The sequence below is a fragment of the Scyliorhinus canicula genome, chromosome 12 (genome assembly GCF_902713615.1).
Source record: "Scyliorhinus canicula chromosome 12, sScyCan1.1, whole genome shotgun sequence".
In the NCBI taxonomy this organism is placed as follows: domain Eukaryota; kingdom Metazoa; phylum Chordata; class Chondrichthyes; order Carcharhiniformes; family Scyliorhinidae; genus Scyliorhinus; species Scyliorhinus canicula.
Genome location: NC_052157.1, coordinates 101,147,331 through 101,376,153, shown reverse-complemented (window position 1 = coordinate 101,376,153; position 228,823 = coordinate 101,147,331). Strand labels below are relative to the sequence as shown.

The 228,823-nt window shown below is 45.6% G+C and overlaps 2 protein-coding genes across 2 annotated transcripts in view; one reads left to right on the top strand and one right to left on the bottom strand.

The window, feature by feature from the left end:
• Positions 1 to 12,794, top strand: part of LOC119974574 (aurora kinase C-like) — a 29,813-nt gene extending 17,019 nt beyond the window's left edge. Inside the window, exons 4-8 of the mRNA XM_038813593.1 lie at positions 1,749 to 1,937; positions 2,841 to 2,979; positions 5,223 to 5,371; positions 10,135 to 10,309; positions 10,547 to 12,794. Of these exons, the coding sequence (XP_038669521.1) occupies positions 1,749 to 1,937; positions 2,841 to 2,979; positions 5,223 to 5,371; positions 10,135 to 10,309; positions 10,547 to 10,738 (844 nt within the window). The 3' untranslated portion in view covers positions 10,739 to 12,794. The remainder of the gene's footprint in view (positions 1 to 1,748; positions 1,938 to 2,840; positions 2,980 to 5,222; positions 5,372 to 10,134; positions 10,310 to 10,546) is intronic.
• Positions 12,795 to 45,744: 32,950 nt separating this feature from the next.
• Positions 45,745 to 178,694, bottom strand: rabep1 (rabaptin, RAB GTPase binding effector protein 1; the record flags this gene model as incomplete). The annotated part of the gene is made up of 17 exons (XM_038813590.1): positions 45,745 to 48,408; positions 50,595 to 50,711; positions 75,681 to 75,779; positions 77,637 to 77,692; positions 103,323 to 103,512; positions 105,460 to 105,600; positions 111,042 to 111,140; positions 117,425 to 117,541; positions 129,000 to 129,104; positions 130,850 to 131,308; positions 138,337 to 138,474; positions 150,322 to 150,500; positions 153,054 to 153,189; positions 162,985 to 163,104; positions 163,391 to 163,551; positions 165,662 to 165,865; positions 178,538 to 178,694. Coding segments are annotated over 17 exons (2,580 nt in total), but the record flags the coding sequence as incomplete, so codon positions are not given.
• Positions 178,695 to 228,823: the final 50,129 nt, after the last annotated feature.

Genomic DNA, 228,823 nt, shown 5'->3' with positions numbered 1-228,823 from the left:
CCCCTCTGTCTCTCTCTCTCTCTCTGTGCCCCCTCTCTCTCTCTCTGTGCCCCCTCTCTCTCTCTCTCTCTGTGCCTCTCTCTCTGTGCCCCTCTGTCTCTCTCTCTCTCTCTCTCTGCCCCTCTGTCTCTCTCTCTCTCTCTGTGCCCCTCTGTCTCTCTCTCTTTCTCTGTGCCCCTCTCTATCTCTCTCTGTCTGTCTCTCTGTGCCCCCTCTCTCTCTCTCTCTCTCTCTCTGTGCCCCTCTATCTCTCTCTCTCTCTGTGCCCCTTTATCTCTCTCTCTCTCTCTGCACCTCTATCTCTCTCTCTCTCTCTGTGCACCTCTATCTCTCTCTCTCTGTGCACCCTCTATCTCTCTCTCTCTCTCTGCACCCCTCTATCTCTCTCTCTCTCTCTCTCTTCTCTCTCTGTCAACCTCTCTCCTCTACTTCTCTCTCTTCTCTCTGTTGCATCACTCTCTCTCTCTCTGTGCTCCTCTCTCTCTGTGCCTCCCCCTCTCTCCTCGTGCTCCTCTCTCTCTCTGTGCCCCTCTATCTCTCTCTCTCTCTGTGCACCTCTCTCTCTCTCTGTGCACCCTCTATCTCTCTCTCTCTGTGCACCTCTATCTCTCTCTCTCTCTGTCTGCACCCTCTCTCTCTCTCTCTCTCTCTGTGCACCCTCTCTCTCTCTCTGTGCTCCTCTCTCTCTCTCTCTCTCTGTGCCCCCCCCTCTCTCTCTCTCTGTGCCCTCTCTCTCTCTCTGTGCCCCTCTCTCTCTCTGTGCCCCTCTCTCTCTCTCTGTGCCCCCCTCTCTCTCTCTCTTTCTCTGTGCCCCTCTCTTTCTCTCTGTGCCCCTCTCTCTCTCTGTGCCCCCTCTCTCTCTCTCTCTCTCTCTCTCTCTCTCTCTGCCCCTCTGTCCCTCTGTCTCTCTCTCTCTCTTTCTCTGTGCCCCTCTCTATCTCTCTCTTTCTGTCTCTCTGTGCCCCCTCTCTCTCTGTGCCCCCTCTCTCTCTCTCTCTCTCTCTGTGCCCCCCCCCTCTCTCTCTCTCTCTCTCTGTGCCCCTCTCTCTCTCTGTGCCCCCCCTCTCTCTCTCTCTCTCTGTGCCCCCCCTCTCTCTCTCTCTCTCTCTGTGCCCCTCTCTCTCTCTCTCTCTCTCTCTGTGCCCCTCTGTCTCTCTCTCTTTCTCTGTGCCCCTCTCTATCTCTCTCTGTCTGTCTCTCTGTGCCCCCTCTCTCTCTCGCTGTGCCCTCTCTTTCTTTCTCTCTCTCTGTCAAATCTGCAGAGATTAGTTAACACAAAATGGTTGCTTAAGTTGGTCTCTACACCGTTTTTAACAAGAGGGGACTGTTACATTCATGTTTCTGAGCAGCCACTAAGATTGGGCATTGTGTAATGGGTAGTTCTAAATGGATGGAGCAGTGGTCAAGTTGATCTTCCCCATGAGCCAGTTACTAGCTTTATGAGCACCCTGAAGCTTTGTGGAATAAAAATTGCCATTATTATATGTAGTAGTGCATGTTATGTACCAATAAATCTTGGTAAATAGCGAGCCAAATCTCTTCTAAATATCCCACCTGAGTTCTGTCCCACGTGGGGAAAAACTCCTCAGATTCAAAATTGGGTACAAAAGTATGTTGTATCCCGAATTTGAGTCTTTGCTTTTGATTTTCTGACCCTTCCATGTTTTGCTCCTATTGCATTCTGGGTCTCGGTATGTTTTGAATTTTATATTTGTACCCACTAATGGAATTTTGTTTTTTGAAATCAGAAACTGGTCCATTGACAACTTTGACATTGGGCGCCCTCTTGGAAAAGGCAAATTTGGAAATGTGTACATGGCTCGAGAACGGGAATCAAAGTTTATCCTGGCACTGAAAGTGCTTTTCAAGTCCCACCTTGAGAAAGAGAATGTAGAGCATCAACTCCGAAGAGAAGTTGAAATTCAGTCTCATCTCAAGTAAGTCAGTGTCTTGATTCTGTTAATTTATCCTTGCACACCTCCTATGCCAGAAATAATTTTAACATCTTGCACATTTTGCCAACGTAGGAACAGGAGGATTGCCATTCAGTCTCGAGCTTATCCTGCCATTGAAATAGATCGCCCTTGATCTGTATGTTAACACCATTTATATATTTCAATTGATCCGGCTTCCTCTGGGGCAGAGGGGGAAGGCTTTGGTACTTGGGACAGGCAGTGCCTACTGTGAGGGTTAAAATCGATTTCTGGGCTTTAGCCTTTGAGGGATTTATCCTAGACTTCAAACATGAACCAAGCTTGTGTCTTTTATCTCTGTACATTGGCTTCTGCTCCTGGTCACAAAAATGTATAACTTGCTGAAATGCTATATTCACATTTAACCACAGCAGCATGAGTGCACCAATCATAAGGCTGGGATAGTGATTTGTTTCTATTCTGTAACGTGAGTGAATGTTTCATTTGTATCTGAGCATATAAACCACCTCTCCCTAAAAGCTTGCAAAAATCGGTTTACCCGAATCCACTCGTGAACTGAATAAGTTTGTTTCACAATCTTGGTGGAATTTGATCCACCGTGAGCTGACAAGTGATTCCCATTCGAAGATGGATCGTTCTGGAACCTGTGGTTTCTGGTTGTTCATGATTTTTTCCCAACTAAGGGGCAATTTAGTCTGGCCAATCCATCAACCCTGCACATGGAGTTGTGGAGGTGAAACACACGCAGGCATGGGGGAAAATGTGCAAGCTCCACACAGACAGGGGCTGGGATCAAACCCGGGTTCTCAGTGCTGTGATGCAGCAGTACTAACCACTGCGCCACCGTGCTGCCCCTTCTAGTTGTTCATTGCTAACAGCACTAATGCACTATTCTTTCAATTTCAGGCATCCAAATATCTTGAGGCTTTACAATTATTTCTTTGATCGGACAAGAATTTACCTAATGTTAGAGTATGCCCCTCGAGGAGAGCTGTACAAAGAGTTGCAGAAGCATGGCTGCTTCAGTGAGCAGCAGAGTGCCACCGTGAGTAAAGATCAATAAATGACATGCATTCATTGCACATTGTAAAATAATACATAATTCTATTATGATGGTGTTATTTCTATCCTGTTACCCAGTGTTTTTCACTGTAACCTTCAGTGATGGCATTTATTCAGTTGCTGGGAGGGAAAGCAATAACAGAGATTAGAGGTGAATGTTTTTGTACATTTCCCAGTGAAGCAGCATGTTTAAGGTTGTGAACTTGTGAGGAACCGCTAATGGACATTGCTCGTCTGGGGCCCAACTTGTACTGCAGCTATCAGCTCAAGATCAATATCTTTCATATAAATGCAGGCTGCAGTGCATGGGCTGTTCCAAAGATGTGTGAGAACGGCCGTTTTGAGTGCTGAATTTGGGAGTTGATTATGGAATTAGCCCTGTTGAAATGCTGAATTGACTAAGATTTCCGTAATTCCACCTTGTTTAACTGAGGCATTTAAATTTTAAAATAATTTATTTATTGGTGGTATCATTAGTTTATAGAACAGGCACTTTGGCCATCGATGCTGTGCCAAGCTTTGTCATAAAACCAAGATCAAGCTATCCCACTCCGTCATTCTGGTGTGCTCCATTTACGTTTCCAATGACCGCTTGAAAGTTCATAAAAGTGTCTGATTCCACTATCACAGCAGGCAGTCCATTGCACACCCTAACCACTCTGAGTAAAGAACCTACCTCAGACATCCCTCCTATATCTCCCACCCCGAACCTTGTGTTATGCCCCCTTGTTACAGCTACATCCACCCGAGGAAGTAGCCTCTGAACGTCCCCTCTATCTATCCCCCGCATCATCTTATAAACCTCTATTAAGTCGCCTCTCATCCTCCTCCGCTCCAAAGAGAAAAGCCCTAGCTCCCTCAACCTTTCCTCATAAGACCTACCCTCCAAACCAGGCAGCATCCTGGTAAATCTCCTTTGCACCCTTTCCAATGCTTCCACATCCTTCCTATAGTGAGGTGACCAGAACTGCACACAATATTCCAAGGGTGGTCTCACCAGGGTCACGTACAGTTGCAGCATAACCCCATGGCTCTTAAACTCAAGCCCCCCTGTTAATAAACGCTCACACACTATAGGCCTTCTTCACGGCTCTATCCACTTGAGTGGCAACCTTCAGAGATCTGTGGTCATGAACCCCAAGATCTCTGTTCCTCCACATTCCTCAGAACCCTGCTGTTGACCCTGTAATCCACATTCAAATTTTTCCTACCAAAATGAATCACCTCGCGCTTATCAGGGTTAAACTCCATCTGCCATTTTTCGGCCCAGCTCTGCATCCTATCAATGTCTCTTTGCAGCTTACAACAACCCTCCACCTCATCCACTACTCCACCAATCTTGGTGTCATCAGCAAATGTACTGACCCCCACCCTTCAGCTCCCTCCTCCAAGTCATTCATTAAAAAATCAAAATAGCAGAGGACACAGCACTGATCCCTGTGGTACACCGCTGGTAACTGGTCTCCAGTCTGAGAATTTTCCATCCACCACCACCACCCTCTGTCTTCTATATGATAGCCAGTTACTATTCAATTGGCCAAATTTCCCTCTATCCCACATCTCCTTACTTTCTCCATGAGCCCACCATGGGGAGCCTTATCAAATGCCTTACTAAAATCCATGTATACGACATCAACTGCTCTACCTTCATCTACACACTTAATTACCTCCTCAAAGAATTCAATCAAATTTGTGAGGCAAGACTTGCCCTTCACAAATCCGTGTTGACTGTCCCGGATTAAGCTGCATCTTGCCAAATGGTCATAAATCCTATCCTTTTGAACCTTTTCCGTTAACTTACCGACAAGTTCAACTGTTGACCCCAGATATTTCTCTCCTAAGCTCCAGTATTTACTGTGATAGTTTAAATAGCGTGAGCAAAGGTTAATTTTAATGCCTTATAAATTTGCATTGGAATGAGTAGAGTGCCAAAAATATATTAAAGTTTATCTGGCTTGTTGGGGTCAGATTGTGTTTATCTGTAAGAAGATGACTCTTCTGATCATCAATCCTATTCCTCTTGACTGTCCAAGAGCTTCAACTCCAACTTTATTCACCAGATTACTGACACTCTTAACTCGAAAGATGACTAAATTTGACACTGGTTCTGATGATGCTGAGTGATTCTAACATGCTGGCTATTTTGAATGATTTGTTTAATTTGGATTTTTAAAGAGCAGAAAGTGGGTGATGCTGAACATGTTTATTTTTATTTGAACATTGCAGTACATGTTGGAGCTGGCGGACGCATTGCATTATTGCCATTTAAAGAAGGTGATTCACAGAGATATCAAGCCAGAGAATCTGTTGCTCGGCCTGCGTGGGGAGCTGAAAATAGCTGACTTTGGGTGGTCTGTGCACGCTCCGTCATCGAGGTTTGTGAGAATCATCAATTGCAGTGACCTGTAGAAGTACCAAAAAACTCAATGTCATTTTGATGCCTGTTCTCGATTAGGTTTTAGGTCAGATGGACAGCAGATTGACACAGGCTTGGAGGGCCAAAGGGAAACAGGAATGGTCCTATGCTGTACTTTTCTTTGTTCTTTACTGAGTCCTCTTAAGGTGGTCAGGAATATACTGTGTAGGGAGCAAACATTGTGTTCCTTATGTGGTGTTCACAATTTGGCAATCATAGAATTCCTCAGTGCATGAAGGAGGCCATTCGGCCCATCGCGTCTGCACCGGCCCTTGGAAAGAGCACCTGACTTAAACCCATGCCTCCAACCTATCCCCATAACGAAGTAGCCCTACTTAACCTTTTGGACGTTAAGGGGCAATTTAGCATGGCCAATCCACCTAACCTGCACATCTTTGGACTGTGGAGGAAACCGGAACACCCAGAGGAAACCCACACGGACACGGGGAGAAAGTGCAAACTCCACACAGACAGTGACTCGAGGCCGGAATTAAACCTGGGTCCCTGGCGCTGAGGCACCACGCTGCCCATAAATCTTAAAGTAACTGCACAGGCCGGGCACAGCAGATTGAAATTAGAGAGCACACTGGACAAGATTCAAGCATATGGGTTTGAATACAACTGAGAATTAGTTGGTCTTTCATATGTTGGTCCATAGAAATTTAAAAGTAGTTTACAATGGGCAATAGATCAGGAAACATGAGCCAAAGTCAACCCGAAACTATCTTCAGTGGCGGACAGGAGAATAAACAAGTTGTTCTTTCTCTGTTAGAACGTACCTCCAGTTCACAGTAAAATATCCATAGTGATGTGGATACAGATCTTTGATGCCCTATTTGGCACTAGCTGAGTTCCTATTCCACACCTGGTTTTTTTTCACCCAGATCACTGACATCCACTTCAAATACCTCCTATCTCCACCTTGCCCAGATCCTAATTCAAATCTTCATTCAGCGATTTGAGTTGATGGCTTCATCACTGCCTGCTCTTTCCACAAATTACAACTTGCAAATCACAGCAGGTTTTCCAATACACCATACTGTATCACCATTATTCCAGTACTGTAGCACAAATAAAACATTTGGCAACTGGTCTGGCAACATCTGCAGAGAGAAACAGTTAATGTTTCAGGTCTGTGGCCTTTGATCAGAACTGGGAAACTCTCTGTAGAGGCTGCCAGACCTTCTAAGTGCTTCCGGTATCAACTATTTTGCTTTCTTGTCATTTTTGTGCCTGTCTGGCTCTGCTGGGCCCCTGAACATAGGAGTAGGCAATTCACCCTTTGAGCCTGCTCGGCCATTCAATATGACCCATGTGGTCAAGAAGGCATACAACATGCTTGCCGCCTTCGGCCGGGGCATTGAGTACATTGGCAGATATATGAAACCTTTGGTTAGGCCACATGTTGAATATTCTGTGCAGTTCTGGTCGCCACACTACCAGAAGGATGTAGATGCTTTGGAGGGAGTGCAAAGAAGGTTTACCAGGATGTTGCGTGGTCTGGAGGGTATTAGCTGTGAGGATAGGTTGAATAAGATTGTTTTCACTTGAAAGACGGAGGCTGAGGAGAGACCTGATTCAGGTCTGCAAAATTACGAGAGGTATGGAGAGGGTGAATAGTCAGAAGCTTTTTCCCAGGGTGGAAGACTCAATTACAAGGGGACACAGGGTCATGGTGCGAGGGGCACAAGTTCAAGGGGAAGTTTAGGGGAGAAGTGTGGGGGATGTTTTTCATGCAGAGGGTGGTGGGAAGGTTACAGGTTGTTTGGGCAATAAGTAGTAGGTTTAAATAAGGAATCTGGATTGGCGCAGGCCTGTGGTCGATGGTTCTGTTCCTGTGTTGTAATGTTCTTTGATCTCATCTTGGCTTTATCGCCAACTTCCTGCCTGCTCCCCATAACTCTTCATCCTGCAACCTAATTAAAAACCTATCTCAAATTTGTTTAGTGTTTAGGCACCCACTGCATTCTGGGGTAGAGAATTCCAGAGATTCACAACCCTTTGAGTGAAGTAATTCCATATGATTTTTTTGCAACGCCTTCGCCAAGAACTATGACCTCTTCCAGCAAGAGGAAACATCCACTCTACGTCTATCCTGCCAGTCCCCTTTAGCACCTTCTATACCTCCATTAGATCTCTCATCTAAACTCCAGCGAGTATAGGCCTAAACTGCTCAATCTCTCTTCATAAGACAAATCCTTCATCCCTGGAATCAATCTAGGGAACCTTCTCTGAACTGCCTCTAATGCATTTATATCCTTCCTCAAATAAAGGGGTCAAAGTTCTGTGCATTACTGCAGATGCAATCTCACCTATGCCCTCTACCAGTGTTTTTCAAAGTTTCCCGGGACCCACTTTTGCCGACCTTCGCTTATCATAGAATCTACAGTGCAGAAGGGGGCCATTCAGCCCATCGAGTCAGCAACGGCCCTTGGACACAACACCCTAGTTAATCCCACGCTTCCACCCTGTCCCCATAACCCATTTACCCCACCTAAACTTTTGGACACCAAGCAACAGTTTAGCATGGCCAATCTATCTAACCTGCACATCTTTGGATTGCTCCTTTGTCTAGTGAAGTGACTTCTGATGAAGGAGCAGTGCTCCGAAAGCTTGTGATTTCAAATAAACCTGTTGGACTTTAACCTGGTGTTGTGAGACTTCTTACTGTGCTCACCCCAGTACAGCGCCGGCATCTCCACATTCTTCTCTGTCAGAACAGAAAATCCAACCCCTCTCATAAAGGTTGTCGTGAAGGGCAATAGCAACAAAAATACTTGTTTTTCTCTTCACTGGATGCTCCTGGGAGACACTACACCAGAATGTGGACATCCTCATGGACTTTTGGCATGTATTTAATGTGCTGTCACAGGTCGGGTATAGCAGCTTAATCTTTTCATTTGGAGTCAGCTGTAAACTAATAACTGACTCTGGGGTCACAATCTCAAAAGGAATTTTTAACCCATTATGTCTCTTTCAAAACCTGAAACTTTTTCCTCATTTACCAATACTTCCCTACATAAAACACACATAGGCTTTGCATCCATATTTGTATTGGCACAGTTGACAAAACTATACCTCAATAAATCATCTTTGTACTGCTTTGTTCCAGAATGTTTGTTTTTGTAGGCTGTTCACCAGAGCCCTGGAACTCTGTCCTGCTGTGTGTGGATTCACCTGAGCAGCTCTCTCCAGCAGATTTATATGTGTGATCCTTGCCAGTACGTACAGTGCCTATTTGTGTCTCTGTCTCTTGTAACAAACCGGTCCATCTTCACAGTGCTCTTGCCTTGCTTGCCAGCAGCTATAAAATAGAAGAAGCTCTCCTCCTGTGATTTGGTGGCAAAAGCACGTTTCTATAGGGTGCTTGATGTCAAGTGTATGTGTAGGGTCCATGACCTGCTCACTGCTGCCGCTTATGGCCAGTGGCTGCTGCCATTCTCGATTTAAATGCTGTGGTGCCTATTGGGTTCCCATGATTGGGAACGCCAAGACCGATCACCTTGCAACCCACCCATGGGTGGCGACCCGCACTTTGAAAAACCCTGCCCTATACAATGCATCAGCACCTCCCTACTTTTATACTCTATTCCATTAGCAATTAATGCCAAAATTCCATTTGCCTTTCTTATTACTTGCTGCACCTGTATACTAGCTTATGATTCATGCAAAGGGAGACGCTGAAACATTTTGAAGTTTCTCTCCGTTTAGATAAGTTGCCTTTTTATTCCTCCGACCAAAATGGATAATCCCACACCTATCCACGTTAAATTCCGTCTGCCAGACTTTGGCCCCACTCGCCTAACTTATCCGTATCCATTTGAAAATGCCTTATTTCCTCATAGCAACTTGTTTTTCCACCTATTTTAGTTATGTCTGCAAATCTGTCTCCAGAACATTTCTACCCCAGCATATAGATAATCTATAATCAAATGTTTATTTAAATGATGTGTCCTGGATCTGAAATGTCCTCTGACTGTACACATGTCTACCTGTTCTCTGTACTATTACTGGCTTTGGACTGTTACACACACCATTTGGAACTCCCTCAAGCGTTGTACCATACCATCCCCATTCCCTGCTTTTGCTTTCTCTCTTGCTGGAAGTGTGTGGTGGAAAGTTCATAATGTACTTATTTTGATCTGATATTGAAAGAATCTAGAATGTAGAAGGAGGCCATTCGGCCCATTGGACCTGTGCCGACCCTCTGAAAGAGCATCCAACCTATGCCCGATCCCCACTGCCCTATCCTTGGTCCAACCAACCTCCACGTCCTGGACACTAAGGGGCGATTTAGCATGGCCTATCCGTTATGCACATTTTTGGATTGTGGGAAGGGGGGGAGAGAGAAAGAGAGAAATAAGAGCACCCAGAGTAAACCCATGCAGACATGGGAGAACGTACAAACTCCACCCAAGGCCAGAATCTAACCTGTGTCCCTGGCACTGTGAGGCAGCAGTTCAACCACTGCCACCCTATCATCTGAAGCTTTCTTTGTTCAGCGTGCAGTATAATCTAAATGAGTGATATAGCAGATGTAGGAAAAACTGTCTTTGCTTGTAGCTCACACACTAGGTTCAGGACGATGTGTGCTGCCGTACTTTACTGAATCACACTTCAGGTTTTACTGGTAGCAACATCGTGGTGGATTTGGGTAGGTGATTGGTGAGCTGTCTCCAAGCTTTCAAGTTTTATCTGATCCTATATATCAAATCCCTGCAGAAGAAAGACTTTGTGTGGCACTTTGGATTACCTGCCTCCAGAAATGGTTGAAGGGCGATTGCATGATGAAAAAGTGGACTTATGGTGCCTGGGAATCCTGTGCTACGAGTTCCTGGTAGGACACCCTCCATTCGAATCATCTTCCCACCAGGAGACATATAGGAAGATCTGCAAGGTGAGTAGCTATAGCTGGAGTTGTTAATTTAACCCTGACCTGTGTCCAGTAGTACACTAGGAGCTCACTGTTCTGAACACGTGCTGATCTAAATTGTGATGGTGACCATCTTCTCAGCTTGTCATCCAGCAAGGCTAGTTTGGTATTGTCTTTGGATCTGCTTTTTACAAACTCAGTATTATTGATCTTTACTGTTCCTCAAAACTGAATCAAATATCCAGTGTATGAATTTTTCAGGTTGACATCCATTTTCCAGCTAGCATGTCACAGGGTGCCAAGACTCTAATCAGCCAATTGCTTCGACATAATCCAGGACTGAGACTTCCCCTCAAGGGTGTGATGGAACATCCATGGGTGAAATCCAATGCCCGGAGGCTCCTTCCACCAGAATGTGCAGGCAGCAGTGAGAATGAAGGACCACCTCGCTAAGTCCTGGCAATCGCTGAATTGTATGCAAGCTGTGTAATTTGCAGTCACTATGTAAATACTTTGTATTTATACTCCATTTTCTTATTCCTCCATCTTTGATCCTCCCCTATTGTGCCCTCGGCTGTTGTCTCTTAAATTGTTGGAAGTCTCCTTCCAGAGTTTAGGACTGATGATCAGATTTGTTTGGTAATCTAGAATATTGCTGAAACTTTTCATCTTGTATTCATCAGGACAAATGCAAGAATTGTTTGAAATTTGACGTTCTTGTTTATCCTGATGATTGCAAGATGAAAAGCTTCAGCAATATTTCTTCCATTTTGCTGAAAAGAAAGACCTGATTCGATGATTTCAAGTGCAGCGGGTTTTAATGTTTCTTGGCTGTTGGATATGTGGAGTATTTAATGTAGATCGTGTTCCCTCTATCAGTCTTTCAATTTTGATCTTATTGTAAATGCTGCAAGGAGAATTATTCAGTCTGGTGCTGAAGCCTCTATTGCATATGAAAAATGTATTTGAACCCTCAGGACTTCCAGTATTGCTTGAAAGGAACTGACATACAAGCTGACCGAGCTCAACTATTTTAGAAATGTTTCTTTTTTGCCACATGACAAACAGATATATAGACTTCACACATTGTTTGCTGCCTCTGAAGTACTTCAAGAAAGCATTGTGAAGTTTTGAGTAGAAGTGTCTGTGGCACCATATTTTAATGGTCATGTACTTTCTCCTGTTTTATCCTGTCACTCACTTACTGTTATAAAATGATCTTCCACAGTATTGCTGAAAGCACTTGTACATGATATAAACAATAAACTTAGTGAAGCATTATAGTGACATTGCCCATCTATCTTGTATCAGCTTCCTGAATCTGCATTTGTATTTTGCATTGGTCTACTATAGAGAGCACAAGTAACAAAATCAGGAAATGGCAGTGAGGGAGAAACTCAGGAAAATTACACTCACCAGGGAAGTGGTATTGAGCAAATCGTTGGGGCTGCAGACTGACAATCCTAGGGTCTGGATAGACTTCACCTTAACGTCTTGAAAGAAGTGACTAATGAGATAATTGATGTATTGGTTTTAATTTTCCAAAATTCCTTTCAGGAAAGGTTCCATTACATTGGAAAATTACAAATGTAACTCCTTTATTCAAAAAGGGAAGGAGACAAAGTAGGAAACGGTAGGCCAGTTAGTTTAACATCTGTCATAGGGAAAAGCCAGAGGCCATTATTAAAGATGTTACAGAGGATTGGAAACATTCGGGGCAATTAGGCTGAGTCAGCATAGTTTTGTGGAAGCTAAATCACGTTTAACCAATTTATTGGAGTTTGAAGTAGTCACATGCTGTGGATAAAATACTTAGATTTCCGGAAGGCATTTAATAAGGTGCCACATTAAAGATTATGATGTAAAATAAAAGCTCATAGTGCAGGGGGTAACATTGGCATGGATTGAAGATTGGCTAGCTAAAAGGAAAGAGTTGGCATAAATCAGTAGTTTTCTGGTTGGCAACACATGACAAGTGATGTGCCACAGGGATCAGTGATGGGCCAAAACCTTTTACAATTTCTGTAAATGGTTTGGATGAAAGGACTGAAGGTATGGTTGCTAAATTTGTTGACAACACAAAGATAGGAAAGTAAATTGTGAAGAGTATGTAAGGAGGTGACAGGGACATGGGTTAAGTGAGTGGGTAGAAATCTGGCAATACATTTATAATGTGGGTAAATCTTTCCCTCTATGTCAGCAAAACTAAGGAGCTGGTCATTGACTTCAGAAAGTGAAGTGTCATACACACCCCTGCCTGCATCAATATCAATGGTGCTGTGGTGGAGATGGTTGACTGCTTCAAATTCTATTGTGTTCATATCACCAACAATCTGTCCTGGCCCACCCACTAGACGCCATATGTTTCACCCGATGGCTATGTATTGCATTGTGTATTTTTTGTATATTGTATGTCCAATGTTTTTCATGTATGGAATAATCTGCCTCGACTATGCAGAACAATACTTTACACTGTATTGCGGTACACATAATAAATGTGAAATTTCCCATTTTGGCAGGAAGAAACATAAATGAGAGATTGCAGAGCTCTGAGATGCAGAGGGATCTAGGTTTCCTAGTGCAGGGATTTTCTTCTGAGGTGCAGAGGGATCTAGGTTTCCTAGTGCAGGGATTTCTTAGGTGGGTCGTGGAGCGATTGGGCATGCTCTTCCTGCAGTGGTCCTCATCATGGGAGAAGCACCCAACGGCTGCTACCGGCTTTTAAATTGAGAATGGCCCCAGTGGCTATCTTTTGAATGGAAAAAAATGAGGCTATGTGCAATCTTCTGGCAAGCAGCAGTAGAGAGCAGGTCATGTACCCTGCATGCCCACATGACGTCAAGCACCCTACATGTATGTACTTTTGGTGCCAAATCCCGGAGTAGAGCTGCTTCCATTTTCTAGCTGCTGACAAGCCAGGCAAGTGGAATGTGAAGATGGATCATTTTCTTAAAAGTGTCATGCGAGTGTTCCTTTAAGAAATAACATGACTTGTAGCACACTGGGCCATAGCTGTCATGTGAGAGGGGTCTTTATTAGATTTCAGTTTGACTGCTTGGGACTGTAGAACAAGAAAAGTGTTTTCATTTGAAAAGCTGTTCCAGTAAAAAAAAAACCACTGTGGCTGACTGCCTTGGTAACTGTAAAGATATAGTTGCTTTCCGGAAGGAGTTTGAATCTGCTGGTTAGAACTGGATCAGAATTTCGGGAAAATGACCAGTCCCATTCAAGTGAGAATACAGTGTGTTGGGGTACGCTCTTGAAAAGGGGTTTTGGCTTAATTGGATTTTGTAATTGAATTGGAAAAGTTATGGGGGAGTTCATTCAATGTTATATACATAGATTACTGTAACTGTGTGGTGTCTTTATGTTGGTAATTGATAAAAATTCTTGCTGTGTTTAGTTCCCGGGCCTCTGGTCTGGGAACTAAACACAGCCTACAAAGAAAAAATTTAACTCTGGAACAAAGTATAAAGATGATTTCTTGAAGTATGGTTTTGTCAATCCTGCCAATGAAAATAAGGATGCAAAGCCATGTGTGTTACATGCAGGGATGCACTGGCAAATTAGCAAAATTGTTTCAGGTTTTGAAAGTAGTGGAGGGTGAAAGGTTCCTTGTGAAGTTGAGACCCTAGAGTCAGTTATTAACTTACAGCTGACTACAAATTAAGACTACGCTGCTGTACCTGAACTGTGATGCCATACTACAAACTCACCAAAAGCCTACGTGGCTGTCAGCATTCTGCAGTAGCATCTCCCAGGTGTATCCAGGGCTGAGTAAAACAAGCATTTTGTTGCTATTGCCCTTCACGGTGACCTACTTGTGCGAGGTTGGATTTTCCTTTTTCATAAAGATGAAGACTGCATAAAGGAACTAGTCGGCACCTGATATGCACACTGCCCTCTCCTTTGAACCTGATTGACATGAGATTGTGAGGACCAAGTAGGCGTCCCTTTTCCATTAAAGATGAGCAAACCAGGCGTGTGTCAAGGCTGGCCACCATGGGTTCCGAAGATCAGCTGGCCTGTGCCCTGAAGGTTGGCCAATTGGTAAAAACACTTTCCCAGCACATGAATCACAAAAGGCTGTGTAAGGGCCCTACTGTTTAAACTTGGTTTCCCTTGTATACTCCATTTATTTTCTGTTAATCTTTTGTGCCTGGACAGTTGCTGGGACTTGTGCCTTTCAGATGGACTGCACTTTAGTTTTAAAAACAAGGAAACACCTCTGGAAGGTGTGCTATTTGGTCTGGCCTCAGAAACCCCAGTTGAGATGTGCTGCTTTGGTTGGATCAGTTTACACATCTTGATGAACTTCCGTCCCCGACCTCCCTTTTGTCCCCCAGTAACAGTCCCTCCCCCATCAGCAGAGCAATTCCCCCTGCCCCCCATAACAGCACAGTAAAACCAGCCCCCTTCAACAAGCATAACATCCGCTCACCCCCCACTGCGCTTCTGTGAGCTATCCTGCCCAGCGAGCTTGGTAGCCCTGCGCATGGCGCCAAAACATTTTCCCATCTATTGTTTCCCCTGCCACCCCTCCCCCGCTCTGACACACATATGCAAGACAAAACATTCCCAGCTCAGTTAACCGAAGGAAAAGAAAAACCCCACATTGAAAACTCCATTCCCCACCCGTACAAATGCAAAGTTTAACTTACCAAAATACATGGCAGCTCCAGGATCGATACAGAAGGCATTACAAATATAGTGCAAAAACAAAAGCATTTTTAACGTGAACACTGCAGCAAAGTTCTCACACCTCAGTCCCCTGCCGGCCCTTTTCTTCTGGCAAAGTCCATTGCTTCCTCGGGCGATTCAAAATAGAAGTGTTGCTCCTCGGGTGACCCAAAGATGGGCCGGATACAGCATTCCAAACTTCACCTTCTTTAAACTGGTCAACTTTACTTGGTTGAATCCTGCTCTTCTCCTGGCTACGTCCGCCCTCCCGGGGGGGGGGGGGGTGGTCACCTACGCGTGGCTTCTTCGCTAGTGTTCTGTGTGCCCTGTCCACCTCCAAGGATCCGGTGAACGTCCCATCCCCCATTCGCTTCTCGAGCATACCCACTATATATGCGCTTCTATCTGCTCCTTCTGACCCCTCCGGGAGACCAACGATCCTCAAGTTCTGCCGGTGGGACTTATTCTCAAGGGCCTCCACCTTCTCCAGGAGCCTTCTCTGCTGTTCTCTCAGCATCCCCATCTCCACCTCCATTGCCGTTTTGTGTTCCGCGTGCTCGGTCAGTGCATTCTCCACTTTCTGAATCGCCTAATTTTGAGCATCCAATCTCTGATCCAGCCGAGCAATCGATTCCCTAATTGGGTCCAAGCATTTCTGTTTCTGCTTGACGAAGCCCTCTTGAATAAACTTCTTCAACTGCTCCGTCAACCGCTGGGTCGTGCAACCTACTCCTTCCGCCACCGGAAATCCAAGAGCAATACATTTCTAGCCTACAGAGTACTTGAATGAATGCATCTACAAAGATCATCATTACAGGCTGCAAACCTAAGACTTTAATCTGCAAGCTTGCTGTAAAGAAAAGTCTGGAACAAAAACTATTTCTTATGACTTTTTAAAAATATTTTTAGACCAAACGAAAGTAGACAAATCACATCTTTCAAAACATAACGCAATCCAAAGTTTGTAATTTTCCCCCTTTTTTCTCCCCTGAACACCCCTCACTTCCTACCCATGGTGACAAACAAATCCTTGATGTGGAGATGCTGGCATTGGACTAGGGTGGCCTTACAACACCAGGTTAAAGTCCAACAGGTTTGTTTCAAATCACTAGCTTTCGGAGCACTGCTCCTTCATCAGGTGAGTAAGGTACTCCAAAAGCTCGTGATTCGAAACGAACCTGTTGGACGTTAACCTGGTGTTGGAAAACAAATAGGGAAAAGAAGATCCTCCATCTTACACAGAACCGCATCTCTGACTCTAAGAGAAAACTTATTTTTTCCAACTTGAAAAAAACTTATTTAGCGTACCCAATTCATTTTTCCCAATTAAGGGGCCAATTAGCGTGGCCAATTCACCTTCCCTGCACATAGCATATCATAGAATTTACAGTGCAGAAGGAGGCCATTCGGCCCATCGAGTCTGCACCGGCTCTTGGAAAGAGCACCCTACCCAAGGTCAACACCTCCACCCTATCCCAATAACCCAGTAACCCCACCCGGAGGAAACCCACGCACACACGGGGAGGATGTGCAGACTCCGCACAGACAGTGACCCAAGCCGGAATCGAACCTGGGACCCTGGAGCTGTGAAGCCATTGTGCTATCCACAATGCTACCGTACTGCGAAACCCATGCAAATATTTTTTTCAATTTAGGGAACTTTGCCATATCCCACAACCTCGGTGGCCCCACCATCTTCGACCCTAATTGAATTATCCGCTGGGCACTCAAGGTTTAAAAAAAATAAATTTAGAGCGCCCAATCATTTTTTCCAATTAAGGGGCACTTTAGCGTGGTCAATTCACCTACCCTGCACATCTTTGGATTGTGGGGGTGAGATCCACGCAAACACGGGGAGAATGTGCAAACTCCACAAGTCCTCTGAAGAGGCGCTACCGCTCTCTCAATTGCCTTCGGCCAGTGCCCTTGCATCTCTAGCTGATGCTGTCGGAGCTCCACAGGCAGTGGGATGGACGACATCAATGCTCCCGCCTCCACTATGCTTTCATGGAGATCTTCACTTCTGGCATGTTGCTCATTATGCTTTCCCTTAATTTGCTCTGTTTTAATTACCTTTTCTCAACAGTCGCCAGATATCTTTCTGATACCACCACAAGGTTCAAAACCGAATACTGATCAATGACTCGATACACCAGTTAGTAAGTTTTAAATCAATACACATTTATTTACACACACAGTCAATTATTACTCGTGCACAAACTCTATTCACTAAACTACAACTGCTACTAAAAGCCTATATTTAGCTTCGAGTGGCCCACTCAGTCAGAGGGACAATGGCCGTTGTCCGGTTCTGATACTGTTGGCTTCGAACTGGTACAGAATAATAGCTAGGAGCGCCTATCTCGTAGCGTGCGTTGACCTTAGACTTACTTGGCTGGTGCTTGGCGGCCTCTCGTCGCTGAGAGCCAAATGCCAAGGTGAAGGTGACGAAGAAGAGTAAGAGCGAACTGACCTTGGGGGCTCTGCTTTATACCCCAAGGGGTTTTGCACCCTTCTGGGCGGACCCTGGACTTGGTCCCAATTAATAGGACCATGTCCCAATCGTTTGTATCAATTCTCTCCAATAACGGGGTCTTTCCCCGATCGCTGGGCGGGCCCAAGGTAACAGTTGGCCTGCCTTTGTTTTAGCCTCCACTGGAGCCGGGAAGTCTGTCCTGGTACCGATTGTTTCAATGTTTCTTTTTGTCCCCGGAGATAGCTCATTACTATGCTAATGGCTTGTAGTTTCAGTTCTGTCTGGGAGCTGCAAGTTCCAATCACAGGAAACCTTGCACCTGCTTGTTTTTCTAGTGCTGTCCATTTTTCCCTGTACTCTTTGTGAGTATCCATTTTGGAATCGGGACGTGGCCACCCCAGGTGGCTACAGGCATCATTGCCTTGTTCGATTTCTGCCCGGTGTGGCAAACTGCCGACATTTCACTCTGTAGGAAAATCCAACTCTTGCCAGTTATCTTGCATAATCACCAACAAAAGCGGCAAATAAGCAGGCAAAAAGGGCATAAACCAAAGCCTCCACGCAGGACCCACCTTGTGTGTGATCGATCAACTCATGGCTGCCACCGGATGTTCCACTTATGATTTTACCCTTTCCACCCCTGTGCTTGTAAATATATGTATATATATAGAAAATCGTGTTTACATTTACAAACGTGTTGATGGTGATTATTGGACTGCCAAGGGCCAAAGACTTCACATATAGAATTCTTCAGCCAATAATTCTTATAAATATAAGAAATTTTTGGAAATATTGAGTCCACTCCTGATGAGGACCTTCAATGAGGCTAGAGAGAAAGGAACCCTCCCCCCACCAATGTCACAGGCCTTGATCTCACTCATTCTTAAACAATGATGTGGAGATGCTGGCGTTGGACTGGGGTGAGCACAGTAAGAAGTCTTACAACACCAGGTTAAAGTCCAACATGCTTGTTTCAAATACTAGCTTTCGGAGCACTGCTTTGTTGCTTTATTGGGCTTTATTGGCTGGGTGAAATTGCTGTACCAGGCGCCTGCAGGTGAGGAAGGAGCAGTGCTCTGAAAGCTCGTGTTTGAAACAAACATGTTAGACTTTAACCTGGTGTTGTAACACTTCTTACTATTCTTAAACGAGGGAAGGACCCGGAACATTGCGGCTCATACAGGCCGATTTCGCTTTTAAACGTGGATGCCAAATTGCTAGCTAAGATTCTGGCCACAAGAATTGAGGCTTGCATCCCAAGGGTGATGGAGGAAGACCAGACTGGGTTTGTTAAAGGCAGACAACTCAATACCAATGTCTGGAGACTTTTGAATATTATTATGATGCCCTCAGAGGGAGGGGAGGCGGAGGTGGTAACAGCGATGGACGCAGAGAAAGCCTTTGACCGGGTGGAGTGGGAGTACCTGTGGGAAATGCTGGGGAGGTTTGGCTTTAGTGGGGCTTTATTGGCTGGGTGAAATTGCTGTACCAGGCGCCTGCAGCAAGTGTATGTACAAACCGGCTGAGGTCGGGGTACTTCGAGCTTCACCGGGGAACGAGGCAGGGGTGTCCCCTCTCCCCGTTACTATTTGCCCTAGCTATAGAGCTGTGGCGCTGAGAGCCTTGAGGAACTGGCGGGGACTGGTTCGGGGATGGGGTGGGGGGGGGGGGGGGGGGGGGGGGGGGTGTGGAACATCGGGTCTCACTATACGTGGATGATTTGCTCCTGTACTTTTCGGACCCTGTGGAGGGGATGGGGGAGGTTCTGTGGATCCTGAGGGATTTTGGTAATTTTACAGGGTACAAACTGAACATGGGAAAGAGCGAGTTGTTTGTGATCCAGGCCAAGGGACAGGAGGAGAGACTGAAAGAGCTGCCGCTCAGGATGGTAGAGAATAGTTTTCGTTACCTGGGTATACAGGTAGCCAAGAAATGGGATGCCCTACACAGGCTCAACCTGACCCAGTTGGTGGAGCAAATGGAAGGCGACTTTAAAAGGTGGGACATGCTCCCACTGTCACTGGCAGGGAGGGTGCAGACCGTGAAAATAACTGTGCTGCCGAATTTTCGCAACTACTGCTGGGCGGCCAATATAGTTATGATTAGGAAGTGGCGATGGGGGGGGGGGGGGGGGGGGGGCGGGAGGGGTGCGGCGTGGGAGCATCTAGAGGCGGCGTCATGTAAAGGTACTACTCTGGGAGCTCCTTGGCCGTTCTCGCTGACCCGTTACTCCACAAGTCCGTTGGTGGTGGCGACACTGCGGATCTGGGGACAGTGGAGGAGGTACAAGAAGGTGGAAGGAGCGTCGGTCTGGACCCCGAAATGCAACAATCACAGGTTTGTCCTGGGTAGGATGGATGGTGGGTTCCAGAGCTGGCAGAGGGCAGGCATCAAAAGGATGGGAGATCTGTTCATAGACGGAAGCTTTCCCAGTTTGAAGGCGCTAGAGGACAAATTTAATCTGCCACCAGGAAAAGCCTTTATATATCTGCAAGTACGAGCCTGCCTGAAAAAACAGGTAGTGGCCTTTCCGACGCTGCCGCCACTGAGGATACAGGACAGGGTGGTCTCCAGCACCTGGTTAGGGGAGGGGAAGGTGTCGTATATCTACCAGGAGCTACAGGAGGCGGAGGAAACCCCGGTGGAGGAGCTCAAGGGCAAGTGGGAGGAGGAGCTAGGTGAGGAGTTGGAAGCGGGTCTGTGGGCAGAGGTCCTGGGCAGGGTTAATTCCTGCTCATCATGTGCCAGGCTCAGTCTAATTCAATGTAAGGTTGTCCACCGGGCACAAATAACGGCAGTGAGAATGAGCAAGTTTTTTGGGGTAGAAGACCCCAATGTGCAAGGGCAGCCCTGCAAACCATGTCCACATGTTTTGGACATGCCTGGAGCTTAGAGAGTTCTGGCAAGGGTCCGCGAGGGCAATGTCCAAGGTGCTTCACACAAGGGTGGTGCCGAGTCCAGAGATAGCGATCTTTGGAGTGTCAGAAGACCCGGGAGTTCAGGGGGCGAAAGAGGCCGACGTCTTGGCCTTTGCCTCCCTAATAGCCCGGAGGACGGATTTATTAATGTGGAGGGACTCAAAGCCATTGAGTGTAGAGACTTGGGTTAACGACATGGCTGGGTTTCTCAGCCTCGAGAAAATAAAGTTTGCCTTTAGAGAGTCTATGCTAGCGTTCTCTCGGAGGTGGCAGCCGTTTGTCGACTTTCTCGGGGAAAATTAAAATGTCAGCAGCAGCAGGAATCTGTGGGGGGGGGGGGGGGAGCGGTGCGGTGTGAGTGCATCATTGGGATGGTGTGGGAAGACTGGGTCACGTGGGGTAATGCCTATTTAATTGTTATTGTATATTCCCTTTTTGCACTATGTTAATGTTCACTCTAGTTTGTTTTATTATTGTTACTACTGTTTTATTATGAAAAATTCTGCAAAACCTTAATGAAAAGACTTCAAAAAAAAAAGTATTGGCTAATTTACTTGTGACTCTGGGGCACGTGGGGTTAGAATTGACCGCACACTAGCCCAGGGTGTTGTAACACATTCCAGATGGGCAGAGTGTAGCTCTTGCAATAATAGCTGTCTAGTCGGGGTGGGAATGACCACCCCTGCTAGCCATTATAATACGCCGTCTTCACCACTTAACTTGTCTTTTCTTATCTGAAAGGGCCGGAACTGCTCATTCCTGTATTGAAGCCAGTTGTGGAGGAGAATGTGTTTGACTCTAATAACTTTTGAGTCCAAAATCTTTTTTTAAAAACAGTGCTATTGAGTTTTCATATCTTATATTTCACAATTCATAAGTTACATATTGCATACTCGTGCAAAAAAGGAAATCAACACATATTTCCAGGCAATAGTCTTCCTTCCCGCTGTGGCCGTGTCCCCCCCTTTACTCAGCATGGCTGGTTTAGCTCACAGGGCTAATCGCTGGCTTTTAAAGCAGACCAAGCAGGCCAGCAGCACGGTTCGATTCCAGTACCAGCCTCCCCGGACAGGTGCCGGAATGTGGCGACTAGCGGCTTTCACAGTAACTCATTGAAGCCTATTTGTGACAATAAGCGATTTCATTTTTCATTTCATGTCTGTTGTAATCCCCAATGTGACCAGAGCACGTACGTACCGGTGTCTATTCAGTTTAAGTATGGGTTTAAGCTTGCACAAGGACTGGTCTGCGGTTTCATCCCTTGTGCTACTTGCTTTCTTTATATGTCATTGTTCCTCCCCCACCCCCGTTCCCCTCTCTCCTTTGTCCCATGCTTGTTTGTGTCTCCCCCTCCTTATTATACTGGTTGCTGGCTATGAACAGATTGGGTTCAAAACTTGACCTATAAGTGCCTACACTGATAAAGTTGCTACTTATAAATGCACGCATTGATAAAGTTTAGAACATAGAACAGTACAGCACAGAACAGGCCCTTTGGCCCTCGATGTTGTGCCGAGCTTTTTCCGAAACCAAGATCAAGATATCCCACTCCCTGTCATTCTGGTGTGCTCCATGTGCCTATCCAATAACCGCTTGAAAGTTCCTAAAGGGTCCGACTCCACTATCACAGCAGGCAGTCCAGTCCACACCCTAACCACTTGTAGCCACCTAAGATGGACACTGGGCTAACAAAATGGAGAACTGCTAAGACTGCAGGGAGAAAGCAGTTTAGCCAAGACAAGCAGTCTGCAAAGACTGATTAGCATTTTGCACGCAGCAAAACTAGTTTCTGGCCAGGTGGAAGATCTCAACCAAAGGTGTTAATAGCAAAACGCTTTGCATATTAATGAGGCAATCCAGATCTGGGCACACACAATAGCAACATTTGGTTTTGAATAGATACTTTAAGTGAAGGCCCAGACAAAACGGCACCAAAAGTATCCATCTCAAAAGACCCTAGAGACCGCCCCACCCATCGAGAAGGGACCCTCAGATTGGGGAATTAGTGAGACATCGATTGAGAATTGACCCAATCAATGCATGGAAGGTAAAGCCCGCCCCGAAAAGGCACGGACATTGGGGCCCACTATAAAGATAGACCCCCACACATGGTCCTGTCTGTTCATGCTCCGGCTTGATCTGTTTTGCTCCGGCTCCGCTGTTTTGTTACTCCGGCTTGCTGTTTCGACTTCGACTCCAGTCTCCAGATCCTGTCTTCCATCACCAGCCGTTGAGCACCAGTTCAGTAAGTCCCAAAACGACGCTCGCTACGTGAACTTATACAGTACTCTTCTAAGAACGAACAGAAGGTGCAGCTAAGAAAGGACCAAAGGCCTTGTCCCCTGACCTTGCTGGTTTCCACTTAGATAAGTATTAGTCGTTTAATAGTAGAAATAGGTATTAGTCTTTAGCGTGTGCATGCGTATTTATATATTTGTATAATAAATATTGATCGTTGGAAACTACTAATCGGTGTATAGTTTTATTACTTTGAACCTGACCTTGGAATATTTGTGAGGTGTTTATACGACACCTGGCGACTCCCGAGCTGAAAATACATACAGAGCCTAGCAGTGTTAAGCACACGGCCTTAAACGGAGGCGTGTTAATACACTCCAATAAACGCGAATTACACTCAGTAAAACGTGCACATTTAGTGGCGACTCCGCGGGACGCGGTTACAAGTGGTACCCCCACTCCATCGAGGACCCTGAAATTCTGAATTAGAAATCTGGTAAAGAAAAGGAAAGAAATCACAAGTATTCAAGGTGTTCAAACGAATAAACATAATTCGGAAGTGTGTTTAGTGCATGCGTACTAACAGGGTTGTAAGGAAAACCTGAAAGCATTTTTTGTTGCGACAAACTTTTCGGTAGTTTTGTGAAGGGGAACATAGCGGAAGCCTTACCCGTTTCGTGAGACATAACCTCAACACCCCCTGTTCCAAATTAAGTGAGTCAGAGAGAATGGCCATGCAGGCAATGGAACGCCTCATGAACCCAGAACGGTTTGTGGTCGCAGCGACCAGCAGTAGCCGAGTAGGTCAGTGTCCCGTGTGGGAGCTGGAACTCCGCAAGTATCTGCAAGGAAAGGGATGGCCCCTTTGGAAAGAATTCTGTTTGAATGAGGAGACAGGTCCCGGAAGTATAGGACATACTTGGTGGGAGAACCTCTCTCAAATTCATAAGAAGACCCTTAGTAAAGCACGCAAGCCGATGGCAATCATGTCCTGTTTGGCACAATTGCGAGGCACAGAGGAGGTCGTTCAGACGCTCCGGGCAGAATTAGAGGAGAGAAATCGCATGAGTAAAGTGGATGTCAGGGACATCGAGAAGGAAAATATGGATCTTAGAGGGAAGTTGGCAGAGAAAGGTAGAGAGGTGGATGATGCCAAGAGGGCACATCAGTCTTGTCTAGCCCATCTCAGCAGTTCCCAGACCCAGTACGAAAAGGCCTATCAGGACATGCAATGTGCCGTCCTGATAAGAGAAGAATCAGAGAAGCAGGTAGAGGCTTTGCAGAGGCAATGCTCTGACCTTAAAGCAGCTTTGAGAGCACTCCATGCTGCCACCACAGAACAAAGACAGAGTACTGTAGACCATGCGAAATGCAGGAAGCAGATTGCGGAGCTGCAATCGCTGCTTTCGGTACAAAATGGGTTTCAAAGCACCTTTGGAACGCAGTTAGATGAGGAGAATGCCCCAGATTGGAAAGAGTTAAGTGAGACAGCGCAGCGTTATGTTCAGGGAACATGTGCGCCAGCAGCGCAGCAGAAAAGACAAGCACCCCAACCCCCCACAGATCAGATAGTTACCGCCCCAATGAATCCAGTCACCACCCAGAGGAAAGCGACCACAGAGGCGCACCCGATATTACTTACACCACCCCTCTTACTGTAACCCAACTAAGGGACGCGTGTGAAAAGATCACTCCGTTTCTCCCCACCGCAGACCCCCACTAGTTTTTCGCAAAGGTAAAGCAACAGGCAACCATGTACGGCCTGGACGAAAGAGAGCAGGTTAAACTCACAGTTCTGAGTTAGACCCATCGGTTGTAGCAGCCCTCCCCGACCCACAGAACGTTGGCGGAGGCACCCTAGAGGAAATACACACCTCCATTTTAGATGCCATCGGGTATAATCGCGGTGACCCAGTAGAAGGACTTAATAAGTGCCGACAGAAGAAAACCGAACACCCACAGCATTCGCAGGAAGACTGTGGATCCATTTTAACGCAGTATTTGGCGATTTTAAATAGAGCCCATTTGAACCGAGAAAATATGGTTAAATGGACGCGCAACCATAATTTCCCATGCAACAGATGCAGGACAGAGCGCTTGCAACAGCTATGACCCTCAGAAGAGGCCCATAATGAGAAGTGGGTCCTGAAAAGATTGTCCCGCGCTTGGGAGCAATCAGTTCAGGGCAGAGGCAAAGTGAAATCCCCAGAAGAAGCTCAGGCTGCAGCGGACATACAGGCAGTGAGAGCGCACCAAAACCCCGCGTGGGTGAATGAAGGAAAGAGCAGCCCTCCACAGAAGTCGCAGGAATGCTACAACTGTGGCCAGTTAGGACATTGGGCTAAGGAATGTAATGCACCCCCAGAGATCACAGAGAGGCCAGCAGACAGGCACTCTGAACAGGAATAAAGCCAAACCGATCCATAGTATAGGGATCCAGTCAGGACAGACCAATGTGGACGGAACGGACTGACGGTGTTCGGGCTCCCCCACTTGGGTCTGTGACACTCTTTGGGATCAATCCGGAAGACCGGTAGTCACAGCGAAGGTTAGAGGGAAGCCCATAGAGTTACTTTGGGACACAGGAGGGTCCCGCACCACGATTAATTCCACAACCACGGCACAGGCAGACACGTGGCCGACCACCTCCACCATCACACTTAGCGGTTTCACAGGACACTCGCAGCAGGGACACATTACAGCACCCGTAGCAATCCAGCTAGGGAACATTTCCACCAGACACCCAGTAGTATTAGTAAATCTTCCCCGGACAGCAGAACACATCCTAGGGATAGATTTCATGAATACACATAGCCTGTCGTTCGACCCAGTGAACCAGTGTGTCTGGCGAATGGCAAGATCAGACAGAGCACCCGCTACCCTCACAGTAGGAGACTACGCTAATAGGATTAGCGCAGTAGGAGACTATTCATTTGACTTGACTACACTAAACACGGACAGACAAGTTAAGGCAGTATTAAACAAACATAGGACAGTATTTGCCAGTCACCGGCACGACTGTGGCAGAATGACTGGACAAATTCACGTTACCGGACCTGACCCCAGACCACAGAAACAGTACAGATTTCCCCTAGAAGCAGAGGGAGAAATAGAGAAGGTAATAGGTAGCTTATTGGAGCAAGGTGTGCTTAGAACAGTAGCCTCGACCAATAATGCCCCTATTTGGCCAGTGAGAAAGCCCGACGGATCATGGCGTCTGACCATTGATTATCGGGAACTCAATAAAGTAACCCCAGCAGTAGCCCCACGGTAGCACAAGTCCCGAGACCATGCTCAAACAGGGACTCAACTCCAAGTTTTTCACGGTATTGGACATTAGCAATGGCTTCTGGTCAATCCCATTGGCAAAGGCGTGCCAGTACAAATTTGCCTTCACCTTCAAAGCTCAACAGTATACGTGGACATGCCTTCCACAAGGATTCCACAATTCCCCCTCCATTTTCCACCGACAGCTGGCGAATGGTTTAGAAAATTTTCCTGCCCCGAATGTCTGGTACAGTATGTAGACGACCTACTAACTACTACTGCAGACAGACACAAAGGCAGAGCACATTACGCTTCTGGCCGAGCTCCTGGAACTTTTAACCTCAATTGGCTGTAAAGTATAACCCAAGAAAGGCCAGATTTTGGAACACAAAGTGATGTATTTGGGAACAGTCATCACACACGGCAAACGCGAGATCGAATTCAAAAGAATTGATTCGATTGTCAAATTGCCCCTTCCCCAGAATGTTTCAGCCCTCCGGTCGTTCTTAGGACTGGTTGGTTATTGTCGGAACCACATCGACGGATTCGCGACAAAAGCCGCACCACTCTCAGACCTCCTTAAGAAAGGAGCCCCCTGGGAATGGCTTCCGCAGCATACAGAGGCTGTGGAGGAGTTAAAGAAGCCCTTAGCGCAGCACCCGCGCTACAAGTCCCAGACCAACTTTCCCCCTATGCAATAGAGGTAGCGAGCACAGATCTGACCCTCTCGGCCGTGTTACTTCAGGAACGGCACGAGCAGCTAAGACCAGTGGCTTATGCCTCCCGACTGTTAGACCCAGTGGAACAAGGATTTTCAGCCTGCGAGAGGCACCTCCTTGCAGTCTTCTGGGCAGTACAGTACTTCTCCTACATCACCAGACTCAACCCCATCACCATTTTGACCGAGCACACCCCCACACAGTTACTCCTAGACGGTCGACTGAAGGACGGTTCAGTTAGCCAGATTAGGGCAGCTAGGTGGACACTACTCTTACAAGGACGGGACATTACAGTAAAACGGACCCGCACACACACATTTTTAGCCGACAACCTCCAATACCCAGGACAGCCCCATGATTGTGAAATTGTAGCACCCCTACACAACACAGGACCCTTCATAGCGAAGACACCCCCCCAGGAAGATAGGGAACCCCAGACAAAGCCCCCAACACACAGGACACGTGTGGACCACTACGGATATACGTAGACGGTTCATCCACGGTTTTAGAAGGTGAGCGTATCACGGGATGCGGCATCTATGTCGAGGACGCGCAGGGTCGCGCTCTCGAGGAAATAGCGTTTAAAATTGCCAGGTCACTTAGGCGCGCAGGCAGCGAGCTCGCGGCCATAGCATATATAGTGGACCACCCCGATTCTTTCCCCAGCCCGGCGGACATATATTCGGACAGTCTATATGTCTGTAATAGTTTGACAGATTTTCTACCCCTGTGGAGGACACGAGGTTTTGTCTCCGCAGACGGGAAACCCCTTCCATCAGCCCCTTTACTCCGACACATTTTAGAAAAAGCGAAGGACAGAACCTTCGGCATCATAAAAGTGAGAAGCCACCATAGGTCATCCCCCCCTGGGAATGTAAAAGCCGACGCACTGGCTAAGGCAGGTTCCAGGCGAGGACACTTGTGGACACCCCCAGCTAGCGCACCAGCTAGCGCCCCTGTGAGCGCAGTTCAAGTCTCACAAACAGATATCAGGGATTTAGCTGAAGCACAGAAGCAGGATGAGGATCTCAGGGAGATTTTCAAAGGCAACTTTGTGCCTCAGTACAACAAGTTCAGACACGCACTGACCACACATGAGGGTGTGATCATAAAGGATCAGCTTTATGTGGTCCCGCAGCAGGACAGGAATCAAATGATTGCTTTGTTCCATGGCATGGACACCAAGGAATCGACACGACCACGAGGCACCTCAGGCAGCTCTGTTGGTGGCCTAACCTAAGGACAGATGTAAGTGACTACATTGAGAATTGCCTTATTTGCGCCCAGAATAACCCGGAGAGGTATTCTAAAAAGGCACAACTTCGGCATACTCGACCAGTTAATGGCCCCTGGACAAACCTCCAGATCAACTTTATAGGACCATTGCCCCCTTGTAGGAATGGCTATAAATACGTCTGGTGGTAATCGATACCTTTTACCAAATGGGTAGAGGCATTCCCCTCTAGAACGAATACAGCTAAGACAGCTGCAAAGATCCTGACCCACCACATCTTCACGAGATGGGGTTTACCCCGAAGCATTGATTCGGGCCAGGGATCTCACTTCACAGGACGGGTGATGAAGAACGTCCTGACAATATTTGGCATAAAACAAAACTTTCATATTGCGTATCACCCACAGTCCAGCGGGATTGTAGAGCGCATGAATCGGACCCTAAAATCCACACTAGAAAAATGGTACAAGAAAACAACTCCACATGGGATTCAGTGCTCCCATTTGCACTCATGTTCATCAGAAATACAGTTTCAACTTCCACAGGATACACACCACACACACTCATGACCGGAACGCCCTATGAAAGGTACAGAATTCCTTTTAGGACTCGGACATGACTAGCCCCGAAGTGACGGCCCTCACACACGAAAAGACGTTAAAGACTTGGTTGAGACTGTGAGGTCTGCACAGATCGCAGCCGCAGTTCAGCTAGGGAAACGCCGTAGACAAAGCACAGCATGCTTTAACAAGAACCGTACACCCCACAGAATTCCAGGGTTGGGCAACAGGTAATGCTATCTGATATACAACCCCAGCACAGTTTTTTGGCACCAAAATATTCCGGCCCATATTCAATTCGGATAAAATTAGCCCCTCAGTTTATAGGATAAAATATCCTAATGGTAAGACCGCGTGGTTCCATATCAACCAGTTAAAGGCATATGGAACACAGGCCAACCATGCACACCATGTCCTGCTAGAGCTAGACGCAGCAGAACACCTCACCCCACCCACTAGACACACGTTTCCACCATCCCCCTCACAGACCAGTTCTTCATCGGACTCGCCCACGACTCCGCCCACTGACCACGACAGACCACGCCCCGAAACGCCCACAAGCTGCCGCAGCAGAGACAGCGATACAGACACTGACTCTGAGGACAGCCACAGCACTTAGGCAGCAGGGTAGCATGGTGGTTAGCATAAATGCTTCACAGCTCCAGGGTCCTAGGTTCGATTCCCGGCTGGGTCACTGTCTGTGTGGAGTCTGCACGTCCTCCCCCTGTGTGTGTGGGTTTCCTCCGGGTGTTCCGGTTTCCTCCCACAGTCCAAAGATGTGCGGGTTAGGTGGATTGGCCATGCTAAATTGCCCGTAGTGTCCTAATAAAAGTAGGGTTATGGGGGGGGGTTGTTGGGTTACGGGTATAGGGTGGATACGTGGGTTTGAGTAGGGTGATCATGGCTCGGCACAACATTGAGGGCCGAAGGGCCTGTTCTGTGCTGTACTGTTCTATGTTCTACGTTCTACGTTCTACACCACACTACAGCCCACACTGCAGCGACTATGACCCCGACTCCAGTGACCCCATGGAAGTCACTTACATTAAAAACCCAGACCCACCACCCGACCCCGACTACCCCGACAATACCCATTCACTTTTAGACCCAACACTCTGGCACAGGGGACAATTCGTACCGACTTGTCCGCAACGACGAAAGTGACCCCCGGTCACATAATTCAAAGATTTCATGCCTGATCCACACAAGGGTGTGGGATCCGGGAGAGCAGGACGACACGGTGTCTGAATCCCGATACGGCAACCCCTTTGTGACCCTGTTCACAGAGACAGAGGAAAAGTGAGGTGTCCAGATGATGTAAAATAGGAACCGCTTGAGGGAAGCGATGTCCTTTCTGATGGAACCTGCACGTATGTTTTTGTTTGTCAGTTTATGTTTGTTTCCTTGTTAATATGTTAAGGGTTTGATTGCAGATCTTTTCAGCTGAAAAGATTGTGACCACCTCGCACGCACTTTAGCTTGTCCGCAGATACCTCTGAGAACTTTCTATGGTGAGCAGCTCACCTTATCGTCTAAAATGTCTGAAGCCCAGCTCATTTTCAAAAGGAGCATCTTGGCTCCTCCCTTGGTTTTAGGTGCCCCTCTATTCGGAGAATAGAGGCTGCAAATCCACGGTAAACACATTCTTGCCCGTTTACTCCAGGTTACTCAGGCAGTGGACAAACGGCACTGAGGACCCGCCCTGTCTGAGAACCCACTTTGGTCAGCCAAGCTCGGGTATGGCACAGCACGCCCTACCCGGGGATCCCATTCAAATCGTACCCGTAGCGGCCCATACGCAACCCATTCGACCTTTTCTTTCAAATTTGTTTTCATTTTTCGTTAGGCAGCCCTTAGGCCGCCATCCCACATGCTATTTACATCCAGGAACATTCGGATGGTAAATGAGCAAAGCCTGCGAGACGGCTCGCAGGAGAAAGTTGTTAGGTGTATTGTGTCCATTAAATTCGCTTTTGAAAAAAAAAAATGAGGGGAGTCACAGGGTGTGACTTGGCCAGTCATTTTAATGGGTCAATTGGAATTAGAGGACAGATACACTAACAAGTACGGATATTAAACTGTATTGACAGATACTGTGCTTGATCCCATAGCTTTCAAAGGACGAAAGAGGGTTCACAGCAAGGATCGACCATACAAGAGGAAGAGAAAGAGAACAAAAAGAAGACCATGATGGAAGCCTGCTTATTACTGTTAAATGTTATATTTGTATGTGTGGAAGCAAGACACGTTTCCCCCACAATCCCCGCCGTAAATGTTTCACTCACAACAACTTCCCCGTGCTCAGCTCTGATCAGTGAGGTTCAGACCTGGTGCACAAAATTTATGACATGGTACTCCATGTCATATGTGATTGAATCACTGCTAGTGATTGCAATCCTCTGCATAATCGTACAGACCCTCAGGTTGAGGAAATGGAAAAGGAGAGCCTCCCGTTCCTGCCCCTCAACCATCTATGGAGTTCAATCTCCTATCTTTGGTTTCCACCAATCCCCCCAGCCCCTCAATGAATAAAGCACTGTGTGAATAAAATAAAATATACCCATGTATTATATTGTCCTGGACTCGACTGCCGAGTCAGGAAATGTTATGTGATGTGGTATGAATGGATGAGGTTTAGTCTGTAATGAAATGTTTAAAGTAAGATAAGGATAGTTGTGATAGGTAGAGGTTCCCGGTTTTTGGTAATGCATGTCCCCTTTGACATAGCGCCAAGTAGAGATGTCAGGTAATAATGTTTCTTCCCATAGTCAAGGACAGAGTAGACTCTCAGGAACTTGCCGAGGTCAGGGAACACAAAGAAGGCACCCAGAAGCACTCGAAGCAACGTGCATAGGTGATCCTTCACAATATTTTTGATTGTGAGGATCACAAGGAGGGAATGTAGCCACCTAAGATGGACACTGGGCTAACAAAATGGAGAACTGCTAAGACTGCAGGGAGAAAGCAGTTTAGCCAAGACAAGCAGTCTGCAATGACTGATTAGCATTTTGCACACAGCAAAACTAGTTTCTGGCCAGGTGGAAGATCTCAACCAAAGGTGTTAATAGCAAAACGCTTTGCATATTAATGAGGCAATCCAGATCTGGGCACACACAATAGCAACATTTGGTTTTGAATAGATACTTTAAGTGAAGGCCCAGACAAAAACGGCACCAAAAGTATCCATCTCAAAAGACCCTAGAGACCCGCCCCACCCATCGAGAAGGGACCCTCAGATTGGGGAATTAGTGAGACATCGATTGAGAATTGACCCAATCAATGCATGGAAGGTAAAGCCCGCCCCGAAAAGGCACGGACATTGGGGACCACTATAAAGATAGACCCCACACATGGTCCTGTCTGTTCGTGCTCTGGCTTGATCTGTTTTGCTTCCGGCTCCGCTGTTTTGTTTACTCCGGCTTGCTGTTTCGACTTCGACTCCAGTCTCCAGATCCTGTCTTCCATCACCAGCCGTTGAGCACCAGCCATCGTTCAGTAAGTCCCAAAACGACGCTCGCTACGTGAACTTATACAGTACTCTTCTAAGAACGAACAGAAGGTGCAGCTAAGAAAGGACCAAAGGCCTTGTCCCCTGACCTTGCTGGTTTCCACTTAGATAAGTATTTAGTCGTTTAATAGTAGAAATAGGTATTAGTCTTTAGCGTGTGCATGCGTATTTATTATATTTGTATAATAAATATTGATCGTTGGAACTTACTAATCGGTGTATAGTTTTATCATTTGAACCTGACCTTGGAATATTTGTGAGGTGTTTATACGACACCTGGCGACTCCCGAGCTGAAAATACACATACAGAGCCTAGCAGTGTTAAGCACACGGCCTTTAAACGGAGGCGTGTTAATACACTCCAATAAACGCGAATTACACTCAAGTAAAACGTGCAACACACTCTCTGAGTAAAGAACCTACCTCAGACATCCCTCCTATACCTATATTTGGCTAATGGTAAAATTCTTGGTAGTGTGGATGAGCAGAGGGATCTCGGTGTCCATGTACATAGATCCCTGAAAGTTGCCACCCAGGTTGATAGGGGTGTGAAGAAGGCCTATGGTGTGTTGGCCTTTATTGTAGAGGGATTGAGTTCCGGAGCCATGACGTCATGTTGCAGTTGTACAACACTCTAGTACGGCCGCATTTGGAGTATTGCGTACAGTTCTGGTCACCTCATTATAGGAAGGACGTGGAAGCTTTGGAACGGGTGCAGAGGAGATTTACCAGGATGTTGCCTGGTATGGAGGGAAATCTTATGAGGAAAGGCTGATGGACTTGAGGTTGTTTTCGTTAGAGAGAAGAAGGTTAAGAGGTGACTTAATAGAGGCATACAAAATGATCAGAGGGTTAGATAGGGTGGACAGCGAGAGCCGTCTCCCGCGGATGGAGGTGGCTAGCACGAGGGGACATAGCCTTAAATTGAGGGGTAATAGATATAGGACAAGAGGTCAGAGGTGCGTTTTTTACGCAAAGAATGGTGAGGCCGTGGAATAAGAACAGAAGAACATAAGAACATAAGAACTAGGAGCAGGAGTAGGCCATCTGGCCCCTCGAGCCTGCTCCGCCATTCAATTAGATCATGGCTGATCTTTTGTGGACTCAGCTCCACTTTCTGGCCCGAACACCATAACCCTTAATCCCTTTATTCTTCAAAAAACTATCTATCTTTACCTTAAAAACATGTAATGAAGGAGCCTCAACTGCTTCACTGGGCAAGGAATTCCATAGATTCACAACCCTTTGGGTGAAGAAGTTCCTCCTAAACTCAGTTCTAAATCTACTTCCCCTTATTTTGAGGCTATGCCCCCTAGTTCTGCTGTCACCCGCCAGTGGAAACAACCTGCCCGCATCTATCCTATCTATTCCTTCAATAATTTAAATGTTTCTATAAGATCCCCCCTCATCCTTCTAATTCCAACGAGTACAGTCCCAGTCTACTCAACCCTCTCCTCATAATCCAACCCCTTCAGCTCTGGGATTAACCTAGTGAATCTCCTCTGCACACCCTCCAGCGCCAGTACGTCCTTTCTCAAGTAGGAGACCAAAACTGAACACAATACTCCAGGTGTGGCCGCACTAACACCTTATACAATTGCAACATAACCTCCCTAGTCTTAACTCCATCCCTCTAGCAATGAAGGACAAAATTCCATTTGCCTTCTTAATCACCTGTTGCACTTGTAAACCAACCTTCTGTGACTCATGCACTAGCACACCCAAGTCTCTCTGAACAGCGGCATGCTTTAATATTTTATCGTTTAAATAATAATCCCGTTTGCTGTTATTCCTACCAAATGGATAACCTCACATTTGTCACATTGTATTCCATCTGCCAGACCCGAGCCCATTCACTTAACCTATCCAAATCCCTCTGCAGACTTCCAGTATCCTCTGCACTTTCTCGCTTTACCACTCATCTTAGTGTCATCAGCAAACTTGGACACATTGCCCTTGGTCCCCAACTCCAAATCATCAATGTAAATTGTGAACAATTGTGGGCCCAACACGGATCCCTGAGGGACACCACTAGCTACTGATTGCCAACCAGAGAAACACCCATTTATCCCAACTCTTTGCTTTCTATTAATTAACCAATCCTCTATCCATGCTACTACTACTTTACCCTTAATGCCATGCATCTTTATCTTATGCAGCAACCTTTTGTGTGGCACCTTGTCAAAGGCTTTCTGGAAATCCAGATATACCACATCCATCGGCTCCCCGTTATCTACTGCCCTGGTAATGTCCTCAAAAAATTCCACTAAATTAGTTAGGCACGACCTGCCTTTTACGAACCCATGCTGCGTCTGCCCAATGGGACAATTTCTATCCAGATGCCTCGCAATTTCTTCCTTGATGATAGATTCCAGCATCTTCCCTATTACCGAAGTTAAACTCACTGGCCTATAATTTCCTGCTTTCTGCCAACCTCCTTTTTTAAACAGTGGCGTCACGTTTGCTAATTTCCAATCCACCGGGACCACCCCAGAGTCTAGTGAATTTCGGTAAATTATCACTAGTGCATCTGCAATTTCCCTAGCCATCTCTTTTAGCACTCTGGGATGCATTCCATCAGGGCCAGGAGACTTGTCTACCTTTAGCCCCATTAGCTTGCCCATCACTCCCTCCTTAGTGATAACAATCCTCTCAAGGTCCTCACCTGTCATAGTCTCATTTCTATCAGTCGCTGGCATGTTATTTGTGCCCTACCTGCAACAGTAGTGAACTCGCCAACATTGAGGGCATTTAAAAATTTATTGGATAAGCATATGGATGATAAGGGCATAGTGTAGGTTAGATGGCCTTAGATTTTTTCCATGGTCCGTGCAACCATCGAGGGCCGAAGGGCCTGTACTGCGCTGTATCGTTCTATGTCTATGTCTATGTAATACCTCCCACCCTGAACCTCATGGTTATGCCCCCTTGTAACAGCTACATCCACCCGAGGAAATAGTGTGATTGGTTAATTCTTCATTCACACAAGCACACAGGAGTTCATCCTGTTAAGCAAGAACTATTTCCTGTGGTACAAGTGGAGGGGCTATACTTTCGGGTAGGGAAAGGTGGTTTAAACTGTCGTGCCTGGCCTATGTTGAAACCACCTTGGGTAAATCCTGTCGTAAGCTTTCCATAGAGTGCTGGAAGATACTGCAATGAGACTCCAAAGGGTAGCCTGGTATACAAGTGTAGGCGTTTGTGGTATTTATAGTAACAAATTCTCTAATTCTAATTGCTGTATGCATGATTCACCAAGTTTAGTGTAAGTCCTGTTAATTTAGCATATATATTTTCAATTCTTGGTAATGGGTATTGATTCAATTTTACTGCCTGATTCACAGTTAATTTGTAATTCCCAAATATCCTGATGTTCCACCTGGCTTAACCACTGGCGCAATGCAGAGGCTTGATGATACCCAATCCTTCTAGCCCTTTGGGTTAAAACTTAATCTTTGCATGGAAGGCATAGAGGACGGGTCAGGTTCTGAAAAACTTGGGGCATGGCCTCAGGATCCACGCAAATCTTTGCTTTCAGACCCTGTATCTTGCCTAACCTATCTTGGAAAACCTCCTGGGTTTTTAAAAAAAGACATCATGGAAGTCTCCTACATTAATTTTGAAGAATTTGAACCAATATAATCTAATTTGGCAAAGCCAATCTCGACCCATTAGACTTGACCGTTGGCTCCCCCCATTACTATTAGAAGCAGTTGAACTGAACATAGGTGTTGTTGTTCCCATGAGCCTTAGTTCCCCCAGTACGTGGCTAGCCTGGCCATCTTGCTTCTTAACTTCAGGGGCTGTCTGCCCCCCCCCCCCCCCCCCCCCCCCCCTTTCCCCTTGTGAATGACAATACATCTACTCACCTACAACTGTAGCGGAGACCGCTATGTCCACCTCCATTCTGAGTGACTGACCATTTATCATTAACACAAGTGATTGGGGCCACCTTAATGTTGTTTAAACTGTATACTTCAGATCATTTTCAGGGTTATTCTCAACAGTGTGTACTGGAGCCAGTTTTTCCTGTTGGCTGTAGGCTCTGCCAAGCCTTGCACTTTCTCCTATTCATTCATAGAATTTACAGTGCAGAAGGAGGCCATTCGGCCCATCGAGTCTGCACTGGCTCTTGGAAAGAGCACCCTATCCCCATAACCCAGTAACCCCACCCAACACTAAGGGCAATTTTGGACACTAAGGGCAATTTAGCATGGCCAATCCACCCAACCTGCACATATTTGGACTGTGGGAGGAAACCGGAGCACCCGGAGGAAACCCACGCACACACGGGGAGGATGTGCAGACTCCGCACAGACAGTGACCCAAGCCGGAATCAAACCTGGGACCCTGGCGCTGTGAAGCGATTGTGCTATCCACAATTCTACCGTGCTGCCCCTATTGCAGGCAAATAACATGTAGTTTCTCCGAATTTCCATTTCTCCTGGGTATAATCTTCCCCCACATCAGTACCATTCTTCGTAGCTCCTGGTCTGTGGACCAAATTCCTCATATCTGCGCTCTTTTTGCTCATTACTTTGTGCCTTCATCCCTGGTGCCATGACTGCCAGCAGCTTCCCACCGAACTTGACGATCTTGTCTGCTTGCACGCTCTGCCGCTCCTTCAGTGTTCCATCGCCTGGGCGACATATAAACTTTGGAGTTGGGGGCACCTGGAGAGGTCAGACTCCTAATCAGGTTATAGACCCTGTTGGCTGTTAATAGGATTACTCGCTACTTCTCATTGGCCTTAAACAAATAGCTAAGGTGGTCGACATACAACACCCACTGCTCCGTGTTCGGAGTGAATGGTGAACGTTTCCCTGAAAAAGGTATTTTGACACTGACAGACTGCTGAATAAGTTTGCTTCAATGGAAAGGGTTCCACACAAGGTCTGCTCTCCTGATTCATGTCACAGTAGGAAGGCACTCCAATTGATCCTATGTGCCAAATGCAGTACCTTGAAAGACTGGTGACCAAGTAGATTACTGATTAAAGGGTTAATTGAAGTAATAACTGATGTGTTGGGCAAGCTGGGTCTGCGTTTACTACAGTAGTGAGAGAGACAGGCTTCCAACACTTGAAGAAATGCAACTCTATTTTATTGAACTCTTAACTATCATACATACTTTAACTGTGGGTTGACACTATGCTGACTTGACTGGAGACCTGAGGCTAACCTGACCAGACTATCTTCCTACCACATGGTGTATGTTCTAGTTGCTGCTCACGGGCTCTGACTGTCTCAGAGGCTGGATCCCAAGAGCGGGAAAACTGGTGCCCTCTGGCTTTGTAGTGGTCGTGTCCTGTCTGGTGGTTGGCTGCTGTGTTCTGTGTGTTCACTGGTCACCCTGTGTGTCAATCACTGCCTGTCTGTGCACCATCATATACCTGTGTGTATATTATGACATCTCCCCCCCCCCTTTTTTTTTAAACTTTAAAAAAATGTGTGTAGGTCAATGAAGTGAGTGTGTGTGTGTGTATACAAGAACCTGACTATATACAAAGTATGTTAACTTATTTACATGGGAAGGTGTCTAGTGCAGATAGAGGGCAGATAATAAATTAGGAAGAAACAAAATGTACAGATGTGTAAACAGATCACAAGGTAATGCAATATTCAGTCCGTCTTTGTGGCGGGCGACGAATTCTGGTTGACCGCCTCAAGGGTGGGTCAGGGTTTAACTTTAACGGGCAGAACTGCCTCCAATGTAGAGGTCGGTAAAAGAACTGGCAGATCGGTGGCCTCGTGGAAGGGCGCATCCTGAGGAACCAGCATGCTAGGCGGGACAGCACGTTCAGGTGGCGGGCGTGGAAGTAGCCGCAGTGCCCACCTCTTACGCCGAAGAAAGGAGCCATCATGCATGCGAACGAGGAACGATCTCAGGGCCACTTGCATAACCACCCCAGCTGTGGCAGACCACTAGCTGAACACTAACTCAGTCAGCAGGGACAAGAGCAGGGAGATCTGTGGCGTGGGCGGCGTACGTCGACTTGCATTGAGCCCCAAGACTGTTGCATCCGCTGCAGGACCGGAAAATTGTCAAGGTCCGGGATGCGGATAGCCAGCACCGTCGACCGTAGTTTGCGGTTCATTCGGAGCTGTGCTGGGGACAGGCCAGCGGACAAAGGAGTCGCCCTGTAGGCTAACAGCGCCAGGTTGAAATAGCTTTGCACAACAGTCTTTTAACGATGTGGACCCCCTTTTCAGCCTTTCCATTCGACTAGGGGTAGTGGGGGCTGGAGGTGATGTGCCTCAAATTGCACAGCCGGGCAATATCCGTCCACCCCTGGCTGAAGAAGCAAGGGCTATTATCAGTCATAACTGTAAGTGGAATGCCATGACAGGCAAAAGTCTCCTTGCATGCCTTGATAATTGTTGCTGTTGTGTGGTCAGTCAGTCAGTTTGACCACCTCGGGGTAATTGGAAAAGTAGTCCACGAGGAGGACATAGTCTCGGCCCTTGGATGAAAGAGGTCAATACCAACTTTGGACCATGGGGAGGACACCAGTTCATGCAGCTGTAGAGTCTCTTTAGGCTGAGCCGGCTGGAACCTTTGACACGTTGGGCAATTGAGGACCGTGCTGGCGATATCCTGACTGATGCCTGGCCAATATACTGACTCTCGGGCTCGATGGCGACACTTTTCAACCCCCAGGTGACCCTCGTGGATTTGGCCGAAGACCAGCTCTCGCATGCTCTGTGGGATTACTACCCTGTCCAGCTTCATTAGTATGCCATCCACTACCGCTTGATCGTCCTTTACATTATAAAACTGGGGGCACTGCCCCTTTTGCCAACCATCCGTGAGATGTCACATGACCCGTTGGAAAAAAGGATCCCTGGCCGTCTCCTGACGAATTTGCACGACCCTTTCATCAGTGGCTGGAAAGTTGGAGGCACAAAACTTCATCTGAGCGTCTATCTGACAGACAATGTCCGACTGCTCACACGGCTTGGTGATGGATCTAGAGTGTGCGGCGGCCACAATAAGCTCTTTGCCCGGGGTGTAGACCAGGTTGAAATTGTAGCGGCGGAGTTTGAGGTGGATACGTTGTAGCCGTGGCGTCATATCATTGAGGTCTTTTTGGATGATGTGAACCAATGGCCTGTGGTCCGTCTCGACCGTGAATTTGGGGAGGCCATACACATAATCATGGAATTTGTCAATCCCTGTGAGGAGGCCCAGGCATTCTTTTTCAATCTGAGCGTATCGGTGCTCAGTAGGTGTCATGGCTCTAGAGGCATATGCGACTGGAGCCCAGGAGGAGGAATCGTCCCGCTGGAGGAGTACTGCCCCAATGCCAGCCTAGCTCGCGTCAGTGGAGATCTTAGTCTCCTTGGCGGGGTCGAAAAACACTAGTACCGGGGCCTTGGTGAGTTTCCCCCTGAGCTCATGCCACTCTTGCTCATGAGCGGGTAGCCACTGGAAGTCCGTGGTTTTTTTAACGAGATTGCGGAAAGCTGTGGTGTGTGATGCAAGGTTGGGGATAAACTTCCCAAGGAAGTTGACCATCCCTAGGAAGCGGAGGACCGCCTTCTTGTCCTCTGGGGTCTTCATGGTATTGATCGCTGACACCTTGTCTGCATCTGGCTGCACACCGAACTGCGAAATATGGTCGCCAAGGAACTTAATTTCTGCTTGACCGAACGAGCATTTGGCTCTAATGAGTCGGAGGCCATGCTCATGGATCCTGTGGAACACTCGCTTAAGGTGATCGATGTGCTCCTGAGGAGTTGTGGACCAGATAACGATATCATCGACGTACACTCGCACCCCGTCGATGCCCTCCACCATTTGCTCCATTATGCGGTGGAACACCTTCGAGGTGGAAATGATGCCAAAGGGCATCCAGTTGTAACAGTAGCAACCGAACGGGGTGCTGAATGTGCCCAGCTTTCGACTGGGCGCGTCCAGCTGTATTTGCCAAAACCCATTGGAGGCATCCAGCTTCGTGAAAAACTTTTTCATGAGCCATTTCGCTGGTTAGCTCTTCTCATTTAGGGAAAGGGTAGTGTACCCTCATGATGTTACGGTTCAAATCTTTGGGGTTGATACAAATGCGAAGTTCCCCTGACGGATTTTTGACACAAACCGTGGAGTTAACCCAGTCCGTGGGTTCCGTGACCTTAGAAATTACGCCCTGGTCCTGGAGGTCTTGCAACTGCTGCTTGAGGCGGTCTTTAAGGGGTGCCTGCACCCGATGCGGTGCATGAACCACAGGTGTGGCATTTGGCTTCAGCAGCATCTTGTATTGGTAAGGGAGTGTGCCCATACCTTCGAAGACGCTGTGATGTTCTGCTATGATGTCATCTAGTTGGGTTTGGAAGTTGACATCTAGGGAGGCCGTTGCCTCTGCGGACGACATGGTGTAAACCCGCTGCACAAGATTCAGGAGTTTGCAGGCCCGAGCACCGAGCAGGGAAGCTCTGTTGGTTCCTACAATTTCAAAACGGCGGGTTGCTTTTGAAGAATAATGGGATACTGCAAGCTGGCATGAGCCACTGGCAGCAATGGCATTGAAATGAAATGAAATGAAAATTGCTTATTGTCACGAGTAGGCTTCAATGAAGTTACTGTGAAAAGCCCCTGGTCGCCACATTCCAGCGCCTGTCCAGGGAGGCAGCTAAACCATTGCCATTGTAGCCGAGGAACTGGCAGGCTGGTGGAAGAATGCTTGGCTGGACGCGGGTGGTGTCAAGGTCCGACTTTGAAATGAGATTCGCTGAAGCGCCGGTGTCCAGCCTGAAGCGTATGCGAGCCTTGTTGACCGCAAGGGTGGCACACCATTCGTCGACCGGATCAATGCTCATCACTGGGAGTTGTTTCACCTTCTTTGCTGAAAGCAGCGTATGCTTGGTGATGATGCCCACTGGGAATGGGGATGTGAGGCCCTCGGTGTTGGGATCTGGAAGCATGTCGGAGTCAGAGTCTGCAACGGGTTGCTGTACTGACCGGACGTACCTGCGCTGCGGCTGGGATCGCTGTGAGTTGGGCAGTTGAGCAGATCTGCACAGGGCTGCGTAGTGGCCAAGCTTGCCACACTGGAGACAGCGCCAAGATTTTGCGGGACATTGCCGCTTTAAATGGGCGGAGCCACAGTTGTTGCACGTCGTGGCGCCAACGTCAGGACGCTCCGTGCCCCACTGCGCATGCGCAGTTCGGTCATGGGCCTCGCCGTCCCCTTGGTCGCGGCGCGCATGCACAGGATCCCGGGAAAAGCGTGCAAAATGGCCACCCTCATCCAGACTCAGGCCCTGGAGCTGTTTTACGGCCTGCACCCGTTCCGCATCGTGGGGGCCTTGCCGCGCCGTCTCTGCTGCCATGATATGGTAGTACCGGTTGTTAGCATGCTCGTGGAGGACGCAGGTTTCGATGGCAATGTTAAGCGTGAGCTGCTTAACTTTAAGGAGCTGCTGGCGAAGGAGATTGGAGTGGACCCCAAAAGCGATGTGGTTGCGGATCATGGAATCGGAAATGGAGCCGTAGTTGCAAGACTGCGTGAGGATGCGGAGATGGTTTAAAAAGGACTGAAACGGTTCATCTTTACCCTGAAGCCTCTGCTGGAACATAGCGTTCAAAACTCTCATTGACTTCGATGTCACAGTGGCTGTCTAACTTCAGCAGTACTGTTTTAAACTTTGTCTTGTCCTCGCCTTCAGCAAAGGTGAGGGAGTTAAAGATGTGGATAGCATGGTCCCCGGCTGTAGAGAGGAAGAGAGCGATCTTCCTGGCATCTGATGCGGCCTCGAGGTTGGTGGCTTCAAAATACAGCTGGAACTTCTGCTTGAAAATCATCCAGTTAGCACCAAGGTTGCCGGCGGTACGGAGGAGGGCGGACGCTGTCCATGTTACCGGATGGCTGATCGCTGGTCAGAGGCAGACTATCTTAAGGTAGGTCTGTCAAACTCAAGCATGACTCACTGGTATCATGATGTGTTGGACAAGCTGGGTCTGCGAGGACTGCGTTTACTGCAGTAGTTAGAGAGTCAGGCTTCCAACACTTAATGAAATGCAACTCTTATTTTATTGAACTCTTAACTATCGTACATAGAACATAGAACATAGAACGATACAGCGCAGTACAGGCCCTTCGGCCCTCAATGTTGCACCGACATGGAAAAAAACTAAAGGCCATCTAACCTACACTATGCCCTTATCATCCATATGCTTATCCAATAAATTTTTTAATGCCCTCAATGTTGGCGAGTTCACTACTGTTGCAGGTAGGGCATTCCACGGCCTCACCACTCTTTGCGTAAAAAACCCACCTCTGACCTCTGTCCTATATCTATTACCCCTCAATTTAAGGCTATGTCCCCTCGTGCTAGCCACCTCCATCCGCGGGAGAAGGCTCTCACTGTCCACCCTATCTAACCCTCTGATCATTTTGTATGCCTCTATTAAGTCACCTCTTAACCTTCTCTCTAACGAAAACAACCTCAAGTCCATCAGCCTTTCCTCATAAGATTTTCCCTCCATACCAGGCAACATCCTGGTAAATCTCCTCTGCACCCGTTCCAAGGCTTCCACGTCCTTCCTATAATGAGGCGACCAGAACTGTACGCAATACTCCAAATGCGGCCGTACTAGAGTTTTGTACAACTGCAACATGACCTCATGACTCCGGAACTCAATCCCTCTACCAATAAAGGCCAACACACCATAGGCCTTCTTCACAACCCTATCAACCTGGGTGGCAACTTTCAGGGATCTATGTACATGGACACCGAGATCCCTCTGCTCATCCACACTACCAAGAATTTACCATTAGCCAAATATTCCGCATTCCTGTTATTCTTTCCAAAGTGAATCACCTCACACTTCTCCACATTAAACTCCATTTGCCACCTCTCAGCCCAGCTCTGCAGCTTATCTATGTCCCTCTGTAACCTGCAACATCCTTCCGCACTGTCTACAACTCCACCGACTTTAGTGTCGTCTGCAAATTTACTCACCCATCCTTCTGCGCCCTCCTCTAGGTCATTTATAAAAATGACAAACAGCAACGGCCCCAGAACAGATCCTTGTGGTACGCCACTCGTAACTGAACTCCATTCTGAACATTTCCCATCAACCACCACTCTCTGTCTTCTTTCAACTAGCCAATTTCTGATCCACATCTCTAAATCACCCTCAATCCCCAGCCTCCGTATTTTCTGCAATAGACGACCGTGGGGAACCTTATCAAACGCTTTACTGAAATCCATATACACCACATCAACTGCTCTACCCTCGTCTACCTGTTCAGTCACCTTCTCAAAGAACTCGATAAGGTTTGTGAGGCATGACCTACCCTTCACAAAACCATGCTGACTAACCCTAATCATATTATTCCTATCTAGATGATTATAAATCGTATCTTTTATAATCCTCTCCAAGACCTTACCCACCACAGACGTTAAGCTCACCGGCCTATAGTTACCGGGGTTATCTCTACTCCCCTTCTTGAACAAAGGGACCACATTTGCTATCCTCCAGTCCTCTGGCACTATTCCTGTAGCCAATGATGACCTAAAAATCAAAGCCAAAGGCTTCTCAATCTCTTCCCTGGCTTCCCAGAGAATCCTAGGATAAATCCCATCCGGCCCCGGGGACTTATCTATTTTCACCTTGTCCAGAATTGCCAACACTTCTTCCCTACGCACCTCAATGCCATCTATTCTAATAGCCTGGGTCTCAGCATTCTCCTCCACAATATTATCTTTTTCTTGAGTGAATACTGACGAAAAGTATTCATTTAGTATCTCGCTTATCTCCTCAGCCTCCACACACAACTTCCCACCACTGTCCTTGACTGGCTCTACTCTTACCCTAGTCATTCTTTTATTCCTGACATACCTATAGAAAGCTTTTGGGTTTTCCTTGATCCTACCTGCCAAAGACTTCTCATGTCCGCTCCTTGCTCGTCTCAGCTCTCTCTTTAGATCCTTCCTCGCTTCCTTGTAACTATCAAACGCCCCAACTGAAACTTCATGCCTCATCTTCACATAGGCCTCCTTCTTCCTCTTAACAAGAGTTTCCACTTCTTTGGTAAACCACGGTTCCCTCGCTCGACCCCTTCCTCCCTGCCTGACTGGTACATACTTATCAAGAACATGCAATAGCTGTTCCTTGAACAAGCTCCACATATCCAGTGTGCCCAACCCTTGCAGCCTACTTCTCCAACCAACACATCCTAAGTCATGTCTAATGGCATCATAATTGCCCTTCCCCCAGCTATAACTCTTGCCCTGCGGGGTATACTTATCCCTTTCCATCACTAACGTAAAGGTCACCGAATTGTGGTCACTGTTTCCAAAGTGCTCACCTACCTCCAGATCTAACACCTGGCCTGGTTCATTACCCAAAACCAAATCCAATGTGGCCTCGCCTCTTGTTGGCCTGTCAACATATTGTGTCAGGAAACCCTCCTGCACACATTGTACAAAGAATGACCGATCTAATGTACTCGAACTATATCTTTTCCAGTCAATATTTGAAAAACATACTTTAACTGTGGGTTGACACGATGCTGACTTGACTGGAGACCTGAGGCTAACCTGACCAGACTTACTGACTACCACATGGTGTATGTTCTAGTTGCTGCTCATGAGCTCTGACTGTCTCAGAGGCTGGATCCCAAGAGAGCGGGAAAACTAGTGCCCTCTGGCTTTATAGTGGTCGTGTCCTGTCTGGTGATTGGCTGCTGTGTTCTGTGTGTTCACTGGTCATCCTGCATGTCAATCACTGCCTATCTGTGCACCATATACCTGTGTGTATAGTATAACAATAATTATTTACAGAGAGTGAGATAGTTACTGTACTTCACAACTCCAAACCACTAAATGACAGTAAAACCCACAATCTGCCCTAGGATTTGCCTGCTCTGGCCCGAATGAGTCACATTACCATCCGAGAACTCATACCCTTAAAGGGTCACACGCTACCAGATTGTGTTTGTGTTATTCATTGAGAACTCACTACATGTGAACAAACTGGCTGCTGTGTTTCCTATATTATAGTGTCCACATCATTGGCTGTGAAGCTCTGTGAGGCACCCTGTGGTCATGAAAAGTGCTGCATGAATGCAAGGTTTGCTTTATTCACTCTGAAGCCCAGTCACACCACTAAAATCATCTCATCAAGAAAAAGAACTTGAGGCAAGGTTACACCAAAAGACAATTCATGGAGACAATCGATCTCTTCTGTGAAACGTTGAACAAGACCATGATCCCCATTGATTCTAACATCAGGTCCACACAACAACAGTGCAGAACCAGAAAAAAAGCATAAATTCCATTTGCTAATCAGGATTAGTTACAGTTTTAAAAAATTTAAAGTATTCAATTCTTTATTTTTCCAATTAAGGGGCAATTTGGTGCGGCTCCCGTAACAGCCTCCCCGAACAGGCGCCGGAATGTGGCGACTAGGGGCTTTTCACAGTAACTTCATTTGAAGCCTACTCGTGACAATAAGCGATTTTCATTTCATTTCATTTTGAGTTGTGGGGGTGAGACCCACGCACACGGGGAGAATGTGCAAACTCCACCAGTGACCAGGGGCTGGGATTGAACCCGGGTCCTCGGCACCGTGAAGCAGCAGTGCTAACCACTGCACCACCCGAGTGTTACATATTCTAACATAACTGAATAAACAGAATGTGAAGACAGTAATACACCCAGGGCCATCCCTAGCAAGCTCCCACTGTCAGCAATATAACAAGAGTACAATATAGCACTATACGAATTCAGGAGGAGTTGCAGACCAGGTGACTGATGCACCCAAATCAACTGCCTTTGTCAAGATCTCAGGCCGAGACTTTAAATCTGGATGAAATGACTTATTCTATACATTTCTCAACAAACACACAACTGTTTACTCCAGCAGCTTTTATTTTAAACACTTTCTTCATAAGGACACCTTCAGTATAGTTACATTGGTTACATTTTAAATCTGTAAAGAGCAGAATTGTACATCCACACTTGCACGGGACACTGATCGCTTGTGTCAGACATGACTCTTCTCTGAAAGTGCCCTCGGAACTTCTTATTGGGAGATGTAGGCAGTTAAAATGTGGCTACACCACTTGACTAAATAAATAGACATGCTATGATGAAGGGAAACTGCACATGTAAAGTCCCAACAATGGACAAGGGAACACGTGGTACATATTACCCCTTACCTCTGCTTTCTTGTGCTACACACAGTTGCCAGGATTTAGATATTGCTAAATCAGCTATAGCTGATGAAAGCTGTAAAGTCAATTCATGTAAGAGGAACTAATAATATATATATAATATATATACATATATTAAAAAAACTGCAGAGAGCATCTTCTGGTGTCACTGCCAGTCATGTCACACATACACATGTTTAAATCATAGAGCTGTAATGGAAAGGACTGAAGCTTTTAATACTGTACCATGTTTCTATTTAAAGCAAGTGCTGAGGAATTTATGGTAAGTTTAATTTTAAAAGGCTTAAAGGAAAAATTCACATATCCAAGTGTTAAAACATTGCATAATTATTTCCTTGAATAAACAGCCATTTTCTACAAATATTTTAGGGGGCGATAAAATGCCTTCTTTGTTCAAAATGCATTTGAAGTTGCAAAATGTCTTTCACTTTGTCAATCGTTCCCTTCATCTCTCTACAGAACCTCCCACCATGATTCAATTAGATTACGTGCAACCTCATTTCTCGGAGTTTACTGCTGCCCACACACTCTGCTGGGAAAATACAATGGAGTATTTCATGCCATTTCTAAATGTTATCAATACATATTTTTTAAATGCCGTTCTGTGCTGTGGATTTAAAATTTTTTTTTAGAGTACCCAATTTTTTTTTTTCTAATTAAGGGGCAATTTAGCGTGGCCAATCCACCCAACCTGCACATCTTTGGGTTCTGGGGGGTGACACCCACGCAGATACGTGGAGAATGTGCAAACTCCTCAAGGACAGTGACCCAGGTCCTCAGCGCCGTAGGCAACAATGCTAACCACTGAGCCACTGTGCTGCCCCGCTATGGATCTTTTAACGGCTTACAATTGCAGAATGCCTCAGCTCAGATGCAGCGCAATGCTTAAACACCTGTCCCCTCCAAGTGCTGTGAAGTATTCATCTCTTGCATTACTGCAGTAGGTCTCCTCATCGTGCTGCTGGTCAAATTGTATGTTTAGGGCATGGAAATCAATTATTTACCAAGGAAATCACATGTACAGACTCTTAGGCCAGATGTCGGTTGTGGTTCAAACTTTAGTTGTCTGAACTTCTCCTTTTAAATGCGACCAGATAAGAAGTGCTAGAAACTTTAATGAACTTTCTCATGCATATAAATCAGGTATAAAATCTGCAGGGCAGTCCAAATGTTCTGATTTGATTATTTCAAGCCTCCAGTTTCACTCCTAAAAGACAGGAAGGAAGGGTTAAATCAAGTGAGATTACAACACCCCACCCGAAAACAGCTCGATACCTTTAGACATCAACTATATTCTCAATTTAACCAGCTGAACGGCAACAATTTCATTCCGATTAAGGGTTCAACTGGTAATATCCAATATCAATCTGAGTGCACTTGTTTGAAAATGTATTGAATCCTGAGAATTATAATTAACAAATTTAAAACTGGCCAACCAAAAGCTAATGTTCTTAAATCATTAAAAAAAAGTTTTTAATTGCTTCAGCCTCACATTTATAGCAGGTCGGCAACTTTTAAATCAATGAAAGTTAACTAATTAGGTTTCTAAAAATGTCCTTTTCATTGAACTTGCTGTGCAGTGAGATATAGGATATGCAGTTCACTGTAGGTGAGAGTAATACAAAACTGGCAAGCTCAGCAAGTACAATAAATACAAATTCTAATGAAGCTTCGTCTGCTGTTGGGAGGAGTCGACAGGACTGTGGGAAGACGAGCAGATTCTGGAGTCAGTACCATTTGCCGGGAGGGGTGGAAAACAGACCCAGTTAAAGCAAATGTTCACACTTTTCTGAGCACTAAACATTTAAACTTCACAAGCAAGGTGTGAGCTAATGGTTTTGACTGTCTGATGCTGCTTTTACATGAAACAGATGAGAAAGGACTAAATCAATTCAGAGTATCGGACTAGATATGTCTCCTCCGGCAAGAGTGGGAATTCTTGTATCAATGATTTTTCAAAGTTTACATACAGCATACACCCGGTGATCTCATCTCATCATATGTTATGTTTAAAATTTTGGTAGTGTTCCCCTGTTGCAATTTCATGAATTGGGAAGCTCTAACTGCAGGTCAGGCATCCTGTACAAAGTCAATCTAGAAACATTTACACCTCAATTACTGCGTTCTATTAATCCACAAGCTCTGATCCTTCAGAGTTAAATAAGAATTAACATGTTTCTACAAAGACAAGTGTCTGGTTGGGTAAAAACTGTGTAGCCTCAATCTCCAGGGTTTAATGTCATGTTTCTGGGAGTTGGTTAATATCTGTCAATTTCGTGTCATTCAGGATTACACGGACATTTTCCAACGATTCGGCTTGACGGATCCGCTCCAACTGCACCTATTGGAGGAAGTGAAAAGAAAACGATGACTTGTAATGTCCAGGGTGCCCTTTGCCAGACTTCTCCATAACAAGGAACACAAACATGACTGGGCACAGTCACTTAACTTCCATCAACTACATCGCAGAGCAATTGTTCAATTATTTGACAGCAGCCATGTTTGAATTTGTGGTTTCAAGACTCCAGGTTTGTAATATTAAAAGGCCATCTGTATAGATTGCGCTGACATAAAGAGAAAAGCTGAAACAGGAAGCAGGTCCCTGCAACTAGTGATCAAAAAGTACGGTTCTAATTTATATCATTTCCATTTCTGAAGGCATGGGCTTTTACTAGACAGACCCAGCATAGACTATGGGATTGCCCTGGTTTGTGTATTCTCAAAGTATTAGTGTCTTTAAGACAGAGATAGAGAGGTTCTTGATTAATACGGGATCAGAGGTTTTGGTGATAAGGCAGGAGAATGGGGATGAGAAATATATCAGCCATGATTGAATGGTGGAGCAGACCTGATAGGCCGAATGGCCTAATTCTGCTTCGATGTCTTATGTTTATGTATTCTCAGAAAGTGAAATATTTAAGTTATATAGTCAGGGAGATAACCGTGATGCTGCTGTGATACCAAGCTTGGGTTTTAAACGCTTGTAGAAGAGATTCCTTTGAATCTAAGGAAACAGGGAGTAGAAAAGCACTCAGTACTTAGGTTTCAACAGTGAAGATGCAGAAAGAATAAAGCATTAAGACAGCATACCTATAGTTCAAAATATAAAAAAATATAAAATTGCTTATTGTCACGAGTAGGCTTCAATGAAGTTACTGTGAAAAGCCCCTAGTCGCCACATTCCGGCGCCTGTCCGGGGACGCTGGTACGTGAATCGAACCGTGCTGCTGGCCTGCTTGTCTGCTTTAAAAGACAGCGATTTAGCCCAGTGAGCTAAACCAGCCAAAAGGAACAAGAAAAGAAAGTTTAGGAGCAAAGACTCTCATTCTGTTGTGAAAAAGGACAAAAGGTGAAAAGAGCTGTAGCGTAGAAAAGATAGATCACCCAGCGCTGGGGGAGTTTTGTAAGGGGGTAGCAAGGACGGTGTCGAGGGTGGTGGGATCCAGGGTCAAGCCAGGCTGGGGACTCGCAATTTTTGGGGTTGCAGTGGGGCCGGGAGTGCAGGAGGCGAAAGAGGCCGGTGTCCTGGCCTTTGCGTCCCTAGTAGCCCGGTGGAGGATCTTGCTTCAATGGAAGTGTGGAGGCCTGGATCAATGATATGGCGGGGTTCATCAAATTGGAGTTGGTGAAATTTGCCCTGAGGGGATCAGTACAGGGGTTCTTTAGGCGGTGGCAGCCTTTCCTGGACTTCCTGGCGGAACGGTAGGGAAACAGGCCAGCAGCAGCAGCGACCCGGGGCGGGGGGGATTGGGTTTGGTGGGAGGGAGAAGTGTGTACATGGGTTTGTTGGATGTGGCGGGTGTTATCTCTTTCCTTTTTGTTGTTTGCTTTTTTTTGTTTTCGATTTAGTTGCTTTTGTAGGGGGGTGGGTGTTGTTCTTGGGTTTTTACCATGGTTATTCTGTTAATATTGTTTTGTTGTTTATATTTTGTGAAAACCTTAATAAAAATTATTTTAAAAAAAAGAAAAGATAGATCACCAATTATAAAGACATTCAGACATTGCCTTGGGTACAAGAAGTTGCTTAGCTGGGGACAAGTCAATAAGCACGCAAATTTTAGGAGTACAATACTTCCAGTTGAAAATTCCTAAAGCATTAAATTTCCTGAGCAATGGAAGTCTCAGTTTGTGGACAGCACAGTAGCTTCAAAGCGCCAGGTCGCAGGTTCAATTCCCGCTTGGGTCACTGGCTGTGTGGAGTCCACACGTTTTCCCTGTGTCTGAGTGGGTTTCCTCCGGGTACTCCGGTTTCCTCCCACAAGTCCTGAAAGACGTGCTTGTTAGGTGAATTGGACATTCTGAATTTTCCCTCAGTGCACCTGAACAGGCGGAGTGTGGCAACTAGGGGATTTTCACAGTAACTTCATTGCAATGTTAATGTAAGCCTACTTACGACAATAATAAAGATTATTATACAATGCTTGAAAATGGATCAATATCAGCCCCCCATCTCACTCCATTCAGCCTCAGCTCAATGTGGCACATTTCCACCCCACTCTTTAATTGTTCTAAAGAAGAATTCCTTACCTGTAATGTCTGGGAGAGTTTGACAAAATCTCTCTGCACTTGCTCACTGACATCGAGTTCAGTCTGTAACCTCTGACCTTTATTCTTCTCCTCATACAGCATTTGTTCCAGGACGGTCTGAAAAGTGCAAAAACTTTGTTTTATTGCAAGTGTGATATACTGTATTATTGTCCTGTGCACCTCAGAATTACTCCAACGGTCAGCCCTGCCTGTCTGTATCCCAGACATTTCTTAAATCCTGCTGTCTGGGTAAAATCATAATTTGCTCACAGAATCCTCTTAAAAATCACACTTCTCATTGTTTTAAAAAAAAAAATGTTTTTATTGTTTTTTTTGGTGTGTACATAACAAATATAAATAGGAACAGAACAGTGAGAGTTACACATGAGAGTACATAGAGAGTACCACTAGAGTTATTTACCTCGAGATTGGTTTTAACTATTTACATGGATATATCAGTTTCCCCTTTCTGATCTTTTCGTTGAATTTACAGTGCATTTGGCCCATCGAGTCTGCACCGGCTCTTGGAAAGAGAACCCCACCAAGGTCAACACCTCCACCCTATCCCCACAACCTAGTAATCCCACCCAACACTAAGGGCAATTTATCATGGCCAATCCACCTAACCTGCACATCTTTGGATTGTGGGAGGAAACTGGAGCACCCGGAGGAAACCCACACACACACGGGGAGGATGTGCAGACTCCGCACAGACAGTGACCCAAGCCGGAATCAAACCTGGGATCCTGGAGCTGTGAAGCAATTGTGCTATCCACAATGCTACCGTGCTGCTCCACAGTGGATTGACTCTGCAGTGCTTCACTCCAGAGTTTCCACCCTATTTCGAACTCCAAGTCTTCCCTTGTCTCGTCCAGTTGGGTGTCGAACCCCCTTTGCAGTCGTCCGTACATGGCACTACAGTGCCCTTTTCCTAAAATGTCTGTGTCCAGCAATTCCTCTAGTGGTGACTGTCGTGGCGGTCATGGGTACATTCTGGTTACTTTTTGCAGAAAGGTTTGGAGTTGTAGGTACCTGAATTTGTTGCCCCGTTAGTTGGAATCTTTCCGTCAGCTCTTCGAGGGTCGTTACAACTGTTGTTGGTTTTCAGATCTCTAATTGTCAGCGTTCCCCCCCGTCCTGTCTCCACCTTTTGAAGGAGGCGTCTGTGAGCACCGGCACGAACCTGTGGTTGTTGCAGATGGGAGCTTTGTTGGACATTTTGGTTAGGCCGAAATGTTGTTGCAGTCGATTCCACGACTGGTTGCCACCACCACTGGGCTGCTTCTTGGGTGGGGATGGGAGTGCCACCGTGGCTAGGGCCCGGAGGAGGTCCCTATGCAGGAATCCTTCCCCGCGAGCACTCGTTCGGCTTCCGGCAACTTTAGGCACACCGTTACTCTCTCTACGGTCACTGCGCAGTGATAGTATTGCAGGTTTGGGAGGGCTGGACCCTGCCCCATACAAATGCCATAATCAGTTTGTCCAATAAGTTGAAAAAGGCCTTGGGCATGTAGATCGGTATGGATCTAAACAGGAAGAGGTACCTGGGCAGTACGTTCATTTTGATCATTTATACTCTCCCCACCAGGGGGAGTGGGATGTTCCATTTCTGCAGGTCCTTTTTCACATCCTCTGCCAGGCTGGTCAGATTCCACTTGTGGACCCCTATTCAGTCGTGGCCGATTTGGATCCCCAGGTAGCGGAATTTGTGCTGGTCCTGTTTAAACGGCAGGCCCACCAGCTCTGCCCTTCCCCCTTGTGGTTTCACCGGGAAGATCTCGTTTTTGCTCAGGTTAAGTTTGTAGCCCGAGAAGGCTATAAGAGCGCCATGATTCCTTCCATGCTGCTTCGTAGATCCGAGATGTAGAGGAGCAGGTCATCAGCATAAAACAAGATTCTGTGCTCTCGGCCTCCTTTTTGGATCTCTTTCCAATTCTTTGCTGCTCTGAGCGCGATCACTAGTGGCTCCATCGCCAAGGTGAACAACAACGGGGATAACGGGCATCCCTGCCCTGGGCCCCGATGCAGCTGGAGGTACTTGGAGCTGGTGGTGTTTGTCTGTACACTCGCCATGGGGGCATTATATGAGAGTTTCACCCATGCAGTGCACCCTGCTCCAAGCCCGAACTGCTCAAGTACCTCTATGAGTTACTTTCACTCGACTCTGTTGAAGGCCTTTTCTGCGTCCAGGGAGACGGTCACCTCAGGTGTTCTCTCCCCTGATGAGTCTATGATCACGCTCAGCAGGTGCCTGATGTTCGAAGTTAGCGGTCTACCTTCGACAAAGCCCGTCTGGTTCTCTGCGACCAGCTCCAGCACGCAGTCCTCTACCTTTTAATAATAATCGCTTATTGTCACAAGTAGGCTTCAATGAAGTTACTGTGAAAAGCCCCTTTGGCTAGGATTATGGCCAGCATTTTTGCATCAACGTTTAGCATTGAGATGGGTCTGTAGGAACTGCACTCTGATGGGTCATTGTCTTTTTTACGTATTAGCGAGGTTGAGGCCTGTGCTAGTGTAGGTGGCAGTGTGCCCCTCGCCAACAAGTCTGTGAACATCTCCCTCAGGTGCAGGGCTAGTGCTGTCGCAAATGTTTTGTAAAAATCTGCCGGGAAACCGTCCGGTCCCAGCGCCTCCCCGCCTACATGGAGCTAATACTCTCCATGACCTCTCCCAATTCTAGTGGTCCTTCCAGGTCCCGTTTCCTGTCCTCCCCCACAACCGGCATGTCCAGTCCAGTTCATCGAGGAACAGTTTCATCCCCGAGTCCCCTGCTAGGGGCTCCAAGGTGTACAGCCCTTGGCAGAAGGTCTCGAAGGCCTTGTTGACCTGGATCCGCTACTACTTTCCCTAATTTGTGCAATCTCCCTTGTGGCTGCCTGCTTTCTTCGATGGTGCATCAGCAGGCGGCTGGCCTGGTCTCAGTGTTCATATAGGGTTCCCTGGGCCTGACGGAGTTGGTGCACCACTCTCCTCGTGGAGAGCAGGTCAAAGTCCATCTGTCGCTTTATCCTCTCCGCCAGTGGCTCTACGGTGTACTTGCAGTATGGAGTGAACTATCTATTGCCTAGCCACCCTTTCTTCCCCGTCTCTTCGTGTTTTAAAAGCAAAAATTTATCTCTTGTTCACAGCCTTTAGCGCCTCCCAGAACATGGAGGGTGAGACCTCCCCATTCTGGTTGTTAGTATATTCGTCTATGGCCTGTGATATTTTCTCGCAAAAAGCCTCGTTGGCCAGGAGGGCCGTGTCCAACCTCCATGAGGGGCGCTGGGCACGGCCCGACTCCAACCTCACATCCATGTAATGTGGAGCATGGTCGAAGATTACGATCGTGGAATATTCCGCCCAGACCAGCCCTGGAAGCACCGATTTCCCTATTACAAAGAAGTTGATCCGGGAAAAGACGTTGTGAACATGGGAGAAGGAGGAGAACTCCTCCCTTGGGTGGGTGAAACACCATGGGTCCACCGCCCCCATCTGCTCCATAAAAAGGTAAAGGTATTTTGCCATGTTGGAGGTCTTCTGTGTTTTTGGGTTCGATCTGTCTGTCCGCGGGTCCTGTACACAGTTAAAGTGTTCCCCCTCCCCCACCAATGATCAGTCAGTGCGCATCATGCTCTCCCGTGTAAAGCGGTCTCTGTGGGGGTGATTTGGTGTTGGCTGTACAGGCTATAGGTGGGGCAGGGACGGGAGCTCCCCAGTTAGAACACTGCAGTGTTACAGTATCGTTCCGTGGGCCCCTCATTGTTTCCTCTGTTGCCACTTTTCCAGCCTGTGGTAAACAGGCTCTGTGGTAAACTTGTCCGCCTCCAGAGGTACTGTGAAAAAATGCTCTTTGCCTTAGAATGTGACCTAGAGCTTGGCTGGGCACAGCATTCCAAATCGTCCGCCGCTCTCGTATAGCGTGGCCTTTGCTTCGTTGAATTCAGCCTGGCGCTTGGCCAGGTCAGCCCCAATGTCCTGGTAGATCCGGATCTCATGTCCTTTCCAGCTGCAGTTCTTGGACTGTCAGATCCAGCAGAAGATTCTCTCCCGGTCCTGGTACCGGTGCATTTTCACAATCATCCCCTTGGCTGGTGCCGGCTTTGGTCGAACCGACCGGTGTGCCCTCTCTATTTCTGGTGGGTTGGGGAAGGTCTCCCTTCCCTCCAGGTTGCCCAGCATTTGGGCCACATAGTCTATGGGGTCCCTACCTTCGATTTCCTCCGGTAGGCCCACAATTCAAAAATTCTGCCAGTCCTTGACCTTTCCTTTTAGGATGTCCTGTCATGACCAGCCTCGCCATCTATTTTTCTCAGGCGATGATCCGGTCGCTCTGGTCTGTTGCGGCCCTTTCCAGGTCTGCGATCATTGCCAACTGGGCCTCCAGTCGCTTTTTGGCTTTGTCCAGGGCCAGTCGTATGTGTACCAGAGCTTCAGCTAGCCAGTCATTCACCACAGCCTGGATGTCCAACTTTGACTCGTCTCTGTGCTCCCTCAATGCTCGAGAGGAACATCCTCCAGCCATCTCCTGATGAGGGAGGACTTCATTCGCGGCTGGTCAGGCCCTCTCGCTCTGGAGAGGTTCATGTGCCGTCACTTTGTGCGCCAGTCGGCTCATCCGTTTGTTGCTGGTCCAGGCTCTTCTCACTCCAGGTTTCTGCTCCGCCCCTGGATTGGCTTTTGTTCAGCATCGTTTATTACATTGTTGTTCAGCTAATGTCATGGGGGTGATTTATTCGGTTTGCAGGTGTTTTTCAGGGAAAAGTGACTATTTTTCAGGATCGCAGGAGGAGAGACACCCGATGTGCGACTTCTCAACACATTCGTGTCACCGGAATCCCACAATTCTCACCGTTGACCACCAAATAAAAGATCACATTTACTGCGAACAGTACCTAGCATCTTCCAGAGCCGTGGCCACGCTGCACCATCTTCCAGAGCCAATGCTACGCTGCACCATCTTTCACAGCCACTGCTACCCTGCACTGCACCGTTTTTCACAACCGCTGCGACACTGCACTGCACCACACCATCTTTCACAATAACAGCGATACTGGACTGCGCCATCTTTCACAGTCACTGATACTCTGGACTGCACCATCTTTCACAGCCATTGCTACACTGCACCATCTTTCACAGCCACTATTATACTGTGCCATCATTCAGTCACTGCTACCCTGGACTGCACCATCTTTCACAGCCACTGCACTGCACCATCTTTCACAGCCATTGCTGCACTGCACCATCTTTCACAGCCACTATTATACTGTGCCATCATTCAGTCACTGCTACCCTGGACTGCACCATCTTTCACAGCCACTGCACTGCACCATCTTTCACAGCCATTGCTGCACTGCACCATCTTTCGCAGCCATTGCTACACTGCACTGCACCATCTTTCACAGCCACTGCTGCACTGCCCCATCTTTCACAGACACTGCTGCACTGCACCATCTTTCACAGCCACTGCTACACTGCACTGCACCATCTTTCATAGCCACTGCTACACTGCACTGCACTATTTTTCACAGGCTCTTTTTCGTCCGCTTTGCGCAGGTGAAGGAGACTCATCCTGAGCGAGTGAGACACAGCCAGAGTGGGAATTGGAACTTGATAATTTGGGCAGTGTGGTAATAGAAATAATAAATTTTTGAATTTAGTTTACTAATTAGTTAACGCAATGTCAATTAGAGGGGTGCAGTGCTCTGACTGTGAGATGGCTACAACTGCAGAAAGTACACCCAACTGGAGCTCCTCACAGAACGCTTGGTTCGGTTGGAGCAGCAGCTGGATGCACTTAGGAGCATGCAGGTGGCGGAAAGCATCATAGAAAGGAGTTAGAGAAATGTGGTCACACCCAAGGTGCAGGCAGACAGATGGGTGACCACCAGAAGGGGCAGGCATTCAGTGCAGGAATCCCCTGTGGTTGTCCTCCTCTCAAACAGGTCTACCCCTTTGGATACTGTCGGGGGGAAATAGCCTATCAGCGGAAAACAGCAGCAGCCAGAGCAGTGGCAACACGGCTGCCTCTGATATTCAGCAGGGAGGGTCAAAGCGCAGAAGAGCAATAGTCATAGGGAACTATAGTCAGGGGCACAGAAAGGAGCTTCTGTGGCTGCGAAGGAGACTCCAGGATGGTATGTTGCCTCCCTGGTGCCAGGGTCCAGGATGTCTCCGAATGGGTAGCGGGCATCCTGAAGGGGGAGGGCAAACAGGCAGAGGTCATTGTACATATTGGTACTAAAGGCATAGGCAGGAAGGTGGATGAGGTCCTGCAGCAGAGGTTCAGGGAGCTAGGCAGAAAGTTAAAAGGTAGGACCTCAATGGTTGTAATCTCAGGATTACTCCCTGTGCCACGTACCAGTGATGCTAGAAATAGGAAGATAGAGCAGCTAAACACGTGGCTAAACAGCTGGTGTAGGAGGGAGGGTTTCAATTATCTGGACCACCGGGAGCTCTTCCGGGGTAGGTATGACCTATAAAGAAGGATGTGTTGCATCTAAACTGGAGCGGCATAAATATCCTGGCCGCGAGGTTTGTTAGTGTCACACGGGAGGGTTTAAACTAGTATGGCAGGGGGGTGGGTACTGGAGCAAGAGGTCAGAAGGTGAAAAAATTGAGGGAGAACTAGGGAATGGGGCTAGTGTGGCTCTGAGGAAGAGCAGACAGGGCGATGTTGATGAAAACAGCGGGACTGGTGGCCTGAAGTGCAAGTTTTAATGCAAGAAGTATAACAGGTAAGGCAGATGAACTTAGAGCTTGGATTAGTATTTGGAACTATGATGTTGTTGCCATTACAGAGAACTGGTTGAGGGAAGGACAGGATTGGCAGCTAAACATTCCAGCATTTAGATGTTTCAGACGGGATAGAGGAGGATGTAAAAGTAAAAGGGGTGGAGGAGTTGCGCTACTGGTTAGGGAGAATATCACAGCTGTACTGCAGGAGGCCACCTCAGAGGGCAGTGAGGCTATATGGGTAGAGATCAGGAATAAGAAGGGTGCAGTCACAATGTTGGGAATTTACTACAGGCCTCCCAACAGCCAGCGGGAGATAGAGGAGCAGATATGTAGACAGATTTTGGAAAGGAGTAAAAGCAACAGGGTTGTTGTGATGGGAGACTTTAACTTCCCCAATATTGACTGGGGCTCACTTAGGGCTAAGGGCTTGGACGGGGCAGAGTTTGTAAGGAGCAGCCAGGAGGGCTTTTTAAAATAATATGTAGACAGTCCAACTGGGGAAGGGTCTGTACTGGACCTGGTATTGGAGAATGAGGCCGGCCAGGTGGCAGGAGTTTCAGTCGGGGAGCATTTCGGGAACAGTGACCATAATTTAGTAAGTTTTAAAGTACTGGTGGACAAGGATAAGAGTGGCCCTCTGGTGAATGTGCTAAATTGGGGGAAGGCTAATTATAAAAATATTAGGCAGAACTGAAGAACCTAGATTGGGGGTGGATGTTTGAGGGTAAATCAACACCTGACATGTGGGACGCTTTCAAATGTCAGTTGAAAGGAATTCAGGACCGGAATGTTCCTGTGAGGAAGAAGGTCAAATACAGCAAATTTCGGAAACCTTGTATAACGAGAGATATTGGAGGCCTCGTCAAAAAGAAAAAGGAGGCATTTGTCAGGGCTAAACGGCTGGGAACAGACAAAGCCTGTGTAGAATATAAGGAAAGTAGGAAGAAACCTAAGCAAGGAGTCAGGAGGGCTAAAATGGGTCATGGAAAGTCATTGGCAAATACGGTTAAGGAAAATCTCAAGGTTTTTAACACGTACATAAAAAACAAGAGGGTAGCCAGGGAAAGGGTTGGCCCACTGAAGGGCAGGGGAGGGAATCTATGTGTGTAGCCGGAGGAAATGGGCGAGGTACTAAATGAATACTTCGCATCAATATTCACCAAAGAGAAGGAATTGGTGGATGTTGAGTCTGGAGAAGGGTGTGTAGATAGCCTGGGTCACATCGAGATCCAGAAAGACGAGGTGTTGGGGCATCTTGAAATATATTAAGGTGGATAATTACCCGGGGCCTGAAGGAGGCAAGAGAGGAAATTGCTGAGGCCATGACAGAAATCTTTGGATCCTTACTGTCTTCAGGTGATGTCCCGGAGGACTGGAGAATAGCCAATGTTGTTCCTTTGTATAAGAAGGGTAGCAAGGATAATCCAGGGAACTACAGGCCAGTGAGCCTTACGTCGGTGGTAGGGAAATTACTGGAGGGAATTTTTCGAGACAGGATCTAGTCCCATTTTGAAGCAGGTGGTCGTATGAGTGAGAGACAGCACGGTTTTGTGAAGGGGAGGTCGCGTCTCACTAACTTGATAGAGTTTATCGAGGACGTCACAAAGATGATTGATGCAGGTAGGGCAGTGGATATCAGTGTTCTTCAAAGTCGGGTGCGCGACCTGCGGGTGGGTCGCGGGAGGGCTGCGGAGCCGTTGTCCGTGGTGCTCCCGATCGCGCAACTCCCCACACAGCAGTCGGCGTTTCATAACGCCGCTGCAAGCGGCCGGGAACATGTCCAAAACAAATTCGGCAGCATTGCGCATGCGCGCATGATGATCGGTGCGCATGTGCAAATCGGGCACGCATGCACAGTGCGGCCGCTCTTTTTTTAAACGGTTGCAGCTTTTTTACAAGTTCTGTAGTGGTTTTTATTCATTTATTTTATTCATTTAATTGTTATTTTTTTCATTTTTTTACAAGTTCGGGGGGGGGGGGGGGGGGTTTATTCATTTTTTTCATTTATTTTACTCATTTTATTTTTTATTTCTTTTGACAAGTTCGGGGGGGGTGGGGGGTTTATTTGATAAAATTTTACAGGAAAACAATTCAGAACTTTGGACAGATGGAGACTCCATACTTTCCGACACCGGAAAGCTTCACCTTCATCCAACAGGCTCCATTGGAGGAGCGTGTACGAGGGCCAAAGGGACCCAAAACCATTTCCTCCATTTTTGTCAGCAGCAAACAAGGTAAGAGAAAATGGTGGGTTGTGCAGGCCGGCCGGCGTGGGTCGCGCAGGTCGGTAAAAATGGGTCCCCGGAAAAAACGTTTGAAGAACACTGGTCTATATGGACTTCACTAAGGCTTTTGACAAGGTCCCTCATGGCAGACTGGTACAAAAGGTGAAGTTACATGGGATCAGAGGTGAGTTGGCAAGATGGATACTGAACTGGCAAGGCCATAGAAGGCAGAGAGTAGCAATGGAAGAACATTGGAAGAACTAGGAGCAGGAGTAGGCCATCTGGCCCCTCGAGCCTGCTCCGCCATTCAATGAGATCATGGCTGATCTTTTGCGGACTCAGCTCCACTTTCCGGCCCGGACACCATAACCCTTAATCCCTTTATTCTTCAAAAAACTATCTATCTTTACCTTAAAAACATTTAATGAAGGAGCCTCAACTGCTTCACTGGGCAAGGAATTCCATAGATTCACAACCCTTTGGGTGAAGAAGTTCCTCCTAAACTAAGTCCTAAATCTACTTCCCCTTATTTTGAGGCTATGTCCCCTAGTTCTGTTTTCACCCGCCAGTGGAAACAACCTGCCCGCATCTATCCTATCGATTCCCTTCATCATTTTAAATGTTTCTGTAAGATCCCCCCTCATCCTTCTAAATTCCAACGAGTACAGTCCCAGTCTACTCAACCTCTCCTCGTAATACAACCCCTTCAGCTCTGGGATTAACCTAGTGAATCTCCTCTGCACTCCCTCCAGTGCCAATACGTCCTTTCTCAAGTAAGGAGACCAAAACTGAGTACAATACTCCAGGTGTGGCCTCACTAACACCGTATACAATTGCAACATAACCTCCCGAGTCTTAAACTCCATCCCTCTAGCAATGAAGGACAAAATTCTATTTGCCTTCTTAATCACCTGTTGCACCTGTAAACCAACTCTCTATGACTCATGCACTAGCACACCCAGGTCTCTCTGCACAGCGGCGTGCTTTAATATTTTATCGTTTCAATAATAATCCCATTTGCTGTTATTCATACCAAAATGGATAACCTCACATTTGTCAACATTGTATTCCATCTGCCAGACCCTAGCCCATTCACTTAACCTTTCCAAATCCCTCTGCAGACTTCCAGTATCCTCTGCACTTTTCGCTTTACCACTCAGCTTAGTGTCACCTGCAAACTTGGACACATTGCCCTTGGTCCCCAACTCCAAATCATCCATGTAAATTGTGAACAATTGTGGGCCCAACACGGATCCCTGAGGGACACCACTGGCTACTGATTGCCAACCAGAGAAACACCCATTAATCCCCACTCTTTGCTTTCTATTAATTAACCAATCCTCTGCTTTAACCAATGCTACTACTTTACCCTTAATGCCATGCATCTTTATCTTATGCAGCAACCTTTTGTGTGGCACCTTGTCAAAGGCTTTCTGGAAATCCAGATATACCACATCCATTGGCTCCCCGTTATCTACTGCACTGGTAATGTCCTCAAAAAATTCCACTAAATTAGTTAGGCACGACTTGCCCTTTATGAACCCATGCTGCGTCTGCCCAATGGGACAATATCTATCCAGATGCCTCGCTATTTCTTCCTTGATGATAGATTCTAGCATCTTCCCTATTACCGAAGTTAAACTCACTGGCCTATAATTTCCTGCTTTCTGCCTACCTCCTTTTTTAAACAGTGGCGTCACGTTTGCTAATTTCCAATCCACCGTGACCACCCCAGAGTCTAGTGAATTTTGGTTAATCATCATTAGTGCATCTGCAATTTCCGTAGCCATCTCTTTTAGCACTCTGGGATGCATTCCATCAGGGCCAGGAGACTTGTCTACCTTTAGCCCCATTAGTTTGCCCATCACTACATCCTTCGTGATAACAATCCTCTCAAGGTCCTCACCTGTCATAGCCTCATTTCTATCAGTCGCTGGCATGTTATTTGTGTCTTCCACTGTGAAGACCGACCCAAAAAACCTGTTCAGTTCCTCAGCCATTTCCTCATCTCCCATTATTAAAACTCCCTTCTCATCCTCTAAAGGACCAGTGAAGGGTGCTTTTCTAATTGGAGGGCTGATACTAGTGGTGTTCCACAGGGACCAGTGCTCGGATCTTTGCTGTCCGTAGTATATATAAATGATTTGGAGGAAATTGTAACTGTTCTGATGAGCAAGTATGCAGATGACACAAAGGTTGGTAGAATTGCGGACAGCGATGAGGGCTGTTAGAGGATACAGCAGAATTTATATAGTTTGGAGACTTGGGCGGCGAGATGGCAGATGGAGTTTAATCCGGAGAAATGTGAGGTAATGCATTTTGGAAGGTCTAATTCAGGTTGGGAATATATAGTGAATGGTAGAACCTTCAAGAGTTTTGACAGTCAGAGAGATCTTGGTGTACAGGTCCACAGGTCACTGAAAAGGGGCAACACAGGTGGTGCAGGTATTCAAGAAGGCATACGGCATGCTTGCCTCCATTGGCCGGGGCATTGAGTATAAAAATTGGCAAGTCATGTTACAGCTGTATCGAACCTTAGTTAGGCCACACGTGGAGTATAGTGTTCAGAGGGTGCAGAAGAGATTTACCAGGATGTTGCCTGGTATGGAGGGCATTAGCTATGAGGAGAGGTTGAATAAACTTGGTTGTTCTCACTGGAACGAAGGAGGTTGAGGGGCGACGTGAAAGAGGTCTACAAAATTATGAGGGGCATAGACAGAGTGGATAGTCAGAGACTTTTTCTCAGGGTCGACGGGTCAATTACTAGGGGGCATAGGTTTGAGGTGCGAGGGGCAAGGTTTAGAGTAGATGTAGGAGGCAAGTTGTTTACACAGAGGGTAGTGGGTGCCTGGAACTCGCTGCCGGAGGTGGTGGAAGCAGGAACGATAGTGACGTTTAAGGGGCATCTTGACAAATACATGAATAGGATGGGAATAGACGGATCAGGACCCCGGAAGTGTAGAAGATTTTAGTTTAGACGGGCAGCATGGTCGGCGCAGGCTTAGAGGGCCGAAGGGCTTGTTCCTGTGCTGTACTTTTCTTTGATCTTTGTTCTCTGCTACACTGGACGGCACCATCTTCTACAGCCACTGTTACACTGCACTGCACCATTTTTCACAGCCACTGCTACATTGGACTGCACCATCCTTCACAGCCACCGTTACACTGCACTGCCCCACATTTCCGTCACTGCTACATTGGACTGCACCATCTTCCACAGCCACTGCTACATTGGACTGCACCATCTTCCACAGCCACTGCTACACTGGACTGCACCATCTTCCACAGCCACTGCTACACTGGACTACACCATCTTCCACAGCCACTGCTACACTGGACTGCACCATCTTCCACAGCCACTGCTACACTGAACTGCACCATATTTCACAGCCACTGCTATACAGCACCGTCTTTCACAGCCACTACTACACTGAACCATCTTTCACAGCCACTACTACACTGTACCATCTTCCACAGCCACTGCTACACTGCACCATCTTCCACAGCCACTGCTACACTGCACCATCTTCCACAGCCACTGCTACACTGCACTGCACCATCTTCCACAGCCACTGCTGCACTGCACCATCTTCCACAGCCACTGCTACCCTGCACTGCACCATCTTCCACAGCCACTGCTGCACTGCACCATCTTCCACAGCCACTGCTACCCTGCACTGCACCATCTTTCACAGCCACTGCTGCACTGCACCATTTTTCACAGCCACTGCTACCCTGCACTGCACCATCTTTCACAGCCACTGCTACCCTGCACTGCACCATCTTTCACAGCCACTACTACCCTGCACCATTTTTCACAGCCACTACTGTACTACACTGGACTGCACCATCTTTCACAGCCACTTCTACACTGCACCATTTTTCACAGCCACTGCTACACTGCACCATTTTTCACAGCCGCTGCTACCCTGGACTGCACCATCTTTCACAGCCACTGCTAAGCTGCACCATCTTTCAAGCCACTGCTACACTGGACTGCACCATCTTTCACAGCCACTGCTGCACTGCACTGCACCATCTTTCACAGCCACTGCTACACTGCACTGCACCATCTTTCACAGCAACTGCTGCACTGCACTGCACCATCTTTCACAGCCACTGCTACACTGCACCATCTTTCACAGCCACTGCTACACTGCACTGCACCATCTTTCACAGCAACTGCTGCACTGCACTGCACCATCTTTCACAGCCACTGCTACACTGCACCATCTTTCACAGCCACTGCTACACTGCACCATCTTTCACAGCCACTGCTACACTGCACTGCACCATTTTTCACAGCCGCTGCTACACTGGACTGCGCCATCTTTCACAGCCACTGCTACACTGCACTGCACCATCTTTCACAGCCACTGCTAAGCTGCACCATCTTTCACAGCCACTGCTAGACTGGACTGCACCATCTTTCACAGCCACTGCTGCACTGCACCATCTTTCACAGCAACTTCTACACTGCACTGCACCATCTTTCACAGCCACTGCTACACTGCACCATCTTGCACAGCAACTGCTACACTGCACCATCTTTCACAGCCACTGCTACACTGGACTGCACCATCTTTCACAGCCACTGCTAAGCTGCACCATCTTTCAAGCCACTGCTACACTGGACTGCACCATCTTTCACAGCCACTGCTAAGCTGCACCATCTTTCACAGCTACTGCTACACTGCACTGCACCATCTTTCACAGCAACTGCTACACTGCACTGCACCATCTTTCACAGCCACTGCTACACTGCACCATCTTTCACAGCCACTGCCACACTGCACCATCTTTCACAGCCACTGCTACACTGCACCATCTTTCACAGCAACTGCTGCACTGCACCATCTTTCGCAGCAACTGCTACACTGCACTGCACCATATTTCACAGCAACTGCTACACTGCACTGCACCATCTTTCACAGCTACTGCTACACTGCACCATCTTTCACAGCTGCGGCTACACTGCACCATCTTGCACAGCCGCTGTTATACTGCACCATCTTTCACAGCCACTGCTACACTGCACCATCTTTCACAGCCACTGTTACACTGGACCATCTTTCACAGCCACTGCTACACTGGACCATCTTTCACAGCCACTGCTACACTGCACTGCACCATCTTTCACAGCAACTGCTGCACTGCACTGAACCATCTTTCACAGCCACTGCTACACTGCACCATCTTTCACAGCCACTGTTACACTGGACCATCTTTCACAGCCACTGCTACACTGCACTGCACCATCTTTCACAGCCACTGCTACACTGCAGCATCTTTCACAGCCACTGCTACACTGGACCATCTTTCACAGCCACTGCTACACTGCACCATCTTTCACAGCCACTGCCACACTGCACCATCTTTCACAGCCACTGCTACACTGCATCATCTTTCACAGCCACTGCTATACTGGACTGCACCATCTTTCACAGCAACTGCTACACTGCACCATCTTCCACAGCCACTGCTACATTGCACCATCTTTCACAGCCACTTCTACACTGCACTGCACCATATTTCACAGCAACTGCTACACTGCACCATCTTCCACAGCCACTGCTACATTGCACCATCTTTCGCAGCAACTGCTACACTGCACCATCTTTCACAGCCACTGCTACACTGCACCATCTTTCACAGCCACTGCTACACTGCACCATCTTTCACAGCCACTGCTACAATGCAATGCACCATATTTCACAGCCACTGCTATACTGCACCATCTTTCACAGCCACTTCTACACTGCACTGCACCATCTTTCACAGCCACTGTTACACTGGACCATCTTTCACAGCCACTGCTACACAGCACTGCACCATCTTTCACAGCCACTTCTACGCTGCACTATCGTTCACAGCCACTTCTACGCTGCACTGCACCATCTTTCACAGCCACTGCTACGCTGCACTGCACCATCTTTCACAGCCACTGCTGCACTGCACCATCTTTCAGTCACTGCTACACTGCACTGCACCATCTTCCCCAGCTACTGCTACATTGCACCATCTTTCATAGCTACTGCTGCACTGCACCATCTTTCACAGCCACTGCTACACTGCACTATCTTTCACAGCCACTGTTACACTGCACCATCTTTCACAGCCACTGCTACAATGCACTGCACCATCTTTCACAGCCACTGCTACCCTGCACTGCACCATCTTTCACAGCCACTGCTACCCTGCACTGCACCGTCTTTCACAGACACTGCTACCCTGCACTGCACCATCTTTCACAGCCACTGCTACCCTGCACTGCACCATCTTTCACAGCCACTGCTACACTGCACTGCACCAACTTCCCCAGCTACTGCTACATTGCACCATCTTTCACAGCCACTGCTACCCTGCACTGTACCATTTTTCACAGCCACTGCTACACTGCACTGCACCATCTTTCACAGCCACTGCTACACTGCACTGCACCATCTTTCACAGCCACTGCTACCCTGCACTGCACCATCTTTCACAGCTACTGCTACACTGCACCATCTTTCTCAGCAACTGCTACACTGCACCATCTTCCACAGCCACTGCTACACTGCACCATCTTTCACAGCCACTGCTACCCTGCACTGCACCATCTTCCACAGCCACTGCTACACTGCACCATCTTTCACAGCTGCTGCTGCACTGCCCGATCTTTCACAGCCGCTGCTGCACTGCACCATCTTTCACAGCCACTGCTGCTCTGCACCATCTTTCACAGCCACTGCTGCTCTGCACCATCTTTCACAGCCACTGCTGCTCTGCACCATCTTTCACAGCCACTGCTACACTGCACCATCTTTCACAGCCACTGCTACAATGCAATGCACCATCTTTCACAGCCACTGCTGCTCTGCACCATCTTTCACAGCCATTGCTGCTCTGCACCATCTTTCACAGCCACTGCTGCTCTGCACCATCTTTCACAGCCACTGCTGCTCTGCACCATCTTTCACAGCCACTGCTACGCTGCACTGCACCATCTTTCACAGCCACTGCTACACTGGACTGCACCATCTTTCACAGCCACTGCTACACTGGACTGCGCCATCTTTCACAGCTGCTGCTACACTGCACCATCTTCCACAGCCACTGTTATGCTCCACTGCACCATATTTCACAGCCACTTCTACACTGCACTGCCCCATATTTCACAGCCACTTCTACACTGCACTATCGTTCACAGCCACTTCTACGCTGCACTGCACCATATTTCACAGCCACTTCTACACTGCACCATATTTCACAGCCACTTCTACACTGCACTGCACCATCTTTCACAGCCACTTCTACACTGCACTGCACCATCTTTCACAACCACTGCTTAAAATGCACTGTATGTTCGGACTTCTGTTCGCTGGGTTTCAGCTGACTTGTATTAGTCCGTATTTTAAGATATATTTTTACTGAAAAAAAGAAAATATATTAAAACGCACTATTGATTGCACTTGCTTCAGTAAGCAGTAAATGTTGGCTGTGAAGATCCAGCAGCTGATTAAAGGCACAGTCTATATCACTTAGCACAAACACCAGTGTATCGTTAGAATAGATCTCTAATTAATACATGCAGTACAGGTTTCCTACCAACAGATGCTGCTCCTATCCAGAAAAGGACAAATCAAACCCATCATCCCCTTCTCAATCAAGATGAAATGATGGAGGGGGTCATCAATAGTGCTACCATGTGGCATTAACTCGGCAATAGCTGTTCACGGTCAGTTTGGGTTCTGCCAGGGTCACTCAGCTCCTGACCTCATTACAGCCTTGCTTCAAACATGGGAAAAAGAGCTGAACTTGAGAGGTGAGGTGCGAGTGACTGCCCTGGACATCTAGGAACCAAGGTAAATTTTCTACCGGTTGGAGTCATACTTAGCACAAAGGAAGATGGTCGTGGTTGTTGGGGCTCAATCATTTCAGCTCCAGGATGTCACTGCAGGAGTTCCTCAGCGTAGTGTCCTAGATCCAACCATCTTCAGCTGCTTCATCAATGACACTTCTTCCATCCTTTGGTCAGAAGTTCACTGGTGATTGCAGAATGTTCAACACTATTTGCAACTCCTTGGGTACTGAAGCAGTCCATGCCCAAATGCAGCAAGACCTGAATAGTATTCAGGTTTCGGATGACAAGCGCTAAGTAACAATTGCGGCACACAAGTGTCAGGCAATGACCACCCCAACAAGACAGACATTCAATGGCATTACCATTGCTAAATCCCCCACCATCAACATCCTCGGGATTACTGTTGACCAGAAACTGAACATATAAGAACATAAGAACTAGGAGCAGGAGTAGGCCATCTGGCCCCTCGAGCCTGCTCCGCCATTCAATAATATCATGGCTGATCTTTTGTGGACTCAGCTCCACTTTCCGGCCCGAACACCATAACCCTTAATCCCTTTATTCTTCAAAAAACTATCTATCTTTACCTTAAAAACATTTAATGAAGGAGCCTCAACTGCTTCACTGGGCAAGGAATTCCATAGATTCACAACCCTTTGGGTGAAGAAGTTCCTCCTAAACTCAGTTCTAAATCTACTTCCCCTTATTTTGAGGCTATGCCCCCTAGTTCTGCTGTCACCCGCCAGTGGAAACAACCTGCCCGCATCTATCCTATCTATTCCCTTCATAATTTTAAATGTTTCTATAAGATCCCCCCTCATCCTTCTAAATTCCAACGAGTACAGTCCCAGTCTACTCAACCTCTCCTCGTAATACAACCCCTTCAGCTCTGGGATTAACCTAGTGAATCTCCTCTGCACTCCCTCCAGTGCCAATACGTCCTTTCTCAAGTAAGGAGACCAAAACTGAGTACAATACTCCAGGTGTGGCCTCACTAACACCGTATACAATTGCAACATAACCTCCCGAGTCTTAAACTCCATCCCTCTAGCAATGAAGGACAAAATTCTATTTGCCTTCTTAATCACCTGTTGCACCTGTAAACCAACTCTCTATGACTCATGCACTAGCACACCCAGGTCTCTCTGCACAGCGGCGTGCTTTAATATTTTATCGTTTCAATAATAATCCCATTTGCTGTTATTCATACCAAAATGGATAACCTCACATTTGTCAACATTGTATTCCATCTGCCAGACCCTAGCCCATTCACTTAACCTTTCCAAATCCCTCTGCAGACTTCCAGTATCCTCTGCACTTTTCGCTTTACCACTCAGCTTAGTGTCACCTGCAAACTTGGACACATTGCCCTTGGTCCCCAACTCCAAATCATCCATGTAAATTGTGAACAATTGTGGGCCCAACACGGATCCCTGAGGGACACCACTGGCTACTGATTGCCAACCAGAGAAACACCCATTAATCCCCACTCTTTGCTTTCTATTAATTAACCAATCCTCTGCTTTAACCAATGCTACTACTTTACCCTTAATGCCATGCATCTTTATCTTATGCAGCAACCTTTTGTGTGGCACCTTGTCAAAGGCTTTCTGGAAATCCAGATATACCACATCCATCGGCTCCCCGTTATCTACTGCACTGGTAATGTCCTCAAAAAATTCCACTAAATTAGTTAGGCATGACCTGCCTTTTACGAACCCATGCTGCGTCTGCCCAATGGGACAATTTCTATCCAGATGCCTCGCAATTTCTTCCTTGATGATAGATTCCAGCATCTTCCCTATTACCAAAGTTAAACTCACTGGCCTATAATTTCCTGCTTTCTGCCTACCTCCTTTTTTAAACAGTGGCGTCACGTTTGCTAATTTCCAATCCACCGGGACCACCCCAGAGTCTAGTGAATTTCGGTAAATTATCACTAGTGCATCTGCAATTTCCCTAGCCATCTCTTTTAGCACTCTGGGATGCATTCCATCAGGGCCAGGAGACTTGTCTACCTTTAGCCCCATTAGCTTTCCCATCACTCCCTCCTTAGTGATAACAATCCTCTCAAGGTCCTCACCTGTCATAGCCTCATTTCTATCAGTCGCTGGCATGTTATTTGTGTCTTCCACTGTGAAGACCGACCCAAAAAACCTGTTCAGTTCCTCAGCCATTTCCTCATTTCCCATTATTAAAACTCCCTTCTCATCCTCTAAAGGACCGATATTTACCTTAGCCACTCTTTTTTGTCTTATATATTTGTAAAAACTTTTACTGTCTGTTTTTTATATTCTGAGCAAGTTTACTCTCATACTCTATCTTACTCTTCTTTATAGCTTTTTTAGTAGCTTTCTGTTGCCCCCTAAAGATTTCCCAGTCCTCTAATCTCCCAGCAATCTTTGCCACTTTATATGCTTTTTCCTTCAATTTGATACTCTCCCTTATTTCCTTAGATATCCACGGTCGATTTTCCCTTTTTCTTCCGTCCTTCCTTTTTGTTGGTATAAACCTTTGCTGAGCACTGTGAAAAATCGCTTGGAAGGTTCTCCACTGTTCCTCAACTGTTCCACCATAAAGTCTTAGCTCCCAGTCTACCTTAGCTAGTTCTTCTCTCATCCCCTTGTAATCTCCTTTGTTTAAACACAAAACACTAGTATTTGATTTTACTTTCTCACCCTCCATCTGTATTTTAAATTCCACCATATTGTGATCGCTCCTTCCGAGAGGATCCCTAACTATGAGATCATGAATCAATCCTGTCTCATTACACAGGACAAGATCTAGGACCGCTTGTTCCCTCGTAGGTTCCATTACATACTGTTCTAGGAAACTATCGCGGATACATTCTATAAACTCCTCCTCACGGTTGCCTTGACCGACCTGGTTAAACCAATCGACATGTAGATTAAAATCCCCCATGATAACTGCTGTACCATTTCTACATGCATCAGTTATTTCTTTGTTTATTGCCTGCCCCACCATCTCGTTACTATTTGGTGGCCGATAGACTACTCCTATCAGTGACTTTTTCGCCTTACTATTCCTGATTTCCACCCAAATGGATTCAACCTTATCCTCCATAGCACCGATGCCATCCCTTACTATTGCCCGGATGTCATCCTTAAATAACAGAGCAACACCACCTCCCTTACCATCCACTCTGTCCTTCCGAATAGTTTGATACCCTCGGATATTTAACTCCCAGTCGTGACCATCCTTTAACCATGTTTCAGTAATGGCCACTAAATCATAGTCATTTACGATGATTTGTGCCACCAACTCATTTACTTTATTCCGAATACTACGAGCATTCAGGTAAAGTACACTTATGTTGGTTTTTTTACCTCTGTTTTGAATCTTAACATCTCCAGTTTTATTCCTTTTGTTATTACTGGGCCTATTCACCGTGCCCCCCTCAGTCACTGTACCTTGTACTGTCGCCCTTATGGATTTCTGACTATGTCTTCTCTGCCTTGCACTTTTCCCCTTACTTCCTTTTGTTTCTGTCCCTGTTTTACTACCTTCCAACTTCCAGCATTGGTTCCCATCCCCCTGCCACATTAGTTTAAACCCTCCCCAACAGCTCTAGAAAACACCCCCCACTATCGGTTCCAGTCCTGCCCAAGTGCAGACCGTCCGGTTTGTACTGGTCCCACCTCCCCCAGAACCGGTCCCAATGCCCCAGGAATTTGAATCCCTCCCTCTTGCACCATCTCTCAAACCACGCATTCATCCTATCTATCCTGAAATTCCTACTCTGACTAGCTCGTGGCACTGGTAGCAATCCTGAGATTACTACCTTTGAGGTCCTACTTTTTAGTTTAACTCCTAACTCTTTGAATTCCGCTTGTAGGACCTCATCCCGTTTTATACCTATATTGTTGGTGCCTATGTGCACCACGACAGCTGGCTGTTCACCCTCCCCCCCCAGAATGTCCTGCAGCCGCTCCGGGACATCCTTGACCCTTGCACCAGGGAGGCAACATACCATCCTGGAGTCTCGATTGCGTCCACAGAACCGCCTGTCTATTCCCCTTACGATCGAGTCCCCTATCACTATAGCCCTGCCATTTTTCTTCCTGCCCTGCTGTGCAGCAGAGCCAGCCACGGTGCCATGAACCTGGCTGCTGCTGCCTTCCCCTGGTGAGCCATCTTCCTCAACAGTATCCAAAGCGGTATATCTGTTTTGCAGGGAGATGACCGCAGGGGACACCTGCACTGCCTTCCTACTCTTGCTCTTTCTTTTGGTCACCCATTTTCTATCTCCCTCAGTAACCTTCACCTGCGGTGTGACCAACTCGCTAAACGTGCTATCCACGACCTCCTCAGCATCGCGGATGCTCCAAAGTGAGTCCATCCGCAGCTCCAGAGCCGTCAAGCGGTCTAACAAGAGCTGCAACTGAACACACTTCTTGCACGTGAAGGAGCCAGGGACAGTGGACGTGTCCCTGAGCTCCCACATCGCACACGAGGAGCATGACACGGGTCTGGGATCTCCTGCCATGTCTTAAACCCTTGGTAAACTTAAACAACTAGAATTTCAAAATAAAAATAAATAAATTAGACAATGAAAAGAAAAAGAGAGACTACTTACCAGTCACTTACCAGGGTTAAAAAGCACCTCCTCACACTCTGCACCGAATTACCTCACTGCACCAAATTACCAAGTTTCAATCCCCACTCTGTACGAGTCTCACTCCGGATGTGTCTCCTGGAAAAGTGCTCGCTTACTGTGTGCGCTCTCTGTCTGTCTTTTATACAGACCTCAGCTAACCGATGACTCAAAAAAAAACCTTAACTTCAAAGAGAATAATACAATGTGCCCCTAAACAGGCCTCAACAGGCCTCAGGTGATTGACAGATAACTGCCTCTCAGCAATTAGGGTGGGGGCAGCTTCAACCAATCAGACACTAAGCTCCACACTGCACTTTTAACTGAAAAACAGCAGAATTAGATTTTCCACTTACCTTTGCTGATTTACCTCACTGCACCAAATTACCAAGTTTCAATCCCCACTCTGTACGAGTCTCACTCCGGATGTGTCTCCTGGAAAAGTGCTCGCTTACTGTGTGCGCTCTCTGTCTGTCTTTTATACAGACCTCAGCTAACCGATGACTCAAAAAAAAAACCTTAACTTCAAAGAGAATAATACAATGTGCCCCGAAACAGGCCTCAACAGGCCTCAGGTGATTGACAGATAACTGCCTCTCAGCAATTAGGGTGGGGGCAGTTTCAACCAATCAGACACTAAGCTCCACACTGCACTTTTAACTGAAAAACAGCAGAATTAGATTTTCCACTTACCTTTGCTGATTTACCTCACTGCACCAAATTACCAAGTTTCAATCCCCACTCTGTACGAGTCTCACTCCGGATGTGTCTCCTGGAAAAGTGCTCGCTTCAATACTGTGGTTACAAAAGCAGGTCAAAGGCTGGGAATTGTACGGCGAGTAACTCAACTCCTGACTTTCCAAAGCCCGCCCACCATCTACAAGGCACAAGTCAGGAGTGTAATGGAATACTCTCCACTTGCTTGGATGGGTGCAGCCCCAACAACACTCAAGAAGCTCGACACCATCCAGGACAAGGCAGCCCACCTGATTGGTACCAGATCCAGCTTCCACTTTAAACACATTAAAGAAGCCATCGCCTATGGACAAGCCCTCCGTATACACAGGATCTGTTCAGACGAGGCAGAGCGTAACAGACATCTACAGATGCTGAAAGATGCCCTCGTACGAACGGGATATGGCGCTCGACTCATCGATCGACAGTTCCAACGCGCAACAGCAAAAAAACCACACTGACCTCCTCAGAAGTCAAACACGGGACACAACCGACAGAGTACCCTTCGTCGTCCAGTAATTCCCCGGAGCGGACAAACTACGACATCTTCTTCACAGCCTTCAACATGTCATCGATGAAGACGAACATCTTGCCAAGATCATCCCCATACCCACACTACTTGCCTTCAAACAATCACGCAACCTCAAACAGACCATTGTTTGCAGCAAACTACCCAGCCTTAAGAACAGCGACCACGACACCACACAACCCTGCCACGGCAATCTCGGCAAGACGTGCCAGATCATCGACATGGGTACCACCATTACACGTGAGAACACCATCCACCAGGTACGTGGTACATACATGTGCGACTTGCCCAATGTTGTCTCCCTCATACGAAAGGATGTCCCGAGGCGTGGTACATTGGCGAGACCATGAAGATGCTGCAATAACGGATGAACGGACATCGTGCGACAATCGCCAGGCAGGAATGCTTCCTTCCAGTTGGGGAACACTTCAGCAGTCAAAGGCATTCAGCCTCTGATCTTCGGGTAAGCGCTCTCCAAGACAGCATTCAGGACGCGCGACAATGCAGAATCGCCGAGCAGAAACTTATAGCCAAGTTCCGCACACATGAGCACGGCCTCAACCGGGACCTTGGATTCATGTCACATTACATTCGCCCCCCAACCATCTGGCCTTAGCTTGCAAAATCCTACCAACTGTCCTGGCTTGACACAATTCACACATCTTGAACCTGTGATTATCCCTCTCTCCAGTTCGTCCGTCTGGACCTGTAAAGACTTAATTACCAGAAAAGAATTGCATTCAAAGTATCATCTTGCATCATTGACTTTGTCTATATATATATATATATATATATATATATATATATATATATATGTCTGCTACCTAGAAGGACCAGGACAGCAGATGCATGGGAACATCACCTCCTGCAAGTCCCCCTCTGAGCCACTCACCATAATCAATTTCCAACTATATCGCTAGAAGGCAGCTCACCACCAACTTTAAGGGCAGCGAGGGATGAGCAACAATTGCCAGCACAGCCCGCGGCACCCACAACCCATGAAAGAGTACAACAAATTCTTAAAAGACCAACATTTTCAGTTTGCCTCAACATTTTTGAACGTAAAGGAATGCCGATTATCATCATAGATATCATAGAATTTACAGTGCGGGAGGAGGCCATTCGGCCCATCGAGTCTGCACCCTACCATCTGTACTTGCAACTATTTCCAAACACGAGTTGGAATTAACAATCCTGGTAATTAAGGAATGACAGTCTATTCCAGCATGTAACTGAACTGAGCAGTAAACTGGTTGGAATCAACTCAACACCATTATTCAGACAGCCATAGACTTGTCCAATTCAATAAGCAACATAATGTTCCAATGTAGCGCACTGGAGAATTAAATAATGGAAGATTAAAATGAATCTAGTTGGCTAATGATTCACTACAAACTCACCCGTCCAATACTAATTGCAGTCCTTAGAAAGGACAGGAGGCTGGTTTCAGCAGCTTAGCAGCCAGTGTCATTGGCAGCTCAATTTTACATGGATGCTGGAATCCAATTGGTCAGGACAGTGTGGAGAACTCCCCTACTCTGTTTTAAGCCATGGGGTCTTTCTGTTCAGTCAACAGGGAAGGCAGAGCCTTGGCTCATCACCACATCCAAAAGATAGGGCAGCACGGTAGCATTGTGGATAGCACAATCGCTTCACAGCTCCAGGGTCCCAGGTTCGATTCCGGATTGGGTCATTGTCTGTGCGGAGTCTGCACATCCTCCCCGTGGGCGCGTGGGTTTCCTCCGGGTGCTCCGGTTTCCTCCCACAGTCCAAAGATGTGCAAGTTAGGTGGATTGGACATGATAAATTGCCCTTAGCGTCCAAAATTGCCTTTAGTGTTGGGTGGGGTTGCTGGGTTATGGGGCTGTTTTGCACACAGCTAAATCGCTGGCTTTGAAAGCAGACCAAGCAGGCCAGCAGCACGGTTCGATTCCCGTAACAGCCTCCCCGAATAGGCGCCGGAATGTGGCGACTAGGGGCTTTTCACAGTAACTTCATTTGAAGCCTACTCGTGACAATAAGCGATTTTCATTTTTTCATTTTAGGGTGGAGGTGTTGGCCTTGGGTAGGGTGCTCTTTCCAGGAGCTGGTGCAAACTCAATGGGCCGAATGGCCTCCTTCTGCACTGTAAATTCTATGATAACACCTCTGACAATGCAGCACTGACTTCAGCATTGCACTGGAATGCCAACCTGGAGTACGCGCTATGGGATGTTGGCCTGAACCATAGATTTTGTCTGGTATTTATGTCATGAGTGTAAAATGTGCTACGGTTAAACTTAACTCCATCTTGAACAGACTTCCGTATGTACCACATTGGCAATTGCCACGCTGAAAGAATGGTGTCTCAGGAAGGGAATCTGCAGGTCAATCCCACCTTCCAGACTCTTTATGGAATTGATGGAGCTTTATTTCTCACCTTAGCATCACCCTCCTTCTTCAGTTGCTCTTGCAAGCTGTTATTCACTTCTTCAAGGTTCTCAAGATGCTGTATCTTCTCTTGAACTCTGGTTTCCAGCTGAAAACAAATGTAGTTTTCTCTTAAAAAAAAAATGAGCTCAGAATGTGTGTTGAAATTTTCTCCTCTGCATTCACCAGTAAGAACTAGTGAACAAGAAGTATAAAACGGGAACTGAAAATAAAAGTACCAACAGTAAGTGCTACCTGTGGTTGAAAATATTTAATGACGTTCCCCCACTTCACACAGCACACGTCTGCTGTCCGAGGCAAGATGAGGAGACAACACGCTTTGAAGGACGCACTGTCCCATGGCCACCCTTTCAACTATGGGCCTCTGAATAGCTGCAGGGCACAGTCAAGACAACAGCCATTGGAGCATAAGCTGTTGAACTGTGGTTTGGGACTAGTGGAGCTAACAAAACTAGTCAATCTCAGGGTCAACCAACCAGTCATTTCTCAGAATCCACTCAAAGCATCTGGAAAATGCGACGTGCGCTATTTGGAGCCATATAGGTGGGTCCTGTCGGCACGGCGCACACGGCCCTGTCCGCAAGCAGCGTGGTTTGCACACAGCGTGCAGTGCTGTCTGCACGCAGCGTGCAATATTGTCTGCGTGCAGTCCTGTATGCTGCGTGCAGTCCTGTATGCTGCGTGCAGTCCTGTATGCTGCGTGCAGTCCTGTATGCTGCGTGCAGTCCTGTATGCTGCGTGCAGTCCTGTATGCTGCGTGCAGTCCTGTATGCTGCGTGCAGTCCTGTATGCTGCATGCAGTCCTGCGTGCAGTCCTGCATGCTGCGTGAAGTCCTGCATGCTGCGTGAAGTCCTGCATGCTGCGTGCAGTCCTGCATGCTGCGTGCAGTCCTGCATGCTGCGTGCAGTCCTGCATGCTGCGTGCAGTCCTGCATGCTGCGTGCAGTCCTGCATGCTGCGTGCAGTCCTGCATGCTGCGTGCAGTCCTGCATGCTGCGTGCAGTCCTGCATGCTGCGTGCAGTCCTGCATGCTGCGTGCAGTCCTGCATGCTGCGTGCAGTCCTGCATGCTGCGTGCAGTCCTGCATGCTGCGTGCAGTCCTGCATGCTGCGTGCAGTCCTGCATGCTGCGTGCAGTCCTGCATGCTGCGTGCAGTCCTGTATGCTGCGTGCAGTCCTGTATGCTGCGTGCAGTCCTGTATGCTGCGTGAAGTCCTGTATGCTGCGTGAAGTCCTGTATGCTGCGTGAAGTCCTGTATGCTGCGTGAAGTCCTGTATGCTGCGTGAAGTCCTGTATGCTGCGTGCAGTCCTGCATGCTGCGTGCAGTCCTGCATGCAGTCCTGCATGCTGCGTGCAGTCCTGCATGCTGCGTGAAGTCCTGCATGCTGCGTGAAGTCCTGCATGCTGCGTGAAGTCCTGCATGCTGCGTGAAGTCCTGCATGCTGCGTGAAGTCCTGCATGCTGCGTGAAGTCCTGCATGCTGCGTGAAGTCCTGTATGCTGCGTGAAGTCCTGTATGCTGCGTGAAGTCCTGTATGCTGTGCATAAACACTCACAATATGAACTGAAATCATTTGCCAAAGACAAAACGCTTAACTGTTGAGTTGAGGGATTCATAGTGGGGAGATCTACACCTTATTTAGCCCTTTTTGTAATTTATAAATGTAACTGCTTACGGTTAAATTCTGTACACTGCACAAGTTTACTTGGATCAACTTCGCCCACACCTTTCTTGAGGTTAATAGTTTACACCCTCAACCTCCCGCCAGGCAGCACAGAACAAGGTGAGCTGTTTGTTCAGTAAGTCCCCTCAGCTACTGTTCCATGGGACAAGGTATAGACTCAGTGAACAAAGATCAACTAAACCAGCTTTTCGAATTCCAAGACTATTTCAGTGAGAAGCATTCACAGCTGCAGAGAAACATTGAACAGAAATAATCCCACACCTGATCCTTATCTGTTTTCACTCTCTCCAATTCAGTTTTTAAAGTGGCGTGAGATGCTGAAAAACACAAGAATAAGAGAAGAATGTTAAATCCAAAATCGTTGTAAATAGTGAAGGATGGCACATTTAACCGTGAATGCTGTACAGTAGCAAACCAAACAGGGGCAGCATGGTCGCATAGTGGTTCGCACAATTGCTTCACAGCTCCAGGGTCCTAGGTTTGATTCCGGCTTGGGTCACTGTCTGTGCGGAGTCTGCACATTCTCCCCATGTCTGCGTGGGTTTCCTCCGGGTGCTCCGGTTGCCTCCCACAGTCCAAAGATGTGCAGGTTAGGATTGGCCATGCTAAATTGCCCCTAGTGTCCAAAAAGGTTGAATGGGGTTGCTGGGTTATGGGATTAGGGTAGAGACGTGGGCTTGAGTAGGGTGCTCTTTGTAAGGGCCGGTGCAGACTCGATGGGCAGAATGGCCTCCTTCTGCACTATAAATTCTATGATTCTATGTTGAGCTCTGCGGTATGTGAACACAATATATAGCAAGTGCTACACACAAAAGCTGGCTCATCATCAGGTTAATGCTTCAATCCATCCTCAGGCTGAGAGCAGAACCTGCAAGACAGTGTTCTATTCGCTTTTAATTAATAATAATCTTTATTGTCACAAGTAGACTTACATCAACACTGGAATGACGTTACTGTGAAAAGCCCCTAGTCGCCATATTCCGGCGCCTATTCGGGTACACTAAGGGATAATTCAGAATGCCCAATTTACCTAACAGGACGTCTTTTGGGACTTGCGGGAGGAAACCGGAGGAAACCCATGCAGTCACGGGGACAACGTGCAGACTCTGCACAGACAGTGACTCAAGCCGGAATCGAACCTGGGACCCTGGAGCTGTGAAGCAATAGTGCTAACAACTGTGCTAATGTGCCGCTTGCAGATGCTGATGGAACTACTGCTAATCTCCAGCATATGTTTTTATTTTAGTTTCCCAGCATTTGGAAATTCTTATTTATTTCATATCATCCCTTATTATTTTGATAAATGCTAACTAAATTAAGGATAGAATGATTGTCTGAATTTAGACTTTGTGGCAGGGGTATGTATGTGTTAGAGGAAGGACACCTTGCAGACAGTGGCCGAGCTGGAGAAATGCATGTCCCTTTAAGAGTGAACCAAGACAAGCTTCAGAGTGAAGTGAGAGCAGGTGATGCTCATTGAAGCTTGCATTTCAGAGCTGGGATTTTCCCCAGAGGGCATTTGCTTCTAGACAGGGAGAGGATCCAGAAGGGAAGAGTGGAAACTGATTTTTGTACTGAACTATAGTATCACAATAAAACAGTTGTGAATCACAGAATGTCTTCTGCTACCTGATTCAATAAATGGGTATCCACCTACAGTATTAAACACCAACCTGGAGGAGCCTGACATCGGTGGGGGCAGTCTTGGCCAGCTTCAACATGACTGGGGGTGGATGGGATTGTACAGGAAGACCACAGCCAACGGTTCCCTCATGACTGGGTGCTGCCTGCTTTCTACTTGTCATTTCCTAACAAAAGACACCGTTGAGGTTACAAATTCTTGGTATTATTCAGCTTGTTGGTAACGTGTGTTTAGGAAATTGCATTCTCTCACACCCGAGCTTGAGCATTGTACTACAAGAATGTCCAATTAGTGCTTTAAATCAGTTAGCTGCTGGTGTAGGACAATGGAAGACACAAGCTAGTTAGAGCTGGAGTATTTAACCAACTTTCAAGCTATCACATTGGCACTAAAAGCACTGGTACGCTTTCCAAATGCGAATTTAAACCCGGTCTGCCTGTGCGGAAGGTCCCGAAGATCTGCCCAGCCTCTCAAACAAAGGTTGTCTCCTGGGATGTACTGACTTGAACCCATTATCGTTATCCTGGCTATTTGATTTTCCATACTCATTTCTACTAAGAACAGGGCCATGCTATTGATATAATAATAATGTTGTGCAACTAACCTCACATTTCCGGACAGAATGGGCTAATGGTTGGTCAAACAAAAGTGTTGTGAAGGACAATGGTTTTCAAGTGAATCACCCTGGTTGGACAGGGGCACCAGTGTATTCCCACTCACGAGGGAAGCACGGTAGCACAGTGGTTAGCACAATTGTTTCACAGTTCGTAGGTCTTGCAATGCCAAAATAACAATTGCGTTTTACAACAATAACGATGCTTCAAAAGTAATGAGTTGGCTGAAAAATGCTTCAGTTCTCATATGACCACAAGGCACAAGGTAAATTAAGCTACTTTCTTTATTTGCACGAAATGTAATCTTAACCTTCACCCACTAAGGGCAGAAGGGAGACCAGGATATACTGACCATATGGCCAGGGAGGTAATTTTATACAGCAAAGTAATGAGGCTGAACTGTGATATCTAGTTCACACAAAATGAAATTGTTCAGATTGATCAATACATATACAAAGCACAGGGTTAATAACGAGTCTACTTTAGATCGCCAACTCTGGTAGGATGAGGATAACATTGAGCAGATATATCGGAGGTGGGTGAGAAGCAGGAGGTAACATTAGCAAGAAAAAAACAAGGTGCATAAAGAAATGGGAGAGATAGACAGCACCAGAGTAAGAGATAAAAGCTGGTAAGGTATTAAGTGGGGTCACCGGAAGAAGGAATGCCGATAAGACCTAAATTAGGTTTGACCTGGTGCCAGGGTAAAGGACGTCATAGAGGCAGGGTCAATTATTCTGCAAGTGAAAGGGAATGAGCCAGAAGTCTGGTACACGTTGATGCCAATGACGGGGTAAGTAATGAGGTTCTACAGTCAGAATTTCAGGAATTGGGAAGGAAGTTAATGTGGGGGGGGGTGGAGAGAGAGAGAGCGAGAGAGAGAGCGAGCGAGAGAGAGAGCGAGAGAGAGAGAGAGCGAGAGAGAGAGAGAGCGAGAGAGAGGCCTGTAAGATTCCCCGGCAGGCACACATAGAAGTAGAATATAGGAAGATGCATAAAGTGTGTTGGACTGTACTAGAGAAGGTAACGGTATGATATTAAACAGTGGAAGACTAAAGAGGAATACGAGGAATGCAAATGCAAAGATGGTTTCGAAAGCATGTATGTAATGTACAAAGTGTGGTGAATAAGGCCGGTAAGCTACAAACACAAATGAAACGAAAATCGCTTATTGTCACAAGTAGGCTTCAAATAAAGTTACTGTGAAAAGCCCCTAGTCGCCACATTCCGGCACCTGTTCGGGAAGGCTGGTACAGGAATTGAACCATGCTGCTGGCCTGCCTTGTCTGCTTTCAAAGCCAACGATTTAACCCTGTGCTAAACCAGCCCCTGTCATCTGGGGGTGTGATGCAGAGGTAATAACGGAAACATGGCTTTAACCGGTGGCCCTGACATCTGCTATCATGAAATGCCTTGAGCGGCTAGTCATGAGACGGATCAATGCCAGCCTCGCAGACGATCCCGATCCATTGCAATCCGCCTATCACTGCAACCATTCCACAGCAGCTACTATCGCCCTGGCTCTACAATCAACACTCAAACACCTCGATAACAAGGACAGCTACGCGAGACTGCTGTTCATAGACTGACTACAGCTCTGCCTTCAACACCATTATCCCGACAAGACTTATAGCCAAATTCTGCAATCTTGGACTTGACCCCTCTGTGTAGCTGGATCCTCAACTTCCTCACCAACAGACCGCAATCTGTCAATGATAGGCAACATCACCTCCTCCACAATAGTCCTCAACACCGGGGCCCCGCAAGGATGTGTGCTCAGTCCTCTACTGTACTCCCTATGCACACATAACTGTGTGTCAAGATTTAACTCCAACTCAATCTATAAGTTTGCGGATGAGGCAGCACGGTGGCGCAGTGGTTAGCATTGCTGCCTCACGGCACTGAGGTCCCGGGTTCGAACCCAGCTCTGGGACACAGTCCGTGTGGAGTTTGCACATTCTCCCCATGTCTGTGTGGGTTTCGCCCTCACAACACAAAGATGTGCAGGGTAGGTGGATTGGCCATACTAAATTGCCCCATAATTGGAAAAATTAAATTGGGTAATCTAAAATATAAAAAAAAAGTTTGCAGATGATAAGACTGTGGTGGGTCATATCTCAAACAACGACGAATCAAACTACAGAAGGGGGATAGATCACTTGGTTGCATGGTGTACAGAAAAACAACCTCTCTCTAAATGTTGGAAAGCCAAGGAACGGATCATCGACTTCAGGAAGCATAGTACAGTGCCCCCTCCCACCCGTCTACATCAATGGCTCCGAAGTGGAGATGGTCGATAGCTTTAAGCTCCTGGGGGTCACCATCACCAACAGTCTGTCCTGGTCCACTCATGTTGATGCAACAGTCAAGAAAGCCCAACAACGTCTCTACTTCCTATGGAAGCTAAAGAAATTCGACATCAACTCTCACAAACTTCTACAGATGTGCGATAGAGAGCATTCTATCCGGCTGCATCACAGCCTGGTATGGCAACAGCTCGGCCCAAGATCGCAAGAAATTGCAGAGTGTGGTGAACTCAGCCCAATGCATCACACAAGCTTGCTACCTCCCGCTATACCTCCCACTGCCTCAGGAAGGCAGACAGCATTATCAGGGACCCCTCCCACCAAAGCTTTGCCTTCTTCCAAACCCTTCCATTAGGCAGAAGATACAGAAGTCTGAAGACCTGCACATCCAGACATAGGAACAGCTTCTTCCCCAGAGCTACTAGACTCCTCAACGACTCTCCCTCGGACTGATCTGTTCCCTGTAACAACACTATTCATGATGTCCTATGGTGCTCTTGCTCATGTATTTGCTTTGTTTGGCCCCTTGTTCTGCACTGTAACTAAACACTGTTTGTTGATGTACCATTTGTCAATGTACTCTGTCGATTATTCTTTTTTGTCCACTATGTAGGTACTGTGTACGTTCCCTTGGCCACAGAAAAATACTTTTCACTGTACTTCGTTACATGTCACAATAAATCAAATCAATCAAATCAAATGGTGAGGACAGGCTGCTTAATATTCACAGATACAAATGTTCAGAAAAGATGGGTAAAGCAAAGGTGATGTTCTGGCTGTACTGACTAGCAAAGACATTGTAATGTTCAAAAGAGAGGATGCCCTTGAGGGGTTAAGGAGTTAAGAGTTGAGAAACAAAAAGGATATAATCACACCACTACAGGGAACGCTACGGGTCTCCAAATAGTTTGTGGATATGAGTGAGCGGGAGGGGGGCAGGGCGAGGGGGAAAGGGCAAGAGAAAGGAGGAGGACCAAGAGAGAGAAGGATAGAGTGAGAAAGGTGTTACCGATGACTGCGCAGATCCCAACAGTGGCTAAGATACTGGACCAGAACCATAACAGTTTTTAAAGGTTTAAGGCAGTGTGGAAAGATCGCTTTGTTCCAGGAGTGATAACATATAAATAGGGCTTGGTTATTTTATAAACAACATTTGTTAAAACAAAAGAAAAACAATATTTAAATTTTTAAACTTCAACCCTAATAATAGCAGGTTACATGTAGTTTCTTAACCCTAACACACAAATTCACATTAAACAGCACTTCAAAAGCACATCCAGCTCTCATTCCACTTACATCGAAGGGCAAAGGTGATATTGCATTTTTCTGCTGTTAGTGAAGGTCCTTCAGAAACCTTTTCTAAAGCCAGTCTCTAGAACAGCTTTCCATGATCTCTTTTGTTGACTTTTCAATACCTTCAAGCAGGATTATTATTTTCTCTCTCTCGCCCGAAGATCTGCCCAGCCTCTCAAACAAAGGTTGTCTCCTGGGATGTACTGACTTGAACCCATTATCGTTATCCTGGCTATTTGATTTTCCATACTCATTTCTACTAAGAACAGGGCCATGCTATTGATATAATAATAATGTTGTGCAACTAACCTCACATTTCCGGACAGAATGGGCTAATGGTTGGTCAAACAAAAGTGTTGTGAAGGACAATGGTTTTCAAGTGAATCACCCTGGTTGGACAGGGGCACCAGTGTATTCCCACTCACGAGGGAAGCACGGTAGCACAGTGGTTAGCACAATTGTTTCACAGTTCCAGGGTCCCAGGTTCGATTCCCGGCTTGGGTCACTGTCTGTGCGGAGTCTGCACGTTCTCCCCGTGTGCGCGTGGGTTTCCTCCGGGTGCTCCGGTTTCCTCCCACAGTCCAAAGATGTGCGGGTTAGGTGGATTGGCCATGCTAAATTGCCCGTAGTGTAAGGTTAATGGGGGGATTGTTGGGTTACGGGTATACCGGTTACGTGGGTTAAGTAGGATGATCATTGCTCGGCACAACATCGAGGGCCGAAGGGCCTGTTCTGTGCTGTACTGTTCTATGTTCTATGCTCCGGTTTCCTCCCAGTCCAAAGATGTGCAGGTTAGGTGGATTGGCCGTGCTAAAATTGCCCTTAGTGTCGGGTGGGGTTGCTGGGTTATGGGGTTAGGGGTGGAGGTGTGGGCTTAGGTAGGATGCTCTTTCTAAGAGCCGTTGCAGACTCGATGGGCCAAATGGCCTCCTTCTGCACTGTAAATTCTATGAACGAGCTTAAGTCTGAATGAGACAATATAACTCAGGCCAGGTATTGGCATATCTCTCTAACTCCGTGCTAGATTTACCTTCAGTCTGCTTAATCCCTAAATTGCCTACTGTACTTTCATTCAGGGCCCTAACTATTCCGTTACTTGCCATATTAACTCAAGACCCTGCACCCATGTCTGTCCTTGGCCTGCTGCAATATTCCAGAGAAGCTTAACGCAAACTGGAGGAACAGCATCTCACCTTCCGGTTAGGCACACCTTCCGGTCTCAACATCAAATTCAACTTCAGATGATTAGCTCTACCCCACCTTCGATTTAATTCCATTTAATTTTAACTGACGTTTTCCCTTTTTTTGTTTCTCATCTTTCTTTATATATTCCCCCCCAGTCTCTCCCCTCTCTTATACTAGATTCTCTGATTTTAGTTTCTCTGCTGTTTGGCCTTTCACACCTTTTATTCTCCGTGGATTGCCATTAGCACTCTTTTCTCGGTTTCTGTGGCTATGACTCATCTTTCATTCCCTCACCCTTCTGTACAAATATGTCCCACTTTCTATGCCTTTTAGCTTTGACAAAGGGTCACCTGGACTCAAAACATTAGCTCTTTTCTCTCCCTACAGATGCTGCCAGACCTGTTGAGATTTTGCAGCATTTTGTCTTTTGGTGTCTGTGAGGGAACAGTTTGGTAAGATTAAGATGAAACAGAAAAATTGTGCTTACGAGAGATTTCAGGTTGATAATACAAATGAGAATCAGGCTGTATATAGGAAGTTCAGAGGGAGTAGTGAAAAACAAAACAAGGGCAGCAAAGAGTATGAAAAGAGATTGACAGCTAACAAAAACGGGAACCCAATGTCTTCTATCGGTATATAATAAGCGTTGAAAAAGGAGTGGGGCTTATTACAGACCCAAAGGGTACTTACACATGAAGGCGGTGCACATGGGTGAGATATTACATTAATACTTTGTATCTGCTTGTGCAAAGAAAGAAAGAAACATAGATAATGGTGATATAGCAGCAGCGCTAGCAGCAGGTGCAAATCTGTAATGGCTGCTAAATAGTGCGAGGGGCCAAAAACAGGATTTGCGCCAGTGAAATTGTGATGACCAGGCCGGGGGTGCTCAGGTAAGTATAGCGCCCCGGGTGGTGAGGGACATGCCTGGCAGTGTCGGGTCAGCAGTGCTAGGGATGGCCCTCTGACAAGCCCCATTGGGGTTTCAGGAGCGTGGAGGAAAGAGAGATGGTGCCCCCATCTCTGTGGAACTGGCCTTGCCGGCTCTATCAGGCTCCACCCCACCAAAGTGACGGTGCAAACCACGCCCCAGATTCTCTGTGCACTGAATCATAGAATCCCTACAGCTCAGGAGGAGGCCATTCGGCCCATCAAGTATGCGGCGACCCCCCCCAAAAGAGCACAATATCCAGGCCCAATCTCTAACCCTATAATCTCACCCAACCGTTGGACACCAAGGGTAATTTTGCATTGGCCAATCCACCTAGCTTGCACATTTTTGGACAGTGGGAGGAAACCGGAGCACCTGGAACGGGGAAGATGTGCAAACTCTACACAGTCACCAGAGGTCAGAATTGTACCCTGGTACCTGGTGCTATGAGGTAGCAGTGCTAACCACTGTTCAAACATGCGGAGTGCCAGAAATCTGGAGTGCAAGTTGAGCTGTGCATCTGGGGTGATACACAGTTTTCAGTTTGAGGCAGCACGGTAGCATTGTGGATAGCACAATCGCTTCACAGCTCCCGGGTCCCAGGTTCAATTCCGGCTTGGGTCACTGTCTGTGCGGAGTCTGCACATCCTCCCCGTGTGTGCGTGGGTTTCCTCCGGGTGCTCCGGTTTCCTCCCACAATCCAAAGATGTGCAGGTTAGGTGGATTGGCCATGATAAATTGCCCTTAGTGTTGGGTGGGATTACTAGGTTGTGGGGATAGGGTGGAGGTGTTGACCTTGGTGGGGTTCTCTTTCCAAGAGCCGGTGCAGACTCGATGGGCTGAATGGCCTCCTTCTGCACTGTAAATTCTATGAAATCTATGAAAAAATCCGAGACTGACAAATTGAGAAAATTCCATCCAACATTTCTGGTCAGTAATCTGATGAAAGATCATTGACTGAAAGTGTTAACCCTGCTTCCCTCTCCACGAATGCTGCCAAGCCTGTGGAGTATTACTGATATTTTCAGTTTTTAGATCAAATATTCCAGTGGATTAAAATATCAGGGTGACAAAATTGTCCTTGAGAAGGTGGAACTGCTTCTTAAACGGCTGCAGTCCTTGTGGTGAAGGCGTTCCCAGTGTTGTTAGGAAGGGATGATGTGGAGATGCCGGCGTTGGACTGGGGTGAGCACAGTAAGAAGTCTTACAACACCAGGTTAAAGTCCAACAGGTTTGTTTCAAACACGAGCTTTCGGAGCACGGCTCCTTCTTCAGGTGAATGGAAAGGCTTGTTCCAGAAATGTTTATATAGACACAGTCAGAGATGCCCCAGAATGCGAGCACCTGCAGGCAATCAAATCATCAAAGATGCAGAGAGAGATTCTCTCTCTGCATCTTTGATGATTTGATTGCCTGCAGGTGCTCGCATTCCGGGGCATCTCTGACTGTGTCTATATAAACATTTCTGGAACAAGCCTTTCCATTCACCTGAAGAAGGAGCCGTGCTCCGAAAGCTCGTGTTTGAAACAAACCTGTTGGACTTTAACCTGGTGTTGTAAGACTTCTTACTGTTAGGAAGGGAGTTCGAGGATTTGCACACAATGACAGTCATAGCTCATTTCAGATAGTCAGGATGGTGTGTGACTTGGAGGGGAACTTGCAGGTGAAGCTAATTCTGTAGATTTCACCCTCATCTTTCTAGGTGCTGAAGGCTATGGGTTTGGAAGGTGCTGTCGAAGGAGTCTTGGCAAGTTGCTGCAATGCATCTTGTAAATAAATGGTACACACTGGGGCCACTGTGCACCATTGGAGAAGGGAATGAATGACCAAGCATATCGGGCTTGAGCTGAAGACAAACAATGTCCAGAACTTGACAACATGCATATCCTGTAATATCAAAGGAGACCAGGCAGGAAACAAGGAGGAAACTGATCATAGTCATACAGCAATCATGGGACACGGATATGGAAATGATTTGACTATGTATTCAGCCCTTGGGAGATGACAAGCTTGATTCTGTGGAAAATCTGTTCAATGTACGAAAGTATCTTCAACCCAAATTTAAACGTTAAACGTTGCTGAAAAAAAGGGCTCAACTGATCATAGAATGCTGTTGGTTTACGAAAGACATCAGAAATATTTTAAACTGTTAGCACCATGTGCTGTTGTTCACCATTTACGGTCAATACTGAACAGCTGTCTCTCTTTCCGACTCCTCACTGTGCTAAATGGCCATATTGAGGTGTTAGGTGACAGGTAGCCAATATCAGGTACATTAAAAAGATATCTGGAATTCTGCATTTGAACGGTTTCAATTTTCTGGTCCTTTTCTATTTCCAACTCATTTAATTCCACGCTAATACTCTGACTTTGCACAAAGGATTGGAGTTCAATAGTTTTCTATAATTACCAGTTATTTAACACCCTGAACATTACACGCATGCAGGGTACGAAGTACATGGGAGCAATTAAATTATAATTGGAGAAGATACCTACTACAAAGTAAAGACACAACAGGGATTGTGGCAGAGGAATGAGTGACAGGGTGAAACATTGAGAAACGAAAAGCACAAAGGGGTGGGAGAGGCAAATAGAACTCTAGGAAAGTATATCTCAAACATAGGAGGGGGGTCAGACACGGGGAAAATACAAAGCAGTTTGAGATGGGTTTGGAATTGGAGTTCATGAATGCCCTGGCAGCATTAGTCAAAGAAAGTATCACTGCACGGGACTGATTTAATTGAGTCAAACACAGTCCATTTGGTTAGAATTAAGGAACAATAGGGTAGGGTTATTCGAGCAATGGGAGACCTTCAAAGAGAAGTAAGAGTAGATATTTCCCTGGGGTGGATGAGGATGTGTGGGCCGGGAGTTGCTGTTGTAGGTTGGGTGGAAAAGAAATGGCAGCAATAGTAAAAGTTCCTTGGGTGACTAAGGATATAGAGATTAAAAAATGAACCCCATCTCATATGGTTCTCTCAACAGTAAAGAACCAGTCTAAATGAATAAAATGCATTGGAAATCTAAAACGGGGCAATGAGACAGAATGGCTGATTTGAGAGGGAGCTTACAAGTCTTTTATCAGGGCAAATAGTAAGAGTAGTAAAAGTTTTGTTTCAGCTGATTAGGGATAAAAGGGACATAATCAGGCAGGGAGCATGACCAAGGTACTTGGGAGTACTTTGCACTGATCTGTACCAGAGAAACGGATGCTGCCGATGTAGCAGTAATAGAAGAAGCAGGTGGAATATTAGATATCATAAAAATAACTGAAGAAGATGTGCTACAAGTGTCACCAGTTCTCAAAGTAGAAAAGTCACCAGGTCCAGATAGGATGCGTCCTGGGTAAAGAGGGAAGTAAAGTTGGAAATAAAGATGGAAACTGGAGATACTGGCCACGATTTTCCAACATTCCCCTGTGTAATTGCGTGATGTCAGAGGACTGGTGGTTTGCAAATGTTACCCTAGTTTAAATAAAAGGGAGAGAGATGAACCCAGCAGGCCAGTCAACCTAAGATCAGTGGGAAAACCTTTACAGATAATAATGAATTATCCCTACTAAACCAGTTTTGCTTGTATTTCAAAACATGTGTTTTATTATATATTAACAAAATTAATTGGCATTGAGAAAAGTATAGATTAATAAGTGATTTAAGCAACTATGGGATGATTAGCCCAATATCAATTAACAAAATGCAATCCTTTCTAAGGGAGAAATTGGAGGGGTATCTGGAGAGCAGTAACTTCACAATTGTGTTTTAGAAGGGGAACATCCTCCTGGACAAATTCCTCAGCAATCTTTGGTGACGTTAGTGGCGAAACTGGTGGTGGAACCTCCCAGTTTTTAAAACCCTCAGAATGCTTTCTCCAAAGTTCTACGTGAAAGACTTCAAATTCAACCAAACGACACAGCAAAGAAATTCACCAGAAAATTGGAAACCACGTAGTAGGGCTAAATACTGGACTTGGGCAGTTTGAATGGAGGCCCACAGGAGACGATGCTGGCATTTCTGATGTTATCTGTTACATAAATTATCTAATAATAGAAATAGGAGATACAACTAAGGAAATGGATCAATAATATGACAGATTAAAGCACTGGGTTTTAGTTGGAAAAACATGCAATATAGGTAAAATTATCAGGAAACATAGTGAGTACATCGGACAGTGCTTGGTAAACAATGCTGTCAGGTGAATTGGACATTCTGAATTCTCCCTCTGTGTACCCGAACAGGCACTCGAATGCAGCGACTAGGGGATTTTCACAGTGTTAATGTAAGCCTACTTGTGACACTAATAAAGATTATTATTAAATAGATAAAAAGGTGCAGCATTTTTCAGAGTTTCAAAATGCTGTGGTGATGATCAGTTTTGTACGAAGAATAGCAATGAACGGACTATTTAGTCGGTCAATCTATTTTTGATTATTTCAATAAGGCTGCCGGATCCTTAATATCCACTGAACAGCCCCAGTGGAAGATGTTTAATGTCTCATCCGAAGGATAGCACCCCCAACAATGCAGCACTCCCTCAGTACTGCATTGAATGGCAGCCTGGGTTATATGTTTAAGAATGTGGGTTTGTTCCGAAGCAAGAGCTTCTTAGGTAAAGTGGGTAAGAAGTCTTACAACACCAGGTTAAAGTCCAACAGGTTTGTTTCAAACACGAGCTTTCGGAGCACTGCTCCTTCCTCAGGTGAATGAGCAGTGCTCCGAAAGCTCGTGTTTGAAACAAACCTGTTGGACTTTAACCTGGTGTTGCAAGACTTTTTACTGTGCTCACCCCAGTCCAACGCCGGCACCTCCACATCATAGGTAAAGTTGAAGTGCTTATGCTAGAATTTATAACCAGAACAGTGGAACAAATTGTACTGAGGTTGTACTATGGCTTTACAATATACTGGCCACATTTCATTTGAGTGCAAGATACAAGCTATAAAAAGATGTGCATTACATTGGAGAGAGGAAAGTGCAAAAAACACAAATACAAATAAAAATGGTTGAACAAGGATAATCCAGAATTGGAATGAAAGTGGAACCAGAGAAATTAATTTTAAACTAGAGAGCAGACTCCAGAGACTTGAGCTTCTGAAGGAGCAGAGATCTGGCCTTAGAGTAGGAGCTGAACTGGAATCACAGCCTTGGTCACAGAACCTTTCCATTCACGATGTAATGGATCTTGAACTGCAGCTTTAACTATTTCTAGCACATCCAGGAACCCCTGCTACATATGTAGCAGAGAGAGAGAGAGACTGAGGTTATCAGTCTGGGCAGCAGTCACCGCAGAGACCTAAGACGCTGACTGCAGCTGTAAATAAGCACAGCTGAGCCCAAAAAGTGCAAGGCACGTAGGCTGGGCCAAGGGTGATTCAGTGCGACTAAGGTTTGGGGACCACAGGGCATTGGTTGTTCTTAGAGATAAGCATTTTAAGATGACATTCACTCAATATAGGCCTGGCAGGCCAGTTGATTTCATAAATTCTGTTTTATTTTTTATAACAGGAACAGGACTTGCGCACCAACAAACTCTCACTTCCCATTGTGGTGCTGTATGTGAAAGTGAGGTAGCTGGTGAGCGGGAGTGTGTGTATGCTTCACGTATTACATCTCTCACACTTCCCTTCCTTGACTTCTCTCTCTCCATTTCTGGTGATAGACTGTTCACCAATATTCATTACAAACCGACTCCAAAAGCTATCTTGGCTACAGCCCCTCACACTCAGTTTCCTGTAAGGATTCCATTCCATTCTCCCAGTTTCTCCACCTCCTTTGCATTTGTTCTGATGATATGACCTGCCAAACGTCACTTCTGGCATGTTTTCCTTTTACCCAAGCAAGGTGTCTTCCCCCCCCCCCCCCCCCCCCCCCCCCCCCCCCACCCCCAAAAATGCTGGCTCAAGTGTCATAAAATCATAGAATTTACAGTGCAGGAGGCCATTCGGCCCATCGAGTCTGCACCGGCCCTTGGAAAGAGCACCCTACCTAAGCCCACACTTCCACCACATTCCCAGAACCCAGCAAACCCACACAACCTTTTTGGACACTATGGACAATTTATCATGGCCAATCCACCTAACCTGCACATCTTTGGACTGTGGGAGGAAACCGGAGCACCTGGAGAAAACGCAAACTACACACAGACAATGTCCCAAGCCAGGAATCGAACCTGGGACTCTGGAGTTGTGAATCAACTGTGCTAACCACTGTGCTACCATGTCTTACCCATCTCTGCCTTCCCTTACCTCCCGGTACCATGATAGGGTTCCCCTTGTCCTAATTTTTCACCCCACCAACCTCCACATATAAAGGATCATCTTCCACCATTTCTTCCAACTCCAGATTGATGCCATCATTAATTACATCTGCTCCTGACCTCCACTGTCAGTCTTCCGTAAGAATGTGACACCCAGATCCATTCCTCCCTAACTCCCTACCCCCTTCCCATACAATCGCAGAAGGTACAACACCTACTCCTTTACCTCCTCCCTCCTCACCATCCAAGGCCCCTGATGCACCATCAATCGGACACGAGACGAGAGGTAGTTCCAAACGACAGGCTTTAATACACTAGATATGTGTCCGGCAGTAGACGTTCAGAGAAAGGCCGACTGCCAGCCGGTACAGGTTCTTATACCCCGCCTCATAGGCGGAGCTACCTACCTCTCAGCCAATCGGCGGGGAGGCACATGACTTGCCTGGGCCAATGGGCAGCGAGTCTTCTGCACCAATGGCAGCTTGGTTCTAGGGTACCATAATCTCCCTAGTCATACTACCACAGCCCCAAACACTCCTTTCAGGTTGGGCAGCATTTCACTTGCACCTCCTTCAATTTGAGCTACTGTATTCGCTGCTCCCAATGCGGTCTCCTCTGCAATGGGGAGACTAAGCACAGATTGGGTAACCACTTTGCAGAACACCTTTCACTCAGTCCACAAGCATGACACTGACCTCTGTTGCTTGCTATTTTAACTCATCATCTCTATCCCATTCCCACATTTCTGACCTTGGCCTGTTGCAATGTTCTAGTGAAGCCCAACGCAAGCTGAAAGTACAGCACCTCATCTTCTGATTAGGTTTTTTACATCCTTTTGGACCCAAAGTTGAACTGAACAACTTGAGACGATGAAAACTCTCCTCCATTTTGACTTTTTTCCCCAACCCCCTTCCCCACAGGACCATCTGTGATTTGGTTTGCTTTCACAGAGCACTGACCTTCTTTCTGCATTTAACACATTGTACTACTTTACCTTTGTGTCATCAGCAGCACCTTCTTTAGTCTTTAACGTTACCATTAACACTCCCATTGTATTGTGTCCATGACATCTTTGTCAATTTCTCCTTAGCTCCCACCTGTCCCTGACCTTCTATTCTGTTCCATTTTCTCCACAAGCCCTCCCAACTATATAATCCAACACTTTCTACACCTCTGTAGAATAGTCACATGGACTTGAAACGTTACTGGCTTCTCGCTCCACAGGTGCTGCCAGACCTGCCGTTTTTTCTGTCCAGTCTGAAACTTACATGATTTTACTTTAAGCCACTTGTATCACGATGCAGTACCACAGATCAACAACTCAAATTCAGGTGCCTCTGCAAAACCTAGCTTCATGCCAAGCCGGATATAATGTTCCTGGCAAATAAATGACAGCACTCCCAGCATTATGTAAATCACAGCCGCTTGACCTTGAAGTACATTCAATGCCATCTCACTGGCAATCAACGGACACTTGTTATATTTTACTCCCTACACCATGCATCACTTTGAACCAAGGGGAAAATCTGTTCCCCACTGTCCATTAAACCTGCCCTGAAGCCAGCCGTTAGTAACGGCAAAAGGACTTGGGAGGTTTTAAAACTACAGATCATGACCTCTTAAAGGCAACATGACCAGGATTGTGTGATGGAAACTAGACATACATCAACAGGCTGTGCAAACACTCATTAATCACTATTCAAAAGGCAGCAGGACTTTCATTGTTAGATGTCCTTAGAATAATAAACCTTAATATAGTTTATTTCACTGCTCTATCACAGATTGAAAAACCCAATGTTAAATTCTATCTGTTAAAAAAATGGGAGAAACCTGAAACAAAATCACTGCTGAGGAAAAAGAATTACCAAGTAGGACAACAAGGAGAAAGAGACAATTAATAGTGTTAGGTGAGCCAATTTTTTAAACTTATCATTAGTCAGTAAGGTATTCCATTTTAATCGCAACATTAGTTTAATTGTACAATACCATCATACGGTTTGTTTTGACTAGGAAGGGACAAGGCACCTCCAATGTTGAAAAGAAATAAAGAACAATGATGAAGTAATGACAAAGCTTATGGTTCAAAACACTAAAGATTTCAGGAGCAAGATACAACAGAGAACACAACTGGAGAAGAAAAAGTTAGTGTGAAAAGGGTGAAGAGTCTTGACTTTAATTTCATGAAGACTCGGAGAGAATGAGCTCGTAGGATAGTGTGTTTGAAGTTTAAAATGGATGAGACGTTCAGTGAAGCACTTTGCATTGTATTAACAAAAGAGGAAGAAAAGAATGATGATAATATAAGAAAGGTTGAAGACTAGAGGGATTGGCTGTTTGGCACAAATTCAATGACAAAGAGGTTTTTTTCTGGTCTTTTAATTCACCTTTTGCTCTTTGTGCATTATGTTTTATAATGAAGATGACAATAGCAATGTGAGCTTGATGAGTTTTTCACACTGTATGGTGACCCGTTAACTATTGTTAGTTAGCCAGCTAAACTAATCTCTAACAGGTGAAGTTAGTGGAGTGATAAAGTGAAAGGCAGCATTCACAGGCTTCGTACCTTTCAAGAGGTCTAGAAGTTGAGATTTAACAATAGGAACAGGTACAGTTAAGATATTAGAGACAAAAGCACAAAACATAAAATAACAGATTAAATATTTCAAAAGATCATGGACGCAATTTACTGGCTGCGCCCCACCGGAATAGGGACGGGACGCAGCCAGTAGATCCCGGGAGAGGTCTCGCCCGGGATTCCCAACAGTCATTATGCCTCACGAGGTCTAATGAGATCTTGCGAGACGTTGTGATCTGGATCCCGCCCACAATGGTTAAACGAGCTTAAAAGTTCACTTAGCTATGTTGCTGCTGGATTGAATGGACACCTGGAATCTATCAGCCTTGCCGAGGAAACCTCAGCCAGGCGCCCTTTAGCACTGGCCCCCACAAACGGGGACACGTTAATATTTAACCCATTTCCTATGGAAAGGATTAGAACAAATTCTTACTCTTGCCTTCATTAGGAATCTGTTATTTGTAACATTCCACCTGATTTTTTAACCTGCATACTTTTGCCCAAGGTCAATGAAATCTATCACCTCTACAGGCCTCAAGGCAGCATTTCACTGTCGTTCACCACTTGCATGGCTGGTCTTTTGCCACCATGGCACATCAAGTGGCCAGTTGAAGCTGTGCAAGGAGGCCCCAGTATGACTTTCAGAACTGATAACAGGGTGGGGGCAGAAGAGGCAGTAGGCAGGGGGGCAAGGAGGAGAGGGCAGAGAGAAGGGAGAAACATTTACTCTCCTTGGGTCTGCTCTGACTCCCATCTTGTCTCTTTAAAAGGCTGACCATGCCAGGACATTGCAAATTTGATGTTGTAGTGCTGTAATGGAATCCATTAAAGTTATCACCCCAATCCCTTTCCCCTACAATCCGCATCATTCCTGAAAATGTTATAACCAGGAACAGTAATTTCCCAGACCTGTTAAACCTAAACCATCGCTCAATAATAATTGATTCCCCAATGGTTAACGATGCTTCAAACTTTCCAACTGGTTTCAATGGTATCACCCAGTACCATGACTTATCAATGGGATATTGTAGTGCAGCTTTTGTTCAACTAGCACTATCGCCTGCCTACTTTAAAAAAAGTATATTTATTCGGATTTTCACTTTTACAAATATCGCAATAAAAGTACAGAATAATTACATCGCAGTAAGCAAGAAAAAAATGGCTCAACATACATGAATATAAAGGGGACAAGAGATTATAACTGGCTAATTACAAACATTACAGAATCACAGAATACTACAGTGCAGAAGAGGCCCTTCGGCTTATCGAGTCTGCACCGATGCATGAAAGGCCTTGACCTGCCCACCTAATCCCACTTGCCAGCACTTGGCCCATAGCTTTGAATGTTATGAAGTGCCAAGTACTCGTTCAGGTACTTTTTAAAGGATGTGAGGCATTCTACCTTTAGCACCCTCCCAGGCAATGCATTCCAGACCGTAGCCACCTTCTGGGTAAAAATGTTTTTCCTCAAATGCCCCTAAAGCTCCCACCCCACACTTCGAACTTCTGTCCCCTCGTAACTGACCCTTCAACTAAGGGGAACAGCTGCTCCCTATCCACCCTGTCCATGCCCCTCAATCTTGTACTCTTCAATCAGATCACCCCTCAGTCTTCTCTGCTCCAAAGAAAGCAACCCAAGCCTATCCAACCTCTCTTTATAACTTAAATGTTCCGTCCCAGGATACATAGCTAGATGCCTCAATAAGCAATAACAAAGACCAAGGATGAAGCCATGAAAACATGGTCGATCACACAAACCCGCCTCCCATCCACTGATGCTATCTACACCTTCCACTGCCTTGGGAAAGCGGGCAACATAATCAAAGACCCTTCTCCCCCGGGTTATTCTATCTTCCAACTTCTTCCATCGGGCAGGAGATACAAAAGTCTGAAGTTCAAAAGCAGCTTCTTCCCCGCTGTTACCAGACTCCTGAATGACCCTCTTATGGACTGAACTAATCTCTTCACACATATTCTCCACTGAGTAGTACTACACTCCATATGCTTCACCCGATGTCTATGGCTATGTATTTATATTGTGTATTTATGCATGTGCTGTGTTTTTCATGTATGGAACGATCTGTCTGGACTGTGCACAGGGCAATACTTTTCACTATGCCTCGGTACACGTGACAATAAATCAAATGCAATTCAATTCTTCTTGCAATTACCACGGGAGTGCAGGATAAATTTTCTACGCCATGTTCAGGCGCACACCCCAACATATATCTCCCTCAACTCTAGCAGTAGCAAAGGCATCAATGACACACCACAGCCTCCTCCCCTTAGATACCAGACCAGTCTGCACCCATGCAAGAACCTATCACCGATTCTTTATTTCCATGCTCACAAAAGAAAATACATGAAAACCCAAGTTTTGAAGACATAGGAGCAGAATTAGGCCACTCGGCCCATCGAGTCTGCTCCGCCATTCAATCATGGCTGATATTTTTCTCATCCTCATTCTCCTGCCTTCTCCCCATAACCCTGGATTCCCTTATTGATCAAAAACCTATTCACTGCTGTTTTAAAGACACTCCAGTGATTTGGCCTCCACAGCCTTCTGTGGCAGAGTTCCACAGATTCACCACTCTCTGGCTGAAGAAATTAGTCTTATAGTCTAACAATTGGCCACCTTGAGAGGGTGGGGCATTCCCCTGAGCCACCGGACTAGGATTCGACACAGCACCTGACTCTTCAGGACGAAGAGAGAGGGAGAAAGAAAAAACCCTAACAGAAGAATGCCCAAAATTATCGAAAGGTATCAACCATCCCACAGCATTGTCCGCCATTACTGGAAGGATATCAAGAACAATCTCTCTCTTCATACAGATCAGCCAAGGATTAATCAAATCCATCTCAGCAAGCACCACCAATCATATCCTCCCATTCTAATAGTTCTTTAAAAAAAAAGACCCAGAGAGAAAACTTCAACCTCAAGGAAAAATCAGAAGAAACCCAGTCCTCCCATGGATACATAATCTTCCAAGGCTATCAAAGACGAAAGACTCGGATTCCTAAATTCAAAATAACAAAGAAACCAGGATAACGCCCTCGTACTCACATCTCACACATTCGTGCAAGAGAAAAGACAACAATAAATAATCAACAGCATAATCACAAGGGATTCTCTAAGAATTGCAGCTTAATGACACCATCTATGTTGCTCGAGAAGGCCGATGGCAAGATAGGATCAGTAAACACGCCTCAGAATCTCTCAATGATTCCAACGGACGAAGCGCCTTCACTCCCGCCATGCTGCCGTTCTGCGTCCACATCAGGATTACTAAAGACTGGCAGACATTTTTCAAACCTCCCACCTTTTGCAAAGGACTGGGCTCATGGACACACCTTGCCTGGCCCCTACCTCCCAAGCCTGAATCGCTAACTAGATGCAGCAGGATCGCAAAGTCTTGAAGGCAGGCCCTTACCAGCACACAGCACCAGCAAGGTGAAAGCCTGCTCACCAGCAACAACGCCACTGCAAGCTGGGCCTCACTCCAACCCACTCGAGAGTCAAGCGAGTATTTTCTACAATTCATAGAATCACTCGAGTGCAGAAGGATATTCTGCCCCTCGAGTCTGCATTGACCCTCTGAAACAACACCCTGTCTAGGCCCACACCCCCACCCAATTCTGTAACCCAGTAACCCCAGCTAACCTTTTGGACGCAAAGGGGCAATTTAGCATGGCCAATCCACCTAACCTGCACAGCTTTGGAGAGGGGAAACCAGAGCACCCAGAGGAAACTTACGCCGCCACAAGGAGAACGCACCAATATCACGCCTTCACCCAAGGCTGGATTTGAACCTGGGTGCATGGTCCTGTGAGGCAGCAGTACTAACCATTGTGTCGCCATCTCGGTTCCTCTTCGCAAAACACCAATCAGGATCCTCCAGGGACATAGCGCAAGACATATATCCCAAAAGACAAATATGGAATGCGCACCAGGATAAGATACAGGATTACAAAAAGAACAGAGCCAGAGCTCACGAAAAAAGCGCCGCTCCTGTGCTCACATCACATGACTCCTGCCAACTAATATCTTTTATCAGACATGTCAACTTGCTAAAGTGCAAGAAAATTCAGAGACCTTTAATTTACTGAAATACACTTTCCACATAAAACATGGCAAAATGCACAGAACACAAAAGTTATACTGTTTTTTGATTTAAAGAGGGGCTGACCCAGTACAAGGCACTTGAGGTTTCAATATGCTGGACTCAAATGTGCAAACCAAAATGGAGTAAAACTTGGGCTGGGCCATTCATTTGTTACTCCTGTTGACCAAATGTTGCTAATTGCAGACAGACTTTTCACTTTTACAGCACTACATAAAATCAACCAAACCGCCTGGGTTCCGATTCTGCAGAAACAAATCACATGTTAGATGGCACAGGCTGAGTAAGCAAAAATCACTCCATCACCTGATTTATCCAATGGTGTGGTAATGTTACATCATTAGCCCACATCTTGAAAAATACCCTTATGCAGCACTAGTTTCAAACTAATCATCTGCAGCACAAGATTCTAGCCTCACATACCCTGCTCCTAGTAACTGAAAATATAAGAACACATAATACCTTAAAAATTTTTTTTAGAGTACAGTAGCCATCTAGGATGGCCACTTTCAGTGTATAAATTGGACACTTGCAGAGCCTACAGGGAAAAATGGACAATACTAAGCACCAAGCAGGCAGAGCCTGAATGTATATTTGGAAGGCAGTTTGCAGACGGAATTGAAACTCTGGTCGATTTACATATTGACGGCCCATCTCCGGGGAACAAAGGGCTAATGCTCAGGTAGCCGATACTGTTCCAGACAGACCGGAGCCACTACCCCACCCAGAAGACACAAACAAAGCACGGCCAATGGCCACCTAGGACACACCCAGCCATCAAGGCACCCACCCCTTTATTGGTTTAGATCGATGACAATGATCAAGAAGTTAGGGGCCTCACGGTAGCATGTTGGTTAGCATCAATGCTTCACAGCTCCAGGGTCCCAGGTTCGATTCCCGGCTGGGTCACTGTCTGTGTGGAGTCTGCACGTCCTCCCTGTGTGTGCATGGGTTTCCTCCGGGTGCTCCGGTTTCCTCCGGGTGCTCCGGTTTCCTCCCACAGTCCAAAAGATGTGCGGGTTAGGTGGATTGGCCATGATAAATTGCCCGTAGTGTAAGGTTAATGGGGGGATTGTTGGGTTACGGGTATACGGGTTACGTGGGTTCAAGTAGGGTGATCATTGCTCGGCACAACATCGAGGGCCGAAGGGCCTGTTCTGTGCTGTACTGTTCTATGTTCTAAGTTGCCCAATTAATTGGGGCCAAGTTTAAGGCCCACCGAAAAGCGCGCAAAGCCCCTCCAAGTATAAGAAGGAACCCCCACCAAAGGTTCAGCCTCTTGGATTCGGCTCTCAAGCGGAGCGACCCTTCCACCAGCACCACCAGAAGCAAGTAAGTTCAAGTTCAACGCTCGCTACCAGACGGGCGACCTTAGCTGTACTCTTGTTACCTCTTCGAACCCAACAGCCTTGGATCCGAACAACGGCCATTGTTCCTCTGACCTAAGTGGGCACCCGAAAGTAAGTAGAGGTGTTAGTGATAGATATAGTTTAGCCTGTAGTGTCATTGTGCATGAGTAGATCTTACTGTGTGTAAATAAAGTAGTATTGACTTTGAACTAACTAACTGGTGCATTGGCTCTTTGATCGGTATTCGGGTTGAACCTTGTGGCGGTATCGAGAGATACCTGGCGACTCTGAAAGTATACTCATAATTAGGATTAAGAAAGGCGACCTTATTAACCACCAAATTTATGGCAGGTAAACTGAGCAACAGTACCCAATTAATATTTTGTTTTCAACTAAGGGGCTGGTTTAGCACAGTGAGCTAAATAGCTGGCTTGCAATGCAGAACAATGCCAGCAGTGCAGGATCAATTCCCGTACTGGCCTCCCCGAACAGGCGCCAGAATGTGGCGACTAGGGGCTTTTCACAGTAACTTCATTGAAGCCTACTTGTGACAAGCAGCGATTATTATTATTATTAATTTAGCATAGCCAATCCACCTAACCTGCACATCTTTGTGTTGTGGGGGTAAAACCCAGGCAGACACGGGGAGAATGTGCAAACTCCACTCAGTGACCCAGGGCCGTGATTGAACCCGGCTCCTCAGCGCTGCAGGCAGCAATGCTAACTGTGCCACATGCCGCCCGGATAAGGGGCCTATTCCTAACAGAGTCTGTCAAAGGAAATATAAATTTCAGGTATGTTTATCTGTTATAACAACAATAACACATTCCTGGACTAGGTAGAAAGGCCTTTACTAGTGGTAGGAGTTCAAATTCCCCAACGATTTCAGGGCAATTTAAATTCAGTTTATTCAGAATTCTGTGCGGACCTGCACATCCTCCTCGTGTGTGCGTGGGTTTCCTCCGGGTGCTCTGGTTTCCTCCCACAGTCCAAAGATGTGCAGGTTAGGTGGATTGGCCGTGATAAATTGCCCTTAGTGTCCAAAATTGCCCTTAGTGTTGGGTGGGGTTACTGGGTTATGGGGATAGGGTGGAGGTGTTAACCTTGGGTAGGGTGCTCTTTCCAGGAGCCGGTTCAGACTCGATGGGCCGAATGGCCTCCTTCTGCACTGTAAATTCTACATATCTATCTATGTAATATGATAGCATCAACATGGTGCCAGTGGCATAATAACTCATCATGTTCACTAATGCCTTTTGGGGAAGGAAATCTGTGGAGCTTAAGCAATCTAGCCTATTTGTGACTCCAGACTCAAAGGCATGTGTTAAAAGTCAACAAAACCTCTGAAACAGCTGAGTAATCTACTCAGCTAACAAGTGGTAGCTCACTACCACCACGCCATGGATAATTAGGAATGTACACTAAATGCTGGCCTTTCTGGCAAAAGCTTAAATGCAATAAGAATTTTTTATGAAGACAATGAAAGGAACGCTTGTCATGTGAGTACCTTTAAGAAATGGGTGCTTATCAGTGATGTCAGAGTGTGGGTGGAGCTGGGCTGTCTGTCAGCTTTTTACTTTCATGTTAGGCTGTTTGCTGCAGGGTGTGTTTTAGTTTCGTTTTCAGTGTTGGAGCTGAAGCCAGACAGAGCGGGTGTGCTGTTGATCTCTCTGCCATGAAAAGACTATCTCTTGATCATTTGATGAATTCAGAATTATAAATGTCCTCAGTAGTGAATGTAAATCTAACGTGCTTCTATTAAAAGGTGTTTATTTTCTCTTCTGGATGTTGTTTGGGAAGTTATTAAGGATTACTTAGTGCTGTATTCTTTGGGGGTTATATTTGAATTGAAGGTTGCTAAGATGTCCGCTGTATGTTTTAAAAATGTTAACTTGAGTTCATAGCATAAACATTATTTTGCTTTAAAAAATAATTTTCCATTTCTGATGTACCACCTGTGCTCCCCATATCACAATCTATTAAAAGTTGTGGGTCAGGTGAACTCATGATACACTTTGGGGTTCTCTAAAATCTGGCCCATAACATACTGCACAGTAAACAAATGTTCATCTTGAATTGAGAAGCCCAAATTGATGCTCATTTCACAAAATAATTTTAATAGAAAAAAACTTAAGTAAATCTAATTGTCAGCATTTATTCAATGGTATTTAAAATCAAGCACTTGACAAACCCCCACTTCAAATAGTTATTGTTGCATTCGTTTACAAGGGGCATAAAAGATCCATCTGCAAATATTGATTCACCCATATAATAGACTACCGTTTTTATCTCGTACCATTTTATTGAAAATGCTGGTTTTACAGAATAAAGGTGATTGAGTTATGAGCTGACAGTTAGTTCTGGCTGCTCCCCTCAACAATGTGAATCACTGGAACAATCTCTGCCCTGACCAATAAGTTATGGAGGAAAGCAGAGGGAGCGGACTTTTAAGGAGCACCATCGGGGTTAACAGGAGTAAGTCCCTGGAATAGATTTTCTCGGAGTATGGCAGATCTCGGAAGTGAGTGTGTTTAAAAACATTGACGGGGATAAATTGGCCAATTATAATCTAGCTGTGGAAACACGAGGCTGGGAAATTAACGGGTCTCCAACTCCCACTGAACAAAGAGGAAGTACCTGGTCCTGAGAGGAAGAGGTTGGATCTCAGGACAAGACTCAATGTCACTTGTTTTAGGGGCTGCGTCCTCTGTAACTGCTGCCTTCTCACCTGGGAATAGTCGTTACTCTCGAGAGCCAGAGTCCCCGCCGTCCATCCTGTCTTTTTATTGGTGTGGTCCACCCGGATCTGTCACCCGTTGAGGGATTTTCCGTTAGTCATCTCCAGGGTATCCGCATAGAATCATAGAATTTACAGTGCAGAAGGAGGCCATTTGGCCTAGCGAGTCTGCATCGGCCCTTGGAAAGAGCACCCCACTTAAGCCCACACCTCCACCCCATCCCCGCAACCTCACCTAACCTTTTGGACACGAAGGGTCAATTTATCATGGCCAATCCACGTAACCTGCACATCTTTGGACTGTAGGAGGAAACTGGAGCACCCGGAGGAAACCCACGCAGACAGGGGGAGAACATGCAAACTCCACACAGGAAGCGACCCAAGGCCGGAATTGAACCCGGGATCCAGGAGTTGTGAGGCAGCAGTGCTAACCACTGCACCACCGTCCCGCCCCCGCATCCTCGAGGTTTTCGGAAATGACGATGCTGAGACTGTGGGACGCCGCAGCTACAGCTCTTGGCAATACGTCTATTCCGGAAGCCAGGCAGGCAGCATCCACAGAAGATGCAGCTCCTGCAACAATTGACACTGAGTCTTGTTCTGAGATCCAACCTCCTCCCTCTCAATTACAGGTACGTCTTCTTCCGGGGGGGGGGGGGGGGGGGGAAGAGAGAGAGAGAGAGAGACCCTTTAATTTCCACGCTTCGTGTTTCCACAGCTAGATCATAATTGGCCAATTTGTCCCCGTCCACGTACCAGAGTGAAAGGCTGGCGGCTGATGATCCATTCAGGGTGAAAAATACTGGTTTCAAGGAAAATCTTTGTTTACTCAGCCCAGAATAAACTCAGCCCTGACATATACCGCAAAAACAGGATTTGCTGATACAGGAAGTATTGACTATTTTCCAGTGAGCACTGGCCATTTTCTTTCTTCTCACTTACCAATCTCTTCTTTACAATTATCTATTTCCAGTTGTAGCGTTTCTTCAATGTTCTCCTTCAGACACTGTTCTGCTTGAATCTGCTCCTTCAGGAAAAATATTTCTGCCTTTAGTTTCTCCTCGAGGTGATCAGCTGCTGTCCGAACACTGATTATATTTTCACGATACTTCTGCACTAATTCATGCAGTTCCTGAAATAAAGTGGCAAATACCATTTAAGCAGTACATCCCTCGTTGACAGATCCCATCAGCAAAGTACAAGTGGCTGAGAAGGCAGTCAGCTGACCTATTACCAGTAACATCCCCCCCCCCCCCAACTCAAAGACAGCGGCCATGATCACATAGCAAGCATCTTGAAGACAACTTTACCTCCTTTCACCTGCTGTTGCTCCACAGCAGCACATTAAAGCCGGGAAACTTGGATAACTGAAAGAATTTAAACCAATTCCCGTCAATATTCCCCACCCTTAAAGAGGACACAAGAAGTTATTTTACCTTAAGATAATTGATAAAAGAATCAAAGGGGAGATGAGCACAACTTTTATTAAGATAGGGAGTTGGGATGCCTCCCAGGTAGGTGGAAGCAAATTCAATAGCAGTTTTCAATCAAAACTACAGAATTTTCAGTAAAAAAAACTAGAGCTATGGGGAAAGAGCATGGGACCAGGTCTAATTGAATAGCTCTCTCAAAGAGCCAGCACAGGAATGAGGGGCTGAATGGTCTCATTTTGAGCTCAATAATCCCCTTAAAAAGGTCAACACTTTAAAAAAAAAAATCAAGTCATTAAGAAGCATTTTCATACTGTGCCTCGATATGTACCCAGTGCTACTGACAGAACTTTACGAGCATCCACAATGGCAGCTCAGTTACAGAGCAGAGTGGACAAAAGCAACAAACACTACAGGTTAAACAAGGGCTGGTTTAGCTCACTGAGCTAAATTGCTGGCTTTTAAAGCAGACCAAGCAGGCCAGCAGCACGGTTCGATTCCTGTACCAGCCTCCCCGGACAGGCGCCGGAATGTGGCGACTAGGGGCTTTTCACAGTAACTTCATAGAAGCCTACTTGTGACAATAAGCGATTTTTATTTTTTCATTTCAACAGGAGGAACACCGCACCCCATCTTAAAACTGTCAGCGTTCGGGGAAAGGGGAATGCCAGAAAGAAACAAACAAGTAGCCACTGCAGAGTGTCATCCTGGTGAGGAGCCAGCAAAGTTTGTGCAGGCCTTGTACCTGGCAGCTGACCAAATGGGCAATCATGCGCTAAAAGGTCACTCCTCCTCATTTTCTGTTCCACATGGAAGTAGAACAATTTCCTGCACCAATTGCATCAGCTTGTTTTACAAGCCACCAGTGATATCACAACCTTCAAAGATTACATGAGATAAAATGGAAATTTCCTTAGAATTGCGCAAAAAAGTAAAATCTCAGGTGGTTGCACCATAAATATTGGTACGGGCGGCACAGTAGTTAGCTTGTTCCTTCACAGCGTCAAGGTCGGATTCCAAGCTTGGGTCACTGTCTGTGTGGAGTCTGCACGGTCTCCCCGTGTCTGAATGGGTTTCCTCCGGGTGCTCTGGTTTCCTCCAACAAGTCCTGAAAGGCTTGCTGTTAGGTAATTTGGACATTCTGAATTCTCCCACTGTGTACCCGAACCGGCGCTGGAATGTGGCGACTGGGGGTTTTCCTACAGTAACTTCATTGCAGTGTTAATGTAAGCCTACTTGTTACAATAAAGATTATTAAAAAGGTGGTAAAGCTGTGCCATGCCATCATTAACCTGCCAGCGCCCCCCACCTTGATGTGTGCAATTGAGAATTGTACATTTTCAGTTGGATTTTAACTCCTACAATGAACTTACGGGCTGGATTCAAATCTGCCAAGCTTTGAGAACCTCAAACTTTCACAATAGTGACCACAAATCTTCTCCCAACTAGAGCACTTAGCAACAAGTGACTGAAGCTGACAATACACTAAATGGATTGGACAGCTGGAATAAATGCCCTTCAAATGATGTCTTGCAACCTGGCATTCCTGCTAAACCAATTTTCCCCAGAACTAAGTAGTCATGTCTCACTTTCATAACTATCGCAAATTAGTCAATTGGCTGACTCTTGTGATTTACAGATTAATTTACCTCCACAGTGTCTGGTGGAATGAAGCTCCCTTCCTGAAGAACAGACGAGTGTAGGCTGTGCTTGCCCTGAAGACTCTCATTTTCCTTCTGCAGCCTCATCAGTTCCTCAGATACTTGTTCCCGTGAGCACATCAGCACCGCCTTGAGGAAAGACAAGTCCAAAGATGTGCAGGTTAGATGGATTGGCCAGGCTAAAAATTGTCCCTTAGTGTCCAAAGATGTGCAATTTAGGTGGTTAGGGGGCTCGGATAGGAAGTGGGCCGAGGTAGTGTGCCCTTTCAGAGGGTTGGTGCAGACCCGATGGGCTAAATGACCTCCTTCAGCACTGCAGAGATTCTACGACAAAATTAGTAGAATCACTTCCTGATCACCAGTTTAAAGCCCAGTAAAACCAGAGAAGCTAACTTTTAAACAAACCAAATTGTTTAATCTGTTTTAACCTCCTCTCACACATCTCCCCACCACCTGTTCCTCAGCTACAGAACATGAACCAAGTTTACATGCAGCAAAAAGTAAAAATGTGCACAAATGCCTCTCTTTAAATAAAGGACACAGGTTCAAAGTTAAGGATGTCCTGAAGTTATTGAATATTTGATGTTAGTGGTACCCAACATTGGACAATCATACATAGACATAGAACAGTACAGCACAGAACAGGCCCTTCGGCCCTCAATGTTGTGCCGAGCCATGATCACCCTACTCAAACCCACGTATCCACCCTTTCCCCGTAACCCGGGGCAGCAGGGTAGCAGGGGCAGCAGGGTAGCATGGTGGTTAGCATAAATGCTTCACAGCTCCAGGGTCCCAGGTTTGATTACCGGCTGGGTCACTGTCTGTGTGGAGTCTGCACGTCCTCCCCCTGTGTGCATGGGTTTCCTCCGGGTGCTCCGGTTTCCTCCCACAGTCCAAAGATGTGCGGGTTAGGTGGATTGGCCATGCTAAATTGCCCATAGTGTCCTAATAAAAAGTAAGGTTAAGGGGGGGGTTGTTGGGTTGCGGGTATAGGGTGGATACGTGGGTTTGAGTAGGGTGATCATGGCTCGGCGCAACATTGAGGGCCGAAGGGCCTGTTCTGTGCTGTACTGTTCTATGTTCTATGTAACCCAACAACACCCCCCTTAACCTTACTTTCATTAGGACGCTACGGGCAATTTAGCATGGCCAATCCACCTAACCCGCACATCTTTGGACTGTGGGAGGAAACCGGAGCACCCGGAGGAAACCCACGCACACAGGGGGAGGACGTGCAGACTCCACACAGACAGTGACCCAGCCGGGAATCGAACCTGGGACCCTGGAGCTGTGAAGCATTTATGCTAACCACCATGCTACCCTGCTGCCCCGCCTTAAATTCAACATTCAACTTAAATATTTAAGTATAGATGATAGATTAACACAAGCAAGATACCGGATGTAAATAACTCAAAGAACATATGAAATAGCAGTAGAAGGTAAAAACGTACAATGTTAGGCTGCATCACTGATCTACAAAACTGCTGAGTTAAATGTTAAAATAGAACTACTGGATTTGGAAAAAAAATCATGCCTGTTTGTAACACCATTTTTCCATCTTCCTGCATTGTACTGAATTAACTTGCTTCGAATTTAGCGTAACATAATTAGGTGATGCCCTCCCACGTCCAATAGTTGTGATTCTTTAAATTAGAATAGAAGTACCTTTCCAGCTAATTTTCAGAATTACAAACTAAATCCAAAATTCTACTCAATACTGGAACAATTAATCGCAGTGAAATTCCCATTAGTCTCTGATTACATAACTCACTGCTTCAATACAGTATTTATAGCTAAAACATACATATTTGTCTCTCAAAGAACAAAGAAAATTACAGCACAGGAACAGGCCCTTCGGCCCTCCCAGCCTGCGCCTATCCAGATCCTTTATCTAAACCTGTTGTCTATTTTCCAAGGTCTACTTCTCTGTTCCCCACCCGTTCATATATCAGTCCAGATGCATCTTAAATGATGCTATCATGCCCGCCTCTACCACCTCCGCTGGTAAAGCATTCCAGGCACCCACCACCCTCTGCGTAAAAATCTTTCCACGCACATCTCCCTTAAACTTTCCCCCTCTCACCTTGAAATCGTGACCCCTTGTAATTGACACCCCCACTCTTGGAAAAAGCTTGTTGCTATCCACCCTGTCCATAACTCAATTTTGTAGACCTCAATCAGGTCTCCCCTCAACCTCCGTCTTTCCAATGAAAACAATCCTACTCAACCTTTCTTCATAGCCAGCACCCTCCATACCAGGCAACATCCCGGTGAACCTCCTCTGCACCCTCTCTAAAGCATCCACATCCTTCTGGTAATGTGGCGACCAGAACTGCACGCAGTATTCCAAATGTGGCCTAACCAAAGTCCGATACAACTGTAACATGACCTGCCGACTCTTGTACTCAATACCCCATCCGATGAAGGCAAGCATGCTGTATGCCTTCTTGACCACTCTATCGACCTGCGTTGCCACCTTCAGGGTACAATGGACCTGAACTCCCAGATCTCTCTGTACATCAATTTTCCCCAGGACTCTTCCATTGACCTTATATGGAGAACCGGCGTTGGACTGGGGTGAGCACAGTAAGAAATTTGATTACCTGCAAATGCTCGCATTCCAAGCATTGTCCGGCATCTCTGACTTTGTCTATATAAATGTTTCTGGATCATGCCTCTCCATTCACCTGAGGAAGGAGCTGCGCTCCGAAAGCTTGTGTTTGAAACAAACCTGTTGGACTTTAACCTGGTGTTGTAAAACTTCTAGTCTATAGTCTGCTCTTGAGTTAGATCTTCCAAAATGCATCACCTCGCATTTGCCTGGATTGAACTCCATCTGCTATTTCTCTGCCCAACTCTCCAATCTATCTATATATTGAGGGCAGCACGGTAGCATGGTGGTTAGCATAAATGCTTCACAGCTCCAGGGTCCCAGGTTCGATTCCCGGCTGGGTCACTGTCTGTGCGGAGTCTGCACGTCCTCCCCGTGTGTGCGTGGGTTTCCTCCGGGTGCTCCGGTTTCCTCCCACAGTCCAAAGATGTGCGGGTTAGGTGGATTGGCCATGCTAAATTGCCCGTAGTGTCCTAAAAAGTAAGGTTAAGGGGTGGGGGGTTGTTGGGCTACGGGTATAGGGTGGATACGTGGGTTTGAGTAGGGTGATCATGGCTCGGCACAACATCGAGGGCAGAAGGGCCTGTTCTGTGCTGTACTGTTCTATGTTCTATATTTTGCTGTATTCTCTGACAGTCCGCCTCGCTATCTGCAACTCCACCAATCTTAGTATCATCTGCAAACTTGCTCATCAGACCACTTCTACCTTCGTCCAGATCATTTATGTATATCACAAACAACAGTGGTCTGAGCACGGATCCCTGTGGAACCCACTAGTCACCTTTCTCCATTTTGAGACACTCCCTTCCACCACTACTCTCTGTCTCCTGTTGCCCAGCCAGTTCTTTATCCATCCAGCTAGTACACCCTGAACCCCATACGACTTCACTTTTTCCATCAACCTGCCATGGGAAACTTTATCAAATGCCTTACTGAAGTCCATGTATATAACATCTACAGCCCTTCCCTCTTCAATTAACTTTGTCACTTTCTCAAAGAATTCTATTAGGTTTGTAAGACATGACCTTCCCTGCACAAAACCATGCTGCCTATCACTGATAAGTCTATTTTCTTCCAAATGCGAATAGATCCTATCCCTCAGTATCTTCTCCAACAGTTTGCCTACCACTGACGTCAAGCTCACAGGTCTATAATTTCCTGGATTATCCCTGCTACCCTTCTTAAACAAAGGGACAACATTAGCAATTCTCCAGTCCTCCGGGACCTCACCTGTGCCCAAGGATGCTGCAAAGATATCTGTTAAGGTTCCAGCTAGTTCGTCCCTCGCTTCCCTCAGTAACCTGGGATAGATCCCATCCAGTCCTGGGGACTTGTCCACCTTAATGCCTTTTAGAATACCCAAAACCTCCCCCTTCCTTATGCCGACATGACCTAGAGTATTTAAACATCCATCCCTAGCCTCAACATCCATCATGGCAGCACGGTAGCATTGTGGATAGCACAAATGCTTCACAGCTCCAGGGTCCCAGGTTCGATTCCAGGCTTGGGTCACTGTCTGTGCGGAGTCTGCACATCCTCCCCGTGTGTGCGTGGGTTTCCTCCGGGTGCTCCGGTTTCCTCCCACAGTCCAAAGATGTGCAGGATTAGGTGGATTGGCCATGGTAAATTGCCCTTAGTGTCCAAAATTGCCCTTAGTGTTGGGTGGTGTTATTGGGTTATGGGGATAGGGAGGAGGTGTTGACCTCAGGTAGGGTGCTCATTCCAAGAGCCGGTGCAGTCTCGATGGGCCGAATGGCCTCCTTCTGCACTGTAAATTCTATGATAATCTATGTCCCTCTCCTTGGTGAATACCGATGCAAAGGATTCATTAAGAAGCTCACTCATTTCCTCTGACTCCACGCATAAATTCCCTCTTTTGTCTTTGAGTGGGCCAATCCTTTCTCTAGTTACCCTCTTGCTCCTTATATACGAATAAAAGGCTTTGGGATTTTCCTTAACCCTGTTAGCCAAAGATATTTCATGACCCCTTTTAGCCTCTTTATTGCGTGTTTGAGATTTGTCCTACTTTCCCGATATTCCTCCAAAGCTTCATCAGTTTTGAGTCGCCTCGATCTTGTGTGTGCTTCCTTTTTCATCTTAGCTAGTCTCACAATTCCACCCTTCATCCATGGTTCCCTAATCTTGCCATTTCTATCTCTCATTTTCACAGGAACATGTCTGTCCTGCACTCTAATCAACCTTTCCTTAAAAGACTCCCACATTTCAAATGTGGATTTACCCTTAAACAGCTGCTCCCAATCCACATTCCCGAGCTCCTGCCGAATTTTGTTATAGTTGGTCTTTCCCCAATTTAGCACTCTTCCTTTAGGACCACTCTCGTCTTTGTCCATGAGTATTCTAAAACTTATGGAATTGTGATCGCTATTCCCAAAGTAATCGCCGACTAAAACGTCAACCACCTGGCCGCGATCATTCCCAAATACCAGGTCCAGTATGGGTCCTTCCCGAGTTGGTCTATTTACATGCTGCTCTAAAAAACTCTCCTGGATGCTCCTTACAAATTCTGCTCCATCTACGCCTCCAACACTACATGAGTCCCATTCAATGTTGGGGAAGTTAAAATCTCCCATCACAACCACCCTATTGATCCTACATTGTTCTATAATCAGTCTACATATTTGTACCTCTACTGCACGCTCGCTTTTGGGAGGCCTATAGTAAAGTCCCAACAATGTTACTGCACCCTTCCTATTTCTTAGCTCTATCCATATTGCCTCAGTGTTCGAATCCTCCATCGTGCCCTCCTTAATCACAGCTGTGATATCATCTCTGACCAGTAATGCAACTCCTCCACCCCTTTTACCTCCCTCTCTATCCCTCCTGAAGCATCTATACCCTGGGATATTTAGTTGCCAGTCTTGCCCATCCCTCAACCAAGTCTCAGTAATACCAATAACATCATATTCCCAGGTACTAATCTCGACGTAGTACGACATACCATTTGCTCCTGAGTGCTTCGCTTGGCTTGGGAGAACAACAGTTGCATGTTGCTGAGTAAGTCGTCCGCATCTTGTGCTCGCTGGACCAGTCTAGAGACCTGGGAGGATAAAAATATAAATCAGGAGGGGTGTAGGAGCAAGGTATACACTGTAATAAAACTGGCCATTAGTATTGCATCTAATCACAGGTTCCATCTGCTCTAATTACATTTCTGCAAGGAGAGGCTGCGGGGCCTTGCTCATCTCCCTCGAGAGACTGAGGCTTGGGTTCCTTGTCTTAACTAAGACACTCCGTCAGTACTGGCACTAAGGATGTCAGCCTGGAGATTGGGCTTTAGGACTGAAACTCGAATTTGAAATCTTCAGAAAGAGCACCGCAATGTTGAAAATAAATTTTTTTTAAAAATCTTTATTAGTGTCACAAGTAGGCTTAGATTACACTGCAATGAGGTTACTGTGCAAATCCCAAAGTCGCCACACTCCGGCATCTGTCCGGGTACACAGAGGCAGAATTCAGAATGTCCAATTCACCTAACAGCATGTCTTCGGGACTTATGGGAGGAAACCAGAGCACCTGAAGAAAACCCATGCAGACAGGGGGAGAATGTGAGACTCTGCGCAGACAGCGACCCAAGCCAGGAATCAAACCTGGGACCCTGGCGCTGTGAAGTAACAGTGCTAACCACTGTGCTACCATGCCATTGTTTGGATTAAAAATGTAGTGTTCAACATTGCAACAGCTTCTACGCTTCAAGGAGTGCTTCATTAGCTGTGGGGTGATTTAGGACATGCTGAGGTCATGAAATACACTTTATGAATACAGTCTTTATTTCTTTCTGTTCTGGTCAAGCATCGTTAACCATACTTGGCCTCTCTTCTTTTGAAAAATGGAACATTGTTAGGTAATCAAATAATTGAACTTAAAGAAACTTATTTATAAAGTGGATACAGAGAACACGTGTATTTATTCTTGTGGTAAGGAGCATAACTAGCGGCATCAACTGACGCAGTTACCAAGAAATTCGAGGGACTTCAGAAGAACCTTCCTCACCTAAGAGTGCTGCGAAAATGAAAGCTGCTAGCATAGGGAGTGGTTGCAGTGGAAAGTATCGATGCACTTAAGGAGCAGCTAGACAAGCATTTGAGGACAAAGGGAATAGAAAGTTACGATGATAGATTTAGATTAGGGATGACTGGAGGAGGCTCGTGTGCAGCACAAGCACCAGTCAGGGCTGGTTGGGCCGAATGGTCTGTTTCTGTGCTGCATAACCCTAAATAATCTGTAATTTGGGGAACATTTCCCTTTAATTTATTTCAGAAAACTTTTCAAATTTTCTTTAAAGAACAGTCTTGAGTTAATTACGTTTAATTAAATGTACACCTCATTTCATTGCCCTAGAAATTCAGAGTTTTATTTTATGAAATAGATGTATAGATTAAAGCTGCACAAGACCCAACCTAACCCAATCCCTGAATGGAGTCTCTAAGGTTTCTTAGGATATCTGATTTCTGTACTTCTCCATATTGTTTGGTTTACTAGTGGGTTGTTTCTGTTGCTGTAAACTAGCAAAAACATGCAACTAATGCACTGTTTTTGTTTTGGGGTAGTTGATAGTATTTTGGCAGTGTGTCAAAGAAACATTTGAAAATCACTGGTTTAGTATAAAACTGGAAGTAGTTATTGATATCGCTAATTATGTTTTTGCTAAGGTACAGATTATACTAATGGAATTTAAAAAAATATATAAATAACTTTGGGAATGACTCAACTCATGGTTGAAGGAATTTAATGAGTGGACGAAAGAACGAACTTACATAAAAGCAAAATACGGTGGATGCTAGGGATTAGAAATAATAATAGAATGTGCTGGAAAAGCTCAGCATTCATAGAATCCCTACAGTGCAGAATGAGGCCTATCGGCCCATCGTGTCTGCACTGACCCTCCAAAAGAGCACCCTACCATGGCCCACTCCCAGCCCTATCTCCATAACGCCACCTATCCTGCACATCTTTGGACTGTGGGAGGAAACCGGAGCTCCCAGGACAAATCCCACGCAGACACGGGGAGAACTCCACACAGTCATCCAAGGCCGGAATCGAACCTGGGTCCCTAGCGCTGAGGCAGCAGCGCTAACTATTGTGCCATCGTGCCATGTTGAAATCCTTGGCTGTTTTACCCTATTATTTCTACACTTCTCAGCAATCTCCTTTTCTATTTACCTCTGACTACTCTGTCTATAGTCCATTACCAGCTGTGCCATGGTCTCTCTTTACTCAAAAGTTAAAACCATATGGGCCTCCTTTATTTTTCCAGCATTTCAGCCAACCTGATAATGGTTTCTTTCATCACTATTGTGACCCCAACTCTTTTTCTATCCCCTTCTGTACCCTCTCAGTAAATCCTGTAACCAGGATATTCGAGTTGCCATGTTTCATTAACTATGATATCACACTTCCAAGTGTCTACTATGCCCTTGCTCATCTGACTTACTCACGAGACTCCCTGCACTGAAACATCCATCACTGAACAGCACCATTGCTATTTATTTTCTAGCCTTCTCTTGCTCTGCTTTCCACACTTGCTTACTAAGTTCTTGCCTTCTCTTTCCAACTTCTCTTCCTTCTGAATCTAAACTTTGCCCAACAGCACTAACAGTGTCCCACAACAATATTGGTCCAAGTCCTGTTGAGATACAGCCCATCCGACTTGTACTAGCCCCATCTTCCCCCAGAGCTAAACCTAATTTTCCAGGAAGCTCAAACCTGTACCCACTTACACCTGGCACTGGGAGTTATTCAGAGATTACTATCTTCGAGGTCCTGTCTTCAATACTTAAATTCCAATCCTTACAGTAGGTTTTGTGCTGTTATATTCATGTTGTTGTCACATATTACAAACTGAATTAGTCACTTCAATGCATCTTTGTAATTTATCTGGGGTCACTCTACACAGCTTCACAACAATGGGAGTTATGGTTGAGGGAATTTAATGAGTGGACGAAAGAACAAACTGACATAAAAGCAAAATACTGTGGATGCTGGCGATCCAAAATAAAAATGAAAGTGCTGGAAAAACCCAGCCTTCATTGAATTCCCACAGTGCAGAAAGAGGCTATTCAGTCCATCGAGTCTGAAAGAGCACTCTACGCCTAGGTTCCACTCGCTGCTCCATCCTCGTAACCTAACCTGTACATCCCTGGACACTAAGGGGCAATTGCAAATAGACAAAGGTGTGCAAGTTAGGTGGATTGGCCATGATAAATTTATCATGGCCAATCCACCTAACTTGCACATCTTTGCCTAACCTGCACATCTTTGGACTGTGGTAGAAAACTGGAGACCCGGATGGTAACCCACACAGGCATGGGGAGAACGTACAAACCCCAGAGACGGTCACTCAAAGATCGGCTTGAACTTGGGTCCCTTGCACTATGAGGCAGCAGTGTTAATTACTGTGCCACCATGACGTCCTATAATCTGGCATAACTCTTTCTCTCTCTCTCCCTCTCTCCACAGATGCAGCCAGACCTGTTGAGTTTTTCCAGCACTTTCGGCTTTTGTTAACACGCTAAGTTAAATAGTTCTCATCACAACCATAGGGCATCCCTAAGTACTTTATTGTCAATGAAGTCCTTTTGAAGTCCAGTCACTGCTGCAGGGTAAAAAATGTGGCTGCCAATATTTATATAGCAAGGTCCAGTAAACATCAATGAGAAAAATTAACCAATTTCAACTTTTTTTGCAAAACAAAACAAAATAGAACAGATGGTGAAAATCTGAAATAGAAACAGAAAATGCTGCAAATACTCAGCATGTACTTGCTGTGTAGTTTTCAAAAATTTGGTAGCAAAAACAGGAAAGCAGATTGTCTGAATGACTATACATTGAGTGAAACATGCAACAAGACCTAGATATCCTTGTATACCAGTCACTGAAAATAAGCATGCAGGTGCAGCAGGTGGTGAAAGCTGCAAATGGTATGTTGGCCTGCATAGAGAGAGGATTCAAGTACAAGAGCAGGGATGTCTTGCCACTATTACATAGGGCCTTGGTGAGGCCACACCTGGAATATTGCGCTTAGTTTTGGTCTTATCTGAGGAAGGCTGTTCTTGCTATAGAGGGGGTGCTTCTCTTAACAGCTGGACATACATTTCACGTGGATCTAATGATTTATTCACTTTCAAAGGTGTCAAACTCCTTAATATATCCTCTCACTATATTTCACGCATCCAATATTGCACACTTCTCCTCAACAATGACATCTGCGTCATCCCTCTCTTTTGTGAAGATAAATTGAAAGAGTCATGTTCACATCTGCTGCCTCCACACATACCTTTACGGTCTCTAATCAGCCCGACTCTGTCCTTACTTATCCTTTCATAGAATGCCTACAGTGCAGGAGGCCATTCGGCCCATTGAATCCGCACTACCCCTCTGAAAGAGCACCCCACCAAGGCCCACTCCCCCATCCCATCCCTGTAACCCCACCTAACCTTTGGACACGAGGGACAATAAATCATGGCCAGTTCACCTAACCTGCACATCTTTGGACTATAGAAGTAAATGAGAGGAAACGCACGCAGACACGGGGACAAAGTGCAAACTCCACAGCCAGTCACCCGAGGGCGGAATTGAATCCGGGTCCCTGCCGCTGTGAGGCAGCAGTGCTAACCACTGTGCCGCTGCTGTTAGTACATTATTGCTTCTGCACTTCTCAGCATAGCAGCACAGTGGTTAGCACAGTTGCTTCACAGCTCCAGGGTCCCAGGTTTGATTCCCGGCTTGGGTCACTATCTGTGCTGAGTCTGCACGTTCTCCCCGTGTCTGTGTGTGTTTCTTCTGGGTGCTCCGGTTTCCTCCCACAGTCCAAAGATGTGCAGGTTAGGTGGATTGGCCCCGCTAAATTGCCATGTCCAAAAAAGGTTAGATAGGGTTACTGGGGATGTGTGGCGTGTTCTTTCCAAGGGTCGGTGCAGACTCGATGGGCCGAATGGCCCCCTTCTGCACTGTTAATTCCGTGTCTATGTCTCTATGTCTAATCTGCATTTTTATTTCCTTCTGATTGCTTGGGGGTCTATAGTTCATTCCCAGCTGTGTGATCGTTCCTTCTATACTCAATCCATATGGGCCTCCTTTTATTATTCCAGCCATTTTGATACTACACTTGTTTCTTTTACCACAACTGTGACCGTAGCTCCTTTTCTAGCCCCTCTGCACCTTGCCAGTAATCCTGTAACCAGGAAATTTTAGTTGGCATTAAGCCATGCTTCATTAGCTATGATATCACACTTCCAAGTGTCTATCTGTGCCCTAGCTCATCAGTCTTATCCATGAGATTATTGATCACTTAACAGGGGCAAAACATGGCCCAGTGGTTAGCACTGCTGCCTACAGTGCTGAGGACTCGGATTTGAAACACTGCCCTGGGTCACTGTCCGTTTGAAGATTTTAGCTTAGACGGGCAGCATGGTCGGCACAGGCTTGGAGGGCCGAAGGGCCTGTTCCTGTGCTGTACTTTTCTTTGTTCTTTGAGTTCTGCACATTTTTCCTGCGTCTGTGTGGGTTTCACCCCCACAACCCAAAGATGTGCAGGTTAGGTAGATTGGCCATGCTAAATTGCCCTTTAATTGGAAAAAGAAATATGCTACTCTAAATTTCTCCAAAAAAAATTAATCACCGAATAACTGCTTTGTTGTTTACTTCTAGCCTTTTCTTGCTCTGCCTTCCACACTTGCTTAAAAAGTTCCTGCCTCCCGTTTCCAGCTTCTTTTTCTTCTGAATCTATGTTGCGATTCCCATTCCCGATGTTATTTAAACTTTGCCCAACAGCACTATCAGTGTCCCACTACAATACTGGTCCCATCCCTGTTGAGGCACAGCCCATCCGGCTTGTATTAGTCCCATCTTCCCCCAGAGCTGGCTCCAGGCAGCTCAAACCCGCCATCTCTCCAGACAACTGCACAATCTGCCGTCTTCTGTATTCACTTCCACCTGGCACTCGGAGTTGTTCAGCTATATTCATGTTATTTTACTGGAGGGGAGCAGGAACGGGGGAATGTTGTTGCCAGATTACAAACTGAATTAGTCACTTCAGTGCAGCTTTGTAATTTATCTTGGGATATTCTACACAGCTCCACAACTGTGGGAACTAGTGACATGCTACAGTATTTTGTGCTGCCACTTGTTCGTTTCACTGAAATTGTTTGGTATTTGGAAAAGTGCTGATGATCCAAGGAGTAAATAGCTAGAGTGTGCTCAATTGTGCTGAATCAAACTGATTTAAAAAAACACCTACTACATAAACAGAATTTTATCAGCATATCTCAAGTTCTGGATGAAACTGTAGCTAATTACAGGTATTAGTATTGCAATGCCAGGTACCTGGCTACTGGTGTCATCAGAGCTCTTTTTGACATAATCCTCCAGCTCCTGTTTTTCCTTCAATGTTCTTTCCAACTGCTCATTGGCCTGACGTAGCATCACCTGAAGTTTCTTTACCTGTAGAGTTATTAAGTAGATAGACACAGCATCAGAAAGAGTCCAATGCATGGTATCGCTTTTAGCACAAGACAAATTTATTTCAATTATTTTTATACTCAATGTCTTCTGGGGAAAGGGTCACTGATCTAAATGAACAGAAGTAGCTATTATTCTGTGCCCGTGTAGAGAGAGAGCACCCATGACTGATAGAGAGAGAGAATCAAAAGGACAAAATGAAAAAGGGTGTGTGGAAGAGGTCATCATGCTAAACATCACCCTATCTGTCCTCTTCACAGGTGATGACTGCCATGTATTTTCAGCATTTTTTGTTTCAAGTGAGTACAAAGCTTTGTCAAGATTTTTTTCTTTAAATAAATATCTTGCATGCATTATGTGGATTTGTTGATTTGTAATATTTAGCAACAAAGAACACCACAGCAAGGAACAGGCCCTTCGGCCCTCCAAGCCTGCTCCTATCTAGACCAAGCACCTGTACCCTTCTATACCCCATCTGTTCATGTGCCTATCCAGATAAGTCTTAAAGGTCGCTAATGTATCTGCCTCAACCACCTCACTTGGCAGTGCATTCCAGGCCACTACCACCCTGTGTGTAAAAAACGTACCCCACACATCTCCACTGAACCTTCCCCCCCCCCCCCCCCCCCCATCACCTTGAACTTGTGCCCCCTTGTAATTTTCAATTCCGCCTGGGAAAAATCCTTCAACTGTTCACCCTATCTATACCCCTCATAATTTTATAAACTTCTATCAGGTCGTCCCTCAGCCTCTGTCTCTCGAGGGAGAACAATCAAAGTTCATTCAATCTCTCCTCGTAGCTAATACCCTCCATACCAGGCAACATCCTGGTAAACCTTTTCTGTACTCCCTCCAAAGCCTCCACGTCCTTTTGGTAGTGTGGTGACAGAATTGGACACAGTATTCCAAATGCGGCCGAACCAACTTCTATACAACAGTAACAATGACTATGTGGATTTGTTGGTTTATAATATTTCAGCAACAATGCCATATCTATCACATGGCTACAAGCATTATTTTTTAAAAAAATCATCAGTAGGATGTAGGCATTACTGACTAGGCCAGCATTTATTGGCCATCCCAAGTGCCTTGAGAATAAAAGAAGAAAAGAACAAAGAAAAGTACATGATGTGGAGATGCCGGCGTTGGACTGGGGTGAGCACAGTAAGAAGTCTTACAACACCAGGTTAAAGTCCAACAGGTTTGTTTCAAACACGAGCTTTCGGAGCACTGCTCCTTCCTCAGTACCACATCCCATAATATTGTTACTTAACAAAAATCTATTTATCTCAGATTAAAAATTAACAACTGATCGAGCTTCAAATTCTGTTTGTGGGAGGGAGTTCCAAATCTCTACCACCCTTTGAGGGAAGAAATTATTCCTAACATCTCTCCTGAACGGTCTAGCCCTAATTTTATGAATTTTAAGAATACGCCCCCTTGTTTTAGAATCTCCAACCAGTGGAACAAAGACATAGAACAAAGAAAAGTACAGCACAGGAAGAGGCCCTTCGGCCCTCCAAGCCTGCGCTGACCATGCTGCCTGTCTAAACTAAAATCTTCTACACTTTCGGGGTCCGTATCTCTCCATTCCCATCCTATTCATGTATTTGTTAAGATGCCCCTTAAACATCACTATCGTCCCCTCTTCCACTACCTCCTCCGGCAGCGAGTTCCAGGCACCCAGTACCCTCTGTGTAATAAACTTGTCGCGTACTTCTCCTCAAAACCTTGCCCCTCACACCTTAAACCTATGCCCCCCGAGTAATTGACCCCTCTGCCATGGGGAAAAAGTATCTGACTATCCACTCTGTCTATGCCCCTCATAATTTTGTAAACCTCTATCAGGTCGCCCCTCAACCTCTTTCGTTCCAGTGAGAACTTGGTTTAGTTTATTCAACCTCTCGTTTATCTAGTTTATCTTTTTCGACCCTGTCTTTCCCTGTTGATATCTTGAATACTTTTATCAGCTCATACCTTAAACCTTCTAAATTCTAGCAAAAACAGAAATTCATTCCAAGGAGGGATAAACATGCAAAGGGGAGGACGAGGATCCATGACTCACGAGGGAAGTCAAGGACAGCATAAAAGTAAAAGAAAAAGCATACAAAGTGGCGAGGATTAGTAGGAAGACAGAGGATTGGGAAGCCCTTAAAAGCGAGCAGAGGACAACTAAAAAAGCAATAAGGGGAGAGAAGATGAAATATGAGTGTAAGATAGCTAGTAATATAAAAGAAGATAGCAAGAGTTTGTTCAACATATAAAAGGTAAGGGAAGGAAAAATAGACACTGGACCACTGGAAAGCGTGGCTGGAGAAGTAATAATAGGAAACAAAGGAATTACAGAGGAACTGAATAGTTACTTTGCAACAGTTTTCATGGTGGAAGACACTAGCGGTATACCAAAACTCCAGGAGAATCAGGGGGCAGTGGTGCGTGCAGCGGCCATCACTAAGGAAAAGGTTCCGGGGAAACTGAAAGGTTTGCAGGTGGATAAATCAACTGGACCGGAAGGACTACACCCCAGGGTCCTAAAAGAGATAATTGAGGAGATTGTGGAGACATTGGCAGTGATCTTTCAGGAATCACTGGAGGCATGGAGGGTCCCAGGGGACTGGAAAATTACTAATATAACACCCTTGTTTAAGAAGGGAGGAAGGCAGAAGACGGGAAATTATAGGCCGGTTAGCCTGACTTCTGTCATTGGTAAGATTTTAGTCCATTATTAAAGATGAGATTGCGGAGTACTTGGAAGTACATGATAAAATAGGACTGAGCAGGGTTTTGTCAAGGGGAGGTCATGTCTGACAAATCTGTTAGACTTCTTTGAAGAGGTAACAAGGAAGTTAGACAAAGGAGAACCACTGGACGTAATCTATTTAGATTTCCAGAAGGCCTTTGACAAAGTACCGTATAGGAAGCTATTAAATAGTTTAAGAGCTCATTGCGTTAAGGGTTAGAATCTTAGAATTTACAGTGCAGAAGGAGGCCATTTGGCCCACTGAGCCTGCAGTGGCCCTAGGAAAAGGCACCCAACTTTTTTTTGTAAAATATTTTATTGTGGCATTTGTGATTTTATAACAGTAACAGTAAACCATATACAAACTATAAACATAGTGTAAAAACCCTCTACCTCCCTCATAGGTCCCACCTTCCGAGAACAGTAATCTAGACTAACCCTCCTCCACCCACCCCTGCTGAGTTAATTTTATCTGAAGAAGTTGACAAACAACTGCCACCTCCAGATGAACCCTAGTGTTGACCCTCTTAGAACGAACTTGATTTTCTCAAGACTGAGAAAGCCGGCCACGTCATTGACCTAGGTCTCTGATTTTGGGGGCTTGGAGTCCCTTCATGCTAACAGTATCCATCTCCGGGCTACCAGAGAGGCAAAGGCCAAGATGTCGGCCTCTCTTGCCCCTTGGACTCCTGGGTCCTCCGACACTCCAAAAATCGCCACCTGTGGACTCGGTGCCACCCTTGTTTTTAACACCGTGGACATGACGTCTGCAAAACTCTGCCAGAATCCCCTAAGCTTCGAACATGCCCAAAACATGTGGACATGGTTCGCTGGCCCTCACGCGCACCTTGCACACCTGTCTTCTATCCCATCCGGGCCACCGTCATGTGTGCCAGGTGAAAGGGCACCCAACTTAAGCCCACGCCTCCACCCTATCCCCGTCACCCAGTAACCCCACCTAACCCTTTGGACACCAAGGATAATTTAGCATGGCTAATCCAGCTAACCTGCACATCTTTGGACTGTGGGAGGAAACCAGAGCACCCGGAGGAAACCAATGCAGACAAGGGGAGAAAGTGCAAACTCCACACAAGACAGATACCCGAGGGCAGAATTGAACCCAGGTTCTTGGAGCCGTGAGGCAGCAGTGCTAACCACTGTGCTGCCCATAACATATTGGCTATCTTCTGAATCCGAATAAATATCTCTTCCATACATTTTTTAAAAAAAACTCCAATTAAAGGGCAATGTAGCATGACCAATCCACCTACTTTTGCACATCCTTGGGATGCGACGGTGCAAACTCCACACGCACAGTGACCTGACGCCGGGATCAAACCTGGGTCCACGTCACAATGAGGCAGCAGAGCTAACCACTGCATCACTGTGCCGCCTGGCATGGATAGAGGATTGGCTGACTGACAGAAGGCTGAGAGTGGGGATAAAGGGGTCTTTTTCAGGATGGCAGCCGGTGACTAGTGGTTTGCCTCAGGGATCAGTGCTGGGACCACAACTTTTCACAATATTCATTAATGATCTGGAAGAAGGAACTGAAGGCACTGATGCTAAGTTTGCAGATCGTACAAAGTGGGCAGCACGGTAGCATAGTGGTTAGCACAGGTCCCCGGCTTGGGTCACTATCTGTGCGGAGTCTGCACGTTCTTCCCGTGTCTGCGTGGGTTTCCTCCGGGTGCTCCGGTTTCCTCCCACAAGTCCTGAAGGACGTGCTATTAGGTAATTTGGACATTATGAATTCTCCCTGTGTACCTGAACAGGTGCCGGAATGTGGCGACTAGGGGATTTTCACAGTAACTTCATTGCAGTGTTAATTTAAGCCTACTTGTGACAATAAAGATTATTATAAAGATTATTATAGATCGGAGGAGGACAGATAGTATTGAGGAAGCAAGGGGGCTGCATAAGGGGTTGGACAGGCTAGGAGAGTGGGCAAAGAAGTGGCAGATGGAATGTAATACGGAAAAGTGTGAGGTTATACACTTTGGTAGGAAAAATGGAGGCATAGACTAATTGGGAAAATGCTTAGGAAATCAAAAGCACAAAGGGACTTCAGAGTCCTAGTTCAAGATTCTCTTAAGGTTCACGTGCAGGTTCACTCAGAAGTTAGAATGGCACATGCAATGGTAGCATTCATGTCGACAGGGTGAGAATACATAAGAACTAGGAGCAGGAGTAGGCCATCTGGCCCCTCGAGCCTGCTCCGCCATTCAATGAGATCATGGCTGATCTTTTGTGGACTCAGCTCCACTTTCCTGCCGGAACACCATAACCCTTAATTCCTTTATTCTTCAAAAAATTATCTATCTTTATTTTAAAAACATTTAATGAAGGAGCCTCAACTGCTTCACTGGGCAAGGAATTCCATAGATTCACAACCCTTTGGGTGAAGAAGTTTCTCCTAAACTCAGTCCCCTTATTTTGAGGCTATGCCTCCTAGTTCTGCTTTCACCTGCCAGTGGAAACAACCTGCCCGCATCTATCCTATCTATTCCCTTCAGAATTTTATATGTTTCTATAAGATCCTCCCTCATCCTTCTAAATTCCAACGAGTACAGTCCCAGTCTACTCAATCTCTCCTCGTAATCCAACCCCTTCAGCTCTGGGATTAACCTCGTGAATCTCCTCTGCACACCCTCCAGCGCCAGTACGTCCTTTCTCAGGTAAGGAGACCAAAACTGAACACAATACTCCAGGTGTGGCCTCACTAACACCTTATACAATTGCAGCATAACCTCCCTAGTCTTAAACTCCATCCCTCTAGCAATGAAGGACAATATTCCATTTGCCTTCTTAATCACCTGTTGCACCTGTAAACCAACTTTTTGCGACTCATGCATGAGCACACCCAGGTCTCTCTGCACAGCAGCATGTTTTAATATTTTATCATTGAAATAATAATCCCGTTTGCTGTTATTCCTACCAAAATGGATAACCTCACATTTGTCAACATTGTATTCCATCTGCCAGACCCTAGCCCATGCACCTAACCTGGCCAAATCCCTCTGCAGACTTCCAGTATCCTCTGCACTTTTTTCTTTATCACTCATCTTAGTGTTGTCTGCAAACTTGGACACATTGCACTTGGTCCCCAACTCCAAATCATCTATGTAAATTGTGAACAATCGTGGGCCCAACACTGATCCCTGAGGGACACCACTAGCTACTTATTGCCAACCAGAGAAACACCCATTAATCCCCACTCTTTGCTTTCTATTAATTAACCAATCCTCTATCCATGCTACTACTTTACCCTTAATGCCATACATCTTTATCTTATGCAGCAACGTTTTGTGTGGCACCTTGTCAAAGGCTTTCCAGATATACCACATCCATTGGCTCCCTGTTATCTACCGCACTGGTAATGTCCTCAAAAAATTCGACTAAATTATTTAGGCATAGCCTGCCCCTTATGAATCCATGCTGCGCCTGCCCAATGGGACAATTTCCATCCAGTTGCCTCGCTATTTCTTCCTTGATGATAGATTCCAGCATCTTCCCTACTACTGAAGTTAAGCTCACTGGCCTATAATTACCCGCTCTCTGCCTACCTCCTTTTTTAAACAGTGGTGTCACGTTAGCTAATTTCCAATCCGCCTGGACCACCCCAGAGTCTAGTAAATTTTGGTAAATTATCACTAGTGCATTTTTTTTTTAAATTTAGAGTACCCAATTATTTTTTCCAATTAAGGGGCAATTTAACATGGCCAATCCACCTATCCTGCACATCTTTTGGGTTGTGGGGGTGAAATCCACGCAGACACGGGGAGAATGTGAAAACTCCTCATGGACAGTGACCCAGGGCCGGGATTCGAACCCGGGTCCTCAGCGCCATAGGAAGCAATGCTAACCACTGTGCCACCGTGCTGCCCATCACTAGTGCATTTGCAATTTCCCTAGTCATCTCTTTTAGCACTCTGGGATGCATTCCATCAGTGCCAGGAGACTTGTCTATCTTTTGCCCCTTTAGCTTGCCCATCACTACCTCCTTAGTGATAACAAGGTCCTCACCTGTCATAGCCTCATTTCTATCAGTCACTGGCATGTTATTTGTGCCTTCCACTGTGAAGACCGACGCAAAAAACCTGTTCAGTTCCTCAGCCATTTCCTCATCTCCCATTATTAAATCTCCCTTCTCATCCTCTAAAGGACCAATATTCTCATCCTCTAATACAAGACTAGGGATGTACTTCTGAGGCTGTATAATGCTCTGGTCAGAACCCATATGGAGTATTGTGAACAGTTTTGGGCCCCATACCTAAGGAAGGTTGTGCTGGCCTTGGAAAGGGTCCAGAGGAAGTTCACAAGAATGATCCCTGGAATGAAGAGTTTCATAGAATTTACAGTGCAGAAGGAGGCCACTCGGCCCATCGAGTCTGCATTGGCTCTTGGAAAGAGCACCCTACCCGAGGTCAACACCTCCGCCCTATCCCCACAACCCAGTAACCCCACCCAACACTAAGGGCAATTTATCATGGCCAATCCACCTAATCTGCACATCTTTGGACTGTGGGAGGAAACCGGAGCACCCAGAGGAAACCCACGCACACACGGTGAGGATGTGCAGACTCCGCACAGACAGTGACCCATCCGGAATCGAACCTGGGACCCTGGAGCTGTGAAGCAATTGTGCTATCCACAATGCTACCGTGCTGCCCTATGTTTGTCATATGAGGAGCGGTTGAGGGCTCTGGGTCTGTACTTTTTGGAGTTTAGAAGGATGAGGAGGAATCTTATTGTAATTTAGGATACTGCGAGGCCTGGATAGAGTGGATGTGGAGAGGATGTTTCCACTAGTAGGAAAAGCTAGAACCAGAGGGCACAGCCTCAGACTAAAGGGACTATTCTTTAAAGCAGAGATGAATTTCTTCAGCCAGGGGGCAGTGAATTTGTGGAACTCTTTGCCACAGAAGGCTGTGGAGGCTAAATTAGTGAGTGTTTTTAAGACAGAGATAGATAGGTTCTTGATTAATGAGGGGTTCAGGGGTTATGGGGAGAAAGCAGGAGAATGGGGATGAGAATAATATCAGCCATGATTGAATGGCAGAGCATACTCGATGGGCCGAGTGCCTAATTCTGCCCCTATGTTTGTGGTCTAATGCGAGTAACCTCTCCTTGTAACTCAATCCATGTAATCCAGGTATCATTCTTGTAAATTTACGTTGCAGTCCCTCTATGCCCAAATATGGGGCTCAGAACTGTTCACAGTACTCCAAGTGGGGTCTATTCAGAGTTTTGTGTAGCTGCAGCAAAACCCCTCTGGCCTTTATATTCCAATCCTCTAGATATAAAGTGTAGCATTCCATTAGCCTTATTTACTATTTTCTGCTTGTTCCTGGCATTTTAAAGACTTAAGCACCCGAACCCTTCAGTCTCTTTGGACATCCACTGTACCTAACCTCTTTCCATTTAGAAAGCACTCTTCTCTATTTTTTTTGGTACAAAATGGATAACCTCACACTTGCTGACATTAAATTTGATCTGCCACAATTTTGCCCATTCACCTCGTCTGTCAATGTCTCCTTGCAATTTTCTGCTATCATCTAGGCTGTCTACAGTGCCACCTAACTTTGCATCATCCGCAAATTTGGATATGTAACTTTCTCTGCCACCATCCAAGTCATTAATTAATAATGTGACTAATTGAGGCCGCAACACAGATTAATGTGGTCCACCACTAGTCACTTCCTTCCAATTAAAATAATTACCCATTAACCCCACTTTGTCGCCTGTCATCCTAACCATGTCAATAATTTGCCCTCAACTCCGCGGGCTTCCACATTAGTTAACAGGCTCTTGTGTGGGACCTAATCAAATGCCTTCTGGAAGTCCATAAAAATAAAAAATAACATCCATAGACATTCCCCTGTCCTTAGTCACCGCTTCAAAAAATTCAATATGATTAGTCAACCATGACCTTCTTTTCATGAATCAATATTGGCTCTCCCTGATTGACCAAATTTTTTAAGGTGTTCAGTTATCCCATTCCTGATTATAGACTCAGCAAATTCCCCACCAGACATTAGACCAACAAGGGAGTCAATGATTATCGTGAGTAGGTGGAATGTGGAGCTGAGGCCACAGTCAGATCAGCCATAGGGCTGATTGAGAGGGTAAAGTGGCCTCTTCCTGCTCCTAATTTGTATGTATGCATGAGCAAATGTCCCTATCTCTAAGCTTCTCCAACTCTAAAATCCTCAGGGATACCTGCACTCCTCCAGCTCTGTCCTCTTGGCATCCCCAATTTTAGTGCTCCATGACTGTCGTGGTGCCTTCAACAACCAAAGCCCGTTAAGTTTCCTCCATAAACCTCCACCTCATTTTCTTGCTTCAAGATGCTCCGTAAAACCTATGTTGTTTTGGTCATTTGCCCTCATATTGCTTTATGTGGCTCAATGTCATCTTTTATTTGATAATGCGCCTAAACCTCATGGGACCTTTTATTAAATCAAAGACACTATTTTGAAATGTGAGCCATTAATCATGCAGAGAGGTTATTTTAAATTATAAATTTAATTCCTTTCTTTGTGCTCTTAATCTTTCCTTGCCTGTTTTTTTCTCTCTTTCTGTTTCCAATTTGACCCCATTTCCTTTACCATCATTCCCACTGTTGCTTTCTCTATCCTTAAATTTCACTGGGTAAGGAGAGAAAGCACTGGACACAATGTTCAGGACGTCCCTGATGCTCCTCAGGGCAACACTATCAGTTCACATTTCCAGCAACTGGCAGAACAAAAATGTAACATGAAAGGTGTGGTTAAAAAAATATCCAATTCATGGCTCTTGCTGGAAGATGGTTCATTTCAGCAATTTCGGGGCGAATAAATTAACCAGGTACACTCTAACGAAAGGGTTAACCACAAAAATACAACTTGTTTTCTTCCTATAAAAAGATTTAAAACTAGCTAGTGGTGCAGCTAAATCTTTCCATTGATCATTACAATTCCTGTTGCATTAGTGAATTGTTTTAACGGAACAATTCCTAATTGTAGATCTGATTGGATAAATTATTGCACATATATGACAAGCTGTTAATTCAAATGCCTGTGTTACTTTACAGTACTTCTCATTAAATAGGTACCATTTATTTTTAACGGCAAAACGAGCAGAGAAACAGAGACAGGGAGCCATCACAGATTTAAAACTCAATTTTGCATTGTGAAATATCTTACTTGTACAATTGAATGTTTACTTCTTTCCTGCCTTGTTGTTACTGATAAAAACTTACAAGCTTATGCTTGTTTAGAGCAAATCAGAAGCAGAACTATTGCTAACTGCTGCCAGGCAAACGTTTTATTAACTAAATCACTTTAACCAAGAGGTGTGATGCCCATTGCAGCATTCCAGATGCTTCTCTTTTCAGTCCTTGGGAGATCTACTCAGCAACAATTTGTATTTATGTAGCGGGCTTAATTTACTTAACACAGTAAAATGGCCAAGGTGCTTCAAAAATATCAAACGTTGACATTGAGCTAAAGGAGAGGATATTAGAACAGGGACTAAAGTTTTACGGAGCATTCTACAGGAGGAGAGGCAGAAAGGTTTAGAGAGAGAACTTCAGAACATCATAGTTGGGTGACGAAAGTCATGATACGGCTGGAATACGGAGGAATACAGGTCCTCCGTAGGGTTGCAAGAGGTTAAAGAGACACGGAGGTGTAAAATCATTGTTTGGTTTGAATATAAGTCTAAGAATGTTAAAAGTCAATGTGTTGCCAGTAAGCACATGGGTGATGGGTGAATGGGACTTGGTGTGCATTAGGGCAGCAGTTTTGGAAACTTAGGTATATGGAGAGTGAGATGGGATGGCCGCGAGCAGAACAGTTGAACTGTTGAGTCTGGAAGTGGCGAAAGCATTGATGAGGGTTTGCTCGTAAGAACATAATTGCCTCAGGTCTTCAAAATTGTATTGGAGTGGGATGGCAGGAGTGTCAGCCAGCTTGATCTCAATCATGAAGCTTGGGTAGAAAGGGGTTTCGGTGGTTCTATCTGAAGGGTGCGGTAAATAACCCAACTCATTGTCTGGGATGTTAGAGATTTAGTGCAGCAGATAGGGTCATTTGTAGAAAAGAGAAGGAAATGTAACTGGGGTAAAGTTTGAGAGTGAATTGTTTTGATTTTGTCAGGGGATAAAAGCTGGCTGTGAAATAAGCTGTCATAGCACCACAGAAACTTTATCAAGGCATGTGATTGGGCAGAATCCAATTGTGCAGACTTTCTCTTCAGTGAAAAATAATCAAAGAGAAACAAAATTAAGGATGAAGATTTTATGGAATATGCTTTGTGATTGACAAAATAATAAATTAGGAAGGATAGAATAACGGGTTTAAAGATTTATTGCAAAGAGCAAAAAGAAAATTAACCAGCATTTCTGACCAATCAGCACTGTTCCACGATGGGCACAAGAAATAGTATATAATGATTCAGACAGAAAACGGCACCAGAAGATAGTAAACCATACCTTATCTGGACGTTTCATCATAGAATCATAGAATCTATAGTGCAGGACGAGGCCATTCGCCCATCGATTATTCACCGGCCCCTGAAAGGCCACCCTATCCATCCTATTCCCGTAACCCAGCAACCCCCCTAACTCTCCTCAGATTTGGAGCAGAGATACACCAGGAGAGTTGTTCATGTCACAGGAAACAAACAGTTTAAATACCACACGACAGTCAGTCTCACCTGGTCACGGGTCTCTGCCTCCTGCACTTGAACTGCTTGAAGCTGCTTTTCGTAATTTGAGCACATATCACAGCGGCGACCCAGCTTGTTTCCAGCATTCTGCACCTGGAGGGAAATATCAGGAAAAAAGGGCAGATAGCAACCAGTATTGTCCAAATAGAGACAGAAATCAATAATTGTAAAAATAGGTTGCTGATTTCCACTCTGGAATTGCTGTTCCCCTTGGAGCAGCAATTGTATGGCCTGTTTATCCGTAGATAATCTTCTTCCATATCTCAGGAAACAGGTCAACGAGATGCTCATCTTTCCAGCAATGTGCTCGACATAGCTAATAGATCGCTCCAAAAGTGGGCAAGGTCAAAAGTCCTTTAATTTTTCTCATCATTCCCCATCGCCTTAGGCAGCAAATGGCTTCTATCTATCACCTCTCCATGACCGAGATCAATAACTCACTGCATGAATACGCTAGCGGTTAGGGACTTGAGATAAGGGACAGTTTTGCAGCCGTAGAAGAGCTGACAGAGAGACTAAAACTAACGAACCGACAGGAACTCTGACATTTACAAGTCAAAAATGTTTTCTGCGAGGAGACCAACGAGGTACACTCGAGCCCCGAGAGACACAATGTTGGAGGATCTGCTGGATGTGGACATTATGGATAAAGGGAGCTGCGGGGACATATATGGACAGCTTTTAGAAAGGACGCTCTCACCACGGAGAAATGGGAGGAAGAATTAGGGATGGAAGTAGGGTAAGGACTCTGGAGCGAAGCACTGAACAGGGCCAACTCCACCTCCTGTGCAAGGCTCAGCCTCATGCAGTTTGAAGTGGTGCACAGAGCACACCTCACAAGAACCCGAATGAGCAGGTTCTTTCCGGAGGTGGAGGACAAATGTGAACGGTGCCAGGGAGGCCCAGCAATCACGCCTACATGTTCTGGGCCTGCCTCAGATTTGTCGGGCTCTGGACAGCCTTCTTTGAGTCGATGTTCAAGGTTGTGGGGGTGAAGGTCGAGCCGTGCTCGAGAATGGCATCAGACCAACCAGAACTTCATGTGAGGAAGAGGGCTGATTGCCCTTCCATTTGCTTCCCTAATCGCCCGCCAGAGAATCCTGCATGACTGGCGATCAGCAGCAAAACCCACAGCTGCAGACTGGCTGGCAGATTTATCGGAATTTCTCCATCTGGAGAAGATCAAGTACATCATCCGAGGGTCGGAAGGTGATTTCCACTAAGCTTCGAGGCCATTCATTGGTCTGTTCCAAGACCTATTCAAAGCCAACAGCAGATAGAATGGGGAGACAGAGAGGAGGGAACGCATGGGAACCACCAGGGTCACAGAAAGCAGACAGTAATGAGGGTGGTCAGGACAACAGGGAGAGAGCTGAAAAGGAACACTGCGTAAATTATAAATTACAACCGTTTTATCCATGTCTTCTACAATGCAAAAACATAAACTTTAATAAAAATATTTATACAAAAAAAGAACATGGTGGCAGAGTCCAGGGTAAAGTGGTAAAAAGGGTTATGGTCAGTCTTGGGGCTATCTCACCCAAGACACACATACAGTTACGTGGCTCAGTTTGCAGGAAATATAGAACTGAACTTTGCCCATAAAGTTTAAGTGTTAGAAGAAATGTCAAACTGTAATAGCCAAAACACAGTCATCAGCTGCAGTATTTATAGAGATTTTGTTCTGAAATCAACATTTTTTTTGTTAATATGCTCAAGGAAATATACTGATAGGCTTGAGGACATTTAAAATGCTTCACAACATAACTGTAAACAGGATAAAAAGTGAATATAAGGCCACATGAATGTTTGACAGATGTACAAGTTAAAATACCCACCTCCTGTTGTAGCAAATTCCATTCTTTCTCACTGACCATTCTGTACCCACTGGGAGCGCTATCCACTACCTGCGTAAGACTCGACAAAAGGGAAGCAGTCTCCTCTTGCTCAGGTGTGAGAGCTTTAATTGCTTTTTCTTGATCTTTTGTCAGTATGAAGGAACCAGACATCTGGAAAGAGCCAACTGAGACTGTATCAAAGTTCTCAGAAACAGAGTCTGCTCCAACTAATGGCCCAAAGTCAGACTCGTCCAGATTTCCTGCTGATTTTGCTTTGTGCCCACAACTTAAGCTCTTTGATTGCAAGGAGCCTGAAGTGCCGAGACTATCAGTGGACTGTACCCTCCGTAAGCCCTCTCGAAATGGCTCACCATCCTGTTTAGTAGCAGGACCTGCCATTGATGTCGACAAATCAGAATCCAAGGACTGTACAGAACTATGTATACTATTTCCACAAATCTAGAAAAAAATTGGAAAATTAATTGGAAAAGTTCAAAATGACAATGTTTTTAACCTACATAAATGGCATTTCCACAGCATCTTAGTCATTCCTACAATGCCAGTCTAATGGACAATGTCTGCAATCACTCAGGAGATAACATAGCTAACAAATAAGATGCCAGCTGTGGCTCAGTGATATATCTCTCATCTCAAAGTGTGTTAAATTTACAAAACCTGAGACACACGGCAAGGATAGCAGGCAAATGGGAACACCGCCACATGGAAGTTCCCCTCTGAGACACTCACCATCCTGACTTGAAAATACATCATCGTTCCTTCACTGTCACTGGGTCAAAATCGTGGAATTCCCGCCCAAACAGAACTGTGGATGCATCCACATGACCGGGACTACAGCAGCTCAGGCCAGCAACTCACCACCACCTTCTCAAAGGCAATCAGGGATGGGTAATAAATGCTGGCCCAGCCAGTGACGTCCACATCCCTCAAATGAATAAAGAGAAATTCCCACTCCAGAAACTTGAGCACATAATCCAGATTGACATTCCAGTGCAGCACTGTGGGAGTTTATAGAGTCATAAAGGTCTACAGCACAGAAAATTCCCTTTGGCCCATCGTGTCTGCACCAGTCAAAAACAACCATCTCACTTTCATAGAACATAGAACATTACAGCGCAGTACGGGCCCTTCGGCCCTCGATGTTGCGCCGACCTGTGAAACCATCTGAAGCCTATCTGACCTACACTATTCCATTTTCATCCATATGTCTATCCAGTGACCACTTAAATGCCCTTAAAGTTGGCGAGTCTACTACTGTTGCAGGCAGGGCATTCCACACCCCTATGTACCTGGATGCCGAGATCTCTCTCAAGCTACACTACCAAGCTACACTTTCCCGCACTTGGCATTGCTAAATGCTTCTTAAATGTTATGCCTCCATCAACCTTTCAGGTAAAGTTCCACACTCCCACCACCCTTCAGATTAAAAGGCTTTTCCTTACATCCCCACTAAGCCTCCTACCTCTTACCTTAAATCCATGCCCCCTGGTCATTGATCCCTACACCAAAAGCAAAGTTTTTTCCTGTCTACTCTACCCATATCCCTCATAATTTTATATATCTTCATCATGTCCCCTCTCAGTCTCATCTGCTCCAAGGAAAACAATCCCAGTCTATCTAATCTCTCTTCATAACTAAAACTCCCCAGCCCAGGCAAGATCCTGGTAAATCTCCATTACACCCTTTCCAGTGCTATCACATCCCTCCTATAATGTGGATTCCAGAACTGCACACAATACCCTAGCTGCGGCCGCACCAATGTTTTATACAGTTCCAGCATAACCTCCCTGCTCTTAAACTCTGTGCCTCAGCTAATAAAGGCAAGTATACCATATGCCTTCTTTTGAAAAAAAATTCCAATTAAGAGACAATTTAATCTACCAAATGGTGGAACAGGTTCAAAGGATCGAATTGCCTCCTGCTTCTATTTTCTATTTCTATGTTTACCCCGCGCATCTTTGAGTTGTGAGGGTGAAACCCATGCAGACACGGGAGCATGTGCAAATTCCACACGGACCCGGAGCCAGGAGTGTACCCGGGTCCTCGGACCCATCAGGCAGTAGTGCTAACCACAGCGCCGCCTACCATATGCCTTCTTAACCACCTTATCAACCTGCTCTATTATCTCAAGGGACTGGTGTACATCCACACCAAGGTCCCTCTGATCCTTGGTGCTTCCCAGTGCCTTGCCGTTTATCATGTATCCCTTTCCTTGTCCTGCCCAAGTGCATCACCTCACACTTATCCAGAATGAATTGCATTTGCCACTGATCAGCCCATCTGACCAGTCTGTTTATATCCTCCTGTAAACCAAGTCTATCCTCCTCACTATTTACCACCCCACCAATTTTCGTATCATCCGTGAGCTTACTGAACAACCCTCCGACATTCATATCAAAATCATTTATATAAACCACAAACTGCAAGGGCCCCAACACTGATCCCTGCGGGACTCCACTGGACACAGGCTTCCATACACCCCTCGGCCATCGCCCTCTCCTTCCTGCTACTTAGCCAATTCTGGATCCCTTTTGCCAAATTAGTGTGAAAGTGAGGGCTTAAATGGGTCGGTGCAGACGTGATGGGCCGAATGGCCTTTTTCTGCACTGTATGTTCTATGTTCACTATCGATTTCCCATGACCTTACCAAAAGCCTTACTGAAGGCCAAGTGAATGATGACAAATACATTTCCCTCATCTACACACCTCGTCACCTCTTTGCAAAATTCAATCAAATTGGTCAGACAAGACCTCCCCTCCCTTCAACAAAACCATGTTGACTGTCCTTGATTAATCCCCGCCTCTCCAAATGCAAATTAAGTCTGTCTCTCAGAATTGCTTCTTAGAGTTTCCCCACCATGGAGATTAGATTGACTGGCCTGTAGTTTTCTGGTTCATCCCTTCCTCCCTTTTTGAATAATGGTACCACATTGGCTCTTCTCCAGTCCTCAGGCACCTCTCCTGTGGCCAGAGAGGAATTGAAAATTATGGCCAGCACCCCTGCTATTTCCTCCCTTACCTCGCTCAACAGTCTGGGATACATTTCATCTGACCCTGCAGATTTGTCTACTTTCAAGCCTACCAGACCATTCAGAACCCGCTCTCTATCTATGTTAATTTCTGCACAGTCCTCTCCCTGATTTCTATACCAACACTGCCCCTCTCACTAGTGAACACCGATACAAAGTATTCATTTAGAACCCGACCTACATCCTCCGGCTCCACACACAAATTACCACTGTGGTCCTTAATGGGCCATATTCTTTCCCTAGTTATCCTTTTACCATTAATGTACTTGTAAAACAACATAGAACATAGAACAGTACAGCACAGAACAGGCCCTTCGGCCCTCGATGTTGTGCCGAGCCATGATCACCCTACTCAAACCCACGTATCCACCCTATACCCGTAATCCAACAACCCCCCCCTTAACCTTACTTTTTTAGGACACTACGGGCAATTTAGCATGGCCAATCCACCTAACCCGCACATCTTTGGACTGTGGGAGGAAACCGGAGCACCCGGAGGAAACCCACGCACACACGGGGAGGACGTGCAGACTCCGCACAGACAGTGACCCAGCCGGGAATCGAACCTGGGACCCTGGAGCTATGAAGCATTTATGCTAACCACCATGCTACCGTGCTAAAGGACTTTCCTTTATTTTACCTGCCAGTCCCTTTTTGCTCCGCTAATTTTTTTTTTAAAGTTCCCTCTTGGACATTCTAAATGCCTCCATGGCTTCTGCTGTTTTGAGCCCTCTATCTACCATAAGCCTCCATTTTTCTCCTTATCCAGTGCTTGATATCCAGGGTTCATTGGATTTGTTGGTCCCACCCTTTTTCCTGATTGGAACTTGTTGGCCCTGCACTCTCCTCATTTCCTTCCTGAATGCTTCCCACTGTTCTGTCACACTGTCACAGATCTACCTAAAAGTGTCTGCTCCCAGTCCACTCTGGCAAAACCATATCTCATTTTATTAAACTCGACCTTCCCCTTGTTGAGAACTTTGATCTCAGGTCCATTGTTGTCCTTTTCCATAACAATCCTGAATCTAATTGAGTTATGATCACTGTCTGCAAAATGCTCCCCCACTGATCCTTCAACCACTTGCTCGACTTTGTTACCTTTAAGTTCATGACCGCTCCTCTCTTGTAGGACCTTTTACCTACTGGCTTAAATGTTCTCCTCGACATATTTTAAGAATTCCGCTCCCTCTAAACCTTTTACACTGTGACTACCCCAGTTAATGTTGGGGAAGTTTAAATCCCCCACTATCCTATTACTTTAACACTTCTCGGAAATTTGCCTACATTTCTGCTCTTCTGTTTCTCTCAGACTATTTGGGGGCTATAGAACACTTCCAGAAATGTGATTACTTATTGTTGTTTTTTACGTTTACCCAGGAGGCTTCACTTAAAGAGCCTTCTAAGATGCTGCCCCTCCTTACTGCTGCAATTCGTTACTTTTAAGTCCTGATCAAAATTGTGACACCCCCTCTTCTATTTTACCTCCTTTCCCGTCTTACCTGAAGATCCACTATCCTGGAATAATGACCGACCAATCCTGTCCCCCTCTCAATAATGTTTCAGTGACGGCAATGACATCATACCCCCATGTTTTAATTTGTACCCTCAATTCATCTGCCCAGTTCATCAGACTCCTCGCATTAAAATAGATATCATCCAATCTTACCAAATCGTCTCTGGATTTAAATGGCTTATCATTTCTATGCCTTCCTGATTCACGCGGTCGGTCTCTTAATTTTTTTGTGCATCTCCCCCAACTGAACATCCTCTCAGGATCCCACCCCCTGCCAAGAGCGCTGTACTCTCAGAGGTATCATCTTTCTGAGATGTTAAACTGAAGGTCCAAAGATGGTGAGGTGGCACGCTAGCACAGTGGTTAGCACTGTTGCTTCACAGCACCAGGGACCCAGGTTTGATTCCCGGCTTGGGTCACCGTCTGTGCGGAGTCTGCACATTCTCACCGTGTATGCGTGGGTTTCCTCCGGGTTCTCCGGTTTCCTCCAACAAGTCCCGAGAAACGTGCTTGTTAGGTGAATTGGACATTCTGAATTCTCCCTCTGTGTACCCGAGTGTGGTAACTAGGGGATCTTCACAGTAACTTCATTGCAGTGTTAATGTAAATCTACTTTTTTTTAAAATAAATTTAGATTACCCAATTATTTTTACCAATTAAGGGGCAATTTAGTGTGGCCAGTCACATTTTTGGGGTTGTGGGGACGAAACCCACGCAGACACGGGGAGAATGTGCAAACTCCACACGGACAGTGACCCAGAGCTGTGATCGAACCTGGGACCTCAGCGCCGTGAGACAGCTGTGCTAACCACTAGGCCACCGTGCTGCCCGATGTAAGCCTACTTGTGGCATTAAGAAATATGATTTGGCTGGTGGCCAATGAATTGGCCCAAAAGGCTGTGCTCTGTCTGATAACAGGTGGCAATTGGATCCTATTCCACTGGGATGTTGTTCAGTGTCAAATGGGTTGAGTTTGGATTCAGTTTGATTCTGGCAGCACAGTGAAAGAAGGATCCAGCTAACTCTCTCCAGAAATATCCAGCTAACTCCCACCAGAAGGTTAGACTGGCACGGTAGCGTAGTACTTAGCATTGGGGCCTCAGGTCGTCGAGGACCCAGGTTCAATCCCGGCCCCGGTTCACTGTCTATGTAGAGTTTGTGCATTCTCCCCGTGTCTGCATGGGTCTCATCCCCACAACCCAAAGATATGCAGGATGGGTGATTGGCCATGCTAAATTGCCCCTTAATTGGAAAAAATAACTCTCTCCAGAAGACCACCGTCAGGGCTGTCTCTCTCTCCAGAATGCCTCTGGGTGCCATTTTCTGGAGCTACAGAGGTCTAAAGACTGAAAACAACTTTTGACGAGAAATAAGGTCCGTCTGTCGGAACCATTGTGAGCAATGCTACAGAGTATCCTAATGAATGGATCGACAAAGATCATCATTATAGGTTGTAAACCAAATACTTTAATCTGCAAGCTTACTGTGAAAAGTGTGCTAAAACCATGAGACACTTTATCCCCCCACTTACGATTTTTACCCCTTTCCACCTCTCTATGTTTGTCTGCCTTGTGTGTGTATAGAGGGTGGGGACAAGTTATAGTGGACATTAGCTATTAGTTTTTCGTTAACCAAGAATCTGGTGGAGGCAGGTTCCATTGGGAATCTCAAAATGAAATTGCATCAACAGGAAAGCTGATAGAATATTATAATTTATTGTGAGGGGATCAGATCACAAAAGCAGGGAGGTTTTGCTTCAGTTTTACAGGTCATTGAGAGACCACATCTGGAGTACTCTGTACAGTATTGGTCACCTTATTTAAATAAAGATGTAATGCATTAGAAGCAGAGAGGTAGACTGAGAACAGAAAAGCTTGGCCTGATTAAGCTGGTATTCACTGGAGTTTAGAAGAGTAAGAGGCGACTTGACGGAAACCTTTAAGGTCCTGGCAGGTTAGCTGTGGAGAGGATGTTTCCTTTTATGGGAGAATCAAAAACGAGAGGTCACTGTTTAAAAATAAGGGGTCACCCAATTAAGACAGAGATTAGGAGAATTTTTGTCTCTCAATGGGTCGTGAGTCTCTGGAACTGTCTTCCTCAAAACGCAGTGGAAACAGAGTCTGTGAATATTCTGAGGCAGAGCAAGATAGATCCTTGATTAACAAGGGGGCGAGATGTTATCGGGTGTGGACAGGAATGTGGGGTTGAGGTTACAATCAGATCAGCTATGACCTTATTGAATGGTGGAGCAGGCTCAAGGGTCCAAGTGGCCTCATCCTGCTCCTAATTTGTATGTATGTTTGAATGCATGGGCATATGTAATTAAAGGGAAAACAAATTACAGGGCTGTGGGGAAAGTTGGGAACTGAATTAATTGCTCTTCAGAGTTGAGAGCCGGCAGGAGCTCAATGGGCCTAATGGCCTCCCTCTATGCAGTAGCCATTCTATGATTCTATAAATCTGCAGTTATTGGGAGCCCTCAGCTATCTTAACCTAAATTGATATTCCACAACTGTAAACTTAAGACTGTTAGGCCTTGACAGGTATAGTTGATTCCTAATTCTATCTTCAGCAAATGGGCAGTGATCAAAAATATTGCATGATGATCAGGAAGTCAGATATATTTTCCACCCTACCCTGAAGAAGCCAAATCTGATTTTAGTACTCTCAATGTGCTTCAGCCAACATGAGTTAACTCTACGCAGCAGGGGACTGACCTTCTTTGCCCGTGTGAATATCATCTTTCCATGTGGTGTACTACATACTGAGGCATTTCAGGAGCTCAGATTCACCTATGATAATTGATACAAGAATTTGTTGAATCACCTAGAAGCAGACACAGTGGGCCGGAGGGCCTCTCTTTGTGCTGTGAAACTCTATGGCTAAATGCTGCATAACCATCAGTGTAGAATAGTTACAGTACTGACCGCTTCAACATCCAAGACACCAAGAGATCTGGCAGGAGATTCCACACGTGACTGGGAGCTCATTACTGATCCTTCTTCCTCAGTCTCTGGCTGTTTCCTCTCCTTGACTTTTTTGAGGCTCTGCTGCTCATCTTCTGCCTGAAACAGGAATACTTATTTCAGAATAGATCTATTCATGAGGTAACATACTCATCTTCACGTTGCAGCCAGCAACATGTTCAAGAGTGAAAGGTCAAACGCTTAAAAAAGCAAGTACCTTAGGCTTCTATCCGAGCAAGATTGCAACCGTAAGTAGCTAAAATAGGGCATGGTTTTAAAGCTCTGCAATCATGCTCACATTAACTAAACTGAGACACACACACTGGGGAGGCAGTAGCGTAGTGGTATTGTCACTAAACTAGTAACCAAGAGACCCAGGGTAATGCTCGAATCCCACCATGGCAGATGAGAATTCAATAAAAATATGAAATTAAAAGATGACAATGAAATCATTGTCAATTGTCCTAAAAACCCATTTGATTCAGTAACTTCCTTTAGGGAAGGAAATTTGCCGTCCTTATCTGGTCTCACCAAGATAAGACACTAGACCCACAGCAATGTGATTGGCTCTCAAATAGCCTCTGAAATGACTTAACAAGCCACTCAGTTCAAGGGCAATTAGGGATGGACAATAACTGCTGGCACAGCCAGTGACACCCACAACCCATAACGAATGAAAAAACAGCCACAGCGAAACTGGCACCAATAATATTTCAAGGAAACAGAAATGATCAATAATTTGTTTCAAACTTTCCACACAACTATAGTCTGATAAATCTGTACAGCAACTTCATTTTAAAATGTGCTAGAAAGTTAGAACATCAGAGGATTAAGGTCTGAACTATTTTTGCAAGTGCAAAAAGCATCCTTTACAAGGGGACATAAATTTAAGGTGAATGGTAGAAGATATAGGGTGGGGTGTCAGGGGTAGGTTCTTTACCCAGAGAGTAGTGGGGGCACACTGCCTGTGGAAGTAGTAGAGTCGGAAACATTAGGGACCTTCATTAAAGAGAGTGGAGAGACAGGGGCGAGACTTCATTAAAGAGCGCGGAGAGACAGGGGCTTCATTAAAGAGCATGGAGAGTTTTTCAGCAGTAGCAGCGAGAGCAGTAACCAGGGGGCTGTTGGGAAGGTAAGTTTCCCGTTTTAAAAACTTACCTTACAGGAGCGGTGAGAGGGAGGAGCTGAGTGGGAGCAGTCGAATTGTGCTCTGGGAAGGCGAGTGCACTGCTATATTTGGGCAGCAGCTGAACCCAAGACACTACAAGTGACAAGACACTACAAGTGTAGTGTCTTCCACCCGCCCTCCTCCTCTAACCAAAAAAAAGACTGTTGATAAGGTTAGGATTTTCTTTTTATTTCTATTTCTTTTTATCATGTGATTGGGAACAATTTTTCTTTTTTTTTGCCTTTTTAAAAAATCTATTATTTGATATTATAGTTAGACTAAGTTAAGCTTAAGATTAAAAATGGCAGGAGATCCCAGATTCGTGTTACGCTCCTTGTGCTCAATGTGGGAGCTCAGGAACGTGGCTGATGTCCCTGACTCCTTCACGTGCGGGAAGTGTGTCCAGCTGCAGCTCTTGTTAGACTGCATTACAGCTCTGGAGCTGCGGATGGACTCACTTTGGAGCATCCGCGATGCTGTGGAGGTCGTGGATAGCACGCTCAGCGAATTGGTCACACCACAGGTTAGGATTACTGAGGGAGACAGGGAATGGGTGACCAAAAGGCAGAGAAAGAGCAGGAAGGCAGTGCAGGTGTCCCCTGCGGTCATCTCCCTCCAAAACAGGTATACCGTTTTGGATACTTTTGGGGGAGATGGCTCACCAGGGGAAGGCAGTAGTAGCCAGGCTCATGGCACCGTGGCTGGCTCTGCTGCACAGAAGGGCGGGAAAAAGAGTGGAAGGGCTATAGCCATAGGGGATTGAATTGTAAGGGGAGTAGATAGGCAGTTCTGTGGTCAAAAACGAGACTCCCGAATGGTATGTTGCCTCCCAGGTGCACAGGTCAGGGATGTCTCAGATCGGCTGCAAGACATACTGAAGGGGGAGGGTAAACAGCCAGTTGTTATGGTGCATATAGGCACCAATGATATAGGTAAAAAACGGGATGAGGTCCTATATGCAGAATTGAGGGAGTTGGGAGCCAAGTTAAAAAGACAGACCTCAGACGTAGTAATCTCAGGATTGCTAACAGTGCCACATGGTAGTCAGAGTAGAAATGAAAGAATAGGCAGGATGAATGCGTGGCTTGAGAGATGGTGCAGGAGTGAGGGGTTCAGATTTTTGGGACATTGTGACCGGTTCCGGGGGAGGTGGGACTACTACAAATTGGAAGGTCCACACCTGGGCCGGACTGGAACCAATGTCCTTGGGGGTGTTTTTGCTAACGCTGTTGGGGAGGGTTTAAACAAATGTGGCAGGGAGATGGGAACCAAATGAGGTGGTTAGGGGACAGTAAGGAGGGAGTAACTAAAGCCTGTAAGGAACTAGATCATGAAGTCAGCGTGACTAAGGGGAAGGGTAGGCAGGGAGCAGATGATGAACACAAAGGGACTGGTGGTCTGAGGTGCATTTGTTTTATTGCAAGAAGTGTAGTAGGTAAGGCAGATGAACTTAGGGTTTGGATTAGTACCTGGGAGTATGATGTTATTGCTATTACTGAGACTTGGGAGAGGGAAGGGCATGATTGGCAACTAAATATCCCAGGATATTGATGCCTCAGGTGGGATAGAGAGGGGGGTAAAAGAGGTGGATGAGTTGCATTACTGGTCAGAGAGGATATCACAGCTGTGCTGAAGGAGGGCACTATGGAGGACTCGAGCAGTGAGGCGACATGAGCAGAAATAGAAAGGGTGCGGTAACAATGTTGGGGCTGTACTACAGACCTCCCAACAGTGAGCATGAGATAGAGGTACAAATATGTAAACAGATTATGGAAAGATGTAGGAGCAACAGGGTGGTGGTGATAGGAGATTTTAATTTTCCCAATATTGACTAGGATACACTTAGTGTTTGAGGTCCAGATGGAGCAGAATTTGTAAGGAGCATCCAGGAGGGTTTTCTAGAGCAGTATGTAAATAATCCAACTCGGGAAGGGGCCATACTGGACCTGGTTTTGGGGAATGAGTCCGGCCAAGTGGTTCAAGTTTCAGTAGGGGATTACTTTGGGAATAGTGATCACAATTCCATAAGTTTTAGAATACTTATGGACAAAGACGAGAGTTGTCCTAAAGGAAGAGTGCAAAATTGGGGGAAGACCAACTATACCAAAATTCTGCAGGAGCTGGGGAATGTGGATTGGGAGCAGCTGTTGAAGGTAAATCCACATTTGATATGTGGGAGGCTTTTAAAGAGAGGTTGATTAGAGTGTAGGACAGACATGTCCCTGTGAAAATGAGGGATAGAAATGGCAAGATTAGGGAACCATGGGTGACAGGTGAAATTGTGAGACTAGCTAAGAGGAAAAAGGAAGCATACATAAGGTCGAGGCGACTGAAGACAGACGAAGCTTTGGAAGAATATCGGGAATGTAGGACCAATCTGAAACGAGGAATCAAGAGGCGTAAAAGGGTCATGAAATATCTTTAGCGAACAGGGTTAATGAAAATCCCAAAGCCTTTTATTCATATATAAGGAGCAAGAGGGCAACTAGAGAAAGGGTTGGCCCACTCAAGGACAAAGGAGGAAAGTTATGTGTGGAGTCAGAGAAAAAGGGCGATATTCTTAACGAGTATTTTGCATCGGTATTCACCGAGGAGAGGGACATGACGGATGTTGAGGTTAGGGATGGATGTTTGATTACTCTAGGTCAAGTCGGCATATGGTGGGAGAATGTGTTGGGTATTCTAAAAGGCATTAAGGTGGACAAGTCCCCAGGTCCGGATGGGATCTATCCCAGGTTACTGAGGGAAGTGAGAGAGGAAATAGCTGGGGCCTTAACAGATATCTTTGCAGCATCCTTGAACACGGGTGGGGTACCAGAGGACTGGAGAATTCCTAATGTTTAAGAAGAGTAGCAGGGATAATCCAGGTAATTATAGATCGGTGAGCCTGACGTCAGGGTAGGGAAGCTGCTGGAGAAGATACTGAGGGATAGGATCTATTTCCATTTGGAAGAAAATGGGCTTATCAGTGATAGGCAACATGGTTTTGTGCAGAGAAGGTCATGTCTTACCAATTTAATAGAATTCTTTGAAGAAGTGACAAAGTTGATTGATGAGGGAAGGGCTGTAGATGTAATATACATGGGCTTCAGTAAGGCGTTTGATAAGGTTCCCCGTGGTAGGCTGATGGAGAAAGTTAAGTCTCATGGGGTCCAGGGTGTACAAGCTGGATGGATAAAGAACTGCTGGGCAACAGGAGACAGAGTAGTAGTGGAAGGGAGTTTCTCAAAATGGAGAACTGTGACCAGTGATGTTCCACAGGGATCCGTGCTGGGACCAGTGTTTTTTGTGATATACATAAATGATCTGGAGGAAGGTATAGGTGGTCTGATCAGCAAGTTTGCAGATTACACTAAGATTGGTGGAGTAGCAAATAGTGAAGGGGACTGTCAGAGAATACAGCAGAATATAGATTGGAGAGTTGGGCGGAGAAAAGGCGGAGTTCAATCCGGGCAAATGCGAGGTGATGCATTTTGAAAGATCCAATTCAAGAGCGAACTATGCGGTAAATGAAAAAGCCCAGTGGAAAATTGATCTACAGAGATCTGGGTGTTTAGGTCCATTGTACCCTGAAAGTGGCTGCGCAGGTCGATAGAGTGGTCAAGAAGGCACGTGGCATGCTTTCCTTCCTCGGAAGGGTATTGAGTACAAGAGTTGGCAGGTCATGTTACATTTGTATAAGACTTTGGTCCGTCCACATTTGGAATACTGCGTACAGTTCTGGTCGCCACATTACCAAAAGGATGTGGATGCTTTGGAGAGGGTGCAGAGGAGGTTCACCAGGATGTTGCCTGGTATGGAGGGTGTTAGCTATGAAGAGAGGTTGAGTAGATTAGGATTATTTTCATTAGCGAGACGGAGGTTGAGGGGGGACCTCATTGAGGTCTACAAAATCATGAGAGGCATAGACAGGGTGGATAGCAAGAAGCTTTGTCCCACCCCAGAGTGGGCGACTCAATTACTAGGGGTCACAAGTTCAAGGCGAGAGGGGAAAATCTTCAGGGAGAGAAACGTACAAAGTTCTTTACGCAGAGGGTGGTGGGTGCCGGGAACGCATTGCCGGCAGAGGTGGCAGAGGCGGGCACGATAGCGTCATTTAAGGTGTATCTAGACAGATACATAAATGGGCGGGGAACAGAGGGATACAGATCCTTAGAAAATAGGCAACAGTTTTAGATAGAGGATCTGGATCGGCGAAGGCTTGGAGAGCCCAAGGGCCTGTTCCTGTGCTGTAATTTTTCTTTGTTCTCTTTGTTCAAGCGGCTATTGGATAGGTACATGGATTACGGTAGAATGCTGGGGTGTAGATTGATTTGTTCCTAATCTCGGACAAAAGTTCGGCAAAAACATCGTGGGACGAAGGGCCTGTTCTGTGCTCTATTTTCTGCGTTCCATGTTACTGATGGACCATGAGCAATAATAACTATTTAATGAATTACAGATTGCTCACCGCCATCCTTTTGAAGCTGATAGATTGGAGATAGCATTGCAGACTTGTTGACATAGCGTCAGTTCACTTCACTGACCCACAACGTAACCCAATTGGTGGGGAATGTTTTACTCCCTTGTTACTCTTCTCTGCCACTTCTGCCCAATCTACTTGGAATAATGGATTATTTGGACATTAATTTTTGTCCTTGCCTGAATAAATTGACTCCTATCTCAGGTCTGGTTCCAAGGCACACATGGCCATCATTTATAAAAGAAGCGTTGACAACAAATATTCAACTGCATGAGCCTCACAGCCTGTTCTCACATCATTCATACAATGCACTTCAAGCAAGGGCTATTGAATAACTGTTGAGACCATGAACGCTGAATAATTTACCTTGCCTATTCCAACTATGGGCACCGTGTTACATAAGAACATAAGAACTAGGAGCAGGAGTAGGCCATCTGGCCCCTCGAGCCTGCTCCGCCATTCAATGAGATCATGGCTGACCTTTTGCGGACTCTGCTTCACTTTCCGGCCCGAACACCATAACCCTTAATCCCTTTATTCTTCAAAAAACTATCTATCTTTGCCTTAAAAACATTTAATGAAGGAGCCTCAACTGCTTCACTGGGCAAGGAATTTCATAGGTTCACAACCCTTTGGGTGAAGAAGTTCCTCCTAAAACTCAGTCCTAAATCTACTTCCCCTTATTTTGAGGCTATGCCCCCTAGTTCTGCTTTTGCCCGCCAGTGGAAACAACCTGCCCGCATCTATCCTATCTATTCCCTTCAGAATTTTATATGTTTCTATAAGATCCCCCCTCATCCTTCTAAATTCCAACGAGTACAGTCCCAGTCTACTCAAGTCTCCTCGTAATCCAACCCCTTCAGCTCTGGGATTAACTTCTGCAGGCCCTCCAGCGCCAGTACATCCTTTCTCAGGTAAGGAGACCAAAACTGAACACAATACTCCAGGAGTGGCCTCACTAACACCTTATACAATTGCAGCATAACCTCCCTAGTCTTAAAACTCCATCTCTCTAGCAATGAAGGACAAAATTCCATTTGCCTTCTTAATCACCTGTTGCACCTGCAACTTTTGCGACTCATGCACGAGCACACCCAGGTCTCTCTGCACAGCAGCATGCTTTAATATTTTATAATTTAAATAAATGGATAACCTCACATTTGTCAACATTGTATTCCATCTGCCAGACCCTAGCCCATTCACTTAACCTATCCAAATCCCTCTGCAGACTTCCGGTGTCCTCTGCACTTTTTGCTTTACCACTCATCTTAGTGTCATCTGCAAACTTGGGACACATTGCCCTTGGTCCCCAACTCCAAATCATCTATGTAAATTGTGAACAATTGTGGGCCCAACACGGATCCCTGAGGGACACCACTAGCTACTGATCGCCAACCACAGAAGCACCCATTAATCCCCACTCTTTGCTTTCTATTAATTAACCAATCCTCTATCCATGCTACTACTTTACCCTTAATGCCATGCATCTTTATCTTATGCAGCAGCCTTTTGTGTGGCACCTTGTCAAAGGCTTTCTGGAAATCCAGATATACCACATCCATTGGCTCCCCGTTATCTACTGCACTGGTAATGTCCTCAAAAAATTCCACTAAATTAGTTAGGCACGACCTGCCCTTTATGAACCCATGCTGCATCTGCCCAATGGGACAATTTCCATCCAGATGCCTCGCTATTTCTTCCTTGATGATTCCAGCATCTTCCCTACTATCGAAGTTAAGCTCACTGGTCCATAATTCCCGCTTTCTGCCTACTTCCTTTTTTAAACAGTGGTGTCACGTTTGCTAATTTCCAATCCGCTGGGACCACCCCAGAGTCTAGTGAATTTTGGTAAATTATCACTAGTGCATTTGCAATTTCCCTAGCCATCTCTTTTAGCACTCTGGGATGCATTCCATCAGGGCCAGGAGACTTGTCTACCTTTAGCCCCATTAGCTTGCCCATCACTACCTCCTTAGTGATAACAATCACCTCAAGGTCTTCACCTGTCATAGCCTTAATTCCATCAGTCACTGGCATGTTATTTGTGTCTTCCACTGTGAAGACCGACCCAAAAAACCTGCTCAGTTCCTCAGCCATTTCCTCATCTCCCATTATTAAATCTCCCTTCTCATCCTCTAAAGGACCAATATTTACCTTAGCCACTCTTTTTTGTTTTATATATTTGTAGAAACTTTTACTATCTGTTTGTGTATTCTGAGCAAATTTACTCTCAATCTATTTTACACTTCTTTATAGCTTTTTTAGTAGCTTTCTGTTGCGCCCTAAAGATTTCCCAGTCCTCCAGTCTCCCACTAATCTTTGCCACTTTGTATGCTTTTTCCTTCAATTTGATACTCTCCCTTATTTCCTTAGATATCCACGGTCGATTTTCCCTCTTTCTACCGTCCTTCCTTTTTGTTGGTATAAACATTTGCTGAGCACTGTGAAAAATCGCTTGGAAGGTTCTCCACTGTTCCTCAACTGTTTCACCATAAAGTCTTTGCTCCCAGTCTACCTTAGCTAGCTCTTCTCTCATCTCATTGTAATCTCCATTGTTTAAGCACAAAACACTAGTTTTTGATTTCACCTTCTGACCCTTCATCTGTATTTTAAATTCCACCATATTGTGATCACTCCTTCCGAGAGGATCCGTAACTATGAGATCATTAATCAATCCTGTCTCATTACACAGGACCAGATCTGGGACTGCTTGTTCCCTCGTAGATTCCATTACATACTGTTCTAGGAAACTATCGTGGATACATTCTATAAACCTCTCCTCAAGGCTGCCTTGACCGACCTGGTTAAACCAATCGACATGTAGATTAAAATCCCCCATGATAACTGCTGTACCATTTCTACATCCATCAGTTATTTCTTTGTTTATTGCCTGCCCCACCATATTGTTACTATTTGGTGGCCTATAGACTACTCCTATCACTGACTTTTTCGCCTTACTATTCCTGATTTCCACCCAAATGAATTCAACCTTATCCTCCATAGCAACAATGTCATCCCTTACTATTGCCCGGATGTCATCCTTAAATAACAGAGCTACACCACCTCCCTTACCATCCACTCCGTCCTTCCAAATAGTTTGATACCCTCGGATATTTAACTCCCAGTCGTGACCATCCTTTAACCATGCTTCAGTAATGGCCACTAAATCATAGTCATTCATGATGATTTGCGCCATCAACTCATCTATCCAAGTTATATTTCCTCTTAACTTTTCTCCTAATTCTCCTTGCCGTTGAACCCATATCTTCATGCAACAACCTGCCGCGTCACCTACCATTTATGCTTTTACTTCCCGTTTTATTCCTTTTAATATTACTGGGCCTATTCACTGAGCTCCCCTCAGTCACTGTACCCTGTACTGTGGCGCCTTTTGATTTCTGACTATGACTTCTCTGCCTTACACTTTCCCCCTTGCTGCCTTTTGTTTCTGTCCCTGTTTTATTACCTTCCGACTTCCTGTATCGGTTCCCATCCCCTGCCACATTAGTTTAAACCCTCCCCAACATGCCCCTTGCTGGTGCCAGCAAATAGCACATTCACGGGATGAAGTTTAGGACTTTCATGATCCATGGGCTTCAATCTATTAATTGAGGTATTCCTTTGGTAATTTGCTTGAAAGTGGCACTGCTACCTCGTAACTCCAGGGACCCGGGTTCAACTCCGATTTTGTTGGACTGTGTGGAGTTTGCACTTTCTCCCCGTGTCTGCATGGGTTTCCTCTGGGTGCTCCGGTTTCCTCCTACAGTCCAAAGATGTACAAATTTGGTGGATTGGCCGTGCTAAAATTGGCCCTTAGGACATAGAACATACAGTGCAGAGGGAGGCCATTTGGCCCACCGACCCACTTAAGCCCTCACTTCCACCCTATCCCCATAACCCAATAACCCCTCCTAATTTTTTTGGTCACCAAGGGCATTTATCATGGCCAACCCACCTAACCTGCACGTCTTTGGACTGTGGGAGGAAACCAGAGCACCCGGAGGAAACCCACGTGGAGAACGTGCAGATTCCACACAGAGTGACGTAGCGGGGAATGGAACCTGGGATCCTGGCGCTGTGAAGCCACAGTGCTATCCACTTGTGCTACCGTGCTGCCCAAAGATGTGTAGTTTAGGTTATGGGGATAGGGCGGGGGAATGGGCCTAGCTATAGTACTCCTTCGGAGGATCGGTGCTGACATGATGGGCCAAATGGCCTCCTTCTGACTATAGGGATTCAATTCTAAAGCATTCCATTTTGGACCTCAGTTAGAATCCGTGATAAGTTTTATTCTTCTCACATGATGGCTGACACGGAGGCTTTGGAATGGGTGCAGAGGGCCACAAGATTAATTCCCAGTTTAAACATGTTAGTTAGCCAGACAGACTCAAAAGAGTCAGATCTCTATCATTTAGAGAAGCACAGATTGGGGGAGGAGTCAGACCATTTACATTGACCCTTTGAAAGAGCTCTCCACATAGGCCCACACCCCATGCTATCCCTTTAATCCCACCAAACCTTTGGACACTAAGGGGCAAGTTAGTTTGACCAATCCACCTAACCTGCACATCTTTGGACTGTGGGAGGAAACTGGAACACATGAGAAAACCTACACAGGCATGGGGAGAACACACAAACTCAACACTGACAGTCACCCAAAGTCAGAATCGAAACCAGGTCCCTGGTGCTGTGAGGCAGCAGTGTTACCCACTGTGCCACCCAGTGAAAACCAGATAAGTTCCTGACTGCAGAACAGATCAACCCATAAAAGAGGGAGAGACTCCATAGAAGCTTATCATGGTGCCCCATTTTGCCCTGCTCCATAGAATGATCAAAGAAAGAGGCATATCTTGGACCAGTTTTGAATACTTAATGGGGTCAGAAAGGGATTTTCCAATTCCTCTCGCAGTCCGGTACCTGCCCCCACCCACTTCCCTCCAGGTGGAGTAGGGAGTGCATGAATTATGATGCTAAAGACATCACAATAGTCGGGGACAAATTGGATGGTGCAGGTCTTTTCCATTCCATCATTTTATGAATCTTTGTAACACAAGGGGCGGAATTTTTTCTATTTGCACAGAGCCCTGTCTGAGGTGGAAAAACCAGCATGCAGCTCGCAGGCTGCTCAGCCAGCTTTTCTGTTTATATTGTGTAGAACCTTGTTCCAAAAAAATCTGTGCCATGGCTCACGCTGTCATGTTGGCAGGGCACTGCAAAATGGGCACCATGGTAAGCGATAACCACCCCCCACCACACGTAGAAGTGAAATTAAAATGAAATGAAAATCGCTTATTGTCACAAGTAGGCTTCAAATGAAGTTACTGTGAAAAGCCCCTAGTCGCCACATTCCGGCACCTGTTCGGGGAGGCTGGTACGGGAATTGGACTGTGCTGCTGACCTGCCTTGGTCTGCTTTAAAAGCCAGCGATTTAGCCCAGTGTGCTAAACCAGCCCCTGTGGGCCCAAGTGGACCCACCACCCAACGACACGCACAATTGGAAACTCCCCCCCCACCACCACCCATGACACACACGTGGAAACTCCCCACCACAACACAAATGGGAACCCCTCCCCGCACCACGCAAAAATGGAACCTCCTGCCCCATGACACGCATAAGTGGAACCCCCGCCCCATGACACGCACAAGTAGAACACCCCCCATGACACGCACAAGTGGAGCCCCCGCCCCATGACATGCACAAGCGGAACCCCCAAAAGCATCTGTAAATGGAGAGTTCAAAATAGGTGTGCGATATGGCGAGGAAGCCCTTTAATTATTATAATTTACTGAAAATAAGGGCGGGAACTTCATCACATCATTGGTGGATGAATTGGAAAATACGATCTCGCCAACGAGATTCTCGTGAGGTTTTGCGCCCACGTCATAATTTGGACATACGACGAATGTGGGCGCAAAATAGCGGAAAAAGTATATTTCCAAAATGGTAAACAATTCATGCAATGCAAATTCCTGCTTTCCACCTTCACCAACACAATCACTCAGCAGAAAGCAATGAACAATACCAGACTAATTCTATACCAGCAAGCTTAAATAACTTTGTCAGGGTACTTGGTTTTAACTGAGGACAGGCTACTGTCAGACATCACATGGAGGCCACTGATACTTTCCTACACTTTTTGAAAACTCTTATAAGGGTTTTTGCACCTTGCTTTAAAAGATTGAGAAAGCAGGAAAAAAGGATAATTGAAATGTTTTCAGAAGTTTCATTTCCTAAGATACAGTCAGGTTATTGTTTCTTTATTTCCTTCTGCTACTCAGCTGAACATTAAAATCACAAAATTGAAGTCTTTCATACTTGCTCCTTCTTTTTCAGCTCTTCAACCTGCCGAAGTTGCTCGGAAGTGAGAATGTTCTCCATGCGCTGCATATCCCTCATCAGGAGCCGCTGGGATTCGAGGAACTGATCATTGGCCCGCTGCCACGTATGTTTCAACTGGTTGTGCTGCTGTCTCTCTTGCTCCAAAAGGTGACACACTGAAGGAAACATTTAAATAAACCACATTCAGTGAATTACAGGTTTCAAAACCAAGTCAGATGTCACCACATGAACAAGGCCGCATGTTTACACCAAGCACCGTAGGCATTGACAGAGTGCCTTGAACGGGGTAGAAAATCCCATGGTGCCTCACAGGAGTGCTAATAAACAAAATTTGATCTCAAGCCATATATTAGGGCAAGTGACTTTTGTGAAGGCCACGAAGAATCCAGCACGAGTTTGTAGAATAGAAAGAAATAACTTTATTTACAATTACATATATACACATACAACAGCAGCAGTACTCCCTTGCTGCTCACTCCTCTCTAGTTGGTTCCATACTGGCCAGCTCTATTTATGCAGGGACTCTGCTAATGATTTCTCCGCCCCTTCATTGGGGAAGCTCATACTCCCTAACGATTGTGGGATTGCCATTAGTCCCCAGCCAGTGGTAAGCAGGCAGGTTACAACAGTGACCAAATACATGGAAACAACTGGACTTCGATGGAGAGAATTTGTCCGTGGCCTATGCTCCATCAAAGGAGTGAAAAGGCTACGACGATAACAACGACCAAATACTTGGTCAAAAGAGATAGGGTTGGAGGAACATCGCAAAGGAGGAATGAGAAGTGGAGGGCTGAGATTATCGGACCTCAGCAGCTGAAAGCACAGCTGGCAGTTATTCAAGTGTCCAGAACGTGAAGAAAGTGGAGATTTCAGAGGGTTGTAGGACAGGAGCAGGTTACAGAGATAGGGAGGGACAATGCCATGGAGATTTCTGAAAACAAGGATGAGAATTTTAAAATTGAGACATTACAAGACTGGGCGTTAAATGTAGGTCAAGATGCACAGGGGGAATGGGTGAGCAAGACTGCAGGTTAGGATATGGGCAGCAGAGTTTCAGATGACCTCAAATGTATGGAATGTGGGAGATGGAAGGCCAATCAGAGAGCAATGTTGCCTGCTAAGCTGAATAGTTGCACAGCAAGTTGTCAGGCAGGCCAGACACGAGTTATTGCATGTGTGCAGCTGCACAAAAAAAACCAAAGGGACCACGCACAAACAAATCCTGCAAACTCAAATAAAATGAGAGGGAATGGTACCAGAGAATAGTGAATTACTCTAGCGGGAACAAAGGCATGGTACAGGGAACAATGCCACAGAAGTTGAATTAGGCTGTCTGTGTGATGGAACAGAGATGTAGTCAGCAGTTCATCTTAGGGTTAAATAGACACCTGGTTAGCAAACAGTCTTTCCAGGGAAAGGATGGAGTTGGTGACTAGGGAATGGAAACGGTGGAGGACTGAAGACGGTGGCTTTGATCGTATTAATATTTAGTTGGGGGAAATTTCTGCCCATCTTGTACTTAATAATGGACAAGCAGTGTGACAACTTATCAGCAGCGCAGAGGTAGAGTGTGGTGATGAAGTAGAGTTGGATATTGTAAGCTTACATGTTGAACCCGACGTGAGTCGACATATTGATGAGAAATAGGAAGGGGCTGGGGATAGATCCTTGGAGGCAATGATGTGAGAATGGAAAGTAAGGGTATTATTCTGGTTATGACTGGATAGATAAGGATGGAGCCAGGCGAGGGCAGTTCCCCCCAACAGTTGTTCCAGAGAGAAGGGGCCTTGGAGGAGGATGGTATGGCCAATGGTGTCAGCGTTTTCAGACAGGTAGAGAAGGACAAGGTAGGATAGTTTACCACAGTCACATAGGATAATTTGTTAATCCTGCTTCCAACATTCAAACATTCTGGATTCAATGTCAGTATTCAATATGGACTCTTCATTTCACTTCATCTTAATGCAGCAATTAAAGAAGAATACAATGAAATATTAAACTGAAGATGCTAAATTATAATAGATGCTACTGAAGAAACTTCTACTGTGAAGAGAGAAAGGTCTTTGCACAAAGACAGGTGGTGCAGACTCAGGTCAGGTGAGATTCAGAAAGTTCAGCGGTCAAGTGCAGCAAGGGAAGACATGCCCCTTTTTACGGCAGTAGTTACGGCGTTGTGCGGGTCGGGGTGGGGCCAGTCCTGATTGTGTCAGGTTTGGGGGAGGAGATCCCGTACAGGGTTCGGTCTGAGTGTTAAGAATAGTTATGCTGAAGTTAGAAGTGCTTTTTCACCTAACTCTTTCAGAGTAACTAGGAGCGTGAAACTGGCAGAACCATCTTACATTAGTAATTTAGATCTCTTTGTCAAATGGTTCCCTAATTGTCCAGCGAAAGTTAGCTCTTCTGGCCAATTGCCTCACTTGGAACTTTAAAGAGGGATTCCCCAGCGCATCTTTGGGGTACCCCCCCACCCCCAATCCAACTTTGGGGAGCCAGGAAGTTAAGCCCATTATCCAAATAATATAGAAACTGCAAAATAAAATGATAGCTGTGGCGAGTGCTCTTTAGAATTTAGGAAGTGCTTTCTCACATTTCTCTTCTTTCTGAAGGCTTCAGTGATTCTTCTTAACTGCACCCTAATCCTAAGGGTACATTTTCAGTTGAACAATAACATCTTTTTAAATTATGAGCTCTCTTCTTTGGATTACCTTCATGCAGTTCTTTGCGCAGTTTCTCGGCATCTTCCTGTAGCACACTTTTCTGAGTGTTGAGAACGGCAACATACATTTCCAGGTCTGTCCTGCACGATTTCTCAGTCTCAAGGTAATGGTTCAGCTCTTTAACCTGCTGGGCACATTAACCACTTCGGTCTCTTTATATACAGTGAAAACCTGCATTTGGATACTCCTTTGTTGTTTAGCTGATGAAACAAATCTCACTGATCTCATACGATTACAGATGCCCAGCCTGCATCACTGTATAATTCGCACCCCTTCAAAATGTGCTTGAATATTCAGGAAAGGTTACAGAGTACAAGTAGGAAAATGTTGCTAAGTATTAAAGCTTTCTTTTCCTGTAAGTTTTTAATTCAGGTAACCTAACAAGTGCCATGAGTACTCACAGCACATTTAAGAACACAAGAATTAGAGCAGGAATAGACTTCATGGCCTGTGGAGCCTCCTCTGTCATTCAATATGATGGACCAATCTTGGGTTTCAAATCCATTTTCTCATCTGCTTCCCCTATCCCTCAATTCCAAGACACCAAGAATCTGTCTATTCCAGCCTTAAATATATTAAATGATGGAGCATGGGTTGAGACTGTGGCCCCCGTGCTTTAGATTCCCTGACCGATGGAAACAATCTCTCAGCATCCACCCTATGACCCTGATAAAGGCAAAGCGAAGTTGAGGTCTTCGCTCACCTTGCTCTCTATTCATTTGCTGTCCCAGTAGAGCTGTCCTGTACAGGTCAGCTGGACCTGCGCTAGACAGCTCTACTGGGACAGCAGATGAATAGAGAGCATGGCTCGGGGCCTTCACCTACCTTCTGGGAGTGGAGACAGGCTGGGTCTGCGATGCACACCTCTACTGGCGCAGAGGATAAATAAAGGACGAGGCTCACGGCCTTCACTCACCTTCAGGGAGCCAGACCTGTGATGGACACCTCGACGGGACAGAGGATGAATAGAGAGAGGGGCTTGGGGCCTTTACTCACCTTTGGGGAGCAATGACACCCAGACCTACAATTGACACCTCTATTGGGGGAGCGGATAAATAGAGAGCGGGGCTCAGGGCCTTCTCTCACATCCCAGGAGTGGAGACAGATGGACGGAGATAGCCGGACCTGCGGTGGACACCTCTACTGGGGCAGCAGGTCGAGTTCGAAAAACATTCCAGAGGGACATCACAGGAAACGGTAAATTCATTGGTTGGAAAGAATCTGCTGTTTAAATAGCTTAAACTAGAAAAATGGATCATTTATAAAGAAGTAACTCCTTGAATTTTAGTAAAGGAAGTAAAGTCAAAGTGAAATAAGGTAATTTAGTAAACAATGTACGATAAGGTTAGAGAGAAAAGCTGGGAGGATAAAAGAATGCGAGAAAGAGCGAGACTGCGAGTGAAGCTGGGAGGATAAGAGTCCAAGAAAGAGCGAGACCGAGAGCAGAGCCTGCAGGATAAAACAATGGGAGAAAGAGAGAGAGAGAGAGAGAGAGAGAGAGAGAGAGAGAGAGAGAGCGGAGCTGTGGGGATAAAGGAGCATGAAAAGAGTTAGACCGAGAGCAGAACCTGGAGGATAAAAGAGTGTGAGAAAGAGAGACTGGGAAGCGGAGCGATAGGATAAAACAGTGGGAGAAAAATCAAGACTGAGAGCAGAGCTGGGAGGATTAAAGGGTGCGAAAAAGAATGGGACTGAGAGCGGAGCAGAGAGAATAAAACAGCAGGTGAATAAGCAAGACTGAGAGTAGAGCCGAGGGATAAAAGAGCGTGATAAAGGGAGAGACTGAACGTGGAGCTGGGAGGGTACAGGAGCATGAGAAAGAGGGTGCTGAGAGCGGGGCCGGGAAATACAGGAACACAAGAAACTGTGAGACTGAGAGCGGAGCACGAAGGATTAAAGAGAGCAAAAAAAGAGCTAGACCAAGAGTAGAGCCTGAAGGTTAAAAGAGCGCGAGAAAGAGTGAGAATGAGAGAAGAGTGGAAGGATAAAACAGCAGGAGAAAGTGCGATACTGAGAGCGGAGCTGGAAGGGGAAAGGAGGAGAAAGAGCGAGACTGAAATCGGAGCTGGGAGGATACTTTAGCGATGGAAAGTGATAGGTATACACCGCAGGGCAAGAGTTATAGCTGGGGGAAAGGCAATTATGATGCGATGAGGCAAGACTTAGGATGCATCGGCTGGAGAGGAAAACTGCAGGGGATGGACACAATGTAAATGTGGAGCATGTTCAAGGAACAGCTACTGCGAGTCTTGATAAGTATGTACCTGTTAGGCAGGGAGGAAGTGGTCGAGCGAGGGAACCATGGGTTACTAAAATAGTTGTAACACTTGTCAAGAGGAAGAAGGAGGCTTATGTAAAGATGAGACGTGGGAAGTTTTGCGTGGAGTCCGAGGAGATAGGAGAGGTGCTAAATGAGTATTTTTCGTCTGTATTCACACAGGAAAAAGACAAAGTTGTCGAGGAGAATACTGAGACACAGGCTACTAGACTAGAAGGGCTTGAGGTTCATAAGGAAAAGGTGTTAGCGATTCTGGAAAGTGTGAAAATAGATAAGCCCACTGGGCCGGATGGGATTTATCCTAAGATTCTCTGGGAAGCTAGGGAGGAGATTGCTGAGCCTTTGGCTTTGATCTTTCAGTCATCTTTGTCTACAAGAATAGTGCCAGAAGACTGGAGGATAGCAAATGTTGTCCCCTTGTTCAAGAAGGGGAGTAGAGATAACCCCGGTAACTATAGACCAGTGAGCCTTACTTCTGTTGTGGGAAAAGTCTTGGAAAGGTTTATAAGAGATCGGATGTATAATCATCTGGAAAGGAATAATTTGATTAGAGATAGTCAACATGGTTTTGTGAAGGGTAGGTCGTGCCTCATTGAGTTCACAAACCTCATTGAGTTCTTCGAGAAGGTGACCAAACAGGTGGACGAGGGTGAAGCAGTTGATGTGATGTATATGGATTTCAGTAAAGCATTTGATAGGGCCTGTCTAGCACAGGACTAAATCGCTGGCTTTGAAAGCAGACCAAGCAAGCCAGCAGCATGGTTCGATTCCTGTAACAGCCTCCCCGAACAGGCGCCGGAATGTAACTTCATTTGAAGCCTACTGGTGACAATAAGTGATTTTCATTTCATTAGGTTCCCCACGGTAGGCTATTGCAGAAAATACAGAGGCATGGGAATTCTCAGTTTGGATCAGAAATTGGCTAGCTGATAGAAGGTGGTGGTTGATGGGAAATGTTCTGACTGGTGTCCAGTTACTAGTGCTGTACCGCAAGGATCTGTTTTGGGGCCGCTGCTGTTTGTCATTTTTATAAATGACCTGGAGGAGGGCGTAGAAGGATGGGTGAGTAAATTTGCAGATGACACTAAAGTTGGTGGAGTTGTGGGCAGTGCAGAAGAATGTTACAAGTTGCAGAGGGACATAGATAAGCTGCAGAGCTGGGCTGACAGGTGGCAAATGGAGTTTAATGCAGATAAGTGTGAGGTGATTCATTTTGGAAGGAATAACAGGAAGACAGAGTACTGGGCTAATGGTAAGATTCTTGGTAGTGTGGACGAGCAGAGATATCTCGTTGTCCATGTCCATAGATCCCTGAAAGTTGCCACCCAGGTTGAGAGGGTTGTTAAGAAGGCGTACGGTGTGTTAGCTTTTATTGGTAGAGGAATTGAGTTTCGGAGCCATGAGGTCATGTTGCAGCGGTACAAAACTCTGGTGCGGCCGCATTTGGAGTATTGCCTGCAGTTCTGGTCGCCGCATTATAGGAAGGATGTGGAAGCATTGGAAAGGGTACAGAGGAGTTTTACAAGGATGTTGCCTGGTATGGAGGGAAGATCTTATGAGGAAAGGCTGAAGGACTTGAGGCTGTTTTTGTTAGAGAGAAGAAGGTTAAGAGGTGACTTAATTGAGGCATACAAGATGACCAGAGGATTAGATAGGGTGGACAGTGAGCGCCTTTTTTCTCGGATGGCGATGTCCAGCACGAGGGGACATAGCTTTAAATTGAGGGGAGATAGATATAGGACAGATGTCAGAAGTAGGTTCTTTACTCAGAGAGTAGTAAGGGCGTGGAATGCCCTGCCTGCAACAGTAGTGGACTCGCCAACACTAAACGCATTCAAATGGTCATTGGATAGGCATATGGACGATAAGGGAATAGTGTAGAGGGACTTTAGAGGGGTTTCACAGGACGGCGCAATATTGAGGGCCGAAGGTCCTGTATAGCGCTGTAATGTTCTATGTTCTATAAAGTTTTGCAGCACGGAAAGAGGCCCTTTGGCCCATCACATCCACGCCAATCATCACGCACCGAACTATTCGAATCCCATTTTTCAGCATTTGGTAGCCGTCTTGTGTTCTATCGAAATACTTCTAAAAGTTGAGGGGGTTCCTGCCTCTGCCCCCCTTTCAAGCAGCAACTTCCAGATTCCTACCACGCTCTGGGTGAAAAAGCTGTTCCTCACATCTCTTGCCTATTAACCTCCTGCCTATTAACTGAAATCTGTGCTCCCTGGTTATTGACCCCTCCACTAAGGGGAAAAGAACTTTCCTGTCCACCCTTTCTATGTCCCTCATAATTTATACACCTGAAGTAGGTCCCCCCCCTCAGCCTTCTCTGTTCCAGGGAACGAAGCTCAAGCCTATCCAGTCTCTTTTGATAGCTAAAATGATCCAGTCGAGGCAACGTCCTGATGAATCGCTTCTGCACCCTCACCAGTGCAATCACTTCCTTTCTATAGTGTAGTAACCAACACTGCTCACAGTACTTCAGCTGGGGCCTAACCAGAGGTTTATACAACTGCAGCATAACCTCCTTGCTCTTATATTCAATGCCTCCGTTAGTAAAGGAAAGAATCCATTGGCCTTCTTAACCACCTTATCTACCGGTCCTGCTGACTTCAGAGATATGTGAAAATGAATACCATATTCTGTACAATCGAGGACCAGGGAAGGAGGTCCTAGAGTAATGACTATTATTTGATTTTAAGTATCTTCCAAAAGGTTTAATTTAATTAATGGCAAGAGAGCGCAAAGCTGTGGTGTGCTCCGCCTGATCAATGTGGGAATACGGGAACATTTCCATTGTCCAGGGTCAGCATGGGTGCAGAAGCGCCTCCAGCTGCAGCTGCTGGAATCCCTGGATCGGTACCTTGGGTCACTGCCGAATATCCATGAAATGGAGAGCATCGTAGATCGCAGTATAGAGGTGGTCACACCGCTGGCTAAGACCCCTGGCAGGAAGGCAACGAGTGGCCACTAGACAGAGCAAGAGGACTAGGCAGGCAGTGTAGGAATCTTCTGTGGCCATACCCCGCAAAACAGATCTACCGCTTTGGATATTGTTCGGGGGATATTGTTAGGGGGAAGGAGTAAAAGTGTGGGAATGTAACAGTTCTAGGGAACTCAATTGCAAGGGGAATAGATAGGTGTTTCTGTGATCGCAAGTGAGACTCCAGGATGGTATGTTGCCTCCCTGGTGCTAGGGTCAGGCACCAAGGTGCATTTTGGAGGGAGAGGGTGAACAGCCAGTGCTTGTAGTATATACTGTACAAGGGACATTGGTTAAAAAGCAGATGATATTCTAAAGACAGAACATAGGGAGTTAGGAGGCAAGTTGATAAGTAGGACCTCAAACATAGTGACCCTATACTGTACAAGGGACATTGGTTAAAAAGCAGGTGTACGAGGTGGATGGTTTCAGATTCCTGACGCACTGGAACCAGTTCTGGAGGAGGTGGGACCAATACAAACTAGATGGGTTACATCTGGGCAGGACCGGGACTGAGTACCTCGGGGAGTATTTGCTTGCATGGTTGGGAAGGGTTTAAACTAAAATGGCAGTGAGATGGGAGTCTATGCAAGGAATCAGAGGAGGGAAAATCAAGCGCAAGGAACAAAAGCCAGAAAGGAGAATAAGAAAGTGATAGGCAGAGAAACCAAGAGTCAGCATCAAACAGTGAAAAATATTGGGAATGGGACAAGGAATGTTAAAAAGGTGAAAAGCTATACTGCCTGAATGCATGGAGCATTTGCAATAAAGTGGATGAATTAATCATGCAAATACATATATGCTGGTATGATGTAGTCAGGATTACAGAGACATGGCTGCAGGGATGGGAACTGAACATCCAGATGTATTCAGTAGTTAGGAAGGACAAGCAAAAAGGAAAAGGTGGTGGGGTTACATTGCTGGTTAAAGAGGAAATTAATGCAATAGTGCGCAAGGATATTAACTCTGACAATGTGGAATCTGTATGGTAGAGCTGAGAAACACCAAGGGGAAAACAAACATTAGTTGGGGTTGTGGATAGACCTCTAAACTGTAGTGGTGATGTTGGGGGTGGCATTAAATGGAAAATTAGAGACACATGCAATAAAGGGACTTCTGTAATTATGGATTATTTGAATCTACATCTAGATTAGACAAATCAAATTAGTAACAATACTGTAGAGGAGTTGTTTCTGGAGTGCACACAGGATGGTGGCACGTCAGCACAGTGGGTAGCACTGTTGCTTCACAGCACCAGGTTCCCAGGTTTGAATCCCGTCTGTTCGGAGTCTGCACGTTTCCTCCAGGGTGGATGCATGGGTTTCTTCCGGGTGCTCCGGTTTCTCCCACAAGTCCCGAAAGATGTGCTTGTTCGGTGAATTGGACATTCTGAATTCTCCCCTCTTGCGTACACGAACAGGCGCCGGAATGTGGCGACTAGGGGCTTTTCACAGTAACTTCATTGAAATGTTAATGTAAGCCTACTTGTGACAAGAAAGATTATTGTGGGCCAATATATTGAGGAATCAACTAGAGAACAGGCCATCTGAGACTGGGTATTGTGTAATGCGAAAGGAATCATTGGCAATCTAGTTGTGCAAGGCCCCTTGGGGATGAGCGACAATAATATGAAAGAATTCTTAATTAAGATGGAGAGTGACGCAATTGATTCTGCGACTAGGATCCTGAATCTAAATAAAGAAAACACTGATGATGTGAGGCTCAAGTTGGTTACTGTACTTAAAAGGTGGGTAGGCAATGGCAAACATTCAAAGATTGCATGGGTGAACTGCAACAATTGTTTATTCCTGTCTCGTGCAAAAATAAAACGAGAAAGGAGATTAAACAATGGGTTACAAAGGAAATTAGAGATAGTATTAGATGCAAGGAAGAGGCATACAAATTAGCCATAAAATAAATCAGCCCGAGGAGTGAGAGCAGTTTAGAATTCAGCAAAGGAGGACAAAGGGATTGATTCAGAAGGGGGGAATTGAGTACGAGAGTAAGTTTGCAGGGAACATAAAAACTGATTGTAAAAGGTTCCATAGATATGCAGAGATAAAAAGATTGGTGAAGACAAATGTAGGTCCGTTACAATTGGAATCAGGGGAATTTATAATGGGGAACATAGATATGGCTGACCAACCAAATACATACTTTGGTTCTGTCTTCACAAAGGAGGACAGTAATAAGATACCAGAAATGTTGGGTACACAGGGTTTAGGAATAGGGAGCAATTGAAGGAAATCTGTATTAGTACGGAAATGGTGTTGGGGAAATGGATGGGATTGAAGGCCGATAAATCCCAGGCCTTGATAATCTACATCCCAGAGTACAAAAGGAAGTAGCCCGAGAAATAGTGGATGCATTGGTGGTCATCTTCCAAGATTCTATAGAATCTAGAATAGTTCCTACAGATTGGAGGGTAGCTAATGTAACCTCACTATTTGAAAAAGGAGGTATTATGGACCAGTAAGCCTGACATCTCTAGTGGGGAAAGTACGAGTGTCCACTGTAAAAAAATGTAATCGCAGAGCACTTGGAAAACTGGTAGTATCAGACAGAGTCAGCATGGATTTATGAAAAGGTTTTGGAGCTGGATCGGTAGCTGGGGTCATTGTAGAGTATCGATGAAATGGAGATCATCGTAGATCGCAGTATAGAGGGGTCAAGCCGCAGGCTAAGACTCCAGGCAGGAAGGCAATGGGTGGCCACTAGGCAGAGCAAGAGGACTAGGCAGGCAGTGTAGGAATCTTCTGTGGCCATTCCCTGCAAAACAGATCTACCACTTTGAATATTGTTCGGGGAATATTGTTAGGGGGAAGGAGTAAAAAGTGTGGAAATGTAACCGTTATAGGGAACTCAACTGCAAGGGGAACAGACAGGTGCTTAGCAAATCTACTGGAATTTTTTGACGATGTAACGAGTCGGGTTGATGAAGGGAAGTCAGTGGATGTGGTTTATTTGGACTTTCAGAAGACTTTCGGCAAAGTCCCACATAAAAGATTAGTGGGTAAAATCCTCAGGCTAAGACTCCAGGCAGGAAGGCAATGGGTGGCCACTAGGCAGAGCACATGGGATTGGGGTTAATGTATTGAGATGGTTAGAAAACTGGTTGGCAGACAGGAATAAAGAGTAGGAATAAATGGGTCTTATTTCAATTGTCAGTGACTAATGGGGTGCCTGCAAGGGTCAGTGCCAAGACCCAGCTGTTCACAATATTAATTAATGATTTAGATGAAGGAACAAAATGTAATATCCCCAAATTTGCAGATGGCATAATGGGAGGCGGTGAAGAAGGGAAATGGGTATGTTGGCCTTCATAGTGAGAATTCAAGTACAGGGGCAGGGATGACTTGCTGGAGTTATACAAAGCTTTGGTGAGGTCACACCTGGAATATTGTGTGCAGTTTTGGTCTTATCTGTGATGGGATGTTCTTGTTATAGAGGGAGTGCAGCGAAGGTTTACCAAGCTGATTCCTGGACTGACATACAAGAAGGGATTGAGTCATTATATTCGCTGGAGTTTAGAAGAATGAGGGGGAATCTCATAGAAAACTATAAAATTCCAACAGAACTAGACAGGGTAGATAGAGGAAGGATGTTCCTGATGGCGGGGGAGTCCAGAACCACGGATCACAGTCTAAGGATACAGGGTAAACCATTTAAGACCGAGATAAGGAGAAATTTCTTCACCTAGAGTGGTGAGCTTGTGGAATTTGCTACCATTGAAAGCAGTTGAGGCCAAAACATTGTATGTTTTCAAGAAGCAGTTAGATATAGCTCTTGGGGCTAAAGATCAAAGAAATGTGGGGAAAGCAGGAACAGATTACTCAGTTGGATGATCAAACACGATAATAATGAATGGTGGAGCAGGTTCAAGTCTGAATGGCCTCGTCCTTCTCCTATTGTCTGTGTTTCTATGACTCACTGCAAAAAAAAGGTATTCTGTGAATTCTGTAATCTGTATATATTGTCACCTCTACAGGGTCTTTGGTGTCAGTTAGATGTGTCTTCTAATTACTGACCCTCCTGTCCACATTCACTACTTCCACCACCGACACACTGTAGCAGCCATGTGTATCATCTATAAGATGCAATGCAGGACCTCACTAAGGCTACTTAGACAGCACCTTCCAAACCCACGACCGGTTGAAGAACAAGGACAGCAGATACCGGGGAACATCACCATCTGGAAGTCCCCCTCCAAATCACTCAAAGTTGGAAATATATCAGCGTTCCTTCACTGTCGCTGGGTCAAACACAGAACTCCCTCCCTAAATGCAATAAACGCTGGCAACGCCAGTGATGCCCACATCCCATAAATGAATAAACAAAGGAGAAAAGGTTTCTCCTGAAATTCTATCAACATGCCTCAATTTTTAATTGTCTCTATTGATTCTCACCTTAATCTTCCCTATTCCAAGGAGAACAACACTAGCTTCTCCATTCTCTTCACATAACTGAAGTCCCTTATCCCTGGTCTCAATCCTCTGCATCCTCCCAATGAATAATCCTCACCCCAAATTTCACTAGATATAGTGCCTCTTACATCCACAGTACATCATGAAATGCTAAACATGAATAATTTTGAAGAAAAGACACTCTTATGCAGAAGAATAAAATTATTTTGATTACAATCTTTTAGGACTCACCTTCGAGGCTTCCAGTTCTTTGACCTTTTCCTCAGCTGTTAACAGCTTTTCTTTGAGAGCTGCTATCTCCTGCTCCATGGGCACTACCACTGACCGCAACTTCTCAGCGTCTTCCTGGGCCTGTCCATTGAAATTACATTACAAGTGTGTGCATTACAAGTGCAACTGCCTCTACTTTGATATCTAATAAGCAACTGCTCATGACTCCAAAAATGCATTTCACATAACCTCGAGTAAAAGCACCCCCTGCCCCACCGCCCAAATGGTCTGGAAGTAGGTTAATCGAATCCAAGTTTCTACATGTTGTTTCTTTTCCTGCATGCCCAAGAATGAGCTCCACTTATTATTTCCCATTTCACATTCATCCTGAACATCAGCAGCAACCAGAACAGCTGAGTATACTCACTTTCTTCATATCATTTTCTAAACTGTCCTCCTCTTTTCTTTCACTCAGCTGCCTCCTTAGGTCAGCCAATTCACGTTCCACTGTTTCCTTGTACTGCCCCCATTGCGTGCGCTCCTGCTCCAGCCGCTGATGGAACTGAATCTCATACTCTCTCGCCGCATCTGCAGCAGAGTTTAAGAACATAGCTCAAAAGGCACCTCTGACAAAATTTACTTTTCTCTTTTTCAAAAAAGGAATACCAAGAAAGAGAATTAAATGGTTCAGGCACATAACCCAAATGTGGAAAATGTTGAGACTTAATCCAATGGCAGAAATACACAGCCCACAATCACTGATACTGAAACTTTATATCTAGCTTATTTACAGGGAGAGGGGGACAGGTTGCGTGAAAGGGTGACCAAAAATGGAGAGGGAACACGTAAGGTGGGGAAGCCCAGAGAGGGCCAGTGGAGTGCTTGAGGCAGAGGTTTTAGCCTACTATTCCAGAAAGGTTTCCAGGTTAACATTTAATATTGTTGTTATAGAACATAGAACATAGAACAGTACAGCACAGAACAGGCCCTTCGGCCCTCAATGTTGTGCCGAGCCATGATCACCCTACTCAAACCCACGTATATACCCTATACCCGTAACCCAACAACCCCCCCTTAACCTTACTTTTATTAGGACACTACGGGCAATTTAGCATGGCCAATCCACCTAACCCGCACATCTTTGGACTGTGGGAGGAAACCGGAGCACCCGGAGGAAACCCACGCACACGGGGAGGACGTGCAGACTCCACACAGACAGTGACCCAGCCGGGAATCGATCCTGGGACCCTGGAGCTGTGAAGCATTTATGCTAACCACCATGCTACCCTGCTGCCCCAAGTAAATATAATTATAAAATTATACTGGAGACCAAAAGAGTTATCAGCTTCATGGAAGTCTTCTGGGAATACCAAACAAGTTCATTAGCAGTGAGGCCAAACAAAGTAGTCAACAGAATCATATTTCTCTCGTAACAGATTAGTTTGAGATAATGGAGATATCTTTCTGCCTCCAAGAGATAATCCAGCCAATAGTGTCGGATTGATTTAATTCATTGAGTACTGCACAAGTCATAGCTGGGCAAGCAGCATGGCTGCCACCACAAGATAGAGGGACATAGGTTAAACTTTTTTGGGTTCTTACTTTCACTCAAAAATCTGCTATAAATTTGAGTTTGAAACCATCAGAATATTTTTAGTATTAGTCATATCAGCAATAGTGACTTGTAAAGTGAAGGAGAGCCTACAACAAAATAGTTTGCATTATTTATACGAGGAGCTTTTGAAGTAGGCAACTCTTGCAATGACAACTGCATTCTACTCAGGCACGCACGTTATATAAAATAAATCAATTTGGTGGCTCATAATTGGCCCTTTCTCATAAGAGCATTTATCTCACACTCTCACTGCTGAGATCCTTTCAGCTTGCTCAGGTGGATGTTAAAGATCCTGTGGACGAGGATCATCTCCCAATGTCCTGCAAAGCATTTCTCCCTCACTCGACATCACTAATGTAGATCCACTGTCACTTGCATTTGCTATTGTGAGACTTTGCTGTATGCATTGATTCCCACATTTGCCTAGTTTATAGCAATGGCAGGAGGTCACGTGGTGCAATATGTCGCATCCCTGCCTCTGAGCCAGAAGCTCAGGGTTCAAAAACCACTCCAAAACCTAATGGCCAAGGAAAGTGCATTCATAATGTGGCAAAGCAAGTTGAGTATCTTCCAACATATGTAATGGTTGGTAGTGACAGCGAGAGAGACCCAGTCAGCCATGTGGTGATGAGAAATTGGAGCGGCTATCATCACTATCCACCACTCCAGACTACAACATGTAAAAGCGTATGTTGCCATAGCAACATGGACTCTTTAGTCAATTGGGTGGACAGCCAGAGTGGATCAGACTGGTGCTAGCATGACCCCTGTTCAATCACCGTTCTGGCAGGGGTAGATTCTGCACCTGCCTCCTTTCCTTAGCTGTGGTGGACAACCTATAGGTCGCAGAGAATAAAAGGGAGATAGAAACTACATGTCAACACTGATGCATGGGCTGTGAAAACAGTCAGAACCTCCCAAGTACAGGGAAGCAACTAAATAAATATAGCGTTTTCCTTTCCTACTAATATTCAGAGTCAAAACTGACAACACAAATAATGGGCAGAATGTCAGAGGTGACCAGCCCACATAGAATCCTGCCTCACTAAGTGAGTTCAGAGGAAAAATGAGCCTGTTCATTACCTTTCATTATAGCCTGCATTGAAGCAACTTCTTCCTGCCATTGCTTCTTCACATCATCGACTGCCTCCTGTTTGGTGGTCTCAGAAACCGTAGCTACTGCTTTTATATTCTCCATGTCAGCATTTACCTCCATGAGCTGGACTTGCAGCCGAGTAACATCACCTTCTGCTGACTGTAATGCAACATTTTGCCGCTTCAGTTCCTCTAAAAAAAAGGAAAAAGATCAATTTTTATTCTTGATTTTGAAACCTCATGGGTTACAAAACCTCCATAATGCCCGACATGTCTGCAATTACACATGAAAAAAACTCAAGCAAATTTGTGGGCCTCCAGAATTATGTTATTGCACAAGCAGCTGTAAGGCTTATTAGTAACTATGGTGATGTAGTCAAGGGAAGCATTGCTCCAATAGGGTTACCTGGATACCTGGGAACTAAAACATTACTGGTGTAGATAAGTGCATATCAGATTCAAGCACGCAATTCCAAAGTACGAACCATTTATTCTTGATCAAAGTTTAATATGACAAAAAGCTAGTCAAGTTCATCAAAAAAAAGTTTTAGTAAAATAAATCTCAAACACTAACGGAAACAAAGCCCAGAGACTTTCACTGAAAGAGCCCCTCAGTGACTGTATTTTCATTATGGGATATAAACATCCACTGGCTTAGCCAGCCTTTATTGCCCTTAAGAGCTTCCTTCTTGAACCACTGTAGTCCATGTGGTGTAGATACACCCACCGTGCTGTTAGGGAGAGAGCTCCAGAATTTTGATCCAGCGACAGAAAAATAAAGTTTCAAATCCGATGATCAGTGTTGTCTGCTGGTCATCCTTCTAGGTGGTAGAGGTTATGGGTTTGGAAAGTGTTGTCGAAGGAGCCTTGGCGAGTTGCTGCAGTGCATCTTGCAGATGGTACACACTGTTGTCATTGTGCATCATTGTTGGAGGGAATGAATATTGAAGGTTGGATGAATTGAATGAATATTGAATATTGACGGAATATTGAAGGAATATTGAATATTGACAGCATACCGATAAAGGAGGCTGCATTGTCCCAGATGGTTTTGAGCTTAAGTGTTGATGGAGCCACACTCATCTGGACAAGTGAAGAGTATTCCATCGTATTCCTGACTTGTGCCTTGTAGGTGCTGGGCAGACTTTGGGAAGTGAGTTACTCACTACAGAATTCCCAGCCTTTGACCTGCGTCTATTGCCAAAGTATTTATTAGACTGGCCCAGTTTAGTTTCCGATCAGTTGTGTTCCTCAGGTTGTTGATAGAGGAGGATTCAATGATGGCAATACCATTGAACTTCAAGGAGAGATAGTTAGATTCTCTCTTGTTGAAGATGGTCATTGTTTGTCACTTGTGCAGTGCCAATGCTACTGCTAATCATCTCCAGCCTGAATGTTTTCTGGGTCATGCTGACGTTTTGGCACCGACTACTCAATCATCTGAAGAGTTGCAAATAATACTGAACATTATGCAATCATCAGTACACCTCCTCATGTTGAGCTTTATGATGAAGGAAAGGTCATCTGTGAAGCTGAAGATCATTGGCCCAAATAACTCCTGCAGGGATGTAACTGGTCAAGATGATTGGCTTCCAACAGCCACAACCAGCTTCCTTTCTTTGAAGACGCCAAGAAAGGGAGCGTTTCTCCCCCCACACTCTAATTGACTTCAGTGTTACTAGGGCTTCTTGATGTAACATTCTGTTTTGACGTCAAGGTCAGTCACTCTCAACTCACATCTGGAGTTCAGCTCTTTTGTCCATGTTTCAGTCAAGGGTGCAATGAGGTCAGGAGTCGAATGCTCTGGCACAACGCAACCCAAACATCGGTGAGCAGGTTATTGTTGTGCAATAGCACTGCCGATGACACTTTCCCATCACTTTTCTGATGATTGAAAATAGACCGATGGTGCGAATTGGCTGGTTTGCGGGAGAATTGGCTGGTTTGGATTTTCCCTGCTTTTTGCGGACAGGATATACCTGGGCATTTTTCCACATTGTCAGTTGATGCCTGCATTATAGCTGTGCTGGAACAGCTTGGCTAAGTGCATGGCCAGTTCTGAAGCACAATACTTCAGTACTACTGCAGAAACATTGTCAGGACCCACAGCCTTTGCTTTATCCAGTGCCTTTAGCTGTTTCTTGATATCATGCAGAGTAAATCAAATTACAAACATACAGTATAGAAGGAGGCCCATCGAGTCTGTACCGACCCACTTAAGCCCTTACTTCCACCTATCCCCATAACCCAATAACCCCTCCTAACCTTTTTGGTCACCAAGGGCAATTTATCATGGTCAATCCACCTAACCTGCACGTCTTTGGACTGTGGGAGGAAATTGGAGCACCCGGAGTAAACCCACGCAGACACGGGGAGAACGTGCAGACTCCGCACAGACAGTGACCCAGTGGGGAATCGACTGAAGGCTGTGATACTGAGGACCTCAGGAAGAGGCCAAGATGGGGACGTCATGGTGGCGCAATAGTTAGCACTGCTGCCTCCAGCGCTGAAGACCCGGGTTTGATACCGGTCCCAGGTCACTGTCTGCATGGAGTTTGTACATTCTCCCTATGTTTGCGTGGGTTTCACCCCCACAACCCAAAGATGTGCAGGTAGGTGATTGGCAACGCTAAATTGTCCCTTTGACAAAAGGTCATCTGGACTCGAAACGTTAGCTCTCTTCTCTCCCTACAGATGCTGCCAGACCTGCTGAGATTTTCCAGCATTTTCTCTTTGGGTTCAGTTTCCAGTATCCGCAGTAATCCGCTTTGATCCAGGTGAAACTTTCCATCCCAGGCAACGTTCTGCTGAATCTCCTCTGTATCCCTCCAGTGCAATCATGTCCTTCCAATGGTGTGGCAGCCAGAACTGCACACCATATTCCATCTGTGGTCTAACCAATGTTTTACAAAGTTGTACAAAGACCTCCCAGCTCCTATAGTCTATGCCCCGGCTAATGAAGGCAAGCATTTGAATGCCTCCTTCACCACCCTTTCTACTTGTGCTGCCACCTTAAGGGAGCCATGGACTTGTACACCACGGTCACTTTGTTCCTCAATACTCCCTAGGGACCTACTGTTCATTGTACCTACTAACCCTTATTAGACCTCCAAAAATGCATCACCCCACACTTATCAGAATTAAATTCCATCTGCCACTGCCCTACCCAACTTACCAGCTGGTCAATATCAGTTTGTAGCCTAAGACAATCCTCCTTACCATCAACAACACCATCAGTTTTCGTGACATCTGCAAACTTACTAATTATACCTTCTACATTCACATCCAAATTGTTAATGTATATAACAAACAACAAAGGTTCCAGCACCGATCCCTATGGTACAATACTGGTCACAGGCATCCAATCATAAAAGCATCCCTCCACCCTCCCCCAATGCCTATTAACAAACAAATTTTGGATCCAATTGCCATGCATCCCATGGGCTCTAATACTTTGGACCAGTCCTCCATTTGGGACCTTATCAAAGGCCTTACTGAAGTCCATGTAAACCCCACCAACTGCGCTATCCTCATCAATATATTTAGTTACCTTTTCAAAAAACTCAACTGAATTAGTCAGGCAGGATTTCCACTGACAAATCCGTGCTGACTATTCCTGATCAATCCCTGTCTTTCCAAGTATTCATTAACCCTGTTCCTCAAGAGTTTTTCCCCCGATAATTTCCCTACCACTGATGTTCGACTAACTGGCCTGCAATTACCTGACTTATCCCTGATGCCCTTCTTGAATAAAGGTACCACATTAGCTATTATCCAGTCATCTGGCACTTCACTTGTAGCAGCAAAAATGTAAATATCTCCATCAGGGTGCCAGTAATCTCCTCCTTTGCCTCCCATAGCAGCCTGGGATACTCCCATCAGGCCCGGGGATTGATGCATCGTTATGCCCGCTAAAACATCGAACACCTCATGTGTATTAATCTCAACCGGCTCTAGAACATCACCATCCCAACTGAAATTTCCAGCTACCATGTCTTTCTCCGTAGTGAAATATTCATTTTGGACTTCGCCCATGTCCTCTGGCTCCATGCACAGATTGTTCCTTTGGTCTCTAATGGGCCCCACTCTTTCCCTGGTCATCCTCTTGCTCTTCGTATACCTATAAAATGTCTTTGTTTTTTTTTAGTCCAATCTATTGCGGGTGATATTAAAATAGGTAGCAGGCAGTGAGGCTGGGATAAAGAGTTTCCAGACAGATATAGATACGCTAGGAAAATGGGGCAAAATTTGGCACATGGCGTTTAATGTGGATAAGTGCGAGGTATGCATGTTGGCCGAAAATAGGTAAATTATCTAAATGGAAAGCAGATTTATAATGCTAAATTGCCCCTTAATTGGAAAACAAAATGGGAACTTTAAATTAAAAGAATAAAATACCAAGAGGGATTGATAAAGTAAATGTAGACTAATGTTCCCCCTTGTGGGGCAATGTAGAACGCGAGGTCACAGATATAGGTTGAGAGGTGGTAGATTTAGAACTGAGATGAGGAGGAACTACTTCTCGCAGAGGGTGGTGAATTTGTGGAACTTGCCGCCTATAGCGCGGTGGAGTCTGAGTCAATAAATGGTTGGTTTCAAGGAGATGATAAAATATATTTCGGATAAATAATGGGATAAAGGGATATGGGGAACAGGCAGGGTGATGGATTTGAGACCAGGAAGAAATCAGCCATGATCTGATTGAATGGCGCAGCAGGCTCGAAGGGCGGAATTGCCTACTTCCACTCCTAATTCCTATGTTCCTATCTGCCAATGATATTTCGTGGCCCCTCTTTTCCCTAATTTCTTTTTTAAGCCCTGCCCTAAACTCCCTATACTCCTGAAGGCCCTCCTAATTTTTATTGCTCTATACCTACTATATGTTTCCTTTTTTTTATATCAAACAATCAATATCTATTGATATCCAGGGTTCCCTGGACTTGCCACCCTTTCCCTTCACTCTTAGAGGAATACGCTGGCCCTCACTATTTCACTATTTAAAGACACACACTTTCCAAATGTAGTTTACCTGCAAGTAGCTGCGCCCAGTCCACGTTTACCAAATCCTGTCTAATGACATTGAAACCTGTCTTCCCCCAATTTAATAGTTATCTTTATTCTCACAAGTAGGCTTACATTAACACTACAATGAAGTTACTGTGAAAAGCCCCTAGTCGCCAGATTCCAGCGCCTGTTCGGGTACACAGAGGGAGAATTCAGAATGTCCAAATTACCTAACAGCATGTCTGTCGGGACTTGTGGGAGGAAACTGGAGCACCCGGAGGAAACCTAAGCAGACACAGGGAGAACGTGCAGACTCCGCACAGACAGTGGCCCAAACAGGAATCGAACCTGGGACCCTAGAGCTGTGAAGGAACAGTGCTAACCACTGTGCTACCATGCTTCAGACACTTGATTTCTGGACTAACCTTATCCCTTTCCATAACAACTTTGAAACTTCAACAAATAATATTTTCTTAAAGATTTCATAATTAACCAACAGCATGCAAACTACAACACAACTGTTCAAACATGGTACAATTGTCAAGCTAGCATAGGAATCAGAATTGCAGAAAAACACAGAACAAAGGCTACATCCAGACCACCCCCCCCACCCCCCCCTATTCCCCCAATCCCACAAATAAACCCTACCTCCCCCCAAGCTGATGGTAATTAACTCTTTGAACTACGAGTTAAAAGGCTGCCACCTCAGGTAGAATTCCTCCACCAATTCACCCGATGGTGGACTTAACCTTTTCCGGATATATACAAGGTCACCCAAACAGGCCGAGGCATTAGGCGGAGCGGATGCTCTCCATCCCAACATAACTCGCCTTTGGCTTCAATTTGCTTTCAATGAAGCAAAGGTGAGAGCATCCGTCTTCACTCCTGACCGCAGCCCCGACAAGTCTGACATCCCAAAAACGGCTACCAACGGTCAAGGCCCCAGATCAATGTCAAGAATCGCTGACATGGTGTTACAAGGGGCTGGTTTAGCACACTGGACTAAATCACTGGCTTTTAAAGCAGACCAAGGCAGGCTAGCAGCACGGTTCAATTCCTGTACCAGCCTCCTCGAACAGGCGTCGGAATGTGGCGACTAGGGGCTTTTCACAGTAACTTCATTGAAGCCTACTCATGACAATAAGTGATTTTCATTTCATTTTCATTTCAAAAGCTCACCAACCTCGGACAAGCGGACAAGACCACGTGGGTATGGTTGGCGGGCCCACGAGAACACTCCGGTCCTCCACTCCATCAAAGAATCCTCTCATTCTATTTTTGGTAAGATGAGCTCTGTGAACTACCTCAAGTTGGATCAGGCTACGCCTTGTGCAGGACGTGGTGTCATTTACCCTACAAATGGCCTCATTCCACACATCCTCATCTAGGATGGGTCCCAACTCCTACCATTTCGCCTTCACCTGATCAAGTGGCACAGATTCCAATGAGATGATCTGCTCATAGATATTCGAGATCCTCCCACCCCCACCGCGCGGCAAGTGTAAGATTTCCTGCAATAAGTCGCACAATTGTACATATCGAAACAGGTATGTCCCTGATAGTTGGAACTTCGCCGAGTACTCATCCCAACTGCTGAACCATCCATCTTTAAACAAATTTCGATGGCTCTCTAATCCCTCCCTATGTCAGGTCCAAACCTGATGGCACACCACTGAAATGAGCCATCAATGACATGACACTCAGCTTGTAATGTCGTCTGAGTTGCCTCCATATCTTCAAAGTGGAGATCACAACTGGGTTTGAGGTATATTTCATTAGAGAGAGTGGGAGAGGTGCCGTGACTAGGGCTCAGAAGCTCGACCCTTCACACAAACTTGCCTCCGTCTTCCCCAATTGGTGTCCGATTCTCTGTACCACACAAACACCTTCTCCACGTTGGCTGCCCAGTAATCCATGAAGAATTTAGGTAGTGTTAAACCACCCCCAAAGTTTGGCCCCTCTGGAGGTACACCCTGTGCATTCTTGGCACCCTGCTCACCCATATAAAGGAATTTTCTAACTTGTTCACCCTAGCAAAGAACGATTTAGAAAGAAAAACAGGAAGGTATTTAAACAAGAATTGGAACCTCGGCAGAATACTCACCTTTATGGTTTGAACTCTGCCCGCCAGGGATTACAGGAGGTTTCCATCTCTGCAAATTACGTCCCACCCTATCTAACAAACTTATAAAGTTTAACTTGTGAAGCCTCTGCCAATCATATGTCACTTGGATGCCCAGATACCGGAAGCTACCTCTGGCCCGACGGAATAGTAATACCCCCAGATTGGCTCCCCCTCCCCTCTCTGGAGGATTAACCGGAAAGTACTCACTTTTCCCCAGGTTTAACTTATAGCTAGAGAAGGAGCCAAAGCCCCTCAAGCAGTCTCGTAATATTGTCTATAAGAGGAGACTGGATCTGTGACATATAGGAGGTAATCAGCATAAGGCGCCACCCTGTGCTCCTTTCCCCCCGATCAATCTCCCTCTATACCCCAGCAGCCCTCAGTGTTATCAGCAGAAGTTCTATCGCCAGAGCGAAAAGGAACAGTGACAATGGGCACCCCTGTCCAGAGGGAAGTATCCTGAGCTTGTCACATTAGTGCAAACACTAGACATGGAGTTCTTGTACAGCAGCCGCATCCATCAAATGAAATTTTGCCCAAACTCAAACCACCCAAGTACCTCAAGGAGGTACCTCCACTCCTCTCTGTTGAATGCTTTCTCTGCATCCATTGATATAATCACCTCTGGCTCTGGGGACAAAGGCCAGAGGGCAAAGTTCAGAATCTGCTGTACATTAGACAACAGCTACCTTCCCTTCACAAATCCTGTCTGGTCTTTTGTCACTCTATCTGGGACACATGGTTTTAACCGCAAAGCCAGCACCTTGACATCCACAATTAGCAGCAAAATGGGCCTGTGAGAACATCACTCCTTGGGGTCGTTACCTTAACTTAAAATAAGGGAGATGGAGGCCTGTGAAAGCGTATCAAGGAGGGATCATCGTGCTAATGCGTTGTCTGAACATATCTACCATTATGGCACTCGCTGGTCTGAAATGTTTTTGTAACACTCAACAGGGTATCCATCAGGGCCCGGAGCCTTGCTCGTCTGCATCAGCCCATCGCTCTCAGCACCTTATCAGAGACTTGCTGGGCCTCCAGCTCCTCCCTATTCTTCTCCTCTAATCTCGGAAAGGATAACCTGTCACTCTGCCATATCCGACACACCCTCTGGCAGCTCCGCAGGGCTGAGGGGAATAGAACTCAATCTGAAGATCAGCGAACTATATCAGGGTGCTGACTGGTGCCTGCTGCTCGCATAATTTATCCAAATGAGATAATCCTCGATCCTTGCGCCTCTGGCATCTAACACCACAATTCGTGCCAGTTATCAGACATGATCAAATTCAGGCTCATTGTTCTCTAACATGATGAGAAATGATATGCATTCTTGGACAAACTAAGGACAGTCACCTCAGCAATTTGCTTTACCGCAAGCCCACAGATAAACTCATGATGCTCCACTTCTACAGCTTCCACCCTAAACACATTAATAAAGCCATCCCTATGGACAAGCCCTCCGTATTCACAGGATCTGCTCAGACGAGGAGGAGCGTAACAGACATCTACAGATGCTGAAAGATGCCCTCGTACAAACAGGATATGGCGCTCGACTCATCGATTGACAGTTCCAACGCGTGATAGCAAAAAAACCACATCGACCGGCTCAGAAGACAAACACGGGACACGACCGACAGTCGTCGTCCAGTACTTCCCCGGAGCGGAGAAACTACGACATTTTCTTGGCAGCCTTCAACACGTCATCGATGAAAACGAACATCTTGCCAAGGTCATCCCACACGCCCACTACTTGCCTTCAAACAACCGTGCAACCTCAAACAAACCATTGTTTGCAGCAAACTACCCAGCCTTCAGAACAGTGACCACAACACCATACAACCCTGCCAGAGAAATCTCTGCAAGGCGTGTCAGATCATCGACATGGGTACCACCATTACACACGAGAAATGCACCCACCAGGTACATGGTACATACTCGTGCGGCTCAGACAACGTTGTCTACCTCATACGCTGCAGGAAAGGATGTCCCGAAGCGTGGTATATTGGCGAGACCATGCAGATGCTGCGACTGCGGATGAACGGACAGCGCGCGACAATCGCCAGGCAGGAATATTCCCTTGCAGTCGGGGAACACTTCAGCAGTCAAGGGCATTCAGCCTCTGATCTTCGGGTAAGCGTTCTCCACGGTGGCCTTCAGGACATGCGACAATCCAGAATCGCCGAGCAGAAACTGATAGCCAAGTTCCGCACATATGAGTACAGCCTCAACCGGGACCTTGGTTCATGTTGCATTACATTTACCTCCCACATCTGGTCTGGGCGTGCGAAATCCTACCAACTGTCCTGGCTTGAGACAATTCACATCTCTTTAACCTGTGATTATCCCTCTCTCCAGTTTCTCTGCCTGGACCTGTAAAGACTTAATTACCTGCAAAGATTTGCATTAAAAGTATCGTTTGCATCTTTGACTTTGTGTATAGATATGTTTCTGGAACCCACCTCTTCATTCACCCGAGGAAGGAGCTGTGCTCCGAAAGCTAGTGATTCGAAACAAACCTGTTGGACTTTAACCTAGTGTTGTAAAACTTCTTACTATGATAAGAAATGGTTGTAAGAATATAGAGAATGGCAGCTTTAGGATAGGAGGAGTAAAAGGGGGAGAGAAATCAGTCTATGATAGAAGGGGAAGAAGGAAAGATAAAGCTCAGGGGCTGGATTCTCTGCTTGACATTTCAGGTTCACCCCGCCGGCAGGATGCTCCGTTACGCCGGCTGCTCAATGGGGTTTCCCATTGTGGGACATCCCCACGCCGTTAGGAAACCCCCGGGCTATCGGCGAAACAGGGTATCCCGCCGGCGGAGAATCCAGCCCCAAGTGTTTAGCATTGTTTACTTGCTTGGCAGGGAGATGAGAACCAGAGAGGGAATTTAAATTGGAGAGAAACAAAGCTGGCAACGATAGGAAGAATAGCAGGAAGCAAAACTGGAAAGCAGCGGAAACAAAGGCCATAATCAAATAGGATCAAAATACAGAAAAATGTTAGAAGACAAAAATTAAAATACTAGCTGAACGCACGCAGTATCTGCAACAAAGTAAATGAATTGATGGCACAAATAGATGTGAACGGGTATGACCCAATTGCTATTACGGAGACATGACTGCAGGTGACTAAGGCTGGGAACCAATGTTCAACAGGATTCAACAGGAAGGATAGGCAAAAATGGAAAAGGATGTGGGGTAGTGCTGTTAGCAAAAGACAAGATCAGTACATTTGCGAGAGAGGATCATAGATCAGAATATCAATATGTAAAATCAGTTTGGGTGGAGCTAAGGGGCGGCAGGTTGGAGCAAACATTGGTGGGAGTTATTTATAGGCCAAGCAGTAGTGGTTATGACGGACACTGTACACATCACAAAATTTGAGATGCATGTAACACGGGTAATACAAGTCCTGGGAGACTTCAATCTGCATATAGACTGGGAAAACCAAATTAGCACTATTTCTGCGGAGGATGACTTTCTGGAACTTATACAAGAAGGTATTCTAGAACAGTTCGAGGGTCCGACTCGGGAACGGGCTATTTTGGGTCTAGTGAGAAAGAGCTAATTAGGCTAATTAATAATCACATTGTCAAGGAGTCTTTAGGGAATAGTGCTCATATTGTGTTAGAATTTTACATTAAGTTTGAAAGTGGTGTTGTTCAATCAGAATCGGGTCTTAAATCTAAACAAAGAAAACTATGAAGGTGCAAGGGGCAAGTTAACCATGGTAGATTGGGAAGCTACATTAAAAGGTATGTTGGCAAATAGACAATGGTTAGAATTTAAATATTTAATACATGGTTTACAAAAATTTACATTCCTTTGAGGCATAAAAGCTCAACAGAAAGAGTGATTCAACTGTGGCTAACAAGAACTTAGAGATTGTATTGATCAAAGGAAGTGGTAGCTTTTTAGAATTCAGCAAAGGAGGCTGATAAGGAAGATAAAATAAAGAAAAGAAAATGACAGCACTAGCGAGAAACATTAAAACTTCTATAGGCATGTAAAAAGGAAAAGATTAGCAAATTCCCATTACAGGCAGAGGCAGGAGAACTTCTAATGAGGAAATGGCAAAGAAATGAAACAAATACTTTGTCAGTCTTCACAAGAAGAAAATATTAAAAACCTCACAGGAATACTAAAGCTGTAAAGGACTAGCAAAAATAAGGTACTTCTGAAATTAGTATAAATGTAGTTCTGGAGAACTAGGGCCGAGGTAGGATGATCTTTCAGAGGGTCGGAGCAGACTCGATGGGCCAAATAGCCGCCTTCTGTATGGAAGGGATTCTATGGTTCTATAATTCACTCGCTCCACCACCAAAGCATAGTACCATCTACAAGATGTACTTGAGTAACTCACCTAGGCTTCTTAGACAACCATCTGGGAGATCAAGAGCAGCAGACACCTGGGAACAACTCCACCTGGAAGTTCATCTCCAAGCCATGCAACATCCTGACTTGGCAATATTTCGCATTCTTTCAGTATCGCTGGGTCAAAATCCTGGAACTCCCTCCCTAAATAGTATTGTGGGTGTACCAACGCCTCAGGGACTACAGCAGTTCAAGAATGCAGCTCACCACCATCTTCTGAAGGGCAATTAGGGACGGGCAATAAATGCTGGCCTACATCTCATGAATGACTGAAATAAATGATGCTTCTCTCTGCTCAACCTCCAGATGTGGCAGAACCAGGGTTCTATACAAGTTTGACATAACATTCCGGATTTTAGACTCTAAATCTCCATTAATAATGTCTGTATGCCTTACTACCTGCACTCTCAGCCTGTCCTGATGCATGCATGTCTTCTGCACCCAGGCCCCTCTGCACCTGCATCCCCTTTAGAATTTTGCTCTTTATTTTATATTGTCTTGCCACATTCTTCCTAACAAAATGACACTTCTCTGCATTAAACGTCATCTGCCACCCATTCCACCAACCTGGCTCTGTCCTTTTATCCTCCTCTCAGTTCACAATGCTTCCAAGTTTTGTATCATCCGCAAATTTGGAAATACTTCCATGTACTGAACTGGTTTCATTTTATATTCAAACAGGCCAATCTCTGATCAGCTGTTAAACACAAAAGCGAAAAGGGCTATGATGAGACAGTTGAGCTCATCATCAACAGGGGAATGGTCACATCTAGAGAAGCTGCACTTTACTGTATTACAAACAAATATGAAACAGGAGTGTCAAAAGAAACTGAAGAACACAAAAATAAAAATGGAGCGATTTAAATGTGAATTGATAATAATAATAAAAATAACGCTTATTGTCACAAGTAGGCTTCAATGAAGTTACTGTGAAAAGCCCCTATTCGCCACATTCCAGCGCCTGTTCTGGGAGGCTGGTACGGGAATTGAACCGTGCTGCTGGCCTTATTCTGCATTACAAGCCAGCTGTTTAGTCGACTGTGCTGATATTAAACATTGAGGGGAAAAGTCAACCACCACTAACTGGTTTCTAATCTATAAAGTATCAACTGTTTAAAAGACTAATACGCAAACCAGGAAATATTAAAAAAAACTCAGCATCATTTTGGTTGACAAACTACAACTTTGCAGTTGTCAAAAGCACATATCTAAGTGTCAGACAGTACTGCCTGTTTGCCTTCTTAACTTTATAAACACCAATTCACCGCCATTTGAATTTTCCACTTCGGGTACTCTGGATCCCTGGTTAATTCACTCAGGTGAGCATGCAAACTACTTGCCAAAATAAAAGTAACTTCTAACCTTCTTTGGCGAGGTACAGCTCCTTGAATTTTGCCCGCTTCTGATTAAATTCGAATTCCAACTGCTGTTTGGTGCGCAGGAAATCAGCCTTGGCCTTTTCCAACTCGACAAGGCGCTGCTGGAGCTTAGCCACTGCAAGTGAAACAGGACAGCTAGATTAGCAGGGCAGCGTGAACTGCAGGCTAGATTGCGCAGCAGCCCAACATTATGTACTTCATTCACTCACAAAACCGGTTCTGCTGAAACACATGGAATGCAACACATTTTAAAGCATCAGAAGGAAACTGGAATGGTCAGAATAGAGTTGACTTCCACTGAAGATATATTGGGCCTGTGTATGGTCTATAGATCATACTAAGAACCATGAGGAGAATCTGGATTTGGCAGGTGCTCATGCTTTGAATAACTAAACAAAACCAATTGAAATAACCATTTCACAATATTAATAAAATCTATACAGTAAAATGTATCCTTCCAAACCAAGTAAACAAATTTCACGTTTTTAGACAAGTTTATGAAAGGAGGAAGCACTACAATCATGCACAACCGTGAACTGCAAAACTTCCTTCCAACTTTAAAAGGAGCAATGACAGCACTTCATTTTTGTTTGAGCTCCTGCAGCTAGATTGAAGAACTTGTCCTGCAGAATGAAAATAACACATGGACACTACATAGGAGGCTGAAATAAGTAGACATAATGTGGAGATGCCAGCGTTGGACTGGGGTGAGCACGGTAAGAAGTCTCACAACACCAGGTTAAAGTCCAACAGGTTTGTTTCAAACACAAGCTTTCGGAGCACTGCTCCTTCCTCAGGTGGATGGAGAGGTATGTTCCAGAAACATTTATATACACAAAGTCAGAGATGCCAGACAATGCTTGGAATGCGAGCATTTGCGGGTAATCAAATCTTTACAGATCCAGAGATAGGGGGTAATCCCAGGTTAAAGAGGTGTGAATTGTCTCAAGCCTCGACAGTCGGTAGGATTTTGCAAGTCCAGGCCAGATGGTGGGGGGTGAATGTAACGCAACATGAATCCAAGATCCCGGTTGAGGCCGCACTCATGCGTGCGGAACTTAGCTACAAGTTTTTGCTCGGCAATTCTGCATTGTCACGTGTCCTGAAGACCGCCTTGGAGAAGGCTTACCCGGAGATCAGAGGCTGAATGCCCTTGACTGCTGAAGTGCTCCCCGACTGGAAGGGAACATTCCTGCCTGGTGATTGTCGCACAATGCCCGTTCATTCGTTGTTGCAGTGTCTGCATGGTCTTGCCAATGTACCACGCTTCGGGACATCCTTTCCTGCAGCGTATGAGGTAGACTACATTGGTCGAGTCGCACGAGTATGTGCCATGTATCTGGTGGGTGGTGTTTCCACGTGTAATGGTGGCATCCATGTCGATGATCTGGCATGTCTTGCAGAGATTGCCCTGGCAGGGTTGTGTGGTGTCGTGGTTGTTGTTCTGAAGGCTGGGTAATTTGCTGCAAACAATGGTTTGTTTGAAGTTGCGCGGTTGTTTGAAGGCAAGTAGTGGGGGTGTGGGGATGACCTTGGCAAGATGTTCATCTTCATTGATGATGTGTTGAAGGCTGCGAAGAAGATGTCGTAGTTTCTCCGCCACAGGAAAGTATTGGACGATGAAGGGCACTCTGTCAGTTGTGTCCCATGTTTGTCTTCTGAGGAGGTTGGTGCGGTTTTTTGCTGTGGCGCGTTGGAACAGTCGATTGATGAGTCGAGCGCCATATCCCGTTCGTACGAGGGCATCTTTCAGCATCTGTAGGTGTCTGTTACGCTCCAACCAACTGTCCTGGCTTGAGACAATTCACACCTCTTTAACCTGGGATTACCCCCTATCTCTGGATCTGTAAAGATTTGATTACCCGCAAATGCTCGCATTCCAAGCATTGTCTGGCATCTCTGACTTTGTCTATATAAATGTTTCTGGAACATACATCTCCATTCACCTGAGGAAGGAGCAGTGCTCCGAAAGCTCTTGTTTGAAACAAAAGTGTTGGACTTTAACCTGGTGTTGTAAGACTTCTTACGGAAATAAGCAGAGACACTCGAGAGTTGCCAAAGTGTGTTAAAGACTTCATGAGGAATAGTCATCCGTAAGAATAGCCTCAGGTAACGATCAGCAGGAATGAAGTAAGGAAACATGGAAGTAAGGAGACTTGATTAGTAAGTTTGCGGACGACATAAAGGTTGGTGGAATTGCGGATAGCGATGAGGACTGTCAGAGGATACAGCAGGATTTAGATCGTTTGGAGACTTGGGCGCAGAGAAGGAAGATGGGAGTTTAATCCAGACAAATGTGAGGTGATACATTTTGGAAAGTCTAATGCAGTAGGGAATATACAGTGAATGGAGGTATTGAAGGTCAGAGAGATCTAGGTGTACAGGTCCACAGGTCACTGAAAGGGGCAACACAGGTGGAGAAGGTAGTCAAGCAGGCATACGGCATGCTTGCTTTCATTGGCCGGGGCATTGAGTATAAAAATTGGCACGTCATGGTGCAGCTGTATAGAACCTTAGTTAGGCCACACTTGGACTATAGTGTACAATTCTGGTCACCACATTACCAGAAGGATGTGGAGGCTTGAGAGAGGATTCGGGAGAGATTTATCAGGATAATGCCTGGTATGGAGGGCATTAGCTATGAGGAGAGGTTTCCCGCGAGGGGGGTGAGTGACAGGGTGCTTTCGGGGGTCTGGGTCGGGGATGGGAAGATATCTGATATCTACAAGGTAATGCAGGAGGTGGAGGAGGCATCAGTAGAGGAGCTAAAGGCTAAGTGGGAGGGGAAACTGGGGGAACAGATCGAAGATGGGACATGGGCTGATGCCCTGGAGAGGGTTAACTCTTCCTCATGTGCGCGGCTTAGCCTCATCCAATTCAAGGTGCTGCACCGGGCCCACATGTCCGGGTCTAGGATGAGTAGGCTCTTTGGGGGCAAAGACAGGTGTGTCAGGTGTTTGGGGAGTCCAGCGAACCATGCCCATATGTTCTGGGCATGCCCGGCACTGGAGGAGTTCTGGAAGGGGGTGGCGAGGACGGTGTCGAGGGTGGTGGGATCCAGGGTCAAGCCAGGCTGGGGACTCGCAATTTTTGGGGTTGGGGAGTGCAGGAGGCAAAAGAGGCCGGTGTGCTGGCCTTTGCGTCCCTAGTAGCCCGGCGGAGGATCTTGCTACAGTGGAAGGATGCGAGACCCTCAAGCGTGGAGACCTGGATCAATGACATGGCGGGTTTTATTAAGCTAGAGAAGGTCAAATTCACCCTGAGAGGATCGGTACATGGGTTCTTTAGGCGGTGGCAACCTTTCCTCGACTTTCTGGCTCAGCGATAGGGTACTGGGTCAGCAGCAGCAGCAACCCGGGGGGGGGGGGGGACACGTTGACTATGTTTGCTTATTTAATTTTAATTTAATTTATTTTTAAGTTTTCTTGTTGTTTACTGGGTTTGGGGGGGTGGGGGGGGGGGGGTGTGATACATGCATTGATACGGTCTTGGGGGTGTTACAGTTATTATGGTGTTTTATTGGTGCTTTTTATTGTTTGTTGTTATATTTTCTGTAAAAAATTCCAATAAAAATTAATTTTTTTTAAAAAAGCTATGAGGAGAGATTGAATAAACTCGGTTTGTTCTCACTGGAATGACGGAGGTTGAGGGGCGACCTGATAGAGGTCTACAAAATTATGAAGGTCATAGACAGAGTGGATAGTCAGAGGCTTTTTCCCAGGATGGAGTGGTCAAATACTAGGGGGTATACGTTTAAGGTGCGAGGGGCAAGGTTTCGAGGAGATGTACGAGGCAAGTTTTTTTTTAACGCAGAGGTTAGTGTGCGCCTGGAACCTGCTGCCGGAGGAGGTGGTGGAAGCAGCGACAATAGTGATGTTTAAGGGGCATCTTGACAAATACATGAATAGGATTGGAATAAAGGGATACGGACCCCGGAAGTGCAGAAGATTTTAGTTTAGACGAGCAGCATGGTCGGAACAGGCTTGGAGGGCCGAAGGGCCTGTTCCTGTGCCGTACTTTTCTTTGTTCTTTGTCCACGTCTCTGGGGTGCAGGGGTCTCAATAAGGACTGGTGGGATGGGCGTAATGTCACAATACAAGGCGAGAACAACAACACAACATGCCAGACAGCTTGTGGTTTATCCAAGGGGAGCTAGAAACAGGGACAAATAGATCTCGAGAGAAACTGAGCTTAACGCAAGATTAACACCTATTTTGGACCAACCCATTGTTTCTTTAATATGACCATCTCCTATCCAAAGAGAAGACAGTTTGTGACGTTTCAGAGATATTCCCTTCATCAGGTTGATAGCTAGATAGGCAATGATGAAATGCTAAACCACCATAAATTATTGATTAGCCCGCAGCAGGAAAATGGTGTCTAGTTTTGGCCACCTTGCTTAAGGAGGAACGTCAAACCAAGCAAAAGGGATACACTAGTGCGTAGGAGGAATGAGAGGTTTTAGTTACGAGGTCAAGTTGATAAAATTGTGGTTCCTTGCTTTAGAGTAGAGGAGGATAGAGGAAATCTGATAGAGGTTGTCATGATTATCAGAAGTCTTGAGAAGTAAATTGTTGAAAAAATTCAAATTCCAAAACTACGGTCAATAATTCAAGGATAAAAAAAGAACACTGTTAAAGGAACATAGGCAATGTTTCTGAAACTAAATACAGAATAGGATTGAAAGAGAGAAGTGGATAAATATTTTAAATAGGTTTTTTGCAAAACAAGTATGGCAAATGGGATAGTTGAATAGGATTTGATTGATGCTTTTAGAGAACTGGTCCAGGTGCGTGGGTCCCATAATAATAAGAATCTTTATTGTCACAAGTAGGCTTACATTAACACTGCAGTGAAGTTACTGTGAAAAGCCCCTAGTCGCCACATTCTGACACCTGTTTCTCAAATCCAAGCATGTATTTCAGGACTTGTGGGAGGAAACCAGAGCACCCAGAGGAAACTCACGCTGACATGGGGAGAACATGCAGACAGTGACCCAAGCCGGCAATCGGACCTTGGAGCTGTGAAGCAACAGTGCTAACCACTGTGGTACCGTGCCGCCTTTCAAATGGCCTCTTTCCAGTACTGTAATATATTAATCTATGACAGAGTGGTGACATGAGCTTGATGGTGAAGCCAGAAGGATAGAGTTAAATGTCATCAGAATCAATGTGGAAGCTGATCTAATGCTTTTTCATGCCAGCATTTAACTGAGGGCGGGGTAATGATGGTGCCCCTGGGGTACACAAGTAATTGTGGGTGTGTACCAGCGAGGAGCAAATGAGCAGTTAAACCACAATATTTGCTTTTCAGAGCTGGCAAGCCACAGAAACTGGCCTCTCAAATCGCAAAAATGGATTCACACTAATATTGGCTGCTATTTTCTATCTTCTCTCCATGTGAGCCCACTTGTGAAACTCAAAAGAGCTTTAATCGAGAAATTGCATGTTTAAAAAATCCACAAGTATTCAGGCTTTGTTGCTGCAAAAGATACAACTAAATAAGGGTCTACCCTGCCTTCAGTTCTAGTCAGCCCAGTTATGTTTAGGAGCACAAGCGACAGCGCAGGAACGAGCTATCTTTAGCTTACCTCGGTTTCTATACTGGAAAGTAGAGTAACAGCTATTTGCATATGAAACAGGTTTTCTAACGAGTTAAATAAATAGTCTAAGTGCATCCACGTGATCTGTATTGTTCGGTGTACAGAAGCTATGCAATATCTTCTCATGGAGACAGTGATACATTGCTGTGCCACAATAATGCAAGAACAGCTGTAATGTTTAGCAGGCAAATATTCGGATCTATTCTGTAGACTAAATTTGATCACCACATACGATCGTCGAGAATTAGCACAATAGTCCAATGTCATTTGTACCGACAGCTTTATTTGACTGATTGATTGATATTTATTGTCACATGTACCGAAGTAGAGTGAAAAGTATTTTTCTGCAGCCAAGGGAACGTGCATAGTACATACATAGTAAACCAGAAGAATAATCAAAAGAGTACATCGATAAATGGTACATCAACAAATAGTGATTGGTTACAGTGCGGAAAAGAGTTTTAGTAGGTCAGACGGTGATAAGATAGAAGGGGTCTGGTTGAGAGAGCTCGCGGAGAGTCGTCTTGCTCTGGCGCCATCTTGAATTTGCAATTTTATGTGAAATGATTGTAATCCAAGCACCAAATGGTTAGAAAATAACCTTACTCAAGAGGTCTGACACCTTTTTAGGGCTGCAAAACCTAAAAGAGTGAGGAAGAAAAACAATTCTCCTTGCTACCTTTTTTAAACAGTTGTTGACTTGAGCACATTTGATAGCTGCATTACAATCAAGATGCGCCTGTTTCAGTACCTTGGGAATTCAACAATTGCACTCCTCGAGTGCAACAGCCATGCTATTGGATAAAAGCTGCTCAGAACAGTTTGTCTTTACACAATCATGTGATCAACAGTTCTCGATGATTCACTAAACAGACAGGGAGGTGATCATGCCGCAACAGCACTCAGGAGCTTTACAACTGGAGTTCAAATTAAAGTTAACTTTTACTTCTGAGGCACTCAGCTGTTAGATTTATTCCATCTTGATCCAGTCTACGAAAACTCATGAATACTGAACTACCACCAATGTCTTGGAGTTCACAGGTACATCAACTCAGACTGCAATGAAATCACATCCATTTCTACTTTTGACATGATATTAAAAGTGCTAACCGAAATTTCTAAATCTGAATCTAGATTCAAATAATCGGCCGGAACAGGATATTTAATATCTTTGTAGCAATTTAAACCTTTATAATAATTAGTGTTCATACTGAGAATTCAGTAGAGAAAAGTATTAAAGCAAAGTCCTCATTAGATATCCACTTGGTTGTGAAAAAAAAGACACAGCAATTCAATTTCAGATTTTCTTTGTTTTTCTAAGACAGAGTAGGTTACTATTGCTGGTGGGAGAGTTGGAAGTCTTTCATGCTGTAAACCTCTGACAGTAGCACAAAATAAATACTGGCTTAAATGCACCATCACCAACATACTAATGGGAGCTTGCAATAACATTAGAAATGTTCACACATATGCTGACAGGCTGAAGATAGAGTCCCTCTATCAGTATCCCTCCCAGAAACCAAAGTGGTCACAATATTTAGCGTATTTTTGTTGAACAGCAATGCATATGGGCAGCATGGCGACACAGTGGTTAGCACCGCTGCCTCACAGCACCAGGGACCCAGGTTCGATTCCGGCCTTGAGTGTTTGTGTGTGTGGGGAGTTTGCACATTCTCCCCATGTCTGCGTGGGTTTCCTCCGGGTGCGCTGGTGTCCTCCCACAGTCCAAAGATGTGCACGTTTGGTGGATTGGCCATGGTCAATTGTCCCTTAGTACCCAAGGTAAGGTGGGGTTACGGGGATTAGGTGGAGGTGTTGGGCTGGGTGGACTGCTCTTTCGGAGGGTTGGTGCAGACTCGACAGGCCAAAAAGCCTCCTTCTGCACATTAGGAATTCTATGATTCTATACATTTGGAATTAATTCTTTGACAAAGAGTCATCCAGACTCAAAACGTTAGCTCCTTTCTCTCTCCACAGATGCTGTCAGACTTGCTGAGATTGTCCAGTATTTTCTGTTTTTGTTTGGAATTCATTGCCTGAGTGTGTGAAACACTAACTTTCAAAAGGAAATTTGAACTGGAAAATCTACAAGGTTATGGGGAAAGAGTAAGGGCAATGGGACTTATTGCATAGTTCTTTCAAAGAGCTATCACATGTACAAAGGGCCAAATGGCCACCTTTCATGATGACAAACGGAGACTGGCTTGCAGCAATTATTAGATCTGATGGGCTAAAGAAAATGGGCTGCGAATAAAAAACATGAGTCCTCGAGCACTCAGGCTAATGACCATCTCTAACTCTCACTCAGCAGCTTCTAGTCAGTCCTTTTGATGTTACCAGCACTCACTTCAAGCCAAAACATTCTTCCCTTCACTCAAACAAACACTAATCAGGATTTCTGAAGTTGCTAAAGAATGAATATAACTCCTCAAATAATATATTCAATTTAAAAACCTTTAGGTTAAACTGACGTTACTAAGGCTAATGATAACCTCAGTACAGCACTTCACGTGAAACAATCACATGCCTTAACTCAAGCCAATAAACCTGCTGAAATAAAACCATGCATTTCAATTGACAATGGAACTACTTACCCTCAGTTTAAATTGGGCATGTTGAATGTTAAACAGGTACAGCCAGCTGGATAATTTTTGGGGCATATGATGATATTTTAACCATAGATTAAATGTGATTGGTAAGTAAAATCTTTATTCCTTTCACTTATTCATCATTTGATCTTATATTTGTAATCAGTTAAGGTATAAAATGTAAAAATGGCAGGAGATCCCTGACCCGTGTTATGCTCCTCGTGCTCAATGTGGGAGTTCAGGGACGCGGCCAATGCCCCTGACTCCTTCATGTGCGGGAAGTGTGTCCAGCTGCAGCTCCTGTTAGACCACATGCCGGCTCTGGAGCTGTGGATGGACTCACTTTGGAGCATCAGCGATCCTGAGGAGGTAGTGGATAGCACATTCAGTGAGTTGGTCACATCACAGATTAGGGTTGGTGAGGGAGACAGGGAATGGGTGACCAAAAGCAGAGAAAGAGCAGGAAGGCAGTGCAGGTGTCCCCTTTATTCATCTCCCTCCAAAACAGGTATACCGTTTTGGATACTGTTGGGGGAGATGACTCACGAGGGGAAGGTAATACTAGCCAGGCTCATGGCACCGTGGCTGGCTCTGCTGCACAGAGTCGAAAACGAGACACCCGAATAGTATGTTGCCTCCCGGGTGCACGGGTCAGGGATGTCTCAGATCGGCTGCAGGACATACTGAAGGGGGAGAGTGAACAGCCAGCTCTCATGGTGCATCTAAGCACCAACGATATGGGTAAAAAACGGGATGAGGCTCTACAATCAGAATTTAGAGAGTTAGGAGATAAGTTAAAAAGTAGGACCTCAAAGGTAGTAATCTCAGGATTGCTACCAGTGCCACGGGACAATCAGAGTAGAAATTCAAGAATAGTCCGAATGAATACGTGGCTTGAGAGATGGTGCAGGAGGGAGGGGTTCAGATTTGTGGGGCATTGGAACCGGTTCTGGGGTCGGTGGGACCATTAAAAATCGGATGGTCTACACCTGGGCAGGACTGCAACCAATGTCCTAGGGGGTGCTTTTGCTAACACTGTTGGGGAGGTTTTAAACTAATGTGGCAGGGGGATGGGAACGAGATTAGGAAGTTAGAGGTCAGTAAAGAGGCAGCAACTAAAGCCAGTAAGGTATTAGATAATAAACTCAATGTGACTGGGGGAAAGAGTAGACAGGGAAGAGATGATGAACGCAAAGGGACAGGTGGTCTGAGGTGCATTTGTTTTAATGCGAGAAGTGTAGCAGGTAAGGCAGATGAACTTAGGGTTTGGATTAGTACCTGGGAATATGATGTTATTGGTATTACTGAGACTTGGTTGAGGGAAGGGCAAGACTGGCAACTAAATATCCCAGGGTATAGATGCTTCAGGAGGGACAGAGAGGGAGGTAAAAGGGGTGGAGGAGTTGCATTACTGGTCAGAGATGATATCATAGCTGTGATTAAGGAGGGAACTTTATTAAGGATTAAGAAGGAATCCTCCATCATACTGTGATGATGGAGGATTCGAGCACTGAGGCAATATGGGGAGAGCTATTAAATAGGAAGGGTGCAGTAATATTGTTGGGACTTTATTACAGGCCTCCCAAAAGTGAGCGTGAAGTAGAGGAACAAATACGTAGACAGATTATAGAACAATGTAGGAGCAATAGGGTGGTCGTGATGGGAGATTTTAACTTCCCCAACATTGATTGGGACTCTTGTAGTGTTGGAGGCGTAGGAGGGGCTGTTTCGCACAGGGCTAAATCGCTGGTTTTGAAAGAAGACCAATCAGGCCAGCAGCACGGTTCGATTCCCGTAACAGCCTCCCTGAACAGGCGCCGGAATGTGGCGACTAGGTGCTTTTCACAGTAACTTCATTTGAAGCCTACTCGTGACAATAAGCGATTTTCATTTTCATTTCATAGATGGAGCAGAATTTGTAAGGATCATCCAGGAGAGTTTTTTTAGAGCAGTATGTAAATAGTCCAACTCGGGAAGGGGCCATACTGGACCTGGTATTGGGGAATGATCCCGGCCAGATGGTTGAAGTTTCAGTCGGTGATTACTTTGGGAATAGCGATCACAATTCCGTAAGTTTTAGAATACTCATGGACAAAGACGAGAGTGGTCCTAAAGGAAGAGTGCTAAATTGGGGAAAGACCAACTATAACAAAATTCGGCAGGAGCTAGGGAATGTGGATCGGGAGCAGCTGTTTAAGGGTACATCCACATTTGAAATGTGGGAGTCTTTTAAGGAAAGGTTGATTAGAGTGCAGGACAGACATGTTCCTGTGAAAATGAGGGATAGAAATGGCAAGATTAGGGAACCATGGATGACGGGTGGAATTGTGAGACAGCTAAAATGAAAAAGGAAGCACACAAGATCTAGGCGACTTAAAACTGATGAAGCTTTGGAGGAATATCGGGAAAGTAGGACAAATCTCAAACGCGCAATAAAGAGGGCTAAAAGGGGTCATGAAATATCTTTGGCTAACAGGGTTAAGGAAAATCCCAAAGCCTTTTATTTGTACATAAGGAGCAAGAGGGTAACTAGAGAAAGGATTGGCCCACTCAAAGACAAAAGAGGGAATTTATGCGTGGAGTCAGAGGAAATGGGTGAGATTCTTAATGAGTACTTTGCATCGGTATTCACCAAGGAGAGGGACATGACAGATGTTGAAGCTAGGGATGGATGTTTAAATACTCTAGGTCAAGTCGGCATAAGGAAGAGGGAAGTTTTGGGTATTCTAAAAGGCATTAAGGTGGACAAGTCCCCAGGTCCATACCACTCAACATCCTGGTAAATCTCTTCTGCACCCTCTCTAAAGCCTCCACATCCTTCTGGTAGTGTGACGACCAGAATTGTACACTATACTCCAAGTGTGTCCTAACTAAGGTTCTATACAGCTGCAACGTGACTTGCCAATTTTTATAATCAATGCCCCGGCCAACGAAGGCAAGCATGCCGTATGCCTTCTTGAGTACCTTCTCCACCTGTGTTGCCCCTTTCAGTGACCTGTGCACCTAGATTTCTCTGACTTTCAATACTCGAGGGTTCTACCATTCACTGTATATTCCCTACCTGCATTAGACTTTCCAAAATGCATTACCTCACATTTGTCTGAATTAAACTCCATCTGCCATCTCTCCGCCCAAGTCTCCAAACGATCTAAATCCTCATGTATCCTCTGACAGTCCTCATCGCTATCCGCAATTCCACCTACTTTGTGTCGTCTGCAAACTTACTAATCAGACCAGTTGCATTTTCCTCCAAATCATTTATATATACTACGAACTGCAAACTGATCCCTGCGGAACACCACTAGTCACAGTCCTCCAATTAGAAAAGCATCCTTCCATTGCTACTCTCTGCCTTCTGTGACCTAGCCAGTTCAGTATCAACCTTGCCAGCTCACCCCTGATCCCGTGTGACTTCACCTTTTGTACCATTCTACCATGAGGGACCTTGTCAAAGGCCTTACTGAAGTACATATAGACAACATCCACTGACCTACCTGCATCAATCATCTTTGTGATCTCTTCGAAAAACTCAAGTTCGTGAGACACGATCTCCCCTTCACAAAACCATGCTGCCTCTCACTAATATGTCCATTTGCTTCCAAATGGGAGTCGATCCTGTCTTGAAGAATTCTCTCCAATAATTTCCCTACCACTGACCTAAGGCTCACCGGCCTGTAGTTCCCTGGATTATCCTTGCGACCCTTCTTGGGTAAAGCATTCACTTAGTGGTAGCGCTCTTGCCTTTGAATCAAAGTATTGCAAGGTCGAGCTCTACTCCAGAAGCCTAAGCATATAATCTGGAGTCGACATTAGTGCAGAGTTGGGGAAGCTCCATACTGCAGAAAGGCCTGCCTTGCAAACGGAGCATTAAACCGAGATTTTGCCTATCCTTTCAGGTAAACATAATAAAATCTCTCAGCACTATTCAAAGAAAAGCATGGGGGCTTTGCCTGGTGTGCGGGCCAATATTTATCTTCAAACTATTAGTAAATAAATTCTCTGATCATTAATCTCCTTAGGGTGGCACGGTGACAGAGTGGTCAACAATGCTGCCTCACATCACCAGGGACCCGGATTTGATTCCGGCCTTGGATGACTGCCTGTGTGGAGTCTGCACATTCTCCCAGTGTCTGCGTGGGTTTCCTCGGCTGCTCCAGTTTCCTCCCACAGTCCAAAGATGTGCAGGTTAGGTGGATCGGCCATGCTAAATTGTCCCTTAGTATCGAAAGATGTGTAGTTTAGGTTACAGGAATGGCGGGGGAAGTGTGCAGAAGTAGAGCGATCATTTGGAGGGTCGGTGCAGACTCAATGGGTTGAATGGCCTCCTTCTGCACTGTAGGGATTCTATGATCCTGTTTGTTGTACCTTGTTATGAACAAATTGGCTCGCGCTTCCCTGTATTACAACACTTACAACATAACCAAAGTATATCACTGCATGCGAAGCACTTTGCTGGGAATATGAAAGGCATGGTATCAATGCAAGTTCTTTCTTCCTTTATGTGAATCAGCAATTTAAATTTTATGTGGCTTCATCGCAGCAGTAAGAAATGGATAAAATAGAAAAATCTGTACCAAGGCGAAATGAGAGAGGGGTTTTACAAGAAGAACTGTGATTATATCTGTGAGATGAACAACTTAATTACAAATTCTAATTTGCAATTGCAAAATAACTCAAGGTGAGTTCAGTCAGCAGTGTTGCGAAGGTGCTGATGTAACTCAGTTCAATTGCCAGAATAGCTGCCAGTGAATACATGCAAAAAACAGTACATCATTCATGCACACTCCAAAACCTAAAAATACAAACAAAAATGTCTGCCCATGAGATTTCCCAGCGGTGCGTCCTCACCGGCAGCGGTATTCTCCATTTGCGCCACCTGCCAATGAATTTCCCATTGAGGCCACCCCATGCCACTGGGAAACCAGCGGGTGTGGTTGCGCTATCGGCACAACGGCGGAGAATCCCGCTGAAAGAGCCAGCTCGAAATGAGATAGAGAATCTGGTGAACTGGTGTAACGACAATAATCTCTCTCTCAATGTCAACAAAACGAAGGCGACTGTCATCGACTACAGGAAGCATAGTGGAGAACATGCCCCTGTCTACATCAATGGGAACAAAGTAGAAAGGGTCGATTGCTGTTATAGTGCGGAGCACAGTGGTTGCTGAGTGAGTGCTTGCTGAGAAGGGGAGTACATTTAAAAAAAAAACTTACTGTTGCAGGTTTCCAGCTGAATCCGGTCGGCGTGAGGACAGAGTGACTGCTGGGTAAGTAGTAAAGATTTAAATTGTTTGCGCGGGCCCATAACAACTGATTGCTGTTATAGTGCGGAGCGCAGTGGTTTCAGGTGAAGTGTTTTATTTTTACCGGTATTTAAGTTGGGCGGTTCCATGTTGTCATCTCTGGTTTGTTGCCGTGCCACGTGCTAGCGAGTTGAGGAACAGGGGGAAGAGTGCAGATAAACACGTGACTGCAGGAATGGTGTAGGAGGGAGGGTTTCAGTTACGTGGATAATTAGAGCACATTCTGGGGCAGGTGGGATCTGTACAGACAGGACGGTTTGCACCTGAACCAGAGGGGCACCAATATCCTGTGAGGGAAATTTGCTACGGCTTTTCGGGGAGGTTTAAACTAATTTGTCAGGTGCTGATGTAACTCAATGCAAGGAGCATCCGGAATAAGATAGGTGAACTTGGAACGTGGATAGGTACTTGGGACTACGATGTTGTGGCCATTACGGAGACATGGTTAGAACAGGGACAGGAATGGTTGTTGGAAGTTCCGGGGTATAGAGGTAAGAGTAGAGAAGGTGGTAAAAGAGGTGGAGGAGTAGCATTGTTAATCAAGGATAGTTTAACGGCTGCAGAAAGGCAGTTCGAGGGGGATCTGCCTACTGAAGTAATATGGGCTGAAGTTAGAAAGAGGAAAGGAGCGGTCACATTGTTAGGAGTTTTCTATAGGCCCCCAAATAGTAATAGAGATGTGGAGGAAGAAATTGCAAAACAGATGATGGATAGGTGTGGAGGTCTCAGGATAGTTGTCATGGGTGACTTTAACTTTCCAAATATTGATTGGAACCTCTATAGGTCGAACAGTTCGGATGGGGCAGTTATTGTAGTGTGTGCAGGAGGGTTTCCTGACACAATATGTGGATAGGCCGACAAGAGGTGGGGCCACATTGGATTTGGTACTGGGTATGAACTGGGCCAAGTGTTAGATTTGTTTGTGGGAGAGCACTTTGGAGATAGTGTTTCACTATTGCAATGGAGGGGGATTGGGCCATATGGCAGGGCAAGGTTTATAATTAGGGGGAGCGGTAATTATGATGTGATCAGTCAAGAATTAGGGAGCATAAGATGGGAACAGAAACTGACAGGGAAAGGCACAAATGAAAAGTGGGGCTTGTTCATGGAAGAAATAGTGCGTGTCCTTGATAGGCATGTCCCTGTCAAGCAGGGAGGAAATTGCCGTGTGAAGGAACCACAGTTCACAAAAGAAGTTGAATGTCTTGTCAAGAGGAAAAAGGAAGCGTATGTAAGGATGAGAAAACAAGGTTCAGTTGCGTCGCTTGAGAGTTACAAGGTAGCAAGGAATGACCTGAAAAAAAGGGCTTAGGAGAGCTAGGAGGGGGCATGAGCATGGTTAGGGTGTGGAATGGACTGCCTGCTGCGATAGTGGAGTCGGACACTTTAGGAACTTTCAAGCGGTTATTGGATAGACACATGGAGCACACCCGGATGACAGGGAGTGGGATAGCTTGATCTTGGTTTCGGAAAAAGCTTGACATATCATAGAGGGCCGAAGGGCCTGTTCTGTGCTGTACTGTTCTATGTTCTATAAAAGCTTCAAGTTTTTCAGTGTACAGATCACCAACAGCCTGTCCTGGTCCCCCATGCCGACATTATAGCCCACCAATGACTCTAGTTTCTCAGAAGACAAAGGAAATTTGGCATGTCAACTACGACCCTCACCAACTTCTACAGATGCACCATATAAATCATTCTTTCTGGTTGTATCACAGCTTGGCATGGAGCCTGCTCTGCCCAAGACCGCAGGGAACTACAAAAGGTTGTGAATGTAGCCCAGTCCATCACGCAGACCAGCCTCCCATCCATTGACTCTATCTATAATTCCCGCTGCCTCAGAAAGGCAGCCAGCATAATTAAGGACCCCACACACCCCAGACATACTCTCTTCCACCTTCTCCTGTCAGGAACATGATACCAAGGTTTGAGGTCACTTACCAACCGACTCAAGAATAGCTTCTTTCCTACTGCCATCAGACTTTTGAATGAACCTACCGCATATTAAGTTGATCTTTCATCTACACACCTTGCTACCTCGTATTAAGTTGATCTTTCCTCTCCACCTTGCTATAACGGTAACATTATATTCTGCAGTCTCTCCTTCCTTCCCTATGTACCGGATGCATTGTTGTACAGCATGCAAGAAACAATACTTTTCATTGTATACTAATACATGTGACAATAATAAATCAAATCAAAGCCAACAGTATGGGTTCATACCCTAAAGGTGATTCATGAAGGCCCTGCATTCTCAACCTTGCCCCTCACCAGAGGAGTGGTGACCTTCAGTTTAGAAAAATAGAAAATGGGAGGCGGCGGCCATTTGGCTCTTCGAGCCTGCTCCACCATTCATTATCACGGTTCATCATCCAACTCAATAGTCTGATCCTGCTTTACCCTCGTATCCTTTGATCCCCTTCGTCCCAAGTGCTTTATCTAACTGCATCCTGAAAGCGTACTATGTTTTGGCCTCAAACTGTTTTCTGTGTTAGCGAATTCCATGGGCCGACCACTCCTTGGATGAGGAAATTTCTCCTCATCTCAGTCCTAAATGGTCTGCCCCATATCCTCAGACTGTTGCGTCGTCGTCTTTCTCCCCCCCCAACTCATTTTTTAAATTCTTGCGAATGCAATCTTAACCAACTCAATCCCTCCTCATACTTCAGTCCTCCCTTCCCAGGAATCTGTCTGGTAAACCTTAGCTGCACTTCCTCAATAGCAAGAACATCTTTCCTCACATAAGGACACCAAAACTGCACACACTATCCCAGATGTAGCCTCACCTAGTTCCTGTTTAACTACAGCAAGACATCCCTCCTCCTGTACTTGAATCCTCTCGCAATGAAGACCAACATGCCATTTGCCTTCTTCACTGCCTGCTGCATTTGCTCGCTTACCTTCAGCGGCTGGTGTACAAGGACACCCAAGTCTTGTTGCACATACCCCTCTTCGAATTTATAGTCATTCAGTTAATAATCTGGCTTCCCATTTTTGCTAACAAACTGGATAACCTCGCATTTATGCAAATTAAACTGCACCTGCAATTCATTTGTCCAAATCACACTGCAGGATCTCTGCATTCTCCTCACAGCTCACCTTCCCAGCCAGCTTTGTGTCACATGCAATTTGGAGATATTACATACAAATCATTAATATATATTGCGAATAACTGGGGTCCCAGCACCAACCTCTGCAGTACCCCACTCGTCACTGCCTGCCATTTGGAAAAAGACCTGTTTATTCCTACTATTTGTTTCCTGTCTGCCAACCAGTTTTCTATCCGTCTCAATGCACTACCTCCAATCCCACATGCTTTAATTTTACATGTTAATGTTAAAAGTGGGACTTTGTTGAAAGCCCCTAGAAAGTCCAAATAAACCACATCCACTCGCTTTCATCAACTGTAGAACAAAGAACAAAACAGCACAGGAAGAGACTCTCCAAGCCTGCACCGACCATGGTACCTGCCTAAACTAAAACCGTCTGCACTTACGGAGTCCGTATCCTTCCATTCCAACCCTACTCATATTTGTCTAGATGTAGGGCAGCATGGTGGCGTAGTGGGTTAGCCCTGCTGCCTCACGGCGCCAAGGTTCGAGGTTCGATCCCCACTCTGGGTCACTGTCCGTGTGGAGTTTGCACATTCTCCGTGTTAGAAACATAGAACAGTACAGCACAGAACAGGCCCTTCGGCCCTCGATGTTGTGCCGAGCAATGATCACCCTACTCAAGCCCACATATCCACCCTATACCAGTAACCCAACAACCCCTATTAACCTTATTTTTTAGGACAATAAGGGCAATTTAGCCTGGCCAATCCACCTAACCCGCACATCTTTGGACTGTGGGAGGAAACCGGAGCACCCGGAGGAAACCCACGCACACACAGGGAGGACGTGCAGACTCCGCACAGACAGTGACCCAGCCGGGAATCGAACCTGGGACCCTGGAGCTGTGAAGCATTTATGCTAACCACCATGCTACCGTGCTGCCCGTTTGCATGGGTTTCAGCCCCACAACCCAAAGATGTGCAGTCTAGGTAAATTGGCCACGCTAAATTGCCCCACAATTGGGAAAAATGAATTGGGTATTCTAAATTTATAAAATAAAAAATATTTGTCTAGATGTCCCTATAATGCCACTATCGTACCTGCTCCCACCACCTCCCCAGGCGTCACATTCCATATATTTACCACCCTCTGTGTAAAAAAAAAACTTGCCTTGCACATCTGGTCTAAACTTCTCCCCAAGCACTTTAAATCTATGACCCCCTAGTACTTGTCTCTCCTACCCTAGGAAAGAGCATCTGCCTACCCACTCTGTCCATGCCACTCAATCTTGTAGACCTCTATCAGGTCGCCTCTCAACCTCCATCGTTCCAGTGAGAACAGACCGAGTTTATTCAACCTCTCCTCACAGCTAATGCCCTCCATACCAGGCAATATCCTGATAAATCTCTTCTGCACCCTCTCTAAAGCCTCCACGAGTGGCGACCAGAATTGTACACAATATTTCAAATGAGGCCTAAGGTCCTGTACAGCTGCAACATGACTGTGCCAATTTTTATATTCAATGCACCGATCGATGAAGGCCAGCATTTCGTGCGCCTTCTTCACCACCTTATCCACATGCGTTGCCACTTTGTGATCGGTGGACATGCACGCCCAGATCTCTCTGCCTGTCAGTACTAGCAAGAGTTCTACCATTTATTGTGTAATTCCTACATGCATTGGACCTTCCAAATTGCATTACATCACACTTGTCCAGATTAAACTCCATCTGCCATTTCTCCACCCAAGCCTCCAACCAGTTTATATCCTGCTGTATCCTCTGGCAACCCTCTTCACTATCCGCAACTCCACCAATTTTTGTGTCATCTGCAAAGTTTATAACCAGACCAGCTACATTTTCTTCCAAATCATTTATATACACCACGAACAACAAAAGCCCCAGAATTGATCCATGTGGAACGCCGCTAGTCTCAACCTTCCATTCAGAAAAGCACCCTTCTACTGCTACTCTGCCTTCTGTGCCCAAGCCAGTTCTGTATCCAACGTGCCAGGTCTCCTCTGATCCCATGTGACTTCACCTTTTGCACCAGTCTACCATGAGGCACCTTGCCAAAGGCTTTACTGAAGTCCATGTATACAACATCTGCCTTTCCCTCATCTATCATCTTTGTCACTTCCTCAATAAACCCGATGAAATTAGTGAGGCACGACCTCCCCTTCATAAAACCATGCTGTCCATCACTAATACATCCATTTGTTTCCAAATGTGAGCAAATCCTATCGTTAAGAATCTTTTCCAATAATTTCCCTACCACTGACGAAATACTCACCGGCCTAAAATTTCCTGGATTATCTCTTAATCTCTTATATCTTCTTAAACAATGGAACAACATTGGCTCCTCTCCAGTCCTCTGGAATTTCACCTGTAGCCAATGAGGATACAATTTCCTTCCTTACCTCCCGCAGTATTCTGGCGTAGATCCCATCAGGCCCTGGGGACTTACCTACTTTAATGCTTTTAAAGACGCCCAACACCTCCGCTTTATTAATATCAACATGACTCAGAATATCTACACACTCTACCCTATACTCCTCATCCACCAAGTCCTTCTCTTTGGTGAATACTGAGGCAAAGTATTCATTTAGTATCTCTCCCATTTCCTCTGGTTTCATACATATATTACCTCCAATGGACTAACCCTTTCTCTGGCTACCCCCTTGCTCTTTACATATGTATAAAATGCCTTATCCTTAATCCTGTTTGCCAACAATATTTCATGACCCCTTTTAGCCTTCCTAACTCCTACCGTAAGTTCCTTCCTACTTGTTTTATATTCTTTAAGAGCTTCATCTGTCCTCAGCCTTTTAGACTTTACAATGCTTCCTTTTTCTTTTAGACAAGACTAGTTACATCCTTGCAGAATTCCAGTAGATTTGTCATTCATGATTTCCCTTTCATAAATTCATGTGGACTTTGTCCAATCCTTCCACTGTTTTTCAAGTGCTCTGCTATGCATTCCTTGATAATGGTTTCTCAAATTGTTCTCTCTACCTTGCAAATTTAAACAGTGGGGTTACATTAGCTATCCTCCAATCTGTAAGAACTGTTCCAGAGTCTATAGAAACTTGGAAGATGGCCACCAAAGCATCCACTATTTCTCAGGTCACTTCCTTAAGCACTCTGGGATGTAGATTATCAGGCCTTGGGGATTTATCAGCCTTCAATCCTAACAATTTCCCCAACACCATTTCTCTACCAAGTGGGCAGCATGGTAGCCTTGTGGATAGCACAATTGCTTCACAGCTCCAGGGTCCCAGGTTCGATTCCAGCTTGGGTCACTGTCTGTGTGGAGTCTGCACATCCTCCCCGTGCGTGCGTGGGTTTCCTCCGGGTGCTCCGGTTTCCTCCCACAGTCCAAAGATGTGCAGGTTAGGTGGATTGGCCATGATAAATTGCCCTTAGTTTCCAAAATTGCCCTTAGTGTTGGGTGGGGTTACTGGGTTATGGGGATACGGTGGAGGTGTTGACCTTGGGTAGGGTGCTCTTTCCAAGAGCCGGTGCAAACTCGATGGGTCGAATGGCCTCCTTCTGCACTGCAAATTCTATGATAAACTCTATGATAAATACTGATTTCCTGCAGCTCCTCCCTTTCACTAAACACAGCATTCTCTAACATTTCTGGTACCTTGTGTTCTCCTTTGTGAAGATAGAACCATTGCATGTATTTAGCTGGTCAGCTATTTCTTTGTCCCCATTATAAATTCCCCAGTTTCTGACTGCAACCGACCAATATTTGTCTTCACCAATCTTTTTCTCTTTGCGCACCTATAGAAACGTTTAGTCCGTTTTTATGTTCTCTGCAAGCTTATTCTCATACTTTGTATTCCCCTTCCTAATCAATCCCTTGGTCCTCCTTGCTGAATTCTAAACTGCTCCTAATCCTCAGATCTGTTGTTTTTCTTGGCCAATTTGTACGTTTCTTCCTGGGATCCAATACTATCTCTAATTTCTCTTGTAAGCCATGGTTTGGCCACCTTTCCCATTTTACTTTTGCACCAGACAAAAATAAACAATTGTTGTAGTTCACCCATGTTGAAAAGATTTCAAAACAAACACAAGATGATGATTCGGCAGCACGGTAGGACAGTGGTTAGCACAGTTGCTTCACAGCTCCAGGGTCCCAGGCTTGGGTCAACGTCTGTGTGGAGTCTGCATGTTTTCCCAGTGTCTACGTGGGTTTCCTCCGGGTTCTCCGGTTTCCTCCCACAGTCCAAAGATGTGCAGGTTTCGTGGATTGGCAATGATAAATTGCCCTTAGTGTCCAAAAAGATGAGGTGGGGTTACGGGGATAGGGTGGAGGTGTGGGCTCAGGTAGGGTGCTCTTTCCAAGAGCCGGTGCAGACTTTTTTTTTATTACTTTATTATCTGAGTTACAAAGCCAGGGCTCAGAGTGTGGATCAGAGGCGAACCCCTAATCCAGCTCCTTGCCTGCTCGAAAAATCAATTCAAATTGAATCCAATTCACGGTCCCCAAAAGAGAGACATACCAGATCTGAGCCAAAAGGCTCAATCTACGCTTGATCTTAGCCAAAAGTCCGAGAAGCGATGATCCGGTGCAGACTCGATGGGCCGAATGGCCTCCTTCTGCACTGTAAATTCTATGACTCTATGATTCAAATTTCTACTATTCCTTTCCCCACAAATATCTTTGTAGACACATAAACCAGTGATGAGTTACCACTAGCTTGATAAAAAGACTCCTTGCTCAGGAATCGAACCTGGGACCCTGGAGTTGTGGACCAACTGTGTTAAACACTATGCTACCGTGCTGCCCATATATGAAACTATTGTACGAAAGCAGACATTGGGTGAAAATCCTGGAACTCCCTCCTTAACAGCACTGGAAGTGTATATAAACCGCTTGGACTTCAGCATTTAAGAAGGTAGTCCAGCACCATCTTCACAAGAGCAATTGGGGTTGGGAAATAAAAGTGCAGGCCTAGCCACGTCCCATTAAATAATTTTTTAAAAGGAAGTAAAATTTACAATTACAATAGAGATCCTTTAGTGGTTACAAACATTTAAGTTAAGTCATTACGTGAACAAACGGGGGCGGGTGTTCAATGGGCAGGTAAAATATGCAATTACATGCAAAAGAAGTCTTGAACTAGACAGTCAACTCAAATTGATCTGAAGTGGTGTGTATTTTTATACCCCTCTGCCGCTGGGAATTCACTTTCTACCATACAAACAGTATCTCAGCTCTGCAGGGAAGCCATAATTAGGATTTTCAATTCAATTGTAATTCAATTAATTAGGATTTCAAGCATCTTTCAATAGAATTATTGTCATTTTGTCCAGCAACATGAATGGAAATACTGGTTGGAATTTTCCGGTCATTGCGATTCACATTTCCCGCTGGCAACCCAGCTCCGCCCGCGGGGTCCCCGACGGTGTGGGGTGGCTTCATTGGGAAATCCCACTGACAAATGGCAGGAAGACGGAGTCCCACTGACAGCCAATGGCACGAGGCCGTGAAACACGCTGGTGAATCTAGGGAATCTTACACCATTTGAACTCAAAAATGAACTGAGGAGAGCTAGAAGGGGGCATGAAAAAGCCCTGGCGGGAAGGATTAGGGAAAACCTCAAGACGTTCTACATGTGAGAAATAAGAGGATGATCAGAGTGAGAGTACGGCCGATCAGGGATAGTGGCAGGCACATGTGCCTAGAGTCTGAGGAGATGGTGGAGGTCCTAAATAAATACTTTGCTTCAGTATTCACTAGAGAGAGGAACCTTGTTGCCCATGAGAATAGTGTGAACCAGGTTAATAGAATAGAACAGGTTGATATTAAGAAGGAAGATGTGCTGGAAATAATGAAAAGCATCAGAATAGATAAGCCCCTGGGCCTGACGGGATATACCCAAGGTTACTTTGGGAAGCGAGGGAGGAGATTGCTGCGTCGTTGGCGATGATCTTTACGTCCTCACTCTCCACTGGAGTAATACCAGATGATTGGAGGGAGGTGAATGTTGTACCCCTGTTCAAGAAAGGGAATAGGGAAATACCTGGGAATTACAGACCCATCAGTCTTGCATCTGTGATGAGCAAAATATTGGAAAGGATTCTGAGAGGTAGAATTTATGATTATTTAGAAAAACATAGTTTGATTAAAGATAGTGAGCATGGCTTTGTGAGGGGCAGATCATGCCTCAAGCCTCATTGAATTCTTTGAGGATGTGACGAGACACGTTGATGAAGGTCGGGCAGTGGATGTGGTGTATATGGATTTCAGTAAGGCATTTGATTAGGTTCCCCATGGTAGGCTCATTCAGAAAGTTAGGGGGCATGGGATACAGGGAAATTTGGCTGTCTGGATACAGAATTGAGTGGCCAAAAGAAGACAGCGATTGGTAGTGGATGGAAAGTATTCCGCCTGGAGGTCAGTGACCAGTGGTGTCCTGCAAGGATCTTTTCTGGGACCTCTGTTCTTTGTGGTTTTTATAAATGACTTGGATGAGGAAGTGGAAGGGTGGGTTAGTAAGTTTGCCAATGACACGAAGGTTGTTGAAGTTGTAGATAGTGTTAGGGTTGCTGCAGGTTACAACAGGACATTGACAGGATGCAGAGCTCAGGTCCTGCAAAGCAGAATTACTTTTAAAAAACATGACCAATGCACTCGAACCCCAGGCTTTTAATCCTTAAATTGCCCAATACATAGGAAACAATATTCCTAAATTCATCCAGTCATCACAAAGGTGAGGACGCAGTGGCGTAGTGGTTTTGCCACCGTACTAGTAATCCAGAGATCCAGAATCCTGCTCTGGAGACAGTGGTTCAAATCCCACCATAGCAGATGGTGAAATCTTAATTCAATAAAAATCTGCAATTAAATATCTAACTGTGATTGTGAAACCATCGTCAATTGCCGTAAAAACCCATCTGGTTCACCAATGTCTTTAGGGCAGCACGGTGGCACAGTGATTTACACTGCTGGCTCACAGCGCCGGGGACCCGGGTTCGATTCCGACCTCAGGTGACTGTCCGGAGTTTGCACATTCTTCCCGTGTCTGCGTGGGTGCTCCAGTTTCCTCCCACAGACCAAGGATGTGCAGGTTAGGTGGATTGGCTGTGCAAAATTGCCCCTCAGTGGGGTTACGGGAATAGGGTGGGGGTTTGGGCCTAGGTAAGGTGCTTTCAGAGGGTCAGTGCAAACTCGATGGGCTGAATGACATCTTTCTGCACTGTAGGGATTCTACGATCCCATAAAAGGGAACAAGCTAACTTCAAACAACCACAACTTTCAATAATCTAAAGCACGAGGACAAGCCAAGGGCTTAATCCTATATTTAAAAACATTTTTTATTAGGACTCAAACTTTTCTTACTTCTGAGGTACTTCTTACTTCAGATGCTTTAATTACTAGGAATTGGTTAGAGTCTATTTGCTTGTAAAAATTCTTGATGTTTAAAGTTGTTCAAATAGGAAGGGGGAGGCATTGATAGAGTGAGAAATGGGCAGAGAGTAGGCAACGTTACTAACCCAAAGGTCAAACCATGCCAATACCATGGTGAAGCTGCAAGTCATAGCCCCAGGCCTGATATTAGGTGGCTATAAGGGGTTTTAGTTGGTGTGCAAAGGTTGCAGGTGGCTGAGGTGGTCCTGGGTAACCTGAAATTGGTTGGCAGACTCAAACTGGGATTTAACGGATGAAAAACATTGCAAGGAACATCCAGAAAGACCAAAATGGAGGACAGGCGTTGATGGATCCAATGCCATCTAGTAATAGGGTGTCTGATATGGGACGAAAGAAATTGTATGTTCCATTATAAAATGTTGAGATATCAATTTTCCAGAACAGTTCTCAAAACATTCATGTAAAAAAATAACAGAAATTGTGATGCACGAATTAAACGCAACAAGGGCAATGTATGCCTCATTCAAGACTTGTATTTAATGTATTGATGCAATTGATAAATATTGCAATTGATATATATTATTTCAGACGTATTGTGCATCATTTATTGAATATATTTGTCCAAGTTGTCAGTTTGGATTTATGTTGACAATTGTGTCACAGTGCATGTGCCCTAAACCAGGAAATTGGTTCACAGTTTGCTACCCAAGTTTTGAAGTCAGTTCAGCAATGGGTAGAGAGATCTGCTTTCAGTCCAGTGCTACTTGTAGTAGGCCGTCTCTTGGCCGACTGTCAGGTCACAAGCCTGTCACTATACACACAAACGATGATAAATAATCTTAAATACTTTAAGCAATGCCCAACGACGCCTACATCTCTTAACTAACTACTTACCACCATTTGACTATTGGTCATACCTGTTTACAGGTTTGGAATTAGTTGGTCGCCGAACACCACCCCGGTCCAGTGATAAGTCTAGCAGTACTTATTATGAGTAAATATACTCACCTGGTACTTTGATGGCATCAAACAACCACTGAATCCTGCCAACTACGATAAGACTGCTAGTGGGAATTAGGCCAAAAGAATCACTCAACACTCAGTTCTGCTCCAAACATCAAACAGTTCATTGTACCACACCGGCGGGGAGCAGGCTACTGGGCAATCCAAATACCTCTCCACCGAACAAAGAGAATCATCAATATTCATAGAATTTTAAACAGTTACTCAGTCAATCTTGGCTGGACACAACCCTATCATAATGATTATAGATTATATACATTGATTTTCAGAACCAATGAAATTGGTCACTGGGCAGCAGGGAACTGTCTAGTCATCTCATGGACAACTAAGGGTTATTCATGGTCTCATGATATCTTCCAGACCCCTTATTGATTGTCCTTTATCATGTATAGATAACTTCCTTATCTTAATCTAGTTACAGACTGGCACCATTGTCAGCATTCCACAAGAGCATCTGCCTGGGGATTCCTGATTTAGGAGCATTATGCTGAATGCACCTTTCCGGTGTGTATCCGTTTGAGACAGCCCATACAAGGAATGTAGTCAAGTTGGTTAGATGTTGGTTATATAATATTTATTGCAGGTGTCTTTGTCCTGGGAAACACACTTCATAACACAGCCTTTGCTCTCCTCCGTGGCTTCTCCCCCTTCCAGTCTCTCCCTCCCTTGAAGCCTCCCCTTGCCCCTTTTCTAGCTTGGCCAATGAGCCTATCAATAGTAAACGTGGTTGAGAAACCGCCTGTGATTGTAGAAGCAGTTCCTTATAGATTCTGCCACCTCCACTTATGGAGGTGTCTTTTCTCTGCTTGGTTTTCCCGTGACTGAATTTTCCTGAGCATTTTGGGAGCTTTCAGGGGCAAAGGTGCCCTCTACCCCCATATATTTTAAAAGACTTACAACACCAGGTTAAAGTCCAACAGATTTGTGTTGGTTGAATCACTAGCTTTTGGAGCACAGCCCCTTCCTCAGGTCGGGGATCACTTCAGCAGTTGAGGGCATTTAGCCTCTGATCTTCGGCTAAGTGTTCAGCAATACGGCCTTCAGGACGCACGACAACGCAGAATCAACGAGCAGAAACTTATAACCAAGTTCCGCACACGAGTACGGCCTCAACCGGGATTCATGTCGCATTACATTCGCTCCCCACCATCTGACCTGGGCTTGCGAAATCCTAAAAACTGGTCTGTCTTGAGACAATTCACACCTCTTTAACCTGTGATTATCCCTCTCTCCAGTTGCTCGGTCTTGACCTGTAAAGACTTAATTACCTGCAAAGACTCGCGTTCAAAGTATCGTCTTACATCTTTGACTTTGTCTATATATATGTTTCTGGAACCCACCTTTTCATTTACCTGAGGAAGGAGCTGTGCTCCGAAAGCTAGTGATTCGAAACAAACCTGTTGGACTTTAACCTGGCGTTGTAAGACTTTTTATTGTGCTCACCCCAGTCCAATGCCGGCACCTCCACATCATATATTTTGAACCCTGACCTTCCCGTTGCTTGCCATTTTAACACACGGCGCTATTCCCATGCCCACAAGTTTGTCCTTGGCCTGCTGCAATGTTCCAGTGAAGCTCAATGAAAATAGAGGAACAGCATCTCATCTTCCGGTTAGGCACGTTTCAGCCTTCCGGTCTCAACATCGAATTCAACAATTGCAGATGATTAGCTCTACCCACCTCGACCCATTTGTTTTCATCCCATTTCATTTTAACTGTCTTTCACCTTTTTTCTTTCTCGTCTTTCTTTATATATATATATATATATATATATATATATATATATATATATTCACCCCCTATCTTATCCCCCTCTCCTTACCCTTTCTCCCCTTTGCTTCCTCCTTGCCCCCTACATCTGTCACAGCTTATCCTCTGATTTTAGTTTCTCTGCTGTTTGGCTTTTCACACCTTTTATTCTCTCTGGGGACTGCCATTAGCACTCTTTTCCTTTGGGTTCTAGTGGCTATTAGTACTCTTTTCCCTTGGTTTCTGTAGCTATGACTCATCTTTCATTCCCTCATCCCACAGTATAAATATCTCCCACTTTCTATCAAAGCCTTCTCGCTTTGACAAAGAGTCATCTGGACTCGAAACATTTGCTCTTTTCTCTCCCTACAGATGTTGCCAGACCTGCTGAGATTTTGCAGCATTTTCTCTTTTCGTTTCAGATTCCAGCATCTGCAGTAATTTGCTTTTATTTTAAACACTGGTAGGTTCTTCCTGAGAAAATGTTTTGAAGCGATGACCAAAATGGTGGATTGTGAAATGTCAATTGATGTTATTTATATAGACTTCCAGGAAACATTGGTAACAAGTCATTTGTAAGCTAAAGGTGAAAGGCATGCAAATTAATCACTAGGTTAGGAAATTGGCTGAGTGGTAGGAGGGATAATGAGCAGGTAATCTGATGAGCAAGATATGACTTGTGGTGTCCCACAAAGATCAGTGTTGGAGCCTCAACAATTCATCATATTTATAAACAACTCAGTGGTAGGATAGAAAGCCACATATTCAAATTCACCGATGATATAAAGATAGTTGGCATTGTAAGTAATGTAGATGGCAGTGTACATGGTCCGAATGGAACCATAATGTATCAACTCATTGCTTTGTAATTTTAAGTAAATAGGTAAAACTGTAGGCAAATGCAAGTACTTTGTAAATGGTGAACTGTGAGAAACAGTGTATGTCCAAAGAGGTATGAGGGTGGACCCCAGGTGCATGAATCACTAAAGTGTCATGAAGAAGCTCAGACCATAGTCAAAAAATCTAAAATGTACATAAGAAAGCTGGAGTAGGAGACTTCCAGTGACAATGGGTGGGAGGCAGTCGCAAACTAGAGGGATCCCACTCGGGAATAGAAATTTCAGGGTTTTAATGCCCGGGTCCAGGGGCAACGGAGGCTGAAAAAGCTGCAAGACGGCACAGGGAGGAGGAATGTCCAAGTTTGGGAACAAAATGGCCGTGAAAAAGGGGGTTAATGAAAGTCCGCCGGTGAGTGGAAAAGTCAGCGCCGGAACTGTAAGGAAAGCGGAGGCTGGGGCACCAGGGAAGGCCACATTGCTCGCAGCAGAAGAAATGACCACAGTAATGGCTGTGGAACTTGAAAAACAGTTCACAAAACACATGGAAGCGATGAAGAGATGGGGGCATATTGAAAGTGCGGGTGGAGGAGGCAATTGCCCCAGTGAGGGCTGCTGTATCCAGCGCGGCGGAGGTGTGGGAGCAAGGTGAGACACTGAAGGAAGTGGTAGAGGCATTATCGCAGCACAGGTGAGCAACTCACCTTGATGGGGAAGGAGTTGCAGAAGGCGACAGAGACCGACAAGGGTCTGCAAGCCAAAATGGAAGACCTGGAAAACAGATCCAGGTGGTAGAATCTGAGGATCGTGGGTCTGCCCGAAGGGGTGGAAGGCCCGAGGCTGATGGAGTATTTTGCCACGATGTTGGCGGAGCTATTGGGGGAGGAGGACGATCACACTCGATATGAAAGGCGATTGAGCCGTCAAGAGTAGTAACTCTGTGTTTCCGTAGGTACAGCGTGAAGGACAAGGTCATGGGCTGGGCAAAGCAGAAGTGGGAGGTGCAGTGGGCTGGAGCTAGTATACGCATATACCAGGACTTTATGGTGGAGCTGACGAGGAGGCGGGCTGCCTTCAGCCGGGTGAAGAAGACACTGTACATCAGCAAGGTGCAGTGCGGCATAGTGTATCCAGTTAAGTTGAGGGTGACCTACAAATCCAAGGACATTTATTTTGGGACGGCGGAAGCAGCGGAGGGGGTTGCGAAGGCAGAAGGACTATGGCACAATTGAGAAATGGGACTGAGAGCGGGTCATGTACCGATGTAGCCTCATGAAACTTTATTTATTCAATGCGTGTTGGTGTATGTACTAAATGAGTCTTCGCTGTACATATTAGGACAAGGGAAGAACAAAAGAACATAAGAACTAGGAGCAGGAGTAGGCCATCTGGCCCCTCGAGCCTGCTCCGCCATTCAATGAGATCATGGCTGATCTTTTGTGGACTCAGCTCCACTTTCCGGCACGAACACCATAACCCTTAATCCCTTTATTCTTCAAAAAAACTATCTATCTTTACCTTAAAAACATTTAATGAAGGAGCCTCAACTGCTTCACTGGGCAAGGAATTCCATAGATTCACAACCCTTTGGTGAAGAAGTTCCTCCTAAACTCAGTCCTAAATCTACTTCCCCTTATTTTGAGGCTATGCCCCCTAGTTCTGCTTTCACCCGCCAGTAGAAACAACCTGCCCGCATCTATCCTATCTATTCCCTTCATAATTTTAAATGTTTCTATAAGATCCCCCCTCATCCTTCTAAATTCCAACGAGTACAGTCCTAGTCTACTCAACCTCTCCTCGTAATCCAACCCCTTCAGCTCTGGGATTAACCTCGTGAATCTCCTCTGCACACCCTCCAGTGCCAATACGTCCTTTCTCAAGTAAGGAGACCAAAACTGAACACAATACTCCAGGTGTGGCCTCACTAACACCTTATACAATTGCAGCATAACCTCCCTAGTCTTAAACTCCATCCCTCTAGCAATGAAGGACAAAATTCCATTTGCCTTCTTAATCACCTGTTGCACCTGTAAACCAACTTTCTGTGACTCATGCACTAGCACACCCATGTCTCTCTGCACAGCAGCATGCTTTAATATTTTATTGTTTAAATAATAATCCCGTTTGCTGTTATTCCTACCAAAATGGATAACCTCACATTTGTCAACATTGTATTCCATTTGCCAGACCCTAGCCCATTCACTTAATCTATCCAAATCCCTCTGCAGACTTCCAGTATCCTCTGCACTTTTCGCTTTACCACTCATCTTAGTGTCATCTGCAAACTTGGACACATTGCCCTTGGTCCCCAACTCTAAATCATCTATGTAGATTGTGAACAATTGTGGGCCCAACACGGATCCCTGAGGGACACCACTAGCTACTGATCGCCAACCACAGAAGCACCCATTAATCCCCACTCTTTGCTTTCTATTAATTAACCAATCCTCTATCCATGCTACTACTTTACCCTTAATGCCATGCATCTTTATCTTATGCAGCAGCCTTTTGTGTGGCACCTTGTCAAAAGATTGCTGGAAATTCAGATATACCACATCCATTGGCTCCCCGTTATCTACTGCACTGGTAATGTCCTCAAAAAATTCCACTAAATTAGTTAGGCACGACCTGCCCTTTATGAACCCATGCTGCGTCTGCCCTATGGGACAATTTCTATCCAGATGCCTCGCTATTTCTTCCATGATGATAGATTCCAGCATCTTCCCTACTACCGACGTTTAGCTCACTGGCCTATAATTTCCTGCTCTCTGCCTACCTCCTTTTTTAAACAGTGGTGTCACGTTTGCTAATTTCCAATCCACCGGGACCACCCCAGAGTCTAGTGAATTTTGGTAAATCATCACTAGTGCATCTGCAATTTCCCTAGCCATCCCTTTTAGCACTCTGGGATGCATTCCATCAGGGCCAGGAGACTTGTCTACATTTAGCCCCATTAGCTTGCCCATCACTCCCTCCTTAGTGATAACAATCCTCTCAAGGTCATCACCTGTCATAACCTCATTTCTATCAGTCACTGACATGTTATTTGTGTCTTCCACTGTGAAGACCGACCCAAAAAACCTGTTCAGTTCCTCAGCCATTTCCTCATTTCCCATTATTAAAACTCCCTTCTCATCTTCATTTGCAATGATGGTTCTTTGGGGCTTAGGTATGTATGCTGGGGTTGGTTTTCCTGGGACCGGGCAAGGGGGAAGGAGACCCAGGCGGGGGCCTCCATGCTGGCCAGTGAACGGGAGTGAGGTAGGGGGAGGGGCTGCGGCCATCGGAGCCTGGTACAACAGGTTTTGGTGAGTCTAGCCGGGGTGAAAGGTTGGGGGAAGGAACCGAGGTTGAGGGGAGGAGTTTACAAGAGGAAGTGGAGGGGGGGTGTCTACAATTCATGGTTGTCATTCACGGTATTCTTTCGGGGATTGGATGGCGTTGAATATTAGAGGGGGTTGGGGTGGACTGTATGTGTCAATGATGACCAGAAGCGATTCCTGATTCCTTTTTCTTTTTTCCGCCTTGGGAGGTTTTGTTTTATTTCATGCTTATATTGTCAGGTTGGCTGGTTTGGGGGGTGGTGGGAGGATGGGATCGTTGTTGTTGATAAGGGGGTTGACATTGTATTCATTACCGTGACTGTTGGTGGTGTGTAAATTCTGAAGAACATGTGAAAATGGAGAATAAAAATATTTTACAAAAAAGAAAGCTGGAGTAAGAAATTTTGCTATTCGAGTGTGCTCTGCCATACAAGATCATGGCTGACCTTCTACCTCAACTCCACCTTTCCACACTATCTCATATCCCATAAAACCTTATCAACCTTTGTTTTTGAACATACTCAGTAACTGAACAGTCGCAGTTCTCTGGAGTAGAGATCTCCAAATATTCACAACCCTTTGAGTGAAGAAATTTCTTCTTATCTCAATGATTGACCCCCCATATTCTGAAACTGCACTCTTGTCCCTCCTGCCATAGGAAACACTTTTTCAGCAGCTACACTGCCAATCCCTTAAAGAATATTATAGCATCCTAAAGGGATTGGTTTACAGACAGCTAGCCTGGACTCAATTGGGCAAATAGCCTCCCTTCTGTACCAAATATGGCCTTATGTTTCAATTAGTTTACTTCATTCTTCTAAACGTCAGGCAATACAGGCCCATTCTACTGAATCTATCCTCGTAGAATAATCCCTTCATCCCAGAAACTAGTCTAGTGAACCATCATTGCACTCATGCTGGAGGCAAGAATATAATTCCTAAGGTAAAGAAACCAAAACTATACACATAACTCTAGCTGTGATCTCAGTATTACCCTGTAAAATTGCAGCGAGACTTCTTTACTCATATCCACAATCCCTTTGTGACAAATGCTAACCTATGACTGGCCTTCCTAATTGCTTGCTGTATTTGCATGTTAACTTTATGATTTATGTACAAGGAACCCAAGTCCCTCTGAATGCAAACATTTTTCTCTGACCATTTAAAAACTATGCTTTTATCTCTTTTGTATTGAAGTGGCTATCTTTGCACTTTGACGCATTGTATTCCATCTATTATGTATCTGACTACTCACCCAACTTATTCTATGTCCCTCTGCAGTAGTTGTGTGTCCTTACCACTTACTTTCCCACCTAAATTTGTATCAGCAAAGTCAACAGTCTCAGGAATGTTTCACTTGGTCAGTAATATAAAATGCAAATAGCTGAGGCCGTAGTACTGATCCTTGCAGTAACCAGCTAGGTTGGCAGATTTCCTTCCCTGAAGGGAACCAAATGGGATTTTACAACAACCAATGATCACCGATTGTTGTAAAGCCAATCATCATTATTGAGACTTGCGTTCAATTCCAGATTTCTGCATTTAAAATCCACCTGCTGCTGTGAAACCCAGTGCATTAGGCCAGACTTCTGGATTACTAGTGACTACGCCACCAGTCACAATAGCAAGATGGCTGTTTTCACATTTTCGGAGGAGGGGGACTAGTGGAAGGATTTACAGGCTGATTAACAGTAATAGGCCATAATCTGAACACTCCTTCCATGGCCATAACTATCTTCCTTCTCGCCTATAACTAGTCCTATATAGCAGGTGGGTTTATGGGCTTTCATAAAGAGAGATGGCCCACCCACAACCACAGCACACTTGCATCTTGCTGGATGTGTACAGTATTAACATATCATAAACTGCAGTAGGGTTCAAGCCTGCGCCTTGTGGCTCCCAAGGCAGGAATGCTGCCAAAGGCTCATTCCATAATACTGTCGTATGATACATGACAATCACAAACACACTGAAACAGTCACATTGCGAGACACACATTTAGACTGGCCTAGGCCAGTGTTTTTCAAACTTTTTTTCCGGGGACCCATTTTTACCAACCGGCCAACCTTCGCAACCCACGCCGGCCAACCTTCGCGACCCAACATTTTCTCTTACCTTATTTGTTGCTGACAAAAATGGAGGAAATGGTTATGGATCCCTTTGGGCCCCCCTCGAACTTGGAAAAAAATAAGGCAGCGACCATATTTTTAAAATGCGGCCGCTCTGCGGTGCTACCGAATTTTCTTAATCTGTTCCTGGCCATTTTGAAGGCCGCTTGCAGCCGGCATTATTAAAAGCCGGCTGCTGCGGCTGTTGCACGCAGATTTGCATGATCATGAGCGCCGCAATGGACGGCTCCGCGACCATCCCGACACCCGCCCGCGGGTCGTGCCCCCCGAGTTTGACAATGATTGGCCTAGGCTATGGTATACAGTGGAGTTGTTCACAACTGAGCAACAAGTCTGTCATTTGCAAAAAACTATTTTTTTGCAACTGTTAATTGCCATGACGCATGAAACCTAACTGCAAGTGTATGCCAGTAACAGAACATGAATAATGCGAGTGGCTAAATCCATTTATTATTAAACATGATAGGTTATCTGGGGGTTATGGTTTACCTCAGTAATGCTTCTAGGTCGAGGAGCAGGTCCCACCCTGTCTGCCAGGGTGTGGCATGTGACCGTGGGATAGAAGGAACATTTAGTTCCACCAGCATTCCGTTATTTCCAGGGTATGTCATGACATTATTACCACTATTGCTGGAACTCAGCAGTTATACATTAAAAGGAAAGGATACCTCTGGTGCAAACAATGGCTGGGTGAAAAGTGAAGTTGGACTTGTTTTCTTTTTAAAAAGGTTGGGGTAGGAAGAAAAGGAAAAGAGACATCAGCTGCTGTGATACATATTAAACCCGGTTGCAGTATAAATAAACACATAAGCATTACATTCAAGTTGCTTTGTTCCACCTTCCCAACCTTCTCTATCGATCTTTAGGTCGCTTCTAAAAATTCACCAACAAAAGAATGCACTTTGCATCGAGACAAAAAGAAGCTTTTAGTTCAAGTTGATATTTTAGTGTGGTAACTCTGCACTAACAGAAAGATCAGTGTACGCTCAGTTAATATACAATTAAGATAATATTCCAACTCCTAGCCACTGAAGCATTCATCATTTAGAAAGCGAGAAGTGTGAGAATCAACTTGGGTATGGCTATAACTTTAAATCCATCAAGTTTTATTGTATACCATCCAACCACCTGCAGTATTACATATAGGGAGTCAGGTTACGCGTGATCTCCAAGTGAAACTGTTAGGGGGATGAGAAAGATTGCACAAGCAGGATCAGATGTAATTCCATACCATTTTAATCTTTTAAGGTTCTAATCTTGTTTTTATATTCCACGTTTATAAGGGATGCTTGTCTGTGTGAATTTAAGGTGCTGTGACGATAGCTTAATTGTTGTTTAGTTGTGGCACTTGCAGCACCTTCACTGGAGGGAGCGTGCAGTTACTCTGATAAGTTTACATAGACAATTTCCTTTACAACTGCAGATGGAGGTTGGAAAACAAAAAGAGCACTCGTATGGAAGATTTGTTATGTATTTAATAGATACCTGATATTTGAGTCACTTAAAGAATCATAGAACTACACACAGGAGACCATACAGCCCATCATATCTGTGCCAGCCTTTGAAAAGCTATCCAAAATGCCCAACTCCCCTGCTGTTGCTCCATAATTTTTCTTCCTTCAATATTTATCCACTTTCCTTTTGAACTCGAATTGTTGAAACGCTTCCAGCGCCCTTTCAGGCAATGCACCCCAGATCATAACTCAGTGTAACGTATCTCCCCCTCCATCCAATTAAAAACCATTATTTTATCTAGTTAAACTGAAATTTATAGAGCAATTTTTGTTTGTGTATCCCACAAGTAATTTCAAGATTGTTTTTACCAATTGCAAACAAAACTGCACAAAGCCAGTGATTCAAAGCCATACATGCTGCATTGTAACAAAGAATAAAAATCCTTCCTGTTGATTTCCTTTATTCCCATTTATTTTATGTAACATTTTCTACTGTGGATCTATAATCAAAATGTGCCTTTAAGCAGAAGACCCCAAGTTGAAGCAGCCTGCTCATCAGTTCTCGGTGTTCCCAGGTTTTGTTTTTTGAGAGACGCCAGACTCCTCGGCACTAAGTGGACCTTAGGAACCAGATTTAGAGGCGTTGGATTGATTGGTTAACTCAGGGGTGGGCAAACTTTTCCGTGCAAGGGCCACATTCAGAAATTCACAATTTTAAAGGGCCGCATAGTATATTAAGTAAAATAATTAATATTTTAAATAGCCAAAATAAAAGGTCTTTAAAGAAAAAAAAGCACATTTATTTGAAAAACAAAGTAACTCAGTAAGTAACAGAACAATGTCAATGAGAATGATGCTTCTGACTGCAGTCATTTACCAGTTTGTTGAAATCAGGTGTCAAGTTGCTTGTGCTGATCCTTAACACTGACAGAAGCACAGCCCAGCCAAGTCAACGATAAAAACGCGCGTAGTGGGGTGGATGAGTGGGGCTACCTTATTGGTCGGTTTAGTTGGGTGTGCGACCAATAGGAGTCCAGGTTACAAACAATAATAAGGCTTATTGTTTGTAACCTGGACTCCTATTGGTTGCACACCCAACTAAACCAACCAATGAGACAGCCCCACTCATCCACCCCACTACGCACGTTTTTATGCGGCCCGCCAATGAGGTGCCCGGAATCATAACCGGCATTTTTGAAAAGCCGTCGGGGAAAAGCCGCTGAAGTAAATGGGGAAAAGCCGCTGAAGTAAATGCGCTTATTCAATAAGCGCATTTACTTCAGCGGCTTTTCCCCGGCGGCTTTTCAAAAATGCCGGTTATGATTCCGGGCACCTCATTGGCAGGCCGCCTAAAAACCTTTGTTGGGCCGCGGGCCATAGTTTGCCCACCCCTGGGTTAACTGGTGACCGGTGGGTTGGGCAGGAACAGTGTTCTGCCTGACAACGGTCAGCAATTGGTTTCTGCATAATGCTTTCTGAGAAAACTGCCGGTGGCGTAGTGGTATTGTCACTGGACTAGTAAACCTGGTCCTGCTCCACTTATGTCGACACTACGACCAATAAAGCACAACGGCTTCCTCAGGAAACTAAGGAAATTTGGCATGTCCACATTAACTCTTACCAACTTTTATACATGCACCATAGAAAACATCCTATCTGGCTGCATCACAGCCGGGTATGGCAACTGCTCTGCCCAAGACCGCAAGAAACTTCAGAGAGTCGTGAACACAGCGCAGTCTTTCACGCAAACCTACCTCCCATCCATTGACTCCATCTACACCTCCCGCTGCCTAGGGAAAGTAGCAGCATAATCAAAGACCCCTCCCACCCAGCTTACTCACTCCTCCAACTTCTTCCATCGGGCAGGAGATACAAAAAGTCTGAGACCACGCACGAAGACTCAAAAACAGCTTCTTCCGTGCTGTTACCAGACTCCTAAACGACCCTCTTATGGACTGACCTGATTAACACTATACCCCTATATGCTTCACCCGATGCTGGTGTTTATGTAGTTACATTGTGTACCTTGCCCTATTATGTATTTTTTTTAATTTTTTTTTCTTGTCATGTACTTATGATCTGTTGAGCTGCTCGCATGTGACAATAAACCATTCCAATCCAATCCAACCAGAGACGCAGAATAATGCTTTGGGACCCAGGTTCCAATCCCGCAACTTTAGATGGTGAAATTTGAATTCACTAAAAAAATCTGGAATTAAATGATGACCATGAAACCATTGTCGATTGTCGTAAAAACCCAATTTCTCCACTTGGAGAAGATCAAGTACACCATCCGAGGGTCGGAGGAAGGCTTTAAGCATGGGGGCAATTTGTCGGCCTGTTCCAAGACCTGTTCGAAGCCAACAAGGACTAGAAGAAAACTAGAAACTAGAAAGAAACTAACAGGAACGCAAAATGCAGGGGGGAGGGGGAGGGAGGAAGAGAAGGGGGAACCTAAGGGAACGAAGGGGACGCCACAAAGGCGCCAGGGAGGCAGACACGGCGGAAAACACAAGGAAAAAGAGAGGGGGAGGGGACGAAGGGGGGGGAGAGTGGAAGGGAGAGGGGGTCACCTTTCCACCAGTTTCCCCTGATGCGTTGTTTGTGTGTGTATCGAGTTAGGAAGGGGATGTTTGCGAAAGGGGCATTTCAAACAAAGAACAAAGAGAAGTACAGCACAGGAACAGGCCCTTCGGCCATCCAAGCCTGTGCCAACCATGCTGCCCGTCTAAACTAAAATCTTCGACACTTCCGGGGTCCGTATCTCTCTATTCCCATCCTATTCATGTATTTTTCAAGATGCCCCTTAAATGTCACTATCGTCCCTGCTACGACCACCTCCTCCCACAGAGAGCTACAGGCACCCAGTACACTCTGTGTAAAAAAAAATTGCCTCGTACATCTCCTCTAAACCTTGCCCCTTAAACATATGCCCCCTAGTAATTGACCCCACTACCCTGGGAAAAAGTCTCTGACTATCCACCCTGTCTATGCCCCTCATAATTTTGTAGACCTCTATCTGGTCACCCCTCAACAACAGCCATTCCAGTGAGAACAAACCGAGTTTATTCAACCACTCCTCATGGCTAACACAGTTACATTGTGTGTCTGTTTAATTAGAATAGAACATAGAGCATAGAACAGTACAGCACAGAACAGGCCCTTCGGCCCTCGATGTTGTGCCGAGCAATGATCACCCTACTCAAACCCACGTATCCACCCTATACCCGTAACCCAACAACCCCCCCCTTAACCTTACTTTTTAGGACACTACGGACAATTTAGCATGGCCAATCCACCTAACCCGCACATCTTTGGACTGTGGGAGGAAACCGGAGCACCCGGAGGAAACCCACGCACACACGGGAAGGGCGTGCAGACTCCGCACAGACAGTGACACAGCCGGGAATCCAACCTGGGACCCTGGAGCTGTGAAGCATTTATGCTAACCACCATGCTACCATGCTGTCCATAATAAATGATTACTTGTATTAAGTTACAAACCTGGTGACTACGGTTTATTGGGCTCAACCAAGGACCTCAGGTATTTTAAATAAAATCTTATTTCACCTGTGTTGTGACTCTGGGTGAAGTGGTGCTGGAATTGACCCCGCACTAGCCCACGGTGTAATTATAACAGTTGGATGATGATTGATGTGTACCTTAATTTAATCTATTTGCCTGGTTCCATATCCCTTAATGCCTTTGCCTTAAAACAATCAAGAGTTAATGCCTCTTTATAGAGTCACAAGTGGTCTACAGCACAGTAAAGGCCCTTCGGTCCATCATGTTTGCAATGGTCAAAAACAACCACCTATTCTCATCCCAATTTCCAGCACTTTGTCCATAGCCTTGTATGTCTTACAACACCAGGATAAAGTCCAACAGGTTTGTTTCAAACACAAGCTTTCAGAGCGCTGCTCCTTCCTCAGGTGAATGGAGAGGTAAACTCCTCACCTGAGGAAGGAGCAGTGCTCCGAAAGCTCGTGTTTGAACACAAACCTGTTGGACTTTAACCTGGTGTTGTAAGACTTCTTACTGTGCTCACCCCAGTCTAACGCCGGCATCTCCACAACTTGTATGTCTTGGCATCGCAAGTGCACATCTAAATACTTCTTAAATGTTGTGAGGGTCTCTGCCTCCACCAGCCTTTCACGCAGCAAATTCCAAACTCCCACCATCGTCTGGGTGAAAAAGTTTTTCCTCACATCCCCTCTAATCCTCCTGCCCCTTACACTAAATCTTTGCCCCCTAGTCAAAGATCCCTCCACCACAGGGAAAGGCTTCTTACTGTCTATTCTATGACCCTCATTTGTTGTTCTGGACTCTCCCACCAAAGAGAAGTGACATCACCCGCCACCCCTATCTCAAGGTGTACAAAACCCTTTGCCATATTTCTACCAATGGGGGTTTTGAATTTGCCTTTCATAGTGCGAATTATCTTTCCAGTTTATCCTCAATTTCCAGAAAATGGCCAAAATTAATGCCTGTCTGTCAGGAAGCCCGTACCCTGTCACATTGACAAAATATGCTTGCATTTTAGCTTGCGCGTCTTCCTTGGCGCTACAATTATTTGAGCTCTGACATGGTAGCACAGTGGTTAGCATTGTCGCTTCACAGCTCCAGGGTCCCAGGTTCGATTCCCGGCTTGGGTCACTGACTGTGCTGAGTCTGCACGTTCTCCCCGTGTCTGTGTGGGTTTCCCCCGGGTGCTCCGGTTTCCTCCCACAGTCCAAAGATGTACAGGTTAGGTGGATTGGCCATGCTAAATTGACCCTTAGGGTCCACAGGGGTTGGGTGGGGTTGCGGGCTTGCTGGGCTGCCAGTCTGCGGGGTCGGGGACGCCGGCCTGCGGGGTCGCCGGATTGCGGGGTCGCCGGATTGAGGGGTCGCCAGTGCATGCTCGATGGGCCGAATGGCCTCCTTCTGCACTGTAAATTCTATGTTTTGCAAGCTCATGTATCTAAACGATACCTGAAATGTGTACAGCAAAAACAAAAACAGTCTCAATGGTTGCCAGCCATGACTTAGTGGTTAGACCCTCACCTTGAAATCAATAGGTTGAGTTTTATCCCCATCTATAAACTAGAGTGCATAACCTTGTAATGTTACTGGACCAGATCCCAATTTATATTAGGAAACCGGACGAGAAACCCCAATAATTTTCAAATTGTAAAACTGTGCGGAAAGGATACTTCACTCCCGGAGTGATTCCACTGACAAATAGGAATCCTTAATATTAAAGCAACCTTTATTATTAACATAGGATTAAATACACAGAAAATAGTTCAACAATTAACGGTTAAACTTTTTTTAAAAACAGGGAAACACTTTTAACTACTACCTTCTCTATCTCCAGTTAAGCAAAGCCCAATACAGGTCAAAAGCCATTTGTAAATAAAGTTAGCAAACACAAGGATACTTGCTGCACTATGTGTAAAGATTTCCTTTAAAATAAATGAGACCCCAACCCTTTCAGGCACAATCTGGAAATCCTTCTATCTTTTCCAGACTACAAAATCCTCCAGCCAAAACTGTTTGCTTCAGACCGCACTCCTTCCATTAATTAGAGGAACTGGATCCCATGTCTTACTTGCCCAAGTCTAAACACAATGTCTCAACTCGTCTAGCCCATTGGGAACCATTCAAAATACATAATATTCCATTAATCCTATATAGGTCAAGTATATTGTTGGAATGAATGGTTATCTCACTTGCAGCCTAAAAAGACACAAAGACTAGTTCCCTTAACCTAGGTTCTTAATATTACTGCAACAGATATACATACCTTAACCCAGGCTTTTAATAACATGACTGCAACAGATATATAATACAATCAATATAAAATATGTCCAAACAGGTGCCGGAATGTGGCAACTAGAGGCTTTTCACAGTAACTTCATTTGTAGCCTACTTGTGACAAGCGATTTTCATTTCATTTCATTTTTCAAACTGTTTGCTATATTCATACCGTAACTAGTTTTTGGAAATTCATGCTTAATATTTTGCCAAACCAGATCTCAAGCAGTTGCTGCTGGATTTCCTGCTGAAATGGAATGAAATGCTCACAAGAAGCCCGATTGATGGCAAAAGGGGTTATATTTGCTCTGATAGTAACGCTCAGCATATCTGGCAGCATCCACGGAGGGGAAACCAAAGTCAGTTGCTCTTTCAGAAAGTGGACCTGAAGCATTCACTTTTGTTTCTCTCTCCCGAGATGTCAAATATTCCCACCATTTTCTGTTTATATTTCAGATTTTCAGTATTCACAGTATTTTGCTCTCATATTTATAGACTCCATGCGTGCACTTATAAGCAGTTAAAATTTAAAATGAGAACATATTCATCACTGAATGTAAAATTGAATTTTTCTGTTAACAAATTCAATTTGAGTGCAAGAAATAACACATTATTGCAGGTGAATGGGTTTGCACTAATTTACTGCCATTTTTAAACATGGAAGTGAAACTAGATATTCTCATTTGTATGTGAGATTGTTGTCTGCGGTGCTTGTGAAGTTCAAGTCTTTTGGATTTTAAAAATTATTCTTTAATGGGAGATGAGTCGCACTGGAATGGCCAGACCATCGTAAATTAGAAAAGGATGTTGCTGTCCAAATATTGCTTAGGACTGGGTTCAAAGAAGCAGAGTTGGTTTTATAAACTGAACAATTGAACAACCAAGAATGTGACATGGTGGCACAGTGGTTAGCATTGCTGTCTCACAGCACTGAGGGGTTCGATCCCAGCCCTGGGTAACTGTCCATGTGGAGTTTGCACATTCTCCCCGGGTCTGTGTGGGCTTCACCCCCACAACTCAAAGATATGCAGGGTAGGTGGATTGGCCATGCTAAGTTGCCCCTTAATTGGAAAAAAGTAATTGGGTACACTAAATGTATAAAAAAAAATTGAACAACCAACTTACGTGCAATTGCCTGACAAAGCAAAGGTTGTAAAGTGCATCATACTGAAACGTGAGCTTTCGATGGGCTCTATGAATACAGTACAAAAGCCGAGAGATTGAGCAAAGCCTATATAAAACCTTTCGGCCCCCTGACACTATTCTGGGCACTGGAAGGATATTAAGGCTTTATAGGAGATTTACGAAAATGGCTCCCAGGATGAAGGATTACAGAGAAGCTGGTGCTGTTCTCCTTAGAGCCAAGAACTCCGGGGGTTAAGAAGGGTTTAGACAGAGTAAATAGAAACTGTTTCCAATGGCTAAAGGATCAATAATCAGATGGCCCAGATTTAAGCTGATTGTCAAAAGCAGAGGCATCATGAGGAAAATTTTTACATGAAGTGTGGTTACGATTTGGAATGTACTCCCTGATAGATTCAAATTAACATTCAAAAGGAAATTGGATAAATACTTCGAGAAAATAATAATAGGGCACGAGCCGGTGAGGACCAACTGGATTTCTCTTTGAAAGAACTGGCGCAGACTTCATGGGCTGAAAGGCCTCCATCTGTGCTCCTGTCTTCTGTAGGACCCAAAGCACATTGCAAAGGCACTTAATGGAGATGTCAAAAGGAAAAGCATAGTTCATCTCTTCAGTTGTTCCACTCTATAAATTGAGAGGAAACACTGAAAATTTGCCTGTTGCATGCAGTATCTTATTGGGAGAAAACCTACTCTAAAACAAGGACAAATGTGTTCTTGGAGAGAAGCATGGAAATTAAACACGAGAATGAAGTGAGAATAATGTGAGAAACTGTATGTGTAATGTAAAAGCAGGTTACAAACATCAAAATCCTGTTGAGACTAATGTATTGAAGTTTCCACAGCTGGTATTGAAGAATCGCAATTTGCGATTCAGGAGGCTGTTATTCACCGTCAGGTCTACATTTGCTGAAAGCTGCTTACAAGTTAAGTGTGCGCCATGTTGCTATTTAATGACGAAGAACAAATGGTTAAGAAATACTTATCGAGTAGCAATCAGCTGTTAGATCTGCAGAGAGAATTCAAAAAGATGTGGTGACTAGACATTTTCTGCTGGTTAAATTATAATTGGCAACAAAAATTGATTTTATCAATTATCTTTCCACATGAGAACTTTCGGTGACGGCGGGCGGGAGGCAGCCGCACATTGGAGGGCTCCCGCTCAGGAATAGGAATTTCGGAGTTTTAATGCCCGGTTCCGGGGGCAACGGAGGCTGAAAAGGCACAGGAGAAAAATGGCCGTGAAAAGGGGGTGAAAGGAAGTCCGCCGGTGAGTGAAAACGTCAGCGCAGGAACTGTAAGGAAAGCGGAGACTGGAGCACCAGGGGAGGCCGCATCGCTCACAGCAGAAGAAATGACCAAGGTGATGGCCGTGGAACTTGAAAAACGGTTCACAAAGCACATGGAAGCGATGAAGAAGGAGATGGGGGCAGTATTGAAAGTGCTGATGGAGGAGGCGATTGCCCCGGTGAGGGCAGCGGCAAGCGCAGCAGCGGAGGTGCGGGAGCACCAAAGGAAGTGGAAGAGGCATTATCGCAGCACAGTGATCAACTCACCTCGATGGGGAAAGAGGTGCGGAGGTGATAGAGACCAACAAGGGTCTGCGGGCCAAAATGGAAGACCTGGAAAACCGATCCAGGCAACAGAATCTGAGGATTGTGGGTCTGCCCGAAGGGGTGGAAGGCCCAAGGCCGACGGAGTATTTTTCCATGATGTTGACAAAGCTATTGGGGGAGGGGGACGATCCCTCCCGATATGAACTGGATCGGGCTCATCGGTCGTGGAGGCCTATACCAAAGGCGAGTGAGCCGCCAAGTGTAGTAACTCTGTTTCCGTAGGTATAGCGTGAAGGAAAAAGTCCTGTGCTGGGCAAAGCAGAAGCGGGAGATGCAGTGGGCTGGAGCTGGTATACGTATGTATCAGGACTTTACGGTGGAGCTAGCGGAGAGGCGGGCTGCCTTCAGCCGGGTGAAGAAGGCACTGTACATCAGCGAGATGCAGTGTGGCATAGTATATCCAGCTAACCTGAGGGTAACCTACAATTCAAGGACTTTTATTTTGGGGTGGCGGAAGCAACAGAGGAGTTTGCGAGGGCAGAAGGACTGGCAGAATTGAGAATTGGTCGTGTACCGATGTAGCCTCATGTAACTTTATTTTTTCACTGCGTGTTGGTGTATGTACTAAATGAGTCGCGCTGTATATATTTCGACAAGGGAAGAGATTGCAATGATGGTTCTTTGGGGCTTTGGTGTGTATGCGGGGGTTGTGTGCAAAAGGGGATTTCTTGGTTTTCCTGGGACCGGGCAAGGGGGAAGGAGACCCGGGCAGGAGCCTCCATGCTGGTCGGTTTAAGCCGGCCAGTAAACGGGAGGTGGGGGGAGTGGCAGCGGCCATCTGAGCCTGGTAGAACAGGTTCCATTGAGTCTAGCCGGGGTGAAAAGTTGGGGGAAGGATCCGAGGTTGGGGGGAGGAGTTTACAAGAGGATGTGGAGAAGAGGAGTCTGGGAGGGGGGTGGGGGGGGCAGTGTCTACAATTCATGGGTGTCATTCACGGTACTCTTTCGGGGACTGGATGGCATTGAATTGGGGGGGGGGGGGGGGGGGAGTTGGGGGTGAACTGTATATGTCAATGATGACCATAGGCGATTCCTGATTCCTTTTTCCCTTTTCTTTATTTTCCCACCTTGGGAGGGTGTCTTATATTTGATGCTTATATTGTCAGGTGGGCCGTTGTTTGGGGTGGTCGGAGAATGGGATCGCTGTTGTTGATAAGGGGATTGGCATTGTATTCGTTACCATTTACTGTTTGTTGGGATGTAAATTCTGAAGAAAATGTGAAAATGGAGAATAAAAATATATTTAAAAAAAATTATCTTTCCATATTTTGAATTATTTATTTAGTTTATGAAACAAATTGCATCACAGAAAGAATTGAGATCCTCGAGTTAAACTAAAACAGAAAGGCAACCATTCATTCTCTCAGACTGTGATATTTGATGTACTTGTACTCAGCACTCAGTCTGAATGTACTGCTACTTCTGGTATTCTCCACAATTTGCTATCAATAATAATTTAAATCAATTTGATGTTTGCTTGCATCACTTTCGACTGTTTACCACTTTTATTTACTTCAACTGAAATTCCGGACTTTGAGAACAAGTAATTACATTGATACAGAACAAACAATGTAGGAAAAACTCAGCAGGTCAAGCAACATGAAAGTTAATACACCGTTTGGACACTTCCTCAAATGTTCCCCGTACACCGAAAAAGTCGACAGATTTCTGCACAGATGCTAAATAGCTTGCTGACAGTTGATTACGTGGGCAGCGCGGTAGCACACGTGGCTAGCACTGTGGTTTCACAGCTCCAGGGTCCCAGGTTCAATTCCCTGCTGTGTCACTGTGCAGCGTCTGCACATTCTCCCCGTGTCTGCCTGGGTTTCCTCCGGGTGCTCCGGTTTCCTCTCTCAGTCCAAAGACGTGCAGGTTAGGTAGATTAGCCATGCTTAATTGCCCTTAGTGTCCAAAAATGTTCGGAGGGGGTTATTGGGTTATGGGGATAGGGTAGAAGTGAGGGCTTGTGGGTCGGCGCAGACTCGATGGGCCAAATGGCCTCCTTCTACAGTGTATGTTTTGTGTATCTGTGATTAATTGATTTAACAATTTTAAGTGTTGAGAAAGGAATGGCAAAAAATAACTTTTAATGACTTAATTTGGGCAGCATGGTGGCACAGTGGTTAGCTCTGCTGCACTCAGATTTGATTCTGACCTCGGGTGACTGTGTGGATTTGCACATGCGCCCAGTCCACGTGGGTTTCCTCCAGGTGCTCTGGTTTCTTCCCACAGTCTAAAGATCTTTTTTGCCATTTTCCCAATTATGGGCAATTTAGCATGGCCAATCCACCTACCCTTCACATCTTTTGGGTTGTGGGGGTGAGACCCACGCAGACACAGGGAGAATGTGCAAACTCCACATGGATAGTGACCCGGGGCCAGGATCAAACCCATGGTCCTCGCTGCAGTGAGGCAGCAGTGCTAAACACTGCGCCAATGTGCCCCCCCACAGTCCAAAGCTGTGCAGGTTAGGTGGATTGGCCATGCTAAATTGTCCCTTAGTATTCAAAAGTTAGGTGGGGTTACCAGGATAAGGCGGGGAATTAGGCCTAGGTAGGGTGCTCTTTTGGAGGGTGGGTACAGATTCGAAGGGCCAAATGGCCTCCTTCTGCACTGTAGGCATTCTGTGATCATTGCTTTGTTTGCTGTCATGAAAGCTAGAAAAAGGCATTTTCTTTTAGATACACTTATTTCAATGCTTATTTTTTAATCCTGGTGTCACTTTTATTCTCAAATATTGAAAGCTAAATTTTGTTTCAAGTAAAATTTTCCAATTTCAGCTTGTCTCCTTATAGTGTATGGATTTTCAATCCAATTAGCTTCTTAGATACATTTTTTTTTAAACTCTTGCAGCACGTTCACTCAGCTCAGTTGGCTCGGCGGCTGGTTCGTGATGCGGTGTGACACCAACAACGTGGGTTCAATTCCCGTACTGTCTGAGGTTATCAGGGACAACCCCGCCTTCGCAACCTTGCCCCTCGCCTGAGGTGACCCTCAGGTTAAATCACCACCAGTCAGTTCTCTCTCAAAGAGGGGGAGAGCAACCCATGGTTTATTTTGAGGTCCAATCAATTAAAGAGAACAGAAATTAACTGAGGGACAAATTAAAAGCCTGTGGCGACTTTCATTTAATTCATTTTCACTTCTTATCATACAAACTGAGCCAAATGAGCATAATCTCAGTTATGGATGAATAAAAATACATGGAGCCTATGATTGAGTGTGAAGAGCTTTAATTATAGAAAATTGGTTGGTGACTCTGAAAGGAGAAAAGATATCGTGCGTGACTGAGGGGGAAGATTAAAGGGGGTGATGGGATAACGGGCCCTGAAACAGAAGCAGCACCAGTACCCAGGGGACTTCTCTCCTTGACCCTGCAGGAGGTTGTCACTATCAATGGTGTGAATGTGGGAAAGAAAGGGGCAGTGTTTCTCAACTTAAATTGCTTTTCAAGGTTGTTTCATACCAGCCACATTTTTATTCCTTTTCTAATAATAATCTTTACTATTGTCACAAGTAGGCTTACAATAACACCGCAATGAAGTTACTGTGAAAATCCCCTAGTCGCTCCGGCACCTGTTTGGTACACTGAAGGAGAACTCAATGTCCAATTCCCCTCAGAGCACGTCTTTCCGGACTTGTGGGAGGAAACCGGAGTACCTGGAGGAAACCCACGCAGACACAGGGAGAATGTGCAGACTCCGCACAGATAGTGACCCAAGCGGGAATCGAACCTGGGACCCTGGCACTGTGAAGCAACGGTGCTAACCACTGTGCTACCGTGCCCCACTCTGTTCTCTGTTGGGTTGCAACATATTCTTGTCAAGATTCTCAACCAAAATGGAAGCCAACAGATTTTACGAGTATTTGTGACTTTAATTTATCACCTTCTGTGTAAAGAGAGATAAACTGGGTGATAAATTTTCAAAAGCCAGAATTGTAATTATACTGATAAAATCACAAACACTGTACCATCTCTGGCAATGAAAAGCAGCCGTAATAACCAGCTGCTGGGGAGACATAAGTTACAAACAACTTGGAAATTAGTCAATCCAACCACTGTTGGCCGCTTATCCAGCAAAAAATTTATATTTATATAGCTCCTTTAAGATAATGAAACATCCTAAGGCACTTCACAAAAGCATTATTAAAAAAAAAAGAGTATGTTTTAGGAGTGTCACGGTGCCACAATGATCAGCGCGGTTGCCTCAGAGCACCAGGCACCTGGGTTCAACACTGACCACGGATGACTGTCTGTGGGGGGTTTGCACTTTCTCCCTGTGTCTGTGTGGGTTTCCTCCAGTTTGCTCCCATAGTCCAACGGTTAGGTAGATTGGCCATGCTAAATTGCCCCTTAGTGTCCAGCAGTTAAGTGAGGTTACGGGGATAGAGCAGGGGAGTGGGCCGAGAACGCCCTTTCAGAGGGTTGATGCAAACTCAATAGGCCGAATGGCCTCCCCAGCAGTGGAGGGATTCCATGACATCGAGCTACATAAGGAGATATTGCTCAAAATATCAAAGGCTTGGCCATAGGTAGATGTAAAGAGTGCCTTAAAGGAGGAAAGCCGAGGCACAGAGGTTTAAGAAGGAAATTCCAGAGCGTGAGGCCTGAACAACTAAAGTTGCGGCCACCAATACAGGAGTGATTAAAATCAGGAATGCTCAAGAGGCCATAATTAGATGAGCTCAAATAAGAGGTTGCAGAGCTGGAGATTACAGTAATAGGGAGGGGCTAGATCATGCTGGGAACTTTAAAAACAAAGGTGAGAATTTTCAAACCTGCAGGTTGCTCAATGCAAGCCAAGTATTCACAGGGGTGAGAGGTGAACAGGACACGTTAGGTCCTGGGCAGCAGAGAGTGGAATGCAGACCAGCCAGGAGTGGTTTGGATAGTCGGTGTTTCAGATGAGCTGAGGCGGGGGCAAACTCGAGTGATATTACGGGGTTGGAAATTGGCAACAATCTGAGACTAAACTTGGTGTAAGGGTGAGCCACCAATTGGGCATATCTGACCCAGGTTGAGCCCTGACCACCCATTCATTCTGATCAGACACCTGATGACTGGATGTTGGACAAGCTGCCTGCTCGTAGAGTCGAGACTGTGGTGAGGTAGAACTGGGTCGACAGCAGACATATGGGGCAGCACGGTAGCACAGTTGCTTCATAGCTCCATGATCCTAGGTTCGATTCCCGGCTTGGGTATCTGTCTGTACGGAGTCTGCACGTTCTCCCCGTGTGTGCGTGGGTTTCCTCCGGGGTTCTCACAGTAACTTGATTGAAGCCTACTTGTGACATAAGTGATTATTAAATTACCCTTAGTGTCCAAAAAAGGTACGGTGGGGTTACTTTGTTACGGGGATGGGGTGGACTTGTGGGCTTGGGTGGGGTGCTCTTTCCAAGGGCCGGTGCAGACTCGATGGGCCGAATGGATGAATCTACGATGATATGGAAACTATCCACCGCAGGAGTCCCAAATCTACGTGCTCATTGTTATCCTATGTCTCTGTTCTTTTCTTTCAATGTTTATCTTAAGTATTTTACATGGCCCCGCTTCAATCAGTAACCCAACCATTTCACATCATCACATGTCAGCATCCAGACAAAATTGGTAAGAAAATGAAAATCGCTTATTGTCACGAGTAGGCTTCAATGAAGTTACTGTGAAAAGCCCCTAGTCGCCACATTCCGACACCTGTCCGGGGAGGCTGGTACGGGAGAACAAAGAGTCCACTTCTATTCATTGAAAATGTATAGCAGGAGTTCTGAGTTCCTAAGAACATGGCACAAAGGCAGGGCAGCAATTTGGAGTTCAGCCTGGCAGGGCAATCCTCAGTTCACATGGTAGGTTTTCAAAAATATTGTGGAAAATTCATCTGTTTAAATGAAGGAATACAAACAACTCAAATGTTCCCCGTTTGGAAAAAAAATTGAATGATCAAGCGGCCAAATTATCTGCTATAAAGTAGACGAAAACATGTTAGCAGGGTCCTGCTGGTAACGTTTTGTGCTATGAAACTGTAACCGTGTAACATGAGCCACGTAACACTCAGTCACTTGGCTCCCTGCTAGGTTAGAATAACATGTGAACTGCAGTCAGTTTGCATTATGTAAATACCAGTTTATGCAATCTCAGTACTAGGCCACCATCAATCATTCTTTCTCCAGACTTGCTTTACATTTCACCTATTGCAAAACTGTGGGATGTACACAGACCAGGGTAAACACAGAGAGCAATAGGCTTTAAACATCTACTCCAGAGAAAAGACAGAAAACTCAATCCCCAGCTTGTTTGCAACCCACCATGAAACCACTGCAGTCAAACATGTGGGTCCTGCCTCATAGCATGTGGTAGGTTGCCAGATTATCAAATGGACAAGGAGGTACATGTTTTTGGATATGGCTTTGCAGTTCAATATGGTCAGGATCAGCAAAGGCACCAACACAGAAAAACAACAATCACAATGACCAGCTGCTAATGGCATACTGTTGGAGAGACATGAATTACGAACTTGGAAACAAGTCAATCCAACCACTGTTATTAGTTTCTCCAACAACACCCAGAGACGGGTGAAGGGGTGCATGGGAGATCGATCCCAGGACAGAGGGGGGGAGGGGGCGCAGTCTTGGGGGGCGGGGCGCGGTGCAAGGTGGTGGGGCGGGGGCGCAAGGTGGGGGGGGGGGGGGGCGGGGCGCAAGGTGGGGGGGGGGCGGGGGCGCAAGGTGGGGGGGGGGCGGGGGCGCAAGGTGGGGGGGGGGCGGGGGCGCAAGGTGGGGGGGGGGGGCGGGGGCGCAAGGTGGGGGGGGGCGGGGGCGCAAGGTGGGGGGGGGGGCGGGGGCGCAAGGTGGGGGGGGGGCGGGGGCGCAAGGTGGGGGGGGCGGGGGGCGCAAGGTGGGGGGGGCGGGGGCGCAAGGTGGGGGGGGGGCGGGGGCGCAAGGGGGGGGGGGGGCGGGGGGGGCGCAAGGTGGGGGGGGCGGGGGCGCAAGGTGGGGGGGCGGGGGCGCAAGGTGGGGGGGGCGGGGGCGCAAGGTGGGGGGGCGGGGGCGCAAGGTGGGGGGGGCGGGGGCGCAAGGTGGGGGGGCGGGGGCGCAAGGTGGGGGGGCGGGGGCGCAAGGTGGGGGGGCGGGGGCGCAAGGTGGGGGGGCGGGGGGCGCAAGGTGGGGGGGCGGGGGGCGCAAGGTGGGGGGGGGCGGGGGCGCAAGGTGGGGGGGCGGGGGGCGCAAGGTGGGGGGGCGGGGGCGCAAGGTGGGGGGGCGGGGGCGCAAGGTGGGG